The 247,639-nt window shown below is 43.4% G+C and overlaps 4 protein-coding genes, 1 long non-coding RNA gene and 1 other non-coding gene across 23 annotated transcripts; 3 read left to right on the top strand and 3 right to left on the bottom strand.

Annotated features, from left to right (window-relative positions):
* Positions 1-15,551: 15,551 nt before the first annotated feature.
* Positions 15,552-65,046, bottom strand: GPALPP1 (GPALPP motifs containing 1). 3 transcript variants are annotated; one of them, XM_077855617.1, is made up of 9 exons: positions 64,840-65,046; positions 42,413-42,545; positions 41,505-41,615; positions 38,743-38,851; positions 31,041-31,172; positions 30,470-30,634; positions 24,493-24,591; positions 19,992-20,210; positions 15,552-19,237 (listed from the first exon to the last, which is right to left on the bottom strand). In XM_077855617.1, exons 1-8 carry the CDS (start codon positions 64,928-64,930, stop codon positions 19,992-19,994), a joined length of 1,059 nt encoding a protein of 352 aa, XP_077711743.1. In that variant the 5' UTR covers positions 64,931-65,046; the 3' UTR covers positions 15,552-19,237. The 3 variants fall into 3 exon arrangements, with proteins under 3 accessions (XP_077711743.1, XP_077711744.1, XP_077711745.1); XM_077855618.1 differs by having other exon boundaries at positions 38,743-38,840; positions 64,840-65,001; XM_077855619.1 differs by lacking the exon at positions 64,840-65,046 and adding an exon at positions 63,261-63,283 and having other exon boundaries at positions 38,743-38,840.
* Positions 65,047-65,114: 68 nt separating this feature from the next.
* Positions 65,115-140,008, top strand: NUFIP1 (nuclear FMR1 interacting protein 1). 4 transcript variants are annotated; one of them, XM_077855615.1, is made up of 12 exons: positions 65,115-65,560; positions 67,893-67,975; positions 69,984-70,082; positions 71,004-71,066; positions 71,841-71,917; positions 85,360-85,452; positions 92,809-93,002; positions 102,763-102,879; positions 108,780-108,997; positions 110,597-116,624; positions 139,212-139,320; positions 139,604-140,008. In XM_077855615.1, the coding sequence occupies exons 1-10, from the start codon at positions 65,158-65,160 to the stop codon at positions 110,711-110,713; spliced, it is 1,464 nt and encodes a 487-aa protein (XP_077711741.1). In that variant the 5' UTR covers positions 65,115-65,157; the 3' UTR covers positions 110,714-116,624; positions 139,212-139,320; positions 139,604-140,008. The 4 variants fall into 4 exon arrangements, 2 of the variants coding, with proteins under 2 accessions (XP_077711741.1, XP_077711742.1); XM_077855616.1 differs by having other exon boundaries at positions 139,583-140,008; XR_013355988.1 differs by lacking the exons at positions 65,115-65,560; positions 67,893-67,975; positions 69,984-70,082; ... (5 more) ...; positions 108,780-108,997; positions 110,597-116,624 and adding an exon at positions 133,618-134,591.
* Positions 124,955-134,019, bottom strand: LOC144288032 (uncharacterized). 4 transcript variants are annotated; one of them, XR_013355993.1, is made up of 4 exons: positions 133,486-133,949; positions 127,260-127,373; positions 126,525-126,665; positions 124,955-125,719 (listed from the first exon to the last, which is right to left on the bottom strand). It is a non-coding gene; the product is annotated as an uncharacterized LOC144288032 (long non-coding RNA). The 4 variants fall into 4 exon arrangements; XR_013355992.1 differs by lacking the exon at positions 124,955-125,719 and adding an exon at positions 129,771-129,984 and having other exon boundaries at positions 126,439-126,665; positions 133,486-134,019; XR_013355991.1 differs by lacking the exon at positions 124,955-125,719 and adding an exon at positions 129,771-129,984 and having other exon boundaries at positions 126,439-126,665; positions 133,503-134,014.
* Positions 135,456-135,527, top strand: TRNAE-UUC (transfer RNA glutamic acid (anticodon UUC)). The gene has a single exon. It is a non-coding gene; the product is annotated as a tRNA-Glu (tRNA).
* Positions 140,009-156,037: 16,029 nt separating the features above from the next.
* Positions 156,038-216,641, top strand: LOC144288027 (uncharacterized). 5 transcript variants are annotated; one of them, XR_013355983.1, is made up of 7 exons: positions 156,038-156,117; positions 156,951-157,168; positions 164,893-164,949; positions 165,562-165,713; positions 165,851-165,988; positions 170,335-170,945; positions 173,201-177,481. XR_013355983.1 is itself a non-coding variant. In XM_077855607.1 (6 exons), the coding sequence occupies exons 1-5, from the start codon at positions 162,549-162,551 to the stop codon at positions 172,842-172,844; spliced, it is 750 nt and encodes a 249-aa protein (XP_077711733.1). In that variant the 5' UTR covers positions 162,387-162,548; the 3' UTR covers positions 172,845-172,870; positions 173,201-177,481. The 5 variants fall into 5 exon arrangements, 3 of the variants coding, with proteins under 3 accessions (XP_077711733.1, XP_077711734.1, XP_077711732.1); XM_077855607.1 differs by lacking the exons at positions 156,038-156,117; positions 156,951-157,168; positions 164,893-164,949 and adding exons at positions 162,387-162,785; positions 172,779-172,870 and having other exon boundaries at positions 170,789-170,945; XR_013355984.1 differs by lacking the exons at positions 156,038-156,117; positions 156,951-157,168 and adding an exon at positions 162,394-162,785.
* Positions 158,385-162,708, bottom strand: LOC144288028 (uncharacterized). Of its 6 annotated transcripts, none has more exons than XM_077855613.1 (6): positions 162,534-162,708; positions 161,461-161,530; positions 160,383-160,536; positions 160,101-160,193; positions 159,862-159,978; positions 158,385-159,017 (listed from the first exon to the last, which is right to left on the bottom strand). In XM_077855613.1, exons 3-6 carry the CDS (start codon positions 160,443-160,445, stop codon positions 158,946-158,948), a joined length of 345 nt encoding a protein of 114 aa, XP_077711739.1. In that variant the 5' UTR covers positions 160,446-160,536; positions 161,461-161,530; positions 162,534-162,708; the 3' UTR covers positions 158,385-158,945. The 6 variants fall into 6 exon arrangements, with proteins under 6 accessions (XP_077711739.1, XP_077711738.1, XP_077711736.1 ...); XM_077855612.1 differs by having other exon boundaries at positions 160,383-160,496; positions 162,534-162,707; XM_077855610.1 differs by having other exon boundaries at positions 160,101-160,293; positions 162,534-162,706.
* Positions 216,642-247,639: the final 30,998 nt, after the last annotated feature.

Here is a 247,639-nt window from a genome sequence, read left to right as displayed (position 1 = left end):
ATCCCACATAACCTAATATTTAGCATCTTAACATTAGTTCAGTAGTATGAAGTACTCAACATTGCCATAAAGCAGATCTCCAGAACTTACTAGTCTTGCAAGTATGAAACTCCATATCTACTAAACAGATGTCTCCCCTGCCTCCCTCTCTGAAGTCCCTTTGTTTCTATGATTCTGACTACTTTGGATCCTACAAGTAGGATCATATAGTATTTGTCCTATTTCACTTAGCACGATACGCTAAAGGTTCATTCATTTGGTAGCACGTGACAGGACTTCCTTCCTTTTAAAGGCTGAATATGAAGACTCCTAACTCTGGGAAACGAACTAGGGGTGGTGGAAGGGGAGGAGGGCGGGGGGGTGAACGGGTGACGGGCACTGAGGGGGGGTACTTGACGGGATGAGCACTGGGTGTTATTCTGTATGTTGGCAAATTGAACACCAATAAAAAAATAAATTTATTATTAAAAAAAATAAAGGAAAAAACAAAAAAATAAAGGCTGAATAACATGCTATTGTATGTACACGTCACAGTTTATTCGTTCATCCATCGATGGACACTTGGGTCACTCCCATGTCTTGGCTATAGTGAAAAATACTGCTATAAACATGAGAATGCAGGTATCTCTTCAAGGGCCTTTAATTTTTTTTTTTTTTTGCTTTTAAATATTTTGAATTGCTCCTGGTTGCAACCATTTTCTCTTGGTGGGGCAGAGGGAGTTTCTGAGGTTCAATGGCCAAAGATGCCTTGATTCCAGTATCGCACCAATAAACTATAGAGTTCAGCTGAGGAACTCAACATATAATGAAAATGTTGTTCTAAAGCAAAGTCCTGTGCAGGGAAGAGTGTCCGAGCAAGAGTCGATTGGGAGTCACAGACCTCAGAGTGGGGGGCTTGGGGGGCAATGAGGGCTCAGAGTCCATAGGGTGCTGCTGGCTGGTTGAGTCCAGCTAAGTTAGACCAAAGTAACCTCAGACTTTAAGCCTCAAATGCCAGCATGGTAGGCAGCACCCAAGGGGAAAAACGAGCTGTCCTAGGTTAACTGTTCCTGGACATCATGAGGCTGGAAAAACCATAATCCTCAGCACTCTCTTGGGAAGAGAAGCAGAGGGCCGGGTGAGCTATCTGGGAGACACGTTACCCGCATGGATCATGAAACTATTGTATTAGCTGCCTCGGTATTACTTCTGTTCAGGCAAAGGTGTGGGAAGGGCCGAGAAGGAAGACTAGGTTAGTGATGGATTAAATTAAATTGAACTAAAAATTAGTTTTCCTTCTGCATATCCCAAAAATGTGTGTTAGCTTTTTGTGATCCTGCTGTATTTCCCCACTTCCCAACCAACATCGTGGGCTCCAGCCACACAGGATGCCCATCACCCATCACCACCCGGGCCCTGGAAGAGCCTCTGGAGCTCTGAGCAAGTTGCGCAGCGGTTGCTGTGTGCATCCTGGAGAAAATCAATGGTTTCCAAGGTGCCTCAGCTGCAAACTCTGTGCTTCCTCAGTTCATTCTGTTCTCTCGCTGCGGAACTCTCCCTTCAAGAGCCATACCAGATGCCACAACTGGGAGATTTATTGAGGTCTATGCTCCGTCCTGTGTTCTCTCTCCAGGAATAATAATAATAATTATTTTTAAAAGATTTTTATTTATTTATTTGAGAGAGAGAGAGAGGGAGAGAATGAGAGCAGGGGAGGGGCAGAGACAGAGGGAGAAGCAGACTCCCCCTGGGCAGGGAGCCCGATGACCTGGGGCTCGATCCCAGGACCCCAGGATTATGACCCAAGGCAAAGGCAGATGCTTAGCTGACTGAGCCACCCAGGCACCCCTCTAGGCACCATTTGCCTCCTGCCTCTTGCATTTGATGGCCGTCTGTCGGTCTGCCTCACCGGGCCTCGAGCACACTGAGGGCAGGGGGCACGTGGTTTCATCGTTATACCCCAGCTCCTGACCCAGAACCTGGAGGAGTTGGGCCCTAACAAGTGTTAGCTGAACAAACGAGCTCTCTCCTTTGTCTTTCCTATTTAACCTTCCCAATCTCACATCCAAATGGCCTTTAATTGTATTTATCTTTGATCTAGATACCAGTAAGGGTCTATTCCTACTCATTTATTATAACATTTGGTGAAAGCCTTGCACACAATAGGCACTCATATGGTGGTCGGTTTGACTGGATGACTTGGTTTCATGCCTTTGCTTACAGAATGTCAGTATTTGAAGAGACCCTACAAACCACCTAGTACAACCTGTCACCTGGTGTGTGAATTGGTGATGTCTGTAGGTCCTGGGTTTTTTTTTTGTTTTTTTTTTAAGATTCTATTTATTTATTCATGAGAGACACAGAGAGAGAGGCAGAGACACAGGCAGAGGGAGAGGCAGGCTCCATGCAGGGAGCCCGATGCAGAGCTCGATCCTGGGACCCCAGGATCACAACCTGAACCAAAGGCAGAAGCTATTAACATAGCTTTGGTGTGTGCTTTCTGATGTTGATGGCAGTGATGAGCCAATTGAGAAAGCAGTTCCAGAAAGAATGATGGAATGTGCCAAGCAAGGAAGTGTGAGAGAAATGCTTGGGGCCATTATTATTACATTTGGAGTTCAGTATTGTGGCCACAGAGCTAGAAAGGCAGTGGTGAGGGAGGTAGAGAGGCAGCTGAGGAGGCTGGAGACAGGCAGGGGCCAGGTCTTGAAGGGCCTCTCTTGTTATGCAAAGGAATTCATTTTCTTTCTTTTTTTTTAAGATTTATTTATTTATGATAGACATAGAGAGAGAGAGAGAGAGAGAGAGGCAGAGACACAGGCAGAGGGAGAAGCAGGCTCCATGCAGGGAGCCTGATGTGGGAGTCGATCCCAGGACTCCAGGATCACGTCCTGGGCCAAAGGCAGGCGCTAAACCACTGAGCCACCCAGGGATTCCGCCCCCCCCCTTTTTTTTTAAAGATTTATTTATTTATTTATGATAGAGACAGAGAGAGAGAGAGGCAGAGACACAAGAGGAGGGAGGAATTCGTTTTCTTTATGTTGGCTTGAGGGTCTTGGAACAACGGCTGGGTATGGGTATTAGAATGGCCCAGCTGGGGCAGCCCTGGTGGCTTGGCGGTTTAGCGCCGCCTTCAGCTCAGGGCGTGATCCTGGGGTCCCGGAATCAAGTCCCACATCAGGCTCCCTGCATGGAGCCTGCTTCTCCCTCTGCCTGTGTCTCTGCCTCTCTCTCTCTCTCTCTCTGTGACTCTCATAAATAAATAAAGTCTTTAAAAAAAAAAAAAAGAAAGGCCCAGCTGATACCATCATGCTTGATAGAGGTTGAGGTATAGGATAAGGAGGTGATTTTAATATAGCAGGAGAGCACGAGGGCCTGGCCTAAAGCAGTGGTGAGGGGAATGGGACAAGGAGCGGAAGAAGAGATATTTAGGATATACAAGGTCCTGGTGAGGTGGGTGAGAGGCAGAGACTGGAGGATGATGATGGGCCCCTGGGTGGAGGGCAGTTGGTGACTTGGGGAGGCGGAGCCTGCCTCACAATGGTTAATCTTCATTTTTATCTACTGCTATGAAACTCAGAAGAAAGTTGTGGCTAAACCTACAGACATGTCACTGACAGTCCCTAGAGAGAGGTGACACGGGTTCACAGGTCAAGGACCTCCAGGGACACCAGATGTAAGGAATAGGTGGTGAGGGAAGAGCCAGGGAGTAGGAGAACGTATTAAAGGTCATGCTTAGGGAACGTATTAAAGGGGAGAACTTGATCAATAAAGTCCTACAAAGAGGAGCAGGACCCGGTACCCTAACAAGGTATTATATTATATTAATTATATTATATTATATTATATTATGTTATGTTATGTTATGTTATGTTATATATTATATTATTTGTTTCTGGACAGAAGGGGTGGAGATAGGAGAAGTCGAGAGGGAGAGAGGGAGGAGGAGGAGAGGGAGAAGAAGGGTGATGGGAAGAAGAAAGGGAGGAAGGTGACAGGAAGGAAGGGAGGGGAGGGAGGGGGTAAGGCACAAGACCATTTATGTTAGAAGTTGGGGGGCCACGGGGAGAACAGTTGCAGCAGAGCCTTGAGTCAGGAAGCCTAGACATGGAGGTAGAAGACTTTCTAGAAGTTTGGCTGTGAAAAGGAGAGAGGATGACAAGCAGAGAGTCACATTTTTAAAGATTTGATTTTAATGAGCTAGGACAGACTTGGATCCAGTGACAGGCTGAGAGGAAAGTGCCAGATGAGAGGGAGGCCTGAGGATCAGGACAAAGGGAATAATTGGGGGAGCAAGGAACTTGACGTGGGGGTGGGTGGAGGGTTGGAGGAAAGTTGCTCCCTCCCTGGGGAGCCCAGAGGAGGCCTTTGGGACAGGCTGATGGAGGGGGGACCCGTGGATTCCATCCCCAGTGGGCAGGGGGGACACGGGCCTTAGGAAGGACTATGGCCCACAGTAGCGGACAGAGCAGACTCCGGAGGCGAGCCCGGGGCTCACGTGCTCTTCCTGCCATCACTAGCTGTGACCCCAAATTTACCCAGACACCATCCAGCCTCAGTTTCCTCATCTGTACCATGCAGAGGAGAAGAATCCACTGTGGACTGTTGGAAGGGTGAAGTGGGCTACAGTGTTGGGGGGTTGGTGGCTTGGGTCAGAGCCAGCTTCCCACGGGCAGCATGTACCACCTGTCCCAGTGGTGTCATCCCCACGGTCACCCTGCCGAGCCACACGGTCCCCGGTGCATGGTTGGAGGTAGGAAAGGTTTGGGCCAGCTGTGGGGTCACCTAGAAGGGGACCAAAGCACATGAAGGTTTGGGTGATAGGAGGGTGAGGGGGGTGCAGACAGGACCAGGACACACGGGACCGTGACAGTGGCAGTCTTGCCAGCTGTGGGAAGCTATCCTCAAATAACCTAAAGAGAGGGGCCTGTTGCCCTTTTGCAGGGGAGAAAACCTGAGGTTTCAAGAATTCCCGGGGCCGGCCTGGGGGTCCATGCTGGGAAGGGATGCGCCGCCAGGGCTCTTCTAACCACGGCGGGGCCCAGAACGCGCCGCAGAGCAGCGCCCACAGCAAACTGTCACCAGGCTTCTGCAGCTGTGGTTGCGGGACGACAGTGGGGTCGGTGGGGTCGGGGCAAAGGACGCGCTTGACAGGTCATCTGGCTCCGGGAAGCACTTCTGGGCCTCAGCTGCTGGAAGTTTCCTTCTCAATGCCAAAAGGCTAGTTCACATCTCACTTGCTGGAAACACAAGGCCACATTCTGATGGATTCTGGTAAAGAGGCCATAAACAGACCCTTTATTGGTGGCTCGGCATTCAAGCTAATGGAACAGGTAACGTCTATTACCTGGAGAACGCATACGATGGGATCCACCAGGGTGCCCAGCACTCCACAGTGGTTACTGAATGGATGTGATTAGGGCGGGGAAGGGATCTGGGGGGGTCTCTCAGAGGTTAGTCTAACAGAGGGGAGTCCTTTTAAACGGCTATTCCTCTAACACTTTTAAGTGTTGGCAGTTTGCTTAAAATTGCTTAAAATGTCTGTATGGTTCTCACCTAAACAACTGAAATCACTCGACCATATTAACTATCCTAACAGCCAAGCCCCACCAGCTTCTAGAAGGCAATGGCCCAGCTGGTTTAAATGGGTCTCCATGGTTACAGGCATGCGCCGGTTTCCATGGTTACATTTCCCAGTCCCTCGCAGGAGATACATATACGTATTTGAGATTTCAAAGGATTTTTCCCCCCTCCTCTTGCCAGCCTACACAGAAATCCAGGGTTCGAAGGGCTGAGATGGAAGTTTCAGTGACCCCTTGGGAAGGAAAGGGGGGGACACGGTGATAATATTGATGACAGCTGTAATCAATCATTGAGCGAGGAAGAAAGGATCCCGTGGGGACCCAGTGTGGGTGGAGAAAGATATCGCCCTATTACAAACCCCGGTGTCCTGCTTAATTAGCAGAGGATGAAAACTGGGGCGGGGGGGCACAGTGGTGGTGTCTGGATCTGGCTCCGGGGGGCAGGGGGGATGCTGTCCCGAGTGGAGGGGGAGTTCTCTCACGTGAGGGTCCCTGTGCAGTGAGGGCTCCCCTCCTTGGTGCCGTCACCTCCTTGCACGGATTTCCCCCACAGCCCTCATCCAGTCGTCTCTCTAGGCCTATTTTGGCTCCACCGGGCATCTGTGAACAAGGCACCAGCCCGGGTCAAGATGCGTCCTTGGATCCGGCGTTGCTTGGCAGAGGGAGCCCAGTGGAAGTGTGGTGCCCCCCTGTGGCATCGCTGACACTTCCAGCTCTAGCTCAGCCTCCAGAAACCAGCCCCAAGCCGGGGTTCTAAACCCCTAGTATTCAGACAACAAACACCTGCTAGTATTTAGGAAGCAGAAATAGTCTTTCTCCATGGATCAGTGCGTCCCTCCTTCGCTCCTCCTCTCCCACAAACTTTATGGGGTTCCCATTACATTTCAGTTAGGCCCCAGAAAGACTACAGCAGACGAGAGGCTATTAACCTTCTCAGAGTTCACAATCCGGGGGTGGGGAAGGGACAGAGCAAGTGAGCAGCGCCTCAGAGTCCTAAGAGCAAGTGGGACGAAGAGGGGGGGACCCCCTGGCTGGGGAGAGCGTGTCAGCTATGAAGGTAGAAGACTTTGTTGGGCTGGATGTTCAAAAACCACGTCCCTCCACGTTGAAAGGGGACATGAAGACAGTCCTTCATCAACAGGGGGCTGTGTCATCAACACACCCTGGAGCATCACACGCAGCATACCCATCTTTATCTGGGTCCATGTGCTTGCTCCTCTGAGGTCAGAAACAGGCACAGAGGAGGATCTGGGGGGCTCAGCGGCTTAGCACCCACCTTCGGCCTGGGGGGTGATGCTAGAGTCCCGGGATCGAGTCCCACGTCAGGCTCCCTGTGGGGAGCCTGCTTCTCCCTCCTCCTGTGTCTCTGCCTCTCTCTCTCTCTCTCTATGTCTATCATGAATAAATAAATAAAATCTTAAAAAAAAAAAAAAGAAACAGACACAGAGAGAGTGCGGGGAGAGGGGACAACCTGGGAAGGAGGTGTCCGGGGAGGCTGATCCAACACAGCCCTGTGGGCGCTGGGCCTGGGCCTGGGAAGGACCAGCCGGTCACTGGGCAGAAGGGGGGTGCACGGGTGAGCCCAGGGGCGCACACAGAGGCTGGGGGGAGGCTCCCACACAGCCCCAGCTGCAGCAGGGAGGACGTGGCCCCTTCATCTGGAGGCCATGGCGTCACTGCAAGATGTCACGTAGGGGAGAGCAACACAATCAGGTTGGTGTATCACGAAGTGCTTATCTACGGCCTTGTGGTCATGGCTAAGTTCAAGAATGACCCCTGCGCTCGGGATTGGGGGGCCTAACATGAGGGGCCTGTTCACAGGCAATCTAGGAGGGGTCAGGGGACAGCAGCCGCGCCTACTGGATTCTTATAGATTCTCTCTGATGTATTCTTTGCTTCTACAAACACATTTTGATTTAAAGCAGGTAACGGATCCTGGTTGGTCATGTGTTGGAAGGAAGGACCTGTGAGCATCAGGTAGAGATGTCCAGCAAGCAAGGGACTGAAGGAAAGCCGTCTGCCTAGAGACTTCATTTTTTTGGGGGGGCGGGACTTTTTTTTAAAATATTTTATTTACTTATTCATGAGAGACACACAGAGAGAGAAGCAGAGACACAGGCAGAGGGAGAAGCAGGCTCCATGCCAGGAGTCCAATGTGGGATTTGATCCCGGGTCTCCAGGATCACGCCCTGGGCCAAAGGCAGGCGCTAAACCGCTGCGCCACCCAGGGATCCCCCGACTCATTCTTTTAAATAGCAGTGTTTCAATTTCTTTATAGCCAGTCCCCTAGGCTGGGCATTAATCTCTTGCTCTTGCCAACACGCTCAATGTAAAATGACATGTCATTTTCTCCTCGTGCGGGTTTACCTGTAGGATCAATTCCTAGCAGTGGAATAGTTCTGTTGTATGTGATTTTTATGAATAGTCACAAATGGCCAAAAAGGCCACCCCAGTTTATAGTCCTTCTAACAATGTGAAGAACACATTTCCTACCACTCTTGCCAACAGAGCGTTTTAACTTTTTTTACCTTTCCGAACCTATTAATTGAAAAGTGGTTTCTTAGTGTAGTTTTGATTTGCATGTCTTTTTTATGAGCAAGGTTGACTTCCTCTTCCAATATTTAAGCTTAAACTGTTTTGTTTCTATGAATTGTACTAGTTTTTGCCCATTTATCTGTTGACTTGTTCATTTTTGTTGTTGTCGATTTTTTTTTGTTTTGTTTTTTAAGTAGGCTCCATGCCCATCCTAGAGCCCAACGCAGAGCTTGAACTCACGGCCCTGAGATCAAGGTCTGAGCTGTGATCAAGATTCGGCTGCTTAACCAACTGAGCCACTCAGGAGACGCCCCTTGTTGTTGAATTTCTTCTCGACTTTAATCAGTTAATCAAATGTTAAGGAAATCACACTTAGGTCTGTGATGTGAGTTGCAAATATTCATTCGTCTTTTGACTGCTTTCTATGCAGAATTTTTCTTTTAATATCATCCAGTTTGTCAACATTTTATTTTAGGGCTTCTAGATGTCACATTATCTTTTGGCAGTCCCTCCCTGCCCATTCTGAGATCATGAAAATAAATTTTCTCACATTTTCTTCTAGTACATTTATGGTTTCATTTTCTTCTTTTCCTTTAAACATATAATCTGTCTGGAGTTTGCTTTGATCTACAGCATGAGACAGAGATCCAACCTCATTTCCCATCCACGTGTCTACTGAGAAGTCTGGACACCATTTGTGGGATAATTACTTCCCCTCTCACTGATGTGAAATGCCTCCTTTAGTATCTCTGTCTGCTTCAGAACTTTCTGTGACAGATGAGCTTTCATCCCATTCCCAACTTTATCCTTGAAGGAAAGTTGTTGTTTTTGCTGTTATTATTTTAGGATTTTATTCATTTATTCATGAGACACACAGAGAGAGGGGCAGGGACAGGGGCAGAGGGAGAAGCAGGCTCCCTGAGGGGAGCCTGAATGGGGGCTCCATCCAGGACCCCTGAGCGAAGGCTGACCTTCAGCTCCTGAGCCCCCCAGATGCCCCTGTTATTTATTTATTTATTTTTTAAATTTTTATTTATTTATGATAGTTACAGAGAGAGAGAGAGGGAGGCAGAGACACAGGCAGAGGGAGAAGCAGGCTCCATGCACCGGGAGCCTGATGTGGGATTTGATCCCGGGTCTCCGGGATCACGCCCTGGGCCAAAGGCAGGCGCCAAACCGCTGCGCCACCCAGGGATCCCAGATGCCCCTGTTATTATTTTATTTTTAAATATGGGAGGGCCTTGAGTATGTTTGCCTGGAGGGGGAAGTGGGGGAAGGCGAGTGCAGAGGGGGTGCAGTGGGGCCTCCAGGGAAAGGAGGTGAGGATGGAGGCAAGGGCCTGGGGGCGGCGGTGCCTGCAGGTTCCACCGGGTTTGCATCCTCGGGGTGGGGGGTGGGGGGTGGGGGCCTCCCGGGGCCCCTGGCCGCCACCTCGTGCCCCCCCCTCCCCCCCCCCGCCCCGCCTAGAATTCGCGCTCCTTCCCTCAGCGCTCCCGCACCGACCTTCTCCGTCCTTCTGGAAGGCTCGCAGCGCAGCCTGGACCTGGGGCGCCACCCACGACGTCTTCCGCTTCTCGGGGTCCGGGTCCCTCTCGCCTCCGCCCCCCGCCCCCCGCCACCTTAGTGATCGTGCCCAGCGTCCGGGGCGCTGACCCCTTCCTCCCAGCAAATGACCCCTGGCACCCGGAGTCCGCGGGGTGGGGTGGGGTGGGGGGCTCAGGAGGCCGGGAAACCGGTTCCCCAAAAACACGTTCGGCAGGTGCGGCAGGTGTGGCAGGTGCGGTAGATGCAGTCGGTGCGGCAGGTGCGGCAGGTGCAGTCGGTGCAGCAGGTGCATAGGTGCGGTAGGTGTGGCAGGTGCGGCAGGTGCGGCAGGTGCGGCAGGTGCAGAGCTCATCAGTCTCAGCACCCCGGGAGGTTCAGAGACCCCCACCTCAGCAAATTGAGAGGAGCCGGTAGAAGCGTTTTCCTGCTGCGGGAACACTCACCGACCGGTCCCATCCGCACCCCCGTTTCCCCAGCCTTTGGAGGGCGCAGGCGTCCTCATCCTTCCTTCGAAGCCAACCCTATGGGTCACCCTGAACCCCAGCCTTTTCCACCTGATTATTCCTCTGAGTCATCCCCCCCCCCTGCCCCCGGGCTCCTTCCTCTCCCGCAGGCCTGGCCCCTGGGTGCGCACCCCATGCCCCTGGGTGTCCCCTCCTGCGGCGCCCCCCGGCTGTGCAGGTGCCTGTCCCCGCGCCCCAACGCGGCCGTGCTGTCCCCCCTGGGACCCCAGGAAGCTGGGGACCGCGACCATCCTACGTTTCTACCTCTAGGCCAACGTCTCGCACGCCGCGGGAGCTCCACGCATAGGTGTAGGCACGAGCTCACGGATTTCCTTCTGCTCTAGGCCTCCTTCCTCTGTCTCTTCTTTTCTTTCTCCCACCCCCACCATCAAAAGTATTTATTGATTTACATGTTATGTCTTTTCTTGAGGTATTGAAATCAGAATGAGAAAGTCGGTTTTTTGTTGTCTAAAGATTTTATTTATTCGGGGAGGTGGGTGGGGGGTAGCTGGGTGATGGCACTGAGGGGGGCACTGGATGGGATGAGCCTGCGATGAGCAACTGTATGTTGGCAGATCGAATTTAAATTAAAAAATGTAAAAAAATAAAAATAAAGATTTTATTTATTCAGAGAAAGGCAGAGACACAGGCAGAGGGAGAAGCAGGCTCCCACCGGGGAGCCCATGGAGGGACTCGATTCCAGAACCCCGGGGTCACGCTCTGGGCCGAAGGCAGACACTCAGCCAGAGCCACCCGGGTGCCCCAAGAAACAGTTTTCGATGGAGACCCACCATAGGTTTGTCCAGAAGTAGCACCACTTTTTCCCCCCCTCGTATTTCTTTCCTCTGTCTTTTAAAAAAGATTTTATTTATTTATTCATGAGCAATACAGAGAGAGAGAGGCAGAGACGCAGGCAGAGGGAGAAGCAGGCTCCGTGCAGGGAGCCCGACGTGGGACTCGATCCCGGGACCCCGGGGTCACACCCGGGGCTGCAGGCGGCGCTAAACCGCTGCGCCACCGGGGCTGCCCCCCGATTGCTAATTTTAAACAACAATTTATTACAGAACGACTTCCACTCGACAACACTTAAAAAAAAAAATCCATTTCTAACTACTCCCTGTCAGGCTTTTTACTGACTAGGCGTTTGCTTTCAAGTTTTGGCTGCCAAGGATATATTCCCTTCTTTAGGTAAAAACGCCTCCACTTCCCTTTAGGGATACTCTGTGGCGCAGAGACTGGAACCGGCAGGGCGCCCGGCAAACCCAGGGCCCCCGGAGCCCTCGCAGTGCCAGCGGCCGGAGGGGTCGCTACCACGAGGCTGCCGTCTTGGCCTCGAGAAAGTGAAGATGAATCCAGCTCCCGTCTTGTTCCTAGTCGCCTAGGGCTGCTGCTGCTGCAAAACCCCCAAAACCTGCCGCTGACTTGGCGCCTGAAAGCAGCAGAATTTATCTTTCACAGTTGTGGAGGCCACCAGTCCGAAATCAAGGGGTGTCAGCAGGGCCAGGCTTCCTCTGAAGGCTCCAGGGGGGAGTCCTTCCTCCCATCTTCCAGCCTGTGGGGGCTTGTAAAGTTCCTTGGCTTGTGGCAAGTATAACTTTCTCTGATAAGGACACCAGTGGTTGGATGTAAGGCCCACCCTAAATCCGGGATGATCTCATCTTGAGATCCCGACCCTCGCTCCCAATGAGTCACATTCTGAGACTCTGGGTGGACATGCCTTTTGGGGGCCACTGTGCGGCCTACTGCCCTTGGCTCTTCTCCAGGCCTAGTCCTCCAGGTGCTCGGGAGAGACATCTGAGACTCTCTCCTCCCTCCTCTTGCTTCCACCTAGTTTTATGATCTGGGGGATGTGGCTCTCACTTTGGCTACCCCCTCTCGAGAGCCTCCTCAGACGTTGAACACCTCCTATCCCAGATCCGTGATTAATTGGCAAGGTCAGGCAAGCTTCCTTGCTATTGGTTGGGTTGAAGCTGGCAACTTTTCATCATTTGTCATTTCCCTTTCCTTTTTCTTGTCATTCGTAGAAAGAAAGGCTGAATCAATCATTTTGGATTGTATCGTGAGCCACACGTCGCAGCTGAAGATCCGGTGGGGGCTTCATTTCCCATCGACTTTGTGCTGAGTGTGCTTCTTGGTATCAGAGGACTTGATGGAAGCCAATAAAGTAGGAGCAATCACTGGGTGGAACCTCACCTGGCGCAGGCATCTGCGCAGCACTCAGCGCGTGCTCCCTCCCCACGCTTCCCTGCACACGGGCTCGGACCCCACTACCTGCGCCAGAATATTCCTAATGGAAAGGAGATGCACGATGTCCAGGGAGTAATACTGATAACCGGGGGAGAACTGACAGGTAGGGGGGTGATCTCTCATTTTGGTAAACAGAATACTGGTGTTCTCATTAGAAAATAGGTGGGAATGAAAACTGGGATGGGGGCTAATGGAAGCATCAGCTGTTTTTGCCTGTTACTTTGCTGCCAGTTATAGCACCTCCATTTTGTTTTAGGGAACTACCCCCCCACCCCCAACTCTGAAGTCTGTGTGGTTGGGTAAGGTTTGGCTCCACAGGAAGGGGATGGGAACCAGCCTGGGTTGTGGGCTGTTGTGTCTCCTGACGATTGACTCACGGATGAACAAATGACCAAAGCTTGTCCTCAGAGTCAGCATTAGTCCTTGGGCTCTGGCTGGAATTTAATGGGAAGGAGAAGCTTTCCTTTCACTGGGTGGCTAAGCTGGTAGGATGTCACTTTAGAAGTGCTGCTACCCACATCTGTCATCAACTAGGAAGCCCACCTAGCCACGAAGTCCACACAAAGGAAGGCAGGCTGAGGGATAGGAATCCTGATGGCATAATTTGGGCTTTCAGATCCGGCTGTACCCAAAGCCAGGGCTACATTCTGTACTTTTCATTACATGAGGGGATAAACGATCTTTTTTTTTTTTTTTTTTTTTTTTTTTAAGCCAGTTTGAATTAGGTTTCTATCACTTGCTGCCAAGATCCCTGATAAATATAGGACTACTCTGAGATTATATGAGTGGATATGTCTACAAAAGTTGTCTCAGCGGGCTTCTCACCCAGGGGATAACCACCATTTATTGTTGGGTTTTGTGCTAATTGTTGGCATGTGTCATCTCTGTAATCCTCATGCCACCCTTTGAGGTATCACTGGTCTCATTTTAAGACCTATTTGGGCTGAGATAGGTTAAGGAACTTTCTCAAGTCTACACAGCTAGTGGCAGGGCCAGGATTCCATTCCAGGCTGGTTTCCAATGTTTATGCTCTTAATTAGCATAGTATCACTAATTCTCCTATGTTAATGAGGGCTCTTGTGCCCAGTGATAGAAGGAGCACATCTGTTTTCATCTCAGAGCGTTGACTGTATGAAAACTTTAGGACTAAATAACTCATCACATGCCCTGTTTGGCCAACATTACCTCATCCTAAGGAGACCAAATGGAAAGGTTGGATGGTAGAGAGGCGGTTATCAGAGACCTGACAGGAGTTCTGCAGTTCTTTTAAATATTCTAGCATAGGTCCTTGAAAATTTTCAGCTTTAAAACAATCATGCCCCTTTGTTTCTCCTTGACGTTCCTTTAGCTACTGTCATTGTTCTTTTGTTAGCAAATGTAGAAAATGGTATCCAAAAAGTAAACTCACTTGCTTTCAACGTTCTTTAGTTAAAATAATTAGCTGTCAAGGCACAGTTATCTCAGACCTCAACATTGGTGAGTTTTGCTAAGGAAAAGTCACAAGGCAGAGACCACCTCTGGAGTTCATGGTTCGCATGCGTGTGTTCTGCGCTTCCAGGGTATTCAGCGATCTCTTGAGAGCCACCAGCCAGCGCCAAAGATCTTATAACGTACTACTCCTCCTGAAGACTCTTCCATTTTAAAAGGAGCCTACGAGAAGGCAATCTAATGAAACCAAACTATCACTGACAGTAGAATCTTGAGCCCCGTGGTAGCTGGCTGGTCAAAATGTTTGAAGAATATACCCTTTTAGGCATCAATTCCCCGATAGGAAGGACAACCTACTCTTCGTAATGCAAGTTATTGCTGGTACTGGTGGCTGCAGCTGTGCGACCTAAGATGATCATGGATATAGTAAGTGCAGTGATTCTCAAACTTTTTACAAAGGATGACCTGAGAGATGGTTAAAAGCAGAGATTCTCTGGGCTCTAACCTCAAGGATTCCCAGAGGAGTGGGCCTGGGAACCTGCATTTAATCAATCTCCTCAGTTGATTCTGATGGCGGTCCAAGGATCACAAGAAATAGAAATATGAAAATCTCCTTCCAAGCCCTGAATTTTAAAGATTCATTTACTCATTTGGTATCTGGTGCTATTTAGCTCTTAAAGAGAATGTATATAATCCTTAATAATTAGGCCTATGGGGAGGAAATGAACAATAATTTATGACAAATTTTGAAAGATAAGACAAAAGGCCCCGGCTGTGCTTGAAGTAGTTTTGGGGACAAGTATAGGCAGATGTTCAATGCACTTATTTTCTGCTGCTGACACTAGTGCAGTACGTGCAGTCTTCAGAGCAAGGACCTGAAGGACCAGTGCAGACATGGCTGGGAATCCTCGAAGGCCAGGAGGACAGATCTTTGGTGTTAGGACCCATCTGGCTAACTCCTGTGTGATGTTTATGACTTGGCCAAAGTATACTCTCCTCTGGGAGGCTTCCTTTCACCTTCTAACTGCTCAGATGCCTTTATCTGGGGTTCCTGGCATCAGTAGCAAGGACCAACCCTGAGCCCCTGTATTTCTTACATACCGTCCACCCTGGTGCAGTTTTTCAAACACCTCAGAACTAATGCTTCAAGGCCTTTGCATGTGTGGTCAGTCACTGTTCACACTGCTAGCATCTTTTTCATTTTTTAGGTTTTAGCTTAAATGACATCTCTTCAGAAAGACGTTTCTTATCATTTTACCTGAAAAGTTTCTCATCCTCAACTAACCCTATATAATAAAAAATTAGGATTTACAAAAAAAGGGGGGGTAGGATTTAAAAAAAAAGGGGGGGGATAATCCCTCCACCCCAAATGATAAAAGAATACATGTGTTCTGAAAGAATTTGGGAAGTAGGAAAGAAAAAAGCTGATAATCAAACACTCCTGAAAACACCCACCGACCGTTCCAAAACAATGGAATCTTGGTGATAAGCCAGTGCTAGCCCTCTTGTGCCATGGTGCTCTTAAGAGCATTTCCAATTTGTCTTGCAGGTCTAAAGAAAACAGTTACTGTTTGTAATTATGTTGGGATAATGAAAACCTGGCAAGTGAGCTGTCTTCCTAAAATGATCCGGTTGGCCAGAATGTATTTTTGTGGAATATTCTCTTTGCCAAGATTGCTTGCTTCAGATGAGTTAGTAATATTAAAACAGAAGAAAAAGAAAAGACCTCAGCTTCTCAGATAGAGATGAAACTTTATTTATACATAAAAAATTATACATCAGGAATTCTTTTCTAAAAACAGTCTTTTATTGTAAAGTTCAAAATGAAAAGATTCAAAGGGGGCAGTGTATAGCTCTTTATAGTATTTTACAAACCACAGTCACAGTAAAACAATTTTTGAAGCTGCAAAAAAATATACCTCTCTTATAACAGGAAATGCATGACCTCTGTAACTGTAGACTTAGATCTCATGATGGTGTAAAAACCAAAGTAAAATAAATTAATATCATGAAATAGAAGACTTGGCACGGATGTTACACAGGCACTATCTCTAATCACTTTCCTCCATGTTAATTCTTCCTCGTAGGTACAATACTCAACAGAGAGTTATTTTTTCTAACAATGTTTATCATCACCATGAAAGAAGTATAAAAGACACAAGACAAGGACTCTTATAGTTTAAGAAACCTATCTCCCATGATTATATGTTTCTGAGTAATAATATTAACATGATCTACCCCATATAAGAAATAAAAAGTGCCGTGATGTTTGGGGACCAAATAATTTATAGAATAACTATTAATCTATTCTGGAGCAAGGAAGTTTTGGTACCATGTCAATCTCAACCTCGCTTCTAAAAAAACTCATTAATTAAAAGAACTATTAAAAGTTCAAAAGATAAATGCGAAATGGCTGCTATATCCAAACATGACTGAAAACCTCTTAGTAAGACCATGATTTTTGTCATTGTTTTGTTTTTTTAAAGAGCAATGGTTTAATTTACAATATTTTGCTAATATAAAAAGGTTCTAATTTATGTGATAATGAATGGTGTAGCCACCATCTCTCATCTTCTGTTCCCGCTCCCAATCCCCTCCCTTGCTAACGCCACCATTTATTTATCAGTAATGTGGTTATTCATGGAAGTAACTCAGTCTATCTGAGATGACAACTTACAGAGGTGGACAAAAATCATGTAATTTCAGGTACAATGAACTTAGATGTCACCTTCAACAGAAAAGAAAGTTACAGTATCTGCTTCATCTTTTTTTTTTTTTTTTTTTTTAAGATTTTATTTATTCATGAGAGACACACGGAGAAGAGAGGCAGAGACACAGGCAGAGGGAGAAGCAGGCTCCATGCAGGGAGCCCGACCTGGGACTTGATCCCGAGTCTCCAGGATCACACCCTGGGCCAAGGGCAGGCGCTAAACCGCTGAGCCACTCAGGCTGCCCCTGCTTCATCTTTTGAACTTAGTGTTGGCTTTTTAATTTTTCCCTTCATTTTTAAGTTTCAAAGGAGGCCACAGTTCTATAAGACTTAGCCAAGAAGTACAAGAAATTAAAAAGGTCTTATTAGAAGATGTCAATGATGCTAATTTTCTTTTTTTAATATATTTGAGTTTATTCTTCATTTAACTTTTAAAACACTACTATAGTTGAATATTAAAACAAAAACAATAGCAAGTAGTGAGCTATGATTATAGTCCTTCACTCATCCACTACTGCATATAAAATGCCAGCTGATGCTAATTTTCTGCCAGATGAATGGAGACTTGAATTAATTAGGCTTTTTACCACTTTGGAAGAGGGGAGGGGCTGCCCTGAGCACCTTTCCATTCTGTGTAAATAGCAACTCTGTTCTTTTATTATCAATGCTATTCTACTGGGCTTAGTCTCTCCGAGGGGCATAAAAACCTCTGGTCTGGCCTCACGTTTGATTAAAACTGGGATGGCATGAAAGAGCATTACACCCAAGGGAGCAGTAAGATGGTAACTCATGGAAAGCATCAGGCAGAGAGAAGAGGTTTTTCTCTCTTTTGCAGAGGACAAAGACGCTTCAAGGTGACGGGAAAAACAGTAACTACGTGATGCAGAAATATCCTATCCCCTTAAGATGAATAAAACAAAGAAAAAGAAGTAACCAAAGGTGATATTTTTACTTTAAAAAATACAAAGTTTCCCAAAACTGTATGTTAGAAATTTATAGAAGGGTGAGGAACTGGAAAACATGTCTTCCTTTCGTCCAGGAAAATTATAACGAAATTAAATGAGAGCAGTGGATGCTTTTGCACAATGTTCTGCATTCAGAAAATATTACTAAAAATGACATCTTTAGTCAAATGGTAGCTCTGTTCAATTTTGCTTAGACAAGAAGCTGTTTCAGTTTGCTTAGGAGAATTCATCTCTTTAAAAGCTACACTCCTTGAGTAGGCTACTGTTTACGCTGATATCATAAAAGAGCAACGAGGAATAACTTGTGCCATAATCTCAACAGTTCACTGTACTCAATTTTCACAAAGCCTAAATGAACTAAGAATCAGAATGTTTTTCCATTAAAACCTCCCACCTCCTACCTAGTCTCTCATTTTGTGTTCTTTTTTTTCCCCCACACAAAACAAAAAAACAAAACCCCTCATGCTTTATCAAAACTATAACACAGAACTAGTGAACAATTAGGATGACTCTGTAATAAAACATAACTAAGAGAATTTGAATTTAGGCTTTAACTATTTAGAATGTTCTATTTAACATCTTAAGAGACAGTGCCTCAAAGCATTACCAAGTTACGTATTCTCATTAGAGTGGTTATGATTAGAGTTTCCATTCATATTTTTGTATTTCAAGATTATGAACTTGATTTTTAAAAAAGACTACTCATGATTGATATAAAAGATCAGTCCCCAATAAATTAGCTAAAATCTGTTAAATATAAATGGGTAAAATAAGATAACCTCAAAGCAAAGTTTAAAGACTTAGAAAGCTTTGGCTGAGCCCAGAGAGACCAAGTCTTTGACTTCACACTGCTAATGGCTAATGGCATATTTTGTCCCTTAGATCGCCTCTCCTAGAAGTACTTATTAAAGTTGGAAAAATCAAATTAGTTTTTCTTAGTACACGAGATAACATAGAGGCCCTTCTTTCTTACTTAAAAACCAACCAACCAACACAAAAAACCCAAACAAGAAACGAAAAGCCCTGGTTGCCCAAAGAAGCAAAACGTCAACAAAACAGACAAAACCTCCAAGCCCTCTATTTGTAAATGTGTATTCACTGGCTGCAGTTTAGAGGGAAAACCCGAACAATTTCAGATGCATGGATTTACTGCAAGGACTCAACACACTTACTCCAGGGCAGGTTAGGAACAGCTGATAAGGAGGTCTACACTGGTGGAGATTCAGCGAATAGTCCTGAACAGATCTTACACAATACTTGGGAGACACCACAAAAATTAGGGAATAGGTGGGAGATCCCCAAAATAATTATTTTTTAAAAAAAGATTTTATTTATCCATTCATGAGAGAGACACAGAGAGAGAAGCAGAGACACAGGCAGAGGGAGAAGCAGGCTCCATGCAGGGAGCCTGACATAGGACTCGATCCCGGGTCTCCAGGATCATGCCCTGGGCTGAAGGTGGCACTAAATGGCTGAGGCACCCGGGCTGCCCTCAAAATAATTATTTGAAGAAAAGCCCACACTTCCTCAGAAGCCAAAGACACATAATATTCTATTCCACATAAGAAATACTGACTTTAGGTTTCCACGTGACTTACAGGACATACAGCACAAGGTAAGTTTGTATGGTTTTTAAGACTAAAGTAATCTCTAATTTTAAGAAACTCAAAACAAAGGAATAAAGGTGGACAGACTGACAAAAGAGTGTTCTTCAACTTTTCTTCATTGCACAGGGAAATCCCCCTGAAGTAAGAATAAGAAAGTTTAGTAAGTTGGAAATGTTTCTAACCTTAACCGTATTTTCCTTTATTTTTAATTTTTTAGATTTTTAAGTAATCTCTACACCCCAACGTGGGGCTCGAACTCACAATACTGAGATCAAGAGTCACATGCTCCACCGACTGAACCAGCCAGGCACCCCTGTATTTTCCTTTAAAGCCATATTTTAATATTGATGTAGGTTTCATACAATTAAAGATTTTAAGGAGCAACCTCAGTTTTTATGTAATTCCTTACTCACCTTTATGAACCCTGGTCAGATTGGGCTTGGATGAAGGATATGATTTTAAACCTTAACTTAAACAGAAGCTTTCAAAGCAATGAACGTTTTCTAACTGTGACCTTGTTTAACACAGAAATGATAAACACATCTTTCTCTGTTCTTTAAAAAAGCATGCATATTTACCCAACCTTAAACCACTCTTTCCTTTGCCATTTCTTTTAAACTAAAATGTAATTTTAGTGTTTTTAATAGCAATGCCTGGTTAATAGCAATGCCTGAAGACAAGGCTACTTTTCCAGTTAACTACATTTTTTATCCCACAGGGCTGAATATTCAAAAACTCATGGTGGACTTATCAAAAAAGATTTTCAGGTTATAAACTACTTTATTATAAAAGGAAATAGATTTTTACACACAATTACTTATAGATAACAGCGTATTTAGAAAAGTTCAAATTTATCAGTTTGAAAATATACCTCACTGAGATATACTTACTTATAAAAACATACTGCCTTTGCCATGTGAAAATCTGGTGTTTAGTTCTCTAGATTTCTTTATCAGAGCTTTTTTCTGAGCTTCATCAAACCGATTAACTTTGAGATCTTTATCACGGTCAAATGGTATTCTTTCTTGGGGCTTATTTTTCTCTTCGGCAGCCTTATTTTTTAATTTCTTATGATGAATGTCCATAAGAGATTCTGATCTTTTTGATTCCTAGGGGAGAGGAAGAGGGGTAGAAATGAAAATCTTTACTTGTGGGATCCCTGGGTGGTGCAGCGGTTTGGCGCCTGCCTTTGGCCCAGGGCGTGATCCTGGAGACCCAGGATCGAATCCCACATCGGGCTCCCGGTGCATGGAGCCTGCTTCTCCCTCTGCCTGTGTCTCTGCCTCTCTCTCTCTCTCTCCCTGTGTGACTATCATAAATAAATAAAAATTAAAAAAAAAATCTTTACTTGTACAGAGTATGGACAGAATATGATCATGAAGCAAAATGATTAAGCAGTCATGATGAACGAACATTAAGGAGGGCTTTTACAAACCCTAATAGGTTTTGCCAAATCCAAGACAGGATTTGGCCTGTCCTACAGATTTCATTTTTATTTTTTTATAAAGATTTTATTTATTTATTCATGAGAGACACAGACACAGAGAGAGAGGTAGAGACATAGGCAGAGGGAGAAGCAGGCTCCATGCAGGGAGAGCCTGACATGGACTCGATCCCAGGTCTCCAGGATCACGCCCTGGGCTGAAGGTGGTGCTAAACCGCTGAGCCACCTGGGCTGCCCTGTTTTATTTTATTTTAGAGACAGACAGAGCACAGAAGGGGAGCTGGGGGAGGGGCAGAGAGAGAACCTTAAGCATGCTCCACAGCCAGCACAGAACCCATCAGAGGGCTCCAACTCAGGACCCTGAGGATCATGACCTGAGCCGAAATTAACAGTCTGATGCTTAAACGACTGTACCATCCAGGCACCCTTTGATGCATTCTAAGGTAAACTCTAGACGTCATTACACAATCCCTAAGTACTTTAGCATTCATTTCATTAGCTAGAACTCCACATTTGTTCACAATTTTCTCCTTTAAGGTAAATTTACATGCATAAATCTTTTTTTTTTTAAAGATTTATTTTATTTATTTATGATAGACATAGAGAGAGAGAGGCAGAGACATAGGAGGAGGGAGAAGCAGGCTCCACGCCGGGAGCCCAACGTGGGACTCGATCCCGGGACCCTGGGATCACGCCCTGGGCCAAAGGCAGGCGCCAAACCGCTGAGCCATCCAGGGATCCCCCAACATGCATAAATCTTAAGTGTACAGTCACTGAGTTTTATAATTCAAAATCTGGAACATTTCTATCACACTTTGCCCCTTCCTAGTCAATACTCATACCGTGACCCCAACAACCAGTATTCTGATTTTTTTCTACCACAGATTCATTCTGCTTAATGTAGAGCTTCATATATATGGAATGGTGCAGTATGTACTTTCTTGTACATACTTCCTTGTACTCAGTGTAATGACTTTGAGACTTATCCAAGTTGTTCCATTTATTTGTAATTTGTTCCTTTTTGAAAAAAAAAAAAAAAAAGATTTATTTATTTGACAGAGTGAGCGAGAGCATACACAAGTAGGTAGAGTGTTAAGCAGAGGGAGAGGGAGAAGCAGCCTCCCTGCTGAGCAGAGAGACCAATGTGGGGCTTGATCCCAAGCCCCTGGGATCATGACCTGAGCTGAAGGCAGATGCATAACTGACTGAGCTACTCAGGCTACCCTGTTATTTGTTCCTTTTTATTTCTGAGTAATATTTCATTGAATTATTTTTCTTTCTCTTATTGATAAGCATCTGAGCTGTCCCCAGAATGTTGCTATTATGAATAAAGCTTTTTTTTTTTTTAAGATTTTATTTATTTATTCATGAAAGACACACAGAGAGAGGCAGAGATGCAGGCAGAGGGAGAAGCAGGCTCCATGCACCGGGAGCCCGACGTGGGACTTGATCCCGGGTCTCCAGGATCGCGCTCTGGGCCAAAGGCAGGCGCCAAACCACTGCGCCACCCAGGGATCCCTTGTATAAGTCTTTTAAATTATTCTGAATTTTTACTTCAATTTCTTGAGTTCAGAGAACATGGCTTTAATGATAGTGATTCTTAGTTTTGTTGAGCTTTGACTCTTAAGCTGGTCAGTTTTCAAAAATGTCCCATGTAAGTGGAGTTTTTGGTCAGTTTCCAAGAATGTTTCATGTATGCTTACTGTTTGTGTACTGGTCTACATATGTCCAACTAATCATGCTAACTATGTTTTTAACATTTATGGAACTTTTCATTAACTAATACACTGAGAACAAGTAATTTTCCTTAAATACCTAAACACTGCAGGGCTGAAAGGTTTAGTAATTTACATTTATTCTCTGAGCTGGAACAATCACCAGTTTTTGTTTTTTGCTTTTTTCTTTAAAGTAAGAGAATACAATGAAATAACAAAATGTCAAATGAATACTAAACTGTTTAGTTTATAAATTTAGATTCTTTTCTCCAATATTTAAATCTTCACATCGAATATTCCAAATCTGCTTATAATATAAAATATGAACTGAGGATCTCTAGGAATTAGTAAGGCTTTTGCTTTCTTTTATTGCTGTTTAGTTTTTTTTTTTTTTTTTTAATTTTTTTATTTTATTTTATTTATTTATGATAGTCACAGAGAGAGAGAGGCAGAGACACAGGCAGAGGGAGAAGCAGGCTCCATGCACCGGGAGCCTGATGTGGGATTCGATCCCGGGTCTCCAGGATCGTGCCCTGGGCCAAAGGCAGGCGCCAAACCACTGCGCCACCCAGGGATCCCCTGCTGTTTAGTTTTTATTTCACAATCATAAGCTTGACTCTTCAATCCAGCTAGACTTGGGAGGGGAGTAAGGAAAATATGGAATCCACTGAACTGCAGTGAGAGCATAGAGATTATCAGATTTTTTGAGCAGATGAAGGTAAAGGAGTGCTTTCCTGAGCTATCAAAGGAATAGTCTGGTAGTTAAAGTAAAATACAAGTCAAATTTATTAGATTTATCTACAGTCAGCAATGGTAATCTTCCTGCTGGGCTTGTCACTCCTGGACCCAAACTGCTCCATCGTTTCCATTATATTCATGCTCTCTCTCACCTTGCCAAAGACCACCTGCCTGCCACCCAACCACAGTCTTGGCAGTGCAGATGAAAAACTGGGAATCGTTCGTGTTGGGTCCAGCATTTGCCACGGACAGGATGCCAGGACCATGTGCTTCAGGATGAAATTCTCATCAGCCAATTTCTCCTCATAGGTAGACTTACTACAAGTGTCATAGCGTGTGAAGTCACCACCCTGGCACATAAGTCCTAGAATAATCCTGTGAAAGCAGGAACCTTATTACCAAATCCTTTCTTTCCAGTACCCACGGGAGGTAGGTTCTCTGCTGTCTTTGGAACTTGGTCTGTAAACAGCTCGAAAGTGATGCAGCTCAGGGGCTCCCAGTCCACAGTGATGTCAAAGAACGTGGTGGGACTGACCATGGCTGGGTGGCGCAGGCGGCTCTGGGTGGTAGTATCTGCAAGGCCAGGGCTCTTGTTTTCTGATCATCTGTTACTAATCTCTAGAAATTAAATTTCTGATATATAACTTAAGTAAACTGAAAGGGACGCCTGGGTGGCTCAGTGGTTGAGCGTCTGCCTTTGGGTCAGGTCGTGATCCCAGAGTCCTGATATCGAGTCCCTCCCTTCATGGAGCCTGCTTCTCCCTCTGCCTATGTTTCTTCCTTTCTTTCTTTTTTTTTTTTTTTTTTAAGGATTTATTTATTTATGATAGACATAGGCAGAGACACAGGAGGAGGGAGAGGCAGGCTCCATGCCAGGAGCCTGATGTGGGACTCAATCCCGGGACTCCAGGATCGCGCCCTGGGCCAAAGGCAGGCGCTAAACTGCTGAGCCACCCAGGGATCCCCTCTGCCTATGTTTCTGCCTCTCTCTTCCTCTGTGTCTCAAGATTAAATAAATACAATCTTAAAAAAAATACAAATTGAAAATATTACATGAATACAAAAAAAATCCTACAAAAATCCTATAAAAAGGATTTAAGATAAATGTATATAATACAACAAAGTGGGATATTTCTCAGGACATACATGCAGAAAAAGATCGAGGTAAAAAGGAAGATGTAAGAAAGAGAAACAAGAAAGACAATACTGAAGGATAGAAAAAAAAAAAAAGCTTGGGGCACCTGGGTGGCACAGTTAAGCATCTGACTCTTGGATTCGGCTCAGGTTGTGATCTCAGGGTTGTGGGATCCAGCCCCAAGTTGGGGTCCACACTCAGTGTTCTGCTTGAGATTCTCTCTCTGCCCCTCCCACAACTAATACATACTCTCTCTCTCAAATACATAAATAAATTTTTAAAAAATAATGACAAAACTTATGACCGCTCTTAAAAGAAAAAGAAGAAAATAAACGCTTATATATTTTATTCTTACTTACATTGTATGAGGACACCTGCTCAGCCAACCTCTTTTCCCTTCCTGACAATACATGTTCTTCATCCTTCTTATTAAATGACTTCCTTGCTTCTTGTGTTTCCTGAAGAATGAACACAGAAAATATACTATTGAGCCATATAGTTAAGAAAAACTAAAAAAAAAAACTTATTATTTTTATTCAGATTGAGTAATAAGAGACTAAACTAAGATTGATGAATCTTTTCCCAATAGGAATATATATACATATAGTTGATATGGGATCATCAACATATAGTTGAAGGGATTGTTCAAGTTCTACTCTATGATTTTCTTAAAAACAAGAAGAAACCTGTTCAATCAACTAACTGGAAGAAATTCCTTATTTATCAAACTCACAAAGGAGTTTGACAAACAATGATGACAAAGAGAATAATTAGGGATGCCAGGGTGGCTTAGCCGTTGAGCATCTGCTTTGGCTCAGGGTGTGATCCTGGAGTTCCGGGATAGTGTTCTGCATCAGGCTCCTTGCATGAAGCCTACTTCTCCTCCCTCTGCCTGTGTCTCTGCCTCTCTCTTTGTGTCTCTCAAGAATAAATAAATAAAATCTTAAAAAAAAAAAAAAAAAAGAGAAAATTAGACTTTAAAAGAAATCCTATAGGGGCAGCTGGCTGGCTCAGCTGGTAGAGCATGTGACTTGATCTGGGGGTTGTAAGTCTGAGCTCCATGTTGGGTATAGAGATTACTTAAAAATAAACTCTTAATAATACAAAAAAGAAATCCTATATTATCTGTTTTTAAAACTAGTAAAGTCACTCTTCGGGTAGAAAAATAAAAAGACAAGGTTTAAGGAGTTTGGAAAAGAAATAATACATCTATCTTTACTCACAGATGATGTGATTATAGGAAACTCCAGGGCAGCCCTGGTGGCTTAGCGATATAGCGCCACCTTCAGCCTGGGGTGTGATCCTGGAGACCCGGGATCGAGTCCCACATCCGGCTCCCTACATGGAGCCTGCTTCTCCCTCTGCCTGTGTCTCTGCCTCTCTCTCTCTCTCTCTCTGTGTGTGTCTCTCATGAATAAATAAATAAAATCTTAAAAAAAAAAACAAAACTCCAAAGCATTTATAAAAATACTCCTGGAACTAATAAGCAAGTACACTACAGCAAAGCTGCAAGGATACAAGGTCAATATACAATATATGCCAACAATGAACAATTGGAATAAGAACTTAAAAGAAAATTTAACAACAGTGCGTACACAAGATGAAGTACTTAGGTAAATTTCCAACAGATTTTAATTAGAAAAAAAGATTCTAGAGACTATAGTTCCAACCAGGAATGATAACAGCTCATAAAAAGACAATTGAAAACCACTGTTCTCAAGTATTTTATACTGCTGTTATCTGCTTAAGGAAACCAAGGAGGTCATCTGCAATTTTTATCTTAATAATGTACAAAACAGTGCTTGGTTAACTCAGTTGGTAGAGCATGTGACTTTCAATCTCACGGTTGTTTTTTTTTTTTAAATTTTTATTTATTTATGATAGTCACACACAGAGAGAGAGAGAGTCAGAGACATAGGCAGAGGGAGAAGCAGGCTCCATGCAGGGAGCCCGACGTGGGATTCGATCCCAGGTCTCCAGGATCGCGCCCTGGGCCAAAGGCAGGCGCCAAACCACTGCGCCACCCAGGGATCCCAATCTCACGGTTGTTAAGTTCAAGCCTCACATTGGATGTGGAGCCTACTTAAAAACAATGCCGTATTTAATGAAGAATGTTAAAAATACAGAAATAGCTCAGTTCTTATTTTCTTACAAAATTTTCCTTGAAAACAGATGTTCTCATTTATTTATTTTTAAAGATTTTATTTATTCATGAGAGGCACAGAGAGAGAGAGAGAGAGAAAGAGAGAGAGGCAGAGACACAGGCAGAGGGAGAAGCAGGCTCCATGCCGGGAGCCTGACGCAGGATTTGATCCCGGGACTCCAGGATCATGGCCTAGGGCTGAAGGTGGCACTAAACCGCTGAGCCACCTGGGCTGCCCAGATGTTCTCATTTATAAATATTAAGAGAACAATGGTATTATGGTAAATAGAGACAAAAACTTGACCATCTGGGGATCCCTGGGTGGCTCAGAGGTTTGGTGCCTGCCTTTGGCCCAGGGTGCAATCCTGAAGACCCGGGATCGAGGCCCACGTCGGGCACCTGGCATGGAGCCTGCTTCTCTCTCTGCCCCTCTCTCTCTCTCTCTCTCTCTCTCTATGTCTATAATAAATAAATAAATCTTTAAAAAAAAAAAACTCAACCATCTAATAGAGTTAATATATCTAGTCAAGATTGGGAGATGAGGGGGCAGCCCCAGTGGTCCAGCAGTTTAACACAACCTTCAGCCCGGGGTGTGATCCTGGGGTCCTGGGATCAAGTCCCACTCAGGCTCCCTGCATGGAGCCTGCTTCTCCCTCTGCCTGTGTCTCTGCCTTTCTCTCTCTGTGTCTGTCATAAATAAATAAATAAAATCTTAAAAAAAAAAAAAAAAGACAGGGAGATGAGAACATAATAAATGTCAATTTATACTGAACACGTCCATTTCTTTCTAAAGAGCAATCTTACTTCTTTAGGCCATGTTGGCTAAGTGAATGTGAGACTTAGTGGCATGGGAGATTATGCCGGGAAGTCAAATATTAAAAAGAAAGATAAGTAGAGGGCAGCCCAGGTGGCTCAGCGGTTTAGTGCTGCCTTCGGCCCAGGGTGTGATCCTGGAGACCAGGGATCGAGTCCCATGTCGGGCTCCCTGAAGGGAGCCTGCTTCTCCCTCTGCCTGTGTCTCTGCCTCTCTCTCTCTCTGTCTCTCATGAATGAATAAATAAAATCTTTAAATAAAAAAAAAAAAGAGGAGTAGAAGAAATAAAAAAAATACATGGAAAAAATGAAAACAAAAATACAGTGGTCCAAAACCTTTGTAATGCAGCAAAAGTGGTCCTCATAGGGAAGTGGATAGCAATACAGGTCCATCTCAAGAAGCAAGAAAAATCTCAAATAAACAACCTAACTTTATACCTAAAGGAGCTTGAAAAAAGAACAATAAATGAAGCATAAAGCTAGCAGAAATGGTAAAGATAGAGCAGAAATAAATGACAAAAACTAAAAAACAACAGATCAATGAAACCAGGAGCTGGTTCTTCAAAAAGAAAATTAATAAAATTAATGAACCTCTAGCCACATTTATCAAAAAGAAAACAGAGAGGACCCCAAAAAATAAAATCACAAATGAGAGAGGAGAAATGACAACCAACGTCCCAGAAATACAAATAATCATAAGAGAATATTATGAAAAACTAGATGCCAACCAATTGGACAATCTAGAAGAAATGGATAAATTCCTGTTAGAATGGCTAAAATAAAAAACACAAGAAATAACAAGTGGTGGAGAGGATGTGGAGAAATAGGAACCCTTGTGGACTATTGGTGGGAATGCAAACTGGTGCAGCCACTGTGGCAAACAGTATGGAGGTTCCCAAAAAGCTACAATTAGAACTATCCTACAGTCCAACAATCACACTACTTAAGGTATTTACCCAAAGAATACAAAAATACTAATTCAAAGGGATACATGCACCCTGGTGTGTAGGAGCATTATCTTCAACAGCCAAATTATGGAAACAGCCTGTGTCCATCAATTTATGAATGGATAAAGAAGAGGTGGTGTGTACACACACACACACACAGTATATTACTTAGCCATAAAAAACAATGAAATAAAAAAAAAACAATGAAATCTTGCCATTTGCAATAACATGGATGGAACTGGAGAGTTTTATGCTAAGTGAAGTTAAGTCAGTCAAAGGCAAATACCATATGATGTCACTCATATGTGGAATTTAAGAAACAAAACAAATGAGCAAATGGAGAAAAAAAGAGAGAGAGGCAAACCATGAAACAGACTCTTAATTGAAGAGAACAAACTGATGGTTACCAGAGGGTGGTGGATGGAGGATGGGGAAATAGGTGATGGGGATTAAGGAGGGCACTTGTGATGAGCACAGGGTGAGGTATGGAAGTGCTGAATCACTATGTTGTACACCAGAAACTAATATTACACTGCATGTTAACTAACTGGAATTTAAATAAAAACTTAAAAAAAAAAAAAGATGGTACCATAGGAATAATACAAAATAAAAAGAAAAGAAAGATGAGTGGAGAGAACCTGTCAAAAAGGAAATTTGGCTAAGAGCTTCCATAACAAAAATTAGTCATAAATTATACACAGGATCAAATATACAAGAAAATGAATAGCTCTCTGATACTGTGTAGTTTATGCCATAAATCTAAGTCTGTGGTACCATATGCTTAATATAGTATAGCATAAAATTTAAGGAGTTATTAATAGTCCCTTTATGAGTTCACTGTAATACTGAGCAAAACACTTTCAGTGCTGAAAAGAAGAGGATCTAAAGAACTCAATCACAGGGCCTAAAATCACCTGTCGGTTCACCTCAACTGTCTATTACAACCTTCATCTTCTGGACAAAAGAGAACTTGTGATTTTGCCACATATACAAGGTAGGGTGTTAAAGTCTGGAGACCTCACCATATCATCCACATTGTAAGAAAAACACTGTGCATCTTACAACCAATTCTCCACAAAAATGACAGCTCCTTAAGAAGCTTTTTTCATTTTGCTATTACCTGCACCCAACAGAATTCCTGGCAGAGAAGGTATTTGATTTATTGTTACAGAATGAAGATAGAAAGCCTCATAATTCTCATTACTGATGGACAGTAATGAGTTAAAACAGAGTTAGGGGCAGAAATGAAGTGTGGAACTACTCAAATCAAAACTGATAAAGCTATAACCCTCGGGTACCAATTATTCAAGTATTTAAATTTGAATTAAAGGGAATTAAGCCTTCAGATGGAATAAATTTCAAAAGTAGTGCTGGGGCATTTCTAATTTACAACGGTTCAATTCCTAATTTACAATAGAATATTTGGCAATAAGCAGAAATAGTCAATAATGTATTCTATCCATACTTTTTTCTTTTTTCCCCAAATTATTTAATGTACTAATGAAAGTGCTTCTTTTTTTTTAAAAAAAAATTGAGGTGTAATCGATGAAATACTATATTAGTTTCAGGTGTATGATATAATGACTCGATATTTGTGTATACTGTAAAATAATCAAAATAAGTCCAGGTATCATCCATCACTAAACACAGTAACATTTTTTTCCACCATGATGAGCACTTTCAAGATCCACTCTCCTAGCTAATTTCAGATATGCAATGCAGTATTACTAACGATAGCCACTGTGCTGTACACTATATCCCCACGACTTAATTCACTTTACAACTGGTACGTTGTATTTTTGACTCATTTCACCCACCTTGCCCACCCCCTCCTCAGGCAGCCACTAGTCTGTTCTTCATATCCATGAACTTGGGTTTTTTTAGTTTGTTTGTTTTTCAGATTCCGCATATAAGAGAGATCATACAGTATTCAGCACTATTGATAAGAGCGTTTCTTGCCTGTTTTGACAGTAATGCAAAGCTTAATGCACCTGAGGTAAGTTTGAGAGAGCGTCTCTATGCATCACTTAACTTGCTAGGCCAATGTGTGGCTTTGGTTTCATGGAGAGAGTGTGATGTTGTATATAAACACTAGGGGATTTTGAGTTATAGAAAGTTCTAGAAAAAACTACTGTTCATTATGTACCAGCCCTCTAGTTCCAGAAAAGTTGACCTCATAAAGTTAGTTTTTCCTTCTATAAAATGAAGTCAGTAAGTCCATGTCTCTGGGTTTTCTTGAGATTTAAATGAGACAGCTCACTGGGAAATAGTAAGCAACTGGTATCACTTTCCTTATTTTCTTTCAGGGGGAAATTTGTATTTTCCCTTGGGAATCATAATTTTAAAAATAGTACCTTGAAATAATTATGCCTTTTATCTTTTCAAAATAGAGCGAACACGGGCAGAAATACAGGAACAAACAAACCCTCTCACCTTGGCTTTCTTCTCCCTGTCCGCTGGAGTGTCTGTCCAGACTGATCGATCTCCAGATTTGTCATCGGCTCTTCTCTTAAAAGTTCTGGGCCCAAGACCAAAGTCTTTCATTTCTGGAGGAAGTTCAGTCATCCATGACTCTCTTGTAATTGGTTTAGATGAATCCTTTAAGAGAAGTAAAAAGTGGAAGAAAAATAAAGGAGCCTAGACAGAGTGTGTGTGTGTATAAAATATTCTGTAAGTGGGCATGTTTCTTAATTGAGGCTTTAACATTAAAAAACACACTTTATGAGAAAGAATTTAATATAAAGGATTGATTTTTTTCACGTATGTTACAAATACCTTTGTCTAATTTATTATTTTTTTGACTTTGTTATCTTTTGCCATATGAAATTTTTAGATAGGCAGATTTGCCAGTCTTTTCCTTTTCCAGCTTCTGGGTTACCTTACTCCTAAATTTTCTTTATATACATATATGGATATATTTCTTTCATGAAAGAAGCAATGTTGGAAAATTAGGTTTTTAATTCATTTAGCCTATTTCTCAGAGAACAGTCTTTTTAACACTTACATGGTCTCCTTTGGTCAATTTTTCTTTCATTCGCTGGGCTCTTTTTTCAAACTCTGTTGTGACGCTATAGTTAACTGGTCCTTTTGCAGGCATTGGTCCAACAATGTCCTCATCTTCACTACTATCTGTTTCCTTTTGAAATAAGATATTACCTTTAAACCAGGAGCAGAGCTACAGGTTATAGAAAATGATCCTAAATTGCTTAAAATTTCACCAAAAACTGATTACCCAGAGACACTAAAACAAAAATGCAAACAATATATTGCTAGCTAATTGCTGAGCAATGAGGGCCTTTGCCTTGCCTTCCTAAAGTACACAGAACAGAGATGACAAAATCACGGAATGTGGATTGTCCCGACACTCCCATGTCCATGGCAGGCCTCATTAAATTATTTCTGCTTTCCTCCTGATGGATACAGATGTGGCCTCACAGTTCCTCTTAATATAATGGCCCAGGTAGTTACTACCAACTGGTCAGAGATGACACAAGTTGAAACCATTTTCGTTCCTGGTACAGAAAGAACTCTTTGGAATAAGACACACACAATTAAGACATTCTTGGAAACTGTATGAACTTTCATGACTCAGCACAGTGCACTGAAACACAAATGCTGTGCAACAGCCCCACAAATACTGGCCCAAATGAGTTAACTTCGTTCCCAAAGTATCCCCGTTACTGTAAAGATATAATAGTATTGTAATAAGTGAATTCAATTTGCTTTCAATAAATCATTTTATTTAAGATTTTGAGAGAGAAAGAGAGAAAGAGAGTGTGAGCACCAGCAGGGGGCGGGGTAGAGGGAGAGGGAGAAGCAGACTCCCCACTGAGCAGGGAGCCCCACATAAGGCTCAATCCTAGGACCCTAGGATCATGACCTGAGCTGAGGGCAGATGTCCAACCGACTGAGCCATTTAGGCATCCTCAATAAATCATTTTATTTTTTTTATTTGAGAGAGAGTGAGAGAATAAATCATTTTAATAAAGAGTTTATGTATAAGACTCTGTGTTAAATGCTATATATTCTAGGGCTTGAAGCAGTCCTTTGTCCTCAAGGAGGAGATGGTTAAGATGAACAATAATAAGACATCTGTCCTCAGCTCTGCTGGGCAGCTTCTTGCTCTTATTTTTTCAAACTATCAGGATCAAGCTCATTTGTGTTGTTTACATGTTCCCCACTAGATACTCAGTGGTAACTTTCTATCTGTGGTTTCTTCTCTGTACCCTTAAAGTAATTGCTATTGGTATAAATAATTAGATATTTACATATCTCTTGGCTTACTCTAAATCACTTACGCACACAAGTACACTCACTTTCTCTAACTATGGACTTTGGTATACAATGAACCATTTGATCCTTATAACAAAACTGTGAAAAGGCATTATTATTCCAGTTTTCTTTTCAAAGGAAACCTAGGTTTAGAGAAACATATTTAGAAAGGTTAAACAACTTGTTCAAGGTTATAAAACTGGTATTTAAGATGAAAATATTCTAAGATTGAGGCTAGTATGTTTTCTACTTACACCAGAGAATGCCCTCTATTTCTTTTTTTAATTTCAACTGTTAATGTTTAACCTTAAGTGTTTATAGCTCATCTCTACAAAGGTAAGCTCTTTGATGTCAAAGACATTATCTTAAACATATTTATAGCACTTACAAAATGATACTTGGTGACATCATAAAATGACCCAATATAAAAAATATAATGAACTTTTACAACTATAAGAGGCATGATATCAATATAGTATTGAAATGTAAGATGATGGGATATGCAAATGGTATTTTTACTTCCATAGAACAAGAGATGATTTTATAAAGATAGAATATGGCACATCTTGTACATCGTGGTAGGATGATGCCTGGAATTTTTAGAAATAAAAATCGCTTAGGGTGTTGGGAGTTATAAACTAACTGAGGGGTAAGGGAGCAAACTGAAAATTGGGCCCAACACATTAAACTGAAAAAAGAAAACTGGAATCATAATCCAAATCTAATCTAGATACCTAATCATTTTGGTGTCCTGGTAAAAAAATTTTATTTTTATTTTTATTTTTATTTTTTTATTTTTTTTTATTTATGATAGTCACAGAGAGAGAGAGAGAGAGAGAGAGAGGCAGAGACACAGGCAGAGGGAGAAGCAGGCTCCATGCACCGGGAGCCTGATGTGGGATTCGATCCCGGGTCTCCAGGATCGCGCCCTGGGCCAAAGGCAGGCGCCAAACCGCTGCGCCACCCAGGGATCCCAAAAAAAATTTTTTTTAAAGGTGAGTTATTTTATCCAGAAATAGAGTAGAAATTATATACCTTACTAGTTTATATTTGGACTATAGTTAGAACTAGTTCCAAGGCCTGAATTTGCCATTGTATTAGCTCTGTGACCTCAGATGTGCTATTTAGCCTTTTTAGACCTTAGATTTATGTCTTTTATTTATTCATATATTTTAAGATTTACTTATTTATTTGAGAGAGAGAAAGAGAGATGGGGGAGGGGGAGAGGGAGGATCCTCTAGCAGATTCTTCTCTGAGCGTGGAGCCTACCTTGGGACTCAGATCCCAGGACCCTGAGATTATGGCATGAACCGAAATTAAGAACCAGCTGCTTACCTGACTGAGCCACCCAGGTGTTCCAGATTTTTGTCTTTTATTTTATTTTATTTTTTAAAAAGATTTAGACACAACTGAGAGGCAGAGACACAGGCAGAGGGAGAAGCAGGCTTTTTGCAGGGAGCCAGATGTGGAACTCGATCCTAGGACTCCAGGATCATGACCTGAGCTGAAGGCAGGCACTCAACCGCTGAGTCACCCAGGCGTCCCAGATTTTTGTCTTTTAGATCAGGATTATAACAGTTCCAACCAGTAACTCCTCTATTTTTAAAGAGAACCTCATGTTTTGTTCATCCTCTTTGGAGCCACATCTTTCTTAGGAACCTGGGAACTTCCCTAGCTCCTGGGGGAAAATGTTGATAATTCTAAGCCAATCAATTTGGTCAAATTCCTTTTGCCTACCTGACTGGCCAAGGGATGGGCATGTGATCCATATCTGGCCAAAGAAACACGAGAAGAGGTCTATAGGAAACCTGCAAAGGTGTTCCTTTCTCTACAAAAGGGGCACAGGGTAGGATCATTCCCTCCTGCGTCTGGACACTGGCATGTGTGTGTGAATCTCAGAACTTTGACAGGCTTCCTGGTATAATAAAAGGTCACCTAAGGGGAACTGACATATTGTAGCTGACAGAGAAGAAAGTAAAAAAAAGCTGCAGTCTTGGGTATCATTTAGCTGCTCAATTCACCAATCTAGAATGACCCTAGTTCTATACCTTTTGTTACATATGAAACACATTTTCCTTATTTTGGGAATGTAGGTTATATATCACCCCAGCAGTTATATAAACAACCATTTGCTTAACCATAGAGGTTAAGACAAAGTTCCATTTTGAGTAGGAATTTTTTTTTTTAAGATTTTATTTATTTATTCATGACAGACACAGAGAGAGAGAGGCAGAGACACAGGCAGAGGGAGAAGCAGGCTCCATGCAGGGAGCCCGACGTGGGACTCGATCCCGGGTCTCCAGGACCACACCCTGGGCTGAAGGCAGCGCTAAACTGCTGGGCCACCCGGGCTGCCCTTAAGTAGGATTTTCTGTTATTTGCAGCTAAAAGCTTTCTAGCTGACACACCATTTCCCAGGACTGTTGTTTCGATTAAAATTAAGTTGCGTTGGCCTGGGAATATAATTAAGTCATGTAAACAACAAATATATGTTTACACTGTCCTTTGCAGTGTCAGCCTTACGGCAATTGCTCAACAGATGTTGACTATTAGTATTGCATATGTCTTTATATAGGGGGATATGTTGTGAATGAGAGACTAAGAGAAGCCCCTCTTCAAGAAAGGAAAACATGAAAACAAAAAAGTATCTTTTGAAAAGGTTTAGAGGGAAATTATAAAGCAAATAATTCAGAGCCAAGTATACCTGTAACAGGTTTACAATGGTATAGTCCCTGCCTTGTTGTAACCCCTCACCTTTTGCTAAGGGAAGTAGAAAATATAGGATAGATACCACCAGGGAATTGCATAAACTATCCATTTGCTGTCTAGGTGAGCTAGGACAAAATTCCAAGCATGTGTCAAGGTGAATTATGCTACACCTTTGGCAAATGTTTTGGAAAATGTAGTTCACTACTAACACCCATGTGTCCTCACCCAAATTCATCAGCTGCTAACATTTTACCATATTTCTCCTTCTTTCCCCATTTCCCTGCCCCTCTCTGTGTGAGACGATAGGTAAGACATATTAGGAATCACCTGAAAGTAGGTTATGGAGAGCATGAAACTTCCTGCCCACTTTCCAAGGGCTGTGGGTTATATGTCTCCAGCATTTTTTTGCAGACAGAGTGGAACTTTGAGGCGATAGGTTTTATCCAGAGACCTCAATTCCCTCTCCTCTGCCTTCACAGCTAAAGTTACAGCTCTGGTCCCCAAGCCCAACTCTAGGATTTATGGCTGGCTTCCCTAAAACTGCCCTGGTCCTCTGCCACATCAGCTTGTGTTTACTGCTCTAGCTTTGAATTCTCTCAATGTCACTAGCACCTGTGGACTTTCCTTTCTTTCTTTTGAGCTTTGCTGTATATTAGCTTTGTTACTACTTTCCCCTTGTGTTTCTTTGTGTTTGTGGCAGGGAGATGGGAGTATGACCATAGGACCATGTCAGTTCAGTCTTCTGTGTGCCTGGAGGTTAGTTCCCTGGTAATTTATTCTTGTATTTAGCAACCTTGCTGGAAGGATTCCTTAGACTAAAATTTTCAAAGATACTCTCATGGCATGAGGAGTGAAGATGGTAAGAATAATGACAATGATGAGAGCTATTACAGGTTGAATACCTACTGTTCTGATTTAATCCTTGCAACCACACTCTAAGGTAAGTATAACAACCGGCGTGATACTGACATGAAACTAAGCTTACCCAGGATTCAAAGTTCTTCTTGCCTTCTCTCTCCTTTCTCTCTATTCCAACCACAATGGAATTCTTCTTCTTTTTTTTTTTTTTTTAAGATTTTATTTATTAATGATATATATATATATGTGTGTATATATATATATATATATATATATAGAGAGAGAGAGAGAGAGAGAGAGAGAGGCAGAGACACAGGCAGAGGGAGAAGCAGGCTCTGTGGCTCTGTGCAGGGAGCCCGATGTGGGACTCGATCCCGGGATTCCAGGAACACGCCCTGGACTTAAGGCAGGCACTTTAACTGCTGAGCCACCCAGGTGTCCCCACATTGGACTTCTTAAACTCTAACTCTCCCTCTCCACACTCTTTGCCTTCAGAGAAGCTATCTGTATTTTCTGGAACAATTTTTCCTGCCCTCTTTGCTGAGATATTTCCAACTCATCAATCTTTAATTTAGACATTTTCTCATAGACAGACTTTCTTGTTTCTTCAGATTAGTTTTGAGTCATCTGCCATAGTTCCACTGTATTTGGTCTCACCTTTTGAATCGCTCATAATGTTAGATGTTTGTTTAATGTCTGCATTCCCCACTACGTTGCAGGTGTGATTAGCTGGGACTATGTCTAATTTATTCATTCATTCATTCATTCATTCATTCATTCATTAAACAAATACTTCTGAATGTCCACTAGAAAGAAGACAAAAGTCTCTGTCCTCAACAAATTTGCATTATGGTGGGGAGAGGTCCACAATAAACAAAAAGAAGTAGTAAAATAAATGGTGTTTGAGGTAGTGATAGATGCTCTGGAGAAAATTAAAGGAGGGAAGGAGATGGGAATCAGGGGAAGAGTTAGCAATTCTGAATTAGGAGGTCAGAAATGACCTCATTAAGGTGACATTTCAGCCAAAAACTGAAGTTCTAGGAGGCAAGCCACATAGATATCAAGGGAAGGCCATTTTGGAGAGGCTTAGCAGGTATAAAAACTCAGGGGTAGGAACCTCTCTGTGTGTGAGAGGAGGTACAGCAAGGAGCACAGCGTGGTCAGATTAAAGTAAGAGACAAAATCAGGGAGCTAAAGGAGGCCAGATTGTAGAGGGCCCCATAAGGGCTTTGGCTTTTTCTTTTCTTTTTTCTTTTCTTTTTTTTTTTTTTTTTACTTTTTTTTACTTTTACTTATTTATTCATGAGAGACACACAGAGAGAGGTAGAGACATAGACAGAGGGAGAAGCAGGCTCCAAGCAGGGAGCCCGACGTGGGACTTGATCCTGGGTCTCCAGGATCAGGCCCTGGGCTGAAGGTGGTGCTAAAACGCTGAGCCACCCAGGCTGCCTATCATTTTTTTCTTTTTTAAGTAATTTCTAGGCTCAAGAGGGGGCTCAAACTTATGGCCCTGAGATCAAGAGCTGCATGCTCTATTGACTAAGCCAGCCAGGGGCCCCAGGGTTTGGCTTTTTTGCAGAGAGAGGAGAAGCAATCTGATGGTTTTGAGTGTGAATGACACAATCTGACTCCATTTTATCCGGGCCACTGTAGGTGCTGTGTTGAGAAGAGGTAGCATAAAAACAAGGGCTAAAGTATCAAGATCAATAAAACAGGTGAAATATGACTGACATTGACTTAGACTAGGGTGGTCGCAGAAATGGCTGGATTATGAATGTCTTTTGAAGGTAGGAACAAGATTTGTTGGCCGATTCACTTCTGTGACTATGTGCCTGATACACCGTAGGTGCTCTATAAATCTCTAAGGAAGGAGTAAATGACTCTGACGTATATGGTCTTACCGCTTGCATTATATTTTTCTTAGTAACAACCTCAGTGTAACTGCTGATTTCTCAGTAGAGATGAACATACAAGAAGCTACTGTAGAATAACAGGCTGGACAGGTGATCTAAAGTCTTAAGAACTTGGTTTAAGGGGTGCTGGCTGGTTCAGTTGGTAGAGTGAGTGACCTTGATTTTGAGGTTGTGGATTCAAGCCTGAGTTGAGCGTAGAGATTACTTAAAACTAAATCTTAAAAAATAAAAATAAAAAAGAATTAGGTTTAAGACTTGGCTTTGATAAGTACAAATTTCAATCTTGGGTAAGTTACCTAATTTTTATCATTTTTAGCATCTGTAAGATGGTGGATCATATCTATTACATAGAAAAGATAAAAAAATAATATCTCTCCATATATGGGGAAAAAGCATTACAAGTTATAAAGTACTCTACAAATCTCAGCTATTGTTAAGGGCCAGGCCTCTAACAAGAAAACAGCTTTCATATTTGACTCTAAAATCATTTGACCTATCTTTTCATAAAACGACTTAACTCCCAGCTTTGTTATATACAGGCACCAGAGCTGTAGAGGTAAGAGCTAATTTTATAGCAAAGATCATTGTCAACAAATTCCTCAGCTTTCTCTTTTTCAGGTCAAATCACAATTTTGTAAACTTTTCATCATGTTCTATTTCCTAGCACTTTAAAGCTTCTCTTCAAGGATGAGAAGCACAAATAGGTAACACCTTTGTCAACATGTTACTGCTTTGTTATTTAACATCTCAGTTCTGGGACAAGCTTTTGATTTCATCTATCTACCTTACAATCCTAGATTAATGTGAATAGGACTGCATATTTGTTACATTTGAACTAAGTGATTACAGTTATTATTCTATAATAATATAGAATATAATATAGAATAATATAATAATATAGAATAAAGTCTTGAGTTTGCTACATCTTATTCTTTAATCAGAAATTTTCCAAACCTCAGAGTTGAAATATGATGATACTTGTTGTCCTGGATCATCTCTGCCTTTGTCACTTTTCTGTGTAGATTTAATAAAACCGGGTGGTAATGCAGGACCTATTAACGGCCTGAAAAATAAAATGTACCATTACCATTCTCCCTGACTTCAAAAAGCAGTTTTTAGAACAGAAGTTCACAAATATAACAAAAAGCCAAATAATAACAAATGTTGAAAATGAGAATTTTATTTAACATGATTTTTTTATAACCTATTTTTCCACTTAGTAATATCTTAAAAATATCTGATTTTCTCATTTTTACTTTCTAGTTGTTAGTCAATGCTAAGATACTAAGCCAGTAATTCTCAATCTTTGTGGCAGTAGTGTTAAACCCACTTCCTAAAAGAACTACATTAAATAAAAATAACAATTTTTTAAAAAGCCCTTATTAAGAAAAAAAAAAAAAATAAAAGCCCTTATTAAGACTTAAAGCCCGTGGAGATCTTTTTCTATTTTGTGCCTTGGCTTTCAGTGTTTTTTTTTTTTTTTAGGATTTTATGTATTTATTCATGAGAGACACAGAGAGGGAGGCAGAGAGGCAGAGACACAGGCAGAGGGAAAGGCAGGCCCCCTGCGGGGAGCCTGATGTGGGACTCAATCCCAGCACTTTGGGATCACGACCTGAGCCAAAGGCAGACACTCAACCACTGAGCCACCCAGGAGCCCGGCTTTCACTTTTGATAGTCACTGTCCACCAACACACTCTTTAGGGGGAAAATAATTATAGTCAGAACTCCTTAAGTAGAAATTGACTTCTAAAAACATAAACAGTGCACGCAGACAACAGATGTTGGCAATTTATGGTTACATGTGCCATGGTAGTATAAAAACCTAAACGCTGTCCTCACTAGTAGTTTAATAATGATGTGGAGGTGTACAAGAATGAACATAAGTCATGTAAGAGACCTTCAGACAAGGGAAAAGGTGCTGTGCTAAACACATGTCAACCAGAGCACCTCTGTTTCCTCCAAACAACCCTAGTTGGGGTAAGTCACTCCATTTTCCAGGTGAGCAAAATAATGCCCAAGGACATCACAAACGAGTAAGTGGCAGAGCTAGAGTTTGAACCCTGGTCTCCGTGATGCCAAAGTTCATTTTCTTTCAAGCTGACCTACTGCCACATTTCTGAGGGAACTGACATCACTCCAAATGGGAGAGGTGTCTAAAATCTGGGTCTTAAAAAGAGAAAGGCTTACATCAGGGAAAAAACAATAGAAACAAGATATTTTCTACTCTCTTCTGTGCTTCCAAGTTTCTTGGTCCTTTCTTTCATATGTGTTTTTCCCAGAGACATCACTGTGCCAGTATTACCAACCAACATGGCACTGAGCTGAATTTTCCAGGTTGCCCTGTGTTCAACTAGAACCTCACAGACGAGGTTCCTGGCAGAGGAAAAACAGTACTGAGAGTCAGCAGGTGTGGGTTCTGATCCTGACCATTTAATAAGCAAAGTATAACTCTCAAGAAAGAAATTACTGTGCTAATAATGTGTTTTCTTGAATGTTATGCCCTGGCATTCAGCAAATTTTCTGCAAAAGGCCAGATAGGACATTTTAGGCTTTGAGGGCCATTTATGGGTCTCTTAGGCATGCCTGTCTTTGTTTTTTAAATGACCCTTTAAAGATTATTCTTGGCTTGGGGGCCATACAAAATCAGTAGTCTTCCCTATTAATTCTAAAAGGACCAAAGTCATGTGAAAATTGGAGCTGACAAATGCAATTACAAAGTTTGAATATTAAAATGTGTAGGGATGCCTGGGTGGCTCAGTGGCTGAGGGTCTGCCTTCAGCTCGGGGCATGATCCCAGGATTCTGGGATGGAGTCCCACATTGTGCTCCTTGCAGGGAGCCTGCTTCTCCCTCTGCCTATGTCTCTGCTTTCTCTCTGTGTCTCTCATGAATAAATAAATAAAATCTTTTTTAAAAAAAAGTACAATAGTCTGAGAAGAAGACTATATACTTACTTGGGGCAGGCATGATGAAAGAGACATACACACACGTATGTATATATATATATATAAATATGAAATCTCGATCATCACAATAATTTTGAAAGCTACTTGTTAACCTATTTTTCAGATGGCAAATTTGAAGTACAGAGAAGTCAAATTGTTTAATGGGGCACAAAGGAATTGCTTCTTCTATCATGAAGTAACTAAGACAGCATCTGATTTTAAAGTCAAATACCACAGCCCCAGGTCTACCAGTCACTATGTGTGCAAAACCTTATCTATTTAAAAAAGGGGGGGGGAGGCAGCCCAGAGGGCGCAGCAGTTTAGCGCCTCTTTCTGCCCAGGGCGTGATCCTGGAGACCCGGGATCGAGTCCCACATCGGGCTCCCTGCATAGAGCCTGCTTCTCCCTCTGCCTGTGTCTCTACTTCTCTCTCTGTGTCTCTCATGAATAAATAAATAAAATCTTAAAAAAAAATTCTCTAAAAAAAAAAAAAGGAGAAGGAGGAGAACATTCCAATCAGTCCAATCACAAAACACTCTTGTGAGCATCAACTAAGAGATACGGAAGTTTTTATAAACTATAGAAGTATTTATACGCAATTAAATAACCATTTTTGTTATAGGAAATGACTACTTTTTCCTATGCATTTCAAATGTTATATAAATTTGTAAGTTAAACAACCATTTCAGATAACTCTTTAATGAATTAACAAGCACTAACTGAAATATTTAGAAGAGACAGGCTTGAACTATTTATTATACATTATCACCTTGGAGGAGAATCATCCTGCTTTTTAAATCCAGGAGGAAGAGCTGGTCCAAAAAACCCTTCATCATCATCATCATCATCATCATCATCATCTTGATTTCTCCTCTGTTTTCTAAAAACACAGTAGTGCAATTTTATGCAAATTATTTCACAGAGAAGTTTTAGGTTTTAAAGGAAGCATTAACTCCAACTAGTTGTATAAATACTGAAACAATAAATTAATCTTGCCCAATAAGAACAAATGGATACCACAGTAGATCTTATACTAACTTTTTCCTGGAATTTATTTTTGGCCGAGGATAGAGATTGGTTAATTCTCTATACCAGGAATACTGTATCACTTTTCTGTATTTTCTACATTGTTAAAGATTCTACTTGCTGAGGTTTCAGACAGTCTACTTGCTATACGTTTTTGAACAAAAAAGATAATGACTCTGGATTTTAATCTCATTTAGGAAGAGTTTTAAGTTGCTATTTCTCTCTTAAGATCTTTAAAATGCAACCAAAAAACTACCCAATACTAAACAAAGATTTCACTTCTTATTTACATGCACCTACGGTAAGTAAGGTAGTTAGAGGGAAACCATTCATTTACTTAAGCAAGAACCATCTACTGCATTAACATTTTTTAAAAGAAATGCTCTGGTTTACTTAGAATATGTAGTCACTTCAGTAATACCTTCAGGAAAATCCTTTCTCTAAGAATTTAATTGAAATTCTAGGTATCTCTACAGCTATCTACTACTAGGATAAATTTCTTTCTCCAATGTATAGCTCAACGAGGCAATACTGCATGAAAGGATTTCTTCCCATGCAGTAAAAATATAGATATGGTGTTCTCTGACTGGCTACCTGATCCAGCTAACGAATACTAGGTTTGAAGCTTGGTTTATCATTTAAGTGACTGACCTTGCCGTTGGACCAGTGTCATCTTCTTCAGATTCCTGATTTTCTTCTTCGTACAATGAACTACTGTCTTCATCGCTGTCGGAGGACTCCGAGCTACTGCTTTTATAATTAGGGGGCAGAGCTGGTCCTGCAACTAAAGAAATTTTCTTGTATAAGTCCTAACTAGCCACAACTATTTCAATGAACCCCCTCGCTGACATACTTTCTTTTCTGATCTTTTTTATTATCATTTATTTATTTATTCATGAGTTAAGACAGAGAGAGAGAGAGAGAGAGAGGCAGAGACACAGGCAGAGGAGAAGCAGGCTCCATGCAAGGAGCCCCATGTGGGACTCGATCCTGGATCCCAGGATCACGCCCTGAGTAGAAGGCAAATGCTCAACCACTGAGCCACCCAGGCGTCCCTTTCTTTTCTGACATTAACAGCGTTCCCTGAATATCTCTTTCTTATTATGAACTTTTTAAAAAAAGATTTTATTTATTTATTTATTTATTTATTTATTTATTTATTTATTTATTTGAGACACACAGAGAGAGGCAGAGACACAGGTAGAGGGAGCAGCCTGCTGGTGGGGATCCTGATGCAGGACTTGATTCCAGGACCCCGGGATCACAACCTGAGCCAAACGCAGATCCTTAACCACTGAGCCACCCAAGCACCCCTTATTATAAACTTTAATCTTATTTGTTCCTGTTTTGTATGTGGTGGTTTTGTCTTTCTAACTCTAGGAAGATAGAAATCGTGTCTTATGCAGTATGAGATTCACAAAAAAAATTAATACCCAAACTTGTAACTGTAACTTCCCGGACATCTTAAAATTTTTCCATTGGTTGCAACTTTGGTTGGTGAAATTGCCAGAATAGTTTTGTGACTTTTTGCTCTTTACAGACAGCATTTGATAGACAATACTTATGGTGCTAACCAAGCAACAAACTTGCTATTCCATACTCTAATATAGCGATAATCAAAACTATCCATTCTGGTTTCTTTTTTTTTTTTAAAGATTTTATTTATTTATTCATAGGCACAAAGAGAGAGGCAGAGACACAGACAGAGGGAGAAGCAGGCTCCAGGCAGGGAGCCCAAAGTGGGACTCGATCCCGGGTCTCCAGGATCACACCCCAGGCTGCAGGCAGCGCCAAACCGCTGCGCCACCGGGGCTGCCCTCCATTCTGGTTTCTAATTAAGAACCACCACTTTAAAAAGTAGCTTTACTGGCATCATCATACTTCTCAATTTTCTTTTTGAAATGTTTTTTCAAGCAGAAACAAAAATTAGATCACTCTAAGCTCTACTGCTTACCAGTGGAGAGAGACCCAGAGAAGAGGATGAGGCTGCACCAGAATGGGGATGCCAGGGATGGGGGTGTGGTCTTCTGGACCCATTCACAGTGACTTACTCTCACTTTACAATTTAGCAAAATCACAAATTACCACATGATGCCACTGCATGATATCATGATGTCACACTTGTCTCTGTTGAACCTGAGCAGCAATGCTAAACCTCTACTGCCAGTTCCCAAGACTGGATGTTTATTGCAATCTCAATAATATTTTTTAAAAAAGATTCCAGGGCCCTTTCCACAGAGATTCTGATTTAGCTGACCTGGAGTAGGGCCTGAAAATATGATATTCCAAAGAGCTTCCCTGGTATGCTTTCATTCAATATTAATAACAGCAAAAGCTTGAAAATAATAAATAAAAGAAATAACATGTCTTGAGTTCTGATGTGCCTATGTACTTTTTAAAAAAAGTAATCTCTACACCCAACATAGGGCTGGAACCTACAACCCTGAGATCAAGAGTCATATGTTCCACTGACTGAACCAGCCAGGCACACTTCTATGCCCTGTATTAAGAAATTCACATGCAGGGGCACCTGGGTGGCTCAGCTGGTTAAATGTCCAATTCTTGATCTCAGCTCAGGTCTTGATCTCAGTGTCATGAGTTCAAGCCCTGTGTTGGGCTCCATGTTGGGTGTGGAGCCTACTTTAAAAAAAAAAAAAAGATTCACATGCCTTAACCATCAATTTATTTGATTCTAACAACTCTATTAGGGAAGTGTCATGATTTCTATCTTTGAAATGAGGAACCTTAGGCAGAGAGCAACTTGCTCAACTTCACACAATTAAATAGGAGAGTTGTGATATAAATCCAGGAGTGTGATTTCAGAGACTATACCCTTAGTTACTATACTAAACAACATTCAGCAAACAGTCAACATTCGTCCATCCAACAAATACTTGCTGAGTAAATACTTCCACAAAAACAACATAAAAAGCAAGCAAATATAAAGAGTGACCGTGAATATGTGGGAAAATAATTTTAAAGACAGATGTCAGGGAAGGCCTCTCAGAAAAAAAACAACATTTGAATGAAGACTTATATGGTGAGATAACAGTGGCCATCCAACAATCTGAGGGAAGAACATTCTAGATGGAGAAATAGCAATTGCAAAAGTCCTATGGAGAAAACAAGCTTGATATGCTTGAAGGACAAAAAGACTTGTGTGGCTAAAGTCAAGTTAGCAAAACAAGATGAAGTTGGGATAGTTTAAAGGGGCCAGACTGTATGCTTTGGAGTCAGACTCCTTGGCTTTGAATTCCAGCTTAGCTGGTAACCAGCTGTGTGATCTTTCTTTTCTTTCTCTTTCTTTAAGATTTATTTATTTATTTGAGAGAGAGACAGAGAGCCCGTGTGCGCACACACACAGCGAGGGGAAGGGAGAATCTGAAGCAGACACCTCCCACCCCACACTGAGCAGGAATCGGACATGGGGCTTGATCTCACAACCCTGAGATCACGACCTGAGCTGAAACCAAGAGATGGTTGCTCAACCAAATGAGCCACCCAGGAGCCCATAACATACTCTTGATCTATAAAATGGAGTTAATATTTCCAATATAACAAGTCTATTGTGAAGATTATGTTAACACATGCAAAGCATCTAACACAGTAGGTGGAATATAGTAAGCACTCAATACATACTGATATGAGATGTGGTAAGGAGTCTGGGCTTTAATAACAGGTAGTCACTGAGAGGTTTTAATTCTGGAGAGACATAATCTGAGTTGTTTTTTTGGATTCCTCTCTCACATTTAGGCCTTTCATCCATTTTGATTATATTTTTGTGTATCGTATGAGAAAATGGTCCAGTTTGACTCTTCTGCGTGTGGCTGTCCAATTTTCCCAACACCAGTTGAAGAGACTTTTTTCATTGGTTATGCTTTCTGCTTTGTCAAAGGTTAGTTGACCACAGAGTTGAGGGGCCGTTACTGGGTTCTCTATTCTGTCCCATTGATCTGTGTGTCTGTTTATGGGCCAGTATTTTACTGTCTTGATGACTGCAGCTTTTTTTTTTTTTAAAGATTTTATTTATTTATTCATGAGAGACAAAGAGAGAGAGGCAGAGGGAGAAGCAGGCTCCATGCAGGAAGCTCGATGTGGGACTCGATCCTGGGATTCCGGGATCACACCCTGAGCTGAAGGCAGATACTCAACCGCTGAACCACCCAGGCGTCCCTATGACTGCAGCTTTGTAATAGAGCTTAAAGTCCAGGGACTGTGATGCCACCGATTTTAGTTTTCTTTTTCAACGTTCCTTTGGCTATTTGTGATCTTTTCTGGTTCCATACAAATTTTAGGATTATTTGTTCCAGCTCTGTGAAAAAAGTTGATGGTATTTTGGTATGGATTGCAGTGAATGTATAGATCACTCTAGGTACCATACACATTTTAACAATATTGGTTCTTCTCATCCATGAGCATAGAAGGCTTTTCCATTTCTTTGTGTCTTCCTCAATTCCTTTCATGAGCATTCTATAGTTTTCTGAGTACAGATTTTTTTTGCTTCTTTATTCCTAAGTATCTTATGGTTTGGGGTGTAATTGTAAATGGGACTGACGCGTTCATTTCACTTTCCGTCTCATTGTTAGTCTATAGGAACGCAATGGATTTCTGTGCATTGATTTTATATCCTGCTACTTTGCTAAATTCCTGTATAAATTCTAGCAATTTTGGAGTGGAGTCTTTTAGGTTTTCCACAGAGTATCATGTGATTTGTGAAGAGTGAGTTTGACTTCTTCTTTACCAGTATGGATGCCTTTTCTTTCTTTTTGTTGTCTGATTGCTGAGGCTAGGTCTTCTATTTCTTTCTTTTTTAGCATTATCTTATTTATTTGACAAAGAGAAGGAGAGAGCATGAGCACAAGTAGGGGGAGCAGCAAGCAGAAGGAGAGGGAGCAACAGGTTTCCTGCTGAGCACAGAGCCTGATGTGGGCTTGATCCCAACACCTGGGATTATGATCTGAGCCGAAAGAAAACACCCACCGGACTGAGCCACCCAGGTGTTCCAGAGGCTAGAACTTCTAGTACTATATGAACAACAGTTGTGATAGTGGATATCCCTGCCTGACCTTAGGGGGAAAACTCTGTTTTTTCCCCATTGAGAATGATATTTGCTGTGTGCTTTTCGTAGATGGCATTTATGATATTAGGGTAGGTTCCCTTTATTCCTACACTGTGAAGAATTTTAATCAAGAAAGGATGCTGTTAAAAAAAAAAAAAAAAAAGAAAGGATGCTGTACTTTGTCAAATGCTTTTTATGCATTGATTGAAAGGATCATGTAGTTCTTTTCCTTTCTTTTACTAATGTAGTATATTACATGGATTGATTTGCGGATGTTGAACCACACTTGCAGCCCAGGAATAAATCCCACTTGGTAGTGGTGAATAATCCTTTCAATGTACTGTTGGATCCTATTGACTAGTGTCTTGATGAGAATTTTTTTTTTTTTGATGAGAATTTTTGTATTCATGTTTATCAGAGATATTGTCTTTAATTCTTTTTGGTGGGGTTTTCGTCTGGTTTTGGGATCAAGGTAGTGCTGGCCTCATAAAACAAGTTTGGAAATTTCCTTTCCATTTCTATTTTTTGAACCAGTTTCAGAAGAAGAGGTACGAATTCCCTAAATGTGTGATAGAATTCCCCTGGAAGCCATCTGGTCCTGGACTCTTATTTGTTGGGAGATTTTTGATTACTTCAATTTCCTTGCTGGTTATGAGTTTGTTCAAGTTTTCTATTTCTTCCTGTTTCAGTTCAGGTAGTTTACACATCTCTAGGAATGCATCCATTTCTTTCAGATTGCCTAATTTGTTGCATATAGTTGCTTATAATTGTTTGTATGGCATATAGTTCTTACAATCGTTTATATTTCTTTGGTGTTGTTTGTGCTCTCTCTTCTTTCATTCATGATTTTATTTGGGTCCTTTCTCTTTTCTTTTTTTGATAAGTCTGGCCAGGGGTTTATCAATTTTATTAATTCTTTCAAAGAACCAGCTCCTAGTTTCGTTGATCTGTTCTATTCTTTTGGTTTCTATTTCATTGATTTCTGCTCCAATTTTTATTAATTCTCTTCTCCTGCTGGGCTTATTTGCTATTCTTTCTCCAGTTCCTTTATTTATTTTTAAAAAGATTTATTTATTCACGAGAGACACAGACTGAGAGATAGAGGCAGAGATACAGGCAGAGGGAGAAGCAGGCTCCCTGCAGGGAGCCTGATGTGGGACTTGATCTCGGATCCTGGGATCACTCCCTGAGCCAAAGGCAGGCGCCCAACCGCTGAGCCACTCAGGTGTCCCATCTCCAGCTCCTTTAGATGTAAAGTTAGGCTGTGTTTTTGAGACCTTTCTTGTTTCTTGAGAAAGGGTTGTATTGCTATATACTTCCCTTTTAGGACTGCCTTTGATTCTTCCCAAAGGTTTTGAACACTTGTATTTTCATTTTCATTTGATTCCATGAATTTTTAAAAAATCTTTAATTTCCTGGTTGACCCTTTCATTCTTAGTAGGATGCTCTTTAGTTTACATGTATTTGAGTACTTTCCAAATTTCTTCTTGTGATTGAGTTCTAGTTTCAAAGCATTGTGGTCTGAAAATATGCAGGGAATGATCCTAATCTTTTGGTACCAGTTAAGATCGGGGTTGTGACCCAGAATGTGGTCTATTCTGGAGAATGTTCTGTGTGCACTTAAGAAGAATACGTATTCTGTTGCTGTAGGATGGAATGCTCTGAATGTATCTGTGAAGTCCACGGGTCCAGTGTGTCACTCAAAGCCCTTGTTTCCTTGTTGATCTTTTACTTAGATGATCTGTCCACTGCAGTGAGTGGGGCATTAAGGTCCACTACTACAATTGTATTTTAATTGATGTGTTTCTTAATTTTGTTATTAATTGGCTTATATAATTGGCTGCTCCCATTTTAGGGGCATAAATATTTATAATTGTTAGATCTTCTTGTTGGATAGACTCTTTAATTATGATATAGTATCCTTCCTTATCTCTTATTAGTCTTTGGTTTAAAATCGAATTTGAATCTGAAATAAGTATTGCCAGTTCAGCTTTCTTTTGATATCCATTAGTATGATAAATGGTTTTCCACCCCCTCACTTTAAATCTGGTGGGTTTATTTTTATTTATTTATTTTTTTAATTTATTTTTATTTATTTATGATAGTCACACAGAGAGAGAGAGAGAGAGGCAGAGACATAGGCAGAGGGAAAAGCAGGCTCCATGCACCGGAGCCCGACGTGGGATTCGATCCCGGGTCTCCAGGATCACGCCCTGGGCCAAAGGCAGGCGCTAAACCGCTGCGCCACCCAGGGATCCCTAAATCTGGTGGGTTTAAAGCAAATGTCTTGCAGATGGCCTATCAATGGTTCTTGCTTTTTTATCCAATCTGATACCCTGTGTCTTTTGATTGGGACATTTAGCCCATTTACATTAAGAGTAACTATTGAAAGATATGAATTTAGTGCCATTGTATTACCCGTAGTCACTGTTTCTGTATATTGTCTCTGTTCCTTTCTGGTCTGTTACTTTTGGGCTCTCTCTTTGCTTAAAGGATCCTTTTAAATATTTCTTGTGGGGCTGATTGGTGATCACAAATCCTTTTGTTTCTCCTGGAAGCTTTTTCTCTCTTCTTCTATCTTGAATGAGATCCTAGCTGGATAAAGTATTCTTGGTTGCATATTTTTCCTCATTTAACACCCTGAATATATCATGCCAGTCCTTTCTGGCCTGCCACATCTCTATGGATAGTTCTGCTGCCAGCTAATGTTTCTACCCTTGTAGGTTATGGATCTCTTGTCTGCTTTCAGGATTTTCTCTTTGTCTCTGAGATTTGCAAGTTTCACTATTATATGTCAGGGTGTTGACCTATTTTTATTGATTTTGAGGGGGGGTTCTCTGTACTTCTTGAACTTGAATGTTTCCTTCCCCAGGTTAGGGAAGTTTTTCATTATAATTTGCTCCAATATTATCTTTTCCCCCCTCTTTCCTCTTCTTCTGGAACCCCATTTATTCCAATATTGTTTCACTTCTTGGTATCACTTATCTCTCGAATTCTCCCCTCGTGATCCAGTAGTTGTTTATCTTTTTCTTGGCTTCTTTATTCTCCACCATTGTCTCCACTTTTATCCTCTATATCATTAATCCTCTCTCCTGCCTCATTTATCCTAGCAGTTAGAGCCTCCATTTTTTTATTGCATCTCATTAATAGCCTTTTTGATTTAGACTTAATTAGATTTTAGTTCTTTTATTTCTCCAGGAAGGGATTATCTAGTGTCTTCCATGCTTTCTTCAAGCCCAGCTAGTATCTTTATAATTGTTATTCTGAACTCTAGTTCCAACATCTTACTTATATCCATAATGATTAGGTGTCTGGCAGTCATTACTGCCTCATGTTCTCTTTTTTGAAGTGAGTTTATCTGTCTTGTCCTTCCTGCAGAAAAGTGGTAGCTTTGCTACTTGTAGAGTTGCAGCTATTCTATCCTCAGCTGAGTTTTCAAGTGTTCAGAATGATTTGATGGCTACCTAGTTGAATTCGTAGGACCAGAAGAAACTAATTTCTCCTATTCCTCTGCCATCTTGGACTCCAGCCTTTTCTCTATGTAATGCTCTTCTCTAATACGTGGAAGACTAAGAGGGAAGTAGGTTTGGAGGAAAAGTCAAGAGTTTGTTTTCCACATCTTTTTCTTTTTAAAGTTTATTTATTTAAATAATCTCTATACTCAACATGGGATTCGAACTCATAACCCTGAGATTAAGAGTTGCAAGCTCTTCTGACTCAGCCAGCGAGGCACCCCAAGAGTTTGTTTTTCATATTTTAACATGCTTACTAAACATGTCAGTGGCACTATCAGTGGTACTTGGGTAAACTGGTATAAAGCTCAGGGGAAAAGTTAGGGCCAGTTTTGAACACCTGGTCTATTTCTGAACATTTTTTCCTATCTCCTCTGAATTTATTTCTATTGAACATATACACAATTCACGGTAAATTGGCTTAAAAATCCAAACTTTTATCTTAAAAAACTTGATGCATTTTTTTCAATATTCTTCTATACATCATTAAATAAAGGTAGGAATTTTAGAACATGCTAAACTAGTAATATAGCACGCCTAGAAAAGATTAGACAGCAAATAGAGGAAAACATTAAGAATTAAGGGATAGGATCTGTATCTCCAGCTCAGTGGTTGAGTGTATGCCTTTGGCTCAGGTTGTGATCCCAGGGTCCTAGAATTGAGTGCTTCATCAGGCTTCCTGCAAGGAGCCTACTTCTTCATCTGCCTGTCTGTGTCTCTCATGGATAAATAAATAAAATCTTAAAAAAAAAAAAGATTGAATAGATAGTATGTGTTTCCCAACTATACATGGAGATCATACCTGACTTGCAAGTGTAATGAATAATGTCTTTACTAATTTCTAATTATCTCTTTGTTTATATTAATTGCCAGAGAAAACACCTTTTAGACTATAGTAAGAAGGGGAGGATACCACCTTCCATAAATACCCCTTTCTTCAAAATTCTAGAGGTCAGGGATCCCTGGGTGGCGCAGTGATTTAGCGCCTGCCTTTGGCCCAGGGTGCGATCCTGGAGACCCGGGATCAAATCCCACGTCGGGCTCCCAGTGCATGGAGCCTGCTTCTCCCTCTGCCTATGTCTCTGCCTCTCTCTCTCTTTCTCTCTCTCTCTCTCTCTGTGTGACTATCATAAATAAATAAAAATTTTAAAAAAATTCTAGAGGTCACAGTTTATCATCAAAATATTGGAGGAATTACATTTCCCTTCCATAGTGATTGGTTCTTACATCTTCCTCTTCACTCTACATATTAAAGAGAATATATATATTCTCTTTTGCTTCCATCTTTTCTTTTTTTTATTTTTTTATTTTTTTAAATTTTTATTCAAATGATTACAAGGCTAAATGGTCTAAATATATGCTGTCCTTGGTATTATAACTAACAGATTAATTTGCCTTAAATTTTTAAAGGAACAAGTGGGGTACATAAAAAAGAGAACACTTCCATAGATGAAGATAAAACTCATCTGAGAAGAACGCAAAGCCTTATTTTTTCAAAACGATCAGGAAAAATAATGTAAAAGAGTGAGATTCCACTTAAGTTGAATCAAAAGAAGTAATTTTTATACACATACTGAAGTAACAGAATACTAAGAGACAGTGACCTAAAAAGGAAAAAGAATATTGAAAATACAAGTTGATATAAGCCACACAATAGACTTTATCTAATAAAACTAAAGGCATACTTGGCTTCACTTTTTTATAGGTATCCTTCTTTAGAGGTGTATAAATGGTCTCAAAATTATTTTAGGCATTTGTAACAAACTAGTTCATCTCTGTCCAAAAACAGTAATGCTATCCTATAATTATTAAAGTAGCTCTCCCACTGCAGTGATAATTTTACAAATAAATAATAAATTCCATGAAAATAGTAGTTATGCCTTATATTTCATTATTTGTCCCCTGTAGTATCTGTAACACAAAATTATGCACAGAAAAAAATATACTCAGTATAGTACATAAAACCTCATTACAGGGGCACCTGCATGGCTCCATTGGTTAAGTACCTGGCACCTGACTCTATAGATTTCCGCTTGGATCAGGATTGCACGGTTGTGAGATTCAGCCCTGCATTGGGTTTGCACTGGACTTGGAGCCTGCTTAGGATTCTTTCTCTCCCTCTCCTTGTGCCCCCTCTCCCTCTATCCCTTCCCTCCCCCATCCTCATGTGTATGGGTGCACACATACACGTTTGTGCTGTCTCTAAAAAACAACAGTAAAAAAACAACCCTCATTACAGATCAGGAATGGATTGTAATAATAGAGAACACTAACTTAGAACCCCAATTAAACAAAATGTTATTCCCACCATTCTTCTCATTAGATTATTTACAATGAAATTGTATTCCTTTATGTTTTGAATCTTTTTTTTTTTTTTAAGATTTTATTTGAGAGAGAGAGAGCATGAACGATGGGGAGAGGCAGAGGGAAGGAAAGACGGAGAAGCAGGCTCCCCTGTGAGCAGGGAGCAAAATGCAGGGTTCAATCTCAGGACACTGGGATCATGATCTGAGCCGAAGGCAGATGCTTAACCAACTAAGCAACCCAAGCTCCCTTGTTTTGAATTTCAACAATAAAAATTTATGGAAATTTGTTTCCTCTCTTATTGTATACATACTTTCACACTAATCTCGATTTTGCCTGTTATCCTGCGAAGCCTAAAATATTTACTATCTGGTCCTTTATAGGAAAAGATTGCTGATCCTGTGACGAGATTAGGCACAGAAATATCAATAAGGAGAACCCAACCCAGTCTTTTGCAAGGAATAGTTACTTATGTCAGAGAATGCTTCCTAGAAAAAGTGATGGTTGAGATGGGGCTGAAAGATTCAAGTGAGTTACCTGGATAAAAGGGGTGAGGATTGGAGGAAAGGCAGTCCAGACAGAGGCAAAAGCATCTCCAAGAACCTGGAAGCATAAGGGCCTAGCACATGTAGAAAAACTGAAATGTAACCAGGGAACTGGAGCCAAGAATGGATAGAAAGGAGGGATTCATGGGGTTAGACTGCTTGCTGTGAGGTCAAGTAAGGTCAAGACTCAAAAGAGTGCCTTGGACTTAGCAAAATGTGCTAAAAAACAATTGTTGGGTGGTCTTCATTTATTACCACAGTGATACACAATGAACAGTGGAATTGGTGACAACATTCTCAGTGGACTGCCAAGAACAGGAGCCAGAATGTAGTGGGTTAAGAGGCTACAACACAAAAGGTAAGGAGAAAATGGAGAGGATTCAGAGAGAGAGAACACTAGCTACAGGGGGGTGTGAAGTAGAGTTTTCATAAAGACGGGAAAGATTGGAATGCTTTGGTCACATGCTATGGGCTAGGAGCCCTCAGAATAAATAAGCGAAGGGATTCAGAGTAAAAATGAAGGATTAACCTTAAAGGAAGGCAGTGTATCTTTTCTACAGTAATCAAAGGGAAGACAAAAAAGATTCATGAAAGTTTTAGGCATAGTGACAGAAAATCGAGGAAGTTCTTTTAGGATGGCATTTATTCGCTCAGCAAAGTAGAGTGAGAGATAGTCTAAGAAAGAGAAAGAGGCTTTTAAGAAAACATGGTTGATAACGGGGGAAGGGAGCTGCATGTGAGAAGCCTTTCAGGATTGCTGGGCAGAGCTGAGAACCCACGTAGGGAGGAGATTATAATTTTTAATAACATTAGCCTGTGGAGGTCTGAAGTTTTTTCCAGCAGCTTTGGAAGGCTAGCTGTAGGCTCACAAGAGGCCAACATTTGGATTCATCCAGAGCTGGGGTTTTGCCGGATAGGTTTAACAGATACCTAATGGGTAAAGCAGTTGAAAATACTGCAAGAGGGTGGATGAAGTGATGACTTGTGAAGTCTAAGTCATGCAGGGGCAGAAGTGATTAAAAGAAGGAGACCAATACAGAGGGCAGAGACTGCATAGCTCAATGACGTAAAAGAACAAAAATAAAAAACTAAGTATAAAGGGAATAACTGAGTGAGAATGATGGCTGAATAACGGGTTCCTGCTCTGAATGAAATCTGAACTTAAGTTTTCAGAGATGGAAGAGTCCAGTGTATGATTCCAAATACAGCTGAAATTAGTGGAGGTGAAGGTCATTGCACATGAGGAATCTGGAGTTGGAGTCAAAATAGTTAAGGCTCCACTTAGCTTCTACAAAGCAGTTGTAGGAGTGAGTATAAGGACTGGTCTTGAGAAAACATCTCCCCCATGATCTGAGGGGACATTCCTCAGCATTCAATATTCTAGACTATTTGAATAAAGTTCATTTGTTCCATCTCAGACCTGTGTGCTCATTCCCTCCTCTGAACTCTGTCAGTGATCTCTTTCAGAGAGGTAGCTGAGTATGCGGAACATGGGGCAGATATCTGGCTGGGCTTAAGAATCCCCACCTGAGGGAAATTTTGGCACGTGCTATAACACTGATGAACCCTGAAGACATTATGGTAAGTGAAAGAAGCCAGTCACAAAAAGATAGATACTATATGATTCCACTTACATGAAAGACCTAGAGTTGTTAAATTCACAAGACAGAATGGTGGTTGCCAGAGGCTGGAGGAAGTGGGAACAGGGACTCACTGTTTAATGGGTACAGAGCTTCAGTTTTACAAGAGGAAAAATGTTTTGGAAATGGATAGTACTGATGGTTGCACAGAGTGAATGTACTTAATGATGAACGATACGCTTAAAAATGGTTAGCATGGCAAATGTTATGTATATTTTATCAGAATGAAAAGGAAAAAAACTAGATGCACATACATGGTCATATGATTTATAAAGGTGACATTATAGTATAGTGGAGAAGGGAGGGTGATGGATCAATTGGATATCTGTGAGGAAAAAAATAAATCTTCACCCCTACCTCACATCACACACAACTACCCATTCCAGATGGACTGCAAATACGTGAAAGCTAAAACAATAACACTGGTAGGATAGAATGAAGAACAACTCTGTAGCCTTAAAGGAGCCACGAGCCATCACTTCATCCACTCTCTTGCAGATAAATAAATAGGGTACAAAAGGCTCTAACTATAAGAGAAAACAAATTAAAAATCAAAATGTGCTAAAATTAAGAACTTCTGTTCATCAAAACCTACTAATGAGAAAGTGAAAAGGTAAGCCACAGAATTAGAGTAGATATTTGCAACATGCGTGACTGAAGACCCGTTAAGAATATATAACAAACGGGATCCCTGGGTGGTGCAGCGGTTTAGCGCCTGCCTTTGGCCCAGGGCGTGATCCTGGAGACCCGGGATTGAATCCCACATCGGGCTCCCAGTGCATGGAGCCTGCTTCTCCCTCTGCCTGTGTCTCTGCCTCTCTCTCTGTGTGACTATCATAAATTAAAAAAAAAAAAAAAAAAAAATTATATATATATATATATATATATATATATATATATATATATATATAAAACAAACCCAACAGGTAAGGAAAGACAGACAAATCAGTGGAAAAATGAACAAAGACTGACACACATCCACATTTCCCAAAAAACATCTGAAAAAGGCAGTCAACTTCATTTGTTATCAGAGAACTGCCAATTAAAACTACCAGGAGATACTGCTGCAAAGCATCAGATTAAAAAGACAGAAACAACTAAGTGAGAACATGGAATGAGTGCAAACTGGTACTCCTTTGGAAACTGACAGTGTCCACTAAAACAGAATATATGCATATCCAATGATCCAAAAATTTCAAAAGGAATGCACCATGTGTTCACTGAAAGACGTGTACTGTAATGCATAACAGCACTTTATTACCTGCCAAAAAGGGGAAACTACTCAAATATCCATGAAGAGTAAACTGGGTAAGGAAATTGCAGAAAATGCCACTAATACACTGCTAGGTAGCTCTGACAATAAACGATCTGTAATAACAACTACAATAATTCATCAACATGATGGATCTCACAAAATAACGTTATGCCAAAATATGAAGCCAGTTGCAAAAGAGTTCATCTTTGTATTTTTCCATTTACTTAAAGCACACAAAACTAATCATAAGTCAAGATAGTAATTACCCTCTGGTGGAAAAAGGGATGGGGAGGCAGGTAGTGACTGGAGAATAGCACAAAGGGAGGAGGAGGGGCAGGATGGCGAAGAGTAGGGTCTCCAAATCACCTGTCTCCACCAAATTACCAAGAAAACCTTCAAATTATACTGAAAATCTATGAATTCGGCCTGAGAATTAAGAGAGACCACCTGGAATGCTACAGTGAGAAGAGTTCGCGCTTCTATCAAGGTAGGAAGACGGGGAAAAAGAAATAAAGACACAAAGGCCTCCAAGGGGGAGGGGCCCCGCGAGGAGCCGGGCTGAGGCCGGGGCGAGTGTCCCCAGGACAGGAGAGCCTCGTCCCGGAGAAGCAGGAGCTGCACCAACCTTCCCGGGCGGAAAGGGGCTCGCGGGGAGTTGGAGCAGGACACAGGAGGGCGGGGATGCCCTCGGGTTCCCCTGGACAGTAACAGAGCAACTGCGCCCCAGGAGAGTGCGCCGAGCTCCCTAAGGGCTGCAGCGCGCCCGGCCGGACCGGAGCAGCTCGGAGGGGCTCGGGGGTGGCTCCGTGGAGGGGGCTGCGGGGCGGGAGCGCGAATCCACCAGCGCAGGCTCCGGAGCACAGGGGCCGGGACACAGCCCAGGATCCGGCCTCCCCCGGGACAGGCAGAGGCCGGGAGGGCCCAGGACAGCGAGGACGCTCCTGCCCCGAGCTGAGCAGATCAGCGGCCCCGCCCCAGAGCCTCCAGGCCCTGCAGACAGAGAGCTCCGGAGTTCCTGCGGGGGCTGAATTCAGGTTTCCAGAGCTGGCCCCGCCACTAGGGCTGTTGCTCCTGGGGCCTCACGGGGTAAACAACCCCCACTGAGCCCTGCACCAGGCAGGGGGCACAGCAGTTCTCCCAACTGCTCACACCTGAAAATCAGCACAACAGGCCCCTCCCCCAGAAGACCAGCTAGACGGACAACTTCCAGGGGGAGCCAAGGGACTTAAAGTACACAGAATCAGAAGATACTCCCCCATGGTTCTTTTTGTTTTGTTTTGTTTTGTTTTGCTTTTTGATTTGTTTCCTTCCCCCACCCCGTTTTTTTCCTTTCTTTTTCTTTCTCTTTTTCTTTTTTTCTTCCTTTTTTTTCCCTCTTTCTCTTTTCTTTCCTTCTTTCTCTCCTCTCTTTTTCTCCTTTTCCCAATACAACGTGCTTTTGGCCACTCTGCACTGAGCAAAATGACTAGAAGGAAAACCTCACCTCAAAAGAAAGAATCAGAAACAGTCCTCTCTCCCACAGAGTTACAAAATCTGGATTACAATTCAATGTCAGAAAGCCAATTCAGAAGCACTGTTATACAGCTACTGGTGGCTCTAGAAAAAAAGCATAAAGGACTCAAGAGACTTCATGACTGCAGAATTTAGAACTAATCAGGCAGAAATTAAAAATCAATTGAATGAGATGCAATCCAAACTAGAAGTCCTAACGATGAGGGTTAACAAGGTGGAAGAACGAGTGAGTGACACAGAAGACAAGTTGATAGCAAAGAGGGAAACTGAGGAAAAAAGAGACAAACAATTAAAAGACCATGAAGATAGATTAAGGGAAATAAACGACAGCCTGAGGAAGAAAAACCTACGTTTAATTGGTGTTCCCAAGGGCGCCGAAAGGGACAGAGGGCCAGAATATGTATTTGAACAAATTCTAGCTGAAAACTTTCCTAATCTGGGAAGGGAAACAGGCATTCAGATCCAGGAAATAGAAAGATCCCCCCTAAAATCAATAAAAACCGTTCAACACCTTGACATTTAATAGTGAAGCTTGCAAATTCCAAAGATAAAGAGAAGATCCTTAAAGCAGCAAGAGACAAGAAATCCCTGACTTTTATGGGGAGGAGTATTAGGGTAACAGCAGACCTCTCCACAGAGACCTGGCAGGCCAGAAAGGGCTGGCAGGATATATTCAGGGGTCCTAAACGAGAAGAACATGCAACCAAGAATACTTTATCCAGCAAGGCTCTCATTCAAAATGGAAGGAGAGATAAAGAGCTTCCAAGACAGGCAGCAACTGAAAGAATGTGACCTCCAAACCAGCTCTGCAAGAAATTTTAAGGGGGACTCTTAAAATTCCCCTTTAAGAAGAAGTTCAGTGGAACAATCCACAAAAACAAGGACTGAATAGATATCATGATGACACTAAACTCATATCTCTCAATAGTAACTCTGAATGTGAACGGGCTTAATGACCCCATCAAAAGGCGCAGGGTTTCAGACTGGATAAAAAAGCAGGACCCATCTATTTGCTGTCTACAAGAGACTCATTTTAGACAGAAGGACACCTACAGCCTGAAAATAAAAGGTTGGAGAACCATTTACCATTCGAATGGTCCTCAAAAGAAAGGGGTAGCCATCCTTATAGCAGATAAACTAAAATTTACCCCGAAGACTGTAGTGAGAGATGAAGAGGGACACTATATCATACTTAAAGGATCTATTCAACAAGAGGACTTAACAATCCTCAATATATATGCCCCGAATGTGGGAGCTGCCAAATATATAAATCAATTATTAACCAAAGTGAAGAAATACTTAGATAATAATACACTTATACTTGGTGACTTCAATCTAGCTCTTTCTATACTCGATAGGTCTTCTAAGCACAACATCTCCAAAGAAACGAGAGCTTTAAATGATACACTGGACCAGATGGATTTCACAGATATCTACAGAACTTTACATCCAAACTCAACTGAATACACATTCTTCTCAAGTGCACATGGAACTTTCTCCAGAATAGACCACATATTGGGTCACAAATCGGGTCTGAACCGATACCAAAAGATTGGGATCGTCCCCTGCATATTCTCAGACCATAATGCCTTGAAATTAGAACTAAATCACAACAAGAAGTTTGGAAGGACCTCAAACACGTGGAGGTTAAGGACCATCCTGCTAAAAGATGAAAGGGTCAATCAGGAAATTAAGGAAGAATTAAAAAGATTCATGGAAACTAATGAGAATGAAGATACAACCGTTCAAAATCTTTGGGATGCAGCAAAAGCAGTCCTAAGGGGGAAATACATCTCAATACAAGCATCCATTCAAAAACTGGAAAGAACTCAAATACAAAAGCTAACCTTACACATAAAGGAACTAGAGAAAAAACAGCAAATAGATCCTACACCCAGGAGAAGAAGGGAGTTAATAAAGATTCGAGCAGAACTCAACGAAATCGAGACCAGAAGAACTGTGGAACAGATCAACAGAACCAGGAGTTGGTTCTTTGACAGAATTAATAAGATAGATAAACCATTAGTAAACCATTAGCCAGCCTTATTAAAAAGAAGAGAGAGAAGACTCAAATTACTAAAATCATGAATGAGAAAGGAGAGATCACTACCAACACCAAGGAAATACAAACGATTTTAAAAACATATTATGAACAGCTATATGCCAATAAATTAGGCAATCTAGACGAAATGGACGCATTCCTGGAAAGCCACAAACTACCAAAACTGGAACAGGAAGAAATAGAAAACCTTAACAGGCCAATAACCAGGGAGGAAATTGAAGCAGTCATCAAAAACCTCCCAAGACACAAGAGTCCAGGGCCAGATGGCTTCCCAGGGGAATTTTATCAAACGTTTAAAGAAGAAACCATACCTATTCTCCTAAAGCTGTTTGGAATGATAGAAACAGATGGAGTACTTCCAAATTCGTTCTATGAGGCCAGCATCACCTTAATTCCAAAACCAGACAAAGACCCCACCAAAAAGGAGAATTATAGACCAATATCCCTGATGAACATGGATGCAAAAATTCTCAACAAGATACTGGCCAATAGGATCCAACAGTACATTAAGAAAATTATTCACCATGACCAAGTAGGATTTATCCCCGGGATGCAAGGCTGGTTCAACACCCGTAAAACAATCAATGTGATTCATCATATCAGCAAGAGAAAAACCAAGAACCATATGATCCTCTCATTAGATGCAGAGAAAGCATTTGACAAAATACAGCATCCATTTCTGATTAAAACTCTTCAGAGTGTAGGGATAGAGGGAACATTCCTCAACATCTTAAAAGCCATCTACGAAAAGCCCACAGCAAATATCATTCTCAATGGGGAAGCACTGGGAGCCTTTCCCCTAAGATCAGGAACAAGACAGGGATGTCCACTCTCACCACTGCTGTTCAACATAGTACTGGAAGTCCTAGCCTCAGCAATCAGACAACAAAAAGACATTAAAGGCATTCCAATTGGCAAAGAAGAAATCAAACTCTCCCTCTTCGCCGATGACATGATACTCTACATAGAAAATCCAAAAGTCTCCACCCCAAGATTGCTAGAACTCATACAGCAATTTGGTATCGTGGCAGGATACAAAATCAATGGCATTTCTATACACTAACAATGAGACTGAAGAAAGAGAAATTAAGGAGTCAATCCCATTTACAATTGCACCCAAAAGCATAAGATACCTAGGAATAAACCTAACCAAAGATGTAAAGGATCTATACCCTCAAAACTATAGAACACTCCTGAAAGAAATTGAGGAAGACACAAAGAGATGGAAAAATATTCCATGCTCATGGATTGGCAGAATTAATATTCTGAAAATGTCAATGTTACCCAGGGCAATATACACGTTTAATGCAATCCCTATCAAAATACCATGGACTTTCTTCAGAGAGTTAGAACAAATTATTTTAAGATTTGTGTGGAATCAGAAAAGACCCCGAATAGCCAGGGGAATTTTAAAAAAGAAAACCATAGCTGGGGGCATCACAGTGCCAGATTTCAGGTTGTACTACAAAGCTGTGGTCATCAAGACAGTGTGGTACTGGCACAAAAACAGACACATAGATCAATGGAACAGAATAGAGAACCCAGAAGTGGACCCTGAACTTTATTTATGGTCAACTAATATTCGATAAAGGAGGAAAGACTATCCATTGGAAGAAAGACAGTCTCTTCAATAAATGGTGCTGGGAAAATTGGACATCCACATGCAGAAGAATGAAACTAGACCACTCCCTTTCACCATACACAAAGATAAACTCAAAATGGATGAAAGATCTAAATGTGAGACAAGATTCCATCAAAATCCTAGAGAAGAACACAGGCAACACCCTTTTTGAGCTTGGCCACAGTAACTTCTTGCAAGATACATCCACGAAGGCAAAAGAATCAAAAGCAAAAATGAACTATTGGGACTTCATCAAGATAAGAAGCTTTTGCACAGCAAAGGATACAGTCAGCAAAACTAAAAGACAACCTACAGAATGGGAGAAGATATTTGCAAATGACATATCAGATAAAGGGCTAGTTTCCAAGATCTATAAAGAACTTACTAAACTCAACACCAAAGAAACAAACAATCCAATCATGAAATGGGCAAAAGACATGAAGAGAAATCTCATAGAGGAAGACATAGACATGGCCAACATGCACATGAGAAAATGCTCTGCATCACTTGCCATCAGGGAAATACAAATCAAAACCACAATGAGATACCACCTCACACCAGTGAGAATGGGGCCAATTAACAAGGCAGGAAACAGCAAATGTTGGAGAGGATGTGGAGAAAAGGGAACCCTCTTGCACTGTTGGTGGGAATGTGAACTGGTGCAGCCACTCTGGAAAACTGTATGGAGGTTCCTCAAAGAGTTAAAAATAGACCTGCCCTACGACCCAGCAATTCCACTGTTAGGGATTTACCCCAAAGATACAAATGCAATGAAACGCCGGGACACCTGCACCCCGATGTTTCTAGCAGCAATGGCCACGATAGCCAAACTGTGGAAGGAGCCTCGGTGTCCATCGAAAGATGAGTGGATAAAGAAGATGTGGTTTATGTATACAATGGAATATTACTCAGCTATTAGAAATGACAAATACCCACCATTTGCTTCAACGTGGATGGAACTGGAGGGTATTATGCTGAGTGAAGTAAGTCAGTCAGAGAAGGACAAACATTATATGTTCTCATTCATTTGGGGAATATAAATAATAGTGAAAGGGAATATAAGGGAAGGGAGAAGAAATGTGTGGGAAATATCAGAAAGGGAGACAGAACGTAAAGACTGCGAACTCTGGGAAATGAACTAGGGGTAGTAGAAGGGGAGGAGGGCGGGGGGTGGGAGTGAATGGGTGACGGGCACTGGGGGTTATTCTGTATGTTAGTAAATTGAACACCAATAAAAATAAAAAAATAAAGAAAAACCAACAATAAATGCTTTATTAAATGTAGCTTTAAAAAAAAAAAGAATAGCACAAAGGGAACGTCTAGGGTGTCACAGAGTGCATTTCAAGGATACTGGTACTCATAAACTTCTTAAGAAACCAGACAGAAGCATAATGAGAAAAAAAAATCTCAAACATTTTTTGGGCAACAGGTTTAGGATCAGCCATCCAGGAGGTTATGAAGGGAATGGAATTACAGCAGGGGGCATATTTTGTGTTAAAAATGACAGGCTATGTACAAGAATTTGTGCTTGGTGAAGAAGTGAAGCCAACAAATATCTACCAAGGATCTTTTATGTGCCAGGCAGGGGTAAAACTTGGTCAGGATTGGGGGAGGGGGGCACCTGAGTAGCTCAGCGGGCTAGGGAGCTGCCTTCAGCTTGCGTCATGATCTCAGGGTTTTGGGACTGAGCCTCTCCTTGGGCTCCCTGCTCAGTGAAGAGCCTGCTTCTCCCTCTGCTCCTCCCCCTGCCTGCACGCACACCAGCACTCATTCTCTCTCTCTCTTAAATAAATAAAATCTTAAAAAAAAAAAAAAGATAGTGGAGGGTACATACACACAGTGTTAAGTGTTGAGCATGGGGGGTGAGAAGAGAAGGAATGCACAAAAGCAACAAGAATGGACAGAGAAAGGAGTACCTGAAATAAATGCTGTAGAATGATGGAAGCGAATCAAATAGAAGTACCTATTTGGGAGATAGTGGTTATTTACCTGCAAATCCTGCCTTGGTTTAAAATCAGGAAATACGGTGAATCCAAAACAACATGCATGTAGAAACCCAACCAAAAAAACCTGGTTAACCCCACTTTTCTTCAACTTGAGTTAAACGGATCCTTCCTTGCAAAAAGTGAAAAACATGACTTTATAGCCCTTATGACAGAAAGGAGATCTGGGGGGAAAAAAAAAAAAGCTCTAGGTGGAAACATGCCCCCCCAGGTAGTCAAAGGATGAAAATAAATTAAGAAATAAGAGGGCAGAGACGCCTGGGTGGCTCAGAGGTTGAGCGTCTGCCTTTGGCTCAGGGCGTGATCCCGGGGTCCTGGGATCCAGTTCTGCATAGGTTCCCTGCATGGAGTCGGCTTCTCCCTCCGTGTCTCTCATGAATAAATAAAATCTTAAAAGAAAAAAAAGAAAAGAAAAGAAAAGAAAAGAAAAGAAAAGAAAAGAAAAGAAAAGAAACGAGAGGGTTACTCTTTCGGCTTTACTCTTTTCCAATTTTGGTGTCAAAACCAGTCTGCAAATTAGAACAAACATTAAAGGAGATAAATAGGAAGCGTTTATTTGGCAAATACGAAGTGCCCACTCTGTGTGTTACAGCGAGAGGATCCTACTGTAAACGGTGCAGGAAGATACGACACAAGTCATTTTTTAAAAGCGTATTAGGGGGAATCCCCGGGTGGCTCAGCGGTTTAGCACCCGCCTTTGACCCAGGGCGTGATCCTGGGGACCCGGGATCGACTCCCACGTCGGGCTCTCTGCATGGGGCCTGCTTCTCCCTCTGCCTGTGTCTCTGCATCTCTATCTCCATCTCTGTCTCTCATGACACATAAATAAATACAATCTTTAAAAAAAATTAAGTAGAAGAAAACCCCGTGGGGAGGAAACAAAATAAAAAAAGGAAGGCGTGTCAATTCTTGGGAGAGTTTGGAAAAGCTTCCCTGAGGCCTTCGCTGACATTCACGCTGGGCCTTGGAGATCGGGGTAGGAGTTTGGCGGAGAGTGTCAAGAAGCGGAGCGAGGCCGGAAAGAGCCTAGAGAAACTCGGGCCTGGTTTCAGCACTGGACTGTGCGTGTCGGATTCAACGACAGGAAGAGGGGCTAGGAGGGCGGGTCGGAGCATCTTCTGCAGAGCATCTTCTGCAAGGGCCCGGGAAGGCAAAAGGGCACGGAGGTTAGGAGCCCCGGCGGTCGGGCCTCGGGGTCCCCGTGTGTGGCATGGAAATAATAACAATCTTACTTCCTAACGATATCATCTTACACATATAATAACCACCTTACGCAGTCGCTAGGAGGATGAAGCGACAGTGTGTACCGATCGTCAGCGGAGGCTCCAGCCCATCAGGAGCTAAATAAGACACCATCGTCGTAACGATTCCCAGCATCTCCCCGCCCCCCCGCCACCCACCCACCCACCCACCCCTCCACTTCCCGCTACCGCTGGAGAAGCCAGGTTAGCTGCGGTCGGCCGCGCCCACTTGCCCCTGCTCCGCCCTTCGAGGCCTCGGACGTCTCTTCACGGCGGGCCCGGGAAGGGGCGGGCAGGCGGGCAGCGTCAGGCGCCGCCGCTCACCGGGGCTGCGGTCTCGCTCCTCCTCCTCCTCCGCTGTCCCGCGAGCCTTGAAGCCGGGCGGCAGCGCCGGCCCGATCAGATCCCTCGCCATCCGCGGGGGCGGACACCGTCCGGCCCTACGACTCTAACCACACAGACTCCCGTCGGCCAAGAGGCAGCCCCGGCTCCTCGCGCCGCACTTGCCGCCCGCCTTTTTCCGGCGCCTGCCGATGACGTAGCAACCTGTGGTTGGCGGAGCCGCGCAAGTCGCGAAAGGCGGAAGTGACGCCTAAAGCCCGTTCCGCATTCGCACGCTCGGCTCGCTGCCTGGCGGGAGGCATGGCTGAGCCGGCTAGCGATTCCGTGGCTTCTGCGGGGTGGTTTCCGTCGTCCGAGCTGACCCCGGCGCTGGGGCCTCTGAGCGACCCTGCCTCGCTGCGGGACAACTGGATGCTCTGGGCAATGCTGCCGCCGCCACCGCCGCCTTCGTCGTCGCCTTCTCTGGGAGGGTCGGAGCCTTCCTCGGAGGGGCGGCCCTCCCGGGAGGCCCAGGCGCTCCCCGAGGCGCCCCCTCCCTTCGACGCCCAGATTCTCCCCGGGGCGCAGCCTCCCTTCGACGCCCAGTACCCCCTTGATGCTCAGCCTCCCCTCAACGGCCAGCCGTCCTGGAACTTCCAGGCTTCGACATCATGGTACTGGAGACAGTCGTCTGGTGCTTTTCGGGGGCATCAGAAGACTCCGGGTAGGCTGTTACCCCCGCCCCCTCCTTACCACCCTTTACTTTCCTTTTCTTCTCCCCTTCCTTCCTCTCCCACTTTCCCCTTTTTCCTCTTCTCTACTTCTGATTCTGTCCTGCAGTCCTGGAGTCTGTCTGCTCATCAACGTCTCACAATTTGTCGGACAGTAATGTTTTCCCCGCCTATTCAGTCCGGTTCAGGAGTTATTTATTTTTTCTTTTTAAAGATTTTGTTTATTTATTCATGAGACACACACACACACACACACACACACACACACAGGCAGAGACACAGGCAGAGGGAGAAGCAGGCTCCATGCAGGGAGCCCGACGTGGGACTCGATCCCGGGTCTCCAGAGTCACGCCCTGGGTCAAAGGCAGGCGCTAAACCGCTGAGCCACCTGGGCATTCCCTGTTCAGGACTTATTTATCGAATTCCAGCTGTGTACCAGGAACTGGGGATATAGCAGTGATCGAAATATAACAAAAATCCTTACCTTTATGGAGCTTCACGTTTCCTGGTGGAGGAAGACGGAATAAAGCAGTGTGTATTAGAAGGCAGTGAGGGCCACGGCGAGATAGAGAGCCAAAGGGGAATGATAGGGAGTGCAGTTTTAAGTGTCAGTCGTTTTTTTTTTTTTAAAGAATAAATAAAATAAGTGTCAGTCGTAAAGAGTCAGCTTCGGAGCAAAGGCTACAGGGAGGTGAGGGATACATTTGTGGATGACATCTGGGGGAATAGGGATGCAGGCAGAATGAAGTGCAAGTGCAAAGACTTGGAGGCGGGAGCTGTAGATCAGAACCGAAGCCAAGAGGAACAAGCCTGGGGACAGAACTGTAGAAGATCGGGGAAGAGGGCCGACCTGCTAGGGCCTTGTAGACAGTGGGACTTTGACTTTTTGCTCTTGTGATAGGGGGTGGTGCAAGGGAGTGACGTGACTTGATTTACATTTTAGAAGGATTAATGTGGCTGCTAATGGTTATTGATCTAAAGGGAAAGGAGTTAGGAAGGTATTGGAGTTACCCAAGTGAGAGATACTGGGGACTCGGACCACCAGGGTGGAGCTCGGGGGATGGATGAAAGTGTTGGATTCTAGATCTGTTTGGAGGGGAGGGAAGGACCAACACGGTTTGCTCCAGGATCAGATGTAAGATGTGAGGTCAAGACAAGAATAACAAAAATAACAAAGCCCCCCCCCCCCCCCCCCAACAAGTGGAAGGATGGGAATGGAACAGATTTGGAAGGAAGACCCGGGAGTTGAGCTTGGAATATGTTGGTGTCAAATGGAGATATCGAATAGGCTGTTAGGTTGTACTTTTCAGGGGAGATTGGTGTCTGGAGCTGTGAATTTGGGTGTCATCAGCATATAGGTCATAGTTAAAGCCACAAGATTGTTCACTTAAAACCCTGCAATTCTGCATGAGCTTTAATTTACATCAACTCGAATCCAAATCAGCGTTTACTGCTTGCCGAATGCCGGGAATATGAATGTTCTAAGACAGTCCTGAGTCCAGTGAGACGGGTTCATAAATATAAGTCACAGCACAGCATGACTGGTGATGGAGGCATGTAGAGGAATTTGGGGAAGGCTTTTGGAAGAAGCGCGTTGGGAGATGTGTAGGGTTTATGAAGAGATACTTTTTAGGTATGGGCAAAGAGGTGTGAATACAAGGGGAGTTCTGAGAACTGCTCTGTTCTAGTGTGAGTGAAGCAAAGTAAGTGGAGGGTATGGGGGAAGAGTAGGATGAGAAAATAAACTGGGATCTCATTAAAGGGCTCTGGGAAGCCATTTATAGATTTTCCAGGATTGTGACCATTGGAGGATTATTTTTGTGGTGAAAATGTGTAGAGTCTGTTGGAAGAGAGGGCTTGCGAACTAGAAGACAGTCTGGAAGCCTGTGCTAGTAATCTAGGTGAAAGATAAGGTTTCAGAGTTGGGTCTTGGCAATAAGACAGGAAAGAACGTGAGAGAAAATGTATTTCACAACTCTGTTTTCCTGCTGTAAAGTTGATGCTGAAAGTGCTGTATTGGGATTTTATTATTTACATTTCTAATGCTTGAAATAACTGTAACAAATTTTATCAGGTTTGAGTGGCCATTTCTTTCTTTACTTTGACACCTAAAGCATGTATGGACGTGTAAATTGTTACATGTAAATATGTAACAACATATTTACTTGAAAAATACTTATTTGGTAGACTAGTCTTAATCTTTGTTAATTTGAACTTCTTCTTAAAAGCGGCAGTTTTTACTCAAGTATTTGTGACATGTTAGAACAAATAAAATTTAAAAATTGTATAGTTGCAAATATTTACAGGTTTCTTTTTGTTTTTTAGTTAATCATTCTTATTTTCCACGAAAATATGATGCAAAGTTCACTGATGTCAACCTCCCTCCCAGTAGAAAACAGAAAAAAAAGGTATTTTTAAAGATATTCTTGAATGTGACACTTGGGTCCCTAAGTCACTGTTTTATTCCTTGTGTTTCTATCATAACTGTCTCAGTGTTTTGCGTCCATTATTGACACAGTGAGGCCTTAACTATAATGGGATCTTTAAGGATCTTAGCTTTAAGTAAAAACTTGAAGCAAAATCTTTTTGAGAAATAAATGGAGAAATTGTAGAAACAGAAAACAGTCCATTTCAGTATATTTTCTTGAATAAATTGAGAATTATGATTACGAGTAAATGTTATCAAACGTTGGTAAACTAAAAAAAAAATGTATATATACGTACACACACATAATTAGAGAATTAAGGGAAGAAGGATGGAATTTAGGGAGAAGGATGGAAATCTAGACTTTTTCTCCTGTAAAATTGAAAACATGGAGTTAAGAACAAATTACAATGATGCAAATCTTTTATTTTTTATTCTTTTTTTTTTTTTATTTTTTTATTTATGATAGTCACAGAGAGAGAGAGAGAGAGGGGCAGAGACACAGGCAGAGGGAGAAGCAGGCTCCATGCACTGGGAGCCCGATGTGGGATTCGATCCCAGGTCTCCAGGATCGCGCCCTGGGCCAAAGGCAGGCGCTAAACCGCTGCGCCACCCAGGGATCCCATCTTTTTTGTTTTGACACAGGGATATTTGAGGAACAAATATTTCTGTGATCAAAAAAATATTTGCAGCAGTTTCTTTTTTTTTTTTGTTTCAAATTCAATTAAAATTAAATGTATTTTTAAAAGATTTTATTTATCTTTATTTATCTGAGAGAGAAAGAGAGCATGAGTGGGCATAGAGGCAGATGAAGAAGGAGAGGTATACTCCCTACTGAGAAGGGAGCCTGACTCAGGGCTTGATCCCAGGACCCTATATTATGAACTGAGCCACCTGGTGCCCCAGCTTCCTTTATTCTGATGAAGCTGATAAATCTGGTCTGTTTTAAGGTGTATAAATGTCAGGGTGCCTGGCTGGCTCAGTTGGTACAGCATGTGATTCTTGATCTTGGCATTGTAAATTTGAGCCTCATGTTGGGTATAGAGATTACTTAAAAATAAAATCTTAAAAAAAAAAAAAAAGTCATTAATTTAGAATGAGGTGACTAAAGTCTACAGCTTGAAATTATGTCCTTCGTTTTGGCATGAAAACTGAGTAACTAACACTAACAAAATATTGTGCATGTATAATGTATTAACATAATCCCAGCATTAAACAATGGAAGACCTTTTCCTATATAGTTTATTATTGTAATCTTTTTTGTTTTATGTTTAAGCATAAAAATAGCAGATTGGGAATAAATAATTGACCTTTACTAAATGATTCTTTTTTTTTCTTTTAAAGATTTTATTTATTCATTTGACAGAGACTGAGAGAGCACACAAGCAGGGGGAGCAGCAGGCAGAAGGAGAGGGAGAAGCCAGCTCCTCATGGAGCAGGAAGCCTGATGTGGGTCTAGATTCCAGGACTCTGGGATCATGACCCGAGCTGAAGGCAGACACTTAACTGACTGAGCCACCCAGGCATCCCCATATGCTGTGCTCTTAATTAGATTACCAATTTGAAATATATTCACAGATTGTATTCTACTCTGTTAAAAAAAATTTTTTTTTAAACTTTATTTATTCATGAGAGACACAAAGAGAGGCAGAGACACAGGCAGAGACAAGCAGGCTCCTCGCAGGGAACCTGATGCAGCACTCGATCCCTGGACCCTGGGATCACAACCTGAGCCAAAGGCAGATGCTCAACCACTGAACCACCCTGGTGGCTCTAAAATTTCTTTATCATGCTTGGCTTTTCTTAATACATTTCCTAAAAATAAAATAAACAGAATTATCCCTTCATTAGAAATGTATTTAGAAGTTTCTCCCACATACAGGGGTTATATGAAAAATCAAAGTATGTACTACTGGAAGGATGGTTATATTTTTGTTATTGGTTAAAAATTTTTTATTAAAAGCCTAATGCCTCTCTGTTTTTGTTTGCAGAAAAGAAAGGAACCAGTTTTTCATTGTTTTTGTGATACCTGTGATCGTGGTTTTAAAAATCAAGAAAAGTATGATAAACACATGTCTGAACACATGAAAGTAGGTTTTTATTGGTTGTCCTGAAATTAATTAATTAATTTATTTTTAAGATTTTATTTATTTATTCATGAGAGACACATAGAGTCAGAGACACGGGCAGAGGGAGAAGCAGGCTCCATGCAGGGAGTCCGACGTGGCACTTGATCCCGGGTCTCCAGGATCACGCCCTGGGCTGAAGGCGGCACTAAACCGCTTGAGCCACTGGGCTGCCCCTGTCCTGAAATTTATTTAGCAAAATGGGTATATTTGGTAGAAATTCTGAACTTTTTTTCCTTAAAAGTTTATAGTTTTCATAGAAGTTGTTTGATGACTTGATAAATTGAGACAATGACCCTAGGATTTGGGGTGTGAGGGTGGGGAGCCTACTACTTCAGGAAGAGGCTAGATGGCAGCAAAGAAGAGAGGTCTGACAGCTGTGTGTGTATCACTTCTGCTTTGTAAGAGTCCTGGGCCTCACCTCCAGGTGCTCTATGCACCTTTGTGTGGTTTTTCTGCTTTAAGGCTACCCTTGACCATTTAATCACACTGTGTAATTTGCCATGGCCCATCACTCTCAAAGGATGGTTTGGACCTTATAAAGTACTTAAAAATTTCTTTTAATCAAATTGTTCTTAATTTGGAAAGGCTCCTTCAACTTACAGAATCAAAAAAATTTTGTAACATTGCCGATGTCCTGCATTTACTAGGTAGAGAAATAAATGATAATGTTGCTGTACTGTATGTTTTGTGAATGTCATTCCTTTTTTAAATACAATACCAATTTGGAGTGCTTTTTGTTTTGCTGTTGACGTAAGTATGGGATGATAACAGCACATAGATGGGATAACTATGTAATTCAACCAGATTATGTTTGAATATGTAGTAGTAGGATAAATTTAATATGGAATATATTGAATATATATATTTTTTAAATTCTTGCAGTGTCCTGAAGTAGATTGTTCTTTTAGTGCACATGAGAAGATTGTCCAATTCCATTGGAGAAATGTAAGTTCTTGTTGCATTTTTGTTTTTTTTCCTAAAAAATTCATGCTTTTTATTTCATTGATTTGTTATCCTCACAGCTCTTCATTTATATAGTCTAATAACAAGTAACATTCATGAATACTTTGTATTCAATTTTATCTTCATGAACCACTATGTGAAATAGGTAAATGTTGGCCAGAGTTAATAGATTTTTAAAAAATGACTTAACCAGGGCCTTAGAACTGATTATTGTACTTGGTTTTCTTGACCACAAATTCTATGCTTGTTTTACTGCATGGTGCTGCTTCAAATCATTCTGTGTATCATTATTTCTTCAGCTACCTCAATCAATTTTGGTTGGTAGATTATTCATTTGTGTATTTGATGTCAGTTGAGAGATGGTCATATACCTACTTCGTAACCAAAGTTATGTTACTCCTTTTCTCTTTATCAGTTGCACCAATCTAAACACTCAAGAAATTACTCCTTTTCCTTTAAAGGAGAAGTCATAATGGATGGGTAAAACCTGCTTACTTAGTTTTAAAAATTTTCTCTGCTAGTAAATTTAATGTTGAGTACAGAGTCTCCATCATCACCCATGATACTTGAAATTTATCAGAAACATATAATATGGGTGCACCTGAGTGAGTCAGTCAGTACAACATGTGACTCTTGATCTCAGGGTTGTGAGTTCAAGCCCCATGTGGGCATGGAGTCTACTTAAAAAACAAAACGTTAAAAAAAAACAATACATACAATATGCTTCCTGATGTTCAGCAGGCTTTTTCTCCCTAGATGCATGCTCCTGGTATGAAGAAGATCAAGTTAGATACTCCAGAGGAGATTGCAAGATGGAGAGAAGAAAGAAGGAAGTGAGTTAAGAGTTCAGAACTAGTGAAATAACTTTCTTTTACCGTGGCAAGGCTGAATACTTCCAAATAATGACCATTCTGGCCCTAATGAGTGATTTGATAAAGGAAATTTGGGTTGTTTTTTTTTTGTTTTCGTTTTTTTTTTTTTTTGAAATTTGGGTTTTTTTTTTAACATTACAAATATTCCTCTGAAAATGACTAGTACTAATTTTGCTGTTCTTCAGACTTGGTATATAGTGAATTTGAGGTTGTTACTTGATGTTTTAAAAAGAAGTATACAATTTTTATTAGTGTAGTCATTGAATTCCCTTATAATGTTGGTACTAGGGAATGGGCTGTGAGATCTATTACATGAGGCTATTATTGAATAAGTTTTAAGAGAACCTAATAAGAATTCTTTGTAAATAACCAGTCATAATGGGACTGTACTCTACTCTTTGAGGGGAGCTCCTGCATGCCACCTTTGTTAGATGTTCAGTGCTCAGGCAATAATGAGTGGGCACTCTTTTTTTTTTTTTTTTATGAGTGGGTACTCTTATTAAAACAATACATAATACTTTACTATGTTTTTCTTTTTTTTTTTCCAACAAAAATTTGTTGAATGACTGAAGTATGCTAGGTATAGGGAATATAGCAATGATACATGGGTTTATCCTTAATTTTAAAAGACCAGGAATTTTTTTCTATAAGTAATGTCTAAGAAATTTGAGCCTTACCAGGTGTCTTGTAGCTTTATGCTTATCAGAGAAGAAAGTTTAATAGATGTCTAGCTTGAATATCCTCAGGAAAAATCCCAGTAGGACACTATTTTACTGTCTTATTAGAAAGGAATATGACAGCTCATCCTGAAGCCGAAACTAGGTAGAACTATTAGAATAGTGAGATGCATTTTTAAGTCAAATGATGTTTTTCTGGAATTAAAAAAATGAGGAGAGCCTGAGATGAAAAAAGGATGGTTATCTTCCACGGTCAAGAAAAATACTTAGAACTCTTGACTGGCAAGTCAAATTTTTTACTTTGTTCTTAATTTAACTTTTTAGTTTATTTTTAAATTCAACATTTTTGTTTGTAACAAATAACTTGAAACCATGTGGACTTTATGAAGATGTTAGTAAAATTATAGGTATTATCACCACAGTCATCATCCTCAAAGTCTTCAATATGTGAGTCAGATAAGCTTGATCAGATGCCCAGCAAACAATAAAACATGACATGTTATATTCGTTCATTTATACATGCCTTGGGTCCAACATGAGGTTGTGAGTAAATGTACGATGAAAGACATGGCAGCGTATCTTAATGCTTTTATACAGCACTTTCTCACTTTTAAGCCTCTTACAATATATATTTTTGTGTTTTTGAAAAGTATTTGAGTATAGTTGACATACAATGTCAAATTAGTTTCAGGTATACAGCATAGTAATTCCACAAGTCTATATGGTAAGCTGTGCTCACCACGAGTGTAGCTGCAGTCTGTCACTGTACAACACTGGTGTAATATTCCAGTTGACTATATTCCAATTGACCATATTCTTATGCTGAGCCTTTTATCCCAGTGACTTATTCATTCCATAATGGGAAGCCTGTGTCTCCCACTTCCCTTCAGCCATTTGGCCCATTTCCCACCTTCTCCTGTCTAGTAATCATCAGTTTGTACTCTGTATCTATTGGTTTTACTCTGCTTTTTGTTTGTTTATTATTTAGCTTGTTTTATTTTTCAGATTTCACATATGTGAGATCATATGGTTTTTGTCTTTCTCTTTCCGACTTACTCTACTTACAATAATTCCCTCTAGGTCCATCCATAGTATCTTACGTTTTTAGTTTAAATCCACTTATATATATAGTGTTGTGGCAGGTGTTATACCATTAGGTGAAAAAGTTAGTCACTGCCCTTTAAAGCTGTAATTAAATTAATTAAATTAAATTAATTAAATTAAAGGTAATTCTGAGGGTGGCAAGCATAAAGATTTAGAACCAACTGAGAACAAACAGAATTTAGTTGACGTATATATAAGTATCAGTTATGAATACTGTGTGCAGAGACGGATGAGGGTGAAAGGACCCGCAGAAGAGTTTAATTTTTAAGCAAGTCGAGTCTAGCCAGTCAGCATGGACTCGGTTGATTTAATAGAGTTTCAGTCACATCTTTGGCTAACAAATGAAGGAGTTCAGGCCATCAGAAATAGGGTGTACTAGAATGCCTTTTCTCTATTTCCATGGCAGACTGCTGCTATCTTGAAATACTAGTCTTAAATGTCACCTGATTTGTCACTCTCTCCTTAATCTTTATTTTCTTTATCTTGGTGCTGCCAGAGTGCTTGTCAGTAATAAGATAAGGAACTTGTACCAGAATGTAAATTTAAACATTACTTTTTTTATTGAGAGAAAAATCTTGCTAGGAAAAAGATGGTAGCTGATCTAAATATTTTACTTAGTAACATAGTTGATTTATACTCTGGCATCAGTGTGTGAATTGTGTGTGGATTGGCTGCCAATCCACAGACCACCCTACCCTAAGATACTATTTACTACCTCATTTGTGACTATGTAGCTTTTGAATACAACTTTAGCATCTGTTGCATTGTATCATAGTTAACCCTAGGCTTGGACATCTTTGGTTCTGCTGCACTTTGCACTGCGCCTGGAATTTAGGGTTTAGAGAATAAATATTTGTTGATTGGATTTCTGTTAAAGGGTGCAGGGTAGGAAGACTTGAATTTCGACTTGAAGGGAGTTTAGCCAATTGCATGGTCAAACTTAGAATAGTCAGGACCATGATATGGCTTGACTTAAGAAGAATTCTGAAGCAAGGCATATTGAAGCACCTCGCTCCTTTTAACTGGCTTCTTTATAGATACAGTTTATTTTCCTCACAACTCTCTATATGTTTTTTTGCTTTGCTTTTTTGTTTTTGTCAATTGGTTGTATCTTTTTATTATTTTACACAGAGGAATAATAAACAAGAAGAATTAACTCCCACTTCCTGTCTGACACTTAAGTTTTCGAAGAGCGGATGCTGACAGTGTTCTATTAAATGGGATGGAAGTGACCTAACTGCTAAAAACACTACGCTATTCTCCTTGCTACCTAGTTTTGACTTTGATCAGTGGGAAGTTAGTGCAGCTCAGCTGCCAGGCCCCTCTTATGAATGTTTAGTTCTTTTGGGGAGGATTACCATGGTTGCCAGTCAGCAAAGATTATAAAGCAACTAAGAAATTAAGCAACTTAGTTTAGTTGTTCAATCTCTCAAGTCTTGAGTTCACTTAAGGCAGTAGGAAAGGTCCGAGTTTCTGATTTGCCAGCTTTGGATCTCTTCTCTGTAGTGGCTGTATAAATTGAATCCTGAACTCTGGGAAAATTAGACTGCTATTAATGATCCCCACCTTCAATGACTGTTCTACAAGTCTAGCTGTTTCACTCTCTCACAATCCTTCCCTCATGTAGTCTGGAGGAGTGCAGTGTTCCTTGGCATAGGAAAGTTGAGCTGAGCTCAGATCTAACTAGGAAAAGATGAAGGAGAGCATAGTGTGGTGTCAGATGGATTGGCATGTTCTAGGAACTTGAGTATAGGTAAGACATGATAGAAGTTTTTTAAAAGATGGTGGTGGTGTGGCCAGAAAGAACTAGGTGGCTATAGAACATTTGGGAGATAAATGGGCACTATTTGGGATTAAATGATAATGAGGTTGAGGAGGAAAGAGGTTTTGAGGAGACTTCCAAGTTCCTGATATGAGTACCTCTGAAAGCTGAATCCTGAAAGAGGGTTTGGAGGTATTGATTTTAGACATTGTTGAATATAAGGAGATTCTGAGATACTTACTTAAGATGTTCCATAGACATTAAGACTTGGACCAGACTGGGCTGGATAGATATTTTTAAATCATGAAATTGGAAATGTAAAGACATTCCCCACAGAGAGAGGATGGAGTTAAAGGAGAAGACAGCCTAACAGAGTAAAAAACCAGTAATACTGCCAAGAGAGGGGTAGAAGAAAACTAAGAAAATGACATGTCATGGAAGCCAGTAGAGGGGAGGATTTCAAGAAGGAAGATGTGGTTTAGTAGTAGCAATGTAGTTTGCTGTGGAAAGGTGAACTAAAACAAGAACAAAGAGTGATTTTGTGACACCTAGGGCCTCCTTCCTTGATGTGGATGGAGATCATTGCTCCTTCACCCTTCTTTGAATTTCCTGCCCTCTGACTACACAGCTCTCTGCAGTTTGTTTGTTTGTTTGTTTATTTCTCTGCAGTTCTAACAGCCTCCCCCGTGATTGGTAACAAGATGGGTTGCAGTGGGTTGCAGTTGCCTTTGCCATCTGCCCTTGGCATACATAGTAGATGCTCCAACAAAAGCTTGTATACTTGGAATTCCCCTGACTTTTTGAAACTCATAGCTATAATAGTTCATTCAGGACCTTTTTATATGCGGATTTATGGTGTCTTTCACTTCCATGCAATTTTAGCTGCTTAATTCATGATCACAGTCCGGATCCTATTATTCTGGACTTTTTGCAATGGAAATTTTAAAGTTAGGCATACTCCTCTTTCTAAAAAAAAATTTTTTTTTATGTTTTTTTTATTTTTTAAGTAATCTCTACACCCAGTGTGGGGCTTGAACTCACAACCCTGATCACGAACATCCTCTACCAACTGAGCCAGCCAGATTCCTCTGGGCATACTTCTCTTTGATCATAACTTCCATTCTGTCTAGCTCTCACTATCGCCTCTGTGTGTTCTTGGACTAGTTGAGACCTCTGATCTCTTACCCCTTTCTGTCATCTGTTTCTGTCTTTACCTCCCTACCCTGTTTATTTATTAAAAAAAAAAAAAAAAGATTTGGGGATCCCTGGGTGGCTTCAGTGGTTTAGCACCTGCCTTTGGCCCAGGGCGTGATCCTGGAGTCCTGGGATTGAGTCCCATGTCAGGCTCCCTGCATGGAGACTGCTTCTCCCTCTGCCTATGTCTCTGCCTCTCTCTTTCTCTCTCTCTCTCTGTGTGTCTCTCTCATGAATAAATAGTAAAATCTTTATTAAAAATAAAAAATAAAAATTCATTTATTTTAGAAAGAGCATGCGCATGTGCATGCATGAATGGGAGGAGGGAGAGAATCTTCAAGCAGACTCCCTACTGAATGCGAAGCCCCACTTGGGGCTCGATCTCATGACCTATGGGATCATGATCTGAGTCGAAAACCAAGAGTCTGATGCTCAACCGACTGAGCCCCAAGGCACCTCTCTCTACCCAGTTTCACTCAGTTCAGCTTCTTTGGTCAACATGCCAGCTCCCTTATTCCTTCATCCTTCATTGCACCTAACTGGCAAAATCTCAGCTCTGGCTTAGTTGCTAAGTGCTGTTCAAGAAAATCACACAGTTGAAGTGTTCTTTTCGCGCGAATACTCAGCAGTGCTATCACACTTAAGGAACTGGCTCGACTGATGAGAATGTTGTTATTTTCTTTGTATTTGTTCTTTATTGTGCAAAATGAGATCTTCAGTAGGCATATATTTCTTAGTTACATAGGTGACTAAGTAGTATAATATTTAAAAATAAAGTCATTAAACTGACTTTATTTATTTTAGCCAACTGAAATGCCAGTGAAAACAGCTCCTTTAAACTGGCAGTCAGGATTCTGTAATGTGGGCTTAACATGTCTTTTCTGATTATTCCTACATTATTTGTTCATAAGAGTTCTTTGTTCTAGCCAGACTCCTTATTTAGCATATCCCAAAACCAAATAAGTTTTTTGACCTTTCAGCCTCAGTTGCTCATGCTCTAGCTTCTAGAAAATCTTACCCACTCCATCTAATAAGTTTTACCCTTAGACTAGCTGAAATCATGCTGCTAGAGGGTTTTTTTTTTCTGGCTAAAGGAATATCTTGTTATCCTTTTCCATCTGCTACTTTAGTATGGATGGCCTTAATGATCCTGTTAATGAACTTTGCATATGTGTCTTTTTAAAAAAAAATCTAAGTTATAGTCTTAGAAATATAAGAATTATTTTTTATGTGACTGTTTATATTCCTTGGTGCCACAGATTGAAGGGATGCTTGTAAATGTTGGTATATGTAAATGGGGTTTGAAAATGTTTTTATTATGGTATAATTTTTTTTTTATGGATGTAATTCTATTTTGACATACCCAAGTAAGTGGTTATAGATATCTTGTTGAGACTCAAAGTTTTTAATTCATGTTTCAAATGATACATTGGTAATTTTATTTTTTATTTTTTTTTACCTTTGTTGTTTTTCAAGAAGGGTAAAGGTATGTTGATCTGATTAATAATTGTGGTTGGAAATCAGTAATAATAGCTAATGGTACTTAAACTGCTGTTGTTTTAAATATTAAATTCTCACCACATAGGACAGACCATCACTAGGCAAACCAAATTGATCTGTGTTTGAATGCATTACTTTCTAAAGTAGCATTCCCCGTATGAACTATGAACTATGCCCTCTTGTGGTTTTGTGTAAAAAGTGCTTTAAAGGGAAAAAGCACTGGCTAGAGAAATTTAAGGTATATTAATATTTGAAAACAGAACCCAGCTTAGGTAGCAAGTGTAAAAGCTTTGATAGAATGCTAATTTGATTTTCTAAAATTAGTGAGAAATCTTAGGAACTTTGAATTTGTTATGTTAATGTAGATTACAATATGTTTGTTATGATATCTTATGTTAATGTATAATACCTTTGACTAATTTGACAGTCGTTTAGCATAAAAATTAGAGGTAAACATTCAGTATTTGAAAAGGCAAGGATTTTGTTATATATGAATGAGGTCACCAAAAACATATAGGAGTAGACACTTGCCTTTAAGACTCTTATCCTAATGTGAGATATAAGATCAGCGTATATGAGGTAGCCATGAGACCACAGGCAACTCAAGCATTAATTTAGCCATGAAAGGGTAATAATGTCTGGTCAAGGGGTACTTGAAATCTTTGGAAGGCAGGGCTACTAATTTGTTTTGCAAGACTTCTTGTAGGAGGGATAGTGCCCACCCACTATCCTCCCCATTTATTTTAAGGTATGTTGTACATATAGTGAAACCCATCGTTTTTAATACATAATTCTGGCAGATGTATGTAATGTAATCACTACCACAATCTAGATATAGGACTGTTCCATTAACCCCCCAAAATTCCCTTCTACCCCCAGCTGTAGCCCCTGACAACCACTGATCTTCTTGCTCCTATATTCATATCTTTACAGAACATACAAAGATATTGTTTATATGTTACTATTCTGTTCCATTATGTGGATGTAACAGTTGTGCATTTATTTCCCAACTGAGGGACATTTGGGATGTTACCAGTATATGATGAGTATGAGTAAAACTTTTGTAAACATTGATAGACAGGTTTCTGTTTTATTTAGACTTTTTTTTTTTTGACTTGGGTAAATACCTGGGAGTGGGGTTGTTTTGTCATATAATAAGTATATGTATGACTTCATAAGATGCATATATTTAACTTTATAAAAAAACTGCTTCTAGGAGGCGAGTTTTTATCTTTTTAATTTTTTTAAAGATTTTATTTATTTATTCATGAGACACACAGAGAGAGAGAGAGAGGCAGAGACACAGGCAGAGGGAGAAGCAGGCTCCATGCAGGGAGCCCAATGTGGGATTCAATCCCGGGGCCCCAGGATCAGGTCCTGGGCTGAAGGCGGCGCTAAACCACTGAGCCACCTGGGCTGCCCAGGAAGCAAGTTTTTAAATCAAGATATTCCTAGTCGGGCTTGGACAGCACTCAGATTAGAGGATGGCTAGGATGCAGTGGTGCTTGTATCAGTTAGGATCTGTTTCAGGAAATGAAACAATGAGTTTACTACCTTAGTTTAGCACAAAGGGGTCTATTTTCCCACGTAGAAAAAAGTCCAAGGCTACTGTTGCTGCTTAGCAATACCATTAGGCACATTTTCTTGCTTGTTGTTCCTTAGTAAGTGGCTTTTGTCTTAAATGTCCACAAGGAGATTCCTGCATATGCAAATATTAAGCCCTCATTCTAGGCAGGAGATGAGAAAAAGGCAAAAGGCACACAAAGCTGAGTTTGCCTCTTTTCATTGGGACAACAATAGCTTTGTTTTTTAGATCCAACCAGGAGACGTCCCTGTAGCTCTCATTGGCTACGAGCGGGTTGCTTGGTCACCTTTGGTGACAACAGAGCTGATGGAACTTCCCAAACAAAATTGTTAAGGAACGGGGAGAATAGACAGTGTGCCTCATTGCTTGGTGGCAAAGTTTAAAACTCATTGTTTTTTAAAACTCTTAAGTGGTATTTGGAAGCAGGTCTATCTTGAATAAAGGATAAACTTTTTTTTTTAAAGATTTAATTTATTTATTCATGAGAGAGACACACACACACAGAGGCAGAGACATAGACAGAGGGAGAAGCAGGCTGCCTGTGGAGAGCCTGATGTGGGACTTGATCTCAGGACCCCAGGATCATGACCTGAGCCGAATGCAGTCGCTCAGCCACTGAGCCACCCAGGTGCCCCAATAAAGGATAAAACTTGAGCAAGGATTTAATATGCTTATTAGTGATGATTTTTATGTAAGATAGGTGAAGACATGGGGGATAGGGTGGAGTGTAGTTCTAGTTTCTAGAACGTAGACTGAAGGTATACTGTGATAGTGGATAGAAATGTCTCGGAAGAGGAATGGGCAAAAACCTTTGAAGCGAATAAATGAAGTTACAGATCTATGAAATTTAGAGATGTTTAAAGAGAATGAGGAAATTGGGTGAGGGTGACAATTTGGGATGGAGTTTACTTGTACCTGTGATGTTGCCTTGTTAATGTTGTGCTCTGAAATCATCACTTGGCACTTGCTGATTCACCTGAGGTTATTCCAGATCTTGTTTCTGAAGTTCTTTTGCTTTAACATGCCCATACGTTATTTCTATAAATGTACTTTATCAATAAAAAGCATGGGAGACATTTCTCTTTTGGCACATTGGATAGATTTCTCAACAATATATTAACATTCTCTCCACTAGCAGATTTTAAAAAACCCATTATAAAACTATATTTGCTGTCTAAATATCTGTCATTCACAGTTTAAAAAAATGTTATTTGAAGCCTAAAAAGAATAAATTTCATGTTGATGTAGCAGAATAGCCCTCATGTCTTGAATTTTATTTGAGTGCCACCTTCTGAGGGAAGCATTATATTCTTTAACGTGCAGGAAAGATAAGGTCTGTATGTAACTGCTGTGTTAGAAAACCTTGTTAAAGACTTTCATATAGTAGGGGTTTTAGAGATGGAAGAAAATGCTAAAGATTTACTTGGTGTTTTGTCCTCTGTCTTTAAAGAAAACACATCTTTGCTTTTTTATTCCTTTAGCTAGCCAAACCCAGAGATGCCCGTTGTGTTTAATTAAAAGCTTTAAGGCTCTCTACTAACCACTTTCAGCCCACCCCTCACCCCACCTCACCCTGCCAGGAGTGATTCTTTCTTAATTCCGGACCCGTGAGGTACAAATGCTGTATGATTTGGCATTACAGATAACAGTGGTAGAAGTTTGCTAGAAACGCTGAAACATATTTTACAGTAGATATGAGTCCACTAGGTGGAGTAGTTTTGTGATACATTTTTCAATATTTATTGTGGTGCCGAGCAAATCCTTTAAAATTGTATCCCCAGTTTCTTTCAGAATTCCAACAGAGGGGGTAGGCTTCTAAAAAATACTATGTCTTTTTGAAATGTAGAAAGACTTTGAAATAAAAATACAGTGGTATAGCTGGTGTTGAAGCAGTTGTGGGTCAATGCCAGTAGGGGGATTGTGGTTTTATGGAGAATCATCTTAGGGGAAAAGTCAATAAACGGGTGGTGATTTGAGAGGGAAAGAGTCAGAGTATAATGTAACCAAAATGGTATGTGCTAAGATCACAGTTGGCAGAGTTTTGCCCGTTTATCGATGGTAGTGCTTAAGGATTGTCACTGAAGGCTTAAGGCTTAGGCAAGGGGAGGGCAAGGAGTTGGGAAGACATGAAAGAAGGAGGAGAAGGAGAAAAGACATATGGTTTCAGGGCCAGTTCCTTGGGGAATACTGGGGAGAGATGGAAGTACAGGGAAAAAGTGATTTTGCAGGTAAAAGCAGAGAAACCAGCTGTGAAAATAGCACTTGTCACGGGTTTTATAAGTTCATAATACCCATTCTCTAACAGGAGACACTAAACTATTTTGTCTGTATGTAATTGTGTAATGTAAGACAGTTTGTGATTTTTTTCCTTAACAGTCTTTGGACTTATTTCAGGTGTACTTTAGGAACCCTAACTACGTTTTTTTTTTGTTTGTTTGTTTATCAAAGCTCCAGACTTTTCTTTGTGTTATATTTTACTATTATGTTGCTGCTTTCTGGTTGGGTGGTGGTTTTTGCTTTTTTGTTTTGTTTTGTTTTGTTTTGTTTTTTTTAATGTGTAACAAGGTCTTGTGTTTCTAGTTTCTTTCTCTTTTAGATAATTTGCTTTCCACTGCCTTTGTTTTTCCTAGTTTTTAGTCTCTAGGTTCTATGTAAATAAGAATGGTATACATTTGGAAGAGGGTTTTATAATTTAAGCACTGAAAAATGACATCTTTTTGCTTTGCAAGGGATATCGAAAGATCCCTTACCTTTTAGGAAGTGTTACTTTAATTGGCCAGAAAGAGAAAGTGAGCTGTTCTAAAAGATTTCCACCAAAGGAATTTGCAAAACATCCTTGATGTCTTGTTTAAGGAATTCTTTCTTAGATCTCACGTTAAATCCACTTGCTAGAACACTTAGATTTCTTACCATTGGTAAGCACTTAGGTAGCATCTGCTCACTTGTACATTGTACATTGTACACTGTAGTAGCAAATCCTTTTTTTTTTTTTTTTTAAATTTTTTTTTTATTTATTTATGATAGTCAGAGAGAGAGAGGCATAGACACAGGCAGAGGGAGAAGCAGGCTCCATGCACCGGAAGCCCGATGTGGGATTCGATCCCGGGTCTCCAGGATTGCGCCCTGGGCCAAAGGCAGGCGCCAAACCGCTGCGCCACCCAGGGATCCCTGTAGTAGCAAATCTTTATTGTTCAGCATGTGGCTCAACATGTTTAGGGTCTGCAATACTCAGAAGAAAAATGTTGGAGACCCTAGTAAGAATAAGTGCATTTCGGAGAGGTGAAGGGTGTTGAGTAGCTGTGAGTTACACGCCTAGACAGTGTGGGGCCTGTGAAAGTCATCACTTTTTCTCACCATTTCTGCTTCTGCATATTTCTGTCTTCAGATTGAAACCAGCTGGCTACCATCCTTTCTGTAAGAGCATTTATTGTCACTTCTCTTCCTCTTTTAAAGGCTACAGATAGTTCCAGTTCCTTTCATCTTTCCTCAGAGGTTTTAGTTTTCATGCTGTTAATCATCTTTGAGTCTCTTCTGAATCCCTTCCAAGTTTTATTTTTCCTTAACATTCCTTTTCAGTTTAGAAGCACAAAACTGAACACAGTGCCCTGAGAGTTTCTGACCACTTTTGAGTCTTGGGAGAGGAAGATTTCACACTTGTACATGTGCCAGACTCCATTTCACATAACCTTAGATTATGTTTGCTTTCCAAAAGTCCAGTCATATGGTGCTGACTGGCCGTCAGATTTTTATCTCCTATGACCTTGATCTTTTCCTCTTATGTTTATTTATAGCTTGTATATTCATCATCTTTTATTTATGGAGTTTACTTTTCTTGGCTGGATAGATCTTGGCTGGATTGCTTTGCACTGTCCTCATTGAAATTCATTGCCTTTTTTCCCTAATTATTTCACCACTTACTCAATGTCATTTCTATGCTTATCTTCCAGTGTGGTCAATCCAAAGGCTTCATATTGTCTGTGCCATTCAAGTCAGCGATGCAAATGTTAAGAAAGAAAAAGAAGGGGGTGGAAACAGTGTCCTAGTAACAATGGGAGAATACAGTTTGTTGATCTTTCTTAAACTTACTCTGATGACCAGCCAAGCTGAGTGGTAGAGGGCTGTCTGTGTTTCCCCTCCCTTTGTGCTTTCTTATACTCCTAGGATCTGTTCCCGCCACCACCACCGTTTGGTGCTCGCATCACCACACAGCTGTGCCAAGGAATAAAGAAAGCTTTGTCAGGGCAATTCACCTTGCACACTGCTGTCAGATTTAATCTTAATCACTGCCTTGTACGTAGCTCTCCCTGTTCATAACTTTCAGTGGCTCCCCATTGCCACTGAATTAAATATAAATTTTCTAATCTCTTATTCAAGGACGTTTAATGGCCTTAGGCTCCCTTTCTGTCTGATTGCTTATAACTGTTTTATATAAAATGAACCACATGCCATTCCCTGGATATTTTGCGCACTTTCTGAGGCCTTGGTTTGTTTGTATTGTTTGCTCTGCTTAGAACACAGAAGATTTGGGATGCCTGAGTGGCTCAGTGGTTGAGCATTTGCCTTTGGCTCAGGTTGTGATCCCGGGGTCCTAGAATTGAGTCCTGCATCAGGTTCCCCTCAGGGAGCCGCCTTCTCCCTCTGCCTGTGTCTCTGCCCCTCTCTGTGTCTCTCATAAATAAATAAAATCTTAAAAAAAAAAAAAAGAACATGGAAGTTTTCCATTTAATTTCTATTTATTAAAACCATGTAAGACCGACTTCTTTCCTTCCTTCCTTCCTTCCTTCCTTCCTTCCTTCCTTCCTTCCTTCCTTCTCCCTTCTTTTCTGAATTTCTGGTTTTCTCCAGCTAGAGAAAATCTTTTCCTCCCACGTTCTAGTGTTTATACTCTTTGGGGTGCTTATATTATATTTTGATCTTTGTTATAGTTATTTGTGTGCTTTTTTTTTTTTTAAGATTTTATTTATTCATGAGAGAGAGAGAGAAAGAGAGAGAGAAGCAGAGACACAGGCAGAGGGAGAAGCAGGCTCCATGCAGGGAGCCCGACAAGGGACTCGATCCTGGGTCTCCAGGATCATGCCCTGGGCCAAAGGTGGCACTAAACTGCTAGGCTACCGGGGCTGCCCTTGTGTGCTTTTCTTATCCTTCTATCAGACTACTTTTTTTGTGAACTTTTTCTTCCTCATTTTGGTAAGTTTGGGTGTACCTAGTATGTATTTGAATAAGTAGTTGCATAGACTTACTTTTTTAATAGTATTTATGGGTACATGACATATAAATGAATTATCAGTTTGAGCACAAAAATGTGTAAAATAAAAATTTTACGATCTATTTGTTTCAAATTCTAGTGTAAGTGCCTCACCTCATGGTAGCAAAGCTTGTGGACTGAAATCTGGTTTATATTTTGAGTAGCATTGTCACAGTATACTTTTTTCCTTTAAAAAAATTCTAGAAAGAATTAAAGGTTTAAAATGATTTATTATATTAGTCATTAATTAAATAAAATTTGCTAAATGCAGTAATTGATTGCTTAATTAAATTTGTACTCTTAAAACCCTTTTATAATCGACTTACTGTTTTCTAGAAACTACCCAACTCTGGCCAATATTGAAAGAAAGAAAAAGTTAAAACTTGAAAAGGAAAAGAGAGGAGCAGTTTTGACAACAACACAGTATGGGTAAGTTCCTTAAAATTGCTTGCATTCTCCATGTTTATTTTGTTTTATTATTTTTTAAAGATTTTATTTATTTATTCATGAGAGACAGAGAGAGAGAGACAGACAGATACAGGCAGAGGGAGAAGCAGGCTCCATGCAGGGAGTCCGATGTGGGACTCGATCCCGGGTCTCCAGGATCACACCCTGGGCTGAAGGCAGCGCTAAACAGCTGAGCCACCTGGGCTGCCCTCCCTGCTTATTTTAAATGAGTATTCTTACAAATAAATAATAAACAAGAGAATGTAACAAAATCCTAAAATTTTACACTCCTAATTCTAAAATCTTTGAATTTTTTTTTTTTTTTTTAATTTATGATAGTCACACAGAGAGAGAGAGAGAGAGAGAGAGAGAGAGAGAGAAGCAGGCTCCATGCACCGGGAGCCTGACGTGGGATTCGATCCTGGATCTCCAGGATCACGCCCTGGGCCAAAGGCAGATGCTAAACCGCTGCGCCACCCAGGGATCCCTAAAATCTTTGCTTTTATGTTTTTTACTTCAAATTTCTTTAAATTGTATTTTTAAATGTGGTTTTCAAAAAGATCTATTGCTAATAAATCTTTTGTCTTTGTTTCCTAGCTAAATTGTTCTTCTTCCCAGGGACAACCCATTTTATCCTTCCAGAGATACTTCATTTGCATACAGCACATCAGATAATAGTCTTTTTTCCCCCTTTTTTGACATTATTTTACATTTTATTTTTTTTAGCCAAATGATATACTTGGAGATATTAATGCATAACTAGTGTCCTCATTCTTCAAGGATGTGTAGAACCCTAAGGATTCCCACAGGCTTTTATTTTTATTTTTATTTTTATTTATTTACTTATTTATTTATAAGATTTTATTTATTTATTCTATGACAGACACACACAGAGAGAGAGAGAGAGAGAGAGAAGCAGAGACACAGGCAGAGGGAGAAGGAGAAGCAGGCTCCATGCAGGGAGCCTGACGCGGGATTTGATCCTGGATCTCCAGGATCACACCCCGGGCTGTAGGCGGCGCTAAACCGCTGCGCCACCAGGGCTGCCCAGGGTTTTTTTTTTTTTTAAATTAATTTCCTATTGGCAGATACAGAAGTTCTTACCAATATTTTACTAATAAAAATTTGTCATTATTACCCTGTACATACATTTTACACAGATACAAGTATTTCTGAGGATGGATTCCTAGAAGTGGATTTGCTGAGTCAAAAGATGTACGTGTAGTTTTTTTTTAATTTAAATTCAATTTGCTATTTTTTTTTAAAGATATATTTATTTATTAGAGAGCGAAAGGGAGAGAGAGCATGGGGAGGAGGGGAGAGAGATCCCAAGAAGACTCCCCGCTGAGTGTGGAACCTAATGGGGGCTCGATCCCACAACTCTGAGACCATGACCTGAGCTGAAATCAAGAGTCAGAAGCTTAACTGACTGAGCCACTGAGGTGCCCCCAACGTATGTGTATTTGTAATATTAATGGCTAATTGCCAAATAACTATCATAGTTAACGCTCCTGCTAGCAATGAGTGAGACACCCTATTTTTCCCAATCCCTCACCTTCATAGAATTTTTTTCCACTTTCTTACTGAAATTTTATTTATTTATTTTTGAAGATTTTGTTTATTTATTCATGAGAGACACACAGAGAGATTGAGAGGCACAGACACAGGCAGAGGGAGAAGCAGGCTTCTCAGGGAGCCCGACGTGGGACTCGATCCCGGGTCTCCAAGATCACACCCTGGGCTGAAGGTGGCACTAAACTGCTGAGCCACCCGGGCTGCCCTGAAGTTTATTTTTAATATAAATAAAATATACAAATCTCAAATGTACAACTTGAATTTATATACATACCCACACCTACACACCTATGTAACTTCCAAACAGATTAATAATACACAAAACAGCTTTACCTCATAAATCTTTCTTTGGCTCTCTCTAGTTTATTGCTTCCCTACAAAGATGACCTCTTTTCTGATTTCTGTCATCATAGATTTATTTTGCATGCTCTGGAACCTTATATAAGTAGAATCATATAATGTATATTCTTTGGTTTGTGATTTCTGTAATTTGGAATTATTTTGTCGTATTCATCCATACTGTGTGTAGCTCTAAACTGTTCATTCTTATTATCGTGAAGAACTCATTTTTGAGAATATCCATTCTACTGTTGGACATTTGGGTTGTTTCCAGTTTGGGTTATAAGGAATAAAACTGCGATGAACATTCTTTTACATGTCTTTTGGAGACATAAGTACCCATTTTTACTGGTCATATATATATGTGTATATGTATCTATATATACACACAGAACCATATATATGTATATGCTGGATCATTGGGCATCTATATATTTAGGTTTAATAGATAAAGCCAAACAGTTTTCCATAACAGTTGTACCAATTTACATTCCTACTGATTGTGCATCTAATTGCTCTCTTTGGTTAATGCTTGGTTGCACCTTTTCCTCATGTCCTACCATTTCTCTCTTGACTAGTGATGTTGGGCACCTTTTTATATGCTTATTAGCATTTTGTTATTTTCTCATGAAGTGCCAGTTCAAGTTTTTTGACCAGTTCTTAATTGGATTGCTTTTCTTGATTTCTAGGAGTTATTAACTTAGGACACAAATCCTTTCTTGAGTATAGCATATATATTGCAAATATACCCTCATAATTTGCGACTTGCCTTTTTACTCTCTTAATGAGTGTCCTCGCCCCCTCCCCCCATATAGTAGTAAGTATTAATTACTCAGACATCTGGGGTCAGCTGGGGTTCAGTTAGACATATCTGCTGATCTTGACAAGGGTCAGTCACAGCTGGGGATTGGTTAGCTGATGACTAATCTAGCCTGGCTGAAGGCTGGGATACCTACATAGTTAACCATTTCTGTACACTTCACTCGTTAGTGTTGATCCATCTTTTCATCTGATAGCATTTTCCTTTTGCCTAAAAGACTCTTTGACGTTTTGTAGTAAGAATCTGTTGGAGGTGAATTCCTTCAGCATTGTGTGTTGAAAAAGATCTTTCTTTGCTGTCCTTTTTGAAAGATATTTTTCTTCGATACACAATTCTAGTTTAACAGATTTTTTTGGTTAGTTTTAGTTTTGCTTTTTTAATTAACTTTAAAGATTTTGCTCCATTGTCTTTTCATTTGCATTGTTTCCAAAGAAATCTGCTGTTATCATTATTTGGTTCCTTTACATAAAATGCTTTTTTTGCTGGCTACTTTAATATTTCTTCTTTATCACTGGCTTAAACAATTTGATAATGATGTGCCTTTGCATCATTTTCTTCATGTTTCTTGTGCCTAGGATTTGTTGAAATTCTTGGTGTAAATGAGTTTATGATTTCTATCAATTTTGGAAAAATTTTGATCATAACTTCTTCAAATATTTTTTTCTATCTCTGCCCTTCAGAGACTCCATTTATCTATTTATTTATTTATTTATTTATTTATAATATAAATTTATTTTTTATTGGTGTTCAATTTGCCAACATATAGAATAACATCGAGTGCTCATCCCATCAAGTGCCCGTCACCCAGTCACTCCCACTGCCCCCCCCCCACCTCCCCTTCCACCACCCCCCCCAGTTCGTTTCCCAGAGTTAGGAGTCTCTCATGTTCTGAGACTCCATTTAGATGCATATTAGGCTGCTTAAATTTGTCCCTTAGCGTGGTAATGCTCTTCTTACTTTTTAAAATTCTTTTTTCCCTTTGTCTCATTTTGGATAGTTTCTATAGCTATGCCTTTGTGTTCATTTATCTTATGCAGTATCTAATCTTTCTTTAACCTCTTGGTGTATATTTTGCCTTTTTTCATCATAGACATTGCGGTTTTCATCTTAAGTTTGCTTTGGATCTTTTAAAAATATCTTTCATGTCTCTACTTAATTTTTGAACATTTTGGAATATAGTTATAACTTTTAATTTCTTTTTCTGTTCATTCTAATATTTGTGTCAGTTCTAGATTAGTTTTGATTGATCTTTGTCTTTATTATGGGTCATATTTTTCTGCCTTATTTTTCAGGCCTGGTAATTTTTTATTGGATACTAGACATTAGGAACTTGTTGCATATTTTCACATTTCTAAAAAAAATGTTTTTAAAGATTTTATTTGTTCACGAGAGACATATCAAGAGAGGCAGAGACATAGGCAGAGAGGGAGAAGCAAGCTCCCAGTGGGGGGAGCCTGATGCGGGACTTGATCCCAGGTCCCTGAGATCACACCTGAGCCAAAGGCAGATGCTAAACCACTGAGCCACGCAGGGGTCCCTACTAAAAATATTTTTGGACTTTTTTCTAGGAACACAGCTAAAGTACTTAGAACAGCTTGATCCTTTAGGTATCTTGGTTTCTCTAGGGTCTTAAATAAATAAAATAAATAAAATCTTTCAAAAAAAAAGAAAAGGAAGAATTAACTGTCCTTTGTTAAGAGTCAGCATGACTGTATATGTAAAAAAAAAAAAAAAATCCAAACATCTGTAATTAGAGTTAATAAAGTGAATTTAGCAAGGGTGCTAAATATATATAAAGTCACTATTTAAAAAAAAAAATCCATTGCATTTCTACATGCTAACAACAATTAGAAAATGAAAATTTAGAAGATACTATTGACAATACTATCAAAATATCAAATACCTAGGAATGCATCTAATAAAAGACTTGTAATATTTCTATACTAAAAGATGTAAAATGTTGCTCAGAAAAATAAAGACCTAGTAAATGGAGGGATATGCATAATGTTCATGGACTAGAAGACTCTATATGATTATTTTTCCAAATTGATCCTAGTCAAAACCCCAGCTAGTTTAGTTTAATTTTGTTTTGTTTTGTAGGTAGTGGAAGGGGTTAGTATTAATAAGTTTAAGATTTATATGAAAATCCAAAGGATCTAGACAGCTAAGAAAGAGATGGCAGTAGTGTGGTATTGTCCAAGGATAGGTAAATAGAACAGAATAGAGTCCAAAAAAGATCCTCTGGAAAGCAGTCACCTGACTTGGGACTGGTGGCAATATGGTACATAGGGAAAGGATAGTTTTCCACCTTTTCCTTTTAGACTTTCATATGTGTGTATTTAAAAGTATATTTCTTAAAAAAAAAGTATATTTCTTAGAGAATATATAATCTGGTTTTATTTTTTATTATCTAAGTCCATGATCTTTATCTTTTCATGAAATTTAAAGTAATTAATATAGTTGGGTTTCAGTCTCCCATTATCCTTTTTTTTAACATGTCCTATTTTTTTCTTTTATTTCCTTCCTTGCCTTCTTTTGTTTGTTGTTACTGTTTTGAGGAAGCTCCATGACCAGCCCCAGCATGGATCTTGAACTCATGACCCTGAGACCAAGACCTAAGTGGCGATCAAGAGTTCAATGCTTAGCCAGCTGAGCCACTCAGATGCCCCCTTGCCTTCTTTTGGATTAACTGAATGAATAATGTTTTGATATTCTACTTCCCTGTTAGCTTTTTAGTTATAATTATTCCTTAATCTCTCCACATTCATGTAAATCTGTACTTTGTATAAGTATTTTTAAGTGTTGATTAAATAAACTTTTCCTTTTAAATGATTGTTAAGCAACAGTGTAAAGGAACTCCTCCCTCAAAAGTAGGGGTAGTGCAAATACCAGATATACCACTTTCAACGAAGTCTTATTGATCTGATCAGTTAAAGGTCATTCTAGGGGCACCTGGCTGGCTTAGTCAGTATAGCATGAGACTTTTGATCTTGGGGTTGTGAGTTCTAGCCCCATGTTGGGTGTAGAGATTACTTAAAAAAAAATCTTTTAAAAATGTCATTCTAACTCATTGCTTATTAGTGAATACCTTAAAGATGATCATTTAAAAGCCATCTGTGGTCAGGTGCCATTGGAGCAGGAAACAGGGAAGGCATCTGTGAATGGCGTCTAACGAAAGCATTATCCTCATGGGGCTGGTGGGCCAGAGGCAGAAACTACTTGTTTTACCTGTGATGACATTGTTGAGGCCTACCTTCCATGGTTGGAACATTGGAAATTGGTCTATGGCTTTCTGCAAAATTTGGAGTATATATATGATTTTTTGGAACAAGACTGTAAGGGTTATGGCCACCCTAAAAAGGATTAAGAACCTTTGGATTATAGAAATACTAACTGAATATGTTGGTTTAGCAAATTTTTAGAGAATGTTATAGTAATAATTACCATTTATTAAGGACTCATTGCAGCACTTTATATTAAATCTATGTCTCTAAGATTCCCTTTCTACAAATGAGAGTAAACAAACATTAATATTGGATATTAATATTGTCAAAGAGGCACAGCTAGTAAGTGGCAAAATTGGGATTTAAACCCAGAGTCCAGGGATCCCTGGGTGGCGCAGCGGTTTAGCGCCTGCCTTTGGCCCAGGGCGTGATCCTGGAGACCCGGGATCGAATCCCACGTCGGGCTCCCGGTGCATGGAGCCTGCTTCTCCCTCTGCCTGTGTCTCTGCCTCTCTCTCTCTCTCTGTGTGACTATCATAAATAAATAAAATAAAAAAAAATAAAATTTGAAAAAAAAAAAAAAAAAAAATAAACCCAGAGTCCTAATTTCTGTATTTCTAACTGCAGCTTCCATTATTAATGAAGAAAAAAATTCTGATAAATGACAAATGAGAAAAAAAACATGTATTTTTATGAAAACTCAGCCCTACCGAAGGATACCTTGTATTATTGTCTACTGAGAATGTATAATGAACCTTTTTTTTTGAAATTTTTTCTACACCTAGTTTACCCTAGAATATGCTCATATAAGCATTTGTTCTTCTAAGAGGAGTAATTATAGTTGTTGAGAGGGCACTTGATTTGAAGTAGCTGTGAAATTGTGCTCAGTTTATAATCTTTAAGTTTATCCTGTAAAGAGAATAGTTACCTGTCTAATTTATTTCAAAGAGTTGTTATGAAGATCAAGGCAGAGTATTTGTAAATGCGTTAGAAACTTTAAGACTCTTAGAGAATGAATAGATGAAAGTTAACTAAAAAACACTTTTATGTACAATCAGAATGAAAGAATTCTGCCCATTAAATTCACCTGCTGTTCATCATACAACGTGGACCATTTTCAGAGGGGTTAAAATACGGGAGGAAATGTGCATCTCAGAATTGATAAAAGTAAAATATATTGTGGTGTATTATTCTTTTAAAGATCTACCATAAAGCTCTCTGTCTTTGGAAGCCATTGAGTTTATTTATTTTGATTTCTTTAATGTACTAGGCTACAAATGATTGATACGGCAGCAAATTTCTTTTGTGGTCAGTATTTTTTAGGTTTTTCTTGAGAGGTCATTGCCTTTCATATTAAGAGTTGCATTTTTCTCACTCCAGCAAGATGAAGGGGATGTCCAGACATTCACAGATGGCAAAGATCAGAAGTCCCGGCAGGCATCACAAATGGAAAAATGACTGTGTTGGACAGAAAGCGGCCATTGGATCTGGCAATTGCTTGCGTGATTCGAAACCTGAAGATCCACCTGAAGCAAATTCAGACCCTCTGGGTGTTTTAGTAAACACTGATTCTGGTAAGCTAAACAGGAAAGCCGCGTGTTTACAAATGCATAGAACATGATCCTACAGTTGATTCTTCACAGCATTGTTTGTGGAGAGTTTAATGACAAATATGTAAAAAAAATAGAATGATGCTTTTGTTTTTATTTATAATAGAAGTGTCTTGTCAAAACCCTCATTTCAGGATATCTTTTCTGAATCTTGGGGAATGAGTGTGTGAAGCAGGCAGGATATGGAAAAAATTATATTTATTGGCTAATTTTCATAGTATGGTATAATCTTTTAAAAAATATTTTATTTATTACAGAGAGAGGGAGAGTACAGAGGTAGAATGAGAGAGAGAAGCAGACTCTTCGCTGAGCAGAGAGCCTGGCGTGGGGCTTGATCCCAGGTCTCTGGGATCATGACCTGAACTGAAGGCAGACACTTAACGAACTGAGCTACCCAGGTGCCCCCATTGTATGGCGTAACCTTGGAAATTGTTTTCAGATTGTTTTGTATGGGAGTGTGTGGGTTAGTTACTCTGTCAGTTAAGCATCCGACTCTTGATTTTGGCTCAGGTCATGATCAGGTCATGAGATGGAGCCCCCCATGTCAGGCTCTATGCTCAGTGAGGAGTTTGCTTGGGATGCTCTCTCTCTCTCTCCCTTTGTTTCCCTCCTGCCCACCACCCTCCACTCCCGTGCTCTGACTCTCTCTAAAATAAGTAAGTCTTTAAAAAAAGAAATTGTTTTCAATATATTGATGCTACAGATTCAAATTTGCTCAATTAGGTTAATTTTTCCCCACCTATGAAGTGAGTATTTCAACGGAAGCCAGTTATCATTTATGCTGCTGAGCATGAATAAGATCTCTCTGAGTAAATATTACTGTTTCATTATAATTGATACTGTTCTTCCTCAGCGTATAGAATATATTTATATTAGCTTTGAATTCCCTTACTCTGCCTTAATAAGTTGAAAAATTAAAGGACCAAAATGCTGCTAACCACATAGATATCATCCAGCCTCTGAGGCTCCGTTTTCCCTTCCGCAAAATGTAAATGTAGATGTAAATATTTCTACTACCTTTCCTTCCAATAACATTATGAGGCTTTATCTTACTGTATGTGTTTTCTCTTCTGCAAAGAAAGAATATAAGTGAGTGGACCGATGCTAGCAGGCCCTGTTTAGCTTGGAAGATAGTGGCTTCTATGATAAACATGGCAAATTATTAAACTTACAGATGGCAAGAAATGAGATAACTAATTCAATGACGGAATTAAGATGGAAAGGATCTTGGCTAAGAATAACAGCTTATAATTTAGTTAGAATAATAATAATTATTTTAACACCAACTAATACTTATTGAGTAAGGTACTAATGGTGTTCTACATGCTTTATACATGTGTTTCCAGTTTTCAGATCTTTTACAGTGCATATATACTGTTGCTACTTGTGTTTTATTTATTTTTTTTAAGATTTTATTTGTTCATTCATGAGAGGTACAGAGAGAGAGCGAGAGAGAGACATAGACAGAGGGAGAAGCAGGCTCCTTGAAGGGAGCCCAATGGGGGACTCAATCCCCGGACCTAGGATCATGCCCTGAGCCGAAGGCAGACGCTCAACAACTGAGCCACCCAGGTGTCCTGCTACTTGCATTTTAGAACTGAGGGACACAGGGTAAATAATTTACCTTAGCCCAGCTGTTTGAATTTAGGAGTCTGATTCCACTAGACACTATGCTTCTTCTAAATGTGAAGTTTGAATTTATCTAAAAAAATACTGTATGAGCCTAGGATAGTTGAGATGTGGGAGAGAGTTTAGAAAAGGCATCTTTTTATCCTTGCTGATAGCAAAGAAAAGGCAGATGATGTTTGGGGCCAAGATTACTCTTGGGCACTGATTTTTTTTTTCCTTCAAAAGATGTTAGTGCCCACACTTTTTCAGATTTACAGTGTATGACCTTGATGATTAAAACCATCTATATCCAAATATGAACTTTCATGTCATTAGAATACTTGAAACACAGATACAAAGAATACTGAGAATACTGTTATAATTAGTAAGTTACTAATTTGAAAATTATGTAATTCTTCATGCAGTTCTCTAAATGAACATTCAAGGGACTCTAATGTTGAAGTCATCATTCTGTTAGCTTTGGTAGATGGGTAATTCTGTTTTCTTCCTCTCTCTTTCTCTCTTGCTCTCTTTTTTAAAAAAAAAATAATCTCTTGGGACAGCCCTGGTGGCTCAGCAGTTTAGCACCGCCTTCGGCCCAGGGAGTGATTCTGGAGACCCAGGATCGAGTCCCGCATCAGGTCCCTGCATGGAGCCTGCTTCTCCCTCTGCCTCTGTCTCTGCCTCTCTCTCTCTGTGTCTCTCATGAATAAATAAATAAATAAAATCTTTCAAAAAAAAAAATAAATCTCTGCACCCAACATGGGGCTCAAATTCCCAACCCTAGATCAAGAGTCACATGCTCTATTGATTGAACCAGCTAGGCCCCTCTTTGTTTTCTCATTTTTATTTTTTATTTTAAAAATATTTTATTTATTTATTTATTTGAGAAAGAGATAGGGAGAGCATAGAGGCAGAGTGAGAGGAGGAAGCAGGCTCCTTGCTGAGCAGGGAGCCTGAGGCAGGGCTAGATCCCAGGACCCTGAGATCATGACCTGAGCTGAAGGCAGACACTTAACCAACTGAACCACCCAGGCACCCCTGTTTCTCATTTTTATTTTTATTTATTTTTAAAAAGATTTTATTTATTTATTCATGAGAGACACATGGAGAGAGGCAGAGACATAGATAGGGGGAGAAGCAGGCTCTCTGTGGGGAGCCTGATGCGGAACTCCATCCCAGGACTTCAGGATCATGCCCTGAGCTGAAGGCAGAAGCTCAACCACTGAGCCACCTGGGCGTCCCTGTTTCTCATTTTTAAAGCAGTATTTCAATATATGGTAATCTGGTGAAATACCAACAAAAAGATGATTATATATTTTGCTCTATTAAGCCTGTATCTAGGTCTTCAGGAGATACTTTAGATGTGAGAAACAGTAGTAAGTATCTTTCATCCTCGTGATAGAAAGTGTTTAGTCAGATTCCTAGGAGTAATGATATGAGAGACCTCAAGTAATTTTATTTTGGTGTCAATGTGGAGACCTTTACCTATATTGAGGGCCAAAGATAATTATGTAAGTCGTGAATGTAAAAATCTTACAAGTAAGTTATAGATTTATAATATTACTATTTTTTCTTTTTTTTAATAATATTATTCTTTAAGGAAATAAAAAAAGGATCAAGTTAGGGTAACTTAATTTTGTAGAAAAGATTTCATTTAAATTCATGTCATCCTTTACCTGGAATTTCTTCTGGATATTTACAATTCCCAAATCAATAGTTTGGTTGGTTCTTCAACTTTTCACTCCAGGTATAGCTACAAAAAACTATGTGTACCGTTTTTCCACATGCTTAAATATTCCCAGCATGCCTACTCTCTGATCTCTTAGTTTTACACTTGTTTGGAGGCAACTTCCTTCTTAGGCCAGAGCGAGCCAACATTAAGATCAGTTGTGTTCATTATTCAAGGTTGTTGTCATGGGGCAGCATTGTAATGATCTGACCCTATTCATGCTCTAAGGTGGCAGTTAGTACTTTTCATCACTAATTTCACTTTTAAAATGAAAATGGCCCGATGCCTTACATTTCTTTCCTTTATAGATGGGGGGGGGGGGGGGGGGCGCGGACTCAGAACCTTATCTAGATATCAGCATTCACATTTAAATAAGACAGTAGTTTTCCAGGATATTTACAGACCAGATCATGCTTAGAAAATTAGTATTTTTTGTGGTAGTTGGTAGTAAGTGAACTCTCATTAATTAGGTGCTTTAAACTGGGGATTGTTATTGCTTCAAAGGGAAAGCCTGTCATTTGGAGTCTCCCAGTTTATCAGTTTTGAATATGGCCTGTTTTCACTAGATGTTCTTAATGGCACCATATTTTTTTTAGTTCCTTGTATGTTCTGCTAACTAGTGTCCTCACAATGTTGTTGTTTTAAATCTTTTTTTGGTATCTCATTAGTTAGGACTATGTTTATTTTGTTGCTGTTGTTTAAATGTAAATGCAGCATGTTTTATGTCTTTCCTGACCCGTGGTTTTAATAAGCGTTGTCTGAGCTAGAAAGAGAAGAGCTGCTCACTAATGTACATCAAGCATCACTGACTGAAGTGCCTCAGCATCTACCTGAACACAAAAGATACAATTTGTTAGTCATTCATTATAGTATAAATATAGCTATTGTCATAGAACCCACTGGAGGATGTCAGTGTCTGCACTGACATTTACGTGAGGTGGGCTTCTGGTATTTAAAAGATAGATGTTAAAATAAGAATAAGCCAGCATATTAGCTGTCGTGAATGTTCATTGTTAATGTTTGTTTTTGAGAGTTGGAAACCATAAAGCAAGGTTTCATTTTATTTTATTTTATTTTATTTATTTATTTTTTTTATAATAAATTTATTTTTTATTGGTGTTCAGTTTGCCCCCCTCGGTGCCCGTCACCCATTCACCCCCACCCCCCGCCCTCCTCCCCTTCCACCACCCCTAGTTTGTTTCCCAGAGTTAGGAGTCTTTATGTTCTGTCTCCGTTTCTGATATTTCCCACACATTTCTTCTCCCTTCCCTTATATACCCTTTCACTATTATTTATATTCCCCAAATGAATGAGAACATACAATGTTTGTCCTTCTCCGATTGACTTACTTCACTCAGCATAATACCCTCCAGTTCCATCCACGTTGAAGCAAATGGTGGGTATTTGTCGTTTCTAACGGCTGAGTAATATTCCATTGTATACATTAACCACATCTTCTTTATCCATTCATCTTTCGATGGACAACAAGGCTCTTTCCACAGTTTGGCTATTGTGGACATTGCTGCTATAAACATCGGGGTGCAGAAAGCAAGGTTTCCATTTTTTTAGGGTGACTTTCAACAGATTGCTTTTTCTTTAGGGTATCTAGAAATCTTGAGGCTAGAGCATGTAATTGTGTTTTACTTCATAAAGGCAACAAGATAGAGTAGGGGGATGAAGGGGGAGAGACAAGTTAAATAAGTTGTAGAAAGAAGCTGGATGGGAAGCTTTTATAACTAGTGTTTGTACTTAGGCAGGCCTTAAAAAAAGATGTATTTTTTTTCTCTCTTTTCATTTCAGTAGGGATTTACTTGAGGTGGTACATTCTGCTTGTCCAGTATTATAATTCAGAGAAGTCTCTCTGACTTCAAAAAATCATAGTCCATTGATAAATTTTAGATTAATATATTTATATATTTGGTCAGAGGGCATATGATGTGTATGTATGAGATAGAGAGGTATTGCTAAGGTTTTAACAGTAAGAGAAATTATTTGAGCTGGTATTTTGTAATCATTTTAAAGTTTGATTTTATCATCTTCATTGCTCCCATCTTTATACTGGCATTTTTCATTTAAAGATTTTTTTTTTTTTAATTTATTTATGATAGTCACAGAGAGAGAGAGAGAGAGAGAGAGGCAGAGACACAGGCAGAGGGAGAAGCAGGCTCCATGCACCGGGAGCCCGACGTGGGATTCGATCCCGGGTCTCCAGGATCGCGCCCTGGGCCAAAGGCAGGCGCCAAACCGCTGCGCCACCCAGGGATCCCGCATTTTTCATTTAGAGAGGGGTTTTGACTGTTTTTGTTAAAAAGTGAGTGAATTTCCTGGAGTCTTATTTTGTCAGCCAGTACAGTGCCTTCAGCATAAATCTTTCCAGCTGTTGAAAATGCCTATATTCGAACTGCTAGTAGATCCAAGGGACTTTGGGAACAGCCTTTTTTTTTTTTTTTTTTTCTAGATGAAAAGTCACTAAAAAGGATGTTTTGATAGGGCCAAAACGACTGATAACCTCTTTTCGAAGTGTTATTACAGGTCATGGATTCCTGAAACATAACCGAGGGAGAGCAGCCTAGGAGAGCAATTGTTCACTTGTGTGAAGTCCTAACTCTTACCCATGGGGAGGCACTCAAGTATAGTGAACTTTGTGACAGTCCTGATAATGAATACACCACATATCCAGATTGTGGTTTTACCATTCTCCAATTGAAGAAATTAGGGCCTTTTGGAGAAATGATCGATTGTAGAGCTGGGACAGAGAAAATACAAAGTGAACCTAGAGCATCTTAATAGTGCCAGAAGGTAGGAAAGTGCTCAAGAAAGCATCAGAATTGTGAACATGTCAGAAGTATATAGGGACCAACTGGAAAATGCTCCCAATGGCCAAAGTTGGAATAATTCAAACCACAAAATAAATAACAATAGATTATAACCCAAAGAATAAAATAAATATCCATGAATCCATACTGATATAAATAAAAAATAAGGAAGAAGGGACAGATCTTACGAAGAATTCTAATAAATAATTGTAGAAGAAGTGAAGGAAATAAAAAGTCACCATTAAAAACACCACAGTAATAATTATTTCAGCCAAGATCCACTGATGAGTGGTAAAATTAGTGGCAAATCTTTAAGGTAAAACAGAGTATTTATATAGTTTCAAAATATCTCCCCCTAAATATTAGTTACCGTGGTGGTTTTAACATATGTCTAAATTTCTTTGCTATTCCTTACTCTAAGAGGCGGGAGCTTAATTAATTTCCTTCCCCTTGAGTATGGGCTAAACTTAATCATTTTAAAAAACAGAATAATACAAAAAATTGTAACTTTATATAGCAAAGCAGGCAGACCACCAAGAGATCAAGGTTAACATTACTAGTAATAAGCCATGTTGATGTCATGGACTCCTGATATGATGTGATGAGAAGTGCACTACCTAAAATCCATAGCCTCCATGTAATCATCAAAAAAACATAAGACAGACCCTAGCTAAGGGCCATTCTACAACTGACCAGTAGTCTTCAAAAGTGTCAAGTTCATTAAAGACAAAGAAATACTGACAGATTGTCACAGATTTGGGGAAGACACAGATAAGGAGTCACGATAACTAAATGTATAATGTGATATGATGGATTGGATCCTGAAACAAGCAAAGGGTATTACTGGAAAAACTAGTGAAATTACAATATAGTCTGTAGCTTTGGTAGTATTATACCAATGTTAATTTATTTGGTAGCTACGATAATGTGTCACGGTTATGTAAGGGGGAAGCTGGATGGTAGGGTACATGGAAGTTCTCTGTACTATCTTTGCAACATTTGTGTAAATCTAAAATTGTTTCAAATATAAAGTTATTAAAAAAAGACAGGGAAAGAGGTGATATGTAGGCCAATTAAAGCCTTGCTCTCCACTTCTTGAATTGCGAGGAAATATTTTCCTTCAGAGTTTATTTTCCAGTATTTTTCTGTTATGTTCTGATTATAAAAACAAAAACTGAAGAGCATTTAAAAAAACCCCTATGTTCTTAATCTACAGAGACAGCCACTGCTCACATTTTGTTGTATATCTTTTTAATATTTTTCTTATCATGTGTATATTATTTTTAAAAATAAAAATGGAATCATGTTATTAAAGAAAAGAAAGAAAAAAAAAAAAACGAGCTTTGAATCCAGACAGAACTAGGTTTGTGTTGGGCTCCACCTTTTCCTAGCCCTATCATTCAGTACCAGTTAGCCTTTTTGAACTTGTCTTTATTCATTCATGCAACAGTTTGTTCTTCAAATATTTGTTCAGCACTTAGGTACTGTTCTAGGCTCTAAGGATACAGTACTGAACAAAGCCAAACCCTTTCTCTCCTATAGCTTGTACTTGTTCACATCTAAGTACTTCAGGTAGTTGTTTATCGTTTTGCTGTAACAGGGAACGGAGAAATGGCACCATAGCTGGAAGAAGACATTTATTAGCATTTTTATTGACCATAGAGACATTTTGGTATGATGGCTTCATTTTTTTTTTTAAAGATTTTATTTATTTATTTGTGAGAGACCGAGAGAGAGGGGCAGAGACACAGGGAGAGGGAGAAGCAGGCTCCATGCAGGGAGCCTGATGTGGGACTCGATCCTGGGTCTCCAGGATCACGCCCTGGGCTGAAGGCGGTGCTAAACCTCTGAGCCACCCAGGCATCCCCCGGATGGCTTCATTTTAATAAGAGGACTTTATGTATCTGTAGGAGATATTCTAGCCCATTAGTTAAGAATTGGAACTTGGAATCAGCCCCGATTTAACTTTGATCCAATTGTTGCATAATTTTGTTACCTGAAGGAAAAGTTACTCAGATTCTCTGAATTTCAGTTTCATCATCTGTAATTAATAGTGAAAATGATACCTCCTAAGGATTAAATAAACTCATTCTTTTAAGAGTGTTATAGTCAACTGTATTGTGCTTTTCAGTACCTCTGAGTCTTAGAAAGAAATAATAGTTTGGCTTATCATCATTTAAACAATGAGATGAAAAAAAAATAAACAATGAGATGAACAGTCTCCATACTAATATTTTGTAGATTCTGTTTAGTCCACTAGTAATTTATATATAAACTGCATATTTTTCTTTCTCTTTATTAATTCATAAGAAAAGATGAGAAGTTACCTTAAAATTGACGAGCAGTTTTTGGAGGGTATGGTGCTGGGTAGGGTGGATGGGTGGAGAAGAGGGGATTTAACTTCATCCACCAGTATGTGCAGTTCCATATTCACATAGAAGTATAGCCCCAATTTCTACTAGTATGTTTTGTTTTCCCCTAGACTGACTTGGTGAATGTTCAATGCTGTCTTGAAATGTTTCATATTACTTGGGGGTTGAGCCGGTACATTACATAGACAGGTTACTTCCTGTCTTCATTCTTCAGTCAGGCTTTATTTTTTATTGATTGTTTAGACTAAATGTAATACATTTTTAGAGCTGCCAAAAACAAATGTAATAGGTGGTGTCCTGAGGCTACAACTAGGCTCCATGGGCTCTGATCAAACGCTTTACCTTTGGCAGGCTCTTTGGTACTTGCTAAGTTCTCTGGCTTGGCTTGTTTACTTAAGTTCTTAGAAGTTCTAAATAATAAAAACTTTGGGTGAATTCATTTCAGCATAAGTCTTTGACTAAGCTTTTATATATAGAATGGTTAAATTTTATTTGTGCCCTCAAAACTTAGTCTTAAAAACAAGAAAAGTAGATATTTTTTTATTATTTATTCCTAATCCAGTGAAGTTAAATAAATTTCTGGCCTTGGCCTTCCTATTACCTAATAAAATTAATTAATAGCATAATAGCCTAATAAGGTAAAATAAATTAATTAGCAAAGACTGTATAATTAACTTAGAGAAGGCTCAAATTCCATAACGTGTGAAGCATGGTAAATAACTAAGCTGTATATAGCTTCCATTGGCCTTCTGTGTTCTCTTTGGGGCAAGTAGCTTCTCTGACCATGAAGATGTAAATAAACCAAGGAAAAAATTTCAAGTTTCCTGAATTTTGTTTTTGGGAAAGATTAAGGAAATGATCAGAAATTACTTTCTTTTCACTAACATATAAGGAGTAGGGGACCTGTCAGCTTTCTTCTTTTTTTTTTTTTTTTTTAAATGTTTATTTATTTATGATAGTCACAGAGAGAGAAAGAGAGAGAGGCAGAGACACAGGCAGAGGGAGAAGCAGGCTCCATGCACCGGAAGCCCGATGTGGGATTCGATCCCGGGTCTCCAGGATCGCACCCTGGGCCAAAGGCAGGCGCCAAACCCCTGCGCCACCCAGGGATCCCCAGCTTTCTTTTTTATGGTGGTGGATGTTTTTGGTATACTGTTTTATCTCATTCCTGTTTTTTTTTTTTTTTTTCTTTTCAGAATCTGATAAAGAGGAGAAACCACAAAGTACGGTCATACCCAAGGAAGTGACACCAGCCCTGTGCTCACTAATGAGCAGCTATGGTAGTCTCTCAGGGTCAGAGAGTGAGCCAGAAGGTAAGTCATGGCCTCAGTTGATAGGTTTGTTTTATTGCTCTTTGAATTTGATGTATACTGTGCATCAGTAGCATCATTTCATGTATGTCTTTCTGAGGACAAAATGTATCAAGAGCATTGTTTATTTAATCTTCATATTTTTCATTTGATTCAGAAGTGATGTTAGCATGGGATAAAGGAAAGCTGGAGAAATGAGGAAATGTGTTGTTAGCCTGGGAGAAAAGGGCAAAAATAATACAATGACAGAATAGGAAAGGGAAGAGATAATATGCCATTAATGGAATCAAAGACAATTCTAAAAGATACAGCAAAGAAAGTTAATTTGTTGTTTCCTACTCTCAATTCTTGTCTTAACATGTTTATAGCACCTTTGGTAGATGAATAGAGGTCCTTTGTGACAAAGTGGATGGTAGAATTCCTTACATGTATATAGAACGTTATTTTTTATAGAGCATATTTACATAAATTGCCTCATTTGGAGAACACAATAACTCTGTGCTTGTGGTTGAGTTAGCCTGTATGTTTCAAAGACTGGATAAAATGGAATTCCTTCAAGGTTTTTTCTGAGGAGTCAGTGATGTGCAGGATACATGTCTGACCTTTAAAGATGATAATAAACCAGCTTAACGTAGCGTCTTTTTTTAGGGTCACCTAAAAGAGTTATTATGTTATTGATCTAATGTGTCAATTATAAACCCAAGGTTCATATAAATAATCAGCATTTGTTTAATGAATAAGTCTGTGTCCTTCTGTTGGAAACCTGGCTCTGCATGGTGAATTTATTTGGGCTTTACCAACCATGAGAGAATTCCTGTGTATGTGTCTCTGTACAAGATGTGTAATCACAGTAGGAGCTGTACTGAAGATAAGAGTACAGGGTCTGCAAGTGAGTGTGTAAAAAGAAAGGAAGATTTGAGTGTAATTGGATGAAGATGGCAGCACTTTTAATGTTGATTAAATTAGAGATAATCACTCTGTAGTTGGAAGATGTTGAAGGAGAAAGAGTTGGGATTTAATATGAAAGATAATGTTTAGATGTATCCGTAACATAGGGATTTTTCTTCTTTTTTTAATGGACCGTGGTTTACTGTGGTAGCTGGTTAAAAGCTACTTGAATTTTGAAATACAAACTACTTTGGCCTTATCAGAGTATTTCTTAACCGATGGTTGCCTCTTCTTGTTTTTATTTTAATTTTAAGAAAAACAGTATTTATTTCTTTACTCTTGTTTCTAGTACACTGATATGAAGATGGAGTTATTCTTTAAACACATATTACATTTCTTGCTTATCGCTTGTATTTATGACAGGTGATAGCAATGAAAGCTATTACCAGATTACTGAATTTTATAAAAACAAGTTGCACTAATGCTCTCCTCTCTCTCTCTCTCTCTCTTAAGATGAAACATTTAATACTTTCATTCTCATGTCTTAATTTTGAGGCTGCCACCATTTTTAAATTAGAAGAAAGAAAGGAAAAAAAAAAAAAAAAGAAAGAAAGGAAACTGGGAGTGATCTTTGAGATTCCACTCCTTCATTTATGGAACCTTAAGCTTAACTTCTTTGCAAAGTTAGTATGTGGCAGAGCTGTTGTAAAGCCTAGGTTTGGGACTGAAAAATCTTAAACACCAACTTTCGTTTTAGGCATTCTCTGTGTTACATTTACTGTCTTCCTGAACAGAAATGCATAGCCTTTTCTTAAAGATAACAAGATATTGTCTATTAAAAGATAAATTTTACCTTATATGAATTTATTTTTACTGATTGTCTAAAATGCCCTGCTTGAAGGAAAAAGCCTTTGCTTCACATTCCTAAGGCCTAAGAATTATTTTATGTAGTTTGAATTCAGCTTTATTGAGCCATCCAGGTCACTAGCAAGTTTCCAACTTCCATTGTAAATTCTGGGCTGTAGGATAGCATATTGACACATAGGGACTTTGGAAGAAATAAACCAAAGAAATAAAGTGGGCTTTCTCTGAGCTATGAAATAGCATCTAGAAGGCTCCTTACTTAAGTGGATTTTAAATGGAGGGGAGCATTCTGATTCCTCACAGATTTAAACAATTGTATCATCTTAGTTAATATCTATCTCAACTTAGGAGTTAATACAGGTATATAGAGGATTTTAAACATGAATTGTGCTTTTTTTCCAGAAACAGTTTTAAACAAGGAAGGAGTCCCTCAAGAAAGACTGAAACAAAACAAGAGGCTAAGCTTGGCTTTGGGGATTTCAAAATCATTAAGCTATACATAGGAAAGAAAATTTCAATGAGTAATATTTCCAAATCAATTAGTTTGAAATCTCTTCCAGATTTTACATGTTAGTTTTTTGTTTTTGTTTTGCCATGTTAGAAGTTAAGCACAGTTTTATAGCTCTCCAAAATTGTTGTTTTTTCAAAATGATTTGGGCTGTGACTGGAGGTCCTCCATTGAAAACTCATGTTTAAAGACCACATGCCAAAAAGGATTTATAGGTTTGAAAAAGTGCAGTGGTTATATTTTAAATTTATTTGAATTGATAAACATTGCATTAAAATATGATACTAAGCTGGGAAATGTTGTGAGCCTCAAGAAAAATATAAATGGTTCTGGTTCCTCGTTCCTTAGCAGAAAATTGACAGTGTAAGCTCTGATTCATTTGACTTTTGTATTCCTGGATTGGAAGACCAATACTTGAAGGGGAAGGGAATAATAGAAATTAGAACTCTGTCTTTTCTTATTGCCTTTTGTTATTATTCTCATAGTTTTGAACTCTATAAACCACTTGAATTCTTTGCTCCTTTTATGGTTACATTTCTGATTTTTTTTTTCTTTTTTCTATCACTTTGAGGGCACATCAAAACCACTATCATTATAGCAAATTCTTTTTTTTTTTTCTTTTTGAGCTAGAGAGTGTGCATGATGTGCACTTGAGTTGGGTAGAGAGGGAGAGCGAATCTCAAGCAGGCTCCATGCTATGTAGAACCTGGCTTGGGGGCTCAGTCATACAACCCTGAGATCATGACTTGAGCTAAAATCAAGAGTCAGATGCTTAACTGACTGAGCCACCCAGGCACCCCTGTCATAGCATATTCTTTATATATTGTTGATTCTGGGTCAGGTCCTGTTTTATGTGCTTTACTCATTTAGTTATCACAGTAACTTCATGTAGCAGGTGCCATTATTTGTGAGGATATTTAGGCAGAGATAAGTAACTTGCCTGAAGATCGCAACTAGTATGTGATGAAACTAGAACTTGAACCTAACAGTTTGGGACTAGGATTTATGCTTCTAAGACTTATTACCCTGTACTTTGTTTCAAAGGTAGTTATCACATTTGGTCTTATGTAATACTTGGGTGTTGAAGGTTTTGAGGGATATGATTAGATTCCTATACTCTTGTCCAGGCAATTGAACCCAGTCTCCCACCTTCTAGAATTGAATTCTTTATATCATATCACCTTGTCAGAAATACAGAATAACCATTTTAGGAGTGAGAGGAGGAGATCCTTAAAACTTGTCAGTTTTCAACTAATCATATGGTTCTTTTCTTTATTCTTCTTAATATGGTGAAATATATTGATTGATTTTCAAGTATCAAACCAACCTTTATTCCTGAAATAAAATCTACTTGGTCTTTTACTAATAATTTATAAAAGATATTTATTTACTATCTTTATTTATTTGTTAAAGATATTTACCTCCATGGTCATGAAGGATGTGTTTTTCTTTTCTTATAATGACTTTGTCTGGATTTGGTATGAGTGGGATCTATTTCCTCCACCTCTTTTTTAAGACTTTGTGTAGGATTGCTACCATTTTGTCTTATTTGTAGAATTCAGTAATGGAGTTATCTGTACCTGGCATTTTAGAGGAGGGGGTAGACTTTCAATTATGAATTAAATTTCCTTAATAGGTAGAGGACTATTCAGATTTTCTGATTTTTCTTGTTCAGTTTGGTAATTTGTGTTTTTCAAAAAAATCTGTTTCATTTCTGTTGTCAAATTTATTGGCATAAAGTTGTTCATAATATTTTCTTGTGATATCTGTAGGATCTGTAGTGATATCCCCCCTTTGATTCCTCATATTATTAAATGGTATTTTTTTCTTTTTTTCTTGCTCAATCTTGCTAGATGTTTATTAATTTTGTTAATCTTTTAGAGTGTACCAACTTCTGATTTTTCTATTTATATTTTTCTTTATTGTCTGCTTGTAATTCATTGATTTTTCACTCTGTTATTTCCTCTCTTTTCACTATCTGATTTAGTGGAAGTTCAGATGATTGATTTTAGGCTTTTCTTTATTTCTAATAAAAGCAATCAAAACTATAAATTTGTCTCCATGCACTGCTTTAGCTGCATCCTATAAATTTACATTATGTTTTCATTTTTATTTTTTAAAAAATATTTTCTAACATCTCATGATTTGTTCTTTAACTCATGGGTTATTTAGACATATGTTGTTTAGTTTCCAGAGATTGGAGGTTTTCTAGATAGTTTTCTGTTAACTGATTTTACTTGAATTCTGTTACAGTCAGAGAGCATACTTTGTACACTTGCCAGGCATTTTTTGTTTTTTGTTTTTCCAGCTTATTGAGACTTGTTTTATAGCCTAGCACAAGTGAATGTTTATGTGAACTTGACAAAAACGTATCTTGGATTGAGTGTTTGTCAGTTTGAGTTGTTAGGGTACTCAGGTCTTCTATATTCCTGCTCATTTTCTGTTTAATTGTTCTTCAGTTACTGAGAGCAAAGTGTTAAAAGTCTCCAACCTTAATAATGGATTTGTCTTTTTCTTGTTTCAGTTCTTTTAAGCTTTTGCTACACGTATAATGAAATTCTGTTATTAGGTGTTACTGGTTTTATCTTCTTGATGAATTGATTTCTTTATCCTTATTAACTGTCCTTCTTTGTCCCTGGTGATGTTCCCTATTCTGAAGTCTCCTTTGTCTGATATTGATGTAGCCGATCCAGCTTTTTTATGATTGCTATATGTATGGTATTTTCTTTCCTCCTTTTGCTTTTAATCTGTGTCTGGTCACAGACAGTCTTTGCTTCATACTTCCTTGATAACTGAGATTTCATCTCCGTTCTGTTTGTGCAAAGCAAGAACTGCCAACAATTTAAGGTTGGTTTCTTGTAGACATTATGTAGTTGATCTTGTTCCCCACATTCTCTCTTCCCCCAGTCTGACCACTCACCCTTTTAAGTGGGATGTTTAAGTTATTTATATATATTGTAATTATTGATATGGCTGTTTCTTTTTGTCTTTGTTCTGTTTTCCTTCTTTCTTGCCTTTGGATTTATGCTGTCTTATTATTAGGGCAGTGTAAATATGGGTTTATTTGTTGAACCTCTTTGTTTTGCTTTTTTAGGAGTTGGTCTATATATAGTATGTAGCTTCAGCTTATCACAATGTACTTTCAGTGGTATTATACCATTTCATATATGTAATTTAAGAATTTTATAGCAATATACTTACATTTTCCTCTTCCCTTCCTTTATGCTCTTGTTATCAGATTTTCCTACAGGTGTTATGAATCCCACATACATTGTTTCTATTTTTGCTTAGAGTAGTCAGTTATCTTTAAAACCTTTTTCAAATCAGAAAAAAATGTCTTTTTGTATTTATCCCTATATTGACGGTTTCTGACACTCTTCATTCCTTTGGGTAGATGCAAGTTTCCATCTGATACTATTTCCTTCATCGAGATCACTTCCTGCAGCTCTTTGTGGTAATCTCTTCAATTATTGGCAGTTATATTTCCAATCTGAAAAATACTGTACTGCATTGAAAATGCCTAGTTTTTATTAATAAGTAGCCAGGATTATGGCTACTGGGGGGAGTATTATGACTTTTTGGGTTATTTTTGGAAGTTTACCTGTTTTTTTATTGTTTTTGTATTTGTTCTCATCACATTTAGAAGCTCCCATTAAGACTGAAGCAGACATTCTGGTGGAAGATGAGGTTCTTCATAACAATACTCCTAAGAGATCAAGGAACAATGTTAAAGTGACTGTTAAAAACTATAGGAGCCCAAAGAAAAGTTTTAAAAAGACAAACCCTAAGAGGAAAAAAGATTATCACAACTATCATACCTTATTTGAACCAAGGACACACCATCCATATCTCCTGGAAATGGTAAGTGACTTTTCTTTACATTCTGATCTCTCTTTTCTTCTCAGGTGATGAAGCCAGAGCCACTGGGTTTCTGCATGGGTTCATGCATGCATGCTTTTTGACGTCACCAAAGACCTTTATTCTTTGAAGACTTATTTGTGTATCTTAATTTTGAAGCTGCATTTGGCATATAGCTGATGTTTAGTAAATGTGGAATCATTACACTTTTTAAAACTGCTAAAAATGAAAGAATCTGTAGATTTAATTGATAAGGAAATATGTATTAAGGTGTACTGACATTTTTAAAGTTTTCACTGAAAGCACAGCTAAGTACAATGGCAGACTAAAAGGAGGAAGAGGTTTTTATGTGTTTATTTTGTGCATTATTGGCTTTATTCTCAGTGTGATGTGCTGAAAAATCTTATTTCTTCACATTTTAAGAGGAAGCAGCACATCTTTTGATTCTAAGTAATGGACATGAAGCTGTTCAAAGATCCAGTTCTTTCATACTAAGGGTAATAGAAAAATATTCCAAAATTTTTACTAGACTTGTAGAACTTTTTTTTTCTTTCTTTCTTTCTTTTTTTTTTTTTTTTTGAGATTTATTCATTTATTTATGATAGACATAGAGAGAGAGAGAGGCAGAGACAAAGGCAGAGGGAGAAGCAGGCTCCATGCCAGGAGCCCAACGCGGGACTTGATCCTGGGACTCCAGTATTGCCCTGGGCCAAAGGCAGGCGCCAAACCGCTGACCCACCCAGGGATCCCCTAGAACTTTTGACAATGTGTGAAAAGTCCTTTTTGCCCTGTCAGCTAAATGCTTACACTGTAGCTAAGGTGTTCTGTGGCTACCCTCTTTGAGGTGTTACATGGAGACCCAGTTGCTTCTTATTTGAATTGATCTGAAGTGTACTCTTTATTTTATAAATTTCAGTGTTTATATAAAGTAAGTTGCATTTTTAAAATACCTTGAAAGTGGTAAATTAAATCATCTCTTCACAGAACGTTCATTCCTCTGTGATGTTTCTAAACTAATAACATCAGAAAATAAATTGAATGATCTTACCCTTTTTGGCAAATCATATATGATTCCTTGGTTATGTATTTCTTCTAAATACCAGGAATTTTTTTAGATTGCCTTCAATTGCAACAGGCACAAAAATGAAAAGTTGTAAAAATCCAGGACTGTTGGGATTTTTTACTGCTGGTTTCATCACTACTATATTTACTGTATCTGCTTATAAGTTTCTATACTGTTTGTAGGTTTAGGTTTAAGAGGGTCCTCTTTGACATGATTTGTAGGTTAAAGAATTACAGACTTTTAAACCTACATTTCCTGTCCTTTGTTTAGATACTCCTAGAAAGGACTGAAAATGTGAACATTTATGCTGTTTAAAAACTAGATAGTCTTGGTGTAAGTTAAGAGGAAATGTTCTTGCATTATTTTTTTAGTGAAATGATTTAAATATATATTTATATATAGGTTATAAATATAAGTTATTATAAATATATATCTTTATTCTGTATTCTTTATATGGAGAAGGTATATATAATATTTTAGATTGTGTTTCCTGGATATATTTTATTTACCAGCTAATCATTTTATTTATTGTTTTTTAGCTTTTAGCTCCAGACATTCGACATGAAAGAAATGTGATTTTACAGTGTGTTCGGTACATCATCAAAAAGGACTTTTTTGGACTTAATACTAATTCTGCAAAAACTAAAGATGTATAGGTACCAGCACTCATGTGAAATAGGCCCATCCTAAAGTTAGTGGAGGAAAACCTTTTTTAAAAAAAAAAACAACTGGATTAATAATTGTAGACCTTATGAAATATTATGTTGGATTTTTAATTCTTTCCTTTGAATCTATGCAAATAAATACATAACTGGTTTTAAGACTCTGTCTCTATTGTTGGGGTTTGCCTAATATTTGCTGGTAGAGTTCTACTTTTTACTTATATTTATTTGTATTATTGCTGTCAGGTAAGGAAGTCTGCTGTGGGACCAGTCAAAAATTGAAGATATTGGGTTAGTAGTAAAGAAAAAGACCTTAAAAATGTTTAATTCAGCAAACATAATTGAGCAAAGCTGTAGGTTACGGAGAGAAGTACAGTCATTTCGTCTTTATTTTATTATTTTTTAAAGATTTTATTTATTTATTCATGAGAGACACAGAGAGAGAGAGACAGAGACACAGGCAGAGGGAGAAGCAGGCTCAATGCTGGGAGCCCGATGTGGGACTCGATCCCGGGTCTCCAGAATCACGCCCTGGGCTGAAGGCGGCGCTAAACTGCTGGGCCACCCGACCTGCCCCATCATTTTGTCTAAATGCAGGAAAATGAGAATCATCCTTTAACTGTAGCAAGGGGGATTATTTAAATAATAAACCATATCAAATTAATACACTCAAAAGGTCTTGAAATTTAAAATTTCCCAGTTTATTTCCAAGGACATTCGGAAATTCACCTATTGACACTATTTAAGTAGTTCAAATACTGAATGTTTGGAATATTGACATAGATAAGGCCTCTGTGTATGTTTAGATTCACTGGAAGTGCTTCTTTTTGGTATGGTTCAGAATTGGACCTTTTTAATTTCTCAAATGTAAAGCATGGTACTTGATGAGGTCCATCTAATTTGTAGCAAAAACTGTAGTTCGTGAAATAATGTAAAACCTCAGTTTTAAGATTTAAAACTGAGCATATTTCTTAATTGAACCCTTTTAAAATGTTTTTAAATAAACAGATCTTTTTTGAGTCTTTTTAATACCAGAATTTGTTTTTTTTTAAGATTTTATTTATTTATTCATGAGGGACACAGAGAGAGAGGCAGAGACACAGGCAGAGGGAGAAGCAGGCTCCCTGCAGGAAGCCGGAGGCGAGACTTGATCCTGGGACCCCGGGACCACGCCCTGAGCCGAAAGCAGATGTTTAACCACTGAGCCACCCAGGTGTCCCAATATCAGAGGTTTTGATCTTATGTCCTAGTCGCTTGTGCTAGCTAGAACTGGAGCCTTCCTTTTTTAAATTTAAAAGAAAATTAATCTGATGTGGTTGAAAAATTGAATTTTTTCTAACATTGTGATTATTGAAGTCCATGAGTCTTGCCTGCAAGAAAAAGGCAAGCAAGAAAGCTGATGGCAGCCCTGAAGAAAGATCTCTTGTTCCAATATTTATAAGATCCTATCCAGAATCCGGGAACACCTGGCATATAACGCTATGATACTACAGACCAAAGATCAAAATTCATATTTAGGTCAGTGTTTCCCAACTTTGTAACTGCCATACAGACGTTTTTTTTCTTTTAAGATTTTTTTAATTTATGAGAGACAGAGAGGCAGAGACACAGGCAGAGGGAGAAGCAGGCTCCATGCAGGGAGCCCGACTAGGACTCAATCCTGGGTCTCCAGGATCATGCCCCAGGCTGAAGGCAGCGCTAAACTGCTGAGCCACCTGGGCTGCCCCACCATACAGACCTTTTTATTCTGTTTAACTCTCCTCCTGCAATGAATCCCATGTTTTAGAAAATTATCTGTCCAGCACATTACTTAATTCAATTTATGTAACACTGTTGAGTGCTTATTTATGTGCTGCCAGTATTATACATGGATTAAAAATAGAAAAATGAATGAGGCTTGCCTGACTTTAAGGGATTCAGTTTAATTTTTACATTATTCATAGCTGTGACTCTTAACCCAATTCATCTCATCAGGATGAAGTAACCAGCGTTATACACTGGGTTGATATCCTAAAATCTGACTTACTCTGCAGTTTTATCATAGGCTGGCATGCAAGTTCCATAGGCTTTAAATACTAAATGAATTCAGACTCCTAGGCTGCTTTCACAGACCCCCATAACTCCAGGGATGTTCACAATCACTGCTTTAGAGTATATTGTACAAAGTTTTATTTTCAATTTCTCTTGTTTTCTAATAAATGTATTTAAGACTGAAACTGCTCTTCTGAGTATTGCCTTGTCTATATCTGGCCGTCTTGAGCTCTAGTGACTGTCAGTTATTTCTAGTGGGTAATTTCAGATTCAGTTGCCTTTATATTTAACCCAGGAATTCAAGTGCATTTAATTTCTAAGCACCATATAGCCTATGTGGTTTCTACTTTATGAAATACACAGTCAATATTTGTAAATATTCTGTGAGTGTTTTCAGGGGGAAGGGTGCCTGCCCTTGGATACAAGGTTTTTTTGGATTTAGCTTGTTAATTGTTCATACCATCTACATTCCTGTCCAACTGTTCGTATAACAAACTGATTTCTGAATGTAAAAGAAAGCATTATATGATGACTTGTGGTGAGTTGTGTCTTTTATAACTGTGAAATACTCTTGTCCTCAGTACTCTCTGCATTGACCTATTTTCCCTCAATTAATGTAGTCAAAACAGCTTTTTGGGAGTTCAGTCTAATAGCCTCTGGGGAATTTAATCCACTTATATTAATTGAAATTGTTGAAATGTTTGGAGGGACCATCCTAGCCTTTTTTTTTTTTTTTTTTGTATCTTATTTCAGCATTTCAGTGGCATGATTGTTGTTTTTTTCTCTTCATTTTTCTTTCTAGTGCTTCGGAGACAATTAAACCTATTGCTGTTCCTTTAGTGGTTATCTTTTTCTCTGAGTCTGTAGATACAGTGGCCCTATCTTCCATTTCTCTCCGTTAGCATCGTAGCACTTCCCTTCCTGGACATCTCCTTCTGTCATCGTGTGGGATTTGTTTTGGATTCATTTCTGTTACCTTGGTGTGTGTTTGTGTGTGTTTTAATAGTATGCGTAGTTATTTAGACAAATACAAGTATTACTGTTTCCTTCTCACTGCTTTTTCTTCATCCCAAGATTAGTTTTTTGGTTTACTGCAGTGTATCATCAGGTAATTAATCCATCAGTTTGAATCCTCCATTTGAATTTCTTTTTTTAATTGAGTTTAGGGTGTTAAGTTCAAAATCCTTTCCCTTCAGAATTTTGAAGCATTCACGTGATGGTCTGTTAGCATCCAGTATTGCTGATTCAAAAAATCAGACACCAATCTAATTCTCTCACCTTCTCTTTTTATTTATTGATAAAAACCTGTTTTTCTGTCATTGAAAAGCTTTTAGGATTTTCTTTTTATGCTTGGAGCTCTAGAAGTTTTACCATTATGTGTCTAGGTGTGTGGGACATTTGTCACACCCCATGGTCCTTTCACTCTGTAGAATTGTACCATTCTTGGATGAAGAACAGTTTCTAAAATGGTTTCTTTAATGATTTTCTTTCCATTTTATCTGTTTCATTTTCCTGGAACTCTTTTTGAGTGTGGGACCTCCTGCCTTGATCTTCTGTCACTGGACATTTATGTTTTGTCTTGGGCTTTTTGCTCTGTTCTGGAAGACTTCTTCAGATATTAATGTCCAGATCACTGATTCCCTCTTCAGGCATGTCCATTACATTAGTATTTTAGCTTCTGTTTCATTTTAAGTTTAGTAATTTGTTTTTAAATATTCAAGATGGCTTTCTTGGCCTCACTGCTTTTTTCATTGATGTGGTATCCTTACATTTCTGAGGATATCAGTTGGAATTTCCATGTTATTTTCTATTCCTTCAATTACTTGTATTCTCCATTGCCAACTCCATTGTTTTAATTTGTTCAGTTTACTAATTATCTTTACACTATTTGTTTTCTTTAAAGGATCATTCTTACATATGAGATTCACTTGATTAATATATTGGTGATTGGGTGTGTATTTTCCCCACATTGGTATGAGCCTTCTTCAAAAGACACTTACCGGGGCACCTGGGTGGCTCCATTGGTCAAGCGTCTGCCTTTGGCTCGGGTCATGACCTTGGGGTTCTGGGATCGAGCCCCACGTTGGGCTCCCTGCTCTGAGGGTTGCCTGCTTCTCCCTCTGCCTCTGCCTGCCGCTCCCCCTGCTTGTACTCTCTCTCTCTCAAATAAATAAAATATTAAAAAAAAAAAAAAAAAGACGTTTACCTTGACTGAGAAACGGGGACTTGTTCACGCAGACTGTTTGGAGTACATGGATGGGAAATGGGCAGATCTCTGCTCTTGTCCCATCCTCACCTTCACCTCTTATTCTGAGGATAGACCTCTTCTCTCCAGGGCAGAGCTCTCCCACTCCCACCAACCATTTGGTTTTGGAGGTGGGCAAGGTTAAGACTTGATGGTCACAGCTGGAGGCGTCCACCTTTCTGTCATGTGTACACTCAGCTTAGTGTATCCTTGGGATTGCTTTTATCTTTCGGTTGTCTCTTGGGCCGGTTTGGGCTGAGGCTTTCCACTCTTGCTTTTTATCAGTCTGATCAGCTTTATTGTGGTTCCCCACCTTTAATGGACACCAGAATCACCAGGAGGGCTTGTTAAATCCAGGTTGCAGGGCCCTACCCCCTAAAAATTATAATTAAGGAGGTTGGCATGTGGCCTGTGAATTCGCATTGCTAACAGGTTTATGGGTGATGCTTTTGAGGTTTGTCTGGAGGACCACATTTTAAGAACCACTGTGGGGAACTTACAAGTTTCTCAAAACCACTGGCACCCCAATATTACCCTCTATCTTGTACTCCTTCCCTGTTGTAATCTCCAGTTATTTTTTTTTAAATACCACTTCAAGGAATTTGAAGCATAAAGAGACATAAAAAGAGCTGTTTTAATCTACTTTTAACTTAATTTCTTCATTCATTATATTCTGTTTTAGAGTAAGCATCTTTTAAAAAAATTCTTCTTCTGGCTTTTTAGAAAGCATTTCAATTTGGAGAATTTCAAAGCTATGTAAAAGTATAGAGCATCATGTAATGATACCCCTCTTCCCAACTATCAGATAGCAGCTTCGATGCTTTATCAATCTGTGGACAGTCTTATTTTCATCTATAACTCACCTATTCCTCCCCACCCCACCTGAGATTATTTTGAAGCAAATGCCCAGACATCTTACTACTTTATTCCTGTATAATTAGTATATGTCTCTAGAAGATAAGGACTTGAAAAAAATCCCCACCATATCTTTACAATTAATAATTCCTTAAGACCATCAGCTATCCAATCAGACAAATTAAATTTCTATAACTTGTTAAGATAACATAGTTGAGATCATTATGTGTATTTCATTTCATACCTTGTTTATCACAAATGCCAGATTAGAAAAATATACATTGGACATATTTAATATTTGCTCAACTCCTGTGTTGTATTTACTATTATTATCACCTTCCTTTTCTCCATGAAGTAGTAGACCTTTTAAATTCTGAAATGGATGCTATATCTTCATTTAATTGTGAAAATGGCCATGCCAACTGTAGTAGAGCTTGTGGCTACTACTGTTGTGAGAGTGGAGTGGAGGAAGATAGGAACAGACTGTTCCTGCTGAAGGAACAGACCAGGGCAGGTTTTGCCACATATTTAATATTCATTTGAAAGCTGCCCTATTGACTTCCTTTGTCCAGTAACTATTTGCCCCATACGCAAGGCTGATGTGGACTGAATGGTCGCTCTGGGAGAAGAGAAGCCACTTCTACTATGTGGAAGCTGGAGCTTCAGAGGGCAGACTTGCTCCAAAACAGTCTGCTGTTAGCATAGCTGGGGGCTTCTTGGGAGGCACGTACGAATTGATTATTTCAAAACTGGGAGAGGAGAAAACTAGTAAATGTGAGTAAATGGAGTAATAAAGAAGACATATGCAGAACATACCTGAATTGAAATTTCTGTTCTTGATCGCTGTTGCCCTAGACTGTGCCCTGCAGAGCAGTGTACCCTTGTGAAACACAACCTGTGGCTAGTGTTTGGAACGCTTTCTGGGTCTTCTCTCGGTCTTTTGTACCTGTTGACTTGAATGTGTCTCTGTGCACCCCCAGGACAACCTATAATAGTTTTCCCTTTTCATAGATTGTGTGAAAGTTTCCATTATTGTGGTTTCCAGCAGTCTTTTATCTCTGGCTATTTGAGGGCAATACCACCATTGCCTGGGTCAAGTATTTGCAGTTTAGTGTCTATACATTTTTCTGGTTATTTTTATATTTTTATTTAATTTGTAGAACTCAACTATAGGCTTTACTTGGATTTCTCCAGTCTTCCATTGTGTCCTTTCTGATGATTAAGTTCAGGATACTGTGCTGTATTTAGTCACTGTGTTTCTCAGTTGCCTTGTTCATTTTGTTGTTTTTTTATGACAAGAGCGATATGCTCATTGTAGGAATTCAAATAATCCAGTTGTATATAAGATAAAAAAGGTTTGTTTTGCCCTCTACTATTCTTATCCTATTACCCAGAGGTATCACTGCTAATAGTTTGGTGTGTATTTCCAGACTTTTAAAATACATATATTTACAAATACCTAAATATGCTTATATAAATTTTGTGATGAGGTGGCCGATAGATATTGCTTTGCAAATTTTTCACTTGACAGTATGTCATGAATATTTATATATATGTAAATATATGCACATATGCATATATGCACTTTCACTTTGTAAATCATTCCCCTATGGGGAAATTTGTTTCCAGTTTTTCTCCAATGTTAATGAGACTGCAGTGAACACTACTGAATTTACAGTGATACTCTGTGTATGCATATGTGTGTGTGTTTATGAGTATTTCTGTAGGAGTCTTGGGCTCACAGGTCAAATGCCTTTAAAAGGCTATGTTAAATTACATTCTTATTAAAAATATGTTTAGAAAACATATCGAAACTTGAAATAAGGAAAATAGATTCCTGTATACCCTTTCAGTGTCCTACAAGATCATTGGTTCCCAAAGTGTACCCTAAATTTAGAGGGGGGTCTGTGAAATTCAAACTATTTTCATAATTATAGGACATTTGCCTTTTTCACTCTCATTCTTTTTATGACTGGATAGAGTTTTCCAAAGGCTATATAATATGTGATGCTATATAATATGTGACAGCTAATGAGAAGTGTCCTTGGGTATTCGTGTGTGATCTAGAATTTTCTAAAGTGGTAGATTGAGGATAAACATACATGAGTTTTTAGAGCTTAACTCACGTTGTTCTCAGTACTCTTATTAGCTATCTTTAGTTATGCCTGTTATAGTCTTTGTAACCTTGTAATTATTGAATTAATGTCATCAATAAATTATTTTTTTGAAATGCCAGTGATCTGGAAAACTGTAAAATGATGCCATTCAGCTCACTAATATTTTTTGTATTAGAAAATAGAGATTTAAAAAAAGTTATGTCAATATGTAAATGGTTTGTTGTTTTTAAGTGAATTAATATGCTTAAATTTTGTTTTAATTTCTAATGCTATGTATATTAACAAATAGAATCCACATAAACAAAGGCTCTTGGAGATCTCAATAACTTTTAAGAGTGTAAAGGAGTCCTCAGACTAAAATGTTTGGGAAGTCACTGTACTAGAGCAGTATCTAACAAATCCATCTAATGGTTAACTGACCCTTTTTGTTTGACTGATTGATTAGGGCCCAGACTATGTAACGTCTGGTGTTAACTTGTACAATATCGATAAGCCGCATGTGATTTTTATTTGGTAGAATGACCTATTCATTTTCTCTGGTAGAAAGGATGTCATGATTGTTTAGCCTTGTAAGACATTGATCATTTGACTTAGTAATCTTATTCCCCTTATCCTTTTCCGGTATTGTCTTTTGTCATCCTTTGGGATTCTTTGGTAAGAAGTGAAATCTTTGACCTGTGTTTACTGTGTTGTTTCCAACTTTTGAAAATTATTCCTTGACAGGTTCACAAGAGGTTCTTTTTATCCACGCTCTTACTAATCTTTTTACTGGTTTTGCTGATGCATGAAATACACCAGGTGCTGTAAGACTTTAAGGCTTTAAAGTTAAAATTTTTTTTTGACATTCCCTCAGAGTTCACTTTACATTCAGATGCCTGAAGAGGATATGAAACTCTAAGAGAAGGACCAGGTGGTGCCCAGGCTTCCCCTTCTGTATCCCACGTGGCCTCAGGGACAGGGGGGTGGGGGTGGATGTGCTTTTCCTTCAAATACTCCTACCCCAGGAGTTGGTCCCATCAGCAGATACTGGTCCAGAGCAGTAGCAGGTCCTTAGTGTTGGACCTTTCAACATGTAACAGGTTGAACTTAGATAACCTTGTTGAGGAATGAGAACATCCCCAAACAGCAAGTAGAATAATTTTGTTACTCTGTCAGGTGAGATAATGGCATCTTTTTCTTTTCTTTTTCTTTTTTCTTTTTTTTTTTTTTTTGCATTTTCCTGACACTAGAGGCCAAACATTTCTCCTCCCTTTTTTTTTTTGGCCATTGCATTCTGTGAATTGTGTGTTCTAATTCCTTATTTCCTATTGATTGCTTGTTTTTTTTTTTTTCTTTCTGATTTGTACACATACTCTATTATGGATCTTAATCTTTTGTTAAGTATTGCAGTCTCTTACTAGCATTTTTATTTGGGGAGAAGTTTGTTCTGTTACTTTTTCTGGGATGGCTTTGTGTTATCCTAAAACATATAAGTATATGTTTTCTAATACTTTTGTGATACTGTATTTTGATCTTTAATCTATTTTGCATATAGTATGAGATAAGGATCTGTGACTTAATTCCTTATTCTATAAAAATGTAGAAGAGGAACTTAAACTTATTTTGCTGTTCTAGTCCCTTTATTTTTACAGATAAAATGGTTTACCTTTTGGGGGCACCTGGGTGGCTCAGTTGGTTAAGCATTTACCTTCAGCTCAGGTCATGATCCCTGGGTCTTGGGACTGAGCCCCACATCAGGCTCCCTGCCTACTGGGGAACCTGCTTCTCCCTCTCTTCCCCACTCGTGTTCTCTCTTACTATCTCTGTCTCTCTCAAATAAATAAATAAAATCTTTAAAAAAACAGTTTACTGGGATCCCTGGGTGGCTCAGCGGTTTGGCGCCTGCCTTTGGCCCGGGGCACGATCCTGGAGTACCGGGATCGAGTCCTGCGTCGGGCTCCCAGCATGGAGCCTGCTTCTCCCTCTGCCTGTGTCTCTGCCTCTCTTTCTCTCTCTCTCTCTTATGAATAAATAAAATCTTAAAAAAAAAAAAACAGTTTACCTTCTTGATTCTGCCTTCTAGATTCTGTGCTCTATAGAAGGGTTTCTGTTTTTCTTTTTTTGAAGATGATAACATGTAATGGGAAATAATCCATTATTAATTTCAGAGTGATTTCTTTTTAATATCTTAATGGACATTTATTTAATTCAGGCTACATTTTCTTCCCATGTTCTTTGCCATGTTTTAAAAACCACTGAAATTGATTCCATGTCTTACTGGAGTGGTAGCAGCAGCCACTTCACAAATTTTGATTTTACACAAATATTGCTGATTCTAACCACTAAACTACCTTAAGATAACCAATAATTGGGGCCTTTTTTTATGTCACAGTGACTGCTGATTTTTTTTGGTCCTTTCTCACTGGACTGTGGCCTTCTTCTATCTTGAGAGAAGTCGTATGTTATTACCTTGTCTGAGAACATGTAAAATTCTCTACAGTAGACCAGTCAGTATTATTTGCAGATGAATTGTATAAATTCCAGAATATCGAAGAATTCTAAAATGGGAAATTCTTGAGAATGTTATTGCATTAAAATGAATCTATGGTAATATCTGTTCTTTCAGCTCTGAAAGTATTTTCTGTTTTTTGTTTTTAGACAATATTGGCTCAATTCCTCCCATATTTATTTGTATATATATTTAAAACAATGCTGAATCACTGTAATAGAACATCTACTTCCTTGCAGAGGCAGGAAAAAGAAAAAGTTCTGAATTAGATACATATTTGTATTCCAAGGCTTGGGTACATTCTTTTGGATATTTTGAATCATGGGGACATATTCGAGAACAGATTTTTAGACCATAACTAAAATAACAAGGTTTGAATTTGGTAGGCACTCGTTAGATCTCATACAGTTTTTGGTGGATGTGATGATATGAAACTGTGAGATGAGATATTCATCAAAAAACATTAAATGAGATATCAAGTCAAAACAAGAAAGTATCAATCACGTTAGGTACTGAATCAGACTTGTAGAGCCCAGTATTTATTACCCTTAATCACCTAGGAAGGAAAAATGGCATTTGAAAATTAATTGTTCACTGTGTCAGTCACTATTATTTGGTATCAAGCAGGGACTCCCAAACCCAGCTGATCGTGTGAATATAAGTTTCTACCTGTGATTCTGGGTTTTGTAGATAATAGGTTGTAGCTCAGGAATATTTTAACAAGTTCCCCAGGTGATTAATATGGTCTGACAGGTTTGGGAAGCACTGATGTAGACCATTGTGTGTGCAGTAGAAGCCCCTGCTGGGCGTCTTTCCGATTAAAATACAGATTGCTGGGACACCCCCTCCCACGTTTCTGACTCATAGTTCTCTGGTTGGGCCTGAGAATTCACGATTCTATTAAGTTCCCAGGAGATGCTGCTTTTGCTGGTCCGGGGACCACACTTTTTTTTTTTTTAAGATTATATTTTATTTATTCAGAGAGCGAAAAAGGCAGAGACATAGGCAGAGGGAGAAGCAGGCTCCCTGCGGGAAGCCCCATGCGAAACTTGATCCTGGGATCCCAGGATCACGTCTGAGCCCTGAGCCGAAGGCAGACGCTCAATGAGCCACCCAGGTGCCCCATGGACCACACTTTGAATACTACTGACAGATCTTCCCCAAGACTTCTCAATTCCAGATTGGTCTCACTCAAAGCAACAACAATTCTGTGGCAAGGTCTAAGTTTTCTCTGGCTTGAACCTTTGCATTTCTTTTTCCTGTTCTACATGGCGATTTTCTTGGGAGCATTAATTGGTGAACCTCTATCCCTAAGAAGAGTTTCGAGTAGAAAGATGTTTGCTGGTTGGGGAGGCTTGGCAGAATGAAAATAGCTGAGGAGTGGTGCAGATCTGGGTGGAAATCCCTGTGCTTTGACCCTGGTAATATTTATTGTGACCTTGGGCAGGGACCATCATCTACTTTGCAGCCACGGAGCTCCAGCCCTTGTGCCTTGCCATGCTTTTGTCCTGCCAGGAGGCCTTTTCTCTTCTTGGAAAGCTCTTCTTTTTCCCCAGTGTCATGTTATTGCTTGCTTAAACTTAGATCTCTCCTCAGCAATCACTTCCTCAGAAAGCCTTTCCTAACCTCCCTAAGTAGGTCAGGTCCTCCTTTGCACACTCAGCACCACGTACCTGCCCTTCTCAGCATCACCACAGTTGCCTTTGTATATCTACTTGTGTGATAACTTGATTTGTCTCCCTCTACTAGACTGTAAGCCCTGGGACTTAGGCTGTAAAGGGGTGGATCAATTTGTGTTTCCTCTTGTGGTCCAGCCACAAACATTGGGCCTGGCACGTAGTAGCTGAATGAATGGAGTTACATATACAAACAGCTGCAAGGGCAGGGTGGGCATTCCCAAATTGACTGCATTCCTGCCTGTGGGTTTCTAGAAGACACTCTCTTATTCTAATGATAAATTAATTCCCTGTCGTGCATGACTATACTCCTTGGTTTCTGTTATTGCCTGAGTCCTGACGGTACCACTACGGTTTATTAAGTACTTCTTATAGATGTCAGGCACCAGCTATAATCTCATGTTTGCCGTTGATGTAGGAAGTCAAGAATCTCAGTCGGCTAATATCTTGGGTGTTACTTTTTCCTACACTTCTACCAGCCAGTGTGTGTTACAAAGATATGATCTATAGATAGAAGATGCATTTCCTTAAATATAACAAAAAACAGCAGAAAGCAATTTTATGTTCAAACTAGATCTCTGAGGTAGATTTTGGGATTGGGGCTGATGGTACCAAAGGGGAATAAGGTAATTTTTAACTACTTGCAAACATGATGGCCCTCTCCATATAGTCATCTTACAATGGGGTAACAACATCTGGAAAGTGTGTTCATTTTATAGAGACAGGATGCTTTCGTTACTGGCCAGAACAGGACCAGAGTGACGATATATATCCAAGCTGCGTCTATCTCAATGAGAAAAGGGACTGATAGCCTATAGTTTACAAAAATCGATTCGAAGAGACATATTGACACTAGGAAAGGAGAGGCCCTGGCCCAAAGATCCAACTGTTCTAGGTCCTTTAGACAAATGGCTGGTGTGGAAACATAAGCAATTCAATTACACAACTAGTTATTCTTATGTAATTATGTGTTTACATGCAAGTTTCAGATGAATGCTGGGTTTCCCCCAGGGTCTCTTGTGTTTCTTTTTTTTCTAGACTGTCTTTACAAGACTGTTTGTATGGCAGCTAACCTTAAAAGACCTATTAGCTCTGGAGCACTGGGCAAGTATGCTTACTGCACATTATAAAAGAATTAGGTTCCCTGAATGTAGGGTTCTCCTCCAACTCAACCCACTACATATGCAGGTGCCACCTAGCCCTCTTCTCGGTGTCACGTGAGAGTTGGGACTTGAGGTACCAGTGGAAATACACTCTACTACTATCGCCATGAGTAGAAAGCCCTTTGTCTCTGATCCAGGAGTTTTGTGTCTTCTGGCTCCCATGCAACTGTGGCTGGCTAACTTGTGGTCATGCGGACTTGGATGTCTCTTTCCTTGTGACAGTGACACGAGGGATTGATTTGCTTTTTTTTTTTTTTTTTTTAAGATTTTATTTATTTATTCATGAGAAACACAGAGAGAGGCAGAGACAGAGGAAGAGGGAGAAGCAGGCTCCATGCAGGGAGCCTGATGTTGGACTCAATTCCGGGTCTCCAGGATCAGGCCCTGGGCTGAAGGTGGCCCTAAACCACTGAGCCACCCGGGCTGCCCTTGATTTGCTTTTGTCTCCTACCATTGTCAATTCTGATTCTGCCAAATTGAGGACTGGTTCCTGGCCTTGGAGAATGAATTAGTAGAGATAAAAACCTCCTGGAAGATAACAACCAGCACAGTGTTCTTAAAGCATTGATAGGACTTCACTGGACTTGCATCAGTCAGAATCCAATCAGGAGACAGGAATCATAGCAGGTATTTTTATAAAGAACTTAATGTGAAGGGTCGTCAGCCAGGTATTAGAGATGCTAAGGTGTCACAGAGGTAAGAACTACAGCAATCACCCCTAGGGCTAGGGTAACAAAAGTATGAGACTGGGATTTTTTTGAAACTTAGAAGCTTGGTGGAAGGTCCAGACCTCTAGACTGGGCAAGATCTGCTTGGTTGGTTTTGGTTCCTTGGGAGCTTAAAAGGGAGACTGTGGAGCTTGTACTCAGATCTCTGATGAGGGGATGCTGGCCAGTTAACATGGGTGCCTCTGAGCAGGGAGGGGTGGTGGTGATGAGGCTGGTTCTGGGAGCATTGGAAGCAGTTGCTGCTGCTACGATGATGCGTGTTGTGTGGTCATGGTCACATTCGAGAACTGGACACAGACCACTTCCTTATTTCCTTCTAGTGCCCCTTACTGACAGAGCCAAACAGGGAGCCAGCTGGCAAAGGGAGCATGGCTACGGAATGACACCCTAGCATCACAGAGTAGAGGATAGAAATAACCAGTATATGATTTTTATTTTTGTTTGTTTGTTTGTTTATTTATTTATTTATTTTTTGTTTATTTTTAAAAATATTTATTTGAGAGAGAGAAAGAGAGTGGGGGAAGAGGCAGAGGGAGAGAATATCCAAGCAGATTCCTGCTGTTGATTCCCACTGAGGGCAGAGCCTGATGCAGGGCTTGATCCCATAAGCCATCAGGACCTGAGCCAAATCCAAGAGTTGCATTCTTACCCGACAGCCTCCCACGTACCCCCTGCATGGGATTTTTAAAACGCCTATTTAACTAGAGGTTAGAAAATGGGAGGAGATAATTCATTACCTGAGGGTAGTTGGGCAATCGCCTCAAGAGTCTCTAGCATTGACTTGAACTTAGTATCTTTAGGTCGGGGAAGGGAGCAGCCGGGGACAGTTGACTTGGACATCCTGCATTATTGCTTGGTACCACGGGCAATTAATTACCTGGCCTATTTTGTGGAGTATGCTGGATGGAGGCAGGAAGAAACATGTTCACATGATCCAGAGAGATAGGCCCACCGGCAACTTTATTAGATTGCATACAATTTTATGAGCTTGTCATAGGCTTGTGCAATACCCATGTCTGCCTACACCCTGATAATGACTGATACCTTTTAAGAGATAGAACACCACAGATGTTTGATTATATTTCACCCATAATTTGTGGTCCACATGACTTCATTGTATATGAGCTGATTTATAAGCTGTAAAGCATAATGCAAATGAGAAGTGGTATTTATTATTTGTATTCTTTCTGGTCTTTGGCTGAGTTCCAGGGAGGTTTCTGTATCTGAGGAAGGATTTCAGAGGAGACAAAGAGAACAGAGAGCAAAATCTCAGAACTTATATAATCACCAGAGCAGTTTTAGAGTTTTGGAGACTTGGTATTTATAAATAATGGCCCTCCTGACTGTGCTTTTTGAAGTCAAAATTTGGACCTAGATAAATTGGACAAATATCTCAATAGAGGGCACTAGTCCATGTATTGTTGCTGTTTCAAAATGGCAGGGACTGACTTCAACTATGTCAGTATCTGAAAGTCTAATAATACACATTTTCTTTTCAATCTCCATTTATTTTAATTGAATGGAATTCTTTTAGAATCTGGTACCAGGGATCCCTGGGTGGCACAGCGGTTTGGCGCCTGCCTTTGGCCCAGGGCGCGGTCCTGGAGACCCGGGATCGAGTCCCACGTCGGGCTCCCGGTGCATGGAGCCTGCTTCTGCCTGTGTCTCTGCCTCTCTCTCTCTCTCTCACTGTGTGCCTATCATAAATAAATAAAAGTTTAAAAAAATTAAAAAAAAAAAAAGAATCTGGTACCAGAAATTGGACAAAAGCTCATGCCACATCAGACTTCGCTGGTGGATAATGGTAATATAATAGTATAATAATATTAAATAATATTAAATAAATTATAATCAGACATCAATCTGGATCTAGGTAATGGGCATTGTTATAACAGGGTGCCGTTCTATCAGCCTTTATCCTACTTATCAGTTTATTTTGCCATTTGGATTATGGGAAAGGGCCTATTTCATTATTATTGTCTTATGACTTTTACTGTGATAGTTGCCATAAGTGAGAATTGAGTTGAATCAGTAGCTGGATTATATACACATAATATATAATATGCTTAAAATATATATGCTAAATATTATGTATATAATAATATAAAAATAAATAAATAATTACTTCTCAAACAGAGCTGGAAAATTTCTTTCCCCTAAACATAGAGGATGCACACACTTCTGAAATGCCTTTGCTGTGTTTCTAAATTTAACAAGAAGAGGGCCTGAGGAGAGAAAGATTCCCCCTCAAGTTAAGTTACCAGTAACTGCCCTGACTGGTGGACTGGAATTGCCTTCCACTCTCCTAAGGCAAAGGTCATGAACCATCAGAGCCATTCATTTACTCTATACCACTCTGGGTGTGGCACTGTTCCAGGCCCTGGACAGTCTTGGAAGAAGGACACAGTCACCGCTGTTTATGTTAACACCGTACGATAAGGACAAGTGCCTGGAAACAAGTAAATGGCCCGTGAACATTTCAGCAAGAAGGGGAACTGGAACCTTCTGGGAGGCCTGTCATCGGGTGATTTCCAAGTGGTTTTGAGTGTGAAGGAGAGCTCTTGCTCATGCAGGGTAGGAGGGATGGTTCCAGCAGAACAAAGGCAGGAGTCCATGTTGCTGAGCCTTAGGTGAGGGATCGGTCTGCAAAGCAGAAGGAAGGAGTGAGAAGTAACTGGCTTATGTGTCTTGGCCTGAAGAGGTGCTTTGAAACTGCTGGAGATACTAACCCTCTTGGGCATCAGAGACTGTGACACCCTGCAGCAGCCTGCCTGGAAAACAGCCCAGGCTCTACAATAAGACACCCAGGAAGGCAGCCTGCTGCGGGTCAGGCTTGCAGGACGTGTGACTGACTGCTATCTCTAGTAACAATCCAGGAAGCTGAACACTAACCTCTGTCACAATCAGCCCCAAATGGCCGGGACTTGATTCATAAGTGACAGCTTCCCTATTTTATCTCCTTTTCCAGCTAAGGATAAATCAGAGAAAGCTAAATATGTACCCCCTACCCAGTCACATAGGATGAGCCTCTTCTAGTGAGCCTGACTCCAGCTGACCCGTGGCAACAGCCTCCAATCAGGGCACTCCCGCAGCCTTCCCTCTGTGTCACTATAAAACATTCCCAGTCCTCTGCCTACCTTGGAATCTCTGCCAAAATGCTAGTGACAACGCCTGACAACCTTCCTCCAGCAAGCTCTGAACAAATAGCCTTTGCTTTTCTCCTTCGGTTGCTCTTACCTTGGCTTCCACAGGAGGGCTGCTGCTGCTGCTTTGGCCTCACCTGCTGCATAGCTTCCCCCCTTGCGTTTCTGTCTCTACTTCAACAAGCATCGTTTGTCCTTTGCTTGGCATCTGACCCAGAGAAATAACAGAAAAAGATAGATTAACAGCAATGTCGGTGGGAGTCTGCTTTTTAAGGGTCACTAGGAAATGCTGTTGAGGGTCTCCTTTTGGGTAGGGTGGCAAGAGCATGGGCTCCAACAGAACAGGCACTAGGACACGGTGCCTCTCTGATGTGGCCTGGATAGCTTTTTAATTTTAAAGGATGGGTAAGGAGAAATTCAACTCCTCTTGGGTCAGTAATCAGTAGTTGACTTACCCTGTACTTAGTAGTACATCCCAGGCCTCTTTATAAAAGTTTTATTATCCTAAGAGTGGCTCCAAAGAAAGATCTCGTGGTTCAGCAGAGTCTAATGGTTAGGCACTATCGGCGGCATGGAAGTTAATTATACGTTCTACTGAGTGCCCCCTCTGAAAATCACATTTGCTTCAAGATTTGGGGCAATACTTACTTAGCCTGCTTTCTCATCTGCTGAGTCTCAGCCCTAGATGCCTAAAGGCAGTACAGGAAAATCATATCGTTTTGTTCTTGAGTTTCTTTTTTTTCCTTTTTTTTTTTTTTTTTTTTTTTTATATATATCTCTGCTATGTGCATTGCCAGAAGTCCTCATTCCAGCCTCGGATGTTTGGGTAGAAGAAACCCTTACATCTCCTTTCCTCGTGCCTTACTGTCACATCAGGTGTTTGACACACCATGGGTGCAAAACCAAGTAGGATGATGATGTTGACAAATGAAGTGGGGAGGAGGGCTCCCTGTGGAAGCCCCACCTCCTTGGCTTACATGCGAAGCTTCCTCGACTACCTCATCTTAACTTTTTGGAGCTGTCTTCCCTGGGAACCTTAGTTCCAGGGACACCGGCTGTGCGCAAGTGTGTCCTGCATGTATTTGCTTCCAGCATCTTGCTCATGTTACATTCTTCATGCTCTCTCCCCACTACCCGCACCTGCCCAAAGTTTCCTTATTTATTTTTTTTAATATTTTATTTATTTATTCAGGAGAGACACAGAGAGAAGAGAAACAGACAGAGACACAGGCAGAAGGAGAAGCAGGCTCTATGCAGGGAGCCCGACGTGGGACTTGATCCTGGGTCTCCAGGACCACGCCCTGGGCCTAAAGCAGCACTAAACCCCTGAGCAACCTGGGCTGCCCCGAAAGGTTCCTTATTTTTAAAAGCCCAGCTCAGATTCTATGTACTTTTTGACACTTTTGTGATTGCCTTTTCCAGAAGTGACCTTTTAACTCTTAATTCTCATGGTGGTTATTGTCCGAACCGCTCAAAGCGCCCTTCCGTGCACTCATCTGTGCAACTGTCTTCATTTGTGCATTCGCCCAATTTACTGAATGCCCACTAAATTCTCAGTTTTGCTCAAGGCGGGGATATATCAGTGATCAAAACCACAGAAGTGTTTGTACCCTGGGAGGAAAGGCAATGAACAAGATAAATAAAGAAATACATAAAACACATAGTGTATCAAGTGCCAGTAGGTCTTCATGAGAAAATGTAAAGCAGGAAAAGGCAGGTTACTGAAATTTATGATAGGGTGGACGGAGAAGGTCTCACTGAGAAGATCATTTCTACCGGAGAGAGGGGGGTCACGAAGCAAGTTATGAAGATATTCCCCTGCTACAGAAAGCGCTTTCCTCCCTGCACAAGTGCAAAGGTCCTGAGGCTGCAGCATATCTGGAGGATGTGAAGATGACAAAAGAGTAGCATGGCTGGAGCTAAATGCTTTTGGCTGATGGGAGGGGATAATTAATGGGAGGGGACGGTTGCCATGGAGGGGTTTGTCGGTCATTGTTGGGATTTTGACTTCTGTGTGCAATGGGGAAGCCACTGGAGGGTTGTGGAAAGAGAAGTGACATGATCTGATTTGTTTTAAAAGAAGCCCTCAGGGGCGCTGGGGTGGCTCAGTCCATTAAGCCTCCTTTCAGCTCAGGGTCATGATCTCAGGGTCATAAGACTAAGGCCTGCGTGGAGCCCCACATTGGGTTCTCGCTTGTGGGGGAGTGTGCTGGAGATCCTCCCCACCTCCATCAGGCTCCACCTTTCAAAAAAATAAATAAATCTTTAAAAGCAGCCCTGAGGCTGCAGTGTTGAGACAAGTCTGTGGGATGGGGAACTTGTGGGCCGAAGCAGGAGTGAGACTATCCCAGTGGTCTACATGACAGATGTTGGAGGCTTGGGCCAGAGGAATGGGGAGAGGTGATCAGATTCTGGATATGGTTTCGTGATAGAGCCAACAGGATTTCCCAAGGGATCAGCTGGAGAAAAAGAGACAAAGAGAGAGAATGGAATCAAGGGTGATTCTAGGAGTTTCGGCCAGAGCAACTGGGAGCATGTTGCTGCCATTAACGGAAATGGGAAAGACAGCAGAAGGTTGCGGGGAGTGGGGGTGGCGGATGCTCACCAGCTCAGTTTCTAAACCTGTTCAGTTGGAGGTGCTCATCCGTCACCCGTGTGCAGAGGTCAAGCAGGTCAGCAGGTCGTGGCCTCGGAAGGGCAGGAGGTCTCATGCCTTGTGAATCTTCGTGCTTAGGTTGGTGGCTGCATGAGTCGACCAACCAACAGTGAGCAATGATTCTGAGTAGAGGTTAGGGGAGAAAGTTCTGAGATTTCTCATCCTGAGAGAGGAAAAACATTTTTTGTGAAGGTGGTAAAACCTGAAAATGGGAAGATGATGAGCGAGAAGGCAACCCGGGAGTCATCTTTGTGCCCGTGTCAGCATCTGTGAAGTCTTAGGCCATGAAATACTTATTTTCATTGGTTTAAGAAGAGCCCATAGCATCTTTACTCTCCCCTGAAGATGCCATCGGGGCTCAGGATGTAAGTCATCATTATTGCTGAAGGCGTCACCGTCATTAGTATCGCCGGTGGCAGCCCCCTATGCACTACGTATAATAGGAGAGTCGGTTTGATGTTAAAGAGTTCAGATGCTGGAATTCTTGAATTCGCGCTCCTTTCGGCAGCACATATCCTAAAACTGGAATTCTTGAACTCTGCTTCTTCCCTTTATACGTTGTAAGACTTAAAGCAAATCACTTGACCTTCCTGTGTTTGTTTTCTAATCTGTAAAATGGGTGTAATATTAATCGCAGTGAGTCGTCGTGAGAAGTCAATTGTTCCTATACTAAAGTGTTTATAGAATTATGTGGCACGTAGTCGCTCCTCTATGTGATGGGTATTATTTTTATATCCAGCACCACCGATATACTGGGTGCCACGATGAACACTGGATTTGACATCATTCCTGGCTGTGGATCTACTGATGGTAATTGAGACAGATTATCTCACAGGGAAAAGGGAAAATGAGCTTAGGAAGCTCACTCAAGGCAGAACTGCTGGTGGGAAGCTCAGAAAGGAACCAGAAAGAGTTCTAAGCTCCCACACAACTCGATGTCCACCTAGCACTTAAGTGGCAAAGTAAAGGTCTAAGCGAAGGCCTCAGAGGGCCGTACTTTCTACTTTCAATATCTGGGCGGCTGCCCCACATGGAACAGGAAGCTACCAAGGCCGGCCACGTTTTCTCAATGCCAGGCCTTGGGGCACCTGGACTCGCACCACTCTGGAGGGTGGTTCTCCAGAAAGAGGAGAAGAGCTCTGTCTCTCTGTCCCAGGGCTGGTCCCTGGCAGGAGCCAACAGACAGGCGGGTATGAGGACGGTCTGCCAAAGCTCTGCCTGTCTTCTGTGAGCAAAGTGGATGGAAGGAAGGCATTAGGGAAGAAATGAGAGCATCCGTGAGGTGGGGAAGGGTATTAGCAGAACAGCCACTTGTTTTCCATCCTGCCTGAAACGATGGCTCCCTGAGACCCGGAGTTGCCTTGCCACCTCTGTGCTGTGTCGGAACCAAGACTATGCCCCTGGGACTCATTGACTGGCTCCCGAATGGATAAGTGAATCAAGTCAGCAACCACTGATATGTCAGGACATGTCAGGAAAGATATGCTGTGCAGATGTTTTTGCCTGACCCAAGAAGAATAGGTTCCTCCTGTTATGTGTTGATTTAAGGGGAAGAAGTCACCTTTACATAAGGAAGGTCTCCCCCGCCCCAAAAAAACAAAGTTATTTTAGGAGACTGATTCATTCGATAAATGGTTCCATGGGCCAAGGCCTGTGCTAGAAAGCTGGGAATACAACAGGATAAGGACCAGACTCAGCCATCAGGAGTTTGCGGGCCACCAGCCCCAGGGTTCGTGGCGTGCGTGTGCGGAACAGCACTAGCCTGTTTTCAGGAGTTCAAGGGTATTGGCCCTGAGTCACGAGATGAGTAGGAGTCGCTAGATTTGGGGTAAGGTGAAGGGCAGAGTGAGAGAACCTAAACCAGCCCCGAGGAAACTCCGTCATCCCAGTGGCCTCCTGAGCTCAGATCCAGTTTTAGAAACTGAACCCAGTGTTAGGCCATGAAGATGAACTCACCCCAACTGGTCAGCAGGGGCAGGTGCTGTTACCCAAAAGAGCTTCGAGGTTGACTTCGTGCCCTAGGCTGGGACCGTGCTGGTCAGATCGCTCCCTGGGAGAGTGGGGTTTAATTGGCGCCCTTAGAAAGGGTATGTCCCGAGCCCACTGAAATGGAAACCGTCCTGACGCCTGCATGACTGGCAGGCAGGGACCCGAATCGCACCCAGCACTTTGGCTAATAGAGATGCCCGGCGAGTACAATATGTTTGGGGCTTTTTCCCAGTATCAAATGAGGCCGGGGAGAGGCGGCCTTAGACGCATGGGAACAGGAATAGCTGTTCCTTGTGTCAACAAGGAGGCTTTTTAGTGTGTGCGGAACTAAAGAAATGCAGCTCGCTTACTGGTCTGGCTAAACTTCAAAAATTTGTGTGTGTGTTTTTTTCTTCCTCCCAGGAACATTTTGTTCACGCTGGTGGTTAAAAGGGGGCAGCTTTCACATAGAAGTACGGCAGGAAGTATTTAAGTTGGTTAAAAGGAAGGACTATTTGGTAGAATGATTGAGTGCAGGACTGGGTTCCCAGGGGGATTATGGAGTCCAATTTTTATTCATGGACTTTCCTAGTAAATAACTCAAGTAGTAAGGGTGGCAAGGCATTTTAGTGTACTTCACCACTTTTTAAAGGCCTGTGCTTTGGGATTCAGAGGAAACGGGAGTGACTTGTGACCAGGAGGGTCCAAGGCGGATTCGTTGGAGTGAAATGTCCTTGGAGTTGTGGTCAGATGTGGAAAGAAGAGTGGGGAGGGCAGTACACAGACAGGTGGAGCGAAGGGACCAGGCGGGAAAGCACGTGGGACCAGTAGGGTGATCTGGAAAGTGGTCTCTGAAGAGGGGCACGGGAGGATTAGCGGGTATGGGAGGGCTGGATTATGGAGAGTGTGGAAGGCTTGGCCAGGGAATTTAGATCTTACGTGTCATCCTAAAATTGTCAGGAGGCAATAATTAAGCAAGAGTGTTTATTTGGGATCAAAGAATTGCAATTTAGGGTACACAGACTTGGGTGGCAAACCAAAGAGTGTCCCACTAGGGAGCAAAAGTCAGGGGTTTTTAAAGCAAAAATGGAATGCTTGTATATGTATATATATATTTTTAAGATTTCATGCATTTGAAAGTGTGAGCATGAGTTGGAGGCAGGGAGGGAGGGTCAGAAGGAGAGGGTCCCAGGGAAGAGGAGGAGCAGACTCCCCACTGAGCCTGACACAGGGCTCCAGGACCCTGGGATCACGACCTGAGCTGAAGGCAGATGCTTAATGGACTGAGCCACCCACGGGCCCTGCCCATATACATGGCTTACAAAGAAATTTTTTAAAATTTTTATTTATTTATTTATTTTTTACGAAAAATTTTTTATTGGTATTGGTGGCAGAAAGCTAGTCTTAATGGAATAGAATTGGTTGCTGAGTCTGTCACTAAGTGAACCTCCTTACGGTAGCAGGTACTGGGGCTCAGTCCTTAGAATATTTGCACTTTGGCCCAGTTCAAAAGTGTGTGTGGTTCCACGTGCATAGGCCCCGCCTCCTTAATGGCCTTGACATAAGTGACCCCCATTTCATTTCACCTTTCACATCCTCCACAGGCAACTACAAGCCATTTTTTTTCAGGTTTTTGAGCAGGAAAGGGAAATGATGGACATCGTGCTTTAGGGATCATGGTCTTTTAGAGACTTACAGTGTTAGGGAACTCACAGTCATGTTGTTCAGTGTCTCTCACAGTCTGGTGGCATCCGAATCATCACAGGGGGCGGTGCTTGTTAAAATTCAGACTGCCGGGCCCTGCTCCCAGAAGTTCTGATTTGGAACCTGCAGTTAAACTGCCACTGCCGATCCTGGTACCACTGGAGAAGGAGCCACGCCGGGGGAACACTGCTGGCCTCCTGGGAGCTACTGTCCAAGGGCCCCAAGCACGGAAGCCGCAGGTGAAGCCACAGAGAGCCACTGAGAAAGAGAGTCGCCCCTAGAACCCATTCAGGCCCGGGCAGCAGGACAGCCACCTCGGTCATCACCAGGCCAGCGGGAAGTGGCAGGTCCCCCGTTCTCTCGCTCTCCCTACACTGTGATCTTGGGGGGCCTCGGGACTCTCAGAAGGAAGAGGGCCAAAGGAAGTGACATGCGAAGTGGCTGGCACCCTGTTCCCTCCACAGTGGACGGGGCCCAGTGCGGTGGCGTAAATATTGAACCAGCGCACCGCTGTTCTTTAGCCGCACACCAGCTCCCAAGGTAAAAAGCCCTGCCCTTGGAGCATTTGCCGCCTCCTATGGTGTCACAGGTCCCAGCATGGCCACCTCGGGCTGCAGGCTACCAGTGGGATGTCACTGAGCGCAGGGCGGGAAGCCCACAGGTGGCCCTGCTGAGCTGAGAGGGGCCCAGTGCTCCCAGCCTGAAATCATGCTTACGCTGGGCTGGAGGGACAGAACTCTCTAGAAGGAAGACTGAGTTGCTGGAAAGCCTGTGTCCTGCAACCTTGCTTTATTATCTAAAGTGACCCCAGGGCTTTCCGTGACTGCCCACATTTCCCCCCAGTGGCAAGGGGAAAGACTGAGCAGATTTTAGCTCGGGGCCGGGAGGAAACACCAATCGAGTGGCATTCTCGTTCTATGTGAAGGTGGTGTCCGTGCAGTGTACGGGTTACCTCGGTGACTTTTAAAAACTTGCAAATGACTTTTTAAAAAAGACTGTCATCCAACGGCCACGCAGGACCTGAAAGGTCACACGGGAAACCTCGGCCCTTGGTGGAGAACCGCGGGGTGTTAAGGAAGGCCTTCCGCCCACGATGAGGTTTGTTTTGCAGCCTTTGGTGTCCTCAGATGTCCCCCCCACCCCCCCAAGGACGACCAGTGTCTTTCACTGATTACAAACCCCAGCGTCCGAAACTGCTCAAAGGCGCAAGGAGGGCACAGGCGAGGGTGTCCCAGGTGCCCTGCAGGGCCAGGGCGCCGGCGCCAGGTGCCCATCAAGCTCCCGGGAGGACGGAAGCGCGGGGGCAGGGAGCGCGCACCCCAAGGGCTCTGTGGACCCGCCCAGCCCCGCCGGGACGGGACGGGACGCCGCCGAGGGCCGCCCTGCTCCCCGCCAGGTGCTCCGCCGACCCGGGGGCTTCCGCGGGCTCCTCGGCGGTTGCGCAGACCACAGTCGCCTGCTTCGGCGGCGCGAGTCCTGCCTTTGCCGTTGGGTCCCCAAGACCCCGGGATGCTCCGGGCTTCCAGGCGGCCGCGGCTGGCCCCGGAGACGCAGCGGGAACCTGCCCGGGCCCCCGGGGTGGGGGTGAGGCCGGGCTCCGGGCTCCGGGCTCCGGGGCGCCCCCGCGGTGGCCTCGGCTGCGGCGGGGGACGACGGCCGCGCGGCTCCGCCGGCTTCTCCCCGAGTCGGCCTCACAGCCCGGCCCGCGCGCTCTGCGGGGTCCCCCGGAGCCCGGACGCCGATCCTCCGATCGCGGGGGGCGGGCAGACGCGGCGTCCAGAACCGAGCCGCGGAGCGCTCCGGGAGGACGCGAGGGGCGGGCGGGGAGCGGAAGGGGTTACGGCGGCCTCGGGCTCCCGCAGGCGCAGAAGCGGGTCTGACGCCGGCCGCCCTGCGAGGCGGGCGGGCGGAAGCCGCGGCGAGCGACTCAATTTACCTCCGCCCGCCGCCTCGCTCGTCGTCTCCCACATGGTCTAGCGGTTAGGATTCCTGGTTTTCACCCAGGCGGCCCGGGTTCGACTCCCGGTGTGGGAACGCCAAGCCTTTTGGGAAAAAAACAAGCAAACCCTAAACCCAATTTACGCCCTCCTCCCCCAAAAGAAGGCTTTTTAAAAAAATTTTTTATTTTTATGTTTTATTTTTACTTATTTTTAAAGAAAAACCGATCTCTGAATTTCAGAGCAGCAGGGAAGCCTGGGCCTCGAAGGGCCGCGGGGCCTCCCTCCCCAGAGCCGCGCCGGCCGGTGGGGAGAAAGGCAGCTTTTTAAAAATTTTATTTATTTTATTTTATTTTATTTTATTTATTTTATTTTATTTTATTTTATTTTATTTTATTTATTTTATTTTATTTTATATTTTATTTTATTTTATTTTATTTTATATTTTATTTTATTTATTTTATTTTATTTTATTTTATTTTATTTTATTTATTTTATTTTATTTTATTTTATTTTATTTTATTTTATTATTTTATTTTATTTTATATTTTATTTTATTATTTATTTTTTAATTTATTTTAATTTCTTAAGAAAAAGGCAGCTTTTGAAACGGGGGAGGGGATTAAACCGCAGCGAAGACAACGGGTCGCGCGCGGTGCTCACACACGTTGCACTGGTGGGACGGCTCCCTGCTCCGTGGGTCCGGAGCCAATGGCCCGGAAGGGCTCTTCTTTGGGAAAAAAAAAAAAAAAAAAAAAAAAAAACGCAGAAAAGACGCATCTGGGGATGGGGACGTGCGGAGGCTCTCGGGCTGCGCGAGGCCGGGCGGTCAGGGCAGCGGGTCGGCGCAGGTGCAGCGCTCGCCACCGGAAGAGCCTCCCTAACGGGTTAGGGCCGCGGGGCGGGGGGCGGGGAGGTCACTGCGGAGCCGCCGCTGACCCGCTGCATCCCACACGCCGAGTCTAAGCCTCGCAGAACTCCCGATCCGCTGAACTAGAACCAGGAGTCCCGTCGCCAGGCGCCTTCCAGCTGTTGCCCCAGAAGTGCTTCCCCTGCGGCGCAAGGTTTAGGTCGCCGGCCTCCTGGGGCGCCCGCAGGCCACCCACCCTCCCTGGGTCTGGAAGCCTCACCCCCTTGCTCCCAGACTGCCACCAGCACCAAGAGAGCCTTGGAGCCCCAGTGACTCCGCGATCTGCTCTCCTTGTGAGGTCCCTTATGGGGATCCACCCTCAGGGGCGCAAGACCGAAAGCCACGGCCCCTCCCTCGTGAGACACTTAGGAGGCGAAAACAGACCTTTATTTCAAAATTCCTACTAAAAGGGCTGGGAGGAGAGATTTCACCCTGGGCCGGTGATGTGCGGCTATGGAAATCAAGTAGGACAGGACTGATAGGAAAATAAAAAGCCCAATCATCATCCTGCTAGGTAGTGTCCATCGAGTGCTTGCTATGAACCAGGCTACATGCTTTACATACCTTTTTCGATTTAATCCTTATTTCGTTACTGGATAATGTTATTATGCCTCTATCAGCCAGGGGCCCGGTAGGAGACTGATGATAAATTCTTAGCAGAGAATTTAATAAAGGCACTTATTGCAGGTTTATTTAGAGTTTAGGGAAACAAAGGATAATGCTGGTAGTTCTCCCGGCTCCTGGGTCTAAATGGGTGGGGGGTGGGAGGGAGGGTTGCTGATGGAGAGGCCTGCCAGTGAGGAGTTGTGAGGCTTTTTTTGTTTGTTTCAAAATTTGCTTTTATCTAGTAAGTGAGTTCCATTCACATGAAGGCTGTCAAGTGTACTCATCCTATGAATAATTCATTCCCATAAACTAGATTTTGGGGCTCATGGATTTGACAAAAGCTTTCTTCAGATGCCTATGATAGTTGAGACTCAGAGTGTAATAGGTACTCTTCTTTTTTTTTTTTTTCTAAAATGGGTTTATTTTAGAGAATGCGAGAGAGTTGGGGGCAGGGAGAGCGAGAGTCTCCAACAGACTCCCTGTTTGGGGATGGAGCCTGGTGCAGGGCTCCATCCCATGACCCTGAGGTCATGATCTGAGCCAAAATCAGGAATCAGCCGCTATCAACTAAGCCACCCAGCCTCCCCTATAGTAGGTACTTCTTAAGGACATGCTTAATAAAATGAAGGAGTTTGTGGGGGAGATGGTTGTTTGAGTTATATTCTGTGTTTTTAAAGCCTTGCATCTTTGCAAAACATTTTGCCATGATCTTCATTACTAATACTCATAATCGGTCTTTAGATTCAGTGACTGCTTGAGGTGCAAAGGTCCTTAGCAGTCATTTAACTGAGCGCCTGGTGTTAGTCATGAAGCACTGGATCTGGGATTTTATTCCTCTGATTTCTTGGTCTTGGACTTTAGATTTATCCGTAAAAAGGTGGAATCTCTGCATGGCATCCTGGTCAGACACCACTCTTTCCAAATCCTGGCTTCAGGGAAGGGCATTGGGTGCAGAAAAGATGAGTTTTTAAGTTTTGTTGTGTCTGGCTTTTGGTCAGTGTTCACAGAATGCCTGCATGAGCGCAGTCATAACAGATTTGGAGGTTTTAAAAAATTCGTCATATAAACATTTCTAGAAAGTGAGGATCTTTATTTGGGATATTTGCAGCAGCCACAGGTTCTCTGTACGCTTCCATTTTTGCATATGGTCAAAGTCTGAGGGCGTCTGCATGAAGGTTGCTGTATGTCCATCCACATGTAGACTTGCAGTCCTGTGGACAGGTACGTATGGCTCCTCAGAGGGAGATGCTGCACGCAGGAAATATCTTCAATGATCACAACACTAAAGCTTCATATTAATACAGGAAAGGGAAGGCAAACTCAGAATTTAACTCACCCACACTGTAAAGCTGCATAACTTGGAAAAACACTGAACACTTGGAAAATCACTGGAACAAATCATCAAAAAAATCAATTTGCAAACACCTAGAAGACCACAGGGTCCTCAGTAATCATCGCACATAGCTTTGTGGAAAACAAAGCTTATCGGATAAATCTAATTTCCTTCTGTCACAGAGTGACAGGCACGGTGGATGGGGGGGAGCAGCCGAGGTACCGTATCCCGATTTTAGACACCCGGGGATTTTGCCCTTTGTCGTGTACTCATGAAGAAAATGTAGGTAAGGCTATTGCCACCTGGCAGGGACACATCAAACCCAAGGTCAAGGCTGGGCTTCACCCAGGTGGGCAGCCTACACTCCATATGTGCAGAAGTGACCTCAACCTTTCCCAGGCCTCTGCTTGATTCCTTATTTTAAAAATGTCATTCAGGTGTTGTTTACGGACATCACTTCATCGGTTCCTCAGTTTCCTGGACTCTAGTTTGGGATTAATAATAGGACCGGCCTCACGGCATGGTGAAGATGAGATCAGAACGTGCATGTCAAGGGCTGGTCCCCGGGCGAGGCGGGTGGCCACCGGTCGGCCTCACCGTTAGCACCAGCGTCCCCACTGCCAGCACGTTTGGCTCCTCTTTCTCCTCTACTCCCAGTCACAACCTACCCCGTCAGCTGCTCACGGGGTCCTGTGTCTGCCTTTACTCTGTGTCCCCTCTCCTGAAATGCTCTTGTGCCCTTTCTCCAAATATCTGCCTCTTACCCATCCTATCAGGCTTCCTTCCAATGTGGTGTCCTTCTCGGAGCTTCCCCCACCTTTCCAGCCACTGGGAAGCTCTTCGGACTCCCCGTTCGTGTCATGTGTACCCGTCTGCTGATGCTCATTCCTGTCTAACTTCAGGTCTTGACTCAGATGTCACTTCCTCCCAAGGTCTGCCTTGCGCCAGGGACAGGGGTCCTACTCGGCTCTGCACGTCTCTGTCTCCCCGCATCTACCGTGGCCCCACATGATGTGCTCCAAGGCCAGCGCCCTGCACCCAGTAAGTGCTTAATAAACATGTGCTGAGGGGCGGTGTGAGCTGGACAAGGACTGTATTGTCCTAAGGGACACCTTAGGCTCCAAGTTACAGAAAGCCACTGGAACTAGTTGGGGCCCAAGGGAATCACAGGCTTATATAACCCAACTGTGGGAAGTGGGGTAGTGTGGCTGGCCTCAAGAACAACCAGAACCAGTGCGCTCTCTCTCTCTCTCTCTCTCTCTCTCTCTCTCTCTCTGTGTGTGTGTGTGTGTCACACGGTCAGATTTATTCTCATCCCCTGCAGGCTAGCTGCTTCCAAGGCATCTGGGCACTCCCAGCCCCAAGTTCATTCTGCCCAGCTTCTCCAACCAAGAGGGAAGGCCTTTCCTAATTTCTGTTGCAAAGTTCCTGGGGAGGAATTCGGTGTTGCCTGGGTCCGATGCCCTCCTGGTGGTGGATGCTCCTGGGGTATTAGGGTTGGCAGCCCTCCTTAGAATCCCGCGGTGGAGAGGAAGGAGGAACGGACTAGAATCAAGCCAGATAAATCGTGGTGATGGTCGCCTCACTTTGTGAATGTACTAAAACCCTCTCAGCCGTAAAAGACGGAATTTTATGGTATGTGAATCCCATCTCAATAAAAAAAATAATAAAAAGTAAGCCAGAAATAAAATCCTGCTGGCAAAATAAACATTTTTTTATATTCTTTTTATTCAAGCCATTCATTTATTCAGTCAACATTTATAGTGTGTCTCTTATATGCCAGCAGTGGCCTAGATGATTTACAATTTAGTTGGGGAATCACACACACGCACACACACATCAGGTAAGAAGTTTAGATTGCATTGTCAATGTGCTGGGAAATCTCTGGAAGTTTAAGCATGGAGGGAGATCTACCCCAGGATGAGATTCCCTGGATTTGAGGGGCTTTGAGAATCTTCTGGCCTGGCTCTCTGTCTGGGGTCAGCAGCAAGCACACTTTTTTTGTAGGAAGAAGAGAATGTTTTAACAGGTCTCTCAAGATGGCCTCACAACCTCATCCTCAGAATGTGGCAACTTTGTCATAAGATAAGGTTTCCTTTTGGGCCAACCTAGATCACATTATACTTTTTTCAGCCCGTCTGCCCATAGTTAGCCAACCTGCGAAGTTGGAAGGCACAGTCGCTAAGCCCAAACTGCAAGCTTGAGGGGCTTGCCGGAACCACCCTCAGGTTTGATGCTGTCCCAGAAGGACCACAGGACTCCGTGAAAGCTGTAGTGCCATGGTTATGGTTTATTACAGGGAAAGGAGACAGAATGAAGTCACTCAAAGGAAGAGACACATGCGGCAAAGTCTGGGAGGGTTCCAAGTGCCAAACTTCCATCGCCTTCTCTCTCCACGGAATCAGGATGCGTCACCCTCCCAGTGTTGGTGTGTGACAATAAGCATTGAATGTTGCCAACCAGAGAGGCTCATCTTAGTTTTGGTTGGGGCTTTATTTATCTATTTATTTATTCACAAGAGACACACACAGAGAGGCGGAGACACAGGCAGAGGGAGAGCAGGCTCCCTGTGGGGAGCCGGAAGGCAGCTGCTCAACCCTAGGTGCCCTTAATTGGGGCTTTATTATGTAGGCATGATTGATGGATCACCCAAGTGGCTGAACTCAGTCTCTAGGCTTAATGATAACAAGTGACCCAGACTCTGAGTCACATGGTCTTTCGGACATGCCCAGCTACCCCCTAAAACTGTCAGGTGTGCCCAGCACCTGTCCTAAAGAAAGATACTCCTAGCAGATATGACATAGATTAAATCTTCCCAGACCCCTTTCCGGGCAAGTCCAAATCCTTTACTATCCATCCTTTTTCTTCCCTCTAACTTTCTCCTCATTAGAGACAGAGGAGAGAGGATTGGTTATTGTCACAAACTGCAAAACATTGATCAGTGCTCAGGACAGCAGCTCATGCCAGCTCGGGCTGCCCTCCCAGCTTCTCTCCAGACTTCCCGAGGGGAAGTTCCCAAAAGAGGGGTTGGGACAAACGGGGGGTGGAGGAGTAGCAGGTTTTCTCTGAGGCCCAAGCTCTTTGGCCAGCAGTCTCATGGCCCCGTGCTCGGATTTTAAGATGGAAACAGTGAGCCCTTGGGTGTGTCTGCTGCCGCCCCAGGGCCCCAGGTTAGTTTGGGGAATGTCACCTGCATTAGGATTGCCACCGGAAGCTCGAAAGCTAAAATCACAGAGTTGCAGGTGGAAAATGGAGGCTTTGTAAAGGGTTTGTCCAGTTCTGGCAGCATTTGAGAGTGGGCCTGGGGAATCACCTTCTCCCTGCCCCCCACCCCAGTGGGCCTTGGCTCTGTTGGCCAACGTCTGCAGGACCTTCTCATTTGTATACACTTGGAGAGTCTATTTGCCAAGGGCAGTGACCCCCACCTCCCTGACCCCCCCTCGTTTATTTCTTGCCTCTGGGTGCTTCATGGCCTAGTGCTGTTTTCCATTCTAAGCTCTAATACAGACAAATTGGAAGTGGGGGAGTGGAGAGGAGGGCAGGGGATTTGGTAAGCATCCCATGTGTTCATTGAGTGGAGGTGGAAACGCTGAACCTGACGGTTATCAGAAGCCGGAGTAATTTTCCATAACCTGTGCTTGTTAATGTCCTGATTGGGGTTAATGGATTCAAGGGAGGCAGAGAGAGTGGCGCAGGGGAGGGAAGGGAAGGGGGACTAATCAGAAGCTGGCAACAGCTCAGTGGTGGGGTGTGAAGGGAAGGGATGATTTGTTGACAACCCCAAGATGATAAGCATCCCCAGAGAGGCAGAGAAGTGGGGCAGAGAGAATGAGATTTGTCTCCTCTGACAAACCCGAGGCGCTGCTGGGACGTCTAAATGGAGCAACCTCCGAGCTCAGGAAATCGAGGCGGGGACACCTGTGAAAGCAGACACCTTGGGGGCAATTGTCATTTTCAGGCAGCTAGGAGGGGACCTCTGGGGTTTTCTCACCGAGCAGGGCCTGGCTGGTGCAGGGGGGCCGGTGGTAGAAAGGGAGGAGAGGGAGGAGCATGGGCTTGGGAAGGTGGGACAGGTTCTGTTGTGCGTGTGACCTGCCGTGACAGGCATCTCGGGGGCAGGCAGCGTGGATTTGACATTTCATGTGATGATTCCCTGGCAGATGGCAGCAAAGTGTCTCGGGGAAGGTGTGACTTTTTCTAATTTGTGCCAAGGTACTCTATGAGCTGGCAAAGGCTCTGGGCTACTTGTTAGGTTATTAATTAATTAATTAATTAATTTTCTATTCGCCTTGCAAATTTTCCAGTCTTTTCTGATCTGGCTACATCATGTGACGAAGCGGTCAAAGCCCCTGTGCTGCTGACTATTTTGTAAACTGGGAACTTTCAGCTCGGCACACAGCTTCCCGCATGCGCTTGGTGTGGGATTGCGGGGCACCCTGGAAGGGTGAGTGGTACAAATGTCATGGGGCGCCGCTCAGCACGTACTACACAGCAAGAGCCCAGAACGTGTCCCCTTGCTTTCGCCTGCTAATCCTACTTCCAGAGACCAGTTCGAGGGAAGAGTTGGGGGAGAGCAAAGGCATAGATTTAAGAGCGAGGATAGATTTTGGAGCAAGGATATTTTTCCTTACGGCGTCACCTATCGTTCAAAATGTGGGAAACGATGACATGATAAAAATAGGAGAATGAATGAACAAACCCATATGCCCTTATAATGGAATATCGTACAGCTGGTGTTATTTGCAGTCAAGGTTATTTTAGGACACAGAAGAAAGCAGGATCCCGCACTATATGTGTAGTGTGGGTCCAGCTTTGTATGTGATATTAAGATGTTTGTGTAAGTAAATGCACGCACATAAAAACTGGGAAGAAATACACTAAAAAGTTAACAGCGGTTATTTCTGGATGATAGAATTAGAAGTGATTTTGTCCCTTTACGCTTATCTTAATTTTCCAGCTTCTTTGAAATGAGTATATAAATGCTTTTATAGTCACAAGCCCTTTTTCCCTGAAAAAAATCCATACATCTGGGGAGTCAGTGTTTTGAGAGGTCCTTCCCGGGCTCTCAGCACAAGGAGACTTCAGAGCTGTGCAACCTCCTGTCAGCCTCTACTTGCTGTTCTTACCCTTCAGATTTGGGGTTCCAGTGGGGCAGGGAAGGGACAAGGCTCCAGGCCTGCTACACCGGCCCCCGGTGGGGTGTGAGGGTGGACAGTCCATCTTCTCATCCAGAAACAAAGCCTGGATGCTCTAGGCCGCACACAGGAAATGCCAGGTTAGTTGTATGTGAGATTCCTTTAGTAAACCAATTATTGAGGTGCCTGGGGGGTCGGGGGTGGAGCGTCTGCCTTGGGCTCAGGCTGTGACCCTGGGGTCCCGGGATCGAGTCCCACATCGGGCTCCCTGCATGGGGCCTGCTTCTCCCTCTGCCTGTGTCTCTGCCTCTCTCTGGGTCTCTCATGAATAAATAAATAAAATCTTAACAAACAAAAAACCGTTAGAGTTAAAAAAAAAAAAAAAACTAAACCCATTATTTGGTTTACTTCACCAAAGACTCTCCAGAGTTTACAAACTGTTTAAGCACACAACTCGGATCTCCATTAGATTTTCTTCATCCGGTAACTTCCTCCAGTCAGGGCGCTGCCTTTCCTTATTGCTCTGTTGCAAATGAAAACCAAAGTCGTTTTTTCCCTTTTAAAATTATTTTCAGGCTGAGTTTTGATCTATTACTCCTTAGCTGGATGTGGAAGACCCGGGGGAGAGTTATCAAAATGAATTTCTATTTGAGTTCTTCTTGGAGGCTTAGCAGAACCAACCGGTACTTTCACAAGCTGTTGAAGAGGCCAATGTCAGGTATTACAAATAAGACAATAAAAAGGGAAAACAGAACTCATTTCGTACCAGACTTGGCGATGATTAAAAAAAAAAAAAAAAAGCCCATAATGAAAAACTTGGATGTTCAGAGAGAGCTCTCTACCTTTTCAACATGATCTTCTGAGGACATGCTATAAATAGACCCCTATGCAGATGCATTTATACATAGAAAATCATTCTGCTTCCAAGAAAGACCCCAAGCCTTCATAAATTTCCAGTCTCCTGTCCAATCACTCCTTTGCTCAGGTTGTGTCCTGGCCACAGGGCCAAGGGACTTCCAGGGAAGGGAGACCAAGGAAGTAAGGCTCCAGCCCTTCCCTCGGGTAAACGATGATGAAAATTTAAGTGTCTTGCAACTTCTGGTTGAGTCTGTAGCTTCTTCGAAATAAAAAGTTAAAAGAAGTTAAGTGAGAAGGATCAACGTAAGGAGCTGGGGGGTGGGGGTGGGGATGACGTAGGCTCAAGGCACGGCTTACAAGGCTGGGTGGTGACCCCGAGGGCAGGGCATGTGCTGGTGCGTGCAGGCCAGCGGGCTTGGAAGCCGAGCTAGAGCGCGAGCGCACGCGGAGACTCTGCAAGAGCAAAGCCAGAGTCCCACCTGCCTGCCAGGGAGCCGGGAAGCAACCCTCGCGTTTCCTTGAACACTTTTTGGGACACTTTTTGGGGTGGGGCGGGGGGAAGGGCCGGTGCTCCAGGTGGTTGCGGGGGTTAGTCTTTTGGTTCTGCCCTCGCGGTCCTCGTCGGCTTGTGGACGACTCGGTGTCGATGCCTGTCCCCGGCGTTGCAGCTGATTCCGGGGGAGACACTCGAGGTCCTTGCCTCGCCACCCACTGCCCAACGCCCAGGGCCGAGCTGGGGGACGCCAGGGCAACGAGCCGTGGGGATGCTCCGAGGGATCAAGCGTGCGGCCAGAGGAAGGCTCTCTCTTACGTCGTGCCATGGGTTTGTTGGCCAGCTTCCGCCTGGGCCAGCGGCCACTGTCGAGTCAGATGACCTCAGCGACCAGATGTCCGGCAGAGGCCGGGCCCATGGGACGAGGCTGCGTCGCCGGCCGCCCGCCGGGGATGCTGACGCTGGGCCAGACGGCGTGCGGCAGGCCCCTGGGGCAGCCAGAGCCTTGAGAGGCCAGCATTCGGGGTCAGGCCACCTCGGCTGCTTCCCCGGCCTGCGGGGCCAGGGGCAGGGGGCACACAGCAGGTGCCTGTCCCTTCACCCAGGAACCCCAGCTCTCGCTCCCTCCCTGGCAAGCCCCCCCCGCCCCCGACATAGGGAGCTGGTTCGGGTTCCTAGTGATTCTACGAAGTTCTCTCTCTTGTGAGGGTGAAAACGGAGCAGCCTAAACATCTTCGGAGCCCTGGGATCTGCCACAAAGAGTCCCCCGGGCACTCGTGACAAGACACAGGGCCCCACTTTCAGAATTTAGAGTAAATCTGGCCTCAAAGGTTTGGTCACGGTGACCGCTTCCACTTAGGGCCTGCTGGGGCTTCGGTGGGTCCCCGAATATTTTGAACTTCTTGGCCAGGCTGCCCCAGACCGCGTACCCTTTATCTTGGCCTCTGGAAGTGTAGACAAACGGAGGAATAAAGCTGGGCTGAGTCCAATAGCCCCGGGAGCACGGCTTCTGCGTAGACAGACGACTTGGAATCGATTCCTCCCATGGGCGACCTTAGGGGCGCATCCTGAATTTTCTTCAAAGCCTAGTTCTTCATCTCAAAAGCAACGGGTTGGGGGGCGGGTGGCTCAGGGGTTTAGCGCCACCTTCAGCCCAGGTTGTGAGCCTGGGGACCCCGGGATCGAGTCCCACATCGGGCTCCCTGCATGGAGCCTGCTTCTCCCTCTGCCTGTGTCTCTGCCTCTCTCGTGCTCTGTGTCTCTCATGAATAAATAAATAAAATCTTAAAAAAAAAAATTCAAAAGCAGTGCGTGCATGGTAAGGTCAATGTGAGGATGGCTGAACACACAGGCGGGGTGCCCCGGGGCCCCCCCAGGTTCTTAGCCTTCCCCCTCTCTCCACCTGCTTCTCTTGTCTCTAGAGCTATGATTTCTCCAAACTATTTTAACTGCTGGAACCTTAAAAAAAAAAAATTTCCAACACCTGTGTAGGTTTGAAGCCCAGCATAGAGAACGGATGAAGGCCCCAAGCTGCCACCAAGGAAGCCCCTGCATTGTCCCCTCTTCTTCCCCTGGGCAGAAGCCTCCTGCAGATTTGAGGCCACAGCGCTGGCCTCTCTCGTTCGCTGGGAGACCCTGGGGCACGCGGGCACCATGGATTGCTGCCACCTGGGCTGCTCCCCACTTTCCACTGCTCCCATTCCTCCTGGGTCCGGGCAGCTGGAAGCTTCCCATGGAGGGCTCCGGTGTGTTTTGGATTTAAACGAAAGCACTTTGGGTCAGAGTTCTTTCCACCCTGGTGTTTTCTCTGATGAACTCCCCCCTCTCGGAGGGACAGGGACTAGCTGCCTGAGAGCCCGTGCCCAGCCCAGGGGTGAGTCCTTGCGAGTTGTTTTGTGCGCCTGTGTCAGCAATGGGGGGGAAGAACTTGGGTGCACGGCCCTTTGCTGGGGTTGGTGTGCATGTGGAGAAGACTGATAGAATTAGGCATGCTGGTGCAAGAAGGGGGTCAAAGGGTAAAATCACAGGACACTTAGCTGTGAACCAGGCTCTGGTGCCAACTGAGCAGTAGTAGGACCTGCTCCTGCCCTGGGTGCCTCTAGCTCTGGAGGTAGCCTCTGCCTGAGCTGTTCCTACAGGGGGACCCCGGGGTTGTGAGGGCTCCGGCAGGTGCACCCCCACCCCAGGCCCGTGACTTGCCCTATCTCTGCCTCCTTCTCTGGTTGGCCGCTGTTTCCTTTCCTGCAGGATCCTCTGGAGGCTCGTGAGAAGGGACACATTCGTCCCTCCCAGGGAGGAGGAATATTTGAGGGCTGGGAAGAGGGCTTCTCTTCCTTTCTGGGTCTCTGATTATAGATCGCTGGGTCTGGAGGATGAGGGCAGCCTGGAGTCCTGCCCTGAGCCGGGAGTTGGAATGTACAGTAGTGCTTTCAAGACCTTAGTCATCAGTAAACAGAGCTATTATGCTCCGTGTCTCATGTGCTCTCTCCTCTGCTGGGTCGCCTGTGGTTGCCATGGATATGGCTTTGTCTTCAGAGGCCTATAACCAAGGAGGATTTAAGTAAATCCTCGTGGGGCAGGTCAATATTTCCATACCCCACCCCACCTCACTGCACAGCCCCCAACCCACGCACCCAAAAGAAAGAGAGAGAAAGAAAAAGAGAAAATAAGGCCACACTTAAACAGCGCCAAGGAATCCTTAAACAGTTCTGCAATCATCACCAAAACAACAACAGAAACCCCAGGCTTTAATTGCCAGGACTTAAAGGGCGCACATTTTTAAAAAAAGTACTCAGAATCAGCAGGATGAGGTCCATTAGTGGCTCTGGCTGCAGCCAGCGCCAACGATGGTGTTTCCCGGTTGAGTGCTTTGGACAATATAAAGTTACATTTTTGTTTTCTCGACAGTGCTTAGTTTTCAGAATGCTTCTGGATCTGCCCCGTCTGAGATGTGTCACAGGCCCGCATATAAACGAACCTGTGTTTCCAGCAAACAGTGGTTGTTTCTGACATGGGGGACTCGGTGACATTTGGGCATGACTATGGAAGATGGGTAGATTGATTGGAGAGGGCTAAGAAAAGAAGACCTGGTCCCCTCCCGCGGGAACTGAGGGGCCCTGGTGTCTTTGTTTCAGGCACACTCTCCCAGGATCGCTCGGGAGTCACGGTGCTGTCACCTGGTAAAGCAGAGGTCGGAGGCTGAGAGCCGTGTGCGGCCACAGGCCCTCCCTGCTTTGGTCCTTTGCTCAAGGGCTGCCTTGTTTTGTGTGTGTGTGTGTGTGTGTGTGTGTGTGTGTGTTTTAAAGATGTATTTATTTATTTATTTGAGAGAAAGTGAGAGTGAGAGGGAGAGCAAGAGTGATAGGGAGAAGCAGACTCCCCGCTGAGCAGAGACAGGGGCCTCAGTCCTAGGCCCCTGGGGTCATGACCTGAGCCAAAGGCCGGCACTTAACCGACTGAGCCACCCAGGTGCCTGGGCTGCCTCCTTTTTCAATGGGATGCCCTTTGCATGCGTTCCTTTGTGTGTTTCCAGGGACCACACCGCCTTGGCCAGAGAGGCAGGCTGTGATCCCCTTGCCCGTCCCCCCAGGGAGGAGAACCCCGGCTGAGGTGCCCACAGTGTGGAAAGGGCTGCTTCCGTAGCAGTGTGCTGCCCCCCGCCCCCTTGGGAACAACCTGGGGTTTTGTCATCCATCCCACTGGCTTCCCTGCTCACTGTCCTTGGCAGCAAGACACTTCCAGTGAAGAAGCGGAGTCTGGCCTGCATCACCCGGTGACCTCTTGCACCGAAGTGTGTGTGTGGGGGGCGGGAAGTGATGTTAACGTCCCTCCCGTGGGCTTGAGCTTTCACGGGTTTGTACTTAGACTCTGGGTTCATCCACCGCCCCACCTTGCTTGTCCTCTGCAGCCCCCCAACCTCTGCCTGCAGTGTTACCTGGCAACCACTGGACCTTCCCAAGTGGAGGATTAGGCCTCTCTTGCTCTGACTCCAAGCGACCCGGGGCAAAGCCCCCTGCGCTGTCGGGAACAGAGAGGGTGATAAGGCTGCTGCGGCTGGTTGCCATGGGTGGTGGCCTGTCTGGACAGGAAAGGAATCCTGCACACTTGAGCTGCCTCTGGAGGGCACTGCGACAGATGGCGTGGGCTGGCCTCCCCCGGGCTCCCATCCTGCCTCCAACTGCCCTGCAGGCTGGGGCAGTGTTCTAGAGCGGGGGGGCCAGCAAACAGAGGCCCAGCTCCCTGGTTTGATGAGGTCTACTGGGAGGTGTGTCTGGGAGGCCTAAGACAACTTTGGGATAGGAGGAGGAGTCCCCAGATGGGCAGCTACTAGGTTGTCTAGGCCGCCCTATCGGGCTCTCAAGGAAATTCTGTTCCCTGAGGCTTCCATAAGGTTCTTCCAGGACTGTCACTGAATGGGTGAGATTTCATGGGCAAGCTGAAGGGTATGCTGATCCTTCCTCAGTATCAGGCTGAGAGACACAGTTTTGATCTGGATTAAAAGGAGGTTTCTGGTTTTCCAAGTTGGTAGAATGGAATGGAATGGAATGGGGGTGGGGGGCTTGGATTTGAGGGTGATTAAAGGACCCAGGAAAGTCCTGAACCTTTAAATGACATCCTATCTGTACCATTACAAAAAAAAAAAAAAATCACAAGAAAGAAAGGGAGGAAGCAGCCAACGCGGTGCAGAGGGAGAGCCACCATAGCTCAGATTTTAAATGAACGCAAACAAAAGATGGAAGGAGGGGCGCTAATGAGGGGTGTCACAAAGGAATAGCAGGAATCTGTATATTAGTGTCAGGAAAACTGAAGTCCAGAATATGCTAAGACTTGTGAAATAGCAGCTGACATGAGAATAATGCTCTGTAGTTTGCAGAGCATTTTCATGTAAATGATCACATGGATCCTCACAATAATCCCTCGGGTGGTGGGGGGTGGTGGGGGGTGGTGGGGGTGGGGGCAGTTATTATCCTCAGAGTGTGTGGGGACTTCTCAGAGGCAAAGCTGGGATTTGAGCCCAGATCGTCTTGGGCCGAATGCTGGGCCTTTCCACCACACCACATCACTTTGTTACATGGCTCAGAAGCATGTCTAGAGAAAGACGGGTGGGCCGTGACTCAGGAGACGGTGTCCTGCGGGCAGGTGATAGAGAGCAAAACTAGTTGCATCTGTATTTTCTTCAATTCATCACAAAGCAATACAATCTTCAAAAGCTAGAACAGGGATCCCTGGGTGGCTCAGCGGTTTGGCGCCTGCCTTCGGCCTGGGGCCTGGTCCTAGAGTCCTGGGATCGAGTCCCGCGGTGGGCTCCCTGCATGGGGCCTGCTTCTCCCTCTGCCTCTCTCTTTCTCTCATGAATGAATACATAAAATCTTAAAAAAAAAAAAAAGAACACATTTCTTAAGATGAATGAGACCTTGAAGGAGAGCCGAGTTCTCCAAGCCCAGACCTGCTGTCATAAGACGGCTGCTTCCAGACGGAAGCTTCTCTTGCATGACACCTGCTCCAGATGGGACTTGCTCAGTCTCCGTGTTCCCCACTAGACTTAGTGTCCTGAAGGCAGGGCTACAGCCCCCCTGTCCCTCATGGTATCCCCTTTGGCTGCCCAGGTGATGAATGAATAGCCACAGACCCGCTGGCAGTGATTTTTGGGAACTTCTGGAGAATGGGAGGTATGCCACAGGGAGAGGCTGACGTCATCATGATTTACCAAACAGGGACAAAAGGTAGACCCTAGAGTCTACTTGCCAACGAGCTGACAGTCTCTAAAGCATTCATGTTGATTTCAATGATAAAACTGAGGCCCACGTATAGAGGGTGAGTCGCAGGTGCTCGTCTCCGTCATCCCAGAGGCCTGCTGGAAACTCCTGTTTTGGGGCAATCAAGGCTGAGAATGAGCCATCGGGGCTGCAATGTCATAACTGCAGGAAGGAAAGGGTTTCAAGGCAAGAATCTTTTGCTTTAGACTCTAGGATCTGCTTTTATTTTTATTTATTTATTTTTAAAAGAGTTTATTTATTCATGAGAGACTCAGAGAGGGAGGCAGAGACATGCTCCTTGCGGAGAGCCCGATGCAGGACTCGATCCCAGGACCCCAGGATCATGCCCTGAGCCAAAGGCAGATGCTCAACCACTGAGCCACCCAGGCACCCCTCTAGGCTCTGCTTTTAGAATGAGTTGTTCTATGAAGCATTTAGGCTTAGAAACAGACTCTTTCCTTCCTGCTTGTGTAGAAGGTACATATTTTAGAGAAGGTGGGAGAGGATACCTGTAACACCAAAGCCGAGCGATGCTGTTGGTTCCTCGTACCTACCATCATGACCATCACTCAAGTGTGCACACGGGCAGGATGCTTTCTAGAGGACTTTGGGCTCCACTGAAGCCAGGTTTCCAGACATTTCTTAAGCTTCTCTCTTCTCAGGAAGAACCTTAGTTAAGAGTAAGAGTCTCATCTCTTTTCCTGACCTCCAGGCACATCTGTTCTGGAAGGACACACGTGTGAACTTTCATGGGGCTGGAAGGACCTTGACCTGAGTCCGTCTCATACCTTATCCTCTTCATTCATTTCACGGTAGCCATGGGGGGCTTCCCTGTACCCCTCAACACATCCAGGTGTTCCCACCCCGGAGGCCTGTCACCTGCTCTTCTCTCTTCCGGGGCCCCTTCCCTAGATTATCCCCAGCACTGGCTGGGTGTCGTTCAGGCCTCTCAGCTCAGAATCTCCTGCGAGAGGCCTGCCTGACCCATTAACCTTGGACTTTCCTCATAGCGCTTTCATCACAATACAAAATTGTTTAATTCCTCTTCTCTCCCTCCTCCCTCCTCTTCTCTTCTCTCTCTCTTCCTTGTGCTGCCTTTATTTCCTTCCTTGTCTCCCTCACTAAAACAGGAGCTCCACAAGGTAGCCCTTTACCTGTCTTGTTCCAGGTATCTCAGTGCCCAGGATGGTACCTGAACAGGTGCTCAGTATGCATTTGTTGTGTGAATCCGGTGACTCACTCTACCTTTTTCCTTGGCTGCTTCCATTGAGAACACTTGCAGACACTCTGACCACCTATTTTCAATGAAGGCTAAATGAAGGAAGGGAAATGGGGATCATTTGTAAGAACTTTGGTATCCATAAACAGCCTTAATGTTTGCGGGGTCTCTGATAACCTGAAAACAATCCACGGTGACAGGCTCCGATCACCGGTTCCGGAGGCTTCTCTAAGGCAGAAGAAACTGTGCTTCTTGTCCTGCAGTGAATGAAACCTTAGGGAAAGCTGAGGAAAGGGAATAGGCTGAGGCCATCTGGGAAAGCAAAAAGCACTGCCGACAGGAGATAGGCCTACTCAGGGTCTCTCTAAATATCCTGAACATGTTGTGCCAACCTGGTCAGTGCCCATGGGCAAGATCAAGGTTGGAAGGAGCTAGGAAAAGGCCAAGGATAGGCCAAGGATAGAGAAGCTTGGGTGGTGGAGGAAGCTGAGGAAAACACATCCCAGGAGGTGGGGGCCCAAGGTGAGCATTTCCGCTGATTTTACTGCACAGCGTGGTCATGCTCCCTCTTTACCTCAGTTTGACCGAACGAGGGTGTTACTGTTGACTTTCTTAGTGGGGAAGGTAGGAAGTGGTGAGGGTATCATGCCATCTTTTGGAACAAGGTACCCACAAAAAAAACAGTCAACTAAACAAAAGCCTGCACTTCAGCAATGCAGGGTCACACAGCAGCTACGATGTCATCGATCCCCTTGCCTTCTCCTCCTTGTTCTACCATCTTGGACATTGGCCTCATCTGGACCTACCACATCCACATTTAAGCTAGAAGAGAAAAGGAAGGGAAAGGCACTCAACATTCAAGCTCAACGTGAAGAAGGTGCACACATATCCTCCATTCATACCCCATTGGCCAGAACTTTGTCCATGGATGTACCTCAGTGCGTAGGAGTCTGGCCAAAGCGGTCTTGAACTGGGTGGCCACATCCCAACGAAAAGTTCTACAACCGTGAGAGAGGAGGAAACGATGGATCCGGAAGCAGCATCTCTGCCACAGGTGACTGGGGGACATCAAGGCAAAATGCCTTGTGAATACAGTGATGGTTATCCCTTGCAACCGGCCCAGGGAGGAAAATCAATTAGAAACTGAGAGGCTCTCCACCAGGTGTTTGCACAGCAGACTGTAGGTCTGGAAAAACCGACTGATGACAACTTCTCCCTAGCACCAATATAAAGCCCAGTGATAATAAGAGCCTATTAGTGCCATAAAACAGAGATGTAGCGAGTTTGAAGACTTCCTCAGAATGCGGCACCTACCAGGTAATTCCCCTAATCAGTCAGAAGGCTGCTTCCGGCTCCCGTCACCAACTCTTTGGAATTAACAATAAAGCGGGCCTGCTGCGGAGCCTAAATCTAGAAATAAATCTAGAAATACTAGAATGTAAGCTCTGGAGATATTAAAGTCGTGGCAGGCCCTTATTCATTCGATGTGTAGCTGTTGAACGCACCGTGCGATGGGAGTGGGGCAGCTGTGCTCTTGAGAATGACAGAGATGTACGTTAAGAGTTCAGCGCAGAGCGTGTGCGTGTGAATGGGGCAATCATTCATTTATTCGCTCACTCATTCAACAAATATTTATTGAACACCTACTTGGTGTGTGGGTTTTTTTAAAAGATTTTATTTATTGGGCATTCTGGGTGGCTCAGCAGTTTAGCGCCGCCTTCAGCCCAGGTTGTGATTCTGGAGACCCGAGATCGAGTCCCATGTCGGGCTCCCTGCATGGAGCCTGCTTCTCCCTCTGCCTGCGTCTCTACCTCTCTTTCTCTGTGTGTCTCATGAATAAATAAAAAAAATAAAATATTAAAAAAAAAGATTTTATTTATTTATTTATTTAGAGAGAGAGCATGAGCAGGGGGAGGCACGGGGAGTGGGGAGAAAGAATCTCAAGCCGACTTCATGCTCACTGTGGAGCCTGATGTGGGGCTTGATTGGATGACCCTGAGATCATGACCTGAAATCAAAGTCCAATGCTTAACCGACTGAGCCACCCAGGTGCCCCTTGAATACCTACTTTGAGTCAGACGAGGCTGGGATATATTGATGAGTACAGGACAAGGTTCCCGCCTCAGAGTGTATATTCTAGGGTGAGGTAAAAGGCAGGTAGGAAGAAGGGAAGGGTGTGAACGGATGGAATATTATATAGTGATAAATGTCATGAAGGAGCCAAGTAGAGTGATGATGGAGAATGTGGGGGGTGAGTAGGAGGGTCAGTGGGGGCCCTCATGGGACGTGATGGTTGGAACCCGGAGGATGAAGCCCCGTGGAGGGCCAGGACCGGGCAGGTGGCAAAGAGCTCGCGTGTTAGTGGGACAGCAAGGGGACCGGTGGGGCTGGAGTGTATTGAGTGAGGGGACACTGATGCAAGATGAGATTGACAGGAGAGACCTGGTCCCGCAGAGCTTCTGGGAGGGGTGGAGCTTGAGCTGATCCTTGCAGCCAGGTAAGATTTGAGTCTGAGAGAAGGAAACATTTGCAAAGAGGGTGAGCTGGGAAAGGCTTGGGCCAGGCACGCCATGGCCTAAGGTGGTGGGTAAGAAGAGCTCATAGTGGGTGGAGCAGTGAGAGAAAAGGCTGGAAAGGCAACCCTGGGAAAATTCTGGAAGGTCCTTTAGGCCAACGGGCTTGAACTCTCAAGGACAATGGGCCATTTGAGCAGGAAAGAGGCATGATCAAAGTGTGGTTCCAGAAAGATTTTCTACAAGCTAGACAGTGGCTTCTTAGCACTATTCATGTTTGGGGCCGGGTCATTCTTTGTTGTGAAGGGCTTTCCCGTGCCCTGCAGGATGTTTAGCAGCATCTCTAGATGCCAGTAACACCCCTCCTAGCCATGACCACTGAAAGTGTCTCCCCCTGTGGCCACATGTCCGGGAGTGGGGCGGGGGAAGGGCAAAATCACTTCTGGTTGAAGCCAGCACTCCCAGGACCCCAGGCAGCAGCCACTCAACCACTGAGCCACCCAGGGGGTGCCCCTAAGAACTGCAAATTTAAGTAGGAAGGCAACTTTAGCTCTAGCTGCTGAACATTTTTTTTTTTACTTAAATTTAAAGAAAAGCTTATACAAATAAATTTTAATTCACTCCAAAATGAGGCCTTGAAGGCCCTGAGGGATCTTCCTTCTGTACTTCCATCTCTTGGCATTTTGGCCTTCCCACAGTGTGTCCCTCAATCCTCAGCCCCTGAATCTGGGAGGTAGGGGCCGGGGGGGCTGCACGGAAGGAGGGAGGTGTGTACACCGAGCTGAAATCACATTAAGGAGGAGGATTGTTTTGAAATTTTTTTTTCTTTCGGCCCCCTACATTGAAATTAGCTTTGTGGGAACTCTTTGGGGTTAACTGCCCTTCAAAACACCCCCTTAAAAGATAGCCTTTCCGTGCTTCCCTTCTCTAGATGATATTTGAAACATATGCAAGAGAATATGAAAGAGAAAATCCAGAGAAAATTTTATTTTTAAAATCTATTTCTGGTCCTGTGACTTTTAAACAGCGAACTGGGTGGGTTGGGTCCCCTTGGAACTTCCGATTGGGAAATAGTCTTTGCAGGTGTAACTAATTAAGATAGATCATACTGGGTGGGACGGGATCCCAGACCCAGAGAAGGGTGTGCTCAAAAGAGGCTGGAACGACGGAGAGACACGCTGGGTGGGAGGCCCGTGTGGAGAAGCAGGTAGAGGTTGGGGTGACCCAGGATGAGCAGAGGACAGCAGGGATGGTGGGGAGCCCCCCAAAGCTGAGAGGAGGCAAAGAAGTATCTTCCCCCACCGGCCTGGGAGGGAGGACAGCCCCCTGACACACTGATTTTGGACGTGCAGCCTCCAGAACTGGGGCGGAAGAGAGGCCTGTTGTCTCAGGCCGTGCAGTTTGTGGTAATTTGTGGTAATTACAGCCCTAGGACACGAATACAAATGGTTATTTTATAATCGGGTTGAGTTTTTTATGACCCCTTGGGTTGGCTGGTTTCTGCTTCGGACTCTTCGCCTTTCGGAGCGGGCATGAACCTGCCGCAGAAGGTCAACCTTTGGCCATGGGACTTCACCCCTGCTGGGTAGCCTTTAAAGGGGGCCCACTTCAAGTTCGTTGCCACGGGCCCCCAAACCACAGCCCGAATTTTGTGCAACAAACAGGTTTCCTGCAGGAGGCCCGCACGTGGCAGGAATGCTCCCTTCACACCAGATTCCACGAGGGGAGGGTTGGGGGGGGTCCTCTGTGGTGAGTGGTGGCGGGTCATGGCTCTAGTGTCCCAACTACAGGAGAGGATCCAGCAGCCCTGAATTAGAAGGGAGAGGGGAAGCTTCTGGTCTGGTCCCAGAGAAGAACAGTGGAGGTGAGTCAGTGGGTAACGGGTGTGGGAATAGGAGGGAGAAGCCAAGGGTGGCGGTGGGGGGTGCAGGGGGGTAAGGGGGTGGGGACAGAGCAAGAGGAGCAGGACAGCTGAATCCTTTCAAGAGGAGAGGAGAATGGTCTTAATTTGCCACAGGCAAAAACAAAAAAGGAAGATTACACAACATTTTTAATGACAGTGTTTCTGTCACTCCCCCTGATGGTGGTAATTATGGCTATTATGCAGCTTGGATGGGGAAGGTGCTGTCCTGCTACCCGGGCTACCGAGGGGGTCCACGGAGGAGGCTGCGCATCCACCCACAGAGCCTGGGGGACCGGGACGTTCTCGTGTAGGATTCCACAGCACGCAGTTTCTTGTGGAATAAGCTCTTAGAATGAAAACAGGTGGACATTTTCTCCTCCTTTAAGCTTCGCCCTGTGTCCTGTGTTTATTTTTCTGCTGTTGGAGGAGGGTGGACTCTTGCCTGGCTTGATCTTGAGCCAAAAGAAATAATGTGCACACATGTTTTTAGAGGTGAAGTAAGTGGCTATACTGCTTGTCTAGAAAACAGCTCAGAAACTCATCGAAACTTCAGGTGGTGTGGGGAGACTTGGGTGGGAGCACCCGGTGCCCAGGGCAGCCCGAGAGCAAACTGCCCGTGGTCGGTATTGGACAATTTTGCCTCATTGAGAAACATTGTGTGTCAGGAACCGGAATAGGGGCTTTGGCTATAGAAATGGCCCTTAAGAAGGGGTCTAGTGTTTAGTAGAAAGATTGGTGATTAAATTCATTCATTCATTCATTCATTCATTCATTCATTCATGACTCCCTTCCAGGCGCCAATGACTGTTCCAGCACTCGGGGGGACTGAGTACACTGAGCAGAGGAAGGCCTGAAATCGAGGAGGTGCGTGTCGAGCAGATGGAGGAGGCATCCATCGGGCCTGGGGAGGGGGCGTCAGGGAAGCTTCCCCAGCACATCTGTCAAAGCTTGGAAGGTGCTGAGGCGTGACCGCTGGCTGTCCTCTTAACTGGGACTTTAAAGTTGTTTCCAGGTTTGTATGTGACAATCATCACATTTGCACTTCCTAATCACTGAACAGTGACCTGGCAGAGAAAACCCGGCATCTCTTGAACAAAGGATGGACCTTAAAATGAGGTGTTTTGGTTATTCCTCTACTCATCACCCCTGTCCACAGACTCATCCACCCTCTAAGTGTTTTTTTTTCTTTTTTCACCCTCTAAGTGTTAACTCCCTGTGGCTAATGACCCCAAATGCACGCTCTCTGAGCTCTAGGTCCCCTCTCCACCTGCCAGCCCGATGCGGCCACCTCCCAACCTCAGTGACCGGCTTCCGGCACACGTTTCGTGAGCCTGGGGCCACCTGGCATTCCTCATCTTGCTCTCCTCACACTGGATCGTTCTCTGAGCTGTCTCCTCCTCACCACTGCTGGGGGATGACTTTCCCTGCGCCTAAGACCGGAGCTTGTGCGTTTGCCCAGGACAGGAGGAGCCAGGGAGGGCCTGGGTGGCTTCCCAGAGCCCCCGCCCCGGGCCTTCCCTTTACGGGCAGGGCATGCAGTCCAGGGCCCACGGCCTGGTGCCCGCCGACAGGAGGAGGCCCCTTTCCTGAGTGCTCCCTGGAGGGTTTCTTGGCTCCCCTACCACCCTTCCTATGAAAAGCAGGAGGGTTCCCTCCAGCTCTGGTGGGTTTCAAGTTCTTAGGCGGTGAGGATCCAGTAGAGAGACTCCCTCCGAGGACTCAGGACAGAAGCAGCATTTGACAGCAGCTGGGCTAGGCCTCAGTGTGCCAGGGAGAGGTTAGGGGCCTGCTCGACCTCAGAGGTCACGGGCTCCTGGCAGGCGGCCAGGCCACTCTGTCATCTCTGTAGGGTCCCCACTCCTGCGACGGGGCCCCTCTTTTCGACTCCAGTGGTGCTGTGTTCGCTGCAGCCAGCAGGTTGGGCCGCAGAAGGCGGCGGGGTGGGCCTGCGCGTGCCCCGGTGCTGCGGGAGGCACAGCGTTCGCCCCACGACTCCTGCTAAATGAGTCATGTTAACCTAATACTCAAAGGCAGTCTCCTTCTGCACCGGGGCTACACCCAATGGCTACACCCAAAACCAGGCGACGAGGACCTTCCGAGCCAGGCTCTCGGTTACCCGGCTCCTCGCAGGCCCTCCCTCCAGGGCCACCTCCGGCCTTCTGTACGGATGCTGTCACCCCTGAAACGTAGACATCCGAGGGCCATCACTAATTCACTAGGTGTCCTCCTTCAGCCTGGGCATACATTTTTAATTAACTTTTATATCAAGACTCAGATGACACAGCCCTACCCCCTACTTTGTCCTCATGGAGCATGGCTGAGGTCAGCGGTGAGCTGTTATTCCACACGCGGAGCTCTCTCCAGCCTCCCCCCTGCAAAGCAGCACTTGCTACTTATTTGGGGCCTAGTTTCAAAATTTCGTGGAATTAATTTCAGCCGTAGTGCCTTCCTCAGCTGGCTAGGGGAGTGCTCATAGGTTGGTAAGCCTGGGGCCTCCAATTTGATGGTCAGGAAAATGAGACTCGGAGATGTTAAATCATTTTCCCAAGGTCACCCAGCAAGTCTGCAGTGGGGCCCAAAGTAAGACCTCGGTCGCCTGAGTCCCAAGCGTAAGCCCTTTCATCAATCATGCTATGAGGCCTCTGAGATGATAAACCTAAATCCAGTGAGTGGCCTGACCTCCCTGAACCCCCCGATTCCAACGGAAATCGTGAAGCAGATCTCTAAAGTGACCAAATCCCCAAGCGACATAGCGAAGCGCGGTCCTCCACGGAGAGTGATGGTCATCGTCATTTGGTCCTCCGTTGTTTGAGGTCTGCAGGGATCACAGTCTCAAGGCGGAGACCGAAAGCACGGGGATCCTACGAGGAAACACAAAGTAAAACCTCAAAGAGAAGAAAAACTGGAATATAAATCATAAGCGATGGCAGCCCGCGGGCCGAAAGCCGTGGGAAGCGGACGACAGAGGGGCTGCGGGGCGCGACAGCCAAGGCGAGGGCTCTGCAGCCTGACTGCGGAACGAATTCCGATCTCAGTTTGAACATTTACTAAAAAGTGTGATTTGGGGGCAGTTAATTTCCCAGCGCTTCACGTCCTCCTCTGTAAAACGGGCCTAACCTCTGCGTGAGAGCATCCCTGCGGCGACTGAGCGAGCAGGTGCACGCAGGCATCCAGCGGAGCCGTGTATGCAGCAGGCGCTCAGCAAGCGGCGACAGGTGTGATGATGATCTAGAACTTGAAGGGCACGCGGAGGCCAGGCCCGGCCCCGAGCCGCAGTTCTGGAGCAGGACTAGAAGGTCTCTGGCTCTGCCTCTAGTGTCCCGTAGCCCAGGTCTGCTCGGGAGTCCAGCTGGGGCTGGAGGGGGCCCGGCTGCACCCGGTGACTCGGGTGTGTCCTTCCCGGTGAGGACTCAGACCACTGCTGCTCTGTTCTCCTGCCTCCTTGTCTGGTGGGTTTTACCCGGGGTGGGGTGGGGTGGGGGTTGCACTTTTGTCCCTAAGGGACATTTGGCAATTTCTGGAGACATTTTGCATTTCATAGCCGGGAGTGGAGACCACGTCACCGCTGCTCAACACTCCACGGTGTCCGGAACAGATCTCCCACAACAAAGAATGATCCAACCCCAAATGTCAATAGTGCCAAGGTCGAGGAGCCCAGTTTACCTACATCAAATGATGTTTATTGTCCTAAAGAAGCATTCAGACCTGTCTTGGAGATGCAAAGCTGAGCCTCGCAGAAAATGGGAGACGGAGCTCTGCTTTAGGGGGGCTTCTTTGTTCGGCTTGGGTTGTGTGGCGATGGTTTTCAACCCCTTCTGTAACCTAGGGGTGTCGGAGGCGAGGGCGTCAGTGTGACCCTTTGACAGGCATCTCTTGCTGCTTTTCCTCCTCCCTCTGGCAGCAGTAGCCTGGTTTTCCTTGTGAAATTGCCGTCCTGTACTCACCGTCCCCGTGGCTTGGGTGGAGCTGCCTGCAGCTGTGGGAATGTGACCATCGTGCCACCTGCCTGCTGTGGCTGGGTCAGCAAACACCATAAACTGCCAGGGAGAGATTCTCGTTGTACTCTGGGTACCCGGAGAGGAGAGGGTCCGTGCCTCAGGAGGCAGGAGGTATCTCCCTGTGGTGGCAACGGAGGGCCTTCCAAGGGAAAGCAGAACAGAGAACTAGTGAGCACCCGTGACCCCATTCAGGCCTTGCACCCCAATAGGTCCCTCCTATTTGCTTACTTGAGCCAGTAACTCTCCTCCTTTTTCAAACGCATAAAGTAGTTTTAATGATGTTTCTGTCATTTGTAACTGAGAGTCCCGATGAAGACAAACCAGGGGGTCGGATGTAACAAGCTGGGAGGAAGCAAGAACCTTCGGAGAGTACTTTTCAAACCTAAGAGTTTCCATAGAACCATATTGTTCTAGAAGCATTTTTCTTCTGGGAGGACACTTTGCAGCTTTTATTAATTATTATTATTATTATTATTATTATTATTATTTTTTTTTTTTTTTGCCTGCCCAGCATCCGAACCTCTCTCTTATAGGAGCCATAGTGAGACTAGAGTTGCTGGAAGAGCCAGATATCTACCCCTTCCCAGGAAGGCCGGGCTTGGGTACTTCATCTAGGTGTGGCCAATCAGATTCTCTGGTTTTAGACTCAGACTCTGGAAAGAGAGAGGCAAGGAGGCGAGGATGGTGGGGGAATTTGTTCTGGCAACAGCAAGCATGGATTCCAGAGCAGCAGTGATGCCCACTTCCCAGTGCCAGCTCTGGTGTCCAATCGGTGTCCAGCTGTGGCCATGGGAGTGTGTCTCCAGGTTGTTCCTAGGGTGTAATTTGGGGCCATGGGTTCAGTTGCCCAACTTCCCTTTTTCCTGCCTATTTTCCTGAGGCTGCCTCTCCACTACTCACTCTTCTCTTGAAAGATTATTTCCTGCTTAAACTGGCCCGTGACTTCCTGCTGCCAGAACCATGGAATGGCCTCCTGAGGGAGGCTCCCTATGCTGCTCCCATCAGCAGATATTGCAGCGTCACAGTATAACTCAGTGGCTTGAAATGATGGCTATTTATCATTGCTCAGTAATTTGAGTGGCTCGAAGAGGATAGAATTTCATTTCTTTCTCAGATAATGGTCGGAGGTAAATGTCCCAGGTTGGCACAGGTCTGCTCCATACAGTCATTCAAGGATTTACATTTCTTTCATTTCAGTCGTCCACCGTCCCTGAGAGTGTTACCCTCATCTACGTGGTCCAAGTTTGGTTGCCTCCATGCCATCATCCAGGCAGCAAGAAAGGAAAAATGTGCAAGGGATACACACCTGTGGTCTTAGGGCTCAGGCCAGGATGGTGGGTCCACTTCTCACATCCTACTGGTAATGCAAGGGGGGCCTAGGTAACATGGAGGAAAGTGGTGGACATTAGCGTTCTCTTCCAAAATATAATTCTGAAGGAATGAATCAGTGGAAATTTGAAACATAATGATAGATGGGTGGACATTTTTTTTTTATTATAAAGGTGATTCAGACCCTTTCAATTGGTTTTTTTTTTGGGGGGGGGACATAATTTGATCTAGACAAAGGGAACAAGCCAGCAGTAGGGAGACTTGGCTTGCCATTTAGGCTCCGGTGGATTCTAACTTCCCATTTCTCTTGGCCTGAGTTTCTTTGTTTGTAAGATGGGCATGGTAATTGTTGCCCTATGAGTTTATTGCAAGGATTCCATGAGATAAGGGATATGCCCAGAACTGTCCCTGGCCCATATTGGATGCTTGGTAATAACTGAGGTGACCTTACAGGTCAGTGTGCTAGAGTATGAATAAGGAACGAGGAGTCCATTCTGCTATTTACTGGCTCCGGGAATTTGGGAAAGACTCCTTTAACTTCTCCAGGTCCTGGGAGCTTTGTAAAAGAGATGACAACTTTTTTTTTTTTTTTAAGGTTTATTTATTTATTTTAGAGTGCACAATTGGGAGGGACAGGGGGAGGGCGAGAGACTCTCAAGCAGACTCTGTCCTGAGTCCAATGTGGGGCTTGATCTCAGGACTCTGAGATCATGACCTGGGCCGAAACCCAAGAGTTGGATGCTTAACTGACTGCACACCCAGGCGCCCCAAGGGATGATAACTTTTTAATCTGACATTTGTGATTTCTTTAAGAACCTATAAGGCTATGGAATTTGTCCGTGTCGTATTTCATATTTTGAAGATCACATTTAATCCTCCCGCCCTCTTGTAGGAAATGTTGGCGCTGCCACTCACCATCTGTAACAACACTGGGCAATTTATTTAACCTTTCTAACTCTGCTTTTCCATTGTGGTGAATCATGAATCATTTCTGTTTTGAGAGACTGTTACAAACATTAATTGGGGTCACATATGTGAAAAAGTACTCACCCAGAGACTCAAGAGATGTTAGGCCTTATTGCTACTATCGCATGTGAGAATCAGATGGATGCTGTATTTTGTGTCTCGAAGAACAGATTTGCCAGAAACACTGACATAGAGACAGGACCTTTCCTCTCCACTGCTTATTCCTCAAGTAGTTATAATCCTTTGTTTGTGACACCACAATTAGTTGCCACTGGAGAGGATTCTAATGTCGTAAATAGAAGATTAGGACTTCAAGTGAGACGTAAATGGGAGCGGGTGACCATTTTAAAATGTTTTTTTTTTTTTTTTTTTGTATTTGTTAATGATATTTTCCCTTGCCCTGCCATTCCAGTGATAGTCAGTTACAGAAAGATGGCAGCCCGAGGTCTTGCAAAAAGAATCTGGAGAAACTTCTGGTCTCCAGCCTTTGCAACTGTTATGCCATGGTGAATGTTGTGTAGAGACACTAGTTTAAATGTTATGGAAATAAAAGGTTAGACTGCCACACAGTGCTAGGAAGGGCCCTCACTTGTGCTCCTGTTTGGGGCCACCCCAAGCACGGGCTACTAGCTGTGCCCCTGCAGCGTTATTCAAATCCCATGTGGTAGGAAGGCTAGCCAAGGGTACTGTACTCCAGGTTTATAGGTAAAAGTCAGTCTAAGAGAAAACCTTGTGTGTAGTGCAAGGATCAAAGGCCTGGGAGCCTGGGCACTTGGGTCTAATCCCAGCTCTGCCATTAACTAGCTGTGTCCTTGGACAATTTTTGGAAATTCTCTCAGTATTTGTTCTGTTGCTTGTAAAAGAGGGGCGGGACTAGACTCTTGCCATCGCTAGGTGATCTCTTGGGTCCCTCTGGTCCTAAATTCCCGGTTGCTAGGGCTTCCTTTTCAGATCCCAGCAGACCTGTTTTGTTTAGGGCTTGGTTAGGCTAAGTGCCCTGCTTACTAACCTTGGAAACCTTTATTTCAACACTGGAATAAAAACAGCCCTGTGAGAACACACTGTGCAAAGGAGCAACAGGGATCGGAGAGCAGAAAGCAAATCGTTTCCCTACAGGCTGTACATTTATGCTCAGATATCAGATGTGAATGCTTAGCCACTGGAACAGGGCAGAAATTTCAGTTTAGTGCATACTGATTGGGTGACTTAACGTGTTAGAGACTGAATTTAGATCAGAGGACCACGAGCCCAAGGCCCTGTCCAGCCCCTGTCCTCAGGTCCGGCCCCATGTGCATGCATGCACACAGAAGCACACGTGCTCACACACTCGTGATGATTAGTAGACGTGATACTTCCCCACGCACTGCCTGAGTATAAGGGCGGACACTAGCCCAGCCACCTGGGGCTACCACGGTGAAAAATGTCCCCGCCCTCAAGAAACTTAGGTAAGGCAAGTACATAAAAGGAGATCTTAGAAAAGGTGGAGAGAGATGGGAGCCAAAAATGATAATAATAAAACATATTTACATAGGGTTTTACTGAGTCCCTTTGTACATAGTCCACATCCTCTCTCCTGGGTGGCATTTGGACCATCGCTTCTGGTTTTTCTTCCATGTCTCTGGCAGGCTTTCCCAGTCGTGGTCATCGTTGTCGTCTTCTTCTTCTTCCTTTTTTTCTTCTTCTTCTTTAAGATTTTATTTATTTGAGAGAGAGAGATATGGAGAGAGAGCACGCACACAAGCAGGGGGAGTGGCAGAGGGAGAAGCAGGCTCCTCCCTGAGCAGGGAGCCTGATGCAGGGCTCAATCCCAGGACCCTGGGATCATGACCTGAGTCAAAGGCAGATGCTCAGTGACTGGGCCACCCAGGCACCCCTCCCAGTCTCCTCTGTGGGTCCTTTCCCTTGGCTCGCCCCACTGTTCCTGGGCGACCTCACGCACGTCCATGACCTCAACCATCACTTATCTGCTGATGATTCTTGGTGAAGCGTCAGCAACATGAGGACAGAAATCCTGCCTCTTGTGCTTATCCGGTTACCCCCCGTAATTAGCACAGTGCCTGGCCCATTATCAATCTTAAAAAATATATATTTATATTGTTAACTATATCGTATCTCTAGTTCAGAGCTATTCCCCATTTGCTCTCCTAGAAAGCCAACTGCCCATTTGCAACCCCATTTTGCACGCTCATGATACCGTATCCTCAAAGTGTCCAGAAAGAATTGCTTGCCTCCAAATAATCCTCCCCAAAACTCATATTTTCACTGACATATTCCTACCTCAGTGGGTTGGACTTCTGTCTGCCCCAATCACCCAGCCAGAAACATAAGAATTTTCCAGGACTTTTACTGTACCCTACTCTATCCTTTATTCTTCACATTTAGTCAACAAACCCTAATGGATCCAGCCACTCATGTCCTTTCTGTTTTATTATTATTTCCACAGTTTCTCAGTTGCTCTCCTCTCCTTCTATTAAGCGTTCATGATCTTCCAGCATGAATTGTGAGTTCCAACCTCAGTCTTATTTTAACTAAACATTTTTTTCTATTGTTTTCTCTTGGGCTTAATTTCCTTAGTTTTTAAAAACCATTTTTATCTTGCTGCATAGTATGTGTGTATTTTTATAAGCAGCCTAAAATACCACCCAACAAAGTGGTAAATAATACATACACACTATGTTATTTTGAAATCGTTTGATTCCAAGTGAAAGAAAACTCAAATCAGCTTAAATAAAAAAAGGAGGACATTTTTGGCTCACGCAGTTGGGCAGCACAAGAATGATTTTGCCTTCAAACATAGTCAAAGAGAGAGCACAAACGTGGTCGTTATGGCTTCCTGGGGTTCATCACCTCTTGGCTCTGATTTCCTCTGTCAAATGAGAGATCTTACCTTGATGAGTAGTCTTTACTAGTGATTTAAAAAATATAATCAAACAGCATAACCGGATTGCATTTTTCCAAGAAGGCTGTAACCAGACCTCCCATATAACGGGCTGCTTTTGTGATGTGAGATTGTCGCTTATCCCCTCAAGAGGTGGGGTCTAGATTACCTTTTATTGCATATGGATCGGTTCGTGAATGTTGCAAAGTGACGCTATATGACTTTTGGGTCTAGGTCATAGAAGGTGATATGGCTACTGTCTGTCTTCTTGGGATGCTTTCCCTTGGAACCTACCCATCACGCCATGGGGAGGGCCGAGCAAGCTGTGGAGGGGAACCCCATCTCGGTGACAGCTGGCTCCCCGGGCAGCACACATCTTCAGAGAGGTGAGTGAATGAGACTCCACATGATTCCAGCGTCAGCCACTAAGTTCCCTCCAGTTTTTGGGTCCTCCCAGCTGTGTGACACACCTAACAGCATAAGTAAGATGATGCTTTATTTTTTTTTATCTTATTTTTTAAAGATTTTATTTATCCATGAGAGACACAGAGAGCGAGGCAGAGAGAGGCAGAGACATAGGCAGAAGGAGAAGCAGGCTGCCTGCGGGGGGCGTGATGCAGGACTCCATCCTGGGACTCTGGGATCATGACCTGAACCAAAGGTGAGCCATCCAGGTGCCCCAAATAAGATGATGTTTTAAATTGCTAAATTTTGAGGGATTTTGTTACATAGTAATAAATAAATGAATACACAGAAAAGCACCCCATGTGGATATCCCCCCCCATCCTTCCTTGCTGTTTAAGATACACTTTTAATAAAACAAGGTCTATAAGTAATAGTTGTAGTCATCCTACACAGCAGGGAGCATTCATGGTATGAATATCTCCATTTTTACAGCAAGACTGTCCCTGAGCTTATGTGGTATTTTCTAGGGAGCCATGCCTCAGCTATCCATGGATTCTAGAGCTGTTTACCAGAAGCAAGCTAAAACCAGGGACATCCTGCTAAGACAATTCCATAGATAAGGACTTTCCTTCCTGAAATGTTAACTGTTCTCAGGAGGCCAGTTATCACATTTACAGAGGGACGAGGCCATGCCACTTGCCTTCCCTTCCCCAGGGGTCCCTCTAGTAACTGGGGGGGGGGGGGGGGATGGATCACAGACTGTTTTAACTCTTTCTTCCTCAACCATTGCACTCAGCAATTTCTCCCCCCGAGAGAGGCAAGATATCTGCCTTGAGACCTAGTCCTGCTGTTGGACCTATCAGTAACCCAACAACAAAAAAAGAGAATGCCTTCCTCTCGCTCTTCTAGAAAAAGTCTCAGGGATCCCTGGGTGGGGCAGCGGTTTAGCGCCTGCCTTTGGCCCAGGGTGCGATCCTGGAGACCCGGGATCGAATCCCACGTCGGGCTCCTGGTGCATGGAGCCTGCTTCTCCCTCTGCCTGTGTCTCTGCCTCTCTCTCTCTCTCTCACTGTGTGCCTATCATAAATAAATAAAAAATTAAAAAAAAAGAAAAAGTCTCAGTATAGAACTGATCGGCTCCGATTGTCCAAACCAACCTTCAGAACAAGGATGACTTAGTCCCACTTAAACCATACAGATTGAGAAAAATTAAGGTGTTGTAAGAAGAAGGGGAAATGCTGGGCCTGCAGACTGAAAATAATAGCTGATATCTATACAGTGTCATAAAAATATATTATCATGCATGTAAAAAATGTGTATGTATATATAAGATTATGTACCAGATTTCTTCCTGAACTGGTCTCATTTTGGCCTATTCTCCTTCCCATTGCTAGAAAGAGATTTCTGAAATCCAAGTCAGAAGATTCTGGTATATTAGCATTTTGGGGATAGAGACTGTATCTTGTTTGTAGGACAAGTTAGAGTAATGTCACCTGCTGTAACAATCTCCCATGTTTCAGTGGCTTAACACAGCAGAAATTCACTTCTTCTTAAAAATTATTTATTTATTTATTTACTATTTATTTATTTATTTATTTATTTATCAGAGAGTGACAGAGAGAGAGAGAGAGAGAGAGAGATGGAGATTAAGCACAAGAAAGGGGAGTGGCAGGTAGAGGGAGAATCAGGCTCCCCTGCTGAGCAAGGAGCCCAATGCTGGACTCAATCCCACGACACTGAGATCGTGACCTGAGCCGAAGGCAGATGCTTAATGGACCGAGCCACCCAGGTGCCCCAGAAATTCATTTCTCAATCACGTAATAGACATTCCTGGTTGATGAGTGGTTTCCTCTATGTGGTGATACAGGGGGCTCTGACTTCTTCCTTTTGGTGCATCTTCCATGACTTAAGTCTTAGGAATCCTGTATCCTTCCAGTGGATAAGGGAAGAAAGAGTACAGAAGCCACACTTCTTAACGTTTTGGCTCAGAAATGACACACATTACTCCTGCTCACTTTCCATTGTGGAGAAGTGGTCACAGAGTCCCATATAAATGCAGGGGACACTGGGAGGCATTATTCCTAGTTGGAAACCCAGTTCTCTGTGACAATTTTATAAAGGGGATGGGGGATGGGACACAAAACTTGGTGGTCAGCTAGCTGTCCCAAACATTTTTACCTTTGTATTCTTAGCTCCTTACCCAATGTCTGACACTAAAATTGATATCTAGGATGGCTGTGGGGTCAATTAATTTGTTTGAGCCTTAGATGGCCACCAAGAGCCAGGGCAAGTGTGATGGTCTGGCATACAAAAAAGCAGATGACAAATATCAACTGTGGCTCTTGGAGTGGGCACAGAAAGCTGAGCAGAGATAGAATTTTGGCTGAGAGTGAAGCTCCCTGTCCTTGGCCATGTGCTGGGAAGAAGCATCCTTCTTTCAGAGCCCACTGGGGGAAAGTGCAATTTAATGGCAGTTCTCTGACACCCTTTTACGAGGCGGGAAAAGATCATTTCTGCACTTTCAATAGTTTTCAATTATGCAAAAGGTGGGGTCTTGAATATACTTTGATAGAAACTGTCCTCTATCAGTTTCTGACAGAGAAGCCCACCTGAATTGGCTGTTACATTGCGAAGCTGGAGCTGAAGCAGGTCGTTGCTGCTCCGTGTAATGATTCAAAGGCTGTCTGCATGGGAGGCAGAGAGGTCTCTCCGCAGCCGATGTTGCCTTTGGGAAATGACTTCTATTCTGTGGTGGATCCAAACCCTGCAGTGCCTGCAGACTGTTGCTCTGGGGAGCCGTGTGCATTGGGCCTGGCTCGATGCTCACAGGGCATGATAGAGGAAGAGAACGTCAGCATTGCCTTGGCCTCCTGCTGGAGAAGGAGCCATAACAGAGACTTGGACTGGGTTTGGCGAATCTCAGCTCTAGGTCTAGGAATGATCTAGACTTTAAGACATATCAAAACTGAAAACACACCTGTTAACCTAGGGGGCTGTCATGGGAGGGAGGTGTACCTTGGAGATAATCCATCCAGTTATGTTTTATGAGTTATGCAATTTTCTATGAGTATTGATAAAGAATTTATAAAATTAAAAAGGAACTGTCCATTTTGGGGTAATTTTTGGTAATTTAGGAGATAGAGATACAGACCCCCTCATCTCAGCCAGTGCATGGGTATTAATTAGACTGACAAAGGCTTGACAGGGAGAAAGAAGAGTTCTCCACTGAAGGGAGTGGGCTTTCCCACTGGGAAGAGGCAGTCTGGAGCCTGGAAATGGGAATTTGCTAGGTGGAGCCTGGAAATGGGAATTTGCTAGGTGGAGCCTGGAAATGGGAATTTGCTAGGTTGGCCTCTTATGCCCTGAGCTCTGAGACATTGTGATAATCCAGGTTGGTGGCTTTTGGTCAGCCAGGGAAGTATCTTGTAGAGGAATGTTTATCAATCCTTTAAAAAAATAGTCTTTGCTCTATTTGCTGAACATAAAAGTCTCATTCAAGAGAGAAGAATGGTCTGAATAGATTCCCAGAGGCTGAAAGTTTGAGATGTGCTGGGGAGCCGGGCGTGGAGTGGCTTTGCTGGAGTGCAGCCTGGTGGGGACCCCTGGAGTAGATGTCTGGAAAGGGCAATGGCACGTTCCCCCATATGCCCTGCCCGTCTCTTTGTATTGCAATCATCTGCTATTTGTCAGTCCCCCCCTCTAGCTCACAAGCTCCCTGAAGGCAGACCCCCTGAGTCGATGGCTCTTATCATAGTGCTTGGGCTCGGTAAGTGCTCAATAAGTGTCTACTGAGCACACCTGAGTGCCTGTGCTCCCTTGTTGGGGGATGTGTTCCCCTAGAGACTCGCCTGTATCCCTAAGGGCTCTGTAGACATCTGGGGGGGGGGGGAGCCAAGGAAATGGTAAACTCATCACTGATATTTCATCAGGGTTGGGTGACAGAGACCACTCCTATCACTGCAAGCAAGAAGAAAGCTACCAGAAGAGTCTCAGGCACTCAAAAACTGACGCAAGGTGGGACCATTGAGTGTCAAGGAGTAGGTACGTCTGCCTGTGACAAGTTACAAACACACGGGGCCACGTCATAAGCCTACGGAGTCATTCACAAGCATCCTCCCTGAGGCTGAAACACTGAGTCTGAAAGAAAAGGATGAGTGGGGTAAAGAACAAGAGATTCTCTTGCAGGATGAAATCATTTCTCTTCTGCCAGAACTGACTCACTCCGGGGGGTTGGCGAGGACTTGTGCCCCGGAGTGAAGATGGAAAAATGTGATGCTAATTTTACTACTTGATTATATTTTTGTTTCAGGTGATTTTGCCAAGTTTTTTATTTGCTCACAGCGGTGTTAAAATAGAAGCAGTTGATATATTTAAGGGCTTAGAACCCTCTCTGAGTGTCATACCATCCTAATTTTCCCCAGAGAAACATGATACTCCTGGAGGCACGGAGTTTGGTGGCATGATAACCACAGAAGCTCCTATTTATGGAGACTGTATTGTGTGCCAGACCATGGGCTAAACATTACATTGAGTCATCTCATTGGATATATTGATTTCTCTTTCATTTCGCCTATTATTTTTTTTCAATTTCCCCTTGTACAGATAAAGAAACCGAGATTGAGGTTGTTCAGGAAGGTCACAGAGGCTTGCAGAAGGTCACAAAGCCAGCAGGTGGCAGACCTGGGACTGGAACACAGGCTGCCTGCAAACTTCTAAGGCTTCGTTGGTGACTGTCTCCCCAGGAGGCAGGAACTGTGATTTCGCTGGGTCCCAAACTGGTGGAGGATATGGACTATGAGTCAGAGCATGGCACCTTTTGAGAAACCCCTGGAGGCCTGTGAAATGCCATTCGCTCCCCAGACTTAGAATGTGCTTATTGTCCCTTCCATCTGTCTCAGAGAGTCTGGCTCTTTCACATGGTGCTCCCTGTGGCCTAGACGTTTGGCTCTAGGTGGCCCAGTGTGGAGCTGCAGAGAACCGCCATGACCCTGTCTTCCTCGCTCTTCCCATGGCTGCTGTTTCCCCTCCTCTTGGCCTTGCCTGTCTCCTGCTCCAGTGGACAAGCCCCTGGCACCTGGGCTCCAGCTGACTTCACGTGGACCCAACAGTGTTTTGTCGATGTGAGTGCCGGTCACCTCTCATCTCCCTGCTTGGGGCACCTCTGTGGGTACCCCCACGAGACCTGCCTGATGCCCACCACGTGCATGCTGGAGGTGAGTCCTGTAGGGTGAACCTTTCACCAATGGGAGGCAAGGGCTGATGGGTAAATTACTCCCTCCCCACCCACCATGGGGTGAGGACAGGCACCAGCTCTATAGCTTTTGTGTAACACCTGGGGGGTAATGAGTGTTAAAGAAAAATATTTTGAACGAATGCCCACCTACGTAGTCAGCATGTGCCTTAGTAGAGGTGGGCAGCTCAGTGACCAGCTTCCTTGGCTTGGTTCTCCTCCCCCCGCCCCTTCTTCCTTATTCCTGCTCCCTATAATCCTTAGGAGATTACATTCCCTAACAAAGTTTTGAATCCTGTGAGTCCTCAGATTTGACTTTCTGGGAAATCCAGGCTGCTAAGACAGGTGGCAGGGTCTGAATAATCTTATATTCATTCGTGGTCTTTGGGGACAGCCAACATACCTGGGGCAGTTCGTCTCTGTGTTTTTGGGTTAAGGACAGGACACACAGAAATGGAGTGGAAAGCCCCAGTCTGTGACCTGAGGCTGGGGACAAATTGCAGAGCACGGCCTTCATCTTACTTCAGACAGCTTTCCGTTTAATTTCCCAGATCCATTTCCTTCTCCCCACTTAAAACTCACCAGTAAGTGGCTTCCTTGCATAACTGAGAGATAGAAAAATACCAAAGGCTGGCCCGGCCCACTTGGTCTCTTCTTGGGCACTTTTTGCCACTGCAGGGAAGGAAGGTGGTGACATTTGTCTTCATGCTTCTCTGATTGAAACCTGATTTCCTGGTCCCCAAGCAAACCAGGGTCAGTTCCCCTCTCTGCATAGACTCATAATACCCCAGGAAGATGCTAGGAAGAGGCAAAAGGCATGTGTGGTCCTCCTGAGACCCTGTGGAAAGAAAGACGAGAAACTCCAGCCAAAAAAAGCAGACTTAGGAAGTCACAGTTTCATAACAGATAGGGCCATGTGGTGGTCACTGGGCTGAAGAGAAGGGGTCTGATAGTGCCGAACAGCCAGTGGGGTCAGGGGAGGAACTGTACCTTTCCAGCAGCGTGTAACCCATTGCTGCTGGCCGCCCTAGAGAGACTGCCAGGAGACCTTCTGTAAACCTGGGGCCACTTGAGGGTAGCCCTGAACTTACTGAGAAGCCAGAAATTCAATACAAGTAACTCATAGATCAGTATTGTGAAAAGCCATTCGAGCTTACACCTACAGGGATTGTGAGAGAGATGGAAACAAATAGGACTGATATGAGCTTCTGCACAAGCTGGAGGCACAAGGTTAAAGATCCCAGGGCCTTATCTAAAAAGACCAAAGGGCTTCAGTTCTGGGTCTGCAGACTGGAGCAAGAAGAGGGCCTCATCACATACTTACTTCGTTGCACATGGCTGCCAACGTTGTCGCTGTTGGAGACGAGTCTTGCATGGTTTGCTCCTCCACAGGGATGGTTCCTGGCTGGTCCTCATCCCGCACAGGCTTCAGGGGTTATTGGAAAGATGGCAGCCCCACAACTTGTTCAGTGCCGTGCTGGGCCAAGGTGGGCTACTTGGGCTGCCTACGTTCTTCAATGCACATGCCTGTGCTCACCCATATGCCCTGGGCAGGGCTGCTGGGCAGGGTGCCTGGGTCCTGGGAGGCTTAGCTCCAGACCCCTGTTGACACCGTTGGTGCCACCCGCCTGAGTGACCACCTTTCCTCACCCACACTTCCCTGGCTTTCCTGCTGAGCACCATTTTGAAGCACGCGGTCATACTGGCCATTTTGCCTACTGTTGTGAAACATGAAAGTTGGATCATTGTTTCCCTAGAGAAGTGCTGGCCATGTCCTTTGGTATTTGTTGTTCAGAGCCCCGTGTTATGACCACAGATGGTGCCATTGTCCCCCTCCCTCTGGGCAGCAGATGCTCTCCGGCTCCATATAACCTGTGTGTAACTTATGTAACCAGAAAGAGACTCCAGGTATGATTCTTTTTTTTTTTAATTTTTAAAAATTTTATTTATTTATTCATGGGAGACACACAGAGAGAGAGGCTGAGACATAGGCAGAGGGAGAAGCAGGCCCCATAGAGGGAGCCTGATGTGGGACTCAATCCCGGAACTCCAGGATCATGCCCTGAGCCAAGGGTAGGTGCTTAACCGCTGAGCCACCCAGGCGTCTCCCCAGATATGATTCTTGGTGGAGGAGGAGATGATGATTCCCCTTGAGGTGACCTGGAGCTCTCCCCAGGCACGGGATGGCTGCCATAATTTATACCGCAGCAGATACTTGTTTAATCTTTGCCTCAAAAGGTTCCACGTTGCATTACGAAGAAGCACATCCAGCAGAAAAGGAGACATCAAACTCCTACCCAAATTACACCAATTGGAAAACAAAATCCCCGTTTCTCATCATCCATGTCAAACATTTAAAACCACTCCGATGAAAGTCAGCAAAGTGCCTGTTCACATGTTTCTCTGTTTTTTGTGTTTATGAAGAACCCCAAGCTCGGCTGCTTGTAGAGAGTAAGCTGGAATTCCTGGGTTTCTTGAAAAAGGTGCAGAAGAGAAGGAGTTGTCTCCAGGGGGCATGAAAGTCCGAGGTCTCGTTTCGCCCTCTCTAATTTGTCTTCCTGGGCTCTTCTGCCTTGAGGCATTTCTTTTGTGGCACTGGCACTCTGACGTGGGAGAGTGTGGTTGGAAGTTGTGGACAGACGCTGTGCTGAAGACCCACGGAACTGAAGATATCTGAGGATGCCGCCTCTGGTCCTCATTAGGGAGTCCTGGCTAGTTCACATTTCTTCTTGAGGCCACGACCATCCAGCTGTACATGGAGAGACTCCCTCCTCTCCGCCCTCCTTTCAAGGCTGCCAATGATAAGACTTTGAACTAACTCTCGCTACAAAGGGCATCAACCCCTCTCACAGCCCCCTCTGCTCCATAGCATCAGAAGAATCCCCCCCAAGGAAGTGAGAGAAAACCAAGGACCAGTCTTGAATTGATTATGTGTGAGATGGATATTTCAAGGCTGGCCTCTCTAGCAAAAAAACTTCCACCCAGCTGGATTCCACATGTAGAAAAGAAGGGCCCTTTTATAAAATACCCGATACAAGATGTTGACCTTTCGGAATCCTTTGGGCAGACCATTTCAAAGGGTGGATATTGTCAAAGGTCACCTAAAAGTAGAAAATGGTAAATAGAATTTAATCAAAAACGGCTGGAAGGACACCCTCGAACCAAGCCGAGGTGACAGACAAGGCCAGGACTGTGTCCAATCTCCAGCTTTCACCTCTGACTCACACCACCCCAGAAGCAACTGCTCATCTGAGCCCTGGGGGGTCAGGGGTACCACACATTCATGCATTCTGCTCAAGCCCTGACCTTTCGAGCACTGGCCCAGGCTCTTGCCAGCTGCCTGACCATGAACCGCACACCAATGGTTTTTGGGTTTTTAGCTGGGGTCCAGTTGCCCAAAGGCTGCTCTTCAGGGTTTATCCCTGTGACGGCTTTGCCTCCCCCTCCTCCGGGACACGTTTGGCTCTCAGAAGCAGACAGATGACTAAGAGCCTACAGGATACTTTGCAATTTCCTTTCCATTCAATTCGACACTTATTTACCAAACACCTACTATGCATCCGACCGGGTTCCAGGAATATAGATCTCCCTGAGACCGGGAAGCCAAGACACAGTTCGGTCTCAGAGCAGTGTTGGAAACAAACACAATAAAATAAACCACCACCACAAAAGCCGCATTCCAGCCACCAAAAATGTTGTTTCAAGCAAATATGTGTATGGGATTCTTGGGCATCCCTAAGTAGGATTCCAGGATTCCAGTCCTTGTCTCCAAACACCCTCTTCTCTCATCCTCCACACCCCACAGTTGTCCCATGCCTCTTCCAAATTCCCCCAAAACCCCTTCATTGGGATTCACCTCCAGGCTGCTTCTGCTCATCCCTGGCCCTGCTCTAGGCTCTGTGGCTCCCGAGGGCCAGCTGGGCACCAGTGCGTAGAGCCACAGCTCTCTGCAGCTCGGCTTCAGGTGGGACAGGCAGCCACTGAGGCAGCATGTTCTGTGCTTTGGGCCTGTTGTGCCCAAGATTGCAAATCCGAGAAACCACCAAGGAGCCGACACCGATGCAAGCACATGAGGGTTTATTTACAAGCTCGAGCCTGGGTCCAAGGATACTCCACACAACAGAGCAGGGGCTTGGACCCCAAGGTGGGTTCCAGCTGGGTTTTTTATGGGCTGGTCTAGGGGATTTTCATAAGGGGTGGAGGAATTTTTTCCATTCCAATATGGGGGACAGGGTGGGGGAGTTAAGATCTGATATGGGATTTCCTGCCGAGGACATTCTGCTGTTTTTCCTGTAGAGTTCAGCTCTTATTCACAGGGGCCCAAGATGGCTGGACTTGTGCTAAACTTGAGGTGGAATGGCCTTAATTTTCTCGGCCTCCACAGACCTGCCCCCACACAAATGAGACAGATCCAGTCCTTGTTCTGGAGAAGGTCATCGTAACTGGAGACATCAGCACCAAAACAGGCAATCGCAATTCAGCCTGAGAGGTGAGGGGCTCTGGGATCCAGGAGGATCCAAGATGGCCCCGGGGAGAGGGCCTCGGCTGAGGCCTGAAGGGTGAATCTGGCTTCCAACGCAACCTCTGTGACTTTTGGACAAGTTACCTGGCTCCTCTGTGCCTGTTTCCTCCTCTGAAACTTGGGGCTTATGCATTATAGTGGGGTCGCAAGGCCCTAACGATTTAATACAAGCGAGTGCTTGGACCAGTGTTCAGTGGTGCTCAACAAACACATGATTAGGACATCAATGCACTGAATCACACATTCCTGGGCTGTAGTCACAAAGCAGCTTTGTGTTTCCCCCCACTGCCCCGTGCATCTGGAAACATCTCCAGACTTTCCTGGGTGCTCTGAGGAATGTCATAGTGTCATTTCCACACGTAAACCAGCACGTGTGCTCTCTCAGACAGGGGGATCTTCCAGTCACTCTGTCTCTGCTCCGGAGGGGGCTGGCTGCCTGGGCAGGGCAGGGAGAGGGTCCCTTCTTTCTTTTCCTTGCTCACCTCCTCCCATAGTCACCAACCGTGGTTCCTGGGCTCCCTGGGAGGGGGTGTGGGAGGGGGCGATGAGGGGAGTGGGACCTTCTCTTGCATCTGGCCCCCACCGTCCTAAGCCTAAAGCAATAGTTGTCTGTGCAAACCCTCCCTCCCAGAGCCCTGTTGCCCTCAACGGGGATGGGGCGTTGGACTCTCCCGGCCGCTCACCCTTTGCCAGGGCTCCAGGTGGGTTCCTCTCACAACACAGTTTGGTGTCATTTATCTGTTGTTTCATTGTTTCAGCTGAAACCTCTCTCCTAACTTCCTCCCAAACTAGCCACCACCATCCTCCCTGGGGGCTACGAGGAGGTGGTTTGCTGGGAGGTGGCACCTGTCACGAGGGTGGCAGATGAGATGGCAAAGGTGGGCAGGGACTTCTTTATCCAGGTGGCTTAGGACTGTGACTCTTGCTTCCCAGGTCCTGCCATGATGGGAACAAGGGTGCAGAAGGCTAGGTAGGCCCTGCCTCCTTATGAGAATGACAACCCTGTGTGGACTGCTGTGCAATACAAAGTGTCTTTCATACCATGTTCTCATTTAAAACCCACAACTTGGGATGCCTGAATGGCTCAGTGGTTGATGGTCTGCCTTTGGCTCAGGGCATGATCCCGGGGTCCTGGGAGCCAGTCCCGTAACAGACTCCCTGCATGGAGCCTGCTTCTCCCTCTGCCTGTGTCTCTGCCTCTCTCTTTGTGTCTCTCATGAATAAGTAAATAAAATCTAAAAAAAAACCAAAAACAAAAAAAAAGATAATTTTCAGTTTTATATATAAGGACACAGGTTCAGGAAGCTAAGTACCAAGGTCACACAGCTAGGAGGTAGCAGGTTCCAACTTAGTGATTTGATGTCTGTTTCATTCCTTCCATTACACCATAATACGTAGAGTGAAGGACATGGGCGGGGGGAGCACCCTTCTGAAAGCCTGGCCTTGGGCAGGGCGTTGTCCTCTGGGAGGAGGCAGCCGTGGGAACCACGTGTGCCGGACCCGGCCTGCTGTACTCACAGCTGCAGTGGGCATTGTGTCCTCCACACCCAGCTGCCAAACAGAACTGGCCAAGCTGGGCAAACACGGGCAGTGACTTCACCCTCCCTGCTTCACACCTGACGCTAGACAGACCCAACGAGTCCAGCCCAGGGTCTCGACCTCCCCATGCTGTGGACAAATCTGGGTCATCCAAACCCGGGTGAGGAACCTCTCTGTCCAGCAAAGAGCCCCGGATGAAGCCTTCTAAAGCCAAAGAGAGAAGAGTAGGTTCTTCACAAAATGGTGACCTGCTCCAGCCAGGACCTAGAAGTCTGCTGACCCCACAGCCTCACCAGCCCTTTGGTTACTAGGACCCTGGGGCTTCAAGAATTCTTGTCCTCTCTCCTTTTCTGCATAATTTGGTTTTAGCGCATTAGAAGATAGGAAAGGAGAAAAAATGAGTGGGAAATATCAGAAAGGGAGACAGAACATGAGAGACTCCTAACTCTGGAAAACAAACTAGGGGTGGTGGAAGGGGAGGTGGGTGGGGGGGTGGGGGTGACTGGGTGATGGGCACTGAGGGGGGCACTTGATGGGATGAGCACTGGGTGTTATTCTATATGTTGGCAAATTGAACACCAATAAAAAAATAAATAAATAAAAAAAAAGAAGACAGGATCCTTTTTTTTTAAATTTATTTTTTATTGGTGTTCAGTTTACTAACATACAGAATAACCCCCAGTGCCCGTCACCCATTCACTCCCACCCCCCGCCCTCCTCCCCTTCTACCACCCCTAGTTCGTTTCCCAGAGTTAGCAGTCTTTACGTTCTGTCTCCCTTTCTGATATTTCCCACACATTTCTTCCCCCTTCCCTTATATTCCCTTTCACTATTATTTATATTCCCCAAATGAATGAGAACATATAATGTTTGTCCTTCTCCGACTGGCTTACTTCACTCAGCATAATACCCTCCGGTTCCATCCACGTTGAAGCAAATGGTGGGTATTTGTCATTTCTAATAGCTGAGTAATATTCCATTGTATACATAAACCACATAGAAGACAGGATCCTATGCCAAAGTAGGAGATAGAAGAATTTAAACTTTGGTCTCTATAGCAAGAGGCTTACCTGACATTTTGTTTTAATTAATCTCTCTCTCTCTCTCTCTCTCTCTCTCTTTTTTTGGGGGGGGAGGATAGTAAAGCAATCTATATTGATTGTAGAAAAATTGGAAAATAAAAAAGGGTGAAGAAAAATTCACTCATGAGCTTTACACTATACAATTTTTGCGGAATTCCTTCTAACATCAACCTCATACATATAAAGCATATGTATAGACACGCTTGTAATAACAAGATCAGAATTGTGGAGTAGAGACTATACTGTAAGCTGCTTTTTCTCCCGAAGTTGTATGTGGCAGGCATGTCCCACACCATTAAGCTCAGCGGACTCTTAACAGCCTTGTGTGATGGATTCCGCATTGTGCTAGAGAGATGACACAGGGGATGAACTAACTGGTGAGGGCATAAATTGTGAAAACTCTCTAGGGACCTCCCCCCCGGGAGGACCCTGTTTGGTCACCTCTTAGCAACACAGCCTGAAGAAACTGAGCCCATAGTGCAGAGGGCTCAGAAATCTCCTCTCTTTTCTTCGTAATAATAAAATTATACTGAGTGCTTCTCAAGTTCTCCTACGCCTCAGGATGTGCCCCACCACAAGTAGTTCCTCCAAAGGAAGCCTGGGTACACATCCAATCGTCTTTGCCTTCTGTCTGCAATCTCTGGCCCTGAGTGCTCCAGGGTTTCCTTTTTATGAGAGCCCATAGCACCAAACTCACCCCCTTCCAGTTCTCCCTCAATTAAAATGTGTGCAACTCTGCTGAAAGCCTTTTTTGCACAAGAAGTTGGCTTGGCATTAGGGGGACTCCCTGAGTGATGGGCCTTTGAATTGGATTTTTTTAAAAAGATATTATTTATTTATTCATGAGAGACAGAGAGAGGCGAGAGACACGCAGAGACACAGGCAGAGGGAGAAGCAGGCTCCATGGAGGGAGCCCGACGTGGGACTCGATCCCGGGTCTCCAGGATCGCGCCCTGGGCTGAAGGTGGTGCTAAACCACTGAGCCACCCAGGCTGCCCAGAATTGGATTTTTAATAACAGACCAAACTCTATGACCTACCTCACAATGTCCCAAGGGAAAGCTCTCTTGCTTTTAAATTCAGGGACATGGAATATTCAGTCAAATGGATTCAGAAACCGCATGCCTCGGCAGAGGGTTGTGTTGGTGGTCTTAGACTATTTGTGAGTGTTACGAGAGGCCTCACTGTTTCTAGCACTCTCTCCCTCACCATTCTCAGTCTGTAACTAAACACCCCGTGTCAGTCGCCTGTTGTGAGAACCACATGATGTGCCTTTTGTAGAGAAGTTTCTCTTTCCATTTCAGGACTTTGCTAGAAATGACTTCAACCATTTTTTTCAGATTGGATTCTAGCTTAATCCCCCTTTCTCTTTCCTGTCTGTGCACACTTCTATATGAGAAAAGTTAGAAACATTTTTCAGATGTGTTTCCACAGCCCTTGAATCTTGTTATTCTGGGGGCTTGGCACTCAGTGAGGCAATGGGTTTGGGGAACTTCCGGTGGAGGTCAGAGAGCCAATAAACCACTAAATAGTTGGTCAATTTTGATGATTAAAATGGTTTGGACTGAGACACGTGTCAGATCCTGGTCTTGGGGGAATGAGGAAAGGCGAGAGTGTGAAGCGAAGAATGTTCACGTTAATTTAGCATGGAAGAACCATGAATCTCTCCAGAAGATCTTGGAGAAGCTTCTCCCCCCTTTGCCTGTGATGAGTTAGTCCTGAGGCTGTCTGTCATCAGCCCAGAACAGGTAAGGGATGTGGGGGAGAGAGCAGTCTTGAGTCTTCTGTTGGGTTTGTGAGAGCTACAAGTTACGTGAGGGAAACTGAGGTCATAGGAGGTCAGTTGGATTCTTGTTTCTTCCCTTGCTTCAGGCTAAGTCTGGGTTGGGAATGGAAGAACACTTTAGAAACACCAGGTAATCAAAGAGCCTGAGGAATCAGGGCAAGAGACTCGCTGTCTGAGGTGATGAAGTGGAGGCCACAAGAGGCTCAGCTCAGCGCATTGACCAGGGGGTAGGTGCAGGGGTGGTGGTGGGGGCGGCGGGCAGACACAGCACTCTGGGCCCTGCTGCCTCAGCCTGGTAGGCTAGGATCCCATCTTTCCTGGTGTCTTGAAGAGGGGATTCGGAAGTTCCATTAGCCAGAATCATGGCTTCCCAAGCATGGCCATGCCCTAGACTCTGGAGCCTGTGAGTTCATTAAATTTTGTGGTAAAGGACAAGGTTGTTGATCAGCTCATTAAAATAGAGAGACCATCCTGAATCATCTGGGTGGGCCCAGTGGAATTGCAAGGGTCCTTAAAAGTGGAACGGAGAGGTAGGAGAGGGAAGCAAGAGAGACGGCAGCCCGGGAAGGGCCCAGCCTACCACCGTCGGCTTTGAAGATGGAGGAAGGAGGCCATCAGCCAAGGGACGCAGGTGGCCTTTAGGATCTGGAAAAGACAAGAGACTGGATCCTCCCCTGGAACCTCCAGAAGGAACACGGCTCTGTTGACACTTTGAGTTTAGCCCAGAGAGGCCCATTTTAGACCTCTGACCGCCAGAGCTGTGTAATAATTGTGACCATTGCAGTAAATTTTTTACAGCAGAGATAACGCACCCCCCACCCCCTTTTCATCCCCTGTTACCTGCTGGTTTTAGCTGTTTGCTGCCTTGACATGTTTTCTTGAGGAATTATAAAAGGCAACTGGGAATTAGCTGTTAATTTGCCATGATGGTGGCGATTATGTCTGCTTGGCTTACCACTACCAGTGAGGGCCTGGCCCAGATGCATATTTGGAACACGAATAAGTAATGAAATTCTTCAAAGCGTACCTCAACCTCGGAGACAACGCACCCTTATTCCCTCTCTCTGTTGCCCAGATGATAATCTAGACAAGGGAAGCGTAGAAGGTAGTTGGCCCCTCAGAAGAAAGAAATTCACCTGATTGGCCTCATTTCATCCAAACGATCCACCCTGAGAAAATGAGCTCACAAATGCAGAACGATTGCTCTGCGACCTGTAGACAGATCGGGGAAAATACCGGTGGCCAGACAACAGGCAAAGAACTTGCCGGAACATGGAGTGTTGAAAGAATGGGGTAACCATGGGGCAAAGAGATGAAAACATTGTTAGCCTGGCTCAGCTGTGAGAAGTGGTCAACGTCGTCAGGAGAAAGACATGCACTTCCTTTGCACTCTTCCGTGCTGAAGAATCAGAAGGACCCCGGGGGCCCTTCTAGAAGCACTGGGAACCTGGAGATTCAGACACTGAGCTGGAACCAATGGGGTGGGGACACCAGAAGGGTCTTGGGAGACAAGAGAGGGAGGGAGAGCAGAGAGAAGAGAGACCCCTGGCTGCTCCCAAGAGTCTACGTGGATGAGGGTGGCCTGATGGGCGAGAGATCTGTTTTGTTGGCCTTCGAGGCTCCCGGTGTGCACAGTTGGCTCAGCTTCTAGAAAGTTCATCACCCCCTGGGAACGGGCCAGATTAATACATCATCCTGGCCTCAGGGGCAGAGGTAGTCAGATCAGTCACGAGGATCTTGTGCAAGGTTGTGTGGGGTATTTTCTTCAGTGTCCAGGTCAGATGATCCAGGCCGTGAAGTCAGCGTGGGGTGGGAATTCGGATCCGGGCTGTCTCAGGTCGTGGCCCCTGCAGGGAAGGGGCTGACAGTGCGGGGACCCCTGTGGGACGATGACTTGCAGCGGAGAGGGGCCCAGGGACTGGCCCAGCAGACACTCTTTTCTTTTACCTTTTTCCTTCTGCCTCCACCTCGAATAGCCCACTCAGGGTGGTGGTTTTTTTGTTTTTTTGTTTTTTTAAGGAGTTGTGAAAGGACGCGTGGGTGTGTGAGGGGCACCTGCGAGGACTGAGCTGCAGCTTCTAGCACGGGAGCCGGGGAGCAGGCGCGTCCAGGCAGCGAGTGGTCTCTGAGCCACCTCCAAGTCAGGGCCCGGCTACCTCTCTCCTCCTCTCAAATTGTAAAATTTGCCTTGTTCAGTAGCACAGAGCTCCCAAATCATTCCCCTTCCCTCCTTTCCTTCTTGAACTTTCATTTTTCACAGGTTGCAGGACTGCAACCTATTCACACACACACACACACACACACACACACATGCTTGTTGCAGAGGAGGACATGTGATAAAAGCCGGGCCCACAAGAATCTGAAAGATTGATTTATTTAGACACCTACTATTCTTTTCCCCCTCGCTAGGGTTTCTAAGCCAGGACATGTGATCTAGAAACAGCCAATAGCCATTTGCTCACAGTGGTTGAAGGCCACTGCTGCATCAGGAGAGAATACGAATTTTTTATTTTTATTATTTTTAAAGATTTTATTTATTTATTCATTCATGAGAGACACACAGAGAGAGGCAGAGACACAGGCAGAGGGAGAAGCAGGCTCCATGCAGGGAGCCCGATGCGGGACTGGATCCCAGGACCCCGGGATCACTCCCTGGACCGAAGCAGGCGCTAAACTGCTGAACCACACAGGGATCCTCCAAATTAAAAAGAAATTCAGAGGAAAGGGGTGCCAGGGTGGCTCAGCCAGTTAAGTGTCATAATTTGGTTCAGGTCATGATCTCAGGATTATGACATGGAGCCCTGTGTCAGGCTCCAGGCTCAGTCTGCTTGAGATTCTCTCCTTTTTCCTCTGACCTTTCCCCCACTCTCTCTCTCCCTCTCTCTGTCTGTCTTAAACAAATAAATAAATAAATCTTTAAAAAATTAAAAAATAAAATAAAATTCAGAAGAAAGCCAAGGTGAGAAACAAAGATCATGAAAGTAAGAGTCCTGACAGCCTTGCTTTGGTACCTGGATCCAGCCCTTCCTGAAGTCCTTATCCATTCATTCATAAATATCCCAGATTCATAAGGCAATACGCAGCTATTTTGCTTAAACAGAGTTTCCGTCATTTGTACCTTGGCTAAGGAAGTCACTTAACCAAGCCCGACAGAAAGTCAGTGTTCTACTAGCCTTCATCTGGTGACAAAGGACACTTTTAATCCCATCTGTTCCATTGCCATTAATTCTTTTAATATGAGGACTCGTTTAGTCATGTAACTTTTTTTTTTTTTTTGGTAAAATGTCTATTGTCTCAGGAATTCTGGGAACCACTACTAAATATAAAATCAATTAGAAATCATGTAGCTATAAGGAAAAATATTCAAGGGAGGAAACTTGACAGGAAATTCCAACTCGGGTGGGACATTTTGGACCTAAAAGTGAGGCTCCCTTTATAATTGCTGCCTTGGATATTCTTGTAATTCCAATGTTTTCAAAACAAATTTTTTTGAATAGCCCCAATACACTTAAAAATAATGAAAAGACAAGAAACAAAGAAGGAAGTTCTGAACAGAGTCCTGCCTGCCCCCCCACCCCCCACACCAGTCCTATGGGCATCGTTACAGATCCAGGTCAAGTGACCACCTGGACTGGGCTGTATCCTCTGAGCAGATACTCACTCCTTCCTTCTCCTATTCAGACATCAGGTATGTTGGATAAATAGAATCTTGGAGAGGACTGGAGCAGTGACCATGGGGTGTGTTGTAGGAGGATTTCAGTGGGAGTCCTGATATCTGTCAGAAGGGCTTAATTAGGATCAGTGGCAGGGGATCCGCAGGGTGCAAGGCCTACCCCCTTAAGAGCTGCATGTGGAGGGCTTGCAGGGTGCAGACAATGGGGGGAAGGGTGCACACAATGGGAGATGAGAAAAAACAAAATCATACATTCCACATTGTTGAGACTCAGGGAGCAAGGGAGGCTGATGTCCTTTCCTCGGGGTGCAAAGGGACCCTGGCAGCGTGTGGCAGGGGTGAGAAACTCTTGGGTTCCTCAGGAATCTTCCCAGCCACATCCTAGAGCCCCAGGGCTCACGTCCTGTGATAAAAGTCCAGGGGCCGTACACGTGCGTGGGCTCAGCCCCACCACCCACCCTCACCTTGCTCCATCTGGAGGTTTTCCCGGCAACACTGATACTGATTTATGGTTTGCCGAGCCTAGTTTTTTTTTAAACGATTTTATTTACTTATTCATAAGAGACACAGAGAGAGAGGCAGAGACACAAGCAGACACAAGCAGACACATGCAGGGAGCCTGACGTGGGACTTGATCCCGGGTCTCCAGGGTCAGGCCCTGGGCCAAAGGCAGGCGCTAAACCGCTGAGCCACCCAGGGATTCCCTGCAGAGCCTAGCTGATAAGAATCCACCTAATTCTTTGATACTAATTCCTCTGTCCTAGAAGCAAGACTTGTGTCTCCAGGTACTAATGTCCGGATAAGGCTCCAGGCATACTGGAAATGGGTGTAATCGCAGCTGCACCCACCAGGCCGCAGCCTGCTGTCACCCTGCCCCGAGGGGGGAGCTGTCGGCTGCTCTGCACACTCTGCACACCAGGCTCCTCTGCCCTCTGATGATGCCCTTCCTTCCTTCCTTCCTTCCTTCCTTCCTTCCTTCCTTCCTTCCTTCCTTCCTTCCTCCCCATTTAAAGTTGCTGTTCTAGTGGAGTGCCTGCAGATCACTAGAAGTCAGGCGTTTGGTTCAGCAAATAACGAATTCGCGAATGAGGGAGGCAGGGCCGGGGCACAGGTGGGGAATCTGGGAAATCCGCGCTGAGAGCACTGCTTGGGGGGGAACCGATCTCGGTTCTCACTGTGCAGTGTGGTCCTAACACACCCGGGGGGCCCGTTAGATGACTCTACTACTAAGAGGAATTTGAAAGAGTCACCCCCTGAGAACCATTTTCCCTAAGAATGATTTTTTCTGTATGGTATACACACGTGTCCTCGTAGGGATGAGTATCAAATCAGGTGCAAAATGTGACTTAGGTGGCGGTAGCATGCTGAACATCTCGAAGAAGAGCAAATGCTTGCTAGCCAGCAAGCCCCTTAGTGGGCCACGCTCTGTGTTTGCACAATAGGACAGGCCAGAAGGATGAAATAGGTGCTGAAATAAGTGATAACCTAACGGGAAGAGTGAGATCTCTCATCCATCTACTCTTTCTTCCATTCATCCATAAAGTATTCACTCAGAGCCTGGTGTAGGGGGGCTCCATGCCAGGCACCGGGGTTGGGACCGTAGGAGGGAAAGGTGTGGCTCTGCCTATGGCACCTGTGGGGTTTGTGATCTAGCTGAGGACACACGCAGAAACCGTCCCAAAGGAAGCCAAGTGGGCTGAATGCCTCTGGGGGGGTTCCAAGGGCCTGGGGCTGCCCCGCCCGGCCCTGCACCATCCCTCTAGTCACTCGTGGCTATTGTATCCTGGCCAAAGCTGCCTGTGTGACTGAAGAGTTGAAAATTTAATATTATTTTATTTTATTTTTTTTTAAAGATTTTATTTATTCATGAAAGACACAGAGAGAGGCAGAGACACAGGCAGAGGGAGAAGCAGGCTCCATGCAGGGAGCCTGACGTGGAACTTGATCCCGGGTCTCCAGGGTCACACCCTGGGCTGAAGGCAGCGTTAAACCGTTGAGCCACCCGGGCTGCCCAATATTATTTTATTTTAATTAATTTAAGTTTATTAGTTCTTTACTTAGGGATTTTTTTTTATTAGAGAGAGAGAGAGAAAGCAGGGAGCCCGATGCAGGTCTTGATCCCAGGACCCTGGGATCTGACCTGAGCCGGAGACAGATGTTTCACCGACTGAGCCCCCCAGGCACCCCCTAATTCATTTAAGTTTAACTGAAAGAATACTGGGCACAGTTACTAACAGACTTTTTAGCACGTTTGGAACAACTCGGGTGCACAAATCTTTTTCAATTTAGACCTTATGAGATCTAAATACAGGTTGTGTGTTTTCTGACAATTTAGGATCCTAAGTGAGAGGCTCTGCAAGCATAAAATGCACCTTGGATTTAGATGTGGTGCCCCCCCCCCAAAAAAAACACCCCAAAAGCCCCCGTAAAGGAATTCATTGATAACTTTGTTTGTTTGCATGTTAAAATAATACTATTTTGGATATATTGGGTTAAATAAAATATGTGATTGAAATAGATTTCATCTGTTTTTTGTTTGTTTGTTTGTTTCTTTTTAAATGTGACTCCTGGAAACCTTTAAATTACACATGTGACTTGTATTCATTTCTCTTGAGTGGTGTTGTCTAGGGGATTTTGAAGACAGAAAGCCTAGCCTGAGTTTCGACAGTAGCTTTACAGAACTGGGTCTGTCAGGTGGGGAGGGCGGAGGACGTTCCTGGGAGGGGGGAGACCGGGTTGTGTCGTGACCGTCCTAATGCCAGGGATGCTGGGTGGAGTGGGGGAGGCATGGCAGGGGGACAGGCGGGTCAGGATGTGGAGGCCGTGCTGCGGGTTGCCTTGACCTGCCACGCTGAGTGGGTTGCGCTCAGTCCAGTTGGCCCAGAGGGAGTCAAGGAGGAGTTTGGGCAGGAGCAGGGTGGTTAGGGCGGCTTTGGTGACTGTTATCCGTCTGCAGTGTGTCAACTGGGAGGCGGTGGGGAGAGTCAGCGGCAGAGAGATAGCATCTTGAAGCCCCCAGCAGTGACTCTGCAAGTACCCTGTGGGGTAAGAGTGCTTCCCCTTAGCCAAGAACTCAAAAACAAAGAAGCAAATATATAAACAAATGATAACATTTCACACAGTTCTTGTACAAATAAACGTAGGCCTCATTCACACTCCAAATTACCCTTTGTGGTAATTTCTTCCCCTTTAAGGTTTTATTTTTTTAATAACTTTTTAAAGATTTTATTTATTTATTCATGAGAGACACACAGAGAGAGAGAGAGGCAGAGGCACAGGCAGAGGGAGAAGCAGGCTCCAGGCAGGGAGCCTGATGTGGGACTTGATCCCGGGTCTCCAGGATCACGCCCTGGGCTGAAGGCAGTGCTAAACCACTGAGCCACTCGGGCTGCCCAGTTTTTAATTAAAAAAAAAAAAAACAAAAAACAAAAAAACAAAAATCCTGTGCAGTGATAATGTAACTCGACAGCATCCTGGAGCCTGGGATGTAAGTGGACCTGTTCGGTTCACAAATCTCCAAAAAAATGGGATACCCTGGAAGTCCAGAGTCACAGGAAATAAAGATGTAGGGACATGGGTAGGGATGACCACAGAGGATCTGTGAAGTTCATGGACCCCAGAATTGTAGGACAGCAAGGGCTTCTAGGTCTCATCCAAGTCAGTCTTTCACTTCACTGAAGCCTGGGCCCAGAGAGGTTCCACGACACGCATGGGGCCACACAGCGAGTGAGCGGCCTGAGCCTCGGGGTTTTCCTGCACCTTCCACCTTGCCACATGGAGTGTTATCCACTGGGAATGCTAAGCCTCTGATGAATCCAGAAAGATGAGGCGAGAGCATGAGGAAGTGGGCGAGGTGGCAGTTGGGTCTACTGCAGAGAGAGAGAGGTTATGTGAGTACACGCAGGCCTGTGACTAACCGACGCAGGGCCCCTCTGCGCTGCAGCCCTCGGAGCCTCATTGGTTGATCCCCCATTAAGGGCTCAGGGACAGCTGCCCAGTGTTGGGACGCCGGGAGGAACACTTAATCCCACCTAAGGAGGGGCTGTAGGGTGGAGGGTCCAGCCCACCACCACCCCAGGAAGGTTTCCAGTGCCAGGGCCTCTTCCTTTCTATGTTTGCAGGGGAGAAAGAAGGATTGGAGGATGAAAGAGGGGGAGGCACTGGGAAAGTAGGAGAGGGAGAGGGCCCAGGGTCGGCTGAAGGCCTGGCTCGGGTGTAAATGTGCCGAACATTACAAAGGCTCTCGAAATAGCACTGTCACAGGTGAAGGCGGGGACACAGGACAGCCTCCCGGGGCTGCAGGGAGCAAAGGAAGTGAGCACAGAGGTCAAATGGCCAGAGCTGGGTGGGGGCTGGTCTGGGCCAAGAGTTCTGCAGAAAGGACCAGGACGTTTTTGGTTTTCATAGCCAAGTCCTGTCCTATTAGATGGCACCTGTGGAGTTGCTCGCATTTCAGGAAATATTTTCTACTTAGGGATCTTTCAAGAGGAAAACATAAAAGCCCAGCCTCAGCTCTGAACCAGTCCAGCTTCTGAGCCACAATTACAGCTTATGAATAGCTTGGGCTTTTTTTTTTTCTTTTCTTTTCTTTCTTTTTTTTTTTTTTAAGATTTTATTTATTCTTTCATGAGACACACAGAAAGAGGGGCAGGGACACAGGCAGAGGGAGAAGCAGACTCCCTGCAGGGAGCCCAGTGAGGGACTCGATCCCAGGACCCCGGGATCATGCCCTGCGCCAAAGGCAGACGCTCAACCACTGAGCCACCCAGGCGCCCCTGGCTTGGGCTTTCTTAAGGAGTCCTTAGGCCGTCCAATGTCCAATGGACAGACATGTCTTTTATATATTTCCTTGAAAATGGACACCCAACAGTAATCATTAAATCATTGAAGTATTAACCCTCTGAAAACCAACCCATGGGCCCTGGTGAAAATGCCACACAGGCTGGCCTCCTCCCAACCGCACTGTGCTCTTCTGTCTGCACGTAGCACAAGTGGGCATAAAGCAAGAGCAAAAACACAAGCAAATGTTGGCTTTTGATTAGACATTAAAGCTCAGACAGTCATTGAACTTCTTGAACTCTGCGGCTTTAGTCCAGGTTGGAAAGCAGGTCAAGCAAGTCAAGCCGAGGGTAGAGTGTGTGTTCTTTTGTTCTTGCAGGCTTTGAAGATTGTTTCAGGGTTAATGTTTGACTTTGGGTCTTAACTATTTTATGCTGTGGTTTGCTCCCATGCAAACAAAACATAAATCTTGCAGTGAATGAAGATCTCACTTTTTTCATTACTGGGAAGAGCATAAGCTCCTTTTTTGGGGGGAGGGTAATGCAGAAAGGGTAAAGCGTTCAGGGTCTAGAGCAATGCGGTCCAATAGAAGTATAATGTAAGCCACACGTGCAGGCCACTTAGGACGTGTTAACTTTTCTAGAAGCCACATAGACCAAAAGTGAAGCAAATGGGCAAAACTCACTTTAATAACATTTCATTTCATCTAATATGTTCAAAATATTATTTCAGCATGTAATCAATATTTTAAAAATTATTCATGAGCTATTTAATATTCTTTTCTTCATACTAAATCGTTAAAATATAGTGTATGTTTTATACTTACTGCTCACCTCAATTCCAACTAGCCACATTTCAAGTACTCAGTAGCTGTATGTGGCTAGCGACTACTATATGGGGCAGGACGGTTCTAGAGTCAAATTGTATTGACTTAGACACTGCCTGATTTTGAGCAAGTTACTTAGGCTTCCTGTGCCTCGGTTTCCCCATCTGTAAAATGAGAATAATAATAATGGGATCTGCTTGTTGGGTTTGTTGTGCAGATAACATGTGTAAATACCCTTAAAGCCCTTGGCGCAGTGCCTGGCCTATATTTGATCAATCTATGTCAACCATCATGATCAGTTCTGCCACAAGTACACGAGTTTTTCTCCAAAATAAGGTACTTCCAAACTAAGTGAAACTGTGTTAAATTTAGAGCTTAGATCTTTTTTAGGGGGAAAGAGGCGGGGATCTTTATCAGCTCAAACCAGGTAAACAGACTCGAAGTACTTCAATTTTTTATTTCATCAAACCAGGAAAACGTAAAATGACCTTCCACCTACACCTATGGTAAGAGAAAGCAAGACTAGTTCAACCAGTTACCTATGGTTTTTTTCCCCCATCTTGTCAGTTATATTCAAGGCAACTGAATAGTTTTGTGTGTTTGTAAAAGCACAGGCATTTAGGTTTTGAGGGGGTGAGTCGGAGCTTTTAAAAGTAATAAAACAGCGTTAGTTGGAATTCCTTGCCTTGTTTTCTAAAGCGGCCTTGCCTCTGAGGGACAGTCACATCCTGGTTGACTTCCACGTTGTCCTTGACCTCAGGGTTTCCTTCTGGTGCTCAGAAGCACACCAGAGGAATGGAGCATTTGCTTTGTGGTCACAGGGGCCAATTTGTTATGTGAAGCTTTTTCCTTAATCCCTGCTTTGGCGCCTGTGAATGAGCATAAGAAGACACGTAAGATTGGATGGGGCCAAGTTGTCAGGGCTTGTCCGCACGGGGCCAAGACTGGGAAGTACTCCTGTCACTTGCTGCGTGGTATGAAGAAGACCCACAGGGAGTTGGGAAACTGACAACCATTCAGAGCCCAGGTTGCCTTCATCCCTAGTTTTAGTGGTGGCGCCAAACATCTCCGTGACATTTGCTCCAAGTACATTTGTATCTTTTGTAGGAGGTTTTAGGAGATTGGGGCTGATCAAGGAAGAAATGACCATGACAGGCAGTAACACAAAAGCTTTATTAGGCCATGTGGGATGGGGTTGTATGAAGGAGGAAGTCTCGCACAGCCTGAGACCACCCAGAGGCTCCAGGAGGCCAACATCCAGAAGGGGAGCTCTGGGCAGAGAGGGGCAGGTGGGGAGTGGGGCTCGGCACATGCTGGGTGGTCTGGGGGTCAGAGAGCTCGGAAGGGTCGTGGTAGCCTGGCGTCTTGTATTTACAAATCTCTCTCTCTCATCAATGGTCAATGGCTACTGGGTGAGGTTTCAAGGGGTGTGTGAAACTCTAGATGTGGGCTCTAAATGGCTAAAAATCTGCTTGCTTGGCTATTTTAAAAATAACCTGATGCAGATGCCTGGGTGGTTGAGTCAGTTAAGCATCCCCACTCATCATTTCAGCTCAGGTTGTGATCTCAGGGTCAGGAGACTGAGGTCAGAGTCACACTCTGTGCTCAGCAGGGAGTCTGCTTGAGATTCTCTCTCCCTCTCTCTCCTTTTGCCCCCAACTCACCAAACCCCTGCCTCATGCACACGCGCTCACTCTCTCGCTAAAAAGGATTTAAAAATAACCTGATGGGGGCACCCAGGTGGTTCAGTGGTTGAGCATCTGCCTTCAGCTCAGGGCATGACCCCGGAGTCCTGGGATCGAGTTCTGCATCGGGCTCCCCGCAGGGATCCTGCTTCTCCCTCTGCCTGTGTCTCTGCCTCTCTTTCTCTCTGTGTCTCTCATGAATAAATAAATAAAATCTTTAAAAAAATAACCTGATGTGTAAAAATTTATGTTTGATGCCAGTGGGCTTTTGAACAAATGAGTCTCAGCCTCCAGTGGAAAAATACAGAGCCTAGAGGCCAATACACTGAAGCCATCTTTGACCGATTTGAATCACCATCTTACATTCCCTGTGTGAACAGTATGTTCCAGCAGGAAGAGCACAGGGGCAAACCTGGGGTTCGGGTGGTGGCTGGGCCCCTCCCTAGCTGTACCTTCAATGGACACTCAACCCATCCGGGCCTCACTGTCCTCATCCATAAAATGAGGGGTGGGACCGATGGACTCTGAGTTTCCAGCTCTAAATATTTATGACTCTCAGGTTCTCAAAACATCCTCATGGCGGTAGACAGGATTTGTTTCATTATTGACATTTGTCGACAAGAGACCTGAAGCACAGAGTTGGTTAGCACCGAGTGTTTTATCAGATCTCACCCAGTTCCTGGCAAGAACTGGATTAGAATTCACCTGTGGGGATATGTGGCTTCTTTGTGTTTTCTCTTATCCTGATGGGCAAAAGAAGGGGAAATATTTACAAAATGTAGCTCTGGAAATGAATGAAAATTATGTCACTGTGCGTGGCTGTGGTCCAAAAAAGAGATAACCGAGATTGAAGATTTATAGGCATGCCATCGTATTAGCGCTCTATTTTCTTCTTCATGGTTACATTTACAAACATTTAGAGTAGAAGAAGCCCAGTGTCGCTTCCTTTGTTGCTGCCTGTAAAAATCAGAGTGGATGAGAGGTGATTCCTGAAGACCCCACACCTGGTGACGATGTCTACAGGTGTCGGCATTTCCCCCACATCCCCGGGGCTCCTATCATCCTGCACTGATTTGTTAAGTATGTGCTCTGAACTCTCCCTCCTAACACGGATCTTCTCTGTCACGATAATTACTATGAAGACTGGTTACTATTTTTAATAAAGCGTATCTGTTGCATACCTGGATCAGTCTCGGAGGACGTGCTGGAGAAATACATTCTGTTTTACTCATTATTGTTGGTTCTATACAGAGAGTTTGACTTCTTACGGTCAACAGCTAGGGAGTATCCCCTTCTTCTTCTTCTTCTTTTTTTTTTTTTTTTGAGCATCCCCTTCTGAGAAGAGGGTGGAGGGTTTACCTAAAAATAAATAAGTTTTAAAATCTTCATCCTGAGACTTGTCTAAATTGTAAAATAAATCACTCAGGAGTTTCAGTGAATTTTTTGGCCCTAAAAGCTTCTATATTTGACTGTCCCAGAACGCTATGTTCTCTCTTAAGCTATGTCCATTGGCTTTGGGTTCCAACATTTCAGAGGACTTGGTGACCCTGTTTTCCAGACTTGAGTTTAATTGGAGAGTTAATTATCTGAGCAAGAACATGTAAACCAAGTTGAGTTTGGGGGCGAAGCCTGGGATCTCCGTTCCACCTCAGCAGACAAGAAAGTCTTTGTGAAGCTTTGTTGATTATATTTTTACATAAGCAGATGTTCCATATAGCAGAGGCAAGAAACCAGGGAGAAGAGCCTGTAACCAGATCGTGTTTAGCTAAGATGAAGACAAAAGCTCCTTTATCTCTTTGCAATAACTTAGCCTAGGAAGACCTGAGGCCTGAGCTGGGAGGTCCTCATTTCGGGTCCAAGCAGGCATTTGAGCTAAACAGGAAGGAATGAAGGTTCATTCGCTTGGCCTCGGCCTCAGTCATGATTTCTGATTAGCCTGTGCTTCTCTGATGAGATCTGAAAGCACCTTGACTAGTTTATCCTTCCTCTCATTCCAGGAATTTTTTTAGTTCGGTATTTTCAAAAGTTTCTTTCTTTTAAATTCACTTGACTCAGGCTAGGAGGCTGCCTTCACCAGTTCATGGTTTCCCTGGCAACCAGCTGAAGGAACCATTCAAGTCCGTCCACAATGACCTTAATGAAAATGATGTAACAGGACTTAAAATAGGTGTCCCTTCTCTAGAGCACAGCCGGATCCCTCAAGCTGTCTCTGAAGGAAGTCCTCCCTCGGCCTTGCAGATGCTGCACATGTCATTTCCCCCCAGATTCCTCTGTCTCAGTAAAAGGCTGTCTTCCTACGGGGGAACCTACTCGGTCTCCTTGTCTGGAAAACGGGGAGTATAGGAACAGTCCCACTTATCTCATAGGACTGGTTCAAGAATAAGATGGTGAGGTGAAGAAGGTGCTTGGCATGTCATAAAGGGGCACATGGTGTGGGTTACCCACGCCTGCTGAGACCAGGCAGGGGATGTGAATGAGAGAGCTGGAGACCAGGTGTTAGAAAAGTTCCAGTCCCAGTCACATCCCAGTGAGAATTGGCAACTGATACCAGAAGACATCATCTAGCTTGTGACCTGCGGAGATGGAAGGCCCGGGCTCACCTGAAGGAAGCAACTGCCACTTAATTTCAGCCAGTTGTTTTTTGCGACTAGGGGGCCAGTGTTACCGATTCTTCTGATTTCATTTTTGAAGAACAACCAGAAACCCAAAGCCCTGAAAAACATCCCCGAATTTTTTAATTTTGGCAATGAACTCATAGGAAACACACACAGGCACACATGCATTGAGTGAAACATGTACCATGTATCTGTTGTCTAGAGGCAACCTATAGGCTGCCGCTTTGAGACCTTTGCTGGAGGATGTTCTTAGAGCTATTTGTAAATCTGGGATGAGCTAGGTACTGACCTCTGCCTTATAGTCTTGCCACAGAAAACAGCTTACACTCAGATTTACAGATATGTTTTTGTTTATTTAGATATATCGACGTCTTCGGGAATGCAGCTACAGCCTAGAGTTCCAGGTATGGGACTCCTCCTCCCAGATACTGAAAACCCAACCCACAGTAGGCCTTCCCCAAATGTCCGGCCCCTCGTGGGCACCATAACCACAGCCCTCTTTGAGCTCATTCACATGACAGAGTGGTCCGCTGTCCTCACTGGCCAGCTCCGAATGGGCACACATCTAGGGTCCATAGTCGAAACCTTATTGTATTGGCCTTCTAAAAGTGTTTTTGTGGACTCTGAAGCACTATTCCCAGTTTGTCTGCCTTGGGAGTTAGGTCCATTTTAACCATTCCCACCGCCCCCCTAGAAACTATTCTCTCCAGGTGAGCTTACCTTTACACATCTCCTTGGGATATGGCTCTGCTTTTCCAGTCACAGGCCCCACTTCAGAGTCAGGCCTATTGTAACATTTGTGGGGATTGGGCTAGCGTCCAAATGGAGGCCATAGACCACATGTCTGAGTGTTCAAACATTATAAAGTAAGTTTATGAACTGTTAAATAAACCATATTCCATCCTCCTATCTTGGCAAATATATCTCCTGTCAGTGCCATCCGGGCACAGACCACCAGGAACATACATGTAAGGGAACAAAGTTGGGTGGATTGACTCATAGCATGAGTGGGAGACACCACCCCCCATGGGGAACCAAGGGACATCTCAGTCAGTGTCAGCAAGAGCCTAGTGGAGATCTTGGCATATGATGGGTGATTGGGGGAGAGTTCAAGAAGGCATAGCTTTGCTTTGGGTTAATGGATGGTCTAAAGTAGTGAGGGTAGTGGGGGTATCTTAACATAGCCGCTAAGAGCTGTGACTGGTAAAAGATAAACAACAAAACCAACAGTCTTGGGGCACCTGGGTGGCTCAGTCGGTGAAGCATCTGCCTTCAGCTCAGGTCATGATCTCAGAGTCCTGGGATCGAGCCCCTCATGGGGCTCCTTACCCAGCAGGGGTCTGCTTCTCCCTCTCCCTCTGTCTCCCTCCTCCCCACTTGTGCTCTCTCTCTGCACTATCTCTCTCTCAAATAAATAAATAAAATCTTAAAAACAACCTCCCCTCCAAACCCCAACAGTCTCATTAGCCAGGGTATGGGGATAGTGATCATGCTGTGGTTTGAATACAGTTCTCAATTTTTTTTTTGATTTATTTATTTTTAGAGACAGAGAGAGAATGTCAACCAGATTCCTGAGAGTGGAGCCTGACCTGGGGCTTGATCTCACAACCCTGAGATCATGACCTGAGTTGAAATCAAGAGTTGGATGCTTAACCAACTGAGCCACCCAGGCATCCCAATAATGTTCTTGATCTGGTCTGTGTTCACACACGAGTACAAAGAGGTCTTGGTTTTCTCTTGCTCTCTCGTGGTCACAGTGCGGCCTATCTGCTGCTTGTGTTCTGTCAGACTGTTTATGCTCAGTTGGAGGACAGCCCCGCTCACCTGGGTGCCAAGGCCAGTTCCTGCTGATACCAAGCCCAGCTTATGGGGCTATACTGCCTTTCTCTTTCCCTTCTCATTTCTCCCTCAACAAGGAGGACCAGGTTTGAATGTAGACATCCCAGACTCCTCAGGGGCCTGGGCCAGAACGGGTCAGGGGAGTGGAGACATCTCTACTGGCTTCTTCCCATAATCTGTCTTCTGCTGTAAAAGGAAGGGCACTCAGGACCCTGCACATCCCATCTCAGACATGCAGACTGACCCATGGCCATCACTTGGGCCTAGCCAACTGCATCCTGGCAGCGAGATGCATCCCCAGGAGGATGAACTCAGAGAAGACGCCCCCCAGGCCTAGAAAGCAGGGTCCCAGAAATTCCAGGGTCCTAGGTATCTGGAATATAATCTAGCCATTGGCTCTAGGGGGGTTCATTCCCTCATTCCTGTAGACTTCTCACCTCATGGGGAAGGACATGGTCAGAAGAGGGTCAGAAGGGAGCCCACTTGCCCAGATCTCAGAGGGTCTGCCTCTAATTGTTGACTCTCTGCCTTGACCCATTCATTAAAGTGACCTCCCTTGGCCAGCAAGACTTTGTTCGGCTCCCAGTCTCTTTTAGCTGGTCTGGTTCCATTTTGTGCCATCGTGTGAAACAGTCACACAGTGCACACACCCAAACGGATGGGCAAGGTGAAAACCACTCAATGTTGAAAGCTATTTCTAGTTCCTGAATTTTTTTTCAAAGAAAGATAGAAATATATACAAAGCTGCTTAAAATTAATGTTTGTGTAAATAGCCTAACTCTGGAGGAGTGAAAATATGTCCCTACTGTGCCAAGATTGGCAAAAGTGCAGTGATTGGTGGTGGGTCACATTTCCTGAGAAGCTAAACTAACCAGTTTACTAATTCTATCTTCCTTTAAATGTTTTGGCTTTTAGATTAGAAACAGAGTTAACATTTTCCAGAACTAGTTTTTATAGTATATTTTGGTTCTCATCTGAGAATATTTGGCTTTCCTCTTTCAGTTCTTACTTCTTGAAAGAGGAAAGTCTTTCCTTATTATTCTAGTAAGTAAGAAACGTGACCTCTGTTTTTTGTGCTCCAAGAACCCTCCTTCAGGAAATAATGGCATCAGGTGGTGAGACTTTAGGAGGTAGGAATGAAAGGTTTGTAAAAGCAGGCACTGAGGGGTTGCAAGTATAAATGTTAGTGTACAGCTGACTCCCTGAGAAAGGACATCCTGGGTCACCTTTCAAGTATTTCCTGGCATGGAAACCCCATATCTTCAAACACAAAAATCAGAAAATCACAGTCCTTATCTGTTTGGGCCCATTTATAGGAGAGTCTTTTTATTGCCTGGAATTGTATATTTTTACATTTCTTAGATTTCTACAAAATAATATTTGTGCCTTCTTTCAAGTATAATATTATTTATTAAAGTTGCTTTTTAAAAATTTAAGTTCAATTAATGAACATATACTGTATTATTGGTTTCAGATGAAGAGTTCAGGATTCCTCACCTTGCCATTAGTCATGGTTAGCAAAGCTTCTGAGGGCTCTATGTGTGTATTTCCTTCCTTGATTTTCTTCCACCTTCCCTTCCTTCCATGAGTGTGATCAATAATGAGGGTAGGGCACATGGATGGCTCAAGGGTTGAGCTGCCTTTGGCTCAGGTCATGATCCCAGGGTCGTGGGATTGAGTCCTGCATTGGGCTCCTCACAGGGAGCCTGCTTCTCCCCCTGCCTGTGTCTCTGCCTCTCTGTGTGTCTCTCATGAATAGATAAATAAAATCTTAAAAAAAAATGAAGAGGGTAGGTATGGGGTCGAACTTTCCATTGAATGCTAAGCCTATCATTTGCTAACTGAGTGATCATGTACCTCAGTTGGACCTTCCCTCCCCCCATAAATAGAGGAAGAAACACTAGTTACTTTATAAGGTTGTGAAGACAATATGAATGGTGCTCAGGATGATGTCTGGCACACAGTAAGCATTGGATACATATAAACATTGATTTTTTTCCCCCCACAGTATTTAATAAGTGCCCAGTATTGATAAAGCACTGTGTTAAATGGTGAGGACAGGTTAATGAGGCAGATGCATTCCTTATTCTCCGGGAGCTCACAGTATAGAGATGGGAGACTGGTGAGTAAATAAGTGGGCATCATAGGATGGGATTTGAGATTGCCATAAGGGGTGACCAGGAGGAGCCCCTAACCCAGTTCTGAGAAGTCAGGGAAGGCTTTCCAGGGCTGATGTCTCTGCTCTCACCAAAAGAGTGAGTAGGAATCAACAAGGTGATGTGGGTTCTGACAAGGCCTTCCAAGCAGTGGGAACAGCATGTGCAAAGTTCCAGAGGCAAGAGACACCAGGGCAGCTGCGCTGCTACCATCCAACCTCCGCAAGTCACTGATACAATGAAGAAGACTGAAAAGAAATGAACCAACTTAATTTTTCTGCATCTTTATTCTTTTGAGTCATTCTGTTTCTCAGAGGTCCCAAATGGAGCCTAGAATGATTGCATCTTGTGTGAAGTGGCCAATGTGATGTTGCTTCTTTGATCTATCTTCAGATGGTGCTTGGCTCACCTCCTCCTTTACCTGTGCTCCACCATTGGCTATGGGTCTTGTTCAGGATTCTCTCTCTCTGGATTTACCCCTTCCAGGCAATATATGCTTTAGCTTCTTTTGGCCTTTTAAACTTCATCTGTTGTTTTAGGTTCAGTTTCTCTCCATTTTATGACATCTTAGATTTCCCTCCCATTTTTTCCTATGGTTCCTCATGCCTTCAACTGATAGCCACTCTAAAGCCTTATCAATTCATTTTATTTTTCTGTTCCATCAGTCGCTAAAACATTCACGTTTTTTAATCTCCAAAATGGTCATTGGTCTTTTCTTTCACACGAATCATCCCCCTTGCTAGATTTTGCTAGGATTTAGCTAATTTTTAAGGTGCTCTTGGCCAACATCAAAGTTGACATTACAATAAAAATGTCACATGCTTTTGAAGAACATGCTTTGCTGAGCTTAAATAAATAATTTCTATTGGGTATTTCAATGGGGCTCTAGATACTCAGATACTCGAAATGAACAGCTCATTCCTTTCTGCTGACATGCAGCATCTCTAGGCCAATTAATTTTTTAGAGTGATATTCGTATTGTGTTTATGATTTAAAAAATGTATCCTTAACTTCAGAGACATGCATATTGAAATGATGTGATGTCTGGGATTGGCTTCAAAATAATTCTTTTTGGTGGGATCCATAAAGAAACAAGATTGGCCATGCTAGTTGGAATTGGGCATCTATATTAAAAGATATGAAGTACTATACTCCATATTTTTGTGTATATTGGAAACTTATCATGATAAAATATTCAAAACATTCTTAAGTTATTTGAGACTGGCTCAAAACTACCTATGTCTTATATCTTAGAAAACCATCACTTTTAATCCTAATTTTGATATCTCCACCTACCATACTTCCCAACGGTGATAACGGAAGTTAACAGATTTTGTACACTTTTAATGTGCTCTATACTTTACTGAATGAATGAGAACACCATTTCATTTAGTTCTTGTTAAAAACCTACAAGGAGGGGACATCCAGGTGGCTCAGTGGTTGAACATCTGCCTTTGGCTCAGGTTATGATCCTGGAGTCCTGCTTCTCCTTCAGCCTATGTCTCTGTCTCTCTCTCTCTCTGTGTCTCTCATGAATAAATAAATAAAATCTTAAAAAAAACCCCTACAAGGTGGGTACTCTTATTGTCTGCATTTTACAGATTAGATTTCAAGCATTTTGGCGCTCTGCCCAGTGTCACACAATAATATGTGACATGGCAGGAATCAAGTCATCTCCAGGAGCCTGTGCTCTCACTCGCTGTGCTCTGTGGCCAGGTGGTCTTGGAGTCATAAAGGAGCATGTGAAGAGGAAGTTGGAGATGTTGACTAGTAAGCTGGCAGTGTGAATTTTTTTTAAAGATTTATTTATTTATTTTAGAGAGAGATAGAGAACTAACACGTGAGTATGGGAGGGGCAGAGAGAGAGGGAGAGAGAGAATCTCGAGCAGACTTGCTGAGAGCAGAGCCTGACGTGGGGCTCGATCCCACAACTCTGAGATCATGACTTGAGCTGAAACCAAGAGTCGGATGCATAACGACTGAGCCACCCAGGTGCCCCAGCAGTGTGAATACCAAGGGTGTGGGATTTGTCACTCTTCTGGGAATTTTTATTCCTATGCCCTGTCACTCGCGTTAGCTAGAACAAAGTGCAGTTCATTCCTTTCTGCTGACATGCAGCATCTCTAGGCCAATTAATTTTTTCAGAGTGATATTAGTATCATGTTTATGATTTTTAAAATGTGTCTTTAACTTTGAAGACATACATATGGAAATGATGTGATGTCTGGGATCGGCTTCAAAATAATTCCTTTCAGTGGGGTCTATAAAGAAACAAGATGGTGTTCGTTCTACTATATACTCTATATTTTTGTGTATATTGGAAACTTGTCATGATAAAATGTTAAAAACCTTCCTGAGTTATTTCACTAGACTTCTGTGGTGCTTTCATTGTTCCCCAACTTCCCTGGTGAATTATATTTCATTTTCTTTATTAGAGGTTCATATAAAGACTACCAGTCTTTTAAGAGAGGCATTTATTCAGGCAGCTTCCTTGTGGACTTTGCTTTCACTTTTTCACTTTTTTAAAAAGAAGTTGGTTATTATAATCTATATTTTCCTTAATCCTCCACCCATCCATTTTCTTGTTAAATCAGAATTTGACTGCTGACACCATCTTTTTCCCCATGGGTCTCTTCTCTTCAATTCTCTAAGACACTTCTCTTTACAAATAGATTTTGTTTGTGCAGTTAATTATGACATGACTTTTGGTACATTTTCTGGCAGGAAGCCTTTTTCAGAAGGACTGTAGTGCTCCAAGTTTTAGATGAATGTTAATTCTTTTTCACTATTATGAGACCCAAGTGATAGGATGTGTCTTCTCTCTGAAACAGACTTACATTAAATAAGTTTTATTTAAACAGAGCTCAGGGGTGTTGTATGCAACTGATGAATCCTTGAACTCTACCTCTGAAACTTATAATACACTCTATGTTCATTAATTGAATTTAAATAAAATAAAAGGAAAACAAAGAAAAAACAAACAGAGCTCAAGTTGAGTAGCCATTTTGCCTATCTATTTGTGCTTCATTCACTAGTTTATCTATATAAAGTTTTTAATTCCTACACATCTTGAGTATTAATACAGAGCAATTTACTGTCTTAAATACTAATGTTTTTGTAGAGACTTTATAAAGTATTATTTTAAAAAATTGTGTGATGCCAAAACTGAATTTGGAAGCATAGACAACATTGGGCAAATTATATTCTTTAGGGATTATGGAGTTCCAATTTCTTTGTATATAGTGTGCACTAAAAATTATGATTAGGAGGAGGGAATTTATTCATTCATTCATTCACTCAATAAATATTTATTGAGGGCCTAGTATGTGCAAATATTCTTCCAAGTGTAGGGATACTTTGCCAAACAGATGAATTTCCCTGCTCTCTTGTAGCTTTTATTCTAGCAGAGGGGGCAGGTAACAAAGAAAATAAAGTTTATTCAGAGAGTATTAGACAGTAACTAGTGGGCAGAACCAAAATAGGGCGGGGAAGAGGAAGCATGGGTTGCAGAGTTAAAAGGGCAGGCAGGAAAGACTTCTCTAAAAGGTGGCTTTTGGGTGAAAACTGAGAGAAAACAGAGGTTCACCTCAGGCTGACTTGGGGCCAGAGCAGGATGCAGGAGCTGCCTGTCTGGGGTCCCAACAGCAATCCATCTCTTTTTTTTTTTTAATTTAATTTATTTATTCATGAGACACACACAGGCAGAGGGAGACACAGGCAGAGGGAGAAGCAGACTCCCTGCGGGGAGCCCGATGTAGGACTCTATCCTGGAACCCGGGGATCATGACCTGAGCCAAAGACAGACGCTCAACCACTGAGCCACCCAGGGGTCTCCCCCTATTTTTTTTAAGTACACCAAAAAACGTTGAGTCAAGTGAAAAGCAATAAATGGGGCAATAAAAACAACACTGAAAACAAAATATTTTCCAATGGAAGCATGAGAACATGAATATAAGGTTTTGGCACCATCTTCCTGTGATTACTTTGGGTATTACTGGCTTACAAATCACATATTCCAAAAAAACCAAAAAAACAAAAAACAAACAAACAAACAAACAAACAAAAAACCCACATATTCCTGTAATTACGTAGCTGTGACAGTGGCAGTGTAGCTGGGACGGGGCCATGTGAGGGAGAAAGGCAGGCAGTGGGCCACTGGGACCCCAGCACAGGATTTTAGGGATGGGGTCAGGTGAGGATTTGGCTCTTACTCTAAGATAAATAAGACTTAACCCTTCAACACAATTACTCCAACTGGTGGTGTTAAGATTGTTGGAGGGCCAGGCATGGTTGACCCTTTCAGTTTCCAAAATAGTAATTAAGGTGAGAGGAGGATGGTGAGAAGTGGTTGCACTCTGCGTGCATTTTTGGGAGTAGGGCTGACGTTATTTGCTGGTGGGTGGGATGCAGGGAGGGAGCAAGAGAGGAGTCAGGGATGCCACTAGGGTATTTGGCCAGAGGAGTCACCATTCTGAGCCAGGAAGGCCTGGACAGCAGTAGCTTTGAGGACGATCAGGAGACTGGTTTGGACATGTTAAATTGGAGAGATCTGCCGGACATCCAAGTGGAGAGGTCAATCAGATCTATGGTTTATAGTTCGGGGGGGTGGTGGGGGAGCAGAAACTGGATTGGTTAAAAATTTGGGAGTCGCTTTTGCCGCTACTGGCTTCTAGAATGTTTATAAATTAAATGAGGGCCCCCAGATAAAAATCTCAGAAACATCTTTCATAGCCTCTGTTAATTGCCCAAAATCCTATTGTTTAGAATCGAAAAAGGATGGAAAAGGAAAAAAAAAAAAAAAAAAAAAGAGGAAAAAGAGGAAAGAAAAGGCCTTTGGCACCAGACAGGCCTGTTGGAATCCAGCCCTACTGCATGATGTGGCTGGGTGACCTGGAGCTACTTACTCCACTTCTCTGAGCATCTCCTTTAGAAAAGCAGCAACTAGGCTGCCCGTCTGTAGAGTGGTGTGACGCTAAAATCTGATAATGGCTAAACTTGTCCAGAGCGGAGAGGTGCTGACTGACCTTAGCTGTTCCCCCTGATACTGACTGCTTAAACGGTATTTATGGCCAAGTGGCTCACCAGCGATGAGGAGGCTAACCCCAGGGAGGGGGCAAGGCACTGTGGTGTGAGGAGGGTGCTCCAGGGGGGGTGGGAGGGGAGAGCTGGGCCTCCCGCTCCCCACACTCTGCGCACTGCGTTGCCATGTCCCACCATGTCATGTGTTCAGGTGGATTCTTTCCCATTTTGTGTAGCTTGGCTATTTAAGTGTAGGGACTTGGCAAAATGTTTTTGGCATTTTAAATATTTAAAATTATCCATGGTTTCTAGGGAAATCCCAAAGGCATGAGAGGTTTTGCCTGCAGAGATGAGTCCTGAATGTTGATGAGCACCTTCCTTCAGGAACTGGGATATGGCAGGGCCAGCCGGCAGTGGTGAAGGATTACTGTCAGGACCCTGGAACCCTGTGAATTTAATAAGATCTCTTTAGCGGCCACCAATAAAATCTCCTATTAATGTAAAAAGCACTGCATTTTGTTTTCCTTACATCGGCTTGAAGTGTAGCAGTCTTGAGTCTCTAAGTGGCATGGTTGTTGACTGAGTCTGCACAGTGGAAGCGGGTGGAGAGTGGGGGTGTGTTTACCCCAACCCCCAGAGTAGTTCTTTCTCTGATGACATCCCTCTATTGGCAGAATCACACAAGTCCTGTCACTCTGACTGCTTCTCAGCCTCTTTCTCGAGCTCCGGAAACACCATGTACTCTGAACCTAGAAGAGCCTCCCTCCCATCCTACCCTCTCCGGATGGGATGTCCCAAATGGTGGAGTTCTTACTCTGCTTATTTATTTATTTTAATTTAATTTTATTTCAATTCAATTAATTAACACATAGTGTGTTATTAGTTTCAGAGGTAGAGTTCAGTGACTCAACAGTTGCATACAACACCCAGTGCTCATTACCTCACGTGTCCTCCTTAATGCCTGTCACCCAGTTACCCCACATCCCACCTCAGTTTGTTTCCTAGAGTTAAGAGTCTCTTACGGTTTGTCTCCCTCTCTGATTTTGTCCTATTTTACTTTTCCTTTCCTTCCCCAATGATCTTCTGTTTTGTTACTTAAATTCCACATATGAGTGAGATCATGTGATAATTGTCTTTCTCTGATTGACTTATTTCACTTAGCATAATACCCTCTAGTTCCATCCATGTCCTTGCAAATGGCAAGATTTCATTTTTTGATGGGTGAGTAATATTCCATTGTATATCTATACTACATCTTCTTTACCCATTCATCTGTTTTTCTTGAAATTTTTTTATTGAAGTTCAATTTGCCAACATATAGCATAACACCCAGTGCTCATCCCACCAAGTGCCCCCCTCAGTGCCCATCACCCAGTCACCCCAACCTCCCGCCCACCTCCCTTTCCACTACCCTTTGTTCGTTTCCCAGAGTTAGGTGTCTCTCAGGTTTTGTCACCTTCACTGATATTTTCACTCATTTTCTCTCCTTTCCCTTTATTCCCTTTCTCTAATTTTTATATTCCCCAAATGAATGAGACCATATAATGTTTGTCCTTTTCCGATTGACTTATTTCACTCAGCATAATACCCTCCAGGTCCATCCACATCAAAGCAAATGGTGGGTATTTGTTGTTTCTAATAGCTGAGGAATATTCCATTGTATCCATAGACCACAGCTTCTTTATCCATCATCTGTCGATGGACACCGAGGCTCCTTACACAGTTTGGCTATTGTGGACATTGCTGCTAGAAACATTGGGGTGCAGGTGTCCCGGCATTTCATTGCATCTGTATCTTTGGTGTAAATCCCCAGCAGTACAATTGCTGGGTAGTAGGGCAGATCTATTTTTACCTCTTTGAGGACCCTCCACACAGTTTTCCAGAGTGGCTGCACCAGGTCACATTCCCACCAACAGTGCAAGAGGGTTCCCTTTTCTCCACATCCTCTCCAACATGTGTTGTTTCCTGTCTTGTTAGTTTTCCCCATTCTCACTGGTGTGAGGTGGGATCTCATTGTGGTTTTGATCTGTGTTTCCCTGATGGCCAGTGATGCGGAGCATTTTCTCATGTGCTTGTTGGCCATGTCTACGTCTTCTTCTGTGAGATTTCTGTTCATGTCTTTTGCCCATTTCATGATTGGATTGTTTGTTTCTTTGCTGTTGAGTTTAAAAAGTTCTTTCTAGATCTTGGATACTAGCCCTTTGTCTGATACGTCATTTGAAAATATCTTCTCCCATTCTGCAGGTTGTCTTTTAGTTTTGTTGACTGTTTATTTTGCTGTGCAGAAGCTTTTGATCTTGATGAAGTCCCAATAATTTATTTTTGCTTTTGTTTCTCTTGTCTTCACGGATGTATCTTGCAAGAAGTTGCTGTGGCCTACCCATTCATCTGTTGATGGATATCTGGCTCGCTCCAGAGTTTGGCTATTGTGGACATTGCTGCTATGAATATTGGGGTGCAGTTCCCTTCTGGTTCACTGTGTTTGTGTCCTTTGGGTAAATACCTAATAGTGCAATTGCTGAGTGGAAGGGTAGCTCTATTTTTAATTTTTTGAGAGACCTCCATACTGTTCTCCAGAGTGGCTGCACCAGCTTGCATTCCCACCAACAGTGTCAGAGGGCTCTCCTTTCTCTGCATCCTCATTAACATTTGTTGTTTCCTGACTTGCTTATTTTAGCCATTTTGACTGGTGTGAGGAGGTATCTCATTGTGGTTTTGATTTATATTTCTGATGCCGAGTGACGCAGAGCATTTTTGCATGTGTCTTTTGGCCACATGTAGGTCTTCTTTGGAGAAATGTCTGTTCATGTCTTCTGCCCATTTCGCAACTGAATTTTTTTTTTTTTTGAGTGTTGAGTTTGATAAGTTCTTTATGGATCTTGGATGCTAGCTCTTTATCTGATAAGGCATTTACAAATATTTTCTCCCATTCTTAAGGTTGTCTTTTAGTTTTGTTGATTGTTTCTTTTGCTGTGCAGAAGCTTTTTATCTTGATGAAGTCCCAGTAGTTCATTTTTGCTTTTGTTTCCCTTGCCTTTGTTTAACAACACTGTGTGCCCAGATCCCCACCAACCCCCTGAGTGACCCGAGGAAAGGATGGTTTTTTCTTTGGACGTTTTCCCTGTCTTTTTGGAGGGCCCATACTCTAAAGCTGTGGTCTGCATGGACAGCGCTGTGTGCCCAGAGAAATCTGTGTCTTGTTCTACTGAATCCTACAATCAAATGTCCCACAGGTCATGTGACAGTTTCGTCGCAGTTGACTGACTATGGGACATGATCTCTGGAGACTCAGTGGTTATTTTCTTTGGGGCTCTAGCACTGTACCAGGGGAGGCACATTGATGATTTAAAAAAGACATTTTTAAAATAAAATCTTAAAAAAAAAAACAAATAAAAAGACATTTAAAAAAAAATCATGATTACCTTTTCTGACTATAAAAGTAATGTTTTCGCATCTAGGCAGATTGGGGTTTTCTGAGTCCTAAAACGTATACAATGTAGGGCTAGATGTTTAAGGAAAAGAATAATAAATTATGAATATAGAATTACTAGTGACTACATTTTAAAGGGGCCTCTGCAAGTGAGGAGCCTGAAGTTCACACTTGGTGTCACTTTGAATCTGCCCCTGCGGCTCCCTCCAGAAAATTGAGAAGCCAACCCACTTTCGACCCCACTTCCCCAGAAGGTGTGTTAACAGTTTTTTGTTTTGAAATAACAGCCTTATTGAGATATAGCTCACGTACCATACAATTCACCTAAACGTATACAATTTAGTGGCTTTTTGTGTATTCACAGTTTTGCAACCATCGCCACACTCCTTTTTAGAACATTTTTATCACCCTCAAAAGAAACCTTGTACCCATTAGCAGTCACTAGCCGCTTCCCCCAACATACCTGGGCTGAGGCAACCACTAATTTACTTTTTATCTTGGTAGATTTGACTGTTCTAGGCATTTGCTATAAATGGAATCATATAATACGTTGTCTTTTGTGGCTGGCTTCTTTCACTTAGCATAATGTTTTCAAGACTCATCCATGCTGTAGCATGTATCGAAACTGCGTTTTTTATTGTTTAATAATATTCCATCATATGGACATACTGTATTTTTTATCAGTTGGTGGGTTAATTCTTTAAATCCCCTAGAGACACCACTGATGAAGTTCTTAAAGAAGGGGAAAATCCAGCCTTTTAAATGCTATCCTTAGCCTTCCCTCTGCAGCTTCTTCACTTTCTTCCCCCTTCTCCAGATTCTGGAAATTAAGAAAGTGTCAGAGCTGGTGAATAGGAGTCCTTATTATCACTGTGACAAATGTTACCTGGAGTTGGCAGCTCATGGCCCCAAGACAGGCCCTGCCTGTGGGGATGATCTGGGAAGCAACTGTGGATGGGATTTGCCCAAGGGCCTGGGCCAGCCCCACACCATCTCTGGGTGGCTACAGTCTCCTTTGATGTGCTGGATGAGTCCTAATTCTGGGAAGATGAGGAAGACCAGCCAGAGGAATGCTTGACAGGAAGGTGGCTTGCAGTTGGGCTGCCTCTTCGGCTCCACTGTTGAATCTCAAATTTAACTCCCTGGCCAGGGGGCTGGGGTGGGGAGTCAAGCCTAGCCTGGAGCTCAGGGCTCACTGGAGGGCGCTGGCACTATTAGTACAAGGTCCATGGACCACAGGTTGCTGACTCTTAGACTGCCTCCCAGACCTGAAAGACTCTTGGGCGCTTCTGGGCAGCTGACTTCTTGCTGAGGAGCATAGAAAAGGTTTTCCTCTACTCTCTTAGTGCTACCTATGTATTTGTCCTTGAGGCTAACTCAGGAAATGCTGCCCCAGCCAACTGCTCTGTCCCAGGGAATCCCTGGTGTGCTGGACAAATCCTGAGCACAGCCTTAGCCAGTTGCTGAACAAACTCGGGTAAACTTTGTCACAGGAGAAGCCAATAATTCAAGAGATGGTGATTTGGAAAAGAAAAAGGGAGACCTTTATTTGGGCAGCAGGGGAGGTGGCAGGCTAAAACCTTAACAACCAACTCCTCCATCTGCAAGACAGACACTAGGGTTTTTTAGGGAGAGGCCCAGGGGTCCATGCAAGAGAGCAGGCGGGGGGTGGGGGTGGGGGGCGGCACATGATCATGGGTAGGGGGCCGGGTGTGGTCGATGAGTGATCACGGGTGAGGGAGGGGACATCTGGAGTGTGGTCTTTTAGGTAATTCCTGCCTCTGCCAGGGATTTTCTGGCCTGGTCATTATAAAACATCTTTGTCAGTGCTCAAGAAGGTGCAATAAGAAATAAGTGCAATGGTTTCAGCTACAGCATGAGTTAAGTAGGCTTGTCTATTTCTGGTTTGGACTGTTGAGGTCTAGAGTTGAGTAAGAGGGCTCACCGACAGTAGGTCTGGGCCTGAGAAATAAATTAACCAAAGACAGATTAGCAGGAGAAAAACATACATATTTCATTTTATATTCATATTTTACGTGGTAGGGGAGCCTTCAGAGGAAAGACATGAAGACCCAAAGATGTAGCAATTCAACGAAGAATGATAAATCATGGAGCTGGGCCAAGACAAAGGTTTGGGTTAGGGGCGATAAATTGTGGGAAAATGACTGGAAATATGTGAGGGAACCTAATGGGTGATAAGGATTATTTTAGTGGGTTTGTTGGTACAGATTCTTTTCAGTGTTGACTCCCAGTCTCTGGTGGTAAGAACGTTCTCTTCCTGGGACATGGAGGGCACTTTTCTCATGGGAAATTGTGTCCTGATTTTAGGTAGAAAGGATCAGGTCACAGAGGCCTTCCTGCACCTGTGGTTTCTCAAGTGTCTCCAGCTCAAAATAATCAGTATGCCAAAGTGGCATATAATGGGGTAGCATCTCCTGATCCCCTACGTTACCAAGGAAGGCTGTGGACACTGTAGAGAACTGCGTGCCTACTACATGCCAGTCACAATTCTGGGCTCTGAGAAAGAGCAGAGTGACGGTCAATTTTATGTATCACCTTGACTGGTCTAAGGGATGCCCAGATAGCTGGCAAAACATTGCATCTGGGTGTGTCTGTGAGGGTGTTTCCAGAAGAGATTAACATTTGAATGGGTAGACTGAATAGAGATGATTGTCCTTGCCAATGTGAATGGGCATTACCCAAAATCTGTGAGTCTGAATAGAACAAAAGGGCAGAGGAAGGGTGAATTTTCTCTCGACTTGAGCTGAGATATCCATCTTTTCCTCTTCAGACATAGGCTTTCCTGGGCCTTTAGACTCCGACTGGGATTTACACCATTAATCCTCTGGTTCTCTGGATTTAGAACTCATATTGGGACTTACACCATGGGCTGCCCTGGTTCCCAGGCCTTTGGGTTTGGACTGGAACTATACCACCAGCTTCCCTGGGCCTCCAGAAATGCAGACAGAAGATGGTGGCACTTGTCAGCGTCCATAGTTGTGTGAGCCCATCCGTCATGGTAATTTCTTTCTGTATAATTTATATGTATCCTACTGCATCTGTTTCTATGGAGAACCCTGGCTAATACAAGTAGTAAACAGACCAACCAAAAATCTTTGCCCTCAAGGAGTTAATCTCTTCACGGGAGGGACAGTCAACAAAATAAAAAATATAGAATATTGGAAGTGACAAACACTATGGAGGAAAAGAAAAGAAAATAACAACAAAAAATAGTGTGTGGAAATGTGAGGTAATAAAATTCCAAATAGGATTCTCAGGAGAGGCCTTACTGAGAAAGTAATATTCAAGCAAAGAAATGAAAGAATAAGCTCAGTGCATTTCTGCAGGAGGTATTTCATGCAGAGAGACAGCAAGTGCAAAGGCCCTGAGGTAGGAACATGCCTGGTGTGTTTAAGGAACAGAGGGGGCCAGTGTAGCATGAAGAGTAAAGGGGAGAGTGGTAGGAAATGAGGACCAACAAGTAGCAGGGGCCAGAGCGCACAGGCATCTCAGGTCATTCAGAGGACCCCAGCTTTCACTCTTTTAGCCATTGGAGGATTTTCAGCAGTGGGGTGTCATCTGATCTGAGTTTTTTAAAGGATCACTGCAGTATGAGGAGTAGAGTGCTGGGAGCACAGGCAGGAGCAGAGGGAACTATGCTAAGGCTACTGAAAAAATCTGGGAAAGAGGATAATTGCTCTGAGTAGGGTAGTAGCAGTGGGAGTGCTTGGGAGTGGTCAGATTTAAAGACTATATTTAAAGGAAAGGAAACAGGGATTTGTTGATTTATTGGATATGGGGTTTGAGGAAAAAAAAAAAAAGATTCATGTAACAGCAAAGCTTGGGGCTGGCCAACTAGACTAAGAATGGCCAAGGGTAGAGAAAAGTCACGGTGCAGCAGGTTTGGCAGGGATGTAAGGACCAGCATGGGTGCAGTTCAGGTTTGGATGGATTACCTTTGAGACATCTGTTGGGCATGCACATAAAGTGTTGAATAAACAGATAAGTCTGTGACTGGAGTTCAGGCGAGAAATGTGTGGGCTGGAGAGGTAAATTTGGGAGTCTGCAGCATTTATAAATATATACATATATTTTTCATTTATAGATTTGTAAAGCTACCAGAATGATTGAGCTCGCCCGGGGGGTTAAGAGTTGGTAAGAATAAAAGGGATTGTCTCTGGGGCACCCCAATAGTAGGAGGTGGGGAGATATGAAGGGACCAGAGGAGACCTGAGAGCTGCGAGTGAGCTCTAGGCACACCTGGAGAGCATGAAGTTCCAGAAGCCAAGAAGAGTGTTTCTAAGTGGAAGGAAGGATCAGCAGAGTCAAATATAGAGAACCCAGAGAAGAGCAGGTCTGGGCGCCAACCACTGGGTTTACACTGTGAGGTCACTGGTGACAAGATGAGCTTGAGTGCGAGGATGCAAACGTCTTATTATAGTTGGTCTACCAGGGAGTAAGAGGAAAGGAATTAGGGGTGGAGAATGTAGACAACTTGTTTGAAGAGTTTAACCATATAAGGAAGGAGAGACGTGGAGCCAGGGCTGTACGGGAAATGGGGTTGAGAGGGTTTCTAAGTGGGAAGAGGTAGCTGTTCACTGCTGATGGGAATGACTCAGTGGAGAGACCCTGATGCCTTAGAAGAGAGGGAGGATGGCTGGAGCTGGACCCACGGGTGGCATAGGCACTGCTAGGGTCTGCCTGTGTCTCCCCCCATGGCTTCCACATGCTGAAATCCTAATGCCCCCATGTGCTGGTATTAGGAGGTAGGGCTTCGGGGAGGTATTAGGTCAGAAGGATGGAGGCCTCATGAATGGGATTAGTGTTCTTTTGGAAGAGATCCCATGGAGCTTCCCCACCCTTTCCACCACGTTAGGATACAGAGAGAACTTGGCAACCCAGAAGAGGGTTCTTACCAGAACCTGATCTTGCTGGCGCCCTGATCTTGGACTTCAGCCTCCAGGACTCTGCACAACACACTTCTGCTGTTGATAAGCCCCTGGTGTGTGGAATTTTGTGATAGCAGCCCGAATGGCCTAGGATGGGCAGGGAGTGTGATCCTTAGGCAGGAGCGGACAATTCTGTGGTAACAGAAGGGTGTGGATACAGTCGGGGAGATCCGGGAGGTGTCTCTGGAGGGTTTTAGGTGTCTCCCTAAAACAGGATCACCAGGCAAGGGTGAGGGGTTGGCTGGAGAGGGAAGGAGGCCGGGGAGGAGCGAGGACGGTGGGAGAGGCATGGGGGAGCATGGTTGGATGGCCGGTCACGCAGAGGACCCATGGGAGCATTGTGATCATCCTCGTGTGTGCTTTTCTCCAGGTCAACTGCGGTTTTCAGGTAGGGAGAGAGTGGGTTTTATCAAGATGGGAGACTTGTCAACTGAGATTACTTAAAAGAGAGGGAAGGTAGTTGATAAAGTACGTGTGAGGGAGCGATCTTGATTGAAAGTAGATTTTAATGATCGGCCATGGGATTTAATAAAGGTAAAGGAATGAGTGCATGTGAGGACAGAGCAATGGAAAAAAAGGGTAAGATCAATGGATTTTAAACTTAAATGCAGATACTAAAAATGTAGTAGTGTTCTTCTGTTTGTTTTGGGCACTTGGAGCAATCAGCACGGACGGAGAAGTGTGGACTTTGGAACCACACAGGTATGAGTTCAGCTTTTCAGCTCAATACTTAAGGGAGCCTAACCAAGTCTCATTTCTTCATCTGTAAAACAAGAAGCTCATTCTTCCCTCACCAGGGTTATGTGAGGTGTAATTTGGAAGACGCCTGTGAAGGGCTGCAGTGGGTGGCGCTCTCCCATGGGGGTCCTAGTATCCACTCCAGTTGGGCTGGATGCCCCCCATTCCTTGTGAAACAAGCTCCCTCGTCCTGGCCAGCCAGCAGTGAAAATATGCAAATGGTTATTTGAATCATTGAAGAAGTTAAATTATTATTCACATCAATAATTATTCATTGTTAGCTGATAAGAGAGTGATTGATGAGAAGCTAGTTTTAAAATAATAAAAAGAAGTGTAAGGAGAAGGAAAAGGATATAAGGGGCCAAAAAAAAAAAAAAAAAAAAAAAAGACCAGAAGGAAAATAGAAGTTCAAAGGAGATAGAAGTTAATGAAGAGGGGAGAGGTGTTGAGAAACCCAGATATAGCTTTGCCCCAGGATGCGCTAGTAAGAAAGTCTGGTCAGTAATTTCTGCCACTGGATTTTCCCTGGGCTTTATCTTCGGGACCTCCCTCCATTTAGCCTGAATGGATGAGAGGCAGGAATGAGGCAACAGGGCTGTTCATCAGGTGTTGGGCTTTATTCCGATGTGGGGGATAATGGATTTAACCTGAAGATGAGGTCTCTCTTAACTAAAAGGGCGGAGGGGGGGTGGTGGAAATGCTGGCACAGCAGGGAGTTGTTTGCTCTGGAGGCATTTGTGGTTTGAATGTAGTAGGTAGGCAGGTGTAGATTAGATTAGCACCTGGATCTCCCCCCACCCCCACCCCAGTCCACAGCAGAGAGGTATGGGTGGCATACTTGCGGGGGGCAGAGGGCTGGGCTGGGGGGGCAGTGAGTGAGCACTGATTGGCAGTGCTTGTCCTCTGATGTATTTGGAATCACTTAGTTTGGTTCTGTCACTGTTCCTTTTTTCCTTCTTCCTCCTTTGTCCCTGGTTTCCTTCAGGGCCTGGGCACAGCGAGCCTCTTGAGGCCCTGAGTAGATCTCCCAAAAGATGAAGCACGCCAAGGAGTATGGTAGGGATGCTGGTGACAATCCGGGGCGGCAGAGGCAGCAGCAGCGTTCCATAACCACAGGAAGATTGGCCCACGTCACCCCCTCGTCAATCCACCTGCCGAGCCCTCCTTGTCCCCTTGTCACCCTCCCCGCCCAGCTAGAAGTAGATGCCTGGGTCCCTGCAGTCTGATGTTCCTACATCTGGCGGACTACAGTACTTCTGGTCCTGTTCTGCAATCACTGGCTCATCTCCTCCACCCCCGGCAGGGACTGCTCTGGACTTAACTCTGTGTCTCTGGAACTTAGCCCACTGCCTGTCACTTGGGTCAAGTCTGTTTCAGGTTTGCCTAGAACCAGAAGGGCTCTCTGGTCTGTACCAGGTTCATGAAATCTCCCCATTTACAGTAACACTTATCTTTTAAAAATGATGCTTTCCAGGGCCTCTCAAGTTTGAAGACAACGGGAATGTTTACCAGGGACGATGTAACAGCATGAGGTCATTTCCCTGGGGGACATGTACCAGTGCCCCTGGTTACATTCTTTTGTCTCAGCCCAGAGGTCACCCACAGCTTTGGTGAGCAGTTCTCATACACTTCCGAGCTGGTCACCGTCCTTAGTGGCTCCCAGGGGATCTCTCGTTGGTGTAACTTCTTCCCCTTAAGTGTGGGATGGACTTAGTGACTTATTTCTAATGCATAGAACCCAACAAAAGTGATGGGATGTCACTTCTGAGGTTAGGTTACCAATACTGTGACGTCGATCACGCTCGCCCTCTCTCGCTCTCTTCCAGGGAAGCCTGCTGCTGTGCCGTGAGCTGCCCTAAGTGAGGGCCCACATGGCAAGGACCTCCAGGAGACCTTTGACCAACAGCTAGCAAGGACCTGAAGCCCTCAGCCCTTCAAGCTGTGAGCAACTGAATCCTGTCAACAACCACCTGTGTGAGCCTGGAAGCCAGTTTGGGGGCTTTTGGGTGCCTGGGACTCCAGCTGAAACCTTACTGTGCTCTTATAAGACACCTGAGCAGAGTCCCCCAGCTAAGCTGGGCCTGGATTCCCGGCCCACAGACACTGGGATATAACAAATGCGTGTTTTTAGTTTGTTTTTAAGATATTGTTTATTTATTTGAAGAGAGAGATCATGAGCAGGGGGAGAGGGAAAAGCAGACTCCCCACTGAGCAGGGAGCCCGATGCTGGTCATGGGATCATGACCTAAGTTGAAGGCAGGTGCTTAACCGACTGAGCCACCCGGCTGCCCCCAAATGTCTGTTGTTTTAAACCACTGAATTTTGGGGAAATCTGTGGTGCTGCCATAGGTAACTAACCCAACTCACTTGTCTATTTAGCTCGAGCACCTGCTTCTCCCTGACCGAGGGCCTTCTCTGGCCACAGGAATATGCTCAGCCACAAAAGTGCAGCCCAGAAGCGTCCTGGAGTCCATGTCTCCGGGAGATGTCAACCAACGACTTATGGAAGTCAATGGACAGATGTTCCAGCTGCCTAATTCTTGGGGGGCCATGCTAAGTGTTCCACACAGTCCCTCCGAGGAACCCCCCCCCCCCCCCCCCCAGGGAACTAGGCCATCGTCCCCACAGAGGTAACCCATTCACTGAAACAGACTTTACTGGCTTTCTTCCCTTCCCGGTCTTACTTCACCTACTGCTTACGCTGCTCCGGGGATCACCACCCACACAAACCACTAGCACCCAGATCCTTTTGCAGGATCTATATTTGGAGGAGCCGAAACTCAGATAAAGCCTCTAACAACCTCCAAAAGTTGTGTTCAGTCTCACTACTTAAGGCAGTGACGGATCTCCTCGAGCTCAGGGTGAGTCGAAGCAGGATTCTCTTGAGCACTTCCTCAACACTTTACATCTCTCTTCTCATTTCATAAATCTGCATGGTTCTAGGAGTCCGGGGACTTGGGACAACGACAGCCATGAACGATGCAGGTTTTGGAGCAAATAGTGAAGCTGTGCAGTTGGCCCCAAAGGATCCTGTGGAGGCTGATGCCAAAAGGGACAGATTGGCTGGTGCTCTCTCCTCCTCTCTGCCGAGTCCTCTATCGGCTATTCCACCGCCACCTTGGAGCCAGCCACAGACCTGCCACCCAGCTGTACTGCCTACCAAAAATTGGACTTTTTTTTTCCTCAAGTCATTTCCAGGCTTCTTTCTTGTGGGCTATATAAAAAATGAACTTACTGGCAGGATCATGTAACCTAAGCAAAGGTTGAAAATACTTTCTGGAAGGAGCTGATGGGGAATGCGTGGAGGAAACATTTGGAATCCGTTGCTTCTTTTAAAATAGTGACTGGGTATAACCCTAGCCCGGCGGTTCTCAGTTGGGAGTGACTGTGTCCCCCTCCCTCAGGACATCGGGTAATATACGGAGACACTTTTGATTGTCACTACTTGGGAGGAGACAGGTAGTAGGCAGAGGCCAGGGATGCTGCTAAACACCTTGCGATATACTGGACAGCACCACTGCAAAGGATTGTCCAGGCCTAGGTGCCAGCAGCGCCAAGACCAAGAAACCCTAAACGCTACATCAACCTCTGAAAATAAAAGAGGGAGAGTTTCTACCCAATGCTGTTGACAAATGAAATCACTTTAGAAGTTAAAGAACAAAGTTTTTTTTAAAAGGGCAGAAGCCAAGAAGCCTGTTGTCTTTTGGGGAGGCAGAGATCGGTGGTTAATGGCATGGCTGTAAAGTCAAGTGGGTGTGAGCTGGATGCCAGGGTCTGTACTTTCTTGCTCTGTGACCTTGAGCAAATGACTTGACCTCCCTAAGCTTCGGTGTCCTTGCTTATAAAATGTGCTAGCCTCCTTGATTTGTGATAATTAAGTGAGGGGGGCACGTGAAGCATGTGGCAGCAAGCACAGCATTCAGTAGGCACCCACTACGGGTACACGCGGCTGATATTATGGATTTGCTTGTGACCACCACAATGGCACCACAATGGCAAGTGAGGCAATGACGTCAGTCAAATGAATTTGTTGGTTTCCCAGTGCATATCAGAGTTATGATTATGCCATTTTGTAGTCTCCTAAGTGTGCAATAGTATTAGATCTAAAAAAAACAAAAACAAAAACAGAACGACGTAAAAACCTTAACTAAAAAGTGAGCAAATGCTTTAGAAAAGTGGCCTGGATGGATGTGCTCGACACAAGGTCGCTACACACTTTCAATGTGTAAATCATGCAGTATCTGCAAAGTGGAATAAAATGAGGTATGCTAGGGAATCCTTGGGTGGCTCAGCGGTTTAGTGGCTGCCTTTGGCCCAGGGCGTGATCCTGGGGTCCTGGGATCGAGTCCCACATCAGGGTCCCTGCATGGAGCCTGCTTCTCCCTCTGCCTGTGTCTCTGCCTCTCTCTCTCTCTCTGTGTCTCTCATGAATAAATAAATAAAATCTCTTAAAAAAATAAATAAAATGAGATATGCTATAACTGGAGGCAAGGTAGGAGCCTGTGGGAAGGAGCCCGGGCCTGGAATCAAACCCGGAGCGGTGAGCAAAGGGAGTGCTCCATTCCCCCAAATGATTCAGTACCAGGATGGAATCCTCTGTGAAATCCTGCGTGTGAGATCATCACCACGTCTTCCCTACCACCCAGAATTTTGCTGTCTGAATTCCTGCTGGTTTTGGTTTGCATTTTTCAAGATTTATTTCTCGAATGTAAATAAACAATCGTGGTTGGGGCCTGTGGAGGCCTTCACACAAATGCAAGCATTCTCACCAGGAGCTGTAGCTCAGACAAGGAGGCTGCAGAGCTTGCCGCTCACCCCGTCCTCCCCGGCGCTGCTTAGGAGGACGCGTCGGGTTACCTCAGGAAAACAGCCTGCACAAATAAAGCAGCCCAAGACAAATAAACACTGACCTTTCTTGGTCTCATATCCAAGGCCTGAGGCCTCAGGAGGAAAATGAGTCCTCACAGGCAGGGAGGTCTCCTAGATGCATCTGGTAGCTGGCTCCCGAGAAGGACACACACACAGACACACACACACACACACACACAGGAGTGGGGTCATGGGGGTGACGAAGAGGGAAGGAGGGGGAGAGAATGTGCACACAGGAGGGCAGTCGTATAGTCTTGTATAATCTAATCTTGGGGATGACATCCCATCACTTTTGCCAAGTTCTTTCTCATCAGAAGCAAGTCACTAAGTCCAGGCCACACTCCAGGGCAGGGATCCCACAAGGGCACAAACGCCAGGAGCCATTGTAAGACCAGCTCACCTCGGGTGTCAGACGGACACACAGCCCTGGCCATGCCCGCAGGGACTTGCGTGGCCGCCTATTGGGGAGCTTCTGGGCTGACTTACATTTTCAGAGGATTTACATGGGCGAGAAAGAGTAGTTATGGCCTGGAGGGCCTGGAAACTGTACCCAGGAATATGAAGACTCTATAACCCATTCATCTGGCCCATTTTTTTTTTAAGATTTTATTTATTTGAGAGAAAGAGAGAGAGAGCAAGTGGGATGGGGGGAGCAGCAGAGAGAGAAGGAGAAGCAGACTCCCCGCTGAGCAGGGAGCCTGATGTGGGGACTCCACCCCAGGACCCCGGGATCACGGCCTGAGCTGAAGGCAGCCGCTCAAGCACCCAGATCCCCCATCTGGCCCGTTTTATCTCAAAGCTACTGTACTAGACTAGTTTCCCACAGCTGCTGTAGTAAATGCCCACAAACTTGGTGACTTAAAGCAATGTGGATGGAGTCTTAGAGTTCTGGAAGCCAGGAGTCTGAAATGAGTTTCAATGGGCTACAGTCAAGTTATTGGCAAGGCTGGTTCCTTCTGGAAGCTCTCGAGAAGAATCTGTTTCCTTGCCTTTCCACCTTCCAGAGGCTGTCTGTGTTCCTTGGCTGGTGGCCCTTCCACGTCTTATCAGGACCCTGTGAGCACATTAGCCCAGGATGGGCCCCCGCGGGGAAGAGCCTTAATATAATCACAATTACAGTCTTTCCACCTTTAAAGGTACATTCACACATCCTGAGGATCAGGGCTTGGGGATCCTCCGGGGCCAGTCTTCAGCCTGCCAAGCTGACACAACTGAAATAGCTAATTAACGGGTCTCACTGTCACCATCCAGCGCTACGACTGTTCCATTCTACTTCAGAAACCCAGTTATGGCCTCTCATTGCTGACTGAACACAGCCTGTTCCTAGAACCCGACTGTGCAGTAACCTGCCTGGTTGATTGCTCCCAGATCCATTCTGGCCCTTTCCCTGCAAATTGCCTTTGCCAACGAGGCTGGGTTTGGCCAGGGCACTGGTGGGAGATTGGAGGACAGGAGGAAGCAGCCAAGGTGCATCTGACTCAGGCAAGGGAGATGGAGCAGCTCAGCGTCTCTGTAGGGACCGTGCTCTCCCTGTGTCACAGGTCCCACCAGACCAGCTCCCCCTCCATGGACCCCGCTCTTACTGGGCACCTCTCCTGGGGATCCAGCTCTCCTTGGGGGCAGTTCTGCTTAGCTCCACCCTTCAAAGCTTCCTGCTGGTACTCATTCTACGGTGACTTCACCAACCCCTAGGTAGCTCTTCAGCTCTCCCAACACCTTTGTGGTTAATCCCTCTTTGGAAAATTCTTTCTCTCCTTTCCCCTATAATCCTTTTCACTATTTCTTATATTCCCCGTATGAGTGAAACCATATGATGATTGTCCTTCTCCGATGGACTTACTTCACTCAGCATCATACCGTCCAGTTCCATCCATGTTGAAGCAAATGGTGGGTATTTGTCCTTTCCAATGGCTGAGAAAATGAGTGGGAAAAATTAGAGAGGGTGACAAAACATGAGATATTCCTAACTCTGGGAAACGAACAAGGGGTAGTGGAAAGGGAGGCGGGCAGGGGGATGGAGTGACTGGGTGATGGGCACTGAGGAGGGCACTTGATGGGATGAGCACTGGGTGTTATACCTAATATGTTGGCAAATCAAACTTTAATAATAAAAAAAAAAGGAAATTCTTTCTAATGGCCCACCCGTATGGCACTGTAGGTTCTGACTGATCCTTGAGTTACCATACATTGGCTTTCAGGGGTTTTCATATCACCTCACACTATCCATTCAACTTATCTCCCAGATTCCCTTACTCTGGCCAAAGTGAACCACATGTTTTCCTTCCAATAGACTTTCCTGCTTCAGGAAGTGTATGCTCAAGCTGTTCCTTCTGTATGAAATGTCCCTCCCCCCATTTTTTTGGTTTTGCTCCTCAAAATATTTTGGGTGTTCTTGAGTATCATTTCAAAATCCCCCCTCTTCCCACATGCCAACGATTATTATGCCTGGGAACAGCTCTTTTTGCAGTGGCAGTGCTGTAGCAATGGACGGTTACGACGCATGTGACGCATGGTCACATAACTGCCTTGCAATGGAGATACTTGCTTAGGTCACAGGCCCCCACACTTTTAGAGTCTGCACAGCATACTTCATAGGGACTCATCAAATGTGTTATTTCATTGAACAAATATTAGAATTCTAATCATGGGCATGAACGACTATCATTTTCTGTTAGATAAGAGAAAGTAATCAGTTTTTATACTATGCCTACTAGTAATTTTTTCTCAAGGCTAGAAAAACAAATCTTATGTTTTAAAATTATGAAACTTCTCTCCATTCTCTGATTTCTGCTAATCTAAATAATCGGAGTCTCAATTTCCTAATCAAACCATTAGTATCTCTCTCACGGTACATAGATTAAAAAGCACAACGAAAATGGAAGCTATTGCTGCCATTACCATGGGTGAGGAGGTTGGCGTAGACTATTTTCCTTGTCGGTGGGCAGCTAATCCAATACATTTGCAGCCAGCTTAACAAAGTCATTTGGCCATCACCTTGTGTGATAAGCTATAGAGATGACCAAATCGGCAGGTGTCTCATCAATTTTTTCCGTGTTTGGGAGCAGAGGAAATGACTCAGAGCAAAGAAACCTGAGACTGTCACCGATGTAAGACAGTCTGGAATGACCGGCTACCTAAACCAGACCAGTACTGCGCTGGCGGGCACATAATAACCCAGGTGGGTACCCTTACCTATCAGGTGTCCACGAGCAGGTCAAGCACCTTGACAGAGCTTGGGGTCCATTCTTCTCTTCATGCTTGGCTTCCCAGGTGCGATTCCAGGCACCCTCAGTAACAATTGGCCACATTCATCAAGAGACAAAGAGACCCCTCCCTCTCCTGCTAGCATCATTGGCCAGGGAGCATTCTTCACGATTCCTGAAGATACGGTCAACACCGTCGGGGCCTAACGGCCGGGCTACCAGGGCCAGGGGGCCTGCATGGAGATCTTTGGAAATCTGTGGTGTTCCAAGCAGTCTTACTTAAACAAAAGGCAGCAACTTTGTCCTGGAAAAGATGAGAGCAGCCTCTGAGAACGTGCCTTCTACAACTTTCTTTAAACCCAGAGCTTTCTGAAGCAGTGACTGGCTTGTAGCACACCTAGAAACTGCCCTCCTGAGAAATATCATATCCTGAGGTGCAGAGCTTCCTCCTGACTTCCTCACAGAGCTACTTTTGAGGAACACCTGTTCCTAGTCAGGAATTTGTCGTTAGGGTTGCTGGCCGTCCTCTGGGGGCGGTGGGTGACTGCAAACCCGCTTGGCTTCCCCCCTTGAAATGGCGGCAGGGGTGGCCATTTCCAGTTATAGCTTCATGTGGCCACAGGATGGCAATGTTTGGGAATGTTACTGTTACCTGCCCGTGGCTGTTGAAGCCCAGATTGGAGCCCCAGCAAGGCACACAAGGGACTGGGGAGATGTAGGGGACCGAGCGCTGCTAAGTCATAAGGAAGAGGAAAAAAGGAAGGCTCGTTATGAAACAACAACAACAACAAAAATCCAAGTAAAAATACTTTGAATGGTATGTTGAAGTAGGCTTAAGGCAAAGTGGAGCATGACTGAATCGGCATCCAAGTGTGCAGCCGTGGGCACCCATGGGCACCCCTAATGATGTGTTTCATGCTTTTTGTGACCATTACAGGGACTTTTTTCTCCCACCATCAGGAAGCACTTCAGCGTCTTTGTTCATACAGCTGTTTTGGCACCTCCATGCCCTAATATCACCCATAAGTTTCCCATTAGATTGGAAACCCCCTGAGGGCAGGAGCCAGGCTTTCTTTCTCTGTTTCCTCAGCCCTGAGGATGGAGTGTAAATGATCTGGGCTCATTGCATGTTAATAAATGACTCACTGATTGTAATATTAGCAGAATTTAGGACAAGAATTCCTATTTGGGAACAAAATTCAAGTTGTCAGAGAATAAGCCCCAAAGGTGAGATCCGGCCTGAATTTTGTTTTGTTTTGTTTTGTTTTAAAGATTTTATTTATTCATGAGGGACACAGAGAGAGGAGGCAGAGACACAGGCAGAGGGAGAAGCAGGCTCCCTGCAAGGAGGGGAGCCCGATGTGGGACTCGATACCGGGACTCCAGGATCATACCCTGAGCTGAAGGCAGAAGCTCAACCCCTGAGCCACCCAGGTGTCCCCTGGCCTGTATTTTGAAGAAGAATCCGAGCACATGGGGCCTCTTCACTTGCCCCACCCACCCCTCAGTGTAAAGAAGAGGGTATTTGGGGTCGGGGAGAGGCAGAAGCAAAGGCACATGGTGGAAACATGAAAGGCACGCTCAGGGCTGGTTGCAATGTGGAGGGAAAAACAATAGATTATGGTAAATACAAGTGGAAAGTGGATCAGGGCCTTGAATTTGGGGAGCTTAAAAATAATGTTAAGGCAGACACTTTTTACTTAATTCTTACCCTTTTGCCCTCAGGGATTGCCCAAATTTGGGGTTGAGCCGTGTAAAGCAGCTATCTGCTTAAGTACCCCAAGGAGCCTGCTGGAAGGCAATGGGAGCTGGCAATCAGTAGACCCCAAGCTCTGGAGGTGGCAACAGGTGTCCTGACCACCTCTGGCTATAGAAAGAACCCAGTGGTGGCCCCAGGTGATAGATCCCAGGTGGTGATCCCAGGTGGTTGCCTCTGCTTCTCTGTCCCTATGAATCAGAGGTTGCTCTAGTTCCACTGTCCCTTTCCCTCCCTGCCTGCCCCACCTTCATGGCCTCTGGGGTATTAGACGAGCCTGCATAATTTTGTGACTTCAGAAGGTGGAAGACAGAGGAATGAGAGCTATCCTGCCAGCAGGGTTTGGCTAGGGTGAGCTTGCTGCTGAGTATGGATGAATCCAGAAGCCAACAGCCCCTTGGGAAATGTGTTAGGTATCGGTCATACCTATCACACACATTCAAAAAATGCTCTTACTTTGGTTTGCAGCATAGACATCTCTTGGTGTAGTGCAAGTTCAGCAAATTACTGAGGATGTAGATGCCTCTTTTATTGCAGTTAATCAGATTATATTGACTGATTAAATAGGATTTGTTAATAACATTCACTTATGAGCAGTGGAGAGTTTATTAATAAGTCATTATGTTGGGAACTTTAAATACCTAGCATTCAAAAGCAATCCCAAATGCTTTTGTATTGCAAACTTGTGGACTGTCTAAGAAAATAGCCTATGCCCCGTGTGTTGCATTCCTACAGTGCTCAAAGACAGGGCTGAAAAAAAACTCAGAAATGTGTCCCAAGCCTTTACAAAGTAAGCTATTGCTTTGCTCTGAAAGGTGTATTTTTCCAATTTTGCTTAGTGTTTTTTCCTAACCTTTCTTTAGAAGAGTTGCAGTCTTAACTGTTTTTTGGTGAAGAATTGCATAATAAACAACAGAGGCTCCTCTGGTTGGCAGTTGGATATTGTGGCCTGTTCTTCCCATTTTATTTTATTAAGACTTATTTATTTATTTATTTATTTATTTATTTATTTATTTATTTATCTGAAAGAAGGAGAGAGCAGGGAGAGGGCCAGAGAGGGAGGGAGAGAGAGCATCCTGGAGCAGACTCCCCACTGAGCATGGAGCCTGATGCAGGGCTCGATCTCACTATTCTGAGATCATGACCTGAGCCAAAACCAAGAGCCAAATGCTCAACCAACTGAGCCACCTGGGCACCCCAGTTCTCCCCAGTTTAGAGACAGAACACCTGCGGCACACAAGAAATTGTTTGCCTAATATGCCCTTTCACACAGAGAGGAAATGAGTCAAGGAACTGAGTGAGTAGATTGGAATCCTGAGGCCTTGACCCCCAGCCTTCCCCATGATTTTCCCAGTTTAATCAATTCCATAGATGTCCATGGCCAACGGCAGCAACTGACTTGGTATGTGATGACTGGTCACAAGCTGTGAAGCCAGAAGGGGTTGGGGTCCTGGGTTTTCTATGTGGTGAATTTGGTCTAGCTTTGTGACTCAGTGTCCTCATATGTCCCCACCTGATTGTGTTTTAGGATTAAATGAGTTATTACATGTAAAATGTTTAGGACAGAGCCTGGTACATATTAGGAACTCAATACATGGCAGTTAATATAACACATATGGTTCCCGTTACAGCTGGGAGGAACCAGAGCAGCAGGGATGTATCTTTCCTGAGAGCGCCTGCCTTTAGGAAACGATATACCAATATCCATTTACTGTGTGGAGGTGGGTGAAGAACATGAACATATAAAAAAAACTTGCAAGGGCACATGAGGTATGGGAGCCAGGTGTCATGTACTCGAATGCATTCAAAGCCAGGCAGGCTACTTAAGCAAGAGAAGTGGAGGGTGAAACAGGCATGTGGGAGCCTGAGACACGGAGAAATGCCGGTCTGTCTAAAGACATTCAAATTCACTTTTAAAAACACTCTGTGGGCTATCCCAATACATTTAAAGGGCTATATCATTCCCAGAGGCTGATGTAATTCATGAGTTTTGACGTGAACAGGCAAATAGGATGAGTTAAAGCCAATGAGAGAAGAACTGAAACAACCATATTATGGCCAAAATGGAAGGGGAAGCCTCCTGCCCATTGGACCTGGGATGGTCTGCTCAGTCCCCATTGGGAAAACCAGATAAGGAGCCAGAGATGACACTAGGCACCTTTCCCCTTCACCAGACTAGCCACCCTTACCCAAGGCCACCCCTTTTTTTATTTGTTTCCTCTTCCTTCCTCCATTATTTCTTCTTCTCCTTCTCCTTCTCCTCCTTCTTCTTCTTCTTCCCCCTCCTTCTCCTTAAGATTTTATTTATTCATGCATGAGAAACACAGAAAGAGAGGCAGAGACAAAAGCAGCAGAAGAAGCAGGCTCCCTGTGGGGAGCCCAATGTGGGACTTGATCCTGGAACTCCCAGGATCATGACCTGAACCAAAGTCTCAACACTCACTAAGGTGGCTCACAGGTACCCCCTCCATTTCTTCTTGACCTCCCTTCTTTTATCTCTCATTTGTCTTATCCCTTGTCCCCTCTCTAGGCCGAGGTACATTGCACCATTGTGAAGATTCAGTGGTGACATTCTGAATTGGGGACAGGAGCAGCACTGGTTCATTGGTCTCATACTAGACCACACCCACTGCAGAATATTAATATCTTAAAGTGTTAATTTTTTTTAAAGATTTATTTCTTTATTTGAGAGAGTGAGCGAGAACAAGCTGGGAGGAGGGACAGAGGGAGAGGGAGAGAGAATCTGAAGTATACCTGGCAATGAGCACAGAGCCCCAGCATGGGGCTCAATCCCATGATCATGAGATCATGACCAAAGCTGAAATCCAGAGTTGGACACAACTGACTGAGCCACCCAGATGCCCCAATATCTTAACATGTTAATTCTGGGAAGAGAAGTTAGCCTAGCAAGGGAGGAGAACTGAGTAGCAAAATACAAAATCTCAAGGTGTAAAAACAGAATATAAAACCAGAGTGCCAATGACCTTTATTCCTGGTTCATCCCAGCATGGACCAGAAACTAATTACTCAAAGACACAAAACTCATTTTCTGTGTTACAGATAATGCACACAAGAAATCATTTCTTGTCCTTAGCTATTAATCCATTTGGTAAAGATAAAGCCAAGTTTCTTTTCTTCAAATCTGCTAAATTTCTCAAAGTTCTCAAAGTATGCCATAAAGTATTATTTGCTTGAGTTATGCTGTCCACAAACATTGGTAAGAACCACACCCTGATCTCATCTGTCAGTGATGTGGATCTTGACTAATTGAAGAACCAGAAGTTAAGGAAACAAATTAGCACGGTGACAAAGAAAGGAAAGCAAACAATCGAACGAGAGAAATAAGAAATCCAAAGCACATGTTTCTGGATGTTAATGGGAAGGCGGGGGAGTGGGGAACTGTGGGGAAAATATGGCTGGCTGGCCAATTTTAAGCACAATATTAGAAATAGAGCCTGTGTGTGTTATATTATGAATATGGCCCAGGGAGATAAATTTAGTGTCAGAATGGCTGCAGGGCAAGTCTTGGCTCTACCACTTATTTCTAGAATCTTAGATTTGCTCTCTTAACTTCTTGTATCTCAGTTACCTCATTTGAAAAGTGAGCATGATAACATCAGGAGGATCCAATGAGTTAATGTAGGTGAATTATCTACACCAACACTTAGACTCAGTCTGGAAATGGTAGCTATTTTTATTGGTAGGGGCAGATAAAAATCATACATTATACTAAACTCTGCTCTAATCATGGTTTGCTATCGTGAAGTGGCCTCTCTTCCTCTGTCATGCAGTTGCATTCTGCTTCAGTCTTTAGGAGAAAGAGTTGAGTTGCGGAATCATCTTGTCCCCTTACCCTCCCCTTAGTGTACTGCCCTCTGATTTTTTCAGTGATAGTTGTTCCTATTGTGATTTCGCTTCCTTAAAAGTATTCCCTGCTTCTAGGAATACATGCACCTATGTTTCTTTCTTTCTTTTTTTATTTTGAAACCTCAATAAAGCGACAGTATTTTTACATGACATGACCTCAATAGGAAAGAAAAGATGAGAGCAATGATTTTTGGAACCTAGTAAGGAGATGGATGAACGTTGACCAACTTGACTGAACCAAGGGGGTGGAATCCTACACCAACAGTAGGGAGAGCAAAAAAGCAGCCCAGTTTTTTATAGAGGATACTCAAAGACTCAGGAATCCATGATATAGTTATCTATGGAACTGGGTTTAAAGGTGAAACAAGAAACCTGAATATTGACAAAAGGTTCTTTTAAGAGATAATTAGATTTCCAGATATCTTCTCCTACCCTATGTAGCCCAGGGACTGCTCCTCACCTGTTCCAGCAGAAGATAATATGGTTTTCTAGAGAGGCTAAAAGAGAGGGCCAATGGCCTAAGCAATAGCAGCCACAGTCGACAGTAAGGATATTATAAAAAAAGGAGACTGACCCCCACCTCTCCTCTCTCATTAAGTTTCTGGAATATTGACAGGCCTGTAATCTTCAGGCAGGAGAGCAGATGACCCTTCTCTGGGAAATTTAATCAGATCAAGAGAAAAGACCTAAAGATACTAACATCAGACTTTCTGTATGGGAATGGCCCACACATAACATCTCACACTGAAGCAGACATCAGATAAGCCCCACCCATGTGCTCAGAGCTTCCAAGCAGAGCTTTAATGCTTGGTTCTTAAATATGATTAGACAACAAAAGGTCACTAGACAATTGAAGTAAGCCTTCAAAAATAAAGATGGGGACTAACACAAGCAAACAGCAAAAATGGACAAACAAAAAACCCCAACAACTTGAAGAAACAAACCATAGGAGAAAATACTGTAATTAATATTTCCAGAGAAAGCATGCATGAAAGAAGAACAGGATGCTATTTAAAACAAAACAAAACAAAACAAAAACACCAAGGGAATAAAGGACAATTTTTGGAAGTTAAAGACACTATAGCTGAAATGGAAAACTCACTAGAAGTGTTGGAAAAGAAAGTTGTAGAAATATCTCAGAAAGAGAACAAAAAGGCAGAAGTGATGGAAAAAAGAGAAGAGATGAAACTAGAAAAATAGAGGGGATGAAACAATCACTAGTTCAAAAAAATTTCACAGAATGAAGCACCAGAAGAGTGGGTGAAGATAAATCCATGTTAAGGTATGTCATCATGAGTTCTCAGACCATTGAAAACAAGAGAAGTTTCTATAGGCTTCCAGAGGAGAAAACCAAGCCCTACGCAAATGATTGGAAATCTGAATGGCCTATGTTTCTCAACAGTTCTAAAATCTATGCAGTCGTGAATCACTGCCATCAAACTTCTGAAGTAAAATTATTTCTAGACTGGAACGCCACCTCTAGTCAAATATCACTCCAATGGGAGGGTAGCATAAGAACAATTTCTGACTCACAAAATGTTTAATTCCTAAGCACTCTTTGTTGAAAATCTCCTGGAGAATTATCAAGAAAAAGGAAGATGTGAGTTTTAGGGAAACAGAAGATCTAACCCCAATGGACTCCCCTGGATGAGGGTGAGGTACCTGGGTGAGGCGTGAGGACAATTGAATCCGACTGGAGTAGTCGAGATTTCCAGGAGAGATGGCTTCAGGATGAAAATGGTGGAAAGGTTGGTGCAGCCGAATGTCCTGATTCGGACAACTTTAGTCTTGACGAAAGTAATGGAGAGGTTGAGGTTGAGTCAATAGTAAGAACATACAAAACTAAGCAAACAGGGAGAATAAGAATTAGTTCCCGGGAAAACAAAATTGTGCAGAAAAGTGGTCAGAGAGTACTATTAAGATAATGTGATCACTCATTATTGATCTAACCAAAATTACACGCACAGACTGAGGGATCATTTGTTGGGAGGCTGCATGAGTACGTGGATGAGAGTGAGGAGGGCGAGAGTCTCATCCTCCAGAGTGGAACGTCAAGGTATGACAATTTTATCTGGAAAAATGAGGAAGTAATCTCAATAATCTGATTTAATAAAACCCTAGAAAAATATTAGGTGACAAAAGCATATAAATAAGCTATTGGGAATATGAAAGTAAATGGCAAGAGACACAGCTAAGCAGATTTAAAAAAGTGGTTGCCTCTGGCAAGGAGAAAATGAGAGACAATGCCCCTGCCCGCTGCTATTTTCTGTAATCAGCCTTGTAAAACGATTTCACTCCTTACATGTATGCATACATAACATGGGGAGAAGGGAACAAACAGAACCGGATGTGACTCTCCCATCAGCAGTTTTTATCTTTGACAATTTGATCTACACATATTGCAATTTTATACATTACTCACTGTAAATAATGCATAGTTATTGCACAGGGTACCTGTGTCCTTCCTAACGCATTACCTTCCTTGATGGCGTTTGCTTACGGATATGTTGGAAATTCAATTTGCAATTGCATTTTAGTAACTTCTCTTGAGTCTCTCCACTAACACCAGGGGATAGCTCATTTCTGTTCTGTTCAGGAAATAGCTCCTCTCTGGTCTGGCCTTACAGTGTTCCTTAACAAATAACTTCTATTTCTGATATATTCCTGGGTCTACAGGTGGCATATTTGCTCCACTGGTTTTACATCCACATTTGTGTTATTGTTTGGTGGTAAAATCACTTCCAAATAAATTGGATCAAAGGAAGCACTTGAAGATTGCCCAAGATTAAAAGTATATGCATATATGTTAATGGCAGGAGGTAAAACTTGTAGGAAGTTGTCCGAAGAACAGAGATGAAGTCAAAGCTTTTCCCATAAAGATGTCCATCCCAGCCTAATTCATGGCAGAAAAGCATCATAATACCCTTAATGTCTAACTGGACGTGATTATAGTGCATTCAAATGATGAAACTGCATAAAGCTAGTAGGTGACATGTCAAGGGAAAAAAATCAATTGGTCTAGAAACATATTTATTTATATCTAGCTAAGTGAAATAAATAGATCAGTAAACCAAATGACATTCTGTATCAGCATATCACTTTTCTAACAATAATTATCTTTCCACATAAAAACAAAAGAACGGAAAGCCATATATTAAAATGCTTAAAGCTGTCCTTGCTGGTAAGTGGGATGATAAGTAACCTTTCCCTTATTAGTTGTTTTCCAAGCCTCCACCCCCACCCCCCCCCAAGCACAAACACACTTTGTAATTAGCTAGAAAGAGCTATTTTAAAAACAAAGTTGAACAAAACGTACAGGTGCACTTGTTTTTCTCGCCACCAAGAAGAATCCGCTTCGCTGGAATTGAGGTGGTTGAGGAAATGGTAGCAATCCTTTTGATTGATGCTTTCTTTTCCGTAGTCCTGGGTTTGGAACGCTTAACATATTTTGGGGAGTTGTGTTATTTGTTCTGGCTGTGTGAGTAGACTCATTTCTTATCTTACCCTGGATTCCTCAGATTACTGCCATTTTAAAGTAGTTTGTAACAGTACAGCTACTCAAGCCATTTGAAGGTATCAGATTTAATAGATTTGCCATTTGACTTAAATCAAAGTTCTCTAATCAGAGAGCTAGGTAACCTGCCAGTTCCTAGGCAATTAGAAGATTAGACCCCCTATATGTTTTTCCCCTACGTGCTCAGACAAGAGGCTTTTTGTTACCACATAAATCTTTAATGTTACACTCCAAGCGTTGGTTACGAGGATACTGAAATTGAGTAAAATGCTCACACCAGGCCACAGGTGGAAGGGTGCAGAGGTGGTATCTGTATCAGCGTTGAAACCATGCCAGTGGAAGTGGGCTGGAATTGACAGCTCTTCTAGAACTGCTTGTAAGATGCCCCATGTCCTGGACTGGCAGGCGAATGGTGTAGGGTGGCAGGCAGGGTGACCGGACTCAGATTAATTCCTTGTATTGTTACCTTTGATCCCTAATTTTATTTTATTTTATTTTTTAAAATTTATTTATTCATGAGAGACACACACAGAAATAAAGAGAGAGGTAGAGACACAGGCAGAGGGAGAAGCAGGCTCCATGCAGGGAGCCTGACATGGGACGCGATCCTGGGTCCCCAGGATCAGGCCCTGGGCTGAAGGTGGTGCTAAACCACTGAGCCACCTGGGCTGCCCTGATCCCTAATTTTAGACAGAAAACTCTATGAGGGAGAGGATGGTCCCTGGATCTTAGGGCTCAGCCATCCAAGCCCTTACAAACATTCCGTCCGAAATACAAGGCTGTGTGTGTCCACGCCTTGCCAAGCATCCATAGAAACACATACGGAGTGACTTTAAATCAGTGGAGAACCGACTCCATCTTATGGGACAGTGGTATATCTGAAAGTTTAAAACAATTCCCAGAGTGATTTTTCACTCCCACTCTCATCAAAAGGGTTGCGTCTGTGGGGCCCTGGGAGAGGCACTCAGCACCAGACAGGCCCTCCAGAGCCTATGACACAAGGAAGAATGCATAAAAGTTGTGCGGGCGAGTGCATCAACCCAGCCACAAGACAAACACCAATCACTATTTACATTGTATGGCTACCCAGGGGATAGGTGCTTTCAAAGGAGGGTGAATGACAAAGAATTCTTAAGACTGATGAATGACCCACAGAAGTATGAAGAGTAAGCGCTGAGCTCTTGGGAAACGTCGGAACATCCATGGCTGTGTTCCTGATTAGATTCACCTGACTCTTTTGGTCCTCTGTGTTGGTGTCCCTTCAGCACTGGATGGGACTCAGGCCAGTTACTCACTCTGGGACAGAATATGATCTGCTTGGTGTATGAGGGCCTTCTCTTCTGCCGTCTAGTCCTGGATCCCTGCTCTTGTGCCTTGTCTGTGGATGAGCATCACAAGACTCAAGAATTCTCTGGAAATTCAACACCAAATTGTTGTCTTTGTATACGTGACTCTCAAAGGGATCCCCGACTCAAAAAAAGTTGAAGAGCCACTGGTCTGTGTGGGTGCTACCCTTGGTGATGGGAGGAATCTAATTTTTAATTTGCTGTGTATTAATATTTAGCATTCATCTGTGAAAACCTACCCAGTACCATGATCGGAGCTTTGCTATACGTTCTTTCATTTAATTGCCGTTCATCCTAGAGTGGGTTCATAACATCATTCATTTTATCCCAGAGGTACTATAGTGATGACGTGGCTGGCCCAGGATCTCACCACCAATAAATGTCAGAGCCCTGTTGTGGTGGGTTTCCCTCTCAAGGCTTGGTCCTCTCCGGAACTCAGTACAGAGGGCCAGACATGACACAAGGCTGTCTTCGTGGTCAGTGATCAAGATTCCTTGATTGCCTGATTGGCAGCCACGACAATGGATACCAACTATGGGTGAGGGGAATCCATCCATAAAGAGGTTCAGTCTTTGTAGGCTTTATGAAAACTTCAAACCCTGAAGGGTCTCCCACACACAACCTTGCTCTCCTGCATATTCAGACAATCGCTGATAAAAACTGTAGTTCTAGAAGATAACTTGCCTTGTTAATCAGCCTTGACAAGGAGGGAAGTTCTGACATGTGCGACAGCCTGGATGAACTTGAGAACGTTAGGTTAAATGAAAAAAGCCAGCCACAAAAAGACAAATATGGTAAGAGCCCACATGTCGGAGGTACTTAGAGTTGTCACACCCACAGAGATGGAAAGGCCAGTCGCTTCTGGAGGCTGGGGGTGCGTGGGGGGGGGAATGGGACCTATTATTTATTGGGTATAGAGTTTCAATTTTGCAAGATGAAAAGAGTTCTGGAGACTGGTTGTGCAACAGTGTGAACATACTAGGCACTCCTGAAGTGTACGCTCAAAAATGGCTAAGATGGGGGGGGGGAGCACCTGGATGGCTTAGTCAGTTAAGTGTCTGACTCTTGGTTTTGGCTCAGGTCATGGTTTCAGGGTCGTGAGATTGAGCCCCATGTCGGGCTCCATGCTCGGCGCAGAGTCTGCTTGGGATTCTCTCCCTCTGCAGCTCCCTGTGCTCTCTCTCTCTCCCAAATAAATACATTTTTTAAAATTGTTATATGCAAATTTTGTTATATGTGTTTACCACAATTAAAATAAAAATGGAAAAAAAAAAAAGATGGCTTGAGAGTTCACCAGCAGTAAATTCTGTAGACTGGTGGTGTGTTTCTGTTGATCATTCACCCCACTCCAAGTAGGAGGGTAGAAACAGTAAAGGCCCCACAAGGATGGGGGTGAGGGTGAGGCTCTCCCTGGCAGAGCCCCAGTTCTGGGGGGAAAATGCTTCATGCTCTGCCAGAGAAGGGAGTTTCCATTTGTTCTTCTTTTTAGGTTTGCAGTTCATCTGAGCAGAATGAGGAACTGATCATCACGAGTTTCTCCATCAAATTCCATCGACGTCTTCCATGCTTGTCTCTTTAACAACTTACACGACAATTCATCGGCCTTCCTCAGCTCACGTGTGTGATGCTCGGGCTTTAAGAAGGAATCCCGCCAGGTCCCCACACTTCCAACACCCAGAAGGCTGGCTTCCCCGTCCCAGGAGTGTGTCCAGGAGTCATCTGACCCATTGGCAGGTCAGGGCCCCTGGGAACCCTCCACCCAGAGAGGAGCGAGGTCATCAAAATTAATCGCCGATTCTCAGATTTGAAAGCCCGAGGTTAGGAGAGCCCTGTGCGTGGGGCCACCCTGAATGAATTTGCAGCTGGGCTCAGGCAGCCTGGGAGCTTGGCCGCGTCACAGCGGTGAACTGGTGGGACTCCAACCCAAACAGATTTGTAACAGTGGCACAGGCACCCAGGACTGCCAGAGCAGCATTTGTGTCCAACAAATGAGGCTTCTGTCGGGACAAAGGGGGCTCTTAGGACTCATTCTACTTTGGCTGCTTTACACCCAGCAAGAGCCAGGGGACTTCTTTAGTGGGGATCAGGAAACAAAAGTGATTCATTTCATCGTGCACCCTCACCAGGGTCTTTGTGGACAACCAATGCAGCCAGGCTTTGCAGCCAGGAGCCCTTCCAGACACTGCCTCCTGAGGGCCTACTGAGGGCCTACTGAGGGCCAGGGATAATTCTAGGTACTGGGCACATGTTGCCTAATTGAATCCCCCCAACAATGCAGTGATGTAGGGATTATCCCCACGGTGGGCCTGTGGAAATGGAGACGTGAAGAGGGGAAGGTCACCCAGCTAGTTAACAGCAGCAGAGCCAGCATTCCTACTCAGCGTGGCCCACTTCCGGCTGACCGCTGTCCTCTGCATGTACCTGCTACGAACTCCTGATAGGCCAAGGGCAGTCCCCTCCTCTAACCTGTCACCTCTGGGGATGCTGATCTGGAAGGCCTAGAATGTCCCTGATGTTCGGCAAATATAGGAAATGGAACAAAGCCAAAAAGATATGAAGGGATTCACGGAGTTTCTTCTAAAAAAGCCACAGAAAGTGTCCTTGCTCAAAGCAAGGGTGTTTACAGAAAAAAGTGTTTATGAGAAAAGTTAGGATAAAATGAAACGGAGGTGAAAGTTTCTATTAATAATGGAGCCATCAGTCCCCCACCTCTCATATAGTGATGCTATGGAGGCCAGAAGCTCCAGCTGAACACCTTCCTCTTGGCTTCTGATTAGTTCCAATCTCTCGCGCTAAACTTCAGGGGACTTGTTTTCGGTCAGCTTTCCCCATCCAGATGTACCAATTCAGCACTGGTGGCCTTACCTAGAGAAGGGCCCGGGGCAACACTGGCTATTTCTTGTCTTTTTTGATTCTAGCCATTTGTGACCAGTGTGAGGTGATATCTCATTGTGGTTTTGACTTGCATTTCCCCCAATAAAGGTGATGTTGAGCATCATTTCATGCATGTGTTGGACCCTTGGATGTCTTCTTCTGAAAAATGTCTATTTAGGTCCTCAACTATGTTTCAAAAAAAAAAAAAAACTTTAAAAAGAGAAAAGAAAGAAAAAAAAAAAAAAGCAAGAAAAAAATAAATGAAGGGCCCAGGGCGGCTGACAACCTCTCTTTCCTTTATCATTTCATTATGGGTCCAGAAAATGAGATGGCCTTTCAGTACAGCTTGTCAGCATGTTAAAATGCCAACTGAGAAACTCTCTGGCACAGTGTGTAGGAGTCCAGAATTCCCCTCCATGGGCTCGGCTTATTTTCTGCTGTGGCCCATTTGTGCCAGATGGGATGTACTCCTCATTTATCAGTTCACCGACTTCCATACGTAGACATCTCCCCTCTCAGCAACCACTTGTGTCACATTTTCCACTGACATGTTAGGCAGGAACCAAACCCTGGCTTAGGGAGTCAGGTATTTGGATGTCCCAAGTTTCAAATTCAAGTTCTTTTGGGGGTTAGTGATGAGTCACTGTGGCTAAGCTGTTATCCCTTCATCTGCTCCTGGATGCAAGTGGGGAGCAAGATCATCAAAACAAAGGCCAAAGAGGCAAAAATTTAAGAAAGGAATGGAGAGGAGGGTGACTGGGGAGAGGGCGAAGGAAGAGTAGAATTACTTCAGAGCTGAAGCAAAATCTATTCCCTAGCCATCAGTCCTCTTTATCAATCTTCTTTTTTCTCCAACAGATTTTTTTTTTTTTTTTTTTTTTTTTTTTTTTACCAAGTGCCTACTATTTGCTAAAGTGCTAGATATTGAAGACCCGGTGACATATCAGTCAGGGTCCCAGCAGAAAGGAGGTAGCACACTTGGTGGTTAATGAAAAGACTATTTGCAGAGGAGAAGGTGGAGCTAAAGAAACAAGCAGAAGATGAGGATGCTCCCCAGGATCTCAGTACCAGGAAGTGTGACCCGCTAAGCTTGGAGAGGGAAGGGGAAGCAACGGGTGAAGGAATCAGGCCAGGAATGTAGCTACTGGAATGGGACTTCCAGAGAGCAGTGCTGGCCTTTGATAGATGGAAGCAGTTACTGCTAAATTTGGCCCCAGTGCTGAGGAATCTGGGGTATTAAATACTCCAAATATTGATGAACCCAGATGGAAGCAAGAAGGTAAAAGTCCAAAGATACAGTTTTTTAGAGTTCTAAGAATGGGGTATGGATATAGAGCAGGGTGGAAAATGGATCTGGTTGGGAGTGGGGGTGAGGCAAGCAGAGACCATCCAGCATAAATTAATGAACGAGACCAAGATGCTACATATAGGAAGCTGAGTCCAAGCCCACCAATATATCAAGTCAAGGGCTCTTTGGTTTTAACAGTAAAGTCTGTATTTGCTGAAGTGCTCATTGCAGTAGGGCCTACAACTTAGCCTCTCAGGACCCAAGGATGCCAGGTTAGCTGACTCCTTCTGGGCCTTGGGCCCTCCCTAGGCGGAGCCTGACAGCATCTGCCTCTGCCCTTTGATGTTGGCTCTGACAGATGGGTTGAGCATCAATGGCCCTCCCTGAACTGAAGTTCTCTATAACCACCATCCCCTCAACAGACAAGACAATAGAGGGAAGTTCTCTTCATGAATAAGAAAGCAACTACTTTCAGGCCTGCATTGGGATTTACTATAGACAATGGAAAGCTAACTTCAAAACATACTTATTTATTCATTAAAGCCGATCCCCAAGGATTCTCTCCCAAGCAGTACTTTGTTGGCATATTTTGTATTCTACGTACACTTGAAAGTCATAAAATCGCAACCAAAGCCATCTAGTAAATCCTAGTTTTTTCAATTTCTTCCTGGCATTCCCTACAATCAGTCGAATGCACTGAGGTTTCCATGAATACCTCTATGAGATAGGCAGGTGTGCGGAGTCCAAGTGCCAGAAGGTAGGAGTTGAGCCTTATGAAGTGAACCCTGCCTCTTGGTTTCTTCTTGTAATTATGAGAGTCTTCTTCGGGAAATGTAGATAGCGAGAAAAGTCAGAGCACAGGAGGGTTTGGAAGGTTGACTCTTTTCCAATCTGATGGAGGAGGAAGCAAGATGAAAGAGCATTGGCTTTGGGGTTGGACATGGATTTGAATCTCGCCTCCATCAATCACCCCAGGCAAGCACTGAACAATCTTTTGTCTCCATTTGCTCATTTCTACAATGAGGATACTAATGAATACCTGCTAGGGCCAGCCGAGGATTGAATGGGATGAGGAACGTCAAGTATCTAATACAAAGTCTGGTGCCCTCAAAGCTGTGGCCTTTTCAAAAGCCTCGGGTGCAGGGTCTTGGCAGAGCACTAGCAGTATGGAGGGGCCCCAGGTTGGGAAAGATGTCTGGGTTGGGGGCCTGTGTTAGTTTCCTGGGGCTTCTGTAGCAAAGTATCACAAACTGGGTGGCCTAAGCAACATACATTTAATGTCTCATGATTCCGGAGGCTTGAAGTCTAAATCAAGGTGGTTGTAAGGCTGGTTCCTTCTGAGAGCCGTGAGGGAGAGTCCTAGCTCCTGGTGTCGACACTGGTGGAAAGACCTATGTAAGGCCATTGCCTGTTGTGGTGTTGGGCCCCAAATCTCCATTAGGTCAGAGGCTGGCAATTGGGAAGAAAAGCTGCCCTTTTGCAGGCAATCCCCACCTTAAACCCTTTGGAGAAGGAAATCAGGGAAATATTGTTCCAGATTAGCTAAATTAACCCAACAAGAACCCATCACAGGGTTGTACAGGCGGTCGCAACAGAGAGGATTATGATGGAGGCATCTATTGGGCAAAATTGGTATTTGGAGGAGGATTAGTCTTATATTGTAGGTGATGGTCTGGAGGAAGATGAAACAGGAGACAGCGTGACTAAAAGTTGATTGTTAGTAATCTGGGCATGAAGTTACAGAGGCCTGAGAAAGAGCTGCAGGGGGAAAAATGGAAATTAAGTGCTAGATTTAGAAATATTCTAAAGGAAGAATTGATAGTGTTTGCTAAGCAGGTGAATTGCAGAGTGAGGGCATGACGGCTTTTGAGGTATTGACTCTGGGTGGTGAGGAGGATTGTGATCCTTGAAAGGAAACCATTTGTTCAAAAGCTATTCTGTTCCAATAGACTGGTTATTCTACTCTATCGCAATGCATTAGAATATTGAGACAATTTTAAAAGTTTTGGACCTTTGAACAGTTTAAAACCGCAGGACAGCAAAGAAGTGAATGAGTGTCTTTGAGCACTGATAAAGGGGGAGCAGGAAATTCTACTGAGTTGTTAGTACATTTGGCTGCCAAGGACTCTTGTCTGGTGGAAGGCGGTTGAGGCCAGTGCTTCTCTGCAGAGGGCTGGCTCTTCCTTCCCATTTCACACTCAACCCCAAGGTAGAGGAAGGAAGTAATGGTTATGGTGGGTTTTGGGTATTTTTTTTTCTTAACCTCAGAATACAAGTTCTTTTTTTTTTTTTTTTAGAATACAAATTCTTAATCTTGGTTTCTTAAACTCTTTTGAGTTTCAGGGAGCTCGTAAAGTTTCTGAAGGTTTTCAGAAAAGTTTTGGTGTTTTGTGAAGAACCTGGATTTTTTTCTGAGGGAAGGGACTACAGCTTTTTTTTTTTAATAATAAACTTATTTTTTATTGGTGTTCAATTTGCCAACATACAGAATAACACCCAGTGCTCATTCCGTCAAGTGCCCCCCTCAGTGCCCGCCACCCAGTCACCCCCCACCCACTGCCCTCATCCCCTTCCACCACCCCTAGTTTGTTTCCCAGAGTTAGCAGTCTTCCATGTTCTGTCTCCCTTTCTGATATTTCCTACCCATTTCTTTTCCCTTCCCCTCTATTCCCTTTCACTATTATTTATATTCCACAAATGAATGAGACCATATAATGTTTGTCCTTCTCCGATTGACTTACTTCACTCAGCATAATACCCTCCAGTTCCATCCACGTTGAAGCAAATGGTAGGTATTTGTCATTTCTAATGGCTGAGGAATATTCCATTGTATACAGAGACCACAGCTTCTCTATCCATCATCTTTCGATGGACACCGAGGCTCCTTCCACAGTTTGGCTATTGTGGACATTGCTGCTAGAAGCATAGGGGTGCAGGTACAGCCACTCTGGAAAACTGCGTGGAGGTTCCTCAAAGAGTTAAAAATAGACCTGCCTTACGACCCAGCACTTGCACTGCTGGGGATTTACCCCAAAGATACAGATGCAATGAAACGCTGGGACACCTGCACCGGGACTACAGCTTTCATCAGACTTTCCACAAGATCTGGTTTCCAAATAGGTAAAGAATCTTTTGCATAGAGAGAGACTGCTGAGTGTAGTTACTGGCTCAATCCACACTTAGCTTTGTTCTTTATTTTATTTTATTTGAGAGAGAGAGCACATGCGAGTAGGAGAGAGAGCACAAGTGGGGGAGAAGGGCAAAGGGAGAAGCAGATTCCCTGCTGAGCAGGAGCCTGATGTGAGGCTCCATCCCAGGACCCCAGGATCACGACCCTAGCGGAAGGCAGATGCTTAACTGACTGAACTACCCAGGCGCCCCCACACTCAGCTTCCTTCTATGGTGAGTGTTGCTCCAATGCCTGGGAACCTGTGGGCACATGAAGAGAGAAGCCAGGAAAGTACAAGAGGTAAAGAGAAACAGATTCCTGACAGAACAAGGAGCCAGCTTCTGAGAGTTTCCTCTATTTCCTCTCCTGCTAAATGAAAACAGTATGCAAGGAGTTGAGACAGCGGCCTCCTGATTTTGCAAGGGTTGTTCTTTGCACACCAGGTGCATAACCAATGTGCACTAAGTACTTTTCAGTAGGCTAATTGATTAAGGGACTGTTTCCAAAATTTCTGATTGGGACACAAACATTAAGGCCATCTTACAAGCTAGCAAACTGCACTTTCTCAGATGTTGCTTCCTGTTTCTGACTGTAATTCCCCATGCCAAGCTTGCTAATTGGCTCATTTGCCTTGAGTCCACTGTATCCTAAGCATTGACCAATCACGTAAATAGCAGATTAGTTCCAACAGGACTGTAGTGCACAATTGCTAGTTTTTGGCTTCCCAGCATCTGAATCCACATTCCAGTTGTGGGGAGTCCCCCACTGTGGTAGCAGAGATGGAGGGCAGGTGCCCACTTCCCACAAAGGAAGCCAGAATAGAAAGCTAATGTTTCCTCTCCCATCCCTCTGGCATCAGAATGAAGGCATATAGCTTGCTTGAACCAGTTGGACCCTCCCACCAGGGGCTTCGACCTTGACCAAGTGACAGAGAGACAGATAAATGGTGAGGTTCAATTCTTAGCAATGGCAGTGGTCTTTTAGCAATGGCAGTTTTGTGGTGTCCATTGGTGGGGACTGTGTGTGATTTGGTGATGGTGGAGCCCTGGCAAGCTCATTTCTACTCTTTGGATGCCTCTTCTAGCCCTCCTATCCATATTGTTGATGACCTGATATTCTTCCGACAGATACCTCTTCGCCTGAATTAACCAGATTTGATTTCTGTTGCTTGCAATTAGGAATTCTGAGCGATATAGGAAAGGAAGAAAGATAGTCTCTCAAGCCCTTTAAATAACCTTCACCATTCAGCATGAGTTGAAAAAAAAAAGGCTCCAGCCCTTGAATGACTCCTATGATGGTTAATTTTATATGTCAACCTGATTGGGCCATGGGGTGCTCATATATTTGGGCAAACATTACTTTGTCTGTGAGGGTGTTTTTGGATGAGATTAACTTTTAAATTAATGGATCAAGTGAAGCAGATTGTCCTCCATAATGTGGGTGGATTTTGTCCAAGAAGTTAAAGACCTAAATAGAACAAAAAGACTGAGCCTCCCAAGGGTAAAAGGGAATTCTTCCTGCCTGACAGTTTTTGACTAGAACATTGGCTTTTTTTTTTTTTCATCTTTGGACTCAAATTATACCATCACTTGTCCTGCCTCAGATTGGCATTAAACCATTGACTCTCCTGGGTCTCCAGCTGCCAACTCACCCTACAGATCTTGGGACTTACCAGACTCCATAATCACATGAGCCAATGCCTCAGAATAAATCTCTTTCTATCTCTATACCTTCTATGAGCATTGTTTTTTTGGAGAACCCTGATTAATGCAACTCCCCATGGGGCTAACACAAAGACCCAACAGTCCAATATAGGGGCAACTCCTGATGGATAGGGTGTAAGATTCCAGATTAAGGTCTCTCCTCTGATAAGAAATGGGCCATTTGGGATAAAGGTAGGGCTGTAGTCCTGACATTGTGGCCAAGTGGCCTGTCTCCCTCTCTCTCTTTTTTGAGAGGGAGCAAGCATGAGCAGGGGGTGGGGAAAGGCAGAGAGAGAAGGAGAGAGAGAGAGAGACTCTGAAGCATGCTCCACACCCAGCACAGAGCCTGACGTGAGGCTCAATCTCACGACCCTGAGATCATGACCTGAGCTGAAATCAAGTGTCAGACTCTTAACCAACTGAGCCACCCAGGCACTTCTCTCTCTAAAAGATAACATGCTGTAGAAGATCTTTGTGCAGACGTCTTCCTGAGAATTTGGACTGTTCGACAAGAAGTATTTTCTCCTTTGGGCTTAAAGCATCATATACATCTCTATAGCTTCTTTTTGAGATGGATCTTTGAAAAAGTGACAAATACATATTATAAAAAGAAAGATTCAGAGACTCTCACAAAGAAAAATTACTTGAGTATTTTCATTATTTATATCTTTCTAGACATATTTATCATTCATCCATTCATTCAGCAATGAGAGTTCACTACGTATCAGGTTTTGCTCCATGGAGCTTATAGTCTATTGGATAAGACTGACATTGATCGAAATGTGGCATGTGGTTGCATGTCCCACACATGTGGACACATACACAAGGCTAATTTCTTAGCAGCTTCTAAAATGGATTTCTTCTTTCTAACACTGCGAAATATTCCTTCTCAAATATTTATTCCTTCTCAAATATTCCAGGTCTCATAATACTGGAAGCAGATCAAGATTAGTATTTTCTCTAATCCTTTCCCAGATATATTTTTTTTATTATCGCAAATCTGTGCAAGAGAGTAATACTCTCAGCAATGCGATCCCCACACCTATATTCCCATTCACTCCCTCCCCTCTGTAGGTTTTATACTTGTATTCGGTTTTCTTTTCCCTTGTTTGCTCCTTTGTTGCAATGGTGCTATTTAGCCAGTTCAATATTGAGTAATGTGATCTGGGCCCCTGGGGCACTGTTCCCAGCTATGCTCTGAGAAGGTGAGCTGTCTGTGAAGGTACTCTGGCACGTCCTGAACATCTTCACCTTTAGCCAATGCTCACCAAACACTGTTCTGTGCTGCATGCAGGTCTCCAACTTCACACCAAAGCTCCACATTGAGAAGCATCTATTGGATATAGAAATTAGGAGGGAGAACACTGGAACAGATAAAAGCACATTCAAATAGGATGATGGAGTCCCAATATAGACATAACTCCAAGTCTAAAAATTTTGAATGTTAGCAGTACCATGAGGGCAATAGTAACTAATTATTTCTTGGTCTGATGATTAAACCTTACAGCAAACTATATGCTCAAAACAGGAAGTCCCTCTAATCAGTATTTGTGCTCATAAAATGATCTAGAAAGAAACTATACTGTCAGAAAGAAAATATGAGGGGTCAGGATTCCAGCACCAGTCTATTTTTCAATAATTTATTTTGTGCCTGTAGCCAATTTACATTTTTGGTAACTCATTTTTTTTTGTCTGACTTTTAGAATGAGAGTACCCATTCTAGATGTTACCATGTTACTATTATCAGAGGTTAGGATGATATAGAGAAATTTGGAAATGAGATTACTTATGACAGTGCTTGAGAGGTAAAAATTTTGAACCAAATAGTACTATTTGCCAGCAACATTTTCAGACAGTTATCAGCACCTCGCTCCTATTCAGCACTTGACAGAAAATTCAAAATTATTTTCTATAAGGGTTCTGGTCTGTTTTTAGATCCTTTGTGGAAAATAGCCAAGTCCTCAGAGAGGCCACATATTCACTTGAACTTTAGATATTCTTATATCTATTCATTGTGTCTGTATGTTCCCTTCTCTGGGAGAATATGAAAGTAAGGAATTTGGATTCCTATGTAACTGTTTTTTTTAATCAGTACAATCTTGAAGTCGGAGAATCCTGGTGTCAAAATCCAATTCCCATCATCTTATTGGTTGTATGATCTTGGGCAGGCTATTATTTAATTTCTGAGTCCCAGTCTCTTCAGAAATAATAGGAAAAAATACCTTCCTTAGAGATGGTAGGGAGGATTGGCTGAAGTCATGTTTATAGATGTCTGGTGGTTGCCTGGCACATGCTGATATACAGTGTCTATTGGTTCCCTTTTCCTTCCCTGTATGAAGAATTCTTAAACAACGCCCAAGACTCAAACAAGGATAAGAGAATTGTGGGTCTATGCATAGAATTAGGTGCAATATATGAATCTGTATCTTGAAAAAAATCTGATCTCAAGTAAAGGTCTAATCATAGTAACATTAGTTCATACTGACCAAGAAAGAATAAAAGTTGGATCATAGCCTATATTTCCAGAAATTCCAGAAGTTTACAAAAAAAGAAGGGGGAAAAAGCTAACTTTTGATTCCTGAGAACTGAAAGTTAGGAGCTATCTATCCTTTTCCGTTTGTTCACTGCAGGTCTCACTGAACTGGCCAGTGAATAACCAGACAGATGCTTCATTTTTCATAAGTTAGCTTCCCAAATGGGGGAATGAGGGATTTATTTTATTTTTCTGGGCAGTCAATGCCATGTACGTGGCAATTCTTGGATGAAAGATGGAGTCCATCTGAAATATTGTTGTTGATAAAAGTAAATCAAACATCAAAACCTCCAATGCTCTGCTCATCATTTCCCCTCAGAGAAGCCGTGTAGGGCATTTCTGGTGAAATATAACACAGAACCCAATGCAAGTTTCTTGCAACTTATTTTCACAGGATAAAATATTATTTCACTGTGACTGTCACTCTTTAACATTTTACTTGGAAGACAGCCCTCAAACCTACTGACCAAAAAACATCAATTGCTCCTTTTGGGTAGTTAAAAAATAGAAGAAGCAGAAATAAAGGTGAAAAATGACTCAGGGAGAAAAACCACTGACTGCCTTCCCAAATCTTACTTGAACTGCAAAGATTACCAGGAACGTTTGGGTTTGATGGCATTTGTGGGATGTCAGATAAAACAACATGGTTCTCTTTTCTGGAAATAGTTACTTCAAACATGTAACTTCAGACTCTTCTCAGCAAAAAGTATAGAAAGTGAAAAAGGAAGCTTTAAAGGCTCTCTCTGTACTGAACTCTACCTCCCACCCCACCCCAGCGGAGTGAAGGTCTTAAAAGCCGAGAAGGCCATACTGGAAGTGTCCACACCCGCAAGAACACTATTTAGAGGCTGCCCCACTTCCAGAGACCCCAGGCATTTCAGGTCCAACGTATGCTTGGCAGAGCAACCCTCGGAGAAATGCTGGTTCACCAAATCAGCATCGTGCTTCCCCAGCCATGGAGTCCATCATGAAGAAGACGGAAGACAAACCCATACTGGCAATGATCATGATGACCAGGCCAACAAGTAAGAGAGCAAGCATGAAGAAGCTGATGGTGAGGCAATGGAGAGAAGATGTTAGACCAGGCCTGACTGCAACACAGTGGGTCTCACCAACAAAGGTAAAAACAACACAGCCAGCTGATCCTAAATATAATGCATTTTTCCCACTGGGGAAGTGGGGGAGATAATGTTGGCATAGACCGATACACTAAAATAAACCTTAGCAGATTTAGGGGCACCTGGGTGGCTCAGTCAGTGAAGCATTCCACTCTCCATTCAGCTCAGGTCATGACCTTAGGGTCGTGGGATTGAGCCCTGTGTCAGGCTCCTCGCTTAGCAGGGAGTCTGCTTCAGATTCTCTTTCTCTCTCTCTCTCTCCTTCTGCCTCTCCCCCCATGTGTGTGTGCTCTCTCTCTCTCTTTCTCTAAAATAAGCAAATTTAAGCAACAACAACAACAACAACAACAAAACCTTAGCATGCTTAACAGACCTGAGATTTCCCAGTGCTGGTCAAAGCGAGTGGCCAGGAATTGCAGGAGGAAACAAGAGGAAACTGGCTCTAGGCTCTTTCATAGATTTACTGTTATTTAGTTAACTGTAACCAGATTGTAACTTTCAAAGTCAGCATCATTCATCCAGAGCTGATTGGGTGATAAGATAGCTAAAAAGTCACTGGAAAAAAGCGTAAATGTGATCTGGAGCCAGAGTAGGGAAAGTAAGAGTGCTTGAAACTTTCTGGTCCAGTACTGCTAGTGACAAAGCACCGAGACTCACTTGACCTGCTTTTCCCTGGTGAATTCCACTCCCTGCAGAGACAGGCAACGCTGTCATCCTTCCAACGTGGAGTGCTGACATCCTTCCCTTCTATCATCCTTCCTCCCTTCAGGGCCAACATTTCAAAGCTACCTTATTAAATTCCAGGCCCCTCAAGGTGTGCTTTATATGCATTACCTCATTTAATGCATTGTCACAGCCGCCTTGTGAGGTAGGTGTTATCTTTAATTTCATTTTTAAAACAAGGAACCAAGGCCTAGGGGAAACAAGGCCCTCACCTAAAGTGGCCCAGGGAAAGGGACAGAGCAAGGACTTTGTCCCAGGTCTGCTTTATTCCAAGGCCTATGCTTTCAACCTCCACATTGTATGGCCTCCTACACACCGGCTCTTAATTCTAAATTGAAAAGAAATCTGATCCAAAGTAAGTGAAAATAGAACGAAACAGCTGTGATCGTGAAGGTGAAGTTCAGTGTCGTTAGTGGGCTTACGGGAGCAAGGGAAGAGGCAGGAGGTCTGTGAAAGATAATGCCTCAGCGATCTTCCATGATGATCTAAGAGCAATCAGTGCTGTGATCATTGTAACACTGAGCATCAGAGAGCTGCTAGCAACTGCAGAGGGAACTATGAACATCAGGGTCAGGACCTCAGATGCCAGGTACTCCGGGGGGAAGAGGTCCTCCTTTTCTCAGCGAGAACTATCTCCCTTATCCAGCTTCTTCTCCAGTTTGAGTTTAGCCATTTTGGCTGGTACTCAGCTTTGACAGATATCGCCCAAACTTCCAACGATTGCGTGCATGGTATAGAAGTGACCCAGGCAGGCATCTTATAGGCAGATGGCCTGAGCTGGAGAGATCTACCTTTGAGTCCCAATAATGTCACTTAAATAGTTGTGTCTCCTGGGGTTGGTGTCTGAATGTCACTAAATTGGTCTCACTACCTGTAAATGGTAGCAGTAACACCTGTTTTGTTGGGCTGTTGTGAGGATCAAATAATATAATCAATGTGATGTATTTAGCACAGTGCCTAGCACAGAATGTACTGTGAAATGGTAGCCGTTCTTATTATACAGTTTTTCTTTCCTTTTAGTTACTGTTTGGAGTATGTTTTTTCCTCACCACCATAGGATTCCCTACTCAAGAATGGATTGTTTGCCTTTTGATGAAAGAGCACAATATCAACTACGTATTCATTTTTAGGATTGCTGTAACAAAGTACCATAGAGTAAGTGGTTTAAACAGCAGAAATTTATTTTCTCACAGTCCTGAAGTCTAGAAGTCCAAGATTAAGGTGTTTTTTTTTTTAATCAATGCCCAGAAGTCAGTGACATTTCTTTTTTTTTTTTTTTTTTTAATTTATGATAGTCACAGAGAGAGAGAGAGAGAGAGAGAGGCAGAGACATAGGCAGAGGGAGAAGCAGCCTCCATGCACCGGGAGCCCGATGTGGGATTCGATCCCGGGTCTCCAGGATCGCACCCTGGGTCAAAGGCAGGCGCCAAACCGCTGCGCCACCCAGGGATCCCCCAAGATTAAGGTATTGGTGGGGTAGTTTCTTCTAAGGCCTCTTCCCTTGGCTGGCGGATAGCCCTCTTCTCCCTGTGTCTTCACATTATCTTCCCTCTGTACTGAGTCTGAGTCCAAATTTCCTCTTATAAAGACATGAGTTATATTAGATTAGGGCCCATCCTAATGATCTCATTTTAACTCAATTACCTCTTTGGAGACCCTGTCTCCAAATATAATCGCATTCTGAGATACTGGGGTTTAAGACTTTAGCATATGAATTTATGTTAATTTAGAACATAAATTAATTGGGGGAGGGATGGTACAATTCAACCCAAAACAATCAATAAAGTATTTTTGTCAAAAATCACACATCAAGTCAAAGAAATTCAGGACACAGAGAAGCATATTTAAAATACCATGGGGAAACTATTAGCAAAATCTAGGGAGTAAAAACAGTATAGGACTTATAGCCTGGATTTTTCAACAGATAATTGTAATAGCAAGGGAAAAAAAGGGAGGTGGACCCTAAAGGCTAAAAGAAACCTTATGCTCCACATCACTCATCATCAGGGAAATTTAAATCAAAACCACAAGATACCTCCTCCTACCTGTCAGAATGGCTAAAATTAACAGGACAGGAAACAACAAATGTTGGTTAGGATGTGAAGAAAGGGGAACCTTTTTATGCTGCTGGTGAGAATGTAAACTGGTGCAGCCACTCTGGAGAACAGTATAGGGGTTCCTCAAAAAGTTAAACATAGAGCTATCCTACAACCCAGCAATTGCACTACTAGGTATTTACCCAAGGATACACAAACACAAATTCAAAAGGGTACATGCACCCCAATGTTTATAGCAGCAGCATCAATAACAGCCAAATTATGGAAAAAGCCCAAATGTCCATAGACTGGTGAATGGATATAGAAGATGTGGCGCATATTTATACAATGGAATATTACTCAGCCATCAAAAGAAATGAAATCTTGCCATTTGCAATGACATAGATGGAGGTAGAGTGTCTTATGTGAACTCAAATAAGTCAGTCCGAGAAAGACAAAGACCATATGATTTCACTCATATGTGGAATTTAAGAAACAAATAAGCAAAGGAAAACAAAAGAGAGAGAGAAAAAAAAAACAGGAAACAAACTCTTAACAATAGAGAACAAACTGAGCGTTGCTGGAGGGGAGGTGGGGGAGATAGGCTAGGTGGGTGATGGGCATTACGGACTGTACTTGTTGGGATGGGCACTGGGTGTTGTATGTAAGTGATGAATCACTGAATTCTACTCCTGAAAACAATATTATACTATAATTAACTAACTAGAATTTAAATAAAAACCTTAAAAAAAAAAGAAACTTTAGAGACCTATCATCAAGTACAAGTTACAGACTGTTTGAATCTTAATTGGAACACACCAACTTCAAAAAAAAAAAAAAAAAAGCAAAACACTATGGGACAATCAAAGAGATTTAACCATTGTCTAGATCATTAATGATATTAAGACATTATTGTCAAATTTTTAGGAGTATTAATAGTGTTCTGGTTTTTTCTTTCATGAGATCCTTATCTTCTAGCGAGATCTGCTGAAATATTTGCAAACACAGTGATGAGAGCTCTGGGACTTCAGTGTAGTGGAGGGAGGAAAATAAGCATGATTATAGTCAAAATCAGGTTGGCCACAGTAGATAATTGTTGTAGCTGGATGACGGGCTCATTATAATAATAGTTTCACTAATTTGTGGATGTTTGAAACATCCTATTATAAAAAGGTTAAAATACATAGAAAACATATTTCCATGTCATTAAATATTGTTCTACCACAGGAAGTTTTCAATGTAGCATTCCATTGTGTAGATGTATCAAAATTCAGTGACAAAACTTCCATTGTCAAACTGTGGTTTCTTTTTTTGTTCATTAAAGATATGTAAATCACTATACAGTATTCTCTTTCTCTCTCTCTCTTTTTTTTAAGATTTTGTTTATTTATTCATGAGAGACACAGAGAGAGACTCAGAGATACAGGCAGAGGGAGAAGCAGGCTCCATGCAGGAAGCCTGACATTGGACTCGATCCCGGGTCTCCAGGATCAGGCCCTGGGCTGAAGGCGAAGCTAAACTGCTGGGCCACCTGGGCTGCCCTCGTTGTTTTATACACGATTCTGTTTCTTTAGAATAGACTCCTGTAAATGAAGTTGGTGGACCCAAGTTAGGCTTTGTATTGAGGGTGTTAGTTCCAGGATGTGAAAATACCCTCCATCAGCAACAACTTTTTTGTTTTCTCCTTTTGTAACACAGTCCTCCCATTCCTCTCGCATTTCCTCAGTTACATATAGAAAACATACATGCCAGACTCCAGAATTCATCCTACTTTGGAGGGCAGTCCCAAAGCATCTCCTGAGGGTTCCCCTGAAAATGGTCCACATTTGCTTGATTTCTCTTTTCCTAAAATATGTTGTAAAGGTTATTGATCATGCTTTGGCCTTCATCTAGAAACTTCATATGAGAATGGCAAATCAAACAACCGACTCATTGGGAAGGGAAGAACACAGAAACCAAAAGGACCATGCTTACTTTCAATACAATAATGGGACTACACAAAAAACCATTAAACAAGATCAGTAAGCAAAGAAACTGGTGC

This window comes from Canis aureus, chromosome 17, assembly GCF_053574225.1.
Source record: "Canis aureus isolate CA01 chromosome 17, VMU_Caureus_v.1.0, whole genome shotgun sequence".
NCBI lineage: Eukaryota > Metazoa > Chordata > Mammalia > Carnivora > Canidae > Canis > Canis aureus.
The sequence above is the reverse complement of the archived record's forward strand: the minus strand, read 5'-3'. Positions and strand labels throughout refer to the sequence as shown.

Excerpts from the sequence above, each read along its gene's own strand:
- NUFIP1 (XM_077855615.1), top strand. The coding sequence starts at position 65,158 with ATGGCTGAGCCGGCTAGCGATTCCGTGGCTTCTGCGGGGTGGTTTCCG. Across the intron at positions 67,976-69,983 it reads GTAGAAAACAGAAAAAAAAG|AAAAGAAAGGAACCAGTTTT; the intron begins GTATTTTTAAAG and ends TTTTGTTTGCAG. Across the intron at positions 71,918-85,359 it reads TGGAGAGAAGAAAGAAGGAA|AAACTACCCAACTCTGGCCA; the intron begins GTGAGTTAAGAG and ends ACTGTTTTCTAG.
- LOC144288027 (XM_077855606.1), top strand. The coding sequence starts at position 162,549 with ATGTTAGGCCTTATTGCTACTATCGCATGTGAGAATCAGATGGATGCT. Across the intron at positions 165,714-165,850 it reads CAGCACACATCTTCAGAGAG|ATTTTATTTATCCATGAGAG; the intron begins GTGAGTGAATGA and ends TATTTTTTAAAG. Across the intron at positions 170,946-173,200 it reads CCACCACGTGCATGCTGGAG|GTTCCACGTTGCATTACGAA; the intron begins GTGAGTCCTGTA and ends TTGCCTCAAAAG.
- GPALPP1 (XM_077855617.1), bottom strand. The coding sequence starts at position 64,930 with ATGGCGAGGGATCTGATCGGGCCGGCGCTGCCGCCCGGCTTCAAGGCT. Across the intron at positions 42,546-64,839 it reads GGAGCGAGACCGCAGCCCCG|TTGCAGGACCAGCTCTGCCC; the intron begins GTGAGCGGCGGC and ends AAATTTCTTTAG. Across the intron at positions 24,592-30,469 it reads ACAGGGAGAAGAAAGCCAAG|GAAACACAAGAAGCAAGGAA; the intron begins GTGAGAGGGTTT and ends TTCATTCTTCAG.
- LOC144288028 (XM_077855610.1), bottom strand. The coding sequence starts at position 160,417 with ATGCGTTTGAAAAAGGAGGAGAGTTACTGGCTCAA. Across the intron at positions 160,294-160,382 it reads GAGGAGAGTTACTGGCTCAA|GCCCTCCGTTGCCACCACAG; the intron begins GTAAGCAAATAG and ends TTCCCTTGGAAG. Across the intron at positions 159,979-160,100 it reads CCACCCAAGCCACGGGGACG|GTTACAGAAGGGGTTGAAAA; the intron begins GTGAGTACAGGA and ends CGACACCCCTAG.